This window comes from Chiloscyllium punctatum, chromosome 42 (genome assembly GCF_047496795.1).
Source record: "Chiloscyllium punctatum isolate Juve2018m chromosome 42, sChiPun1.3, whole genome shotgun sequence".
NCBI classification, from domain to species: Eukaryota; Metazoa; Chordata; class Chondrichthyes; order Orectolobiformes; family Hemiscylliidae; genus Chiloscyllium; species Chiloscyllium punctatum.
Window position 1 is genome coordinate 16,174,353 of NC_092780.1, and position 259,777 is coordinate 16,434,129.

A 259,777-nucleotide genomic window follows, 5' to 3' on the forward strand; every position below is an offset into this window, starting at 1 on the left:
CACATGCATGATCCTCTCCAAGCCAATCATTTATGCTTACTGGGAAATATATCCTGTTCCTTCAGTGTCATTGGCTCAAAATTCTGGAAATTCACCTCTAACTGCATTGTTGGTCTAACCTAGAACAAAAAGGCCTGCGGCAACTTAAGAAGGCAGCTCACCACCACCTTCTCAAGATTAGATTAGATTCCCTACAGGACAGAAACAGGCCCTTTGGCCCAATGAGTCCATACCAACCCTTCAAAGAGTAACCTACCCAGACCCATTCCTCATATTCACCCCTAACTATGGGCAATTTAGCATGGCCAATTCACCTAGCCTTCACATCTTTGGATTGTGGGAGGAAACCTGAGCACCCAGCAGAAACTCACACAGTCACAGGGAGAATGTGCAAACTCCACACAGACAGTCACCCAAGGCAGGAATTGAACCTGGATCCCTGGCGCTGGGTGGCAGCAGCGCTAACCCCTGTGCCACCATGCTGTCCCAAGAGCAGCTAGTGTTATGCAATGAATGCTGGCCAGCTTGCAATACCCACATCCCATGAATGAACAAAAAACATTTATTTTGTAGGGCATTTTCAATCCTGAGTGTACAAACATTGAATGTGATTGGCATAAATAATTACTCTTCTCTTTTTATAATTTAGATTTAACTGGTCATCACTCTGCACATGCAGAGCTGGCCTACATAATGAAGTTGTTGTGTTAAGTTTAACGTACAGTCAGAGTGAAACTACAGTTCCAATTACAACATGCCTAGTTTGCTTTTTCCATTGATTCATGCACAGTTTCAGATTCAAATTCCAGCCAGATCAAGAAGAGATATTAATATTTGGAAAACCCAAGTAATTTTTACAGGATTGACCCATGTTTGTTGAATTCCTTCAACTGGCTTTACGACCATTTAAGAAGAGTTTTTTAAGTGTGAACATTTTACTATTTAAATTGGATTTGATGCAGCAGTTCATATCTTTACTTTTAAACTGGTTACATTGCCTTTACATCCACTGATTATGAAATGACAATATAACCATACTAGGACAGGAGTCGTAAACAGCATCAACTGACCACAAGAGATTTAGACTGTTTACTGAGAAATGAAATACTGGACATTTTTAAAATGACATTAAATAATCCACAGTTATTAGGATAGGAGCTTGTAAGAACCATGGAAATGATTGTATTTAGTTAACTAGAACTGGAATTCAATTAAACTTTGCAATGGCTTTAACTTCTAAAGTTATTTAAAATGTTAATGGACATTATATAGCAATAATTTCTAAAACACAGTTTTACTTACAAACAAAAGTGATGCCATCTATTTAAGTTATACACTGCTAAATAATGGAGTACTTCATCATACTAAGTCTCTCCACAGCTTCAGAGTACAACTTTTGTCAAATATTTCTTGAGTCACTACGTTTGCTCACTGAAAATCTCTGCATTGTCAAGAGATCTAATGTATATCAAGCAGTTGGGTATACTTCAGAGCAATGTAAGGATATAAATTTTCCTTTACATTTCTTTATTACATCTACTGCTGTGCAGTAGCTCTAGGCTTACAGTAAATTACAGGAAGGATTATCCAGGGAATATCTATTATTAGGCTTCATTCCACAATTTGATGCTGTTTGATATCAAGATCAAGATTTGGGCAAGAGCACCTGGATTTCATTCATAATAAAACATTCTGAATGGACAAAATTTGGAAGGCTGAAGCTATAGCCATGCTATTATTTTTAGCTGAGATGATTCATTTCTACCAGAAGCAATTTTGAAAAGTCCAGTTTCTATTTACTTATCAAATCAGAATAAGCAATGGAGAAATGGGCAAAGTATTTTGGAGCCCCCGTAGGGATTCAATACCAGATGCAGTTTTGAAACTTCAGTTTTTAATTTACTTATTCAACTGGAATAAGCAAGGGGGGAGGGGCCTGAGAAACATGGCAGGGAGGACTACTTTATTAGATAGTATGTGAAATCTCAATTTCCTGAAGGTGTGTTGAGATGCAGAGATAAAGTTGTATTTGTATTGTTTCGAGCCTCTTGTGACCTTGGCAGGTTTATATTTGAACCATGAATACATATCAACATCAAACCTTGTGAAAAGTATCTCCTCCCTACAGGAAAAATGTCAGTGATGCACAGAAATCTCACCGTGCTCATTACAAGATGGCATATCTGAGTTGGCCTCGCGCAGTTGTATGTCAGGCCAGCAGTTTTCCTGGTCTAACTCCACAGTGCAAAGCAGGGGAGTAGGAGAATGGGCCGCTTGTATGGAGTCTCAGGACCAGTGGAAGTGAGTCAGTGGGGGGACAGGGAGAGGTAAGGAGTAGGACTGGGCTTGGAAGCGTAGAGAGCCAGGGGAACACAGAGGAGTGAAGTGGGAAGGACCCAGTAGTTTAGGTGTGGCGGTGGGAACAAACCAGGTAAAACAGTCACTCGGGGCACATGCAATTCTTGGCAGGCATGGAGAGATTTGAAATTGGCCCTGGAATCATCCTTTGCAGTTTAATTAGCAAAATGGACCCTGTTAATGACCCAAAGGTCCAAATACATCTTACATAGATTTGTCAGGAGTGTTCTCACAACAAATGTGGTCTACAAGATGAAGGTTATAGTCACATAGTCCTGATTTCCATTTGACAAAGCATGGAGACACAGGACCACGCTCAGACCTCAGTGAATATGTTCTAATGTAGGAACAAGCTGCTCACTCATTTTCAAACTCCCTATTTAAATAACAGCGGCACAGTGGCACAGTGGTTAGCACTGCTGGCTCACAGCACCAGAGACCTGGGTTCAACTCCCACCTCAGGCGACTCTCTGTGTGGAGTTTGCGCATTCTTTCCATGTCTGTGTGGGTTTCCTCTGGGTGCTCCGGTTTCCTCCCACAATCCAAAAATGTGCAGGTTAGGTAAATTGGCCATGCTAAATTGCCCGTAGTGTTAGGTGAAGGAATAAATGTAGGGGAATGGGTCTGGGTAGGTTGTGCTTCAGTGGGTCGGTGTGGACTTGTTGGGCTGAACGGCCTGTTTCCACATTGTAAGTAAACTAAAAAAAAATTGAGACACCTCAGTCCATCCAGTGTGTAAATTATTCAGCAAAGATTCATTGATGCAATGTTGGAATTTATTGATGTGTGCGCTGTGTTACTTGTGAAGTTTTGCTAGTCTTCCACTGTAATGCTGGCGAGAGCTTAGAGGTTTATGATGAAAATGGCCAAATCTGCCGTGGGAGCTCAAGAGCAGTATCTTTGTCTACTCACGTTTTTCAGTGTCTGGGAATTATCCAAACCTCAGCTAAAACATTTGTTGCCACACTTTAACAGCATGTTACAGATCTCAGGTATTTTCAAAGATGAATCTGTACATGTGTATTTATATACAAAATCTTGATGCATATTCATGTTATATAATTAACTTCAATTTGGAATAACATGTATGCTACCCAAACAGAAAATGAGCTTATACAGCAAGACCATTGGGTATATACTCAAAAAAGAAACAGTCTGCAAGACAGGAAGAAGGAATGGGGGAGTGGTACTAACTGAATTGCTCTTTCAAACATCTAGCACTGGTATGATGGGCCAAATGGTCTCCTTTCTATGCTGTAGAATGTGATGACAGGGAGTAGTTGAGGCACAAGGTCTAGAACACAATAAGCTTCAACCCTTATCCAAAATAATCTCATCTGTTGAGGTATGGTAGGTTGCCATAAGTGAAATCTGGTTAATGGGGCAAGATGAAAAAGAAAATTCTTTCGAGTATTGCTGAAAAAAAAAACAAATTTTGATGAAGATTTGATTTGTGCATATCAGGACAATTCACCAGAGTCCCAACATAAAGTTGAACAACATTTTTGTACTGTATGAGAAGAATATGTTGATTGGTTGGCAAATTGACTCTTTCTGCTAGAAGTATTGCCATAGAGAATGCAGCAGGTAGGTGTTGATTGACAGTTAACTGCCAAACTTTGTTATATTTAAACTGGTATATTGACTCTGATTAGTCAAGATACTGCCACAAGAAATTAACCAGTCAATGGTTATTGCCCATTTTGTTGAGTTGAAACAGGCATGGTGTGTGTACAATTTTTTTCTGTCTTCAAACAAAGGATGCAAAAAAGATTTACAAAGATATTACTGGAGGTTTTGAGTTATAAGGAGAGGCTGGATAGGCTGAGACTTTCCCCTGGAACGTAGGAGGCTGTCGGGTGACCCTATAGAGGTTTATAAAATCATGTGAGGCATAGATAAGGTAAAAAGCCAAGGTCTTTTCCCAGGGAAGGGGAGTCCACAGCTAGAGGGCATTGGTTTAAGGTGAGAAGAGAAAGATTTAAAAGAGACTTGAGGGGCATCCTTTACACACAGAGGATGATGAGCATCTGGATCAAACTGCCAGAGGAAGTGGTAGAGGCGAGTACAATTGCACCATTTAAAAGGCATATGGACAGGTGCATAGGGAAGGTAAACAGGGACATGGGCCAAATGATGGCTAACAGGAACAACATTTTTACTTTGTATGAGAAGAATATGTTGATTGGTTGGCAAATTGACTCTTTTTGCTAGAAGAGTTGCCATAGAGAATGCAGCAGATAGGTGCTGATCGACAGTTAACTGCCAAGGAAACCGGGTCAGCATGGATGAGTTGGGCTGAAAGGCCTGCTTCCATGCTGTATGACTCTAATACGCTAAGAAACTTTCAACAAGATGGTTTCTTTTTCTCCATTCCCAAAATAATAGAAATTGAAACTAATTTCCTGTTTCTGATGATAATTAAACTACCTCTGCTGAAACTGTGCATGGAGACACAGGACCACGCTCAGACCTCAGTGAATATGTTCTAATGTAGGAACAAGCTGCTCACTCATTTTCAAACTCCCTATTTAAATAACAGCCACTTGGGTAACATGTCAAAAGACGAATGCATCGCATAATTAAGAATCCCAGCAAGAAACTGAGAGTGCAATTCAGATCACAGTAAGAAAGATGCCAGAAATTAAGAAAAAACGTTATTCCCATTTGGATCTCTTAGTAATTGGATAGTCCTCTACTTTTAACGTAATTGTAGTCAGGGACACACTCTGCCTGGCTTTATCCAACACATAACTGCCAGTTTTCTTGCTGAAGACCGATTATATCAATAAGTATTTGGTACTATCCAAAATAAAAGCAAGCTATGGCTTAGAATGTGCGGCAGGATGATCTATGGCTTCCAAACTGAGTTGAAATTCAGAATTAAAGCATATTCCAGTCATTCAGATGTACATCTCAATTTCTTGGATTTTGTTTTCGAACCCTGCAAGCTCGGATTCTGTGCAAAAGCAGGAAATGATCCATGACCTTTTCAGGGCTTCTTAAAAATTCCAATCAAGGAGAATGGTATCAATACAGACCTACTCCTCCCTGCTAACAATGACTCAATCCATTGGTATCTACTGGAGAGCAACGTCTCTCTGAGCTCTGCTGTTAAGTAGCTACTGGGAAGCCCCATGCATGGTGGATTGTCATGCTCCCACATGACTTACACTTTTGGAAGATGCTGGCATGCAAGGAATTCAGAGGTCTGCCCAGGACAAAGAAAAATATGGAGGAAATGTTGCTGGGAGAGTGCAATGGCAACCCGCAAAGAACAACATTGGAGTAATATGTTGTGACAGATCTGTCCAACCATCTGTTAGTTGGTATACACTCCAATTAATCTCTCTAGGATCAAAAGTGCTGTGTTGCAAAGTGTATGAAGGTTTACCTCCCACCCTAGCATATTACATTAAATTGTATCAACCCTTATTAGGGGCTACAGAAATAATGTTGTGATGCTTATTTAATCATTCATGGGATGCGTGTGATGATGGCTAGATCATTAATTATTGCCGATCCTGTATTGTCCCTGAGCAGCAAGTGGTGAGCCAATTTTTTGAACCCTGTAAGTGCATCCATGGTGCTGCTAGGAAGTGAGTTCCAGGCCTGTGAGCCAGCAACAGAGAAGGCACAGCTAAGTAGCTCTAGGGCAAGATGGTGCATGGCTTGGAGAGCAATTGTCAATGGCAGCATTCTACACATCTGCTGCTCATGTCTTTCCATGCGGTAGAGGTCACGGGTTCCGAAAGTGCTGTCGAGGAGCCTTGGTGAATTGCTGCAGTGCATCTTGTAGATGATAAACATTGCTGCCATTGCACATCAGTGAGTCAATGTTTAGATGGTGGTTGGGGTGTTAATCAAGATATTGCAAGACTAACCATCCAGAGCCCAGGAATATTGATCCACAGACATCAGTTTGAATCTGACCATTGATGCCAAATTCAAATTTAATTTAATAAGTCAATCATGATTTTAAAGAATGCTAATATCTGTAATGGCAACCATGAAACTATCAGATTATTGTGAAAAAAAATCCCCTGATTCACTGATGCTTTTTCGGAAATCTGTAGTCTTTATCTCTTGTGACCATTTTGTGATTCCAGACTGTGTAGTTTTTTTTTACTGCTTAATGAAACAGGCTTACAATCCAATTGGTTGCATTCGAAAGGAAGCTCATTGCCATCTTAGGGATGGGCAATAAATATTGATCCCCTGTCAGTGACATCCACATCTAATGAACGTAAAAATAAAACTAATGATTGGAATGTTCTCCAGGATACTCCTAACTGGACATCATAACCTTGAAAATAGATTAGCAGAAGCTCTGTTTATGTGGTTCCTGTCCAGTTATGACTTGGAAGTGCTGGTGCTGGACTGGGGTAGACAAAGTTAAAAATCACACAACACTAGGTTATAGTCCAACAGCTGTATTTGTAAGCACTAGCTTTTGGAGTACTGTTCCTTCATCAGGTGGTGCTGAAGGAGTGGCGCTCTGAAAGCTAGTGCTTACAAATAAACCTGTTGGACTATAACCTGGTGTTTGTAAAAATCAGTGTTTGAAAGAGTGGCTGTAATTTTAAAAGCAAGAAATCCGATACCCAAGGTAGACATTGTAATCAACCGTTTGAACAAGCAGCAATGGAAAATCAGTTTGCAAATCATCTGGATCTGAGGGAGTGTACTGCTGCTGTTCTTTAACCCTGTCCAGTTAAGCAGTCATTTCCTTCGATCTTCCCCTGCAGTTATAGCTGCTGATGAGGAGAACCCCAAAAGAAATTCTCACTGTACACTTTGAAAAACACATGAAAAGACACATAGGGAAAGAAAGGCACAACTGTGCCAATCTTCTCGACTGCAAATCTTATGCTGAACTCTTAAAGGTGGAAGCTGGTAAGGAATCCCATTTTGAGACTTCAAGATTATTGATGATTGGAAGTATCATTACAGAAATGTGGTTCCACCATGTCACAGTAACCAGGAGTGATGAATAACAGGATCTATCAAAGGGACCTTTAGATAAATAAACTCTATACAGGCTGTGGTTAGCACAGGTTCACTATCCAGAAGAATCCATATTCACAGCTCAATCTAGAACCTTTTGCAGATTGAATGACTGGGAAGCTTAAATGAAAAATAGCATTAAGTCATCATGCCATAAAATGTTATTCTATAGAAATTCAAAGCAGGAAAGTTATAATGTTGCATCCAGAAGATGCTGTACAAATAAAAGAGGTAGTATTCAAAATCCTGAAATATATAAATAAGCGGTTAATCTGATAGCTTTTCATCGACTACTATCATAAAAACGTGCACCATAAATGATGGCCATTCTGCTTGTTGTAAAGACTGTGTCTATTTTTGTCATTTTAAAAACTGGTGACTTAAATGAGAAAGAACAGTTTGTAAAAATCAGTGTTTGAAAGAGTGGCTGTAATTTTAAAAGCAAGAAATCTGATACCCATGGTAGACATTGTAATCAACCATTTGAACAAGCAGCAATGGAAATTCAGTTTGCAAATAATCTGGATCTGAGGGAGTGTACTGCTGCTTTTCTTGTTGACAACAAGAGATTGATTGGTTCTCAGGAGACTGAGCAGCTTGGAGCTGGAAACAAATTACAAAGACCTGGGATGGGGGTGAGGGGGGGTGGATAGAGAGATGGAATGAAGTGTACTGATCTTCTTGCAGCCCAGAAGCTGCTTGTTCTCTACTTTCAAAAACTCAGTGTAAACATGAAGAAAACCAGTTACCTACCTTGTAGCAGTCGCTGTGAGCTGGGACTTTTGAATCAATAAATCAGAGACATTTTCGAAGTGACCCAGTCACTCTGTACTTCTTACAACCAGTGGAAGCACCCAGAGGAAGACAACAGAATACCAAGGGCCTGACCAACTGATGAAGGATCATTTCAACATCAGAACTGAGAAGTAAATGTCACTGAGCTGACTTTCCAGTTTTTCTTCCTTTGCCAATAATTTGCCAATAATTTGCCAATAAACAAAGAGAACTCTTTGTTCATGTGTGTGTGTGTGTGTGTAAGGGGGAGTTCATAGGGGAGTTGAGTTTTAGTTACTAATGTTATATGCTAATGATGCCTTTTTATCTGTTTACCTGTAGCTACAGCCTAATTATTTATAATAGAGAAAAATTCTTTGAACAAATACAGCATGCTACCTTACAGGAGTACAATGTTATCACACCGATGGAGGTATCTTTAATAGCATTTGTGCTTAGTCCCACGTCCCCATTTGCAACCTTGAAAGTCTCTCAATCCCAAGTGCCTGCCAAACTGTCCTTTAAAATTAATTACGGATGTAACTTCCACCACCTTTCAGTTTAAACAGCCCTGATCTTGACACAGAGTGAAAAAACAATCTGCTTGTTTATTCTCTGGATTGATTGCCAATGATTTTAAAGTCATGAATTCTGAGTTGTTGGTCCATAACAGTCCTTTCTTAAGCAAAAACCAGTTAAGAGATTGGAATAGTAAATTACATAAGATTCACAGCATACAAAATAAGAGCACTCAGCATAACCAGTCTTGTGTCCTCTCCCATCCTTTCAATCTAAATCTACCATCATGACTCCCATTCTCTTTTCCCCCATAGTTTAATCAACCTGTTTGAACATGCTGTGATATACCTCTGGGACAAGTGAGGCTTGAACATGGATCTTCTAGCTCAGAAATACATTCACTACTACTGCACCACAAAAACCCTCCCTTTTCCCTTGCATGCTTGTCTAGAATCCCCTTAGATGCTGATATACAATTCACTTCAACCAATGGGAGTGAGTTACACATTCTTGTCATGTTGGGCAAAGATGTTTATTCACTCAAAAATTCTAAAGATTTCTCACATGGCTGGCATTTTGTAACCTGTAATTTCTATTCCATTAGAGAAAAAAATCACTTTTAATCACAGCACAGTTGGCTGCATCAGTGAATGCATGGCAATCACTCATTTTCAACCAATTCCTTCTGTTCGCGCTGAATTGTGCCAAGTATTACACTCCATATAGCTGGAAGAACAGTTACTTTATTTATAATGCTTTATCTTTAATAGCAGCATAATGACATCACTGGAAAACTCAACAAAAAACTAAAATACTAAAATAAAATTCTTCTGCCCATCTTCTTTATACATGGGTGGTCAAATGCTACTGCTGTGTCAAGTCCAGAGGTATCTACCAGCATTGTAGTTCATTAGTTTTAACGGTCATGACTATTAACGTGACTGAAATGACTCCTGCTTAGGTGGTAAATGACTTTCATTCACTCCTGCTCAGCAGCTGAAGTAAACAGGCAAACAAGATTTCAGAAAGCATTTATGTCAAAATTCAGAATGAGAAACATAAATATTATTTTGCATGGCTTTATTACACAGATGCACATTACTGGGTGGGTGGAAATGAGATTCCTTATAACTGTCTAGTCACAATAACCGGAATTGAGACAGTGATTTGGATCTGACGAGTGCCTTTGAAGTGAAACTGAAATGGGAGCACAGTGACTGATTTACAGTGGAGGCACGCATTGTTCCTCTCCACTGAAATAATGATTGCTTTGCATTGCTGGTGATAAAAAAGGAGCTCGATTTCCAATCTCAGATTCAAACTGAGATAAACATTGGTGGGAATGTGGCACACATGGTTGACTTACAATAAAGCTTCCAGATCCATTTTGTTACATCGTTTGGGCTAGATTGTCACCCATCCCGAGTCAATAGCTGAAAACGTAACATGATAACATAAGATTTCTCAATCATACCTGCTTACTGAAATATACCTGGAAAGTATCCAGAATATAATGGGGCCTTTGACCTCCAGCAGACCTGCTGCTCCATCTGTCACTAAGTCTCCATCCAGAGACAGTACCCCGGCTTCCACGTAACAGTATTTCACTAAAATGCAACTATTCAACATTGACATTTATTGATGCTATGGACTTTTGTTTCCCCTTGGTTTCTATACAGAAAGAGCTAGCTTCCATTTAGCCAGTGTCCACAGTGGCACAATTAGGATTAAGAGCTCACTGCATGTGGAAGGAACTACAGGCTTATATTCAAGTCCTGCCATTATAACTACGCCGAGAGCAACTTGGGGAGTCACACATTGACTTGGGTGTGCTGTCATTGATACAACTAGGAGACTAGCACTGCTCTCAAGCACTGAGTCGTGGTGACTCCCAAAAGCAGTACCACTGCAGAGTACATGACCTTGTGTCAAGGATGAAATGTTATTAAGGCTACTGTCAAATCCAATACATGTCTAACAAAATCACCTGTCAGTGGCTGAGAGGACTCAAGCAAGAATGTGAACGTGAGAGTGTGTATTATTTACAATTTCCTATCATTTCCATGTCCGTTGGGGTCAGCAAGACCCATTGTCACTTGTATTTTCACTTTCAGGAATGCTCTCCAGAATCCCCTTTGTTCTGAACAGGTCTGGAGACATTGAGCCATTCTTACTGATGCCACAAGACTGTGCTGCATAGTGGATCTGTCTCAGGTTATCCAACGCCTCGTTTTTTGCATGCTTCAGGAGATCTGCTTGACCCTGAATTAGACAAAAACACATAGTGGTTACTCACACAAAGTACCAGCTCTGTTAATATCCCTCCCATTTGCCACAGCAGAGTCAATGCACAGTGTAACTAATACCCAGGACTAATCAAGCATTACTGAAACAGAAATTGTTGGAGAGACTCAGCAGGTCTTGAAGCATCTGTAGAGAGAGAAAAACAGAGTTAACTTTGAGTCAAATATGACTTCCTCAGAATTGAAAAAGTTCTGAAGAAGTCATATTGGTCTCGAAACATTTTATGTAGTATTTTATTTTTATTTTATTATTCAAATGGTAATGACCCGGAATGCACTGCTAGGTAGAAATTGAAATGAGAAATAATTTCAAAAGGAAATGGAATGGATGCTTGAAGGAAATACATTTTCAAGGACACAGTGATAGAGCAGGGAAATGAGAATAATCTGACTGCTCTAGAGAGCGCTGTCATGGAATAGATGAATGGCCCACTGCATCATAATGACTTTTTGCGTGGAATGCTCCCTCCCCATCACCCCTGGTTGGAAATGGTGAGAAGCAGGAATAATTGGCCACGGTCAAAAACTGACCTCCCCCTTGTCACCCCTGCAATTAAACACTGGGTGACAAGACCCATAGGCGATTACCTAGACTTGCCAGCAATCAAATGGTGTCAATTAAAGTTTTCAAATGGTCAATTAATGGCCACTTAAGGGCCTCTATTTGACACCACCCCAATTACCTGTCTCTCCAGTGGGCAAGATAGGTCATTAGTTTCTTGACTGGATAGCAAGAAAACTCATCTGCCTGTTGGTGGGCGGTCCTCCAATTGTCCCAATCTGGACGTGGTCAGAAACATGGATCATGGGTGAAGGGGTGGCTTGATGATAAGGAGAATAAACAGCTAGATTTGTTCTGTTCATTCCATGGGATATGGGTGTCGCTGGCCAGGCCAGCACTTATTCCCTAACTAGGAGATAAGAGGCAGCCATATTACTGCAGGTTTGGAGTCAAACATAGTTTACACCAGGTAAGAATGAGAGATTTCCTTCCATAACAGGAAAGAAAGTGATACAGATTGGTTTCTACAACAATAGTTATATGGCTACTATTAATGTAGCTAATACTAGCCACTACTGGACTAGCGTTTTACTCCAGATTTTCATCAGATTCAAATTTCATCAACTGCCAGAACATTAGCCTGAGGTTCTGGGTCACTAGTCAATAATGTTACCACGATGCCACCATCTATGATGTCTGTCTCTAAGACCACCATGCTATTTCATTGCTGCCAACTGACCTGTTCTTGTTGTATTTATTGCAGCACTGTATGTTTAATGACTTGGTTTTATTCTATATTGAAATTAATCTTCGTTTGCAATATTTTATCACCTGGCTCATCTTAAGCACTGAGGTTTCCTCTTGCTACTTTAAACAGGGAGTTAGAGCACAGGAAACAACCAAGGAACCATGCTTCCCACATCCTCCCTAATTTTAGTGTGCAGGCAGGAGGTCAGAATCAAAATATGTGTTTGCTTATGTGGTTGTGTGTGAGTGTTTGTGAGTATGTGTGTTTGTGTGAGTATTTGCATGTGTGTTTGTGTATGTGTGTTTGTGGTTGTGTCTGTGTGATTGTGTGTTTGCGTAAATGTTTGCGTGTGTGTGTGTGCACATGTCATCCTGGCGACAGGCCTCCTCTGTCCTCTCCAATGATGACCTTTAGTCCTTGAGTGTCACATTACCTCACTGATCTTGAATTTTACCTTGTCCTTGAAGCAGGAAGGAGTTCATTTTGTGACTATTTTTACACATGTCATCACATCCTCACTTCAAAGTTGCAAACTTACAATATATTTTCAGCACCTGACAACTATGGGAGGGTTAAGGCATTTACAGCAAGTTAGTAAATTTCAACCTTGATAGGACACTGCTCTCATGCAGTATGTACTGTAAGATCAGAGGTTTAATGTCACACATGCCCTTTGCATTAACCTGCTCGTCATCAATTTCCATAAAGGGAAAACAAAATTCAAGCTTGTTTGGTACTGAATGACATAGACGAGATATGTGGGGCACTTGACAGATTAAATTTGGAAAGGTTGGGGGTTGTGTGTGTGTTTGTGCATGTATGTCTGTGTGAGAGTTTGTGTATGTATGTTTGTGTGAGTGTTTGTGTGTATGTTTGTGTATGTATGTTTGCGTGAGTGTTTGTGTGTGTGTTTGTGTATGTATGTTTGTGTGAGTGTGCGTGTTTGTGTGTGTTTGCGTGTATGTTTGTGTGAGTGTTTGCGTGTATGTTTGTGTTTGTGTAAGTATGTATGTTTGTGTATGTATGTTTGTGTGAGTGTTTGTGTATGTATGTTTGTGTGTGTGTTTGTGTATGTTTGTGTGTTTGTGCATGTATGTTTGTGTGAGTGTTTGCATGTTTGTGTGTGTTTGCATGTATGTTTGTGTGAGTGTTTGCGTGTATGTTTGTGTATGTACGTTTGTGTGAGTGTTTGCGTGTTTGTTTGTGTTTGTGTATGTATGTATGTTTGTGTATGTATGTTTGTGTGAGTGTTTGCATGTATGTTTGTGTATGTACGTTTGTGTGAGTGTTTGCGTGTATGTTTGTGTTTGTGTATGTATGTATATTTGTGTATGTATGTTTGTGTGAGTGTTTGCGTGTTTGTTTGTGTCATGTGTCATCTTGGCGACAGGCCTCCTCCTTCCTGTCTAATGATGACCTTTAGTTCTTAAGTGTCACATTACCTCACTGATCTTGAATTTTACCTTGTCTACAACTCCTTGAGGGAGGGTCTAGGACCACAAGGCATAATCACAAAATAAGGAGCTGCCCTCTTAAGGAATTTTTTCTTTCAGATGGTAGTGAATTTGTGTGATTCTTTACTGCTGAAGGCTATAGAGGTTGGTTCATTAAGTATATTCAAGATTGAGACAGACAGCTTTTTAATCAGTATGGGAATCGAGGGTTATTGGGAATAGGCAGGGAAGTGGAGTCGAGAATGATCATGAGCTCACTGAATGGCAGAGTAGATTCTATCGCCATATGGCCTGCTTCTGCTCCTGCATCTTATGGTCCTAAGTGTTCCTGGAATTTGATGCCTAATCTTTATTAGCAATAGATCAAGTCAGGGCAGTAGTTAGAAGGGTTCCAGTTAGTTTCAATTACCATGAGCTACCGGACAGAAGGAATTCATCTTATGGTCCTGGACGTCACTACTTGTCTACTGACCCATGAAATTACCCACAATCGAATGCTCACCAGGTGAGGGTATGATCGTGCGTGGCTGTGATTGTCACTGTGGCAATAAAGCGTGCCGAAGTGATGAATGGGTTGTGGAGCGGTGGTCGGACCGTTCTGACCCACTGCACATTCTGCGAGAGCCTTCAACCTGCTATCAGCACACATGGAGCCACCATATTAATCATTGTCTTCAGCAAGGTAACACTGTAATCGCGCACACCACTGGGAAGCAAAGGACAGTGACCTCAGGCAGGACACAGCTGCACAACCAGAACTCCCTGGAAAGGATCTTACAAAGTAGTTTGAATTTCGCTGGATAATACCCAACTGTAACCCACAAAGATTATTCTTCTATTTGCATTCATTTATCAAGGTGACATGAACAGCTGGTCATACTTTTGTACTGTAATTTAAGCATTTCCAAAGAACATAGGAAACAGGAGCAGGGATAGGCCATTTAGCCCTCTGCTATCCAATGAGACCATGGCTGATCTTCTACTTCAATACTAGATATCCTCCTAGCCTTTTCATGTAAAAGCATAAAGAAATCTATTGATTTCTGTCTTGAACACATACAATGATTGAGCCTCCATACCTTTCTGTGGCTAAAAATGCCAAAGAATCACCACCTTCTTATTGATGATGTTCCTCTTCATCTCAGTCCTGAACAGCCTGCCCATTATTCTGACACTGTGTTCCCTGACTCTCAAAATCCCAGCCAAAGGAAACAACCTCCCCTGTCAAAGACTGCAAGAATGTTTTTCATTCCTGAGTGAGATCACCTCTCATTCTTCTAAACTTCAACGAATACAGCAAGAGTCTATTTAATCTTTCCTTGTGACAATCGCTCCACCTCAAAATTAGGTTGCTGAACTTTCAATTGTAATCCCTCTATATCTTTCTGTAGGCAAGGAGACAAACACTGCACACAATACCCTCGGTGTGGTTTCACTGAGGTGCTTTGTAATGGCAGTAAGGTACCTTTGCTCCAAGATTACAATCCTCTTGTAATAAAGGCAGGTTTCTTACCATTTTCACCACAGATTTACGAATCTCCACTAATGATCACAAAACCTCGCTATATCACAATACTATATCAATTAATTGTAACTCCACTAATCATCACAAAACCTAGCTATATCACAATACTATATCAATTAAATTGCATCTCTCATTTTCTCATTCGGTCCTCTTATAATCTGCCTCTGTAACACATTTGCCCTCGTCCCCTCACTGTCAATACCCAATAACCCGCCCATCTTCCGCAACTCCCCCAGCAGGTGGTGACTAAGAGAAAGAGAGGGAATGAGCAGGCAAATACAACTACAGTGCTGTGACACAATACCTATCTGCTCAATTTTCTTTAATCTATTCATGGGATGTGAGCACTGCTGGCTGGACCCCAGCATTCATGACCCATCCCTAATTACCCTTGAGAAGGGAGTAGACAGTTGCTTTCTTGAACCACTGCTGTCCATTTGGTGCAGGTAGACCCACGGTTCCATTAGGGAAGGAGTTCCAATGGGGCCATCACCAACCAGAGGTGGACTGAATCCACCCCAATTATGGGTTGCACAGTAATCATGTTAATGAACTATAATTGTAAATGGAGGAGTTATAGTGTCATGCATGCATACATGTATTAGTTGAGTTAGAAACTCAGGACTTGGTGGTCAGGGAAGATTAACTACCAATCTTTGGATCTTTCCAATTTGCCTTTAGAGGGCAGTATGATGGGGAGAGTCATCTGGACGGCCACACTTGATGTGGAATGGTGCCCCTCCAGCTACAGCCTCTGGCTTCAGGCTTGTGACCTGTTCCAGGAAGAATAAGCTACAGAAATAAAAATGTACTTTGTCTGCTTCTCGCATCTCTAAAGGCAGAAAGACAGCATGAATGAGTAGTCAAGGGACATCGTCTAATGATCCTGAGCAAAATAAAAAGAGTTCAAATCCCACCACGGCAGCTGGGGAATTTACTAACAGTTAATTAAATATGTTTGGGGAAAAAAAATCATAGAATCCCTACAGAATGGAAGTAGGATACTGAGTCCATGCCACCCCTCCAAACAGCATCCCACCCAGATCCATCCCCCTACCGTACCCCATGTATAGTCCCCCTAGTATGCACATCCCTGGACACTATGGGGCAACTTAGCATGGCCAATCCACCTAAACTACACATCTTTGGACTATGGGAGGAAACCAGAGCATCTGCAGTAAACTCACAAGACACGGGGAGAATATGCAAACTGCACATAGACAGACACTTGAGGCTGGAATCAAACCTGACTCCCTGGTGGTGTGAGGCAGCAGTGCTAACCATCTGATAGTGTTGACAAAGCGACCACAATGCTACCAGTTTGTTGCAAAAGCCCATCTGGTTCATTAACATACTTTAAAATCTGTTGTCTTGACCCAGTCCAAACCCTCAATTCCAACTGCCCTCTGAAAAAGTCCAGCCAGCTACCCAGCTCTACAGCAGTTCACCACCACACTCCCAAGGGCAATTAGGAATGAGATAGTTGTGGATAAAGAGTTTCAGCATAGAATAAACAAGCAATCGTCTGTGGGACAGCATTTATTTTGGGTGCTATTAACAAGAGGGTTGAAGGGAAAGCGATCCCCAGCAGGCAAACACACACTGGGAGCTGCACCTGCCCAGCAATCTCATTGACTCGCATTTTGTTCTGATCACTCTATCCTATTAAAATAGTTCCCTCTGTGGTAGTTTCTGGATTAGTGGTGCTGGAAGAGCACAGCAGTTCAGGCAGCATCCAAGTAGCTTCGAAATCGACGTTTCGGGCAAAAGCCCTTCATCAGGAATTAATGGAAAAGCAGAAGATTGGCAGCAGGAAATGACATACGTTTGAAGGGCTAGCGCAGTCACAATGGACAGAATGGCCACCTGCGCCATAATGATTCGGTGTTTCAGGAACTTAACCGCATTTTTCTTATTTGAGTGGATCTCAGAAAGTTGCCTCTCAATCCATATCCATGTGGCCACAAGATCTGATTGAGGGGAAATTGAAGGGCTTTTGCCCGAAACGTCGATTTCGAAGCTACTTGGATGCTGCCTGAACTGCTGTGCTCTTCCAGCACCACTAATCCAGAATCTGGTTTCCAGCATCTGCAGTCATTGTTTTTACCCTCTGTGGTAGTGTTAGCTCAGGGACTTTTGGAGGCAAACTGATCAAGTAGACAGGAGAGTTATGGTGTGTCATGCTTCAAAGTCACCACAGAGCGGCACCACACACAAAGTCTAAACATCCAAACCTGCACGCCCATCTTCCCTTTCAAAGTTCTCTGCATTTGGAAGTTTTAGAGTTCTGTCACAGCATATTCTTGCTTAGGGAAACACAGTAATAACTGAACCCCTGTTGTACAGTTAGAATGACACTGTTTCTTTTTGTAAAGGAAAACATTCCTCAGGCTTTTTTACTCAAGAGGAAAACTAAGGGCAGGGCTGAATACAGTCCACTATCCACAAAGATCCACATATGCGCACATTCATTCCATGATTTGCCTCAGTTAAACCCAAATTTCAGGAAAACTATGGAAGGTGGATGCTCTCCAGTACCTTGGGAACTGGAATGATGCAATCTGAAGGCTGTGTCATGAAGAAATCCCTAATTAACAGTAAATTCATAAAGCTGTTTGCCCCAGACATAAAATGCTATTGATTGCTTTAAATATCTATTAATCACCAATACTGTTGCCTACCATTTTAATATAAAGGTTTTTGAAAGCTGTAAGCAAACAGTCAACTCCCATCCCTCAGGGACATGCGCATGCTGTTAATTCAGCTCTGTTCTGGTGTGAAGCAAGTACTATTTCGCCACACATCCTTCCAAACTCACAGACAGTTCAGACAGCTCTCCAATTATTAAACATTGCCAACAATTTCCCCTCAATCAGATCTTGTGGCCACATGGATATGGATTGAGAGGCAACTTTCTGAGATCCACTCAAATAAGAAAAATGCGGTTAAGTTCCTGAAACACCGAATCATTATGGCGCAGGTGGCCATTCTGTCCATTGTGACTGCGCCAGCCCTTCAAACGTATGTCATTTCCTGCTGCCAATCTCCTGCTTTTCCATTAATATCTTTGCAAACTATTTCTATCCAAATAATCATCCAATATCCTCTTTAATGCCTCCATCGAGCCTGCCTCCTCCACATTTCCAGGCAGTATTCCTGATCCGAAATACTTGATGGTGTGAAAAAATTTTGTTTCTTGCAACCTATCACACCAGGGAGGGATCAGAGACAGGGAATTGGCTGGAATACCACCATGTGGTTTTCAACCACAAGCAGAGTCACTAAACTTGCCTAATGGAGTCCGGGGCCAAAATCTCCATTTGGTCCATGCCAATCCCATGTATAATTATTCTCTCAGCATTCACACTACCCTGTGCCAATGACCTAAGGCCAAGAAGTTAGGCTATGGCGTTTTTTAGGCCAGATATGGGGCTCTGTCTCAACAAAAGTCTGTTCAGAAAATCACAGGGTTGTTATATTTTCTATCAACAGATGGAAATAGAGATGCTGATTTGTCAGGATCAAATTTGTGTGGTGATGCAGTATATTGGAAAACCTACAGAGGAGTATCCTTGGAAAGACTAAGACAACTGGGGAAGTGTAATGAACCAGGAATTCTGAAACCTAAATGTGAAATGTTTTGGTCCTTCATATATCACAATTATGTGCTCTACTGCATTGTGTATACCTTCTAATGCAGTGATTCATTTTAGGCATTGGTCCTTAATTGATCAGCATTGCATAATTGCTGTCATGCATTTCAATGTTTTTCCAATTGTAAAAAGTGCCATAACATATTAAAAACATATGTTTTAGAAATCTTGTCAGCCTTTGCTGTCATGTTTTTGGACCATGATTTAAATCATCTGCCAATACTGGATGTTAAAACCCATGCTTTTAAAAGTGGAAAGAAATTTTGGCAGCTGCTCTGCCTTTTGACTTGTGCATTCTCTGCTTAGAAATGAAAATGAGATACCAGCTGATCTGTCAGTTTCAGGCATTACAGCTGGAACCTTTTGTTGTGATTGGTGTACCTGTTAAGAATGCTTGGCTGGATTTCAAAAGCTTATGACAAATCAATGATGAACAAATGATCTATTGATCCACAAATATTTGACAGATTTAACAGGTTGTAGTAACAGAGTATGCCTTTGATGTGATTATTGTTTGTTTACAAAGCAATAGGCATTTAACTGATGATGCTGAAAAATGTGTTGCTGGAAAAGCACAGCAGGTCAGGCAGCATCCAAGGAGCAGGAGAATTGACATTTTGGGCATAAGCCCTTCTTCTTTAAGTGATTATGATCTATTTACGTTGGAGTTGACACTTCTAACTAACTTGTCAGAAAATATATGTTTGAATTCAAGATTTATTTTCTTTTGCAATTATTTAAAATGACTCCCATTGCTACTGCAAGACTCCAAATGACTGGCTTTTATTGGTAGAGGAATTGAGTTCCGGAGTCCTGAGGTCATGTTGCAGTTGTATAAGACTCTGGTGCGGCCGCATCTGGAGTATTGTGTGCAGTTTTGGTCGCCATACTATCAGAAGGATGTGGAGGCACTGGAACGGGTGCAGAGGAGGTTTACCAGGATGTTGCCTGGTATGGTAGGAAGATCGTATGAGGAAAGGCTGAGGCACTTGGGGTTGTTTTCATTGGAGAAAAGAAGGTTTAGGGGTGACTTGATAGAGGTGTACAAGATGATAAGGGGTTTAGATAGGGTTGACCGTGAGAACCTTTTTCCACGTATGGAGTCAGCAATTACAAGGGGGCATAGCTTTAAATTAAGGGGTGGTAGGTATAGGACAGATGTTAGGGGAAGGTTCTTTACTCAGCGAGTCGTGAGTTCATGGAATGCCCTGCCAGTAGCAGTGGTGGACTCTCCCTCTTTATGGGCATTTAAGCAGGCATTGGATAGGCATATGGAGGATAGTGGGCTAGTGTAGGTTAGGTGGGCTTGGATCGGCGCAACATCGAGGGCCAAAGGGCCTGTACTGCACTGTATTCTTCTATGTTCTATGTTCTATGACTGCATATAGTTAACACAGTGTTAGTGATTATAAAGGATATATAGAATAGCATAGAAACCCCATTGATCATATGAGTGATTATTGAGAAGGTTAGAGGGACGTTGAGGGAGATGGAGGGCTGAGGTTTTCATGGCCTTTGAATGACCTGAGCTGCTAAGTTGCTGAACTGAGAGGAACTTCTAATCAGGTTAATTGAAAACCAACAACTCTCACCCTTTCCATAGCAGCCCTCAAAATACAGTGCAAACCCCAATCCCTGGATAAAAAGTCAAAAGTCTTAGGCAAAGTCATGGATGGGTGACGTGTGCACGACCAACGGTTGAGTTTTTCCCGAGCCCTAACTCCTGCCCTTCACTTCTTTTTCCCTTACCCTATGAGCAAGTGGAGATTACACTTCCTCTAATAAAGGCAGATCAGCAAAATAACCTTCAGTTTATTAAAAAGTGTTTCTAAATGAGGAAATGCTACAGGCGGGGTTTATATTTATTTTCCTGTGAGCCAGTACAGCTTTTCTGGTGAATACAGTGAGTTTGAGCTAAGAGCTGCTCGCCCACAGCTTGGATGGGCTCCTATTTCTGAGTTAGATTCCACAGTTAATTTTTCTCCAGCTTTGTGATAATCCGGAACCCCGTTCACAGAGATTCTCTGAAACGTGACACCTGAAGCACTCCGCTCACCCTCCCCAAGACTCATGTCCCTCAATCACAAACCCTCTGAGATGTTACATTGAGAACGATAAACAGGAACAGTTAGTTACACTTGTGAACTGATAGGTTGAGGTGCAGATATAAAGATAAAGCAAGATGCATATTTTGATACAAAAACTCTTACAGGGTAGATAGAGATATAGAGATAATAAGGTATAGATAAACAGAAGCCACAAACACTGCTGTTAAAGGATGCAATTAAGCAAATCACAAGTATATTATCCCCAAAGATAGAGAAAATAATCTCTTAATAAAAGAACTAATGTCAATACTTTTTGTAAAATGATCAACGATGTAAAATCTTTGCTCCATCTGCTTTAGGCTTGAGAAAGGGGAAGTAGGGAAGCATTTTCACTTTCCGACTTGAACAGTTCAGACACTGGTTGGTTTCTATAATGGGGTGTCAATTTGCCCTAGCAGATCATCACGCAGATGATGAAAAGGAAACTATACCTTGTGGTTTCAAAATTAGCTGCTGATACTGACTCTTTCTTTACAGCTTTTTTTTTGTAAATGAATCTAGTGAGAACCCATGGATTTGCCCATCCCTAGCTGCCTTAGAAAGGGGAGGGTGCACTCATTCTCACATTGGGCAGTGACATTGGGCAGCAAATTTACAAGATCTACCACAATCACTGAAACACCCTGGTAGTAGCATGCCATTAACTTAAGACTTAATCTCTCAAGATCAGCAGAAGTCCAAACGCTGCAGAAACTGGACACAGAAACAGAAAATGCTGGAAGAACTCAGCAGCTCAACTGGCATGTGTGGAGAGAATGGGACCAATTTATGTGTTGTGAGTGTATCTGCACCTGAAACATAAACTTTGGTCAGTTCCCACTACATTTTCTGATCAACCTCATATTTCCTGCATTCACTGCTTCTGTTTTCATTTCAGAGTTCATCAAATGACTGAAAGTCATAAACCAAAGAGGTCCTGTCTCAATGAGTTCATCAATTTCAAATGTGTCTTCAAAATAAACCCAAATTGAGTTATGCTTGCAAAAATTAGTTCCTCAGCATTCAATATCATTTAAGTAATTAGATGAAATCAATACTGGAATCAATCATACAACTAAAAGAATAATAATCGATTTGGTATTCGGGCCCTTTAATGTTGAAACTCTTTGATTAATTGTCTAGCTCTTCATATTATTCCTGTAGCACTCCAACTTATTCACTTTGTAAGCCACTGAAGGGAATCATTGTTTCAAAGGGGGAAAAAAAACTCTTGTAGCAAGTCCAAAGTCTTCACACATTTTCCGATTTGATCACATTCCAAAATCCTATCAATAGATTCTTATTCTCTACCATTAATAGCAATTCTATGAGACAAAAAGCCTCATTGTCTACAGCAAATGATCCATCCAGGTCTGTTTTAAACAGAGACTCTTATTGTCACAGAGACAAAGAAGACACCTCAAAGTTGTCATGCCCTTTGTAGAGAGACTGCGGGTAACCTCCGGCTGGTTGCTTGCTCTGTTATAACTGAGGTCATTCAATTTCATTGCAATAATTGGCTTTAAAGCAGGCAATGGGAATGCAAAATCACACAGGGATGGGACACAGTGGGTTAGCTGCAGGCCCTTCAAATCTTGAGCCTATGGTTCTAATGCAATCTAGATTGCTAGTCTAAATCCTTTCTTTTCTGATTGACACTGTGATCCTGTATGAAATAAATTCAAATGCTGGCAATCCAATAGAAAGTAGTGCAAGGCTGAAGTGCAAAACTGCTGAATCCTGTGAAGAAAGTGATAAAATGTAGCAGAGATGCAATCAGAGATCTTCTTAGGTGGAGACAAATTGGTGAGTACTTTGTCACACAGTCCACAGTCACTCATGACCTAGGATTGCCTGATATTGTGTCTAAATGTCAGAAGTGTTCTGCACCAACATTCCTCATCTCAGTAAGTACAAAATTGGCCACAAAACTACAAGTCTGGAACAGTCACTCCAATTTACTTGTTTTTTTTTACAAAAAACCATGTAAGTTATGAAGTTTGCATCAATCTCTGTAATGGTCAATGCTCTTAGTTATCTGTTGGTCGGTCATGAGTTTCCCCTCAGGGATTCCACTTTGGCAGAATTCTAATTACAAAGGAGCCTCTGCACAACACCCCCTGCCACCCACATAAACACACACACGTCCATTGTGTTAAAACAACCGTGGTTGAAAAGTTCAAGTGTTTAACTGAGTTGAATGTACTCTACTGTCTGGAACTCTTCATCATAAAGAAGCACAAGAAACTTTTTAAAAACTGTTAGACCATTCCGCCATTTTTGCGTGTGTCACTTCTTTGTGAAGACAATTAATGCATCACCCTCTGCTTGAAATATTTATCCAATTTTTTTCCCATAAGGGGTACAATAGTCTCCACTTCATCCACTGCCTGTGAAAAAATCATTTCACAATATTCTGTGACATCAGGGTGCCACCAGAAACAATTCTAGAACATCCATACAACTCAAAACACTCAGTTATTATTTGTTGCATGCAAATACAGAACTAAAGAAAAGGTTGATGGTGTATTGCTGAGCGGATCTGAGTACAAGGAGGTCAAACCCATGCCTTAAATACAAAGTCATGGGCATCCCACCTTAAAAGGATATAGCTTAGCTGGAGTACAGTGTACCAAAAAGGTGCCTGGACTTTAAGGATTAAATTACCAGGAGAGATAACATGGATTAGGATTATATTTTCTGGAATTTAGAAATTCTAAAGTGGTCATTTGATCTGATTTTCCATGATATTAAAGGGTCAGCAAAGATAGATTAACTATTTCTGCTAGTTAGGGATTCTAGGATTAGAGAACATAGTTTAAAAAAAAGTCAGAACCAGACCCTCCAGGAATGAAATTGACAATCTTTTCTTCATGCAAGTGTGCTGAGAGTTTGGTATTCTCATTCCACAAGTATACACTGATGTTATCTTCAAGTCTGTGATCAATAGGTTTGTGATATCCAGAATTATTAAGGGATACGAGGTCCATAGGGCCGGGAACAGAATGATGAGGGACTAAACTTCACTTGGACTTTTTCCTTCATCCTTAAAGTAAAGGAAGGGGCAGAGAATGACCCAGATAAAAGCAATGAAATTTGTTTGCTGAACTTTACAGTGCTGGAAAGGAGCTAGTGAATATTCCACTGAACCTTGTACTTCTGAAACTGACTGTGAGATGATTCAGATTACTGAAGCCTTATGTTTCTGTCATTCATTATGGTCCTATCACTGGAATTAAAGCTGATATTTTAAAAATAACTTTATTGACATCATAGAATTTAAACCTAACATTTCTGAATCTGAGTTCCTTCAAATTGCATACAACACAAAAACTGATTACTGTTCTATTGTAGAGTTTGCACAAAATACAAATTATTTTATTTGACTTGTTACTTCAGTCCCAATCTATCACAAATCAACAACATTTTAAAAATGCAGGTGGGATTAGTTTAGTTTGGGATTAGGGTTGGTATGGACTGGTTGGCCCTAAGTGTCTGTTTCTGTGCTGTATGACTCCATGACTCTATTAGTTAACACTTTATTTGATGAGGTTGTTGATCATGTCATTTGTATCTTACATTGACATGGTATTTTCAAGCACTAGTTCACATACTGTTGAAATACTTTAACTAAAACATTCAATGCAGTAAATATGTATAACCTATTCCATCTTATATTTTAAGAAAAGCAATTCAGTTAAAGCATTTTTGACAGAGTACATTGAGTTTATTGTTCACTGTACACTGAGTGCAAATCATAGGCAAATCAATGTGAGGATTCCTATGGATACAGGTTTCAACAGTGTTGCAGCACAGATCAATGAGTTAAAATACAACATGTTAAAAAAATCCTCTTGTTTTGAATGGTGAACAATCTTGTCTTTCCTTTGTAAAAACTGGTGACATAAAAGATGGCAAAAAGAAGTTCATCTCACCACATTATCTTATAAGGTGCTGTCTATTCAGCCAGCAAATTATGAACACATCTCCAACAATGTGGCTTTACACTAATGCCAGGACTTTTCCATAATCTTCAAATTGCATTGTATCTCTTTGCTGGGATGATTGTCCCTTCCTGATTGTAATCCTCATTGAGTGTGTACATTATTTCACACACAAAGCCACCACTAACAAATGTACATATTCAACACATTTGTATCAAAATCATATCAATGACACTTACTTGTATACAAGTGACGGCATGAAGCAGGAGGATTTAGACACAATGATAGCATCCCTACCCTGAGTCAGAAGTTCTACATTCAACTCACAATCCAGAGCTTGATGGCCCTGAAAGGTATGTTTGTAACATGGCCATACAGGGTGATCATCAACCTTACAAATCCCAACAAGCTTGTGGTGGACAATTAAAAGCGTCCTGATCATTCATGCTTGATGTGGGCTGATGTCCCTTAAGTTACAGCCTCTGACAGCAGGCTGGTGACCTGTTCTAGAAAAAAACAGATATGGAAACAGACCTAGACGCATGTTTGTCTGCCTATAGGCACAAAGAGACAGGATAAGGAGGGAATTTACTTAAGGGTTAATTTGAGCCCCTGTAAATACTGACTGATTAAAACCTGGCTAGATTTAGACGCTTATGCCAGCAATGTGTAATTTTGCAAATAAATCTACAAGTGGGTAGAGATGTTGTTCCATCCTGAAACAACTGGCTTTCTGGAGTATACTATTCCAATCCAGGAAATAACGCAAACCACACACAATGGCCGTTACTGCATAATCCATCCGAAGATTACGGGAGCTCTGCAACAGCCTAAATAATAGAAGGTACTTACTTTTAACACTGTGATATTCCAAGCAAAACTCTCAATTGCCTTTTGGAGTTTCCGTCCTTTCAGACCTTCTTTTGATCCAATTCCATGCAAATCTTCATGGAAATCCAGCCCTGTGCATTTGGATGAATAAAATTTAGTTATAAGATCGAGTTTTCATTTAAGCTAAGACATTGAACGCAAGAGTTTACTGAAGGAAGACCAGCTATTTTGAAGCCTTTCGTCTTGAACTCATCACAACATTTGCAAGAATACCAAAGTAAGGATGAAGAGCATTTTGGATCATATGAGAAACAAAAAGGAAAACAACGTTACTTCTCTGATATCACAATGTGCAAATGTCAAAAGATAAAATTGATCCATTACTCTCAGACTGCTGAGCCATGTTGGAATGCAAAAGTCGAGAGGTAATAGAAGCTCATCAAAGCAGCTCTTTCTGCCAGGTGACCTGAAAAAATGAGTGTGACAAACAATGACCAAAAAAAAACGTTTTCTTACTAACTTGCCCCTCCCAAATTCAGAACTATTGTAGCTTACTGTCCAACTCTAATTGTAGTTGAACTGGGTACTCTCTTGGTCTGCATGGACTCCAATGTGCTTTTACCCAATAAATAGCTGTTTGGTCCTTTCTTTAATGCACAGATCTGAAGCGTAAGGCAAAATGGCAGAACCAAAGACAGAGAAGAATTGGAGGAAACAGTGGAAGTGTTCCCATTCCAAGGCCTTAAAAGATACAAGAGTATGCAACAGATCATAAATTGCTGCCAAAGTGACATGAAGACTTATAGGGACTTGCTGTGGGCAAATCAACTGTTGTGTTTTCCTACATCACAATGTTCAATGGTGGAGCACTTTGGTGCATCCTTAAATCATGAACAATGCTGCATCAATCTTTCATTAAAATTTATGCACAAATAATACAACAACTTCACATGAAGGCAGGTGAGTCATTCAAACAGAAACATCAAAAATGGCTGTTTGAGTTGTGCTTTCCCACTGTTTGTGAAACCAACATGTTGCTGTTTGCCTCAGCAGTGAAATGCAGTTGCCGTACTTGCACAGCAGAATCAATCGAAACTCATTCTGCAAAAGTCAAGCCTTGTTCAATTCCACTCAAGTACTTTTAATTTTACAAAAAGATGTGATAAATGCCAACTTCAGGAAATGGTGCTGGCACAGAAAACTGACTATTGCAAGTGTGGAGTCCGTCAGTGTTTCATTGTAGTAGGTTGCAAATATGTCAATATAAAATGGTGCCTTTAAAATCTTTTCTGTATGTTTGCACTCTCCCACTGAATACATTGGTTTTTACACTCTCCACCTAATTTCACACTGGGTTTCTATCACACTCTGCCCTGCCTCTTGCATTGTTAATTTCACAATCATTCAATCTGACTGCTGAGAAGACGCATAGTTGCTTCTACGTCCACTCAACCCCTAGATGTCTGGCCTTTCTTGCCATGACATTATAACCGCACAGTTCCAAGCAATCTGCTACATGTAAGTTTATAAACTTGCGCATGAAATGTAAATTCTAACTGGTGGAAGGCACAGTATCCTGAATTATCTTCACCGTACTGAAAATAAAGTATCTGCTGTAAGACTATCTTTCAAGCACCTGTGTTTTGGACTGCAGTGAGTCAAGAAGGCAATTCACCACCATCTTCTCAAGGATAACTAGGGACAGGCAATCAATGCCCACACAAATGAGAAAAAAACAACACAACTCAAGCGTAGATTAATGAGTTGATATGAAACAACCCACAAATTACTACACATTTATTTCAAACTTAATTCCTTTGCTGAGGAAATTCTGTTTTCCATCTTCTTCAGTTTCTAAAATAGAACGGATTCTTCCCACTTTTTAAAGAACGCCTATTTGGAGGCTAAAGTGTAACAATAGTTTCTTGAAAGCATTTTACTGAAAAGTCGAGTTGGATGGATTATAAAAGAAACCAGGGAAAAGGCTTCAACCCTCACTCAAACCCATGAAAATAATTAACGTAACAGCACTCTCTGTGCTGCCTGCTACCATGAAATAAAGACTGTTCTATGTAAATAGAATTAAGGAAAATTCATCAAAAAAGGACAAGCATAGAAAATTAAAATGCGCCATTAATTATTGTAGAAATGTGTAAAGTCGGAGCAAGAGTAGGGGTATTTGACAGTTCCAGTATGCTCCACTGTTCAATATGATCATGGTTGATCCTTTATCTCAATGCCATATTCCTATTTTCACTCCATACTCCTTGATGCCTTTAATACCTAAAACTTTATCAATCACTTTCTTGAGTACACTCCATTTCCTGGTCTCTAAAGCCTTCTATGAGAGAGAATTCCACAGGTTGCCCACCCTTTGAGTGAGTAACATTTCCTCACCTCAGTCTGCCTGTATATTAAGGCTCTGATCCCTGATTTCAAACTCCCCAATATCCTGCTAGCAACTGGCAACCTTGTTAGAATTTTACTTGTTTCAATCAGATCCCCTCTCATTCTCCTAAACTTTAATGAATACAGAATCAATCTCTCGCTTTGTACAACATCTTCAGTATCTGCCTAGTGAACCTCACTTCACACCTTCTAAGATAAACGGACCTCCTATTAAGTAAGGAGACAACAACTGAAATATTCCAGGAGAAAGTGAGGACTGCAGATGCTGGAGATCAGAGCTGAAAATGTGTTGCTGGAAAAGCGCAGCAGGTCAGGCAGCATCCAAGGAACAGGAGAATCGATGTTTCGGACATAAGCCCTTCTTCAGGAATGAGGAAAGTGTGTCCAGCAGGCTAAGATAAAAGGTAGGGAGGAAGGACTTGGGGGATGGGCGTTGGAAATGTGATAGGTAGAAGGAGGTGGAAGGACCTCCTTCCACCGATCACATTTCCAATGCCCCTCCCCCAAGTCCCTCCTCCCTACCTTTTATCTTAGCCTGCTGGACACACTTTCCTCATTCCTGAAGAAGGGCTTATGCCCGAAACGTTGACTCTCCTGTTCCTTGGATGCTGCCTGACCTGCTGTGCTTTTCCAGCAACACATTTTCAGCTGTGAAATATTCCAGGTCCAATCTTACCATACCTTGTTTATGTGCAGTAAGGCGTTTCTATTTCTCAACTCAAATCCTGCGATCAAGGCCAATATTCCATTTGCCTTCCTAATCGCTTGTTGCACCTGCCTGTTTTTGTCGCATTGACTGGTGGATAAGATCACTCAGATCCCTTTGTACATCCGCATTTCCCAATGTATCACCATTTAAATAATATTCTGACTTTCTGTTTTTCACACTGAAGGGTATAACTTCACATTTATCGATACTGCATCGATCATGCCTTTGCCCACACACTCAAGTCATTTTGATCACCCCGAAGCCTCCTTGCATCCTGCTCACAACTCATCACCCTACCAAGTTTTGAGTCATCAGCAAACTTGGAAATATTGCATTTGATTCCCTTATCCAAGTTATTTATATTTATTGTGAAAAGCTGAGGCCCAAGCACTGGTCCCTAAGGTACACCACTAGTCACTGCCTGCCTCCCAGAAAATAAACATGTATTCCTACTGTCGACTTCCGCTCTGCCAACCAATTCTCAATCTATGCCAGCATATTATTACCTCCCAATCCTATGGGCTTTAATTTTACCCACTAGCCTCTTAGAATTTTATCAAAACCTATTTGAAATCTAAGTACACCATATCCACTGCTTCTTTCATATCTATTCTACCAGTTACATCCTTAAAAAGCTTTGATAGATTGGTTCAGCACGATTTTGTTTTCATGAACCCATGCTGACTTAGTCTAAACTCCTTATTGCTTTCCAAGTATTCTGTTACCATGACTTTTCACCATTGTTGAGGTTAGGTTAACAGGTATGGAATGTTCTATTTTACCTCTCCTTCCTTTTCTTACACATTGGGTTTTTTTGTCACCCTCCAATCTGTAGGAACTGTCCAGAATCTATAGAATTTTGGAAGATGGCTGCCTATACATCTAATATTTTTAAGACTACTTCCTTTAATACTATGGGATGCAGATTATCAGATCATAGGGAAATATCTGCCTTTAACCCCATAAACGAATACTGATTTCTTCAATTCTTCCCTCTCACTAAACCCATGGTTCCCTTAAATTTCTGGGAAAATGTCTTGTCTTCTTTTGTGAACCATTTTATGCATTCAATTGTTCTGCCTTTTTTTTTGTTCTTCAATGCAATTCCTGACTTTCTCCTTTTTCTGGGAGCTTGAGGCTTCACATTTGTCAATTTATTTTTAGTGCCAGAGGAGAAATACAGTAGTAAGGATCACTCAGTATACTTCAAGCCTGCAGTTCCTCTTCAAGTACATCTTGCATTTTATAACCGTTTTGTCAGTGCGAATGGTGATTAATAGTTCAAATACACGCTATCACAGTAATTTTTGTGCCAACTCTGTCAGCAAAGACTGCAAAACAAAAAGCCCATGGAGGAAAAGACTATCACTGACACAAACTTCTAGATTTCTCCATTTAACTGTAAGCTGCTGTTAGCTTTACCTAGTAATAATGGTAAGAATTGAGAGGCACATCATTGTTAACACAGTAAAATCTGATCATATTATATAGCAATACCATATAGTGGAGCAGCTGAAAGCGATTGAATGTACTGGATGATGGATTCAAGAGCTTTATTCAACCCAGGATTTACAGATTACCATGGATTTATCCATAAAACAGTGACATTTTATCTCCTTCAATAAATTGAGACTGTTCTCTGTAAGAAGTTAATATTATTTTCAACGAAGAGAAGAGATTTCTGTTCTGACTGCTTAGTCAAAGGATGGTTCTTCAACTTAATGTACAAAGTACAATATGACCTAAGATATCTGAATTAAATGATAATTACTCAGTAACCATGGTGTTCTGCTGCTGTGACTTACTGGCAAAATTTCCATTTAAAAAATCTTTATATTGATTGTGGAAAGAAAGCAAATCTAAAATAACCAAGAGTTTCAGGGAACAAAATATTCTGCTGGAGTAATTATTGTTTCTCAAAACAAAGGAATTTAATTCTCAAATATAGGAAAAATAAAGTGGAAATGGTGGTGTAGTGGCTTCGTTACTGGGATAATATTCCAGAGCCATAGCCTTATGGGGAAATTAGAATTCATTCATGGCAGATGGTAAAATTTGAATTCAATGAAAATCTATGAAAGCTAGTCTAATGATGATCATTGTCAATTGTTGTTAAAAGTCCACCTGATTCAATAATGTCCTTCAGCGAAGGAAATCTGTCTAGTCCAGCCCAAACGTGACTGTAAATGTCTTCCAAAATGGACAGAGAAACAATCAGTTAAAAGGTAAATAGGGATGGGACACAAAGATTGGTATTGCCAAGAATATTCCATACTCCGTACAAGATAAGAAAGACACATTTAAAAATCATTGTCTGTGGTGCTATTCGAGAAGTTCACCACTAATCTACAGAATTATAGAAGGTTTTCTGGGAGAATCTATTAATGGAAGAACAGGCATATATCCCAGTGAAGGGAAGATGACTTAGGATATGCCATTTGGAACATGGATCCCAAAGTTCTGGATGCACCAGGATTCCAGAAGGTCTCCTGAATCATGGTGGAATGATTGAATTGTTGGGTTTCTGACGCTATTGTGCATTTTCAGAAAGGACGAAGAATACATAATGATACAGCACAGGAATAAGCCCTTTCGCACTCTAAGCCAGCGCCGACACAGTTTGCCCTTCCATACTACCATGGTCTTCACTTATAGGATCCATATCTCTCTATCCCCTTCCTATTCAGATATTCATCCAGGTGCTTCTTGAATGTTGCTATTCTGTCTGCTTCTACTACCCCCTCTGGCAGCGCATTCCAGGCACTCACCACCCTCGTGTGAAGAGAGTGCTGTTTTACTTTGGTATCATTGGTAAGACCAACATGGAGTCAATCACTAACAACAATAATGCACTTATACAGAACTTTTCACAAAGGAAAGCATCCCAAGATGCTTCATAGGAACATAACTGAGTAAGATTTGATGCTGAGCGAAAGAAAAAGATAGTTGTACAGGTGACCTAAAGTTTGGTTGAAGAAGTTGGTTTTAAGAAATGGTGCAAAACTGGAGAGAGATTCCCATAGACTAAGGTTTAGTCAACTTAAGGCATTACCATCATCAGAGAGGTGAGGAAACACAAACAGTGGGCTGGTCCCTCCCCCTTAAACGAAAGGTCACAATCATACTATATAAACACGAGATAATCTGAACATTCCAGAATGATTGTTATGAAGTATAATATCATTTGTGACAATTTCATTTCATAATTTAAGTAGCCACACGGAAAAGTTCAAAGAAGCTCATCTGAATCCTGAGAATTAGATCAGAACAAATGTGTCAACAATTGTCTAATAATGATTTTGCTGCAAATTACAACATTATTCCATGAACTGGGTTGCACCAAACACACTGATGAGATTTGCTGCTAAGCTATAGGTCAGTGATTTTGAAAATGGTACAAGGCGTATAATGGCATTTAATTTCCTCGAATAATAGTTTCAGGCACATTGCTACTATGTATATGTTACAGATGACTGCCATATTGAAATAAAAACAAAAATGGTGGCAATACATAGTGAGTATATTAGGAGCTGACAAAAGTTGGATAACTAAAATATCACCCTCTCCATGCTTTCCTCAGATGCCATGACACCTACTTATTATTTCCAATATTTTCTGTTTTTAATTTCAGATTTTCAACATGAACAGATTGGACTATATTGGTCTGTTCAAAAGGCAATCTGAGAGTGTCAGAAAAGAGAACAAGGTAAGACTGTGACTACAATTGAAGTCTGTTGCTCTCTGCTTTATATAGAAGTCAGCTAAAGGATTGTGACAGGACATGACCTCTGTGAGGCAGCCCTCTGAATAGTACATTCTAATGAAACATGGTGGGGGTGCAGCGTGGGACATGGCCTCCATCGTGATCACAGCTGGTTCATTGATGCTTGTTGACAATTCAGAGAATTATGTCTCTCTTGCTGCAACAAGAAGTGCCGTCATTGGGCTCTTCCATGTTGCAGTGCTCATCCCCAACTGCACAATGTCGTCTGGCACCACAACAAGGGAACATCCTGTGTGGAAAGAATGAGTCCCAAGTCAACAGGATATGAACTCCAAGGCTGAAAGGAAATAGGCTCAAATTATGATTTCCATTATTAGCGATACCAAACTCCTCCCACTAATAAATCTGACCACAAACCAGAACCAGAGTGGAAAAATATCCAATTTGGAAAGAATTCCTGGAAAGACACTTATGGGAACTTTAGAGCTGAGAGATCATCTTCCCTGCTTGTAAAATGAGTGAATTGCAACAAAAACTTGCATTCATACAGTGCCTTTAATAGAGTTACACTACCCACAAGACTTCACAGGAGTGCTTTCCAGCATTATTCAACACCTAACTTTCACGTTTTGAACCATTCTATGAAAATAAAATCAAGTGGGCCAGTGGGTTACAGATGGTGACCTGGTTGTTCTTGAATCAGGGCTAAAGCACTGGTCAGATGAATATAAGGCTCCTTTCAATAAAGACATAGTTGAATCAGGAACAACAGCACAAATTGTTGGAAAAACTCAGCAGATCTGGCAGCATCTGTAGGGAGAAAGCAGAGTTAATGTTTCTGGTCCAGTGACCCTTCTTCAGAACAGGACTCAAAACATTAACTCTGCTTTTTCTCCACAGATGCTGCTGGATCTGCTGAGTCTTTTCCAGTAATTTCTGGTTTTGTCTGCAGTTCTTTGTTTTCTTCTGTCCAGCTGAATCAGAATTTGGACATAAATCTATTGTTGAATTCTGTTCAAATGGCCATTAACTTACTGCAGATACTTATGCAGCAAAAGCATTAAAGGAACAGAGGAGTCAAAAATTGTTTTAGAATAGCAAATGCAGGAATGGTGCAAAAACAGGTTTTCTTCAACTCGTTCCATCTTATTGTTCGAGACAGATTTTATCCTTAGAAGTCATACTGGTGAAACAATAGTATTCTTCTGAGACTAGACGTTATTACAATAATCAGACTTTGGCAGTCAGCTAACACTGCGCTGTTTTCAAAAAACTATGGTGTGGAAATACGATGTTGTTCTCTGTTTTAGTATGATTATTTCTTGTGTTGATGATTTGTTTGATGTGAAACTAGAAAAGAACTAATAATAGTCTCGTAAATCAATGCTATTTCCCTTGGACACAAGGATGCCAAATACTCAATGGATTTTGCTGTGAATTATATTGAAATCTTTTGAAGGAATGTGATGACCTCTGACACACACATCTCTGAAGAGTTCTCAACAATGAGCTATGAGAAAATAATGGTCTGCAATGGGGACATGGCTTCCAGTGGCTGGAGTAGGTGTTCTTGTGTTTACCAGCTAGGGAGTGATGATGTGTGCCATTCTGCAGCTTAAAATTGACTCTAATCCTTCCACAGTGCAATGCTCACCCTCAACATTACAATGTCCTCTGTCACCATAAGACTAGAGTGATGCCCATTATAACAGTCATGATTTGGAGATGCCGGTGTTGGACTGGGGTGTTCAAAGTAAAAAATCACACACCACCAGGTTATGGTCCAACAAGTTCAATTGGAAGCACACTAGCTTCAACCAACTGAAGGAGCGGCGCTCCGAAAGCTAGTGTGCTTCCAATTAAACCTGTTGGACTATAACCTGGTGGTGTGTGATTTTTAACATTATAAAAGTGACAGGGTCAAATTTCAAGAGCTGTCATTTGAATGAGGTGGTTCTACTGCAGATGGCATATCCCACCTACAGGGACAGCTTTAAGGAGAACTCCAGATGTGAGTGGCAATTCTGTTAGCCACATAAATAGTTACTGTGGGAAACAGAGGTGGCTCTGTTTGCTGCAAGCTAACAATACCGGATGTCATAGCTCAAACTAGAATTTTCTAATCAATCCTTTCAGCAATGCTATTACATACTTCTGGAGCAGGTGGGACTTGAAACTGGGCCTCTTGTTCTCTGAGATAAGGATACTACCATGGTGCCTCAAGTCAAAGTAGATTTGCAAATCACTGACATCTGTGAACTTCCCCCAATATTCACAATGCTTTGAAGATATAATGATGAAATGACCACACAACACTAACTGAGAGTTGGTAGTCCAGGAAACAAGCTGACTTTGAGGCTATAGTAATTGTTAATAAGAGTTTGGGTAATGACATCAGCACCTTTCAATATGAGAAATCCCTGACAAACATTGTCCTCAATGCTGACTGTCATGGCAAAGTGAAATGTGACAAGGGAAATGGATTAAAAATGAGATAGTCATTTGATATTTTACAGTGAAACCAAGACTGCATGCTGAAGCAAAGACATTCCAATACTGTTATGATTTTACTTGCTGCAGTTACACAGCAAATGATGTCACAATGACATAGAATATTCAGCAAAAAAAAAATTTGATCTAACCAGCCCATGACAGAGGTAATACCCCACTTAAGCCTCTGCCCATCTAACTTCCCTGTTGCAGGGTTATCTTAATTGCTGCCCCTTAAATGTATCTGTACAAATTGCCTTAATTTCTTGTGCTAGCAAATCCACGTTCTCACTAGCAAAGAAGCAACTTTTAAATTCCTGATTACATTTTATAGTATTGTGCCCTGATGACCTTTAAGTTTGCTGCTTGGCCTCTACTATTAAAGTTGAACACACTCTGTCCCTACTTCATAAAAAACCTATTAATATTTTAATGACTTTATCAGATCATGCCTTTACTTTTCTTTTCAAAAATAAACAAACTCAAATCATCTTTTATAATTGGCATAATCTCACATTTCTGGTGCTGTCCTTGTAAATTGTTTGTACTATCTCCACTGTCTCTCCATTCTTCTTATAACAATGACTCCCAGGAGTGTACATGGTATTCCAAGTGTGGTCCATCCAAGGTCTGATACAATTTTAGCATAATTTCATTATGTTTTAATTTCATCACCACAGAAATAAAGCCTTGTACTTGGCCCGCCTTTTTGTGGTCTTATTGGAGGGCAACTTTCATGGATCTGTGTACTGATCACAGATTCAAGCATCACAGATTGAGCAGCTCTGTTGACACAGTGAGTGGCATCACTGCCTTGAAGTCAGAAGCTGTGAATCCAAGTGTCACTCCAGGATTTGATAATATGGAAGTGCATTCATTCAAAATGGCCAAGCAGGTGGATTACCAACCTGCTAATCCTTCTAAAGCATGGGAGTGGCAGGTAGTGAGAGGTGCAGAGATTTCTGGTCAGCCATGTGATGGAAAGGAAGTTGGAGTTCCTGTCATTTCCAGACTGTACCATGCAGTAAAATTGCATGCTATCATAGAAACCTGGACATTCTGAAAGAACTGAGAGTCCCTTTGCTTCTCCACCTCAGATTTTTATTCTAAAAATATAAAGCCTCTTTAATGTTCTTACAGAAATACAATAGCCCCATTTTGGAATTACCAATTACATACCCATTCTACAAGTTCATTCATTCTTGCAATTTGTTACAATCCTACTCGGTGTTGACTCTCTGTCCCAATTTGGTGGCATCTGCAAATTTAGAAATTGCACTTTTGACTCCATGATCTAAAACTTTAATTAATCTAAACGATATGTTTCCTTGTGAATGATCATAGCACTGAAATTCAGAAAGCAATAAAACAATACTAATTTACAATAAAAGTGTAATTTTACTTTTGTGACAGCTGAACATTTTTGAATCGATTTGAACATTTCCACTTCTCAAGGTACTCTGTAAGTAGAGTTTGCCTTCCATTATCTCAGCCAACTGGTTTGAATTTTGGGAATAAGCTACTCAAATTTTAAATGAGAACCAATGGCACCTCACAAACATTCCAACAGGGGTCATTGAATCGTGATTGGTAACAGAAACCCAAACTAATTTATCTCTTTCCTTCAGTAGGGTCACCAAAGCCAATATTAACTTGCCCACCACAGACCTGTGTGAAATCTGTTAACTGCAAAGACCATGGATCCAATGTGGAACATTCCTGATCTCATGGCCCAGAGCCTCATTCCATTTACCTTAACCAGTGGGGAAAACCCTATACATAACTCTGTACTGTATTAATGTATTAATCTGAAATTCCAACTGCACTGAGGATTTATGTCTCACAACCTTGACTGAATGTGCATGAGGGGAAAGCATCTGAGTACTTTGGCCCAGGTTTACTATGAAAGAAATAGAACGATAAAGCATTATTTTACTGAGAAAAGGACATAGACAGGCTGGGTATTCAATCATAATCTATGTCAACATAACTTATCTCATAGTAATGCTGATTTCAATGGAATTCAGTACAAATATTGACTGTGCTTGTGTGTGCCCTACATTACCAAAACCACCGCACTTAAAAAGAACTTAAATTAGTTATGAGGCAAAATTGTGCTAAATTTAAATGTAAGTCGTATCTCAGGCTCACATTTAGTCTGAAGCAGACTGCAGTGTTCCAATGACAGTGAATGCAGGCTGGAGGAACAATATCTCATTTTCCACCGAGGGCTTTACAACCTCTGAGACCTAATATTGAGTTCAACATCTTCAGACCATGAACTCCGTCTTCCAAGGTTTTCAACACAGCTCCCTATATTTTGCTATTAACGCTGACCATTAACATCTCTTCTCTACAACCAGCATGACTCTCTTTGATGTGACATTGGTTATAGAGATGTACAGCATGGAAACAGACCCTATAAATCACTCCTCAGCCTTTGATACTCCAGGGAATACAGCCCCAGCCTGTTTAGCCTCTCCCTATAGCTTAAATCCTCCAACCCTGGTAACATCCTTGTAAATCTTTTCTGAACCCTTTCAAGTTTCACAACATCTTTCCGATAGGAAGGAGACCAGAATTGCATGCAATATTTCAACAATGGCCTAACCAATGTCCTGTACAGCTGCAACATGACCTCCCAACCCCTGTACACAATATTCTGACCAATAAAGGAAAACATACCAAATGCCTTCTTCACTATCCTATCTACCTGCGTCTCCACTTTCAAGGAGCTATGAACCTGCACTCCAAAGTCCCTTTGTTCAGCAACACTCCCTAGGACCTTACCATTAAGTGTGTAAGTCCTGCTAAGATTTGCTTTCCCAAAATGCAGCATCTCACATTTATCTGAATTAAACTCCATCTGCCACTTTTCAGCCCATTGGCCCATCTGGTCCAAATCCTGTTGTAATCTGAGGTAACCCTCTTCGCTGTCCACTATACCTCCAATTTTGGTGTCATCTGCAAACTTACTGACTGTAGCTCTTATGCTCGCATCCAAATCATTTAAATAAATGGCAAAAAGTAGAGGACCCAGCACCGATCCTTGTGGCACTCCACTGGTCACAGGCCTCCAGTCTGAAAAACAACCATCAGCGGTATGAGGTGGTAGGTGTAGGAATTCTTTGGTGGTGTTACGGATTATTTGGTCCAGTTTTGTGAGCATTGTCTGAGATGCTTCTGTTAGGATCAGGTGGAAATACAGTCTGGGGATGACATGTGCTTTTAGGATTTCCAGCCATTGTCGTGGTTGGAGTGGTGCTGCCTGTATTCCTTTAACCCAGGACTTAAGCCTCTCATCCACTCCCCTTCTGCCACACATGCCCACGAATTGACATGGACACCCAGGTACTTCTCTGTGTTGGCTGGGGGTATGTAGGCTATGGTTGCCCTAATTTCTCTGCACACCACCCCCCCTCCCCAATCTACTCAAACCCTCTGAACTGACTGCATTCCTTGCTCTCAAATCCAACCCTGACTTTGCAATTAAGCCTGCTGACAAAGGTGGTCCTGTTGTTGTCAGGTGCCCTGATGGGCCCCAGTAATGCCTATCTCTTTGTGGTACGTGGAAGACTCCTTGTTTCATTTCTACTCCAATCCCCACTCACAATACTTTCTCCAGTACATCGGTGCTGATTCCCTCTCTCGACCAGAATTGGAAATGTTTATTAATTTTGCCTCAAATTTCCACCCTGTTCTCACCTTCAACTGGTCCATCTCTGACTCCTCCCTTCCTTTCCTCAACATCTCTGTTCCTACGTCTGGCAGTATGCTGTCCCCCTTCCCCTCAATTCAAACCCACTGACTCCCACAGTTACCTTCACTATCTACCCTCACACCCTGCTTCCTATAAAGACCCTATTCCATTCTCCCTGTTCCTCTGCCTTCTGCACATCTGTACTGATGATGCCAACTTCAACAAGGGGGCCGCTGAAATGTGCACCTTCTTCCTTAACTGAGGATTCTCACTGCTATGGTGGCAGGACCTTCAGTCAGATCCAACTCAAATCCCATACTTCAATGAACAGACACACGCACAAGAATTCCTAGAAGCATGGCATTCCAACCGGAATGTTATCAACAAACACATTGACTTGGGGTTTAGAGCAGAGAGGTGCTGGAAAAGCACAGCAGGTCAGGCAGAATCTGAGGAGCAGGAAAATTGAAGTTTCGGGCAAAAGTCCTTCATCAGGAATGCTGCCTCGGATGCTGCCTGACCTGTTGTGTTTTTCCAGCACCACTCTGACCTAAACTCTGGTTTCCAGCATCTGCAGTCCTCACTTTTGCCACATTGACTTGGATCCCATTTGCCACCCACTGAGGAAAAGAACAGAAAATGACATCACCACCAGAAATGACACCACCACAGGAAATGATGTCACCAACCCGAGGGAACCTAAATACATAAATAAAAAGTGGGCCATACCACCAGTGCTTTATCCAGAGGCTCACTGATGATGTTACCTAGAACGATGACAAAACATCTGAAAATGAACCTTCCAGCTCAGCAAGCAAAGCTACTTCCATACTTTCAATCTTCACTCCCTCTCATCCCACCCACAACAGTGATAAGGTCCCCTTGGCCTCACTTACCACCCCATCATGTGCATCTACATCTAAAAGATCAGCTCCCATTTCCGTCAACTCCAGCAGGATGCCACCACCAGACGTATATTCCTCTCGTGTCAGCCTTCCGCAGGGATCATGCTCTCCAGAACACCATGGCCCACTCCTCCTCCCCTCCTCACATATCCACAGCACCCTCCCCTGCAACCACAGAGGGTGCAGCACCTGCCCATTCACTTCCTCCCTCCTGACTATACGAGGCCCCACACACACCTTCCGGGTGAAGCAGTGATTTACCTGCCCTTCACTCAATCTAGTCCACTGCGTTCACTGCTCATAATGTGGTTGCTTCTCCACCGGGGAGATGAAACACAGACTGCTCAACCACTTTGCATAACACAGTCTGCAAAAAATGACCTTGAACTACCAGTTGCCTGCCACTTCAATGCGCCACCTTGTTCCCTGGTCAGCATCTCTGTCTCAGGCTTGCTGCAGTGCTCCAGCGAAGTTCAGCACATGCTGGAAGAACAGCACTGCATATTCTACTTGGGAACTCTACAGCCTTCAGGACTCAATGTTGAGTTCAACAATATTAGGGCTTGTGCACCTTCTCCCATGTCCTTACCCCAACTCCCACACACCAGGCCTTGCCTTCATGTTGGCTGCTACCGCACACAACTCATTGTCAGCCATGAATGATTCTCATTAGCAGCTATTCATTCTCCCACACTGACCATTGTCCACTCCTTTGTCTGTCTGACTGTCTTTCTCTCTGCCTGTCTGGGCTCCATCTTCACCTATTGTTTACCCCTCCCCCCTCCCACCATGCCATCTTCAGCCTATCTATCAACCCTTTCCTAGCTAACATCAGTTCTGAAGAAGCATCACTGAACCCAAATCGTTAACTGTGCTTTCTGTCCACAGATGCTGCCAAACCCGCTGAGTTTTTCCAGCAATTTCTGCTTTATGTCCATTGACTTTTTGCACTGTGAGACTTTTGATCTCTAATCATCCACACCCACTAACGTTTCACAATCTTTCTTTTTGTTCAGTTTGCTTCTTCCTACCTTTGTCTGCAATATAAAACCTACCAAATTTCCACTCACTTCAGGTCTCACATCCAGTCACCTTGGACTTGAAACATTAAGTTTGTTTCCCGCTCTACAGATGCTACCAGGCTTACTGAGTTTCTCCAGCACATCTTGTTTTCATAATAAATGTAAGCTTTTTTTTTAGATTAGCATTGATTGCAGAAAAGGGACCATCCCATGATAAGTATTTTGCACATCTCTGATCTGCACAGGCATAGAAACAATAGGCAGGAACAGTCCCTTTGGCTTGATTCAATCAGATCGTGACTGGTCATCAATCTGAACACCACATTTCCCCATTTCTTTAATGTCTTTTGGGGCCTTGTTTGAAAGCTGAGTACAGTGAAGTTATATTTTCCAAATTTATTACCCTGCTGCTCTCAGAAGTTTTTTAGATGAGGCCAGTAATTCTGCCGGCCTGTCCATCTATCTCAGTAATGACTGACAATTCTATCACTTTCAGAAAGAACTCATTGAAGGTCATGCCATTAAACCCTGTCAATCTCAGTCGGCTTTTACTTTTGAAGAAGCTGTAAATGAGAAAATAAACTGTAACACGTTTTGCAGCCTTTCTGACAAGCAGCAATGGAAGGAAAGAAAGTAGACTGATTGTGATCTATTCAGCATAAATGGTGGATAACTCCATAAGATATACAGCATTAAACAGTTCTCCAGTTATTTCGCAATCAAACTAATTAATAAAATGGTTCTTCTGATGGGTTAGGGGGAAGTAACTGGACTGAATTTAAATAATGCCAAATTAACTTCTTAAGTAGGCATCGGGTGATGAGGCAAATCATTGCTCATTCGCTTCAGTTGTAGAGATGAGGAACAAGCCAGGAAAATTCCAATCTGGAAAAGAGATTGTTAAAAGAATGTCTTTATTGTTGATATTGAAACATTATTAATTTTGTTCTGGCATTGTCATAACAGGATGCTTAATGACAATGTTCTCAAATCAACAGGGATTCCCTTAATTTTACTGGAAAAGTGACTGGTGCCCAAATAGTAGGAAAACAGGGTGAGGCAATCATACAAAAAGTGAGATGGAGAAATGAAACAGAAATAAAGACTGCTAAGGGAGAGACAACAAAGAACAAAATAGATTGAGAGAGCCACAGATGTAGCCAAAGGGAAGTAGAAAAAGGAAGATACACATTGACAGAGCTCAGGTCTGGAATTTCACATAAAATGCTCCTCCTCTGTTGCTGTAACTAAACAGGGAGGATAAAGCTTTAAAGGTGCAGTGACAGTAGCTCCAAGGAAATCTCACTCTCTGTCTCTCACAAAGAACACACACACTACAGTATATTGCTAATAGTCTACAATAGACATTATGGAATAGACACATTCTCCTCCTGTGTAACACCAACTTAATCTCAAGTCCTCAGTTTTCAATGCATGGGCTTCAGTAGGAAGTAGACATTTGTAGAGTAACGTACCAGTCTGAGCAAAATATAAAGACTTAATATTCTTCACCTTGTTGAAGATGCTTTTAAGGATCCTGATTTCCTTATTCATGCATTTTTTTTACAAAAATAGGCTTCTTTTATCATCATCTTCTGCCCATGACCAATCTTTATGCTTCAGACAAACATTAAAAGTAATTATCTGGTTGTTATTACATAGCTTTCTGTGGGGGGTTGCTATGCTTAAGCTGGTTGTCATGTATCCTACAATTTAACAGTAATTGTACATCAATAAGTACTTCATCAGACGTAATGTGCTTTGGGATGCCTAGGCTTTAAACAAGGTGCTTTATAAATGTAAATCCTCCCTTCCTTCTTTCTAGAAAGTGTAACTTTGTCTTTGCTCCTAAACTTTTCCACCATCTCTTTCAGTCCTGGGCAGAATACAAGAAAAGATTTATCTGACCAGGAGTTCCTTTCTAGTCTGCTTATTCCATAATCAACTTCTCTTTAATGGCTCTTCCCTTGGAGGACAGATGTTCTGAAGTCTACACTGACTCCCTCCAAGCTCCTATTTTGCACGTGACATGCTTTTGTACTTCTCTATGCTCCAAATGCATTGAGATCAAAACCCATCATACAATCTCCTATTCAAAACAAATCTATTCTCAGCACTTCAACACTCCAAAACTCCACATACCTTGGTCCTTGTTGTAACTTCATTGGTTATTGTATATTTTATAAATGTCGCAGCAATACAGAGATGGCACTAATTTCTAAATGAGCTATGGGTTCATTACAGTGCTTCAAATATCTCTGTAATCCCAAAATACCTGCACTCATCTCCCAGCTCTAACCTCTTAGGGCAGCACAGTGGCTCAGTGGTTAGCACTGCTGCCTCACAGCACCAGCGATACAGGTTCGATTCCAGCCTCGGGCGACTGTCTGTGTGGAGTTATCACATTCTCCCCGTGTCTGCGTGGGTTTCCTCTGGGTGCTCCAGTTTCCTCCCACAGTCACAAAGATGTGCAGGCCAGGTGAATTGGCCATGCTAAATTACCCGTAGTGTTACGTGCATTAGTCAGAGGGAAATGGGTCTGGTTGGGTTACTCTTCGAAGGGTCGGTGTGGACTTGTTGGGCCGAAGGGCCTGTTTCCACACTGTAGGGAATCTAATCATCTTGCAATTCCTGAAGTATATGTTTGCTTTACCATGAGTCTATATCCAAGCTTAATCAATCAAGCACAGTGAGCAGAGATCAGTTATTAAACCCTCCTAATTAAACAGAGAGTCCTTTATTCCTTGGATAACCCACACGTTTTGCAAAGTGGAGATTATTGTCCTCCCATTTTGCTTCATCTTCGCATTTCACTCTTGGTACTATCCTGGACTATCAGCTGTTGCCCTTTGTCTCGCAAATGCAAAAATTATAGTAATTATTATTTAACACATTGCCCCAATAAACTCATCATACCAAGGCCCTTTCAGTAACTATGCAAGAGAAGCTGGAAAAATATGGTAAAAACAAAAATGAATGCCATAAGGAAACATCAGGATACAATCTGGCAGTGCAGCCACTAGGAAACAAGGTAATATGTCAAATCCTCACCACTCACATATCACCCAATATTAGATAAACAGCAACACACAGAGGTGGACCTTAATAATGGGTTCTTTCAGGTCTGATGAATTACAGATTCAGAATCCTACTGTATGATTTCTCAACTTATGAATTTGAGGGAGAGGGAGAAAAGCAGAATGAAGTTATCCTTAAAAGCTCTTTATGATTTAAGATCAATTTGAAACATAATTTTGTTATGAGTACACTTCAGGGAAAAAAGAAACTAAGAGCCAGACATTTGTTCAGTGTTCGGTGGAACTCAGCCAAGAAGATGAAGGTTTGAAGCATCTGAAATGGTGCAATACAGCTACAGTACCTTCGTTCATTAAAAATTAATATTTGGTTTCTAGATTGATGCAAGTGGCCTAGCTTAGTTGAATTGCATATTTATATACTGCATAATTTGTTCCGTTCTATTATATTTTCACTTGTTTTCTCTGCTTGGCTCCTAGTGACTGAAGTATTTTCTCAAAACCTTATTTTTCAGGCTTATCGGTGATTGCCAGCATGAAACAGGGACACAGAGTGTGTCTCAACCAACCAATGCTAAAGGTGCCCCTATTTTGTCCATCTCTAATTTGACTTGCAACCTTGTTTTCCAAAGCTAGCATTGCCAGATATGTATAGACTTATCCTTGTAGTAGACCTTTCTCTTTCTGCCCATATTGTACCTTTTCCTTTTACACATTTGCTGGATGAGCTTACTGGGGCATGATGCTAAATAAGGATCAAGAGCAGGAACCGTGTCCAATTCTCCTATATTGAGACAAGAGGTGACACTCCTAGTGCCAATGTGGCTCGCTCAGCACAATGCAGACATTGAAATTGGAAAATCAGAATTCAACTAACCTTCAAACGTCAGACCACAGTAAAAACCTCCAGCAATGTAGGAATCTCAGTGGTACAATGACATGTCAGCCTACATTATGTGTTCAAGCCCTGTAATGATAGTTGAACTCATGACATTCTGAATAGGCTAATTGCTACTAACTGAGTGAAGCTGACAGGAGGTTCAAAGTAAATGAGGAAATGCAGTGATTTTTTGAGTTGCTCATCTAAAGAGGGATTTCTGAAGTGCCCCTGGAAGTCACAGGAGCAATATAGTTATAGACCTTAGCAGTGTACAAGGGACAGTGATGCAGTGCTAATGTCACTGGACTAGTAATCCAAAACCACAGGTTAATGAGGACTTGGGTTCAAATCCCACCATGACAATTTGAACTTAGTAAAAATATGGAATTAAAAAAGGCCAGAAACATGTAACATTATGGATAGTTGTTAAAAACCATCTGGTTTGCCAAAACTCTCTAGTGAATGAAATCTGCCATCCTTACTTGGTTAGGGCTATGTGTGACTTCAAATCGATAACAATCTGACTGACTCTTAACTGCCTACTGGGCAATTAGAGATGGCCAATAAATCCTGGCTAAATCAGCCACACCCATTTATCATGAACAGATAATTTTTAAAAGCCCTCTTCTTTGACTATGAATGAGCTCAGCACTGGTTAGCTTATACAGTTCAATTCTATAGCTTCTCTCATTGTATACTGAAGCAGTTGTCCTATCACAAAGAATGAAAGAAGTCCCTTGGCTCCTTATGTAATTGAAAGAGCTATCCAGTCAGTCCCACTCCCAATCTTTCCCCAGAATTCTGCAAGTAGTTCCATGAGCAGCAATCAGTCATAAATCACAACTTTCTAACAATTGTTTGTGGGTAACTATTTGTTATTTCGTCACTGTGATTTCAATCTCGTCATGTAAATGTGGTATGTTCTGCTACACTGGGAGATAAGGCTACTATAGCAACTGGAAACAGCTCTTGGTTATCATTGAAACCTCCATTCTGCATTTTCCAAAAATTAGCCATCAATAGTATTTTAACAGATGAAGACAACCATTCACTATTTCTCTTCACATTTTAAAAAGAAGTGGCAGTGAACAGTTTTTCCAGTCGGTCAGCATTAGGTGGCTAATTGTATCCTGTATTCCCTCCCCTTCCCAAGTTCAACTCGTATACTGTACTAAGCAAGCCACATTGGCAGTAGGGGTGTCACGACAAGTAGACAACTGGACTAGGTCACGTCTCTTGATCATTAACCAACAACCTGGCAAGCTTGAGGTGACCACTGGGCTGAGTGAGATACTCTCTGTCTTCCAATTTTGTACTGGCAGTCACTGATATGACTGACATAAGAGATTTCAACAGTAGTCACTTGGAGCCAAAAACAGCAAACATAATAAAACTGAATAAATTATAAAACTGAATAAATTATATAGCTTATAAATATGCAATGCAACAAAGTGAGGCCATTTGCATCAATCTAGAGAATAAATATTAATGTTTAATGAACAACATACTGTGGATCTGCACTAGCATATCAAAGGCTCCAATTCTGAAATATTTTGGATCAGTTCCACTTGTCCAACCCTTAGTTTTAGTGTATGATGTAATAAATTGAGGCACAGCCTACCCTTTCAGTAGCATGGAAAATATTCCATGGTACTACTTGAAGGAGGACAGCAAGCTTGCTCTTCTGTATTGCCCAGCATTCCTTCCTCAACTAAAAACCACAAAATACAAATTATTTAGTTCGTCAATCACCTATTTATGGGGCTTTGCAATGCACATAGTAAATTAACTTTGTAAGTAATTTATAACTGTTGAAAATTAATTCGCTGGCTACGAACTCCTTTGGGGTATCATGAGGACATGGTGGGGTGCTTTGAGGACACAAGTTATTGCAACAGTAGTTTCAATACCAATGAAATAAAATTCAAAGTGTTCATTTGTTTTCAGAGTTGGACTGCATCAGAGCAGCTGTTATGTAAAGTTGGTGATGTGTGATGAAATGATGCCCATTACTTTACCTCTTACAAATCCAGTTTGAAGTGATATTATAAAGATGCTTTCTCTAGTGGCTGTAAAGGGCAAGAGTGTGCAGCAAATGTGATAAGACAGTGCAAAATTCTGTCACTGTTAGCTTGCCAATATTCACTGCCATGTAATATAAGCCAGTGATCACGCACCCTTGGAGCTGTGCTGGAGTTAATGACTGCAGGGGTGTTCAGATGAAATCTGAAATTGAATAAAGGAAAGTCTGTTCATTTGAGGTCAAAGTTACAACACCCATCTCACAGTCTCTTGGAGACATCCAGTACCCTTTGAATGTTTCATATACTACGATTGTTAAAAATCTCAAACAGATTTGCCATCGCTATGGTAACTAAGATTTTAACTCTCAGTTGAAAGTAATTTTTTTTGTTCAGGAAATTATTTTGTATCATGCATTGGTCTCCCTCCTCAGAATTACAATCAAAATTGACTCCATATCATTCCTTTCGGGTTTACTTCTGCCTTTGCAGAAAATTCAGTCCACGTACATTTACAAGATGATGATTAAGTGGTTCCAGGGAGCTCCCTAAGCAATAAAACTGCAGAGAAGTTCACTTGGCTGTTTGCCCACTCTTCCAGCTAGAGTTCATTGTTTGAAAATTAGCAACGTGAGTAGTTCGGTGTTGTAAGAATGCGTTCTACAGCCTTGTAGGATATTGGTCTTGAAACATGATAACCTACGTAATAGCTCTTTGATCACAGTCAAACTGTAAGATGGCAGATGACGAATTAAAGACAATAAAGTCAGCATAGGTAACATCTCCAAACAGCTGGAAGATGATGGAACTTACACCACAAACCCAACTGGGAAATATTTGACAAAGGGCCATTGTAATAAATGTTAGAACGCAGGTGTTGCAAGTAATGAGAAAGGCAAGTGTAAAATTGGCCTTAATTGCAAAGGGTAGTGGAAAATAAAAGAAGAGAATCATTCTCTGAGTGTATGGGGCATGGCTGAGACTGCATCTCAAGATGGTGCAGAGTATTAATTTCCTCACTTATATGAGATAAACTTGTGTGGGAAGCGGTATATAGAACTTTCACTCAGCTGATTCCAGGCAAAAAGGGGTTATCTTATTAGGAAGGGTTGAGCAGGTTCAGCTTGTAGTCATTGGCATTTAGAATAATTATTGAACATAGATGATTCAGAAGGGGCTTGCCAGCATAGATTTTAAGAGATTGTTTCTCCTTGTGTGGGACAGAGGCCTAGAGCTATGGGCTAGGTTTCAAAATAAGGGGTCTCAATTAGAGGTAGAGATAAAAAACGTTAATATAGCAATCCCTGCTCCCTAAGAGGGAAACAGAGGCTGGCTCTTCTTTCTGTTCAAGTTGTGTTAGACAGATTTTTGGTCTATAAGGGGGCAAGGGTTATGGAGCTCAGGAAGGAAAGTTGAGTTGAGATCATTGTCTTTTCAGCCATGACCTTACTAATTGGTAGAGAAGGCTTGAGGGGCCGAATGGCCTACCCAAATATATATTTTGTACATTCTTCTAGGAAACCACTAAGGTTGAAAAAAACAATGCAAAGGGAAGGAAAATCAGATGCAACACCTGGACATTAAAGTTGGGTTTCCAAACTCAATTTTGTAAGCAGAAAGGAAGATCAAGAACTGTTCTGAAGTCCTAGAAAAGAGTCAAAGCATGGCACCAAGCAATCAGTCTCAGCGATAAAGTGAAATGGAAAAGGAAGAACAAATACAATTGGGCTCAGGGAAGACAGTTTATTGATTCACCAATTAATTTGTATCAATTAAGTAAACAAAGATGAGCTAAAAACACACAAAAGGATGTGAGAGACTGTAAGTTACAACACTTCAATATATCATGTGATAAGCTTCTGTCTCTTGCCCTTTCCATGTTCTTGCACAGGATGTTGGTTCTAGAATTTATTGCCCATCTCTAACTACTGTCACGTTATTAGGACACCACCTTCTTGAACAACCATATGGTGCTGGTGGACCCATAGTGCTGCTGGAAGGGAAACTTGATAAAAGTACTCACATATGAAAACATTATTTAGTCTTGGTTAGGGGAGAGAGCAAGAAATATCGTGTAGGAGCACTGATTAGTCCAAAGGGAAAAGAAATTGAGTGGGGGACCATGTCAGCAATGGATGTAGTTCAACTTGATGTGACAGGAAGTATTGACATCAATAATATCCAAATGATGAGGACGTGTTAAATATAAAGTCTCCAACAACAAAGAGGCAGCACAGCGGCTCAGTGGTTAGCACTGGTGCCTCATAGTGCCAGAGACCTAGGTTCAATTTCAGCCTTGGGTGACTGTCTGTGTGGAGTTTGCACATTCTCCCTGTGTCTGCGTGGGTTTCCTCCAGGTGCTCCAGTTTCCTCCTACAGTCCAAAGACGTGCAGGTTAGGTGAATCGGCCATTTTAATTGTCCACAGTGTTCAGGGATGTGTAAGCTAGGTGCATTAGTCAGGGGAAATGTAGAGTACTATGGTAGAGGAATGGGTCTGGATGGGATACTTTGCGGAGGGTCGGTGTGGACTTGTTGGGCCACACTGTCGGGATTCTATTAATTATCTATGAAATGCTAAGCAAATAACTCTTATTTCCTGACACCCCATGACCTGCCTACCATCTACAAGGCACGGGTCGGGAGTATGATTGAATACTCCCCACTTGCCTGGATGGGTGCAGTTCCAACATCACTCAAGAAGCTTGACACTATCCAGGACAAAGCAGCCTGACTGACTGACACCACATCCACACCCTCCACCACTGACACTCAGCAGCAGCAGTGTGTACTATCTACAAGATGCACTGCAGAAATTCACTAAAGATCCTTAGACAACAGTTTCCAAACACATGGTCACTGCAATCTAGAAGGACAAGGGCAGCAGATCCATGCAAACACCACCCCCTGCAAGTTCCCTGCCAAGCCACTCACCATCCTGACTTGGAAATGTAATCATCAGTATTGCTGGGTCAAATCCTGGACTTCCCTCCCGAGTGGCTTTGTGGGCCTAACTACAGCACATGGACTTCAGCAGTTCAAGAAGGCAGCTCACCACCACATTCTCAAGGGCAACCCAGGGATGACCAATAAATGCTGGCCCAGCTGGTGATGCCCACATCCCAGAAGTGAATGAAAGAAAAATGAATTTCTATCTTTAATTTTGCATATATTCAAAATTAATATTATTTTCTCCAAATCAATGAGCCAACCGAAGCTAAATTCAGAGCCAGTGAGTAGAAAAAGAGACTGGAAGTCAATCCTGCTCAGATTTAGGAGAAAGGACTGCAGATGCTGGAGATCAGAGCTGAAAAATGTGTTGCTGGAAAAGTGCAGCAGGTCAGGCAGCATCCAAGGAACAGGAGAATCGACGTTTCGGGCATCAGCCCTTCTTCAGGAATCCTGAAGAAGTCCTGAAGAAGGGCTTATGCCTGAAACGTCGATTCTCCTTCTCCTTGGATGCTGCCTGACCTGCTGCACTTTTCCAGCAACACATTTTTCAGCCCTGCTCAGATTTAGCTTTACTCACAAAGGGAAATATGACAGGTGTATGGCTCCTAGCCATATAAAGCAAGTGTAGAGTCAAGAAGGCCAAGAACACATTGTTGCCAATATAAGTTCAAAAGGGAGAAGTTTATTGCAGTTATTCAGAAAGTCCGTTGCATCAAATGTCAATGAGCCAGCTGATTGGCTGCTGCAGGGCTTTCCACTGGAATTACCAAGTTGGATCAGGAAGTCCTCCCCTTCTAGAACATGTAGCCAGTCAGAGGCTGGCATCTCTAAAACCCGCCAGCACCACAGCAAAGGCTCCTAATGGGAAGCCAACAACCATTCACTCCACCCATTGCAGAGGCATCAGAGCCAAGAAAGGCAACTATTATTTGGGAAAGTTTTCTGGGTTTGGGGGTCTCAGGGACAGAAAAGCAGGTGGTATTGAAATTGAGGGCAGCGGTCAGCTCTCAGAGGTGAACCCCTGACATAGATCCAATCCCTGGTTCTTATCCAAATTAGTGCAGTCTGAGGAAACTTCACTCCATCCAAGTGAAAGCCTGCCCAGAATGAGTTATCCGTCTGGTAAGCCACGCTCTCATCCTGCAAGTATGAGAGTAATTGCAGCCCAGGTGGGATATGACCCTGAAGTAGTTGTTAATTGACCACCTAACCGGTGGCAGAGTGAGAAGATTGATTGTTTGCGTTCCTGTCCAGTATTTAATTTCTGAACTAGTGAGAAGGAGGCAAATAGCTCTCTGGTGTCAGTCCATCTGATTATCAACCCTCCCTGCCAACTCTCAGGAGGGTAAATCCACCCAAGTGTCTCCTTAGATATTTTCCAATCAACCTGATCAGGCATGTTCTAACACACGTCTGCAACAGGTGGGACTGGATTCTGGACCTCCTGGTCTAGGGATAGAGACACTATCACTGTGCCACAAGAACCGTAAGTGCCTCAAAGAACAATACAGAACAGAGAACACCCCTTGGCCCTCCAAGCCTGCACTGACACATTTTACCTTTCCATACTAAAACTGTCTTTCACTTAGAGGATCCATATTCCTCCAGTCCCTTCTTATTCATGTATCCATCCAGGTGTTCCTTGAATGCTGCTATTGTGTCTGCTTCCATCACCTCCTCTATAGTGCGTTCCAGGCACTCACCACCTTTTGTGTGGAAAACCTGCCTCGCACATCTCTTTTAAACTTCCTCTTTTGCACCTTCAATCTGTGTTTCCTAGGAATTGTCACCTCCACCCTGGGAAAAAGCCTCATAATTTCCACCCTATCCACGCCATTCTATTAGGTCGCCCGTCAACCTCCTGCATTCCCATGAAAACAAACCCAGTCTATCCAACCTTTCTTCATAGCTAAAATCCCCAATACCAGGCAACATCTTGGTAACCCTTTTCTGTACCCTTGCCAAAGCATTTGCATCTTGCTGTAGTGCAGGGACGAGGACTGTATGCAATATTCCACGTGTGGTCAAACTGAAGTTCTATAAAGCTGCAGCATAACTTGTCTATTCTTATACTCAACGCACTTCCAATGAAGGCAAGCATGTCAAAAGCCTCTTTTACTACCTTATCTACCTGTGCTGCCACCTTCAGTAATCTGTGGACTTGCACACCCAGATCCCTTTGCATATCAATACTCCTAAGGGTTCTGCCATTCACTGTGTAATTACCACCTGTACCTAGATATTGTCTAATCAACCTGCTCACAGATTCCATTCCACATTTCTGGAGCATTTGAAAATTCAAGGTAGGTCTTCCTGCTCAGAGAGAGAGACATTACTGCAGGAGCCTTTATAAGTGCTTAACCTTAATTTATGCAATTAACAGATACATCCACTCTGCATGAAACAGGTCAGCTACAGTTCCACAAGGGAAAACAACATTGCCTTGTTGGTTGGGACAGCAGGTTTAAAATGATAACAGGTGAAGTATTCTGCCAAATGAAAATGTAACTTCTAATTCCGTCAAAACAGGCAGGTTATTTTGTTGGGAAAACTGTTTGTTTGCCAAAGTAGGAAGTCTGTTCGGGTTTCATTTGTCTGCTTACTCCAGGAAAACTGGCTGTCGATCTGTGATGTTTCAGTCCCGGAAAAGACAATGTAACCTGTCATGTCAAAAGACAAAAGACTGAAAGAAAGACTGATGTAATTCTCACATACAAGCATTGTACTGTTTAATATCTCACCACTTAGCTTTGCTCCTGAGGATGATTTTAGTTGTAAATAAAGCCAGAACAGCAGTGTTACTGTGGCCTAAAGGTGTAATAACTTTTGGCATTCAGTAGGCAAGAGTGGCAGACATCCAAAATATTTTCTAGGGACCAACTTATTATGATTGAAGGTAATTTTGAAGTCTATGCTAACTCAAATACAGCAACGATAAAAGCTGCAGGTTTCCAGATCACAAGGCACTATATTTCTCTATTCCAATTATTTTCAGTTGGTACAAGGAACCACCTTCACTGTGAGAATGACACATAAAGGGCCAAAGTTTGAGATGTCGGCAGGGTTGGAACCAGTAGTGGTTAAAATTAAAAATCATGCATATGGGGATATCCTGGATCCCAATGCCTGTGAACACACTCCAATTTTCAAAAGGCGGGGGGAATAAATGAGAAATTTGTTTGCTTCCAGTTAACAGTTGATTAACCTCCATGATGAACTTTTTGACAAGCCAAGAAGTATTTATGCTACATTCAGCAAACTGAGACAGTCTGATAGGTATTAATGCATACTGTCTGGTTCACTCTGGGGGAGAAGTGAAACACAGCAGTAAAACTTGTGAATGACACGTACTAGTCCGACATGTATATCACAAAATGGATCACTATGACGAGTATAATTGGCTCCAATTAAGACTGATTACTGGTTTCTCCCTCGGGGAGATGAGGACGAATTTCTTCTCTCAGACAGCAATGAATCTACGGAATTCTTTACCTTATCCTTTATCTTTAAGTATATGCAAAGCTAAGGCGGGCAGATTTTTAATCTCAACTCAAATCAAGGGTCATAAGGAGAGGGGAACAAAGTGGAGTTGAGGATAATCAGATTAGCCACGGTCACACTGAACAGCAGAATGGACTTGATGGGTTGAATAGGCTAGTTTTGCTCCTATGTCTTATGGTTTTATATTTTCCACTGTCATTGTTTCCAATTGTGCAAGGACTGTGGGTATTATTTGACTCTCTAAGTTTATCCAGTGTGTATTAAGTGAATATTTTATTACAAGAAAAAGCAATAATTTACATCAGAAGCTTATCATTAGGACAAAGATCTTGATAAAATTTAAAATGTACTCATATCAAAATAAATCAAGAGGTATTTATGGTATTAATAAAGAATAAAGTCATATTGCATCTTTTGTCCCTGTGGTAGATATTATTAATATCCAGCCACATCAATTCTTGTGTTTCTGGCATAGACTTTAAATGTGTTAGCCTGACAATGATAATAATATTCTGATTGTTAGGTGATTATTGAGCTTAATTTGTAAATAACATGGAAAATTAATTTAGAAATATAATCTAGATTCATATATATTCTATACAGTACATAGATTAAGTTATAGCATTTAAACAGATGAAATGACTTAGATGAAGAGGCCCCAACATAAGATCAGTTTTACTCTTCCAAGAGATATGAGCATTAGTGGAAAGGCTTGTAACTGATGCCTATCCTTAATGCCCTTGAGAGGTTTGTGAGGGCAATTGAGGCAGTGTAGAGTTTACCAAGTTCTTGTGGGTCTTGAGTCACATGTACAATCACTGGCCAGAAAAGGAGAGCAGTTCTCTTTCCTTAGAGGACATTTATCAACCAGGTGGAGTTTTATAACAATTAATGATAGCTTCATAATCACCATTACAATCTCGATGTAACTTTCAAATCTTGATGTAATAACTGAACTTAAATTCCACCCCTTGGTCTTGAACCCATGTCCTCTAGTCAAGGGACATTATCACAATACTGTCATCTCCCAGTTGGACTGAATAGTCCATCTGTATGCTGTCAATTTGACATGATTCCATGGAACAAAGGCTGTTAAATTAGCATTACGAATCAGAGTGCTGATTTGTCAAAATATATTTCAGATATAAGTAAAAATTCAAAAGAAATTATTAATTTCAGTTATTTAGCAACATAATGTCTCATTCATTTGAATTATAATGACGGGAAATTCTATAAACCTCTTGATACATCTCTTAGATTTTCATTGCTCCCATAATCTGAAAGCTTTATGTTTGATAGAAGCAGATGTGTGGAGAAACTCCCTCATAGTAACATCATTAAATTCTGTTTCAGTGAGATCATGAATGCAGAATGCAATCATGACCGATTATTCCTAATTATGTCACTACAGAGGTATTTTCTATACAGATGGTTTAGTCCCGAACTGCTTCTAACCAATGTTTCAAATTTCAGAAAACAAACCACACCAATTACCTAATTGGTAGTAGCAACATTTTCATTTGTCCTTGAATCCAAACTAATATTCATCAATGCAAAGAATCCAAGCTATCTGACTCTGATCAGCATTAGTCAAAGGAACAAGTTTGTGCCTGATAAGAGTTCAGTCATGTGTGAATAAGCCAAACACACCAGGAATATAAGCCCAACCAGCCTTACTCATCCAAGAGGTGCAATGGACCATCAACATCAGCAAATTCAATCTGTAACCTTATGGACTGGCAGATCCCCCAATCCACCATTACTATCAAGCTGAGAGGTCAACACTAGTTTAATGAAGAGCATGCCAAGAGCAGCACTAAGAAATACCTAAAAAAAGTAACAATACCATCATCACGAGCAGAACAACAAATAATTACTACACGCCAAACAACATGTAATAGAGAGGACTAACCAATCCCACAGCCTACAGGTCTCCCATATCCAGTCATGAATGGTGGTGGATCAGGGAATAATTAACAGGAGGAAAACATGCACAAATCTCTATCTATTCTCAACTGTGGGGCATCCCAGCACATTACTATAAAAGACAAAGCTGAAAGATGTGCAACAACCTTCAGCCAGAAGTTCCAACTGGGTAATTAATCTTGGGCTCCTCCTGAAGTACCCAGCATCACAGATGCCAGTCCTTAACCAAATCCATTCACTCCATATCATATTAAGGAATGGCTGAAGGCACAGTAAACTGCAAAACCTATGAATACTTTCTGATAATAGTGCTAAAGGCTTGAGCTCCAGACTAGCTGCACCTCCAGCCCAACTGTTTGAATACAGTTATAACACAGACATCTACTCAACTTTGTGGAAAATTGCCAAGATGTGTCCTATACAAATCCAACCTGGTCAATTACTGCTCTACATGTCTGCTCTCCATCATCAACAAAGTGACACAAAAGGTTGTTGACAGTCCAATCAAGTGGCACTTGCTCAGCAATAACCTGCTCTCTGACACTCAGATTGGGTTCTACTTAGGGCCATTTGGCTTCTAACCTCATTGGTTACACTCATGAACAACAGAGTTGGATTCCAGAGGTGAGGTGAGAGTGACTGCCCTTGACATTGAGGCAATACTTCACTGACTGTGGCATCAAGGAGCCTCAGGAAAACTAGAGTCAGTGGAAATAAGGCGGAAATCTCTCTGCTGGTTGCAGTTATACTAAGCACAAGGGAAGGTGGTTGTGGTGGTTAGAGGACAGCTATCTTAGCTCCAGGGAGACATCTCTGCAGATGGCCCTGAGTGACTAAGGCCCAGCCATCTTCAGCTGCTTCATTAATAACCTTCCTTTCATTATAAGGTCAGAAATGGGATGTTAGCTGATAACTGCACAACATTCAACATCACTGACCACTCCTCAGATTATGAACAGCTTGCATCCATTTGCAGGAAAATCTAAATGATATTCAGCCTGAGCTTATAAATGGCAAGTAGCATTTGTGCCCGAAAATGTCAGGGAGAAATCATCTACAAAAAGAGAGAATTGTTCCTTGACATTCAATGGCATTGCTGAATTCCTCACTATCAAAATCCTGGGGATCACCATTGACCGAAAACTGAATTGGACCAGCCATATAAATGTTATGGTTACAGGAACGTCACTATTGTTGATATTTTGTTGTATCTACTACCTCTGAAAATATAGGATGTATAGTGAGGGCTGTTTGATCTAGTTCTCTGCTACTAATTCTCCTTTATCTATATCGTGGACAACTTTAATGGTAAAAGATAGATCACTGGTGAGTCTAAAAGAGGTGCTTAGCTAATAACATGGTTAATTGCATCTTAGCAATAAGGACACTATGCATTCCTAGTCAGGCATGATTACTAGCAGCTGTACAGAATACATCTGTTTCCTTACAAAGGCGAGTACAGAATGCCCAGTCTCCACCCAAAGACTGTGTGTGACATCATTGGTTGGAGTCAGTACAACTTAAATATTAACTCTTTCAGAACCATTACCTCAAAACAATTGGCACTTCATCCAACACCTTCAGTATTCACTATCTTCACCATTGGCAAACAGTGTTTACCATCTCCAAGAGGCAGGGCATAACTCACCAAGGTTCCTTTAACAGCATTTCCAACTCTTTGACCTCAACAATCTGGAAGGACAAGGACAGCAGATGCATAACAACACCACCAACTGCAAGTGGTGACTTGAACTAAGTAATTGTGTCCTATATCTTCACTGCTGTTAGATCGTAATCTTGGAATTCCCTTTCTAACAGCTCATCACCACCTTCTCTACGGCTTTTTGAGATGGGCAGGAAATGCTGGTCCAACCAGCAGCACCCACATTCAATGAATTAATTTTCTAAAAGGCCAGCCCTACAGTCATTTGAAGGACTGGGGTTACCGACACTTGAATAAACAAAAACCTCAAGACCTACCAAACACCACACACACACGCACGCGCACACATACACACATCCTCTACACAGACTTAAGTACGCACATGAATATATTAATGTATTTAACAGGTTGTAAGAGTACTGCTATCAGACTGAGAAGAGGCATCAGAAGAGGACAGAATGGGTTTGCGTTGATGTAAATTTTTTCTACCTCACCACCCAGTGTAACTGCCCAAAACCAATCTGAAATCTAGAACCAGGTCTCAATGTTATTATCTAATGGTCTGAAAGCTACTCATAGCATAGCTAAAGGAACATAATATAGAGGATCATGTGTCAATTCCAATGACTACACTCCCAACTCTACATTCTTTGACAAAGAAATCAAAGTTAAGCTTTTTGCTTAAAGAAATATCCAGGATAAAGATACACAGTAGCTTTATTGTTAACTTTCTCTCTTGATGTGCACCTTCTACCTCTTCCTCTCCTGAAGGTAAAATATATTCTAGCACCAGTGCAACTCTTAGGTACCCTGTTCATCTCTCATTCTTCTTCTTGTATGAGTGAATGTCAGAAGTCTACATTATCCATGGAAGACCATCACTGCCACCATCTGATAGCTCCCTCTACTGATGTTTGCACTGATACATTTGAAGTATGGCAGTTGAAGTAATAACACGGTTTGTTTTCCATAATTTTGTAACAGGAAATTTTGAACTAACTGTAATCTCACACATAACAGTTAGAGGATATGAAGTAGGGTTTTGCCAGTGTTTGTTGCCCAGAGTCACACTGTGCTGTTTATCTATTGAAACATTTCAATGAATGCAACTTTTAAAGCGATTTCCACCAAGTCAAATGTGTTTTTTTTGGATGAATTTCCAAACTGTTGATTCCCATGGATTCTTCACAAGCATGAAATAAAACAAAATTAGATAAAATTGTTAGTTCAACAGGAGACCACTTGGCTCAGTTATTTATAGTGCACAGAAGCTTCTCCTCTATATTCTTCATCTAACCGTCTTACCATGTCCTGCTATTCCTTTCTCATGTACTGATCTGGCTTTTCTTTAAACCCATCTCTGCTATATTTACCTCAACAATTCCCCGTGGTAGCACACCCTACATGCTAAAGAGATTTCTCGTAACTTCCCCACTTAATCTTATATTTGCGGTCTCTGTTTCTGGGCACTCTGACAAGGTACAGAAATGTATGGGATCCTGTCATGTGATAATGAATTTATTCCATCTTCAGCTGTTAGTCATTTTGAGGCTGTGTAGAACGAGGCCCTGTTTAAGTTTCAGTGCTTGGTTTCTCGCAAGTTCTCCAAAACTGTTTCTCATCCTAAGGCACTGCAGACAAACACTGTCCAAGTTGTCACAGGAAAACAGCTGGACCCCTGTAGTGTGGACCAAAGTCAGCCAGGTGGACCTCACAAAATATGAGTTCCCTGAATGGGGCTGTTAGCCTGGTCCATTCAGGGAGATCTGGCTGACAGATATAAACAGGAGTGGCACAAGTTCGGTTCACACTAGGAGCTAGCTCTGAGCCAGCTGGGTCAGTGTCATGTACAATACACGTGTAAATAAAGGGTGACTTGGTGAAGGGATACCGGCCTTCCTGGAATTATTTCAGCCCTTTGATGTCATTTTCAAACTGAAACATAACTGCAGGCCCAATTCAGCACTTGAGGAAACTTGGAAAGACTGTGGAGATTTGTGTTTTGTTTATATTCACATTAAAATAATGGCATCAATCCATCAGTACCCCACATAAAAATCAAGTACTGTGTTAGTTCATCCCATCAAAGGAGGGAATTGAGAAGTTACAAGAGACCTCGGTGACTATGATCAAATAGGTTTTGACAGCGCTCATTGTCTTTGTTTAACTTTACCCCGATACAAATCAACGCCTGAGGAGAAGTGTGAAAAAGAAAAATTGTGGGTTAAACTTCTATAAGAAATAAAGACATTAAATGGTTCCATATCTAATGTATATTTGTAGCTTTGAAGATTTGAATAAGATCACTGCATGCGGTGAAATATAACTTAATGAACTATAACTAAAAATTCATTAAAAGCTACATTGTTCCAACCCGTTGGGATTTAACATCTTTTTGTAATTGATTTTTTTGTTTTCAATGTATGAATATTAACAAAAATGTCTCTGGGAATCTGCCCAAAAGCAATTGCTGCAAATTGTGTGAAAGAGATGAGTAACTAAAAAGATAGGTTCTCTAATACCTGTCTATTGACAGTCTACAGCTGCTATTTGCACTTCCTCACACTGTAGTGATCAGTAAATCCTACAGTGCAGATTCTAATGATGTTCATTACATTGACTGTTTAAACAAAATGTGTTTCTTTCAATATCTAAAGAAAGGGGATGTTGATCATAACTCTATTCTGCTTCAATGTATCAAAAAGGAGCACACTACTGAAAGGTTCTCTGTAAATTCAGCAGCATAACCAATAATCAATCACAGATCTGAAGTTCCTTTTAAACAAGAGAGTTTTTAATAAATGGATTTCTTATTTTAAAAATAGCCTTTATCTGTGGCACTTGTAGTTGGGGATTCTCCAATTCAGCACCAACGTCCTTTTGAAATAGGCCAGCAGAATATTTTTAGGCACAAACTTAACCAGTTCAAATTCACAGTTGAGTGAGAGAAGCTTCACCAGCTGACAGGTGCTCATAGTTCAGCTCACCAGCACAATTAAATTACTCAAACTTCTTCTTCAGTTCTCTGGAGAAAAGCCAGCCAGACCCACAGCACCATAATTTCCATCAAATGTACTTTTCTTGATAATCAGGTCCTGGAGTGGGATTTGAATGTCAAGCTATCTGACCTAGAGGTACAGATGCTGTCTACTGCACCACAATACCTCCCACACAGTTACACAAACATCCAAATACCCAATTAGTTTTTAACATAACACAGAACATTACAGCACAGTACAGGCCCTTCGGCCCTCAATGTTCTGGTCAAACATACCATACAATAAATACAACAGAATTTCAATATGCTGGAAATCTGAAATTTAAAAAAACCAAAATACTGGAGAAACTCAGCAGATCTAGAAGCATGTTCAGAATTGGTTGGCTGACAGAAGGCAGTGAGTGGTTGTAGATGGAAAGTATTCTGCCTGGAGGTCAGTGTTGAGTGGGGTCCCGCAGGGCTCTGTTCTTGGGCCTCTGCTCTTTGCAGTTTTTATAAATGACTTGGATGAGGAGGTTGAGGGGTAGGTTAGTAAATTTGCAGATGACACAAAGGTTGGAGGTGCCAGTGATAGTATCAAGGACAATTGCAGGGTGCAGCGCGACATAGACAGGATGCAGAGCTGGGCTGAGAAATGGCAGATGGAGTTCAACCTGGATAAATGCAAAGTGATGCATTTTGGAAGGTCAAACCTGAATACTGAATATAGGATTAAAGACAGGATTCTTGGCAGTGTGGAAGAACAGAGGGATCTGGGTGTGCAAGAACATAGATCCCTCAAAGTTGCCACCCAAGTGGATAAGGTTGTTAAGAAGGCATATGGTGTTTTGGCTTTCATTAACAGGGGGATCGAGTTTAAGAGCCACGAGGTTTTGCTACAGCTCTACAAGTCCCTGGTGAGACCACACTTGGAATATTGTGTCCAGTTCTGGTCGCCCCCTACAATAGGAAAGATACAGACGCTTTGGAGACAGTGCAAAGAAGGTTTACCAGGATGCTGCCTGGATTGGAGGGCTTGCTTTATGAAGAAAGGTTGAATAAGCTCAGACTTTTCTCTCTGGAGAGAAGGAGGAAGAGAGGAGACCTGATCGATGTATACAAGATAATGAGAGGAATAGATAGAGTCAATAGCCAGAGACTTTTCCCCAGGGCAGGATTGACTGGTACGAGGGGTCATAGTTTTAAGATATTAGGAGAAAGGTATACAGGAGATGTCAGGGGTAGGTTCTTTACGCAGGGAGTTGTGAATGCATGGAATACATTGCCAGCGGTGGTGGCGGAAGCAGAATCATTGGGGACATTTAAGTGACTGCTGGACATGCACTTGGATAGCAGTGAATTGAGGGGTGCATAGGTTAAGTTATCATATTTTACATTAGGATTAAAACTCAGCAGAACATCGTGGGCCAAAGGGCCTGTACTGTACTGTAATGTTCTGTGTTGTGTTGAAAACTATCCGGGTATTTGGATGTTTGTGTAACTGTGTGGGAGGTATTGTGGTGTAGTAGGCAGCATCCGTACCTCTAGGTCAGATAGCTTGACATTCAAATCCCACTCCAGGACCTGATTATCAAGAAAAGTACATTTGATGGAGATTATGGTGCTATGGGTCTGGCTGGCTTTTCTCCAGAGAACTGAAGAAGAAGTTTGAGTAATTTAATTGTGCTGGTGAGCTGAACTATGAGTACCTGTTCTGTGCTGTACTTTTCTGTGTTCTATGTGTGGACAGAGAAGCAGAATGAACACTTGGTGTCTGGTACAGCTCTTCTTTAGATCCTGTGCAGAATAAGCTGCAAAGGAGAGTCATATTGGACTCAACATTTTAACTGCTTCTCTCTCCACAGATGCTGCCAGAACTGCTGAGTTTCTCCAGCACTTTTGTGTTTTTATATCTTCAAAGTTATGTTTCTTCTTCACACCATAATAGGCAAACCTTACAACCTATGATGCCATGTAACAGAAATACACATTAGTTCCCTACATATGCTCACTTTTGAACAGTGTCTCACTTCTATCACCAGCCCCTATCCTAAGGGCAAGGTTTTTCTGGTTGAGGAATAAGCACAAAACCACTCATTTTTAATTGCACATAAAACAGCTCACTCCAACATTCTCCTCATTAACTGAACACTCAGCATGTAGTGTGCGTGTGCAGTGAAGACGGGCACTTACCAGCCTTCTGAGCCTGTATAATCTTCACATAAACAGCATCAGCAGATTCAATCAGCATCTTGCTGGTCTGAATCATCTGGAAGACAGTAACAAAAGAAGTGAAAAAGAGCAGCCGTGATCACCTCACTAAGCTCCAGCCCTGCTTCGGGAGATTTTAAATTGTTTTATCTCTACAGGTCGAGCTAAAATCTCTGTGCCTCACTTATTGCCTAATCGACGTATTTGCATCTTGGTGTACATGGTAAACTGTGGGGGGTGGCATTCGTAACAACTGGTTCTGTCCTTATCCCATACTTCCAAAATAAATCACCACACAGCTAGCAGTAGTCACTGAACAGTCATTGGTGGTTATGTGGTCAGATTTCTTTCTGTCTTCCCTAATCCAGATGTGTTGGAGCTCATGTTGTGGATCCTGGCAGGACCTCATTTAAGAGCAGCTAATTCAGAAGAGGTTACAAGCTGACCAGGGAGTGAGGGGTGGGCAGGAAGGTGGCAGACTGGCTCTTCACTTTATCTTATATGTCATTACCTTCATATACCATCGGTAGGGTGGGGTTACATGGTTCAAGTATTAGCCATTAAAATTTGTAAAGCCAATGAGAAAAAAAACAGTTTTAAAAATTTCCTAAACTTTTTTTTATTCACTTGTAGGATGTGGGCATCACTGGCTGGTCAGCATTTATTCCCCATCCCTAATTTCCCTTATGAAGGTGGTGGTGAGCTGTCTTCTTGAACTGCTGCAGTCCACGAACTGCAGGTTGACCCACAATGCTCTTAGGGAGGGAAATCCAAGGTTTTGACCCAGCCACAGTGAAGGAACTTCGAAAGAACTTGAAATTGGATATTATCAACATCAGCAGGTCATCATCTGCTAGATAATTGTGTAAAATATTGATATTGCTAACTCCATACTAAGACCTAATTTTGAAAAGTCTTGACTGATTCTTTTGCATTAGGACTCATTATTGAAGCAGGCAAAGTGTATTGAAAATTTTGAAATCATAAATCGACTTAATGGTGTTAGATTTAACCTGCAGACTATTGGCAATTCCAAAGAATTGAAGCTCTTTATTTTTGCATTTTGGCTCACTCATTTAAATCGTGAAACATTGCTAAATGCTGTAATAGTGATGCAGAGATAATCTTAGCAATTTTCCTCCTGTATTAATGTAAGATTAATAAACACTAAATTCCTTTATAAATTATCATGGTGGCTTTTGCAATGAGATTCTGTGAAACATTTGTGGAGGCCACTAGCTTACAGGGTCAGTTGTATAAATGCAACAGGATTGTACCCATGATCTAAGGCAGGGCTTCCTAATGTGTGTGTGTTTGTGCATGTGCGCGTTTGTGTGGACCCAAAGTGAGGTTGCAAACTGAAATGTGGCAATTGCAAATAACGAGACAGTAGTGGCCACTATACAGCTCTGTTTCCCCCTCCCCCAACTCACTTAGGTCTTCTCCGTGATATCCCTTCTACTACACCTTCCCGAAAGTGCCCAAAGAAGTAGATAAGGTGGTAAAGAAGGTGTATGGCATGTTTGCCTTTATTGGTTGGAGCACTGAGTACAAGAGTCATGATGTCATGTTGTAGCTTTATAAGATGTTGGTTCGGCCACACTTAAGCGCATTGTATTCATTCTGGTTGCCACATTATAGGAAGTGTGTGGAGGCTTTGCAGAGAGTGCTGAAATGGTTTACCTGGATTTGAGGATATGAGCTATAAGGAGAGGCTAGAAAAACTAGCGTTGCTTTCTCTAGAGTGGTGGAGCTGAGGGGAGACTTGATACAATTATGAGATGCATAGATAGGATTACATTTTATTTTGCTCAAAAACTGCATGAATGCATATAAGATTCTGTAATTCCCTTTTTTAGAAACAGAATCAGTCTAAACATTAGGACACAGACAGCCTCACATAGGGCACCTCATACCTCCAACGCATTATCTGAGCTGACATGACACCTATTGTTAAGATTCACTTGAGAATATAACTTTTAAAAAAGGTTCTGAGATTTACATATGAAAGAACTGAAACCAACATGATTATTCTAAAAAATGAGAGACTTAACAAAGAATCCAGCTGTTTCTCAATATATAATTTCAGTTGCATCACATTGTAAATTTTTCCTATAAATTCTGTGGTTTACAATCTTATGCTCCACAACACCTGATGAAGGAGCAGCACTCTGAAAGTTAGTGCTTCCAAATAAACCTGTTAGACTATAACCTGGTGTTGTGTGATTTTTTTTAACTTTGTACATGCCAGTCCAACACCAGCACCTCCAAATCATAGGTAGGATTGACGGTCAAAATCTTTCTCCCAGAGTTGAAATGTCTAATATTCAGAGGCATGTGTTTAAGGTGCAGGGGGAAAGTTGAAAGGAGATGTGAGGGCATGTTTTTTTACACAGACAGTGGTAGGTGTCTGGAATGTGCTGCCAGGGATGGTGGTGGAGGCAGATATGATAGGGCTGTTTAAGGGACTGTTAGATAAGCACATAGCCAAGCAAGGGATGGAGGGATATGGACCAAGGGCAGATAGAAGGGATCACTTTAATTTGGAGTCGTGTTTAGCACAACATTAGCTAAACTGCCCATCCCTGTGCTGTACTGTTCCACATTCTATTTACACATTTTCACAGTTCTCACTGAGGGATCACAACAATTTTCAAGGCACAACCGTGGTCATAGAGGGAAGCCATTTGGGAAGCATTGTTTTAAAGTCTTAGCTATTCTGGTGCTGGAGATGACAAATAGCACTTGAGAGATCAATTGACAAAAAATATAATACAAATACTTCCATTGCATTTATTTTTAGAGAGACACATTACTAACACGAAATTCCTAACCCAATAACCATGGTTTTAATTTGTTCTGCTTTATAGGGAAGTGAATCCAAAGTTTTTTTAATCAAAATCTGCATATGATTAAACACAAGTTATAATTATCAAGCCCAGCTGGAGATTTTATGCTCCACCAGAAGTTCCAATATTTTACTAAAAATGTTATTAATTATGGTATTATACTCTACAGCACACACTGCAACAGTAGACAAACTGCTATGTAAACCAGCAAAAAACAATCTTACTTTATGCACCGTCTAGAAAAGCTGACAATTTAACATTAATCTTGAAAATAAGTATTAAAAATTTACAATCCATCATACATTAAAATTGAATATTCAAAGCATCTGTTAATCTGGAGGTTCCCTGATCAACACCAAATATAACCAGAATGTTCAAATGCACAGCAATTAGACTGTATGAGCTGAAAGAGTAAATTTGTGCTGTTGGATAAGGGTGCTACAGAGGTGTGCAACAGCAGCTCTGAATAGGTTGATTAGAAAATATCTATAAAGGTGTAAAGCCTTCTCAACCCAGTCTCATGCCTGAGGTGTGGTGACCCACTGATTAAACTCATCATCATTTGGTTTAGTCTAATGAGAGAGCAGCTTGATGGTCCTTTGCGACTATGGTCACTTCCACTTTAAGGATCTGAAGGGGTTAATCCTGAGGAGAGCATTCAGCACTTCCCAATATGATGAAGTTGCATGGATGCAGGCAGAGAACCAGCTTTGAAGCTCAAAGGATCTAGACCTAACACTAAAGTAGGCAAAAGTGAGGACTGCAGACGCTGGAAAGGTGATGCTGCCTGACCTGCTGTGCTTTTCCAGCACCATTCTGATCTTAACACCAAAGTCTCCATCATTGAAGTGAAAGACATTGTCTCACTAACAACGTAACTCGCACTCAGTTGCTATTACACAATGAATTATATTTTGTTTAAAGCAAGTCAGTTATAAGTGGACTTCGTCCAGTACACCAGATCAAGCAGATCCCTACCAGGAAAGAAGATGGTGGCAGCAAATCTATCTGATGGATCTAACATCACAATGATCTGTAGTGAGGATTCTGTCAATCAGAGTGCTGGCACATGGTTTCCATGGTCCCTGCACCTCAGAGACACTCACACAGGTGCGGCTTTAAGAGGCAATAGAACTGCACTGCGTATCCATGATCCCATACTTTAGAAACAACTTACTAGCTCTGACTTTGGCATCAAACAGTCTTAATATATTAGTGCAGCTTGCTGTTAGTTGATTGATATATAAATGTAGACCCATGGTTCAACCGAAAAATCAAAGTAAAATTACCACTTCATAAGCTTTACTAGAATGGCATTTGATTTTTCAGCTTTCAAATGCATTGAACAACATAAAGTTAACGTTTTGTGTGTTAGGCGCAAACTGAACTTATCACAGGAAATAAAGCCACTATTTGAAATCTGTGTGGCGTTTACTGACATGATAAGTTAATTATTGCCAATTAACTTCTTGACTTTTGAAAATGAACTGTTACAAATGTGGAATCTCAATCCATCAGGTTTTAGTTACTGAACATTTTTCAGATGCAACTCACTGATAAACAGGTTGAGTAGCAATCTGAAAGTCCTTCCAATGCCAGAAGCAGAGGGTCTTGGGTACAGTAATAGTGTCTCTACCTCAGGCCCAGAAGATCCAGGCTCAAATCCCATCTGCCACAAAGGTATTCATAAATGTCTGAACAGGTTAATTAACAATAACTACACCAGTGGCAGATGATCCCTGCTCAGCCATGTAATAAACAGAAAATTGAAACCTCTATCATCATTTACTCAAAGCTCCAGGGTACAAATTAAGCACAATGTAGAATTAGAATTCCTACAATGTGTAAACAGGCTTTACAAATCCATGTCGGCCCTCCAAAGAGTATCCCATCCAGACTTGTTCCTCTACATTTTCCCTGACTAATGCACCTAGCCTACACATCCCTGAATGCAATGGACAATTCACCTGACCTGCACATCTTTGGACTGTGGGAGGAAACCCACATAGACACAGGGAGAATGTGCAAACTCCATACAAACAGTCACCTGAGGCTGGAATCGAACCCAGGTCCCTGGCATTGCAAGGCGGCAGTGCTAACCAGTGAGCTACCATGTCACCCAACACAAATGTGAGGTTATCTACCTTGGTAGCAAAATAAAGGCCGATTATTATGTGAATGGCAAAAAATTAGGAAAGGAGAAGGTGCAGTGAGATCTTGGTGTCCTTGTACATTAGTCACTGAAAGAAAACATTGCAGGTGCACCAGGCAGTGAAAAAGACAAATAATATGTTGGCCTTCAAAGTGAGAGGCTTCAAGTGTGGGGGCAGGAATGACTTGCTACAATTGTACAGGGCTTTGGTGATACCACGCTTGGAGTATGGTATGTAGCTTGGATCTTCTTATCTCAGGAAGGTTGTTCTGGTGATGGAGAGAGTGCAATGAAGGCTTATCAAACCGATCCTTGGGATGACAGGACTGACATATGAAGAGAGACTGGATTTAGTTTAAAAGAATGTGGGTGATCTCATGGAAAATTCTAACAGAACTAGACAGGAAAAGTACAGGATGGACATTCTCGATGTTTGGGAAATCCAGAGACAGGGGTTGCAGTCTAAGGATATAGGGTCGGCCATTTAGGACTGAGATGAGCAGAAATGTCTTCATCCAGGGAGTGGTGAGCCTGTGGAATTCTTTGTCACAGAAAGCGGGTGAAGCCAAAAAAATGGAATGTTTTCAAGACCAAGTGAGATATAGTTCTTAAGTCTAAAGGGATCAAAGGGTATGAGGTGAAAGTGGAAACAGGGGACTGAGTTGGATGATCAGCCATATAGAATGGCGGAAGAGGCTCAAAGGGCCAAATGGCCTACACCAGCTACTATTCTACAACATGCATGTAACAGCACATGTTCCACATCAGCTCAGACTCTGAGGGGCCAGTTTGCTGGAAGGCTGATGTGGATCAGATTACCAGCTTGGTGGCCCTGACAACTATTCTGGAAAAGGTCAATTCAGAATGTGCCTCCTCGGTCTCTCCATGGCGATCACAGCATTGCCACAGTAATTCATACTTCACGTTCCTGCTACATAGAAGCAATGCCAAGAGCAATCTCAAAAGCAATTCAAGCAAATATACCTGTCAAATGCAAATTTAAATGGAGTTTATCTTGTCTATCACAGCACTGTATAAAACTGTTTTCAGACAAATTTGTAACACAGCGCACACCACTCCCAAAAAATAAATCACCAACACTGGCATACTTGAGTAAAATAAATCTTGTAATTAAAATTAATTAGTAACTATAAACAAGAAATTAGCATCGTTCATTAACAACCCATTCCTAATGGTCTGACAATTATATAAGTGTCATGAAGATGGCAAATGAATTTGCTGACTGCATTTAAAGCAATGTTTTAAGTTAGCTGAACAGATTGAATCAGAGTAACTATTACCATTAATAAGTCAGCTTCAATAAATCAAAATGATATACTTCTTTAAATGAAAGCCCATAAATTTTGCGAAAGTTCAGCAGATGCTGGAAACATGAAGTAAAATCGGAAAATGCAGGAAATACTCAGCAATTAGATTAGCATCTGTGAAGATTGGAAGGGAGTTGATAGTGTAATGGCCACTTTAATTTTCTTTTAGAACGTGGATTAGAAATGGTGAAAGACACTGCTTTAAACCAAGAGAATTGTACATGAAGGTATATGCAGTTTTAAAGACAGTTTACTGAAATACATACACAACCAAAACAGAAATTGCTGGAAAAGCTCAGCAGGTCTGGCAGCATCTGTGGAGAGAAATCAGAGTTGACGCTTCCGGTCCAGTGACCCTCCCTCAGAACTGTTTCTGCTTTTGTTACTGATTTACAGCGTCCACAGTTCTTCTGGTTTTTACTGGAATATGTTGTATGTTTTATCTGCAATGTCACCTTGTTGAAACAGTGAGAGAGCATTCCAGACAGAATGGCACCCCCGATGCAAGCTCAGGACAATTCTGCCCAAAGACAGCCTCTTGATTGGCTTTTCAATCAGGACCAGCTTCTGTGGGTTCAGGAGGAGCTCAACATAGTAACAACCACTTGATTGGTTCCTGTAGCCACAGTCATAGCATGGACAATACAGCAGAAACATCAGGAGACAGTGAGGACTGCAGACGCTGGAGTACCAGAGTTGAAAATTGTGGTGCTGGAAAAACACAGCAGGTCAGGCAGCATCCGAGGAGCAGGAGAATCGATGTCTCGGGCATAAGCCTGCTCCTCGGATGCTGCCTGGCTTGCTGTGTTTTTCCAGCACCACATTTTTCAGCAGCAGAAACATCAGGTCTGCAATGAGAAACCATACAACTCCCTCTTTACTTGTGTAAAGTTGAGTAAGGAAAATTCTAAGTAGCCTGCTACTTTGCTTCACCTTTCACTTCAAGATGTTCTCCCTTCAAGCCCCCCCCCCCCCCATCAAAAGGAAAACAGAGAAAATGGCCGTCAGAGCCGCTGAAAGCGTGAATCCTCAACTAATGAAAGAAATGCTATATCCACAACCTCACATCACGAGCAAATAACTGGAAGGTCATACAGTCATAGAGACGTACAGCATGGAAACAGACCCTTCGGTCCAACCCATCCATGCCGAGCAGATATCCCAACCCAATTTAATCCCACCTGCCAGCACCCAGCCCATATCCCTCCAAACCCTTCCTATTCATATAACCATCCAAATGCTTCTTAAATGTTGCAATTGTACCAGCCTCCACCACTTCTTCTGCAGCTCATTCCATACATGTACCACCTTCTGCGTGAAAACGTTGCCCCTTAGGTCTCTTTTATATCTTTCTCCTCTCACCCTACATCTATGCACTCTAGTTCTGGACTCCAACACTCCAGGGAAAAGTTTTGTCTATTTATCCTATCCATGCCCCTCATAATTTTGTAAACCTCTATAATGTCACCCCTCAGCATCCGACGCTCCAGGGAATACAGCCCCAGCCTCTTCAGCCTCTCCCTACAGCTCAAATCCTCCAACCCTGGCGACATCTTTGTAAATCTTTTCTGAACCTTTCAAGTTTCACAACATCTTTCCGATAGGAAGGAGACTAGAATTGCACGCAATATTCCGACAGTGGCCTAACCAATGTCCTGTACAGCTGCAACATGACCTCCCAACTCCTGTACTCAATACTCTAACCGATAAAGAAAAGCATACCAAATGTCTTCTTCACTAGCCTATCTACCTGCGACTCCACTTTCAAGGAGCTACGAACCTGCACTCAAAGGTCTCTTTGTTCAGCAACACTCTCTAGGACCTTACCATTAAGTATATAAGTCCTGCTAAGATTTGCTTTCCCAAAATGCAGCACAGGAAGGTGTCAAAAGAAAGTGAGAAGAAGATAACTAACCGAGGTCTGTGATCCAGACTTGTGCCAGAACTGTCCTTCTTTTCTTCCCCACCTACAAAATCAATATCTTGCCTCTTTGTGTGTCTTTCTGTATGTACATGGGAATTTCACGAGGAGTAAAGCTTAAGTTACATTGTCATAGATTAGCAATTCAACTTGTCGGATTTTTATGATGTGGAGGTACTCCTTTTTCAGGTAGCTAGCTACCAAAAGCTTGTACTTCCAAATAAATCTGTTGGACTATAACCTGGTGTTGTGTGATTTTTAACTTTGTCTAATTTTTGTCATTGGTTGAAAAGAGATTGATGCCAATAAATAGTTATTTTCTTGTTAATGGATAAAGGACTGGTATACATATTTTTTAAAACTGAATTAGACAGTTAGCAGAATTAGGCAATTTGATGCTTTAATCAAATTTTACATTTGTGAGCAGCGACGACAGGAGACTTAATTGAAGGAAACACATGTGAGTGGTGTTAAACGGTGTCCTGTGGAAAACCAAAGGAAATTTGCAGCCACAAACTCTCTCTCTCTCACTGTTCCTTGAGGCATTTTGTGACTAGAATGGGAAGTGCTGTTTCTCCTGGCACTCAGGCTGTGAATGTAGAGATGGAACGGATTCTGAAATCTACATGTTACCATCCATTCAGTGGCCAAGTGTAACCCTGTACTAATGGTTCAGCAAGCATGAAAACCATGACAATACCTGCTGACACTCACGTGTGTAGGCTTCCAGCCATCTCCTCAGAAGCTCAGGTATATGGCAGAAGACAGCTATGGGCTGGTTGTTCTTGCTACATCACAAGACGTGGAGCTTCAAGTACTTCTCAGGGTCAAGTGCACAGACGCAAGAGCCAGTTCAGCTCCTAAAGGCTTGTGGAGGAACACAACCTACTGTGCAAGGACTGAGGACACATCACATAAACTTGGTTTGTATTCCTTGAGTTTAACAGATTAAAAGATGATCTGATCAAAGTTTTTGAGACAGTGATAGGATTTCATAGGACAGATATAAGAAAACCAATTTCTCCAACGTGGAAATCCAGGCATAACCTTAGGATTAGAGAGAGGCCCTTAGCAACAAAATCAGGAAGCACCTTTCCTCCCACCGAGAGTAATGAAAACCTGGAGGTTGCTCCCTCATAAACATGTGAATACTGTTGTAGCCAGTTCTTCAGCAATAACACATTGAACATACAGGGATTCAGGGTCAAGTGTCTGCACTGCAAATAAACAAGCATCAAAAAGAAGCCAAGTTTCATATCCCATGGACTAATGTAATCTTTATTTGAACTTTTAAACTTTATAATTTATAAAATAAAGAGAAGCTGGAGATGAAATGTTCAAACAGACACGGACACATTGAAGTGATTTCATTAATACATCAATGAAAACACAGATGATGCAATGAGACCACACAATGGTATTTGTTTGTCCAGATTTATGTGATGATCTTGACCATCAAACTCCTGTGGTCAAGCTGTGATCAGTATTTAAAACTGATGGATGTGACTCTCTTACCCCTGTGTCTGGCACCCATATGAAGTGGAAACCGATACCAAAACTACCACCGAAAGTAAAGCTTATTCACCGATCTAATGATGTGAAGAAACTCAGAATATTCCCCATCAAAACACTTTTCTACATTAATGATATACTCACAAAAGCAGAAAGCAGGACTGAAACAAGATGCTGGATTCGTGGTGCTGGAAGAGCACAGCAGTTCAGGCAGCATCCGAGGAGCAGTAAATCGACGTTTCGGGCAAAAGCCCTTCATCAGGAATACAGGCAGAGAGCCTGAAGGGTGGAGAGATAAGTGAGAGGGGTTTGGGGGGGGGGGGGGGGTGGAGAAAGTAGCATAGAGTACAATAGGTGAGTGGGAGAATGGATGAAGGTGAGCTTCAGGGCAGAGGAAATGACCTGGGAGTTGCAGTGGGAGAGGGACTCCCTGAGATTCTTGTAGAGAGAGGAGGAAAACAAGATGCTACAATCAAAAAAGGCAGAAGGGTGTTGCATTGATCATTGTCATGGGGGGATTTCATTATACTGTAAGAAACGTGTTTAAAGATAACGGAGCTGTTTGCAAGGATAACTACGGGCAGGGTTGATGGGAACACAGCTCCCCGTGTGAACTGTGCTGTTTCATTGCACAGCTCCCAGAAAGGGAGCTTTCAGGACTGCGAGATGACATAATAATATTCGATCTCTAGTATTATTCTCCGTACATTCAGTTGGTCGTCAAACTGATAGTCAGTCAACTATGTACATAATGTCACAGTGATCTAAGTATACAACACATAGTTTAAGTGAGGTTGAGATCTCAAATTAATGCACATAGTTGTTAATAAACTTTTAAATATCTGATTCAACATTAACATGACTCTATGCATATGTTCTGTGAGATAACATATAGAAAACTACAAACCACATCAATCATTAGGATGAATTCTGTTCAATATTGAGGACAGTAAAAGGGAACTGAGTTTGCAGATGTTGATTGAAATTGTATATTCTTTATTACCATTCAAAGAATATTGCATTCTACTGAGTTCTGAGGCTTAGCTGTTGCTCCCCACCCAATGGGTTTTTGTCTGACGCTGGAGGTGATGCATGAGAGGGAGGTGCACCTTCAGCTACCTCTGTGGGCACTATAGGAAGGATGTAATTGCCCTGGAGGGAGTGCAGAGGAGATTCACCAGGATGTTGCCTGGGTCGGAGCACATCAGCCATGAGAAAAGGCTGATTGGCTCGAGTTCTTTCCAGCAGGGAAGGCAGGGAGGTCTTTAAAGTTATGATGCAAGGACAGAATGGACAGGAAGCAACTGTTTCCCTTAGATGAAGAGTCAAGAACAAAGGAGCATAGTTTTAAGTTGCAAGACAGGATGCTTAAAGGGGATTTAAGGAAATTTCTTCTCATCCAGAGGGTGGTGCGAATCTGGAGTGCACTGCCTGGGAGGGCAGTAGTGGTGGGAGACCTCACAACCTTTAAAAAGTACTTGAAATAGCAGAACATTCAAGGCTACAGGCCGAGTGGGGGACTAGTGTAAATAAATCAGCAAAGTTTCATTGGACTGCAAGGCATCTTCTGTGTGGTAAGACTCTGACTAAGATTTTATAAGTGGTGCAGCAATGTTGTAGGTCTGCTAGCTTTTGAACCAAAGTGCCCTCAATACATTTTCTTCCTTCTCTCCTGCCCACTACATCTCAGTGTATTCCATGGCTCTGTGGCTGGAGTGGAGGAAGCCTGCATGGCAGTGTAGGCCTTTGGCCCTGAAAGTTTGGTCAGGAAACACTGGGCTGTCTGTGTCAGGCTGGGCCAGTCATACCCAGTATCTTCTTGCAAGAGGCAATGAGCCCTTGGCCAAAACATCCAAGGGTCAGTTGGGGGCAGGCAGGGTGGAGGTGGAGCGCCTGGCTACTTCTGCAGAATCCTGAGAGGAGACTTCTGAGAGGTCAGTGTTTGGAGCTTGCTCCAGCTGGTACCTCCCTGTTCCCTTGTGAGGAAGGAGCATTTGGTGCTCACCAGGCTGCCCGTCCCTCTGTTGCCAATCTTTAGTCCTCAGGAGCAATGGCTGGGTTGATGGAGTGCAGGTATGTTTGCCTCTCCAGCAGTGCCAGAGGGCACTGTACCTGGCTATCCATAGCAGACATTAACCTGTGCATAGAGACAGCCTGACAATTACCTGATTCGCTGCACTGCTGAAATTTCAGAGCAATGAGGGTCATTGTGGCCAAATCAGCTGTCTGATGCTACTGTTCCTCCCCTGTGCACGTGGACAATGTCCTTGTTTGCAAGGAACCACAGAGTTCTGTCCTGTCTGAGGCTGAGCAGCTTTTATGTTGACAATGGACTACAAGCATTACACATGCATTTAGCTGTGGCTATACATTAGACTGAATCTTATGTATTTATGGCTAACTTTGAGTTGAGCTGAGTTTTTTGGAGAAGGATTCTCACCACGAGGCCCAGAGTTCTTGTTGTACATGACCAAATATGCCTCATTCACTGAAATAGCCGTCCATGATTCACTTCTTTGTTACTATGTGTCTTCTTTGTTACTATGTGTCTGAGATCTTCTAACAGTGTAAATAGTTAACAGTGCTGATAAAGTTCAATACATCTGTCTCAAAAAGAACGCTGTGGTATACATTACATTGTCTAACCCACAGACAATATCATTCAGACAGTGTTGCTCCACAAGAGAAACTATATGAATTAATGCTGCCAATTAGGTAATATTACCAAGATATTGATATGCCAGACTGGGAGAAGGAAATGCAGACGTGTGGAATATCCGCAAATAATTTGCAAAACTTGTCTATTTAATTGACTTAGATCTATCCAGCTGCATACGTCACAGACCCTCTCAGGAGTTGCATCCTTAACAAACTAAATATACCAAGCATATAAATGGCAGCCAATTGCTTATGTTATGAAGAGGATGAAAATAACTTGGAGGAAGTGATTCATGGCAGGTCATATTAGATGTGACCTCAAGACGTCAACTGTAGATCTAGCAGTTCTTTTGGTTTCAGGCCAGAATTCAACTCTATCTGTAGCTGAAAACTGCAAATACCAAAATTCTCCAGACCATCTGAGCATGTCTCTTTCACAAATGCCCTCTTGCTCCTAAGTCCCTTTGCATCCTTCATCTCAATTTTCTTCCTTCTGATAAAAGTAATAGTGCATATAGTGGGATTGATCTCAATTCCAATAGCTCTCTAATACCTCATCCTACACTGCACACTTCATATGAGAAACCAGACAGTGAGATGTTGGTAAAACACACAGGACAAGGTGGAAAGCTATCTTTAGATACTGCCTGAAAGGGACAATTTTAACTTATTTCACCAGCCAGGAACCTGATGGAATTAGATGCAATGCTATTTTTATATCCTGCCTGATTTAACTCTCTAGTAATGTAAGAATAATTGGCAGAGTATGAAATGAGTATTGCCACTCTGCAAAGGTTTCCCTGAGTATCAATAGGCTATGGCATGGTACGTAAAGGAAGACCGACTCTTTGGCTCATGTTTTTGAAGAGTTTGGATCTTTTGTAATGTTATTACCTCTTTAATATTTACTGCTCACTGCAGACAAACATTGGCAAATTCAAAAAATGCTGTCCTCTGAGACATGTGTAAAGATTTTCGACACAGGGACCAGGTTTATTTTCTGGGATGCGTTCATATGCAAAATTTGCAAATGACTTAGAAGAGGGCAATTTGAGTGATATTTCTGGGATCGCCTTCCATGATACACTTCTTTGTTGCTATTTTCACGTTGTACCTATTTTCACCCTCTTTACAATATGTGCATACATCTTCCAGTCAGACGTTCAGTCTATTTACATTGCCTTTTATGAAGAATGACAACTCCATGGAAGGACTGTGATAGCAAACAACTCCCCTGGTCAGCTATGCCAATTATTTCCACGTGTTGGTCCCTTTGGCTTCCAGTTGCCTTGCATATATCATTCTAACTGACTATCACATCTCTCGTTCCACATGCCCCAAACAAAGTTCTATATGTGGGCACTGACTGAATATCCTCTGTAAATCCATGCAAATTATTCTAATGTTGAGTTCTCACCCAGCACTTACGCTACCTTTCCAAATAATTCTAATAATTGAACAAGACATGGCCTAAGTTAAATCTATGTTGGTATTATGTCTTTTACCCCTATAGCTCTTTAGAAGAGCATTGTTAGCACAACACTCTGGAGCTTTCTTGTCATTACAAATGTTGTTTACAGGGGAACCTCGATTATCCGAACGAGTTGGGTGGGCACTACTTCGTTCGGATAATCGATTATTCAGTTAATTGATTAAATGCCTTTCCTCTGGGGCACGGAGTTTTAAAGTCTGCTACCTGTTCAGGAGACCGCAGCAGCACAAAGCCCGCGAGACTCCCCCCCCCAACACTGCCTCCCAAACCCCGTCCAATGCCAGTACCTGCCCCCAGCACAAAGCGTGCGAGACCCCGCCCCAACACCGCCCACAGCCCCCATCCAACACCGTTCCCCGCCCGCCTCTCAAAACCCGTCCAACATCGCCCCCCCCACCCCAGCACAAAGTGCGTGAGACCCTGCCCCCAACACCGCCCACTGCCCCCATCCAACACGGTCCCCGCTCACCTCTCAACCCCGTCCAACACCGCCTCCCCCCCCCACACAAAGTGCATGAGCCTTCAACCCCGCCCCCACAACCTAGCATAAAGTCACAGTTCTGCAAGTGTTAATGATGGAAGCTGCATTAAGCTCCACCCATTCTGAAAATCTCACAAGAACATGGGTACAGAAAGGCAGACCAGCTTAGGATCTTGTAGAGTGAAGACCTCTACCTAAGATTTCATCATAGTCTTAGTAGCAATATCTATCTTATTAATGTAATGTGTATCTACTTGCTGTAATGCAATACAATACTTAAAACAGGAGCCTCTTCTCATTGCAACTCGCTAGTAGCCTTCTTCTCCAACTCTACTCCAAGGAGTAGAGATAGCTCCTGTAAACTATCCTAACCACAAGGTGGTAGGAGTTGGCATTATAAAACATACAAGAAACCTTGTGAAAGCTTTGCTTTTTCTGGTTGAAAACCTGACAGGTTCATAAGCAGAAGAGAATACCTGCCAATCCAGTCCTGCCAAATGCTTGGGAACCATAACTTTCTGACAGAATAGATGTGGGGGGTGTTATGCATAAAGATGCTAGACTGATTGTTAGTTACTATCCACAGTTTTAGGAGAGAAGTCAGATTTTAATCACTTGTTTATCACTGTATTTCTTTTTTAAAAAAAATTCATTCAACTGTGATTTTTTTCCAAAGACACCAAAGAGATGAAACCACAATAAAGAATGTCAAAATATTGTTCAGTGATTAAGGAACACAGTGAAAAGCACAAGAGTGAACAGAACGCCTGAAAGAATGGGTAAGCATGCATGATTTAACTAACATGTCACATAAACACTTTGACAGCCACAATTTTTGATAAAAATAGAAAGTGCTTCAATCAGCTATAACTACAACAGAGACAAATACCTTCATACCAGGCTGACTGTGAAGTGGCTGCTTTGAAAGTTCTAGCATTATATGCAGCAGCTTTGGAACAGGTCCAGTGTGGAACCAGTAACTGTATAGAGTGGTCCAGTATAAGAACACTAACTGCAGTGTGGTCCAGTGTGAGACCAGTAACTGTACAGTGTGGCCCAGTGTGAGCTCTGTAACTGTACACAGTGATCCTGTGTGAGACCAGTAATTGTACAGAGTGGTCCAGTGTCAGTCCTGTAACTGTACAGTGTGGCCCAGTAACTGCACTGTGGTCCAGTGTGAGCCCAGTAACTGCAGTGTGGTCCAGTGTGAGACCAGCAACTGTACAGAATGGTCCAGTGTGAGACCAGCAACTGTACAGAATGGTCCAGTGTGAGCCCAGTAACTGCACAGAGTGGTCCAGTGTCAGTCCTGTAACTGTACAGTGTGGTCCAGTGTGAGACCAGTAACTGCAGTGTGCTCCAGTGTGAGACCAGCAACTGTACAGAGTGGTCCAGTGTGAGCCCAGTAACTGCACAGAGTGGTCCAGTGTGAGCCCAGTAACTGCACAGAATGGTCCAGTGTGAGACCAGTAACTGTACAGAATCGTTTAGTGTGAGCCCAGTAACTGCACAGTGTGATCCAATGTGAGTCCTGTAACTGTACACCGAGGTCCAGTGTGAGACCAATAACTGTACAGAGTAGTCCAGGGGGAGGCCAGTAATTGTACAGAGTAGTCCAGTGTGAGCCCTGTGTGACTTCCAGCTCAGTAACTGTCTCCTTGACTTGTCCGGACTTGTCCGACCTGCCTATCTTCTTTTCCACCTATCCACTCCACCCTCTCCTCCTTGACCTATCACCTTCATCTCCTCCCCCACTCACCCATTGTACTCTATGCTACTCTCTCCCCACCCCCACCCTCCTCTAGCTTATCTCTCCATGCTTCAGGCTCACTGCCTTTATTCCTGATGAAGGGCTTTTGCCCGAAATGTCGATTTCGCTGCTCGTTGGATGCTGCCTGAACTGCTGTGCTCTTCCAGCACCACTAATTCGGTATTTGGTTTTCAGCATCTGCAGTCATTGTTTTTACCTTACAGTATAGAGTGGTCTAGGGTGAGATCAACTGTACAGAGTGGACCAGTGAAAGACCAGTAACTGTACAGTGTGGCCTAGTGTGAGCCCTGTCACTGCACAGAATGGTCCATGGCCAACCTCTCTCTTACTAATTGGTGGAGTACCAATTACATTCTTTTATTGAAGAAATGCACCAGGAAACCAAATGCCATTTACATCTGAATAAAGCATAGTTCCACATGCCACTGCAACTCTCACATTGACCACGCTGTCAGTTGCATCCATTACACACCACTTTAACCACTATCTGCGTCACCTTCTCTCTCTTGTATCTTGCAACCCCAACAAGTCCATCACCTCCCAAATGAAACAGCTTTGCCTTCAGAAGCCAATTCTTTGTCCTCTGAGAATGAGGGTACTGACATCTCAGAGCAGACATCAGCAGGACTGCCTCCTGCACGCTCCTCCAGCTTGGATACACCCCGGTGTAAACATTAGGCTTACAAAGTGGTGGGCCACAACCTCACTGCAACAGCTCCACACCTGACTGAGCAAGCACTCCACCAACCACTTAGTTTCAGAGAGCTGCCAGAGACCAGGCTCTCACCGCTCAGCCCTAGGCAGGAGAGGACCCTGTGATGTTGGCAATCAGGGGCTTCCTCCATTCTGCTAGAGGAGTCCACACTGCTGCACATCACTGCCACAGCCATTGATCTCCTTGGACGGTTGGAGAAGCTAGTGAGCTATTCCTCGCAAGGAGACAAGGCAGAGTCAGGAGAGACCCAGTCAGAGAGAAGCCACACCCAAGCCCCTCAAAACCTCCATCGATGACAGTCCAGAGGTGGCCAAACCCTCGATCTCCATCCGGCCCACCCTCAACACACCCCCACCCCCGACACCTCCCCCCCCCCCCCCCCCCCGCCCCAACCCTCATACCCCGACCCTTGGAAGTTGTGGCCAAGAAGGGTCCACTTGCATCCTGCAAGATAACCTTCGGCAGGTCTGGCCCATCTAGACTAGCGTCCTCACCCGGAGTCAGCCAGCTAAACCGCCAGGAGCAACAGGCACCAAAGCTAACCCTAGACTCCCACACCAGCTGTGGGACCAGGGGGTACACCAATGCATAGTGGGAGGGACAGGAGAAGGAAACATACTGAGGGCACGTTGATGGCATGGATGACAATGCACTGTACATTATTTGGCATTTTTTCATGTGCTTTGATTTTTTTTATTCATTCATGGGATGAGGTAGTCATTAGCTGGGCCACCATTTATTAACTGGGTACTTAGGGCTGGGCAAGAGTCAACCACATCATTGTGGGTGTGGAGTCAAATATAGGCCAGGCCAGGTAAAGATGGCAGATTTTGCCCTAAAGGGCATTAGTGAACCAGATGACTCTTTCCAATAATCAGCAATGGCCCCACGAACATCACTGGACTCTTAATTACAGATTCTTACTGAATTTAAATTCTACCATATGCCATAGCAGGATTTGTTTATTTGTCTCTCCGTGTAGTTCCAAATGTAATTGTTCCAGCATGAGGCATCATTTCAGGGCCTGACAGGATGGACTATGGATCAATGCCTGTGGTGAGAGCGTGTTGCAGCATCTTTGAGCAATTGGATCAAGGCATATACAGGGCAATGGGCCCTGCCCTTTGGACCTTGTCCCATAACATTGTTGTTCTGTTCCTTCCTCTGTCTCCAAAAGTGAACGAGTTTGTCAGTGATGTCCGGGGCAGGGAAATGGACAGCAAACACACAGCCAAATGCATTGGGATGGCCCGGGATTATGGACACTGTAGGTCTATGTTCTGTACAGTGCATGGGTCTGTGTAATGTTTATTCCCTTTAAAAGCCTTAACAGTGATGGGTTCTGCAGTCCATCCGTCACAAATGGAGGCACATTACCCACCCACTCAGACTGTGGTTTCAGCCATTTTCTTCTCCATGGGCATTTCTGATCTCCAGCACAATGGAAGGCAACAGTGAATTTTCCTTGGCCAATAGCTCACAACCAAGGCCTTCACTTGTCAACGAACCCCAAGATATCGAAATCCCCTTCCTGGTAGCCCTTGCTACAGCTACTCACCTCCTCAGGACCCCATACAATCCATCAAAATGTGCCTGGACCCCCTCAAGCCTTTATTGTTATGAGGGGACCATGCCAAGTGTAGTCATACACTGAATCATCCCCTTGAAGCCAGGGTGCTTCTGAGTGTGGATGAACCCTCTCCAGAATAGCCCCTTTCTAATCCATGTTGTATCTGATCCTCCGTGTGCTGAGACTGTTGACCTCCTTTACAGTTATCATCCATCCTTACCACCAGCCTGTAGCCCCAGTCTCAAGGCACGGACTCTCTGACCGAGATTACCCTCCTGGGCACCTGACTTTGGCAAATTCCTTGGACTGGTAAAAGAAGCTACTCTTGAGTTGGTGTGTCAGCACCCCTGACTGATGGGTGCCTCTATAGACTTCGCTGAGGTCTACTCCCTGAGTTTCTGGGAAGTGACTCAGTGCAAGGTATGCTGCCTGGTTCTTTACTATATCCACTTGCAGATTCTTTGAGTCACCTTCGCCACTTGCTTTCCCTCCTATTTTTGCACTATCCGCTTGCTTGATAGCACTTTCATCATCCAAGTCATTCATACATTTTGTAAACTAATTGTGACCCCAGCACTGAGCTGTGCAACACGCCAATAATTACAGTTTGCCATCCTGAAAATGTCTCCTTTATCTGAACTTTCTCACTTCCTAAACATCAAATGCTTCATTAACAGAAATAGACTGTCATTAAAGACCTTCGAAGTAAAATAAATCGATATGGTGAAGGGCTATTAATGTTGCTCATCAATATTTTACACAAGGACACTTTAAGTTTTTCTTAAATCCAAACTTGTACTTTATTTAGAAAGAAATGCAATTTCCTTTTCCGATTTGGCGAAGTTGTCATGCATTCTAACTTTAGTGTTTACTTTGGTACATGAAGTTAATTTGCATGGTGATTATACACATTGCATGCCTAAGGATCAAGTCAACATCTTTGGTCATAGCCACAGGGAGTTATTTGGCCCAAGGAGAACAGAAAGAGTCCTCCCGACATTTAAAAGTGGACATATGAGGTTGGCTTCTTTGTTGTATTCTTCTGCATCAACCTTCTGCTGAGCCTTAACTAACTTCCTGGAACACCCCAGGAGGCCAAAACAACAGAGGAACAATTAGAAATGTTGAGGTCTCTTTGCATTTCCTTTTAATTAAAGCAGCATGTTGCCTCTGAAAAGGAACAGGAGTAGGAAATGTACAGTCCTTCCCCTAACAGAGCACCAGTGAATCTGTTGATTAAATACTTAATGCAAGTCAAGATAAGTCAAAGTCTATGAATAGTTTTATATTCTACGTAAAATATAAATCTATCCATATTGTTCGCTTCTTGTCCATCTTTTGGTGCAGTTACTAGTGCTTGTATCATATTGAACATAAAACCAAATGAATCTTCCTCAGTAAGGGAACTTTTAAATGCCATTTGTTGTCTAATAAAGTGCCACTCCCTAATGCTGAAACCCAAGTTCATTTTAATCACTGCTAAAAAAACAAAGCTGAGTCTTTCCACCCAAGAAATCAGCTGTCTGCTGTTCTGAAGAGGTGTCTGTGCACCAATCACTATATTTTTCTGTCATTTCCCACGGCACTCTCATTCTGTGTAGAGAACCCCAGAGATTGATCTGGGGCTGACCTCACTAGTCATTCTGGCTTTTTATGTAACCTTAAATACCTATTAGTTATATCTTCAAACATGAAAATAAATTATGATGTCTTGGCAAGTACCAGTTAGTGAATCAACTTCAAAAATGGCCAAATAGTTTATTTATTTTAATATGAAATGCACCCAGAGTCCAACTTATCCTAGAGCTTTAGGATCATAATTTCTGCTTTCTATTTTAATGCTGACCAGTATAAGAGTAGTCAGTAGCAAAAGCAGAAATTGCTGGAGAAACTCAGCAGGTCTGGCAGCATCTGTAGATGCTGTCCACAGTTCTTTCTTTAATAAGACTAGTCAGTGCTAGGGAATACAAGAGGTTTCAATTTCATCTTTTATATACAGTGCAAACTCAAATCAGGTTTAGGTTAGTAAAATACAAGGTATAGTTCCTCTTACTTAGCCTCAACAATGAGTGAAATTTAATATGCAAATAGGGATTTTAGAATTAGTCAAAATCTCAGCCAATGTGACTTCAGAACTAAGTCCCACAATACCTGTGTGAATATTTTTGTTTCCCTGAACAACTTGCTAATTCTGTGCCAGTGTATGCATACGCTTATGGAACTGTGTGCTTTAGAAACTGGACGAACGTCACTCAAACTCATTGCAGGTTCAGGCAAAACTGAATGAATGGACTCACTGTATCGTAGGCTGCCAGAACCTTCCTGAGGAGATCTGGAACTGGACCCTGTGCCTCCATGGAAGGATACTGTTCACTGAGGTTCAGTGTCACCAGCACTGTGTTGTCACTGTTCAGTAACCATGACGACAACGTCAGAATGCATTGCTTCATATTCGCGGCGGGGGTCAGGCCACACAACTCTTTAAATGAGACCATGGCATTCTGCGTAAAATATAAATCCATCCATGAAATGTGGTGCAGCAGCAGATTCGTGCATTTTGAACGTTTACAACAAGATTGCTTGCATTATTCAATCCAGAATCTTTATAATACATTAATAATATAAAACTGCATTATGGAAGCTCAAAAAACTCATTTTGAAAATGGCATGAAATCTGATTCCGGAGTAAATCCCAACCAATAGCCAAAGACTAATTCTTCAGCAAATTCCACTTGCGTATCAAATGCAAAGCTTTTAACTTACATCAGTTGACATTATTATTCTGACACCCATTTTCGATGCAGAGAAATGGTACAAGGTTGAAGGTGAAAGATTGGAGGTTTTGACAAATGATAATACTGTGACTACTGATCACATCTTGTCTTCCATCAAACACTAAAGGGGATGGGTGAGATTATTCAATAGAAATCTTTCATTCTTTCATCTGATTTTATTTCTGCTCAAGATCAAGAAGCCGAGAAACAGAAATCTGGCAATTTCACATTACTGAAAGGATTAGCCTTCTGATGTTCCCTGAAGGAACTACACTTCACCTCCTTCCTACATCATGCAAAAACTCACCAGGTTTCACATCTGTCCTCAGTTCCACCTCATCAATAACTCTCTCAAATATCTTCAGTTTGTCAGAGCATTGTCTAACGTCAATTTCCTCCAACTAACTATTGAGAGGCATGAAGTCATTAATTCCTGCTAAAGGCTGAGGTTTCGTGTGAGTTAGAATTTGTGCAATTAGCTTTGGTCCCTGCCTCAAGCTCCATTCCCTAATCACCAACTCCACTGCTCTCTCTAACAACTGCCGAAGACTGAACTCGACTATTTGTAATGAGACCAAAAAAATACTGGCGATAACAGTGGGTCAGGCAGCATCCATGTAGAGAAAGCAAGCTAATGTTTCAAGTCCAGATTACTCTTCATCAGGGCTGATGTGAAGCGAGGAGGGGGCTGCATTTATACAATGGCACCTCCAAACTTCACACTGGCTCTGATAAAAAGTCATTTGGACTTGAAATGTCCACACTTGCTCTCTCTCCGTGTATGCTGCCTGACCCACTGCAGCAGTTTTTAATTTTCATTACAGATTCCAGCATCTGCAGCAATTTGCTCCTAGACTATTTGCAATCTCGATGCCACATTGGACCCTAAGATAAGCTTCTGATTGCACCAAAAAGATTCCTTATTGCAATGCTTTAAATGCATTAGCCTCCTGGTAACTGCTTCAAAGAATCAAATCACATTTCTCAAATCCAACCTTCTTGTAACAAATCAATCCTGACTATTCCTGATCAATCTGTGCCTCTCCAAGTATAGATATATTATGTCCCTTAGAATTCTTTCCACTAACTTTGCCACCACTGAGATTAGACTAACTGGCCTGTTACTGCCTGGTCTATCCCTTTTGTTAAATAATGGGACAATATCAGCAGTGCTCCAGTTCTCTGGTATGTGTCCAGACAGTAACTACAAATTACTGCCAAAGCCCCTGATATCTCCTTTTTTGCCTCCCTCAACCATCTGGGATACATCTCATCAAGCTGGTGGGCTTATCCACTATGAAGACTGATAAACCTGCTAATATCAGCTCTCTCTCCATGTTCATTTGTTTTAATATTTCACAGTCTTTCAATCTGATGTCTATACTTGTATCATCCTTTTCCACCGTGCAGACTGACATAAGGTATTCATTGAGGACGATGCCTGTGACTTCCAGATCCATACACATCTGGTTTCTAATGGGCCCTATTCTTTCCGTAGTCATTTTCTTGCTCAGCATCCATTTTTTCAAAAACGCTTTGGGGATTTCTGTTTCCAGGGGGGTTTGCCAGGGATCACTGCTATTTGTTGCATATATGAGTAACTTGGACTTACATGGATGGGTATGATATATTGACAATGCTCTCTCATCCACTCTCAATAAAGTCAAGGATGTCAATTTGCTTTGAAATGAATCACGAAACGCGTCGTAGAGCTCAGGGGTTCAAATAAATGATAACAGTAAGATTGTTACTCAGAAATTCTTCATAAAATTAACAGTTAATGGATAGGACAGATAATCAGAAAAAGCAGTAGATATGAAATGTTTGGAATCATTTAGAGTCATAGAGATGGCTCGGAAACAGATCTTTCGGTCCAACTTGTCCATGCTGACCAGATATCCTAAATCAATCTAGTCCCATTTTTCAGCACTTGTCCCAAATCCCTCTATGCCTTTCTTATTCATATACCCATCCAAATGCCTTGTAAATGTTGTAATTTGAGAATCAATTAAATGCTGCACTAGAGAGTATCAGTAGTTTTGAGGATGGAAGAACTAAAATGGACTGAATGACCTACCTTACTAAGAATTGTGGTGAGAGGAAGGGTGAAGAAGGAAATAGGAGAGCAGATAATAGGCAAAACTGGTGGCACAACAATATAGCATAAACAGTACCTGTACATTTTCTCGTAAATCCGTTGCTTCACGTAAAGGTTGGGTGGCTGCCCTAAACACTTCATCTATAGCTTTGATCCCTATAGTTCTGGTTGATGTATACTCTCTAGCCTTTTTCCCTTTGCGAACTGAAAGCCCCCTTTTCTGAGACTTGCCGCCACCCCGGCGATTGGTGATGGCCACATGTATGAATAATGTGCTATGTGGCAGAAATTCTCCCGTCAAAGACTGAAGGGGCACGTGCCTGTACCCTGCCTGCAGGCATTCAAAGGGAATAGTGTACTGTGCAATGAACTCATCTCCGATGTAGTCATCATCTAAAACTACAAAACGTAACAACGCAAGCTCAGGCAAATTAATTTGAAACTCAAAGCTTTCATCAAAGATGGGGTTGTCCTCATTTTGAGTCACCGTCTTAGTCCTTTGTTCTGCACAGTCAGCTGGTATGCCATGTATCTCCACATAGACATACGGTTCCACAACATCACCCTTGGCTGCGGAACCTTTGGGTTTCGGCAGATTTTGGCCGCTAATGATTTTAATGTGGAGCAGCTGGGCTGAAACACCAGGCAATGAGTCCTTTGTGTTAGCACTGAAGTACGACACCTCTTCCCTCATGATAGCAGGTCGGAGAACATACCCACAGTTTCCGTTCTGTCGAAACCAGCCGATATTGAGATCCATCATGAGTCCTGGAGTCTGATAGTTCATGGCCACTATTTGGCAACCACATTTCCAGAAGTCCTGAGGGTTCATATTACTGGCATCGATCCTCATGGGGCTTGGGTACACCCTGGATAGAAACTTCTTATTATAAATTACGAAGTCCTCTGGATACTCATTGGCAAATCTGTTTGCCACCACCTCATTAAATGAGCAGATTTCCCAATACTTCTGCTTCCTTTTGGAAGCTTCAAAGTCCTTAAACTGCACCGATTTGCAGAAGCTCACCAGATCTGAGAGCTCTTTCGAAAGCCTCAGCTTTTTCTCAGTAACTGTGCTCAAGTGTTCCGCCTCGTCTTCGCCCATCCTCTGACACATTTCAATTCCTTCATCTTCGTCGCTAACATCACCCTCAGAGTCATAACAATTCCCAGGTAACTTTTTACCTTTGAGGAGAATCTTCCCTTTGAGTTGCTCTGGTGACGGGAGATAGTTGTCCTTTGGATCAGGAAGATCTGTGTGCAGTCTATCTCCTAGAATCTTCTTTAGATGCTGAGCCATCACTTTCTGCTGCTGAACTGAACAATGGGTGATCAAGCAGAGAATTAGCAGATGTTCAGACGCCACAAAAGCGTACTTGTTGATCACATCAAGAACGTTCCGAAAGGCTATCTGTGTTGTCATCAGATGGCCAGCATAAATGGAAGGCTCGTTGTCGGGACCATCCCAAACCACCAACTCAATGCTACGGCAACCCATCTTCAGAGCTCGGATATAGCCATTAATATCTGAAGAACCCCAGAAATGGTCCTCCAGGAGACATGCATTATGAGATGCATTAATGTAGTAATGGGACAGAGGCTGAGTCATATCCTGGCACACATTTTCATGTTGTAGGTCAAAAAGATGACACTCCTGTGATAAGAGGTAATTGGTGAAGCCATCTATGGAGAGGAACCCCTTTTCCTGGCCTTCCTGCGATGGTTCATACTTGCGAATGATTTCCAAACACGTATCTTCCGTGACACCCTCCATTCCCTGCTCTGCATCCAGGAATAGCATCAGGTCCTTCGAGTCAAGGTATTCTTTATTGCTGGAAAACTGTACGAGCAGAAAAAATATTTCTGGACGTGTGCAGAGCTCACAGTAAGCCTCAGTGAAAACCTCCAACGTGACGTCCGTCCCCATTTTGTCCTTTGCTTTCTGTAATTCTTTAATTTTGAGTTCCGCTTTTGTGGTCTTCATTCCTGGGCTCAGTCCCTTGATTAGCTGGATGGCGATAGCTAGTGGGATGTGGCCCAGTTTCTCTACATCTGCAGCCTGAAAAACAGTCTCCAGCCATAAAGACCGTAAACTGTTTCGGTCTGACTCGATCGCTTGAAGTGTATCTTTCCCGTATGAAACTAAGTACCTCAACCCCATAACCCAAGTGCTCACAATATCAGCAGAACCAGCCACCAAGTCCAACGATTCATAATTTTCCCCATATATTATTGAAAAAGCACATTCATCTGAAAATTGTTCTGAGATCCCATTACTACGAAGCACTGGGGTCTTCTTCCCCAGTCTCACTTCTTTGATGGATTTTATTTCAATTTTCGCCTTTTCAGAGTCCTTTTTGGATGGCTCCCATCTCAGGGATCTCATGTCAGAATCCAGGATGAAGTAACGGTTGTACACTCTGGAGTTGGAGCGAACCTTTTTCATCTCGCAGCCCTCCAGCATGAAGGAAATGCAGGCTGCAGTGCTGTTGATTTTCCGATCGTTAGGCATGCTGCTGAACGAGACTGTTTTCTTCCTGTCCCTCCTCTGTCGGGTCCCATCCTAAAAAAAAATCCAAGAGAAACAAATTGGTTCGAGTAAAACACATTGGCTTATAGCAACCCTATTAAGAGGTCAGTAAGAACGTAGAAACATAGGAACAGAAGTATGTCGTTCAATCCATTGAACCTGCCCCACCATCATATCTGATTATCCCCTCAATGCCACTTTCCTGCACTTTCTGCATCCATCAATTAGTCCCCCAAAGCCCTATCAATTCACGCCCGGAACCTGCTCAATGATTGAGCTTCCTGAATAGAGAATTCCAAAGATTCGCTGCCCTCTGTTTGAGAAAAATTCTCTTCATCTGAGACTTACATGGCCCACCCCTTATCCTGAGCTTAGGCCCCCTGGTTCAAGAAAGTCAGCAGCCAGGCAAAACATCCTCTCTATATCCATCCTGTCACACCCTGTCAAAGCTGTAAATGTTTCAATGAGAACACCTCTCAGTCTGTGGAACTCCAGAGAACACAGGTATTCTTTCTATATTTCTCCTCTTACAACAGTCCTGACATCCCAGTGATTAATCTGGTAAATGTCCGTTTCACTGCGTCTAATGGTAAGTATATCCCTCCTTAGATAAGGACACCAAAACGGTACATGACAGTTTGGAATAGATTTCACCAAGGCTGCAGTAGGACAGTTTTGCTTCTGTGCTCAAATCCCTTTGGAATAAATGCCAACATGCTGTTTGTCTTCCTAATTGCTTGCTGTATCTGCAAGTTAGCTTTTTGGGACTATTGGACAAGGGCACTCAAATCCCTTTGGACACTTGCACTTCTCAGTCTCGCACCATTTAAGAAATATTCTGCCTTTCTACTTTTATCCTGCCTCCTTTTCTAATGAAGTGAATCACTTCTCAATTACTTACATTGTATTCCATTTACATCACATATTCAAATGATTTCAAAAGTAAGTTAACATCTACTTCTTTTCACCATCACCACTGAATTCCCCCCACCTCTCCCTCCCTCTTGCAGACAATACCTGAAGGGGCAGATGCCATTTTATACTGTTGATAGATGCAAAGATATATTTTGCCACTGTAATAATGTCTTTGACAGGCTCATTCTGAAAAGTAATGACTATTCAGCTCCCTTTCTTTAGAACACTATTTGTCATCAACCTGACATTCATATTTAACCCAAAGCAGGTTTCCTGCTGAAAACTGAATGCAATTTGCAATAATTATTGTGTAAAAAAAACAGTTTCTAATATGTGTCAGTGAAGCCCTAGTGTGGTCTGCCTAATCCATTACTTATTTAAGCGGCATCTGCAAAATTGCATGTGGGGCAGTTGGCCAGAAAAACATAAACTCTTGGCTTTCTGTGAAATGCCCTGACCTTAGACAGAATTTGCAATTTTCAAGACATAGTGCAAGATCCCAATCACTTAATGCTCTTAAAATGGCTTTCAAAAGAACACAAGAACAGGCCTTCTCACAATGTCACTTGGGAAAGAAGAGGATAAGGAGAAACTTGGATTGTATCCTGCTCTACGTCCATGAAAATATCTTCACAGAACATTTTCACCCAAATTAATCCTTCTGCAGATCTCCGACTAGTTGTGTGAGCTAATAGTTTCAGTTACTCACTGAGCTGATGATAAAAGATAAGGTTTTGCAAAATACGAATACCTCTTGATCTAGTTTACAGCAGTTCACAGGAATGAACAAGCAGTCTGTTGATAAACTCTTCACTATCGGTGATAAGATGAGCTAAAATTGGAAAGTGGCGTCAACTGTACTGCAACAATAATTTGATAGCACAAAACCCAAAGTGATCAAAGGTCACGGGGAGAAAGTGGGAGAATGGGGTTGAGAAACTTATCAGCCATGACTGAATGGCGGAGAGGACTTGATGGGCCGAATGGCCTAATTTCTGCTCCAATGTCTTGTGGTTTAAAACCTGAAAAGAGAGATGCGTGGTCAAAGCTTTCAGCTTGTAGTCCAGATTTATCAGTCAGGCTTCCAATGTGGATCTTACACGTTTGCTAGAAACTACAAATATTCACGCACAGGGACCTGACCCCTTACAGAAAAATGAAGATCTCCAGGCATTGTGCCCTTTTTTTGAATAAAACAAAAAACATTGGTGGTGGCATTAGTTCCTGGTGCATTGTTTATGGCAACACCTCGACTAGCATCATCCCACAAACCAGAGAGAAAATGAGGACTGCAGATGCTGGAGAGTCAGAGTCGAAAAGTGTGGCTGGATGAAGGGCTTCTGCGTGAAACATCAACTCTCCTGCTCCTCGGATGTTGCCTGACTTGCTGTGCTTTTCCAGCACGCACTTTTCGACTCATCCCACTAACCAATCAGCTCCCAATTCTCATGGAGTACAAATTGTTGTTCCCTTTAAAAGGGAACAGTCTTGCACCTGTCCTGATGAAGGCAAGATTAAAAGTTTCAGTAATGTGTGTTTTCTTTGAAACTGTAATAATTTATTAGTAATTTTAATGTTGCTTCTTCAGGCCCTCTAATATTATAACAGCTGTAACAATTCTGTAGGAATTTCTTACCTACAAACATGCAACTTAATATTAGGAAATATTTGCATTTACAGAGAAAGAACAAATATTTTTAGCACCTTTCACAATATGAAATGACCAAGATTCAAGATCAGTGAAATCTTTGATGTGATATAAAGAAATGCAACAAGCAATTTATACAAACAAAAGCAGCCAGCTAATTGGTTTCATCCTGGCTACTTAGCATGGCGAATGAGCACCTCCAAGTAGCTGATGACAGGTTCAGATTGTTAAGCAAAGTAACAGCTGACAGGGAGAAATGTTTCTCACTTTCAATTGCTTGGTTGATAATAACGGTTGATTATGCAACTATAGATCTGAGACTTCTGTTATTTATTGTGAACCAAATGGCAGCAGTGGACATGACACCACCTACTGGCCTTTTAAAATACTGAATCCCAGCATGATCACTGAGGGTGGACAGCCACTGTCATCCACACATCAAAGTGTCAAACATCGAAAATAGGAGCAGGAGTGGGCCATTCAGCCCATTGAACCTGCTCCACCATTCAGTTTGATTATGGCTGATCGTTCAACTCAACAGCCTGTTCTCCCTTCTGTGACTCCTCCCCCACCCACTCACAACATATCCTTTGATCTCGTTAGCCCCAAATGTTATGTCCATCTTCTTCTTGAAATCACACATTCCTTAGACCTTGACTGCTTCCTGTGGTAGTGAGTTCCACATGCTCACCACTCTCTGGGTGAAGAAATTTCTCCTCATCTCAGTCCTAAATGGTTTAGCTCATGTCCTTAGACTGTGACCCAGGTTCTGGAGTCGCTGCCGTCAGGAACATCCTTCCTGCATCTATCCTGTCTACTCCTGTTAGAATTTTATAGACTTCTATGAGATCATCCTTTTTCTTCTGAATTCCAGCAAAGAAGATCCGAACCAACTATCTCTCCCCCTACATCAGTCCCTCTATCCTAAGAATCCATGTGGTAAATCTTCACAGCACTCCGTCTGAAGAACATCCTTTCTCAGATAAGGAGAACTAAACTGCATAGAATATTCCATGTGTGGTCTCACCAACGCCCTGTGTAATTGCAAAAAGGCATCCCTACTCCTGGACTTGAATCCTGGTTAGGTAGGAAAAAGAATGCAAATCAATAATTCACAAAGTGCTGCAGGGAATAATGTAAGTTAATTTAGTTGTGTAAAGATGAATATATCAATAGATAGTATTGAATTTTTTATCACTCTCTGATAAGAGGCCAGCTGTGATTTCTCAATTAAAAACTCACCCACGTGCCCAATGTCTCAACAGTCAATGCCAATCCTAGTTCACAATTATAGACAGATTTACTCAAACTGATGCCAGATGTTTTCCTGTGGACCTGCTGTATTTGACAACAAAACACTGCTCAACTTGAGATGACTTCCTGGTTAACGATTACAAAAAATTTGAAGTGCTCTGTTGATCCCCCACAGGAATTCAGTTTGTCTGCAGGAGGAATCAATGAGAACTTTAGTTTCTTTGGAACTGAAAGGGCAGTTCACTCAAAAGATACTGGTATTAGATTTATTTTTAGAAGCAACATTTCTTGACTGGAAGACCCATTTTAACATGACCAAAAATCACCCACTTCACATTCGCAGGTAACAAAGTAACAAGGCTGCAGAAGTTGACATAGCTAAAATCTACAGCTCAAAGTGGTTAGCCAATGGCACCAAACAGGTGTTAACTTTATCGTAATTACAGTGTAATGGAGGTGAATTGTACAGAACTGCCAGTTTATCAATGTAGCACAATCGAGAGATCAAGAATTGTGTTAATTATTCCATCAAATTAGTCACCTCACGACACTCAGTGGGAAATCATTAAAAATATTTGACTTGTTCCACTTTGCTGAAGGCAGAAGCAGGAAAATTCACAGCTTTGCCCAACATATTTGACTTACGGGAGAAAGTGTGGACCGCAGATGCTGGAGAGTCTAAAAGTGTGGCGCTGGAAAAGTACAGGAGGTCAGGTAGCATCCTCAGATGTGCTTTTCCAATGCCACGTTTGATTTATAGCAAAGTTGTGTCCACCAACAAGAAGCTATGGAAGTGATTGTTGGGCCGTTGTTGAGATATTTGCATCATTGGCAGCCACAAGTGAGGTGCTGGCAGACTAAGGTTCACTAATGTGGTGCGATTATTCAAGAAAGGTGGTAAGGAAAAGCCAAGAAACGATACAGCTTTACATTACTGGCAGGCATTCTGAGGGACAGGATTTACATGGATTTGGAAAGACATGGAATAGTGAATGCGGCTTTGTGCATGGAAAAACATGTCTCGCTTACTTTATAGAGTTTTTTGAAGAAATGTTAAAGAAGATTGATGAAGGCAGAGCAGTACATGTTGTCTACACAGACTTTGAAGCGTTTGACAAGGTTCTGCATGGTAGACTGGTTAGTAAGGTTAGATCATATGGGATCCAGGGAGAGCTAGCCAATTCGATTCAAAATTAGCTTGAAGATAGGAGACAGAGGGTGAAGGTGGAGGGTTGCCTTTCAGACTTGAGGCCCATGACAAGTGGTGTGCCACCAGGATTGATGCTGGGTGCACTACTTTTTTGTCATTTATATAAATGGTTTGGATATGAATATAGGAGGTATGGTTTGCAAGTTTGAAGGTGATACCAAAATTGGACGTGTAGTGGCCAGCAGAGAATGTTATCTTAGAGGACAACGGGATCTTGATCAAATGGGCCAATGGGCTGAGGAGTGACGGATGGAATTTATTGTAAATAAATGTGAGATGTTGCATTTTGGTAAGGGAAACCATGGCAGGACGTATACAGTTAATGGTAGTGGCCTGGGAAGTGTTGCCAAACAGAGACACAGGGATGCATGTGCACAGTTCCTTGGAAATGGAGTTGCAATTAGACAGGGTGGTGAAGAAGGCATTTGGGATGCTTGTCTTTGTTGGTCAGGACATTAAGTATAGGACTTGGGATGTCAGGTTGTAGCTGTACAGGACATTGGTAAGGCCACTTTTAGATTACAGTGTACAATTTCGGTCACCCTACTACAGGAAGGATGTTGTTAAACATGAAAGGGTGTAAAAAAAGTTTTACAAGGATGTTGCTAAGACTGGAGGGTTTGAGCAACAGGATGAGGCTTAACAGGCTGGGGCTTTTTCCTCTGGAGGGCTGGAGGCTGAAGAGCGACTTTATAGAGGTTTACAAAATGGTAAGTGACATGGATAGGGTGATAGCCAAGGTCTTTGTCACTCGATGGAGAAGTCCAAGACTCGAGGGCACAGATTTAAGGTGAGAGGGAAGATTTAAATGGGACCTGAGGGTTAACTTCGTCACGCAGAGGGTAGTGTGTGTATGGAACGAGCTGCCAAGGGAAGTGGTGGAGGTTGGTACAATTAACACATTTAAAAAGCACCTGGATGGGTATCTGAATAGGAAGGGATTAGAGGAAAATATTGGCCAACTGTTGACAAATGGAACTCGATCAGATTAGGATGTCTGGTTAACATGGGTCTGTTTTCGTGCTGTATGCCTCTATGATAAAACCATATTTTCTATGAACAAATGTGCAACCTTATTTATAAAGTTATCTTCTTTCAGGATTTGCAATTATCCATTTAGTAGTGGAGACACAATAGACAACAGGTGCAGGAATAGGCCGTTCGGCCCTTCAAGCCAGCACCGCCATTCATTATGATCATGGCTGATTATCCACAATCAGTATCCTGTTCCTGCTTTATCCTATAACCCTTGATCCCACTATCTCTAAGAGATCTATCCATCTCTTTCTTGAAAGTATCCAGAGACTTGGCCTCCACTGCCTTCTGGGGCAGAGCATTCCATATGTCTACCACTCTCTGGGTGAAGAAGTTCTCAACTCTGTTCTTAATGGCCTATCCCTTATTTTTAAACTTTGCCCTCTGGTTCTGGACTCACCCATCAGTGGAAACATGCTTCCTGCCTCCACAGTGTCCAATCCATTAATAATTTATATGTCTCAAGCGCATCCCCTCTCATCCTTCTAAACTCAAGTGTATACAAACCCAGTCGCTCCAATCTTTCAACATATGATAGTTCCACCATTCCTGGAATTGACCTCGTGAACCTATGCTGCACTCCCTCAATAGCCAGAATGTCCTTCGTCAAATTTGGAGACCAAACCTGTACACATTACTCCAAGTGTGGTCTCACCAGGGCCTTGTACAGCTGCAGAAGGACCTCTTTGCTCCTATACTCAATTTCTCTTGTTATGAAGGCCAGCATGCCATTAGCTTTCTTCACTACCTGCTGTGTAGATCACATCTTTGGATAGATGCTAAAACAGAAATGCATGGTGCCATGTAGTAGTTCATTTTAATCCAGGTTAAAATTACTACACACTGTATTCGATACAAGAAATTCACAATACTGAAACCATACCTAATTTACTTCCCAATTTAAAAATAATTAAAGTTTTCTGGCATCTTGAACCACTTACTGCACATTCATGGCTCTGAGCCCAAGGAAAACCACTTCACTGGCATAAAATGGAAATATTGTTGATCTAAATCAGCTAAATGCCTGAAGTCTACCACTCAGACATATCCCTCAACTGCCGTGAAATATTTTAATAGATTGGAACTCCACACAGCCAACTGTTGCGGAGCAATAAGCAGTGCAGGAAGTAGGATAGTGAACTACAGAGTCAAGACAATAGAATACAAATCATGTTTAAACTGATGAGCTCCTGTCAAGTTCCGGTCACCAATGCGCAATGGCGATATATAGTCACTGAAGGCAGTTCACAAAAGAGCCCCAAGTGAGAGGACAATGAAGTTATTTCAACCAACTGAATAAATATATCCTTTTACATCTTAAAAAGAGGAGACAGAGCAGTAAGGTTATACAGATTACAGAATCAGGGTAAAAGAGGAGGAGGAAGCAATAGATTAATTCAGAGGTGAAATTTGAACATCTGTAAAAATTAGTAAAGATCAAATTTGGGAGTTATGCAAGAAAGGTAGCTTCCCTTCAAACAAAGAGTGATCAACACATTGCACTAGCTTTGCATGATTTTGCATGTTTTTCAACCTCATTTGTCTCCTCAGTTAGTGAAAAACATCTTAAAGCACTTGACAAAAAAAAGCAACAGAGTTCTCCCAAAGAACTGGGCAATATTTACCCCTTAATCAACACAACAAAAGCAGATTATCTCATCACTTCTTTGCGGGACCTTGCTGTGTGCAAATTGGTTGTTGTGCATTCTTTTATACAGCAGCAATGCCCTGACTGCAAAAGGCGCTATATGAATGCAAGATTTTTCTTTCTATTCCACTTCAAGAAGCATATTCCCAGTAAATTACCCAAGCCGAATGATGGTGATGTCAAAACAAATGACGCTGTGGCACAATTTTGTGAGTGAGAGGTATGAAAGGCAACATTCCCATCAGTGATAAGCTGGGAGTCTAGGAAGATCTTAAGGATATGTGCAACCATTTAATATTTCTTGCACAATATACACTTTAGTGAACCACAGCTGTTTTGACCTCCCTATTGTAAAAACATGTGCAAAACGCATTAGAACTTGCAGAACACATTAAAAGTCTTCCTTTCTGATTTGTTTGAAGGATATGAGCATCGCTGAATGGCCAGCATTTATTGCCTATACCGAATTGTCATGAGAAGGTGATTGTGAGCTGCCTTCTTGAACCATTGCAGTCCACCTGCTGTGGGTTGGCCCACAATTCCATTAGGGATAGAATTCCAGGATTTTGACCCAGTGACAGGAAAGGAACAGAGATATATTTCCAAGTCCAGATGGTGAGTGACTTGGAGGGGAACTTGCAGGTGCTGGTGTTCTCATGTATCTGTTGTCCTGTCGTTCCAAATGGAAGTGGTCACGGGTTTGAAAGGTCCTGCCTGAGGATATTTGGTAAATTTCAGCAGTGTATCTTGGAGATGGTACACACTGCTGCTACTGAGCATCAGTGGTGGACCGAGTGAATGGTTGTGGATATGTTGCGGCACGGTGGCAGAGTGGTTGGGCGGCACGGTGGCACAGTGGTTAGCAGTGCTGCCTCACAGCACCAGAGACCTGGGTTCAATTCCTGCCTCAGGCAACTGTCTGTGTGGAGTTTGCACATTCTCCCTGTATCTGCGTGGGTTTCCTCCAGGTGCTCCGGTTTCCTCCCACAGTCCAAAAAAGTGCAGGTTAGGTCAATTCGCCATGGTAAATTGCCCATAGTGTTAGGTGAAGGGGTAAATGTAGGGGAATGGGTCTGGGTGGGTTGCTCTTCAGAGGGTCGGTGTGGACTTGTTGGGCTGAAGGGCTTGTTTCCACACTGTAAGTAATCTAATTCAGTGAGCTGGTTTATCCCGAATGGTATCAAGCTTTTTAGTATTGTTGAAGCTGCACTAATCCAGGCAAGTGGGAATGATACTACCACACTTCTGGTTTGAGCCTTGTAGGTCTTGGGGAGTCAAGAGGTGAGTTACTTGCCACAGTATTCCTAGCCTCTGACCTGCTCTTCTACCCACTGTTTGTGTGGTGAGTCCAGTTTCTAATCAATGGTAACCCCCAGGATGTGGACAGTTTGGAATCTAATGATGGTAACACCACTGATTGTCAAGGGGCAATGGTTAGATTGACTCTTATTGGTAATGGTCATAGTCTTAAAATCATGTTAACCATGTTTGACAGGAGAAACCCCACTAATACTAAAAAGCCAAAACTAATATCGAGTCTCGGTATAGGAGGCTTCACGTATGCCAGAATTAGTTTTGCTAACTCTCAGGTTCTTTATTATCAAAGTAGAGGTCAGAAGCTGCATTTTCAAAGTGGGACATTTTATAATAGGAGCCCTCCTTAGCTCAGTACTGCTCCCCTATTTATACAAAACCTCATGCTGCCTACATGTGAAGGTAATTTTTGAACATTGATTGAAATGTTTTCGAGCCATATCTGGTACTTCTATTGGCCAAGTGGGTGTTCCCTGATGTGCGCTGAATCTTGGAAAAGAGAATATGGCGCATTTTGGTTGGCAATTGAATTATGTTTGGCACAATCGAACTTCCTGCCTCAAGGGGACTGAGGGAAGAGGAAAGGAATTGCATTTGGCTGAAAGAAGCAACAAAGCAAACTTGTCAACAGTCAAAGGAAATGTGCCTTTTTAAACTCATTTCAAATTTGCCACCTTCCTTCCCAACAATCATCTAATCATTTGGTGATTGTTGGCCAGAGATATGAAGGGTAAGAGAGGTAGGCAGCTAGAGCAGGAGTCTTTTGTGGATATCCCATTTCAAATAGGTATGCTGTTTTGGAAAATGTAGGGGGTGATGGATTCTCAGGGGAACGTAGCACAAACAGCCAAGTTTCTGGTATTGAGACTGGCTCTAATGCAACGAGGGGAATGTCGGCTTCCAAGAGATCAATTGTGTTCGGGGATTCTGTAGTCAGAGGTACAGACAGACATTTCTGTAGCCAGCAGAGAAAAAGCAGAATGGTGTGTTGTTTCCCTGGTGCCACGATCAAGGATGTCTCAGAGAGGGTGCAGAATGTTCTTACGGGGGAGAGGGGCCAGCAGGAGGTCATTGTTCACATTGGAACCAACGACATTGGAAGGGAAAATGTTGAGACTCTGAAGGGAGATTACAGAGAGTTCAGTAGAAATTTAAAAAGGAGGTCCTCAAGGGTAGTAATATCTGGATTACTCCCAGTGCTACGAGCTAGTGAGGGCAGGAATAGGAGGATAGAGCAGATGAATGCATGGCTGAGGAGCTGGTGTATGGGAGAAGGATTCACATTTTTGGATCATTGGAATCTCTTTTGGGGTAGAAATGACCTGTACAAGAAGGACGGATTGCACCTAAATTGGAAGGGGACTAATATAGTGGCAGGGAAATTTGCTAGAACTGCTAAAGGGAGGATTTAAATTAGTAAGGTGGGGGGGGGGACACCCAGGGAGATAGTGAGGAAAGAGATCGATCTGAGACGGGTACAGCAGAGAACAGAAGTGAGTCAAACAGTCAGGGCAGGCAGGGACAAGTTAGACCATTTAGGACTGAGATGAGGAGAAACTTCTTCACCCAGAGAGTGGTGGCTGTGTGGAATGCTCTGCCCCAGAGGGCAGTGGAGGCCCAGTCTCTGGATTCATTTAAGAAAGAGTTGGATAGAGCTCTCAAGGATAGTGGAATCAAGGGTTAAGGAGATAACCCAGGAACAGGATACTGGTTAAGGATGATCAGCCATGATCATAATGAATGGTGGTGCAGGCTCGAAGAGCAGAATGGCCTACTCCTGCACCTATTGTCTGTGGTCTATAATAAAGTAAACTGCATTTATTTCAATGCAAGGGGCCTAACAGGGAAGGCAGATGAACCTAGGGCATGGTTAGGAACATGGGACTGGGATATCATAGCAATAACGGAAACATGGCCCAGGGATGGGCAGGACTGGCAGCTGAATGTTCCAGGATACAGATGCTACAGGAAGGATAGAAAAGGAGGCAAAAGAGGAGGGAGTGGCATTTTTGATAATGGATAGCATTACAGCTGTGCTAAGGGAGGATTCCCAGAAATACATTCAGGGAAGTTATTTGGGTGGAACTGAGAAATAAGAAAGGGACGATCACCTTATTGGGATTGTATTATAGACCCCCCAATAGTCAGAGGGAAATTGAGAAACAAACTTGTAAGGAGATATCAGCTATCTGTAAGAATAATAGGGTAGTTATGGTCAGGGATTTTAACTTTCCAAACATCAATTGGGACTGCCATAGTGTTAAAGTTTAGATGGAGAGGAATTTCTTAAGTGTGTACAAGACAATTTTCTGATTCAGTATGTGGATGTGCCTACTAGAGAAGGTGCAAAACTTGACCTACTCTTGGGAAGTAAGGCAGGGCAGGTGACTGGGGAGCACTTTGGGGCCAGCGACCATAATTCTATTCGTTTTAAAATAACGATGGAAAAGGATAGACCAGATCTAAAAGTTGAAGTTCTAAATTAGAGAAAGGCCAATTTTGATGGTATTAGACAAGAACTTTCAAAAGCTGATTGGAGGCAGATGTTCGCAGGTAAAGGGACGGCTGGAAAATGGGAAGCCTTCAGAAATGAGATAACAAGAATCCAGAGAAAGTATGTCCCTGTCAGGGTGAAAGGGAAGGTTGATAGGTATAGGGAATACTGGATAACTAAAGAAATTGAGGGTTTGGTTAAGAAAAAGAAGGAAGCATATGTCAGGTAGAGACAGGATAGATCGAGTGAATCCTTAGAAGATTATAAAGAAGGTAGGAGTATACTTAAGAGGGAAATCAGGAGGGCAAAACGGGGACATGAGATAGCTTGAACAAATAGAATTAAGGAGAATCCAAAGGGTTTTTACAAATATATTAAGGACAAAAGGGTAACTAGGGAGAGAATAAGGCCCCTTTGTGTGGAGCCACAGAAAATGGGGGAGATATTAAATGAATATTTTGCATCAGTATTTACTGTGGAAAAGGATATGGAAGATATAGGCTGTAGGGAAATAGATAGTGACATCTTGCAAAATGTCCAGATTACAGAGGAGGAAGTGCTGGATGTCTTGAAATGGTTAAAGATGGATAAATCCCCAGGACCTGATCAGGTGTACCCGAAAACTCTGTGGGAAGCTAGAGAAGTGATTGCTGGGCCTCTTGCTGAGATATTTGTCTCATCGATAGTCACAGGTGAGGTGCCGGAAGATTAGAGGTTGGCAAACGTGGTGCCAAAGACAAGCCAGGGAACTATAGACCGGTGAGCCTGACCTCGGTGGTGGGCAAGTTGTTGGAGGGAATCCTGAGGGACGGGATGTACATATATTTGGAAAGGCAAAGACTGATTCGGGATAGTCAACATGGCTTTGTGAGTGGGAAATCATGTCTCACAAACTTGATTGAGTTTTTTGAAGAAGTAACAAAGAAGATTGATGAGGGCAGAGCAGTAGATGTGATCTAAATGGGAGATTAATTAGCAAGGTTAGATCTCATGGAATAAAGGGAGAACTAGCCATTTGGATACAGAATTGGCTCAAAGGTAGAAAACAAAGGGTGGTGGTGGTGGGAGGGTTGTTTTTCAGACTGGGGGCCTGTGCCCAGTGGAGTGCCACAAGGATCGGTGCTGGGCCTTCTACTTTTTGTCATTTACATAAATGATTTGGATGCGAGCATAAGAGGTACAGTTAGTAAGTTTGCAGATGACACCAAAATTGGAGGTGTAGTGGACAGCGAAGAGGGTTACCTCAGATTACAACAAGATCTGGACCAGATGGGCCAATGGGCTGAAAAGTGGCGGATGGAGTTTAATTCAGATAAATGCGAGATGCTGCATTTTGGGAAATCAAATCTTAGCAGGACTTATACACTTAATGGTAATGTCCTCGGGAGTATTGCTGAACAAAGAGACCTTAGAGTGCAGGTTCATAGCTCCTTGAAAGTGGAGTTGCAGGTAGATAGGATAGTGAAGAAGGCGTTTGGTATGCTTTCCTTTATTGGTCAGAGTATTGAGTACAGGAGTTGGGAGGTCATGTTGCGGCTGTACAGGACATTGGTTAGGCCACTGTTGGAATATTGCATGCAATTCTGGTCTCCTTCCTATTGGAAAGATGTTGTGAAACTTGAAAGGGTTCAGAAAAAATTTACAAGGATGTTGCCAGGGTTGAAGGATCTGAGCTACATGGAGAGGCTGAACAGGCTGGGGCTGTTTTCCCTGGAGCGTCGGAGGCTGAGGGGTGACCTTAAAGGTTTATAAAATTATGAGGGGCATGGATAGGATAAATAGACAAAGTCTTTTCCCTGGGATCAGGGATTCCAGAACTAGAGGGCATAGGTTTAGGGTGAGAGGGGAAAGATATAAACAAGACCTAAGGGGCAACTTTTTCACACAGAGGGTGGTACATGTATGGAATGAGCTGCCAGAGGATGTGGTGGAGGATGGTACAATTGCAACATTTAAGAGGCATTTGGATGGGTATATGAATAGGAAGGGTTTGGAGGGATATGGGTCGGGTGCTGGCAGGTGGGACTAGATTGGGTTGGGATATCTGGTCGGCATGGATGGGTTGGACCGAAGGTTCTGTTTCCATGCTGTACATCTCTACGACTCTATATGCTGGTCTTTAAGATGCAATTCAGCCCCACCTCTAAGCTCATGTTGCAGCCATGGTCTTATTAAATGGTAGAACAAGCTTGAAGGGCCAAACGTGGAGAGTATGGTGCTGAAAAAGCACAGCAGGTGAGGCAGCATCCAAGGAGCAGGAAAATCGATGTTTCAGGCAAAAGCCCTTCATCAGGAAACTGATGAAGAGCTTTTGCCCGAAACGTCGATTTCCCTGCTCCTCAGATGCTGCCTGACCTGCTGTGTTATTCCAGCACCCCACTCTTGACTCTAATCTCCAGCATCTGCAGTCCTCACTTTCATCTTGAAGGATCAAATGGCCTGATCCTGCTCCTAACTTATATACTCGGGCCAACATAAGCTGACTCAAGGAGAATTCCAGCAGTTAGCATTCACTGCACTTCATTTGCTATGATGCCCACACAAACAATGGCATATGCCCAAAAAAGCAGGCTAATTTTCAATTGGACAAGAATTCCGGACAACAGAGAAGGAAACCTGGCTACCCAAAATTATACCTCGACAACATTGCCAGAACCTTGAATGTGCAGCATGATGCAAACATTTGTGCAGCACTCAGCTGTCCTCGCCATTCATTTCCCTTCATCATTCCAAACATGTCGCAACACATAAACATGTCCTTTCTCTCTGCCTATGCCCTTATGACTTTTACATTTAAAAGCAACAAGGAACAGGTGCTCTCCTGCAACAGATGAATAAATAGCACAGGATCACACAATATCAGGAAATACAAGACAAACCAAAACAATCCTCCAGAAATGTACCGCTGGAATGGAAAGTACACAAAAGTTGCTTGCAACCATTCAGAGTGCACAGAGCAGCTGCAACCACTTGAGCGAAAATAATCTCTTTACTTGGGCTAACGCAGTCAGTGTCTCATTCTAAAGATGTGTTTGGGAAGATGGGGGAACCTGAGTCTGCTTCCTCCTTCACAGGGAAAAGCAGCAAAGGACAAAGGGGGCAAAGATCCAGTTCTTTCTTGTGACTACAACAACTGGTACAGGAATGGAGATTGGCAAGTTGATCATCTGATAGCCTGGACTGCACAGAAATACTAAAGGAAATGGAGAAATGTCCATGAAAGTCCATTCTATCTGGGACCGCCTGCAGAGACAGTAGAACATAAATCCTGGGTGTATGCAAAACAGACTGTCACTGCCATATTGCTGAGAGATGGTACAACCAGGTCCAAAGATTACTACCATTCAAAATCGAACTTCAATTATTTCAAAATTTTCCTTAAAAACAAGCATCTATTCCTTTTCTGGGGTCTATGCAAATTCCTTGATTATAGTTTCGCTACATACAGGAATTTCTGGGAGCAGGTCCTGCCACCATTTTGAGACTTTCAGGTCCTCAGGGTTATTCAATGGCCTGTATTTCTTTAAAATTAAATAAAATAGAATGGTTCGTGTGGAACCAGGAACATTCCGCCAACTTCCTAGCAGCTCTATCAATCTCCACCTTCTCCTACTGCTCTTCCTACTCTAGAAACTAACTTTTGCATCTTCATCTTCTCATCATCTAGTAATAAGTATGATATAACAACTATCACTGAAACATGGTTAGCATTTGAGTACATAAGGTATGTGACAGTTTGGAGGGGCTGGAGAAAAGGAGTTGGGGTAACTCTGTCGATGAAGGATGAACAGTGGTGGGAAATGGTCTGGTTTGGAGATGAAAATGTAGAACCAGTTTGGGTAAACAGCTGAAAGAGCAAAGAGAAGAGGTCAGATGGGTCTGGGGGACTGGCCAGATTGACCAAGCAGTAGCGATCAAATAATTCTGAAACATGTGAGATAATGTAGCAAGTGCAGAGACCTTGATGTGCATGTTCGTAAATCATTGAAGGCAACAGGACAGGTAGATAAGGTGGTTAATAATGTTTCTGGGATAACACAATAATCATGGGAGATTTTAATTTTAATTTGAATACATGAAACAAATTGGTAAAGGTAGCCCAAAGTGTGTTTGAGACAGCTTCTTAAACAGAACATTTTGAAACCAACCACAGGACAGACTATTTTAGACCTCGTAATGTGCAATCAGACAAGATTACATAATGGTCTCATAAGCAAGGATCCTCCTCATAACATGATAAATTCACATAACTCACTCTGAAGGTCAAAGCTATGAGCCAGAAACCAGACTCGGAAATTGAATTAAAGTAATTACATGGGGATGAAGACAGCATTGGTAAAGTGGACTGAGGTATCGACTAAAAGGTAAGACAGTGATAATGTATTCATGCATTCCATTGAGAAAGAAAGATTGCATGAGAAGGATGCACCCCTAATGATGAACTAAATATGTTACAGACAGTATCAAATTGAAAGAAAGATCATAAAAAGATTAGTAGGCAGGCCAGAAGTTTCAGAAAATTTTGGAACCCAGATAAAGATAATTCTTTTAAAAAAGAGAGAAATTGGAATATCAGTGAAAACTAGCAAGAAATACAAAAACAGTGTAAGCTTCTACAATAATGTGAAAAGGAAAGGAGTAAGAAAGAAAGAAATAACAGGAAATAAAGAAATTAACCAAACACGTGTATTTGTCTTCATAGTAGAAATAGTGAACTACTGAGGAATCTCCTATTCCCCATCACTGGGAGATTAGATTAGATTCCCTAAAGTATGGAAACAGGCCCTTTGGTCCAACAAGTCCACACCGACCCTCCGAAGAGTAACCCACTCAGACCCATTCCCCTACCCTACATTCACTCCAAACTAACACTCCTAACACCATGGGCAATTTAGCATGGCCAATTCACCTAACCTGCACATCTTTGGACTGTGGGAGGAAACCGGAGCACCCAGAGGAAACCCATGCAGACACGGGGAGAATGTACAAACTCCACACAGATAGTCGCCCAAAGTGAGATTTGCACCTGAGTCCCTGGCGCTGTGAGGCAACAGTGCTAACCACTGAGCCACCATGGAGGTTCATTAGACAGATCTTATTAGATACCTCCTCCCAGACAGTGAAGAAATCCAGTGTGAACTAGGGACATTATTTTCACGGTTTGATAACTCCAAGTGAACAGCCTGGAACCACACTAACTACTCTTCATGGCCTTCATCAATCTGACAAAGGTTTTTGACCCAGGGTTGATCGGGAATGGAGGACAGTGTAAAGGGTGGCTGTCAAGAGAAGTTCATCAACATCTTCCATCTGCTCCATGGCAGGATATCAATGATGGTTCTCACTGACAGAAATATGACAGAAAGCTTCAAAGCAAGCCTGGAATCAAACAGGGATGTATCATCACTCCCAACGTTGTCTCCATCTTCATCACCATCACCTTTCACCTTGTCAAGAACAAGCTTCCCCATGGTGAGGATATTATCAACAGGAATGGACAGAAACCTTCTAACCTCAACTGGCTAAAATCCACAAAGGAAACAAAACTGACTTCGCTCATACTATGTCAGTGTGCAGATGACAAAGTCATCTCCATTCTTTTCAGTAGAGAATCTTCAAGTCTCACAGCAGCAAACTGAAGATTTGGTCTCAACTTCAAGCTCAAAGAGATTCAGGTCCTTTACCAACCTGCTCTCCCTCATTAAGATAATGGAGAAGTCCTCCCAAATGTGGAAAATTTCCATTACCTGAGGAGCCACCTCTCACCTAAGTCTGACATCGATGTGGAGGTCCAACACTAACTCCAATCTGTCAGCACTACCTGCATATGCCTTTGGAGGAGTGTCTTCAATGGCTGTGACATCTATACTGATACTAATGTATAAGTGTCATGTATTTGTGTATCAGGCATTCATCCTTCCAACTCTTCTATTTGGTTGAGAAACATGGACTACACATAGGTACCACCTCAAGGTCATGTTGAAGTACCATCAATGCTGTTTGAAACGGAGCAATTCTCCACAGCTGGGAGGACAGGCATCATAATGTCAGCATCCTTGGAGTAGCCAATAGCACCAGCATCAAGGCCATGATCATCCAAATCCAACTCTTCTGGGCCAACCACATGCTGTTCCAATTGACAAAGCAAATCTTTCTCACCCAGCTCAAGCAAGGCACTGAAGCAAAAAGAGGTAAAAGGAAGCTGTTTATAGACTCCCTGAAAGCTTCTCTCTATAAATGCAACATCAATGTCCACACCTGGGAAAGCTCAAAAGAAGCCAACTTAGTTTCTGAACTGTCTGGAGGAACACAACTCTTCGAAAACACATGTCGACAACAGAAAGTGCGGAAAATGAGCCTGAGAAAGGAATGCCAGCAATCCCGAGTCCATGGATCAATTCCACTCCCAAAAACATCTATCAAGTGCTTCAGCTCTCAGACCCACAGAACCCATGACCAGCAACATGGTATTTCCAGGATGGACAATCACACTCTTTGGCGAGAGATCGATCGCCAACAACGATGGCACATTAGAAGACACAAAAACCATCCCAAAAAATTGTTGAAAATTAAGACCCAAAAGAAAAGGAGGAACTTAAAAAATGATGATTGCTAGAGAAAACTAAAGGAGCTAAAGGCTGACAAATTCCCTGGAGCTGACTGCCAATATCCTCAGGGCTTAAAAGAAGTGGATGCAGAGGTCACAAACATATTGGGAATTCCCATTTTAACTGCATCCTTGTCAAACTGGACTGAATCCTCTTCTGAGCTTCTCACTTCAGAAAAATGCCCTCAGATGTTTTACAGAGTTAAATATGCCTCAACCATGCACGTGCATGTATGAGATTTAATGAGCAAGCACTGCAAAACTTCATGTTGCTTCATCCAAACCACAGAATGAAGAGTGAATCTCGAGGTGAAACCACTGCATGGCTTCCTGTCTTATGCCTCGTGCTTCCATTTCATCACAGAACTTGACAGTACTGAAGGAGGCTATTCAACTCAATGTGTTTGTACTGGCTCCAAAGCCCTCTAAATTCATCACTTTCAGTTTTCATTTGAAACCTCCAATGGAACCCACCTCCAACACTCTCCCAAATCCTAACAACTCACTGAGCAAAGATGTTTCTCCTTATCTCATGCCTAGCTCTCTTGCTAACAATCTTGAAATTGTGATCCCTAGTTACTGACATACCAACTGGTAGAAACAAAATATCCTTCTCTATCCTGTCAAATTGTTCATAATTTTGAACACCTCAATAATGTCACCTCTTAATCTTCTCTGCTTGGGTGAAGTGATGGAAATGTTTACTCCATCGAGAAAATAGAAGTAAAATTCTGACATGTTGACCCACCCCCACCCACTCCCTCCTCCTCTTCCTCAGTAACCTTGGTTTACACTGAACAAGTTGCTATGATTCTGCTGTAGTTTCACAAGAAATGCAAAAACACAATGCAAGTATAAACTGAGCATGAAGAACAGTTTTGTAGGCAATCCGTGAGACCCTGACATCTGAAAAGGGAAGTCTTCTGTTTTCTCCCCTTGTGCTGAATAAATGTATTCATGCTTCTCTAATTTATGCCTTGGAGTTAATTTTCTGAGTAAGGACTCTCTCATTGTACTTGATTAAACTATTCTGCTGAGGACAATTGAATTACTGTGAGCTACTCACAGGGATCTTGGTCTTTGTGAGACTGCAACAGAAGAGAGCAATGAGATAACTCTGGAAACAGGCTGCTTATTCTCGCTGGGAAAAACCGGTACTATTAGCACATGGCTTAGATGCATATACAAACCAAAAACTCTCTTATCTTTGGCCTTGCCTGACATTAACCAGTGATGCACTTGTCTCCTATTGCTCCTTCTATTTAGAAAAAAAAACTGGCTTGAGACAGGATTAGAAGTGCCAAGAACTCAGAAAAAAAACAAAAAAAAAACACTGCAGATGTTGGAGATCACAATTATAAACAGAAAATATAAGAAACTTAGTTCTTGTGAAAGCTCATCAATCTGTAATAGCCATCGCTGTTTCTCTCTCGATAAATGTTGCCTGATGTGTTTGGTCTCTCTTGCTTTTAGGCAGCTCAGTTGAGTCACACTAAATCACGAATGACACACTGGGCCTTTGAAGAGCCAGATTTTAAAATCTAGTTTACAAGGCTATGTATTAGAAGTCCATACGGTAGGCTAATACTTGTACTTCACTTGCTGGAAGGTTTCTATTTGCATAGCTAAAATCGCAGAAAAAACAACACTGAGTGGAGGGTTTGAAAGACGATTGTACCTTTGGAAAAATAACAGCAATCACTTTAATTCTCAAATAAATCAACACATTTAAGAATGTTGTGGCTTTTCACACTTAGTATTTTAAAAATTGCAGGAATGGATAAACAAAAAGAAAAACATGGAGTTAAGGTCAATGGTACTTTCAAGAAAACGTGAGAATTATTCCTGCTGGGTATTTAATAGGCTATGTTCAACTGAGGTGTTCAAAAGGAAAATTGGTTAATTACATAAATGCAAGCAAGATTCAAGGTTATGGGGAACAGGCAGGGGAATGGCATTAAGTCATAATGGTGAAAGTGAGGACTGCAGATGCTGCAAATTAGAATTGAGAGTGTGGTACTGGAAAAGCACAGCAGGTCAGGCAGCATCCGAGGGGCAGGAGAATCGACGATTCGGGCAAAAATCCGAAATGTTTATTCCATCGAGAAAATAGAAGCAAACATCTGTCATGTTGACCCACCCCCACTGCCTCAGTAACACCGATTTGCACTGGACAAGTTGCTATGATTCTGCTGTAAGATTCACAAGAAATGCAAAAACATAATGCAAGTATAAACAGGGCATGAAGAACAGTTTTGTCGGCAATCCGTGAGACCTTGGCATCTGAAAAGGAAAGTCTTCTGTTTTCTCCATTGTGTGCTGATGAAGAGCTTTTGCCCAAAACTTTGATTCTCCTGCTCCTCGGATGCTGCCTGACCTGCTATGCTTTTCCAGCACCACACTCTCGATTAAGTCATAATGCTCATTCAAAGATCCAGTGCGGACATGATGAGCCAGGAATAGCGATTCAGAAATGAGTCCTATAATCGTGGAAAGGTTGCACTCAGGGTCTTATTGAAACATAACATTCTGAGGGTGCTTGACAAGGTGGATACCAAGAGGGTGGAGGAATATAGAGTGGTCACAGCTCAAAGATAAGGGATCTCCCAATTAAATTGAGAGGAGGAGAAATATTATCTCCCTACAAGTCTGTCGAATCTCCTTTGATCGACAGCAGTAGAGGCTGAGTTATCAAATATATTCAAGGCTGAGTTAAGCAAATATGAAACGTGAAATGCCTTTGTTCAGTAGTAATATGAATTTGGATGATGGTGTGGGGTGTTGGGGATGAGAAAATGGTATTTCTATGAGGAATGCAGCACACTCCACAGAATGAAGGGTGCATCCGCACGGCACTTCAGTGTTCCACATGCACTTTATGTTTAACTTTGCATAACCCTCTCTTTATTATGTCATGCTTTGAGTTGACGTGCTTTGTCGTGAATTTCTCTTGATTCCCGAGAGTACATTTTGATTAGTTTTGAATCTTGGTCAATTGAATTCTAGTTTCAAATCCAAAGCTTTTGATGGAGATTCCTCATTCCAAAGCACAGTTAGTTAGGCCCTGCTAAAATCTGATTTTAAGATGACACTACCCCTTTAGGAAAGAAAATGAATTAGCTTAATTTGTTCGAGCATAAGAATTATGAGTAGAAGTGGATTATTTAACCCTCAAGCTTGCTCTGTCATTCAATAAAATTATGCCTGCTCTAATTATGGCCTTAATGCCACTTTCTTACTTTTCCAATATAACCTTTTATTCCTTTGTTAATCAAAAAATTGTTTAATTCCACCTCGAATGTTTACACCAGGAAGAGTTGATAGGGTGTAATATCCTATGGATACGGACTAGACAAAATATGCTGAAGACAGTCACAACACTGTATAACAGGTCAAAGACACATACTTGGAACTTTGCATTGGGCAAGTGACCATGGAACTGACCATCCAGGGATCATAGCAATTACCAAGGACAGCTGGATCAGTATTTTTTTAAAATGAATAGAGCTACACAAGATTATTTCTCTGGCTCCATAAACCTCCATGTTCTAACAGTGTGACATGCAAAAATAGCTCTGCTTGCTGCTTCAGTTTATCGTAGAAGGAAAAATCATAAGTAATGATGTAAGTCAACAACATTAGAATGAACTGGGACAGATATAATGGAACAGACAGCCCCCAAAGGAAAGAACACCCAGCAGTGATTGACAATAGTTCAGTTGTATTGTGTAGTGAAGTTACAAGTAGAATGGAAGCTCAACTTTAATGCTTTTCTGGTTGATGTGGAGTTCTGTTAATAGGGAATGAAAGGGGAAACACCGCATCTCAGTGGTGCTAAATCACCGACTAACCAGGCAGGTCTGTTTGCTTACAGTGACTGGATTTCTCATTGCCTTGCACTGAAATGCTCACATAAAAAACAAGCTGCCCCACGGCCATTGGAAGAGAAAACCTAGACTAGCACTGCCATTATTCAACATTATACAACTTAATCCAGATCAGGCTGATTCTGCCGTATACGGCTAATCCCAATCAGTCACCATTAACAGTGTTAACTTCTCTGATAAGGATTTAGGACGTTAAATATTACCTTTATCAGCCAGTATCAATTTCAATAAGATAATTATCACAATTTAAAAAATCACTCTTGAATCACGTCATCCTTGGTTTGCCACAGAATTACACTGAAAACAACTGTTGGGTGAGTGCACGTTTGGACTCCAAAAGCACTGGCTTCATTGCAGTTTGCCATATCAATATTTTTTAAAGCCAGGTGAATCTTTCAAGCCAATTAATCCTTTGTGTTGATTGCTATGACCTGACAAACATTGCCACTCAGATTCTACCCCAGAACACAGATACAGGCAGGTAGTTATACGTTTAGCATTCAGGATTAATTTGTTTTGGAACGGTCAAGATAGCAGCCACCAATAACAGAAAGGACATGAGGTTCTTGGATTAGGTTAGATTCCCTACAATGTGGAAACAGGCCCTTAGGCCCAACCAGTCCACACCAACCATCTGAAGAGTAACCCACCCAGACCCATTTCCCTCTGACTAAGGCACCTAACACTATGGGCAATTTAGCATGGCCAATTCATCTGACCTGCACATCTTTGGATTGTGTGAGGAAACCGGAGCACCCGGAGGAAACCCACTCAGACACAGGGAGAATGTGCAATTCCACACAGACAGCCACCCGAGGCTGGAATCAAACCTGGGGGCCTGGTGCTGTGAGGCAGCAGTGCTAACTACTGAGACACCGTGCCACCCTGCTGCTCAATTTTGGGAAGCTGATTTGGTGAAATGTAGCAAAATGGGAGGTGGCTGGCGTAGAGAATCAGCAGCAGGTTTGAGCTACATTAATGCAGGATTCAGCTCACTGGCTGTTCTCAGGGGGACACACCGAGACCAAACATCAACTGTTGCTGAAGGACCAACCATCAGGTGAAAGACGCTCTTTGGTCTGCCTTAACCATGTTGGTCCTCCAGTGTGAAGTACCGACTGCTGCAGACTGGCACATTCCAAGGACCAGCCCTTCAGGCGTAGGGCATGTGTCAGTAGGGCTCAAGAGCAAAATGTCACAGTCTAACAGCTTCCTGCTACGGTACACTGTGGGGCTAGAACATGTGCAAAACCTTTCTGGCTGTGAGCACCACAGAATGATTAATATAAAACAAGCATTGTGAACATAACCTCTAAATACAAGTTAATGAGGAAACTTAGGGAGTGCTAGGTACTGTACATTGAACTATATCACACCTTATGTAATGTCAAATTTGATCTTCATGGTTTGATTTGTTACTGTTAAATGTATAGAGGCACAGAGGAGCGGCATGGTGGATCAGTGGTTAGCACTGCTGCCTCACAGTGCCAGGGACCCGGGATGATTCCAACCTTGGGTGACTGTCTGTGTGTAGTTTGCACGTGCTCCCTGTGTCTGCCTGGGTTTCCTCCAGGTGCTCCGGTTTCCTCCCACAATCCAAAGATGTGCAGGTTCGGTGAATTGGCCACACTAAATTGCCTGTAGTATTTAGGTTTCAGTGTGGACTTGTTGGGCCGAAGGGTCTGTTTCTACACTGTAGGGATTCTAGGATAAACAATGAAAAGTGTTGTCTTACAAGCTTTACAGGTAGATCATACTATACAAGTCCATCAGGGTAACAGAACAGAGTGCAGGATACAATGTTGAATGTGCAGAGAGACATTAACATTTAAAAGGTCCATTCAAACAGTGGGGAAAAGCTGTTCTTGAATCTGTCTGTAATTAAACTTTTATACCTTCTGTCTGACAGGAGAGGGTGGAAGAGAATATAACCAGGGTGAGTGAAGTCTTTGATTATGATGATTATTATTTGATTATTATGTAATGTAATTCTATAAGTTTTATGAATAAAGCCTTTTTCATGAATATTAACATCAACATAGATTGGGTGAGTCAAATGGCCTGTAGTTTAAGTTTTTGATCTTATCAACACAGCTCAATGTTTGCTGCTACTGCGTATCACTTGTCAAGGACACATGATAATAATAATGAAATGAAAACTTTAAATCAGCTTTAATGCTTGTTCTGAAAGAACCTAATAGGAATCGATGCTATTAGTATTTAAAATAGATCAAGACAGGTTACTTGGTTTTATCCCTCATAACCCGGCCATATTAAAACAGAGTATTGGTGCAATGTAATTATACAAATGTACTGACATATGTTAAAACATGTTTATGATTATTTGAAAATAGTTGTTTTGGCTGACGGACATTTTTAGTATACAGCTTTGGTATATCCATCTTTGGGTATAAACAGCACCAACCCCATCATAAAGCTTCGAAACACAGGACTCTGTTCCATGGACCATTCCCAGGGATTCACAGCAAGACAACCAACAACTGCTACTAGAGAACTATCTATAGGATGAAAGACTCGCTTTTATCTGCCTGAAACCTGTTGAACTTCCAGCACAAACAGCTGTCTATGGCCAACTGCTGTAAACTGGCACATTCCGAGATCCGAGATGATGAGTTATGGGAATATTTCCATTACTCTTTGTGACACCCTTACACTCTCTACCTCTACAAAGCCTGCAGGTGAGATCAATGGGTTCTATTGTCAGACTGCCCTCTCTACTTCAGTTGAATATTTATTAATACAGTGACTAAACAATCCCCCAATACAGAAGGAAAGTTTTGTACTGGGACCAGAATATCCTTAGAGCAGGAGTCAAGTAGGTCACTGGACTCAAACCATTAATCGTTTCTCTCTGCACAAATGCTGTCAGATCTACTGAGATTCCCCATTACTTTCTGGTTTTGTTTCAGATCTCCAGCATCCACAGTCCTTTGTTTTGTTGTAGAAAAACTGCTCGAGAGACAAAAATAGAAATTTCTGGAAAAGGTCAACACACCTAGCAGCATCTGTGGAGAAAAATCAGTGTTAATGTTTCGGCTTCAGGTGATGGCCTTCCTTAGAACAGAACTGCTTCAGAAAGGGCCTGTGAAACATGATGGCATTCCCAAACGTGAAAACATCAGTCGTTCTCTCAAACAAAAGCAAAATATGGTGGATGCAGGAAGGCTGAAATTCTAACAAAAATTGCTGAAGAAACTTAACAGGCATTTATCAGCATCTGTTGAGACAGAGAGAGAGATGTGATCTTTCAAGTCCAGTAAGACTCTTCTATAAGGTTGGTGTGAACTCGATGGGCCGAATAGCCTGCTTCCACACTGTCGGGATTCTCTAACACCAGTTACGTGTTTGTATAAAGTATTGTTTCCGTACTTTTCTGGTCTGGATGCTGCTTTGAATCCAATTAGTATTCTATTTCAGTGGCGAGGTCTCTCTCAGTACTTTGAGTGTGAGTCATGTTTTAGACCTAATAACCTTAGGCATTGACTAGAGTTGGTTATTCTAAAAATAATATAAGAGAAAGGAACTGGGTGTTCTAATTCCCAGGCTGCATTTTTATTAGTGCTAACAGAAGAAGCTGCCTAATTTTTATTTTTCATTCACCCCCCATGGTGGAAATGACCTCACAATGATGAAACCATGCTGGCCGTGCAACGATCCTCATTTGCTGGAGCAAGCGGGACTGGTTCCTTTCTCGTGGAGCACAACATGTGAACTTTGTTGAAATTCAGGAAGTGAGTCCTGTTCCCACGGAGCTACTGTCAGAACTGATCATTGCATACATAATTGGCTCTTTATTCCAAGCACCAAATGGTGAAAGGCTGCGATGTGACTCTGCCCTAATTATTTTGTCTGCAGCTTAGGAAATAGTCACTGCTTATTTCATTCTATAAAACAAAGCTCTAAACGTGTGGGAAGCTTTCTGCAGCTTTCGCACGTATCTGAAGCTTGCTCCTTTCTAACAAAGACCTAAGGCTAGGGGCAAAGCAATATTCATTGAAAGTTTTAACAGAGCTCCCTCAGGCTCAGTTGTTTAAAGCAGAGAGCAGCTGAATAATTCAGATAAGGAAAGCCCTGGTTCCATCCACAGTGAGTGCAGTTAGCTGATCCCAGCCAGATGTGTGTCAGAGGATTCACAACTGACCTCAATGCCCTGGGATACAGGAAACACAAATAATGCAGATGAAACTGCCATCCTTATCGTCTCTGCCTGGAAAGCTGATGCGCGCAGCCACTGGGCAAAGACAATGGCCTCGGATAGCCAACTAGCACACTAATGCTCACTGATAAATCTTCACGATGAACAGATGTTGTATGGGTATTGCATGGGTTTGCTAGCTCACTGTGCTGTAGGAGCTGCTGTTCATGATAAAGAGGATGGTAGCAGCAACCTTCAATCATAGAGTCATAGAGATGTATGGCACGGAAACAGACCTTCGGTCCAACTCATCTATGCCAACCAGATGTCCTAAATTAATCCAGTCCTATTTGCCAGCATTTGCCCCATATTCCTCTAAACCCTTCCTATTCATATATCCATACAGATACTTTTAAAATTCTGTAATTGTACCAACCTCCACTACTTCCTCTGGCAGCTCATTTCCATACATGCACCACCCTCTGCGTGAAAGAGTTGCCCCTGAGGTCCCTTTTATATCTTTTCCCTCTCACCCTAAACCTATGCCCTCCAGTTCTAGAATCCCCCAACCTGGCGAAAAGATCTTGTTTATTCAGCCTATCCATGCCCCTCATGATTTTATAAACCTCTATAAGGTCACCCCTCAGCTCCAGGGAAAACAACCCCAGCCTCTTCAACCACTCCCTATTGCTCAAATCCTCCAACCCTTTTCACAACATCCTTCCAATAGGAGGGAGACCTGACCCTTTAGAGTAATCAAGAAGTAGTTTATGCACATTAGCAACTATTTTCAGTTCACATTGATTGGGGGTGGGGGTTGGGTGGGGGAGAGGAGGATCAGTTAGTTCGGTTGGCTGGATGGCTGGTTTGTAATGTGAAGTGATGCATGGATTCAATTCTCACACCACCTGAAGTTATCATGAAGGAATCTCAAATCAATCTCCCCCTCGCCTGAGGGTGGTGACCCCCAGGTTAAAAGACCACCAGTGTCTACTGCTGATGACAGAACAGCCCTGTGATTCAGCAGGACTACAGTGAATTTATTTTTACATTGACAAAATACTGAACAAATCAAAACATTTAGGTCTTCCCCATAGTCTCTGTAACAACATCCATTGTACCAGCATACCCCATTGAGCAGTGCAGACTTGGTTTGGCTGCCCAAGCAACAGTGTTTCATATCTATACTGCAGAAGTCACCAAGGCTGCTCTGAAATCTACTATGTCTACCACCTAGAAAGACTCATGCAGCAGGTACATGGGAGCACCAACGCCTTCACATCCCCATCCATACCACCCTAACGTGTACAGATATTCCTGTTTCTTCATCATTGCTGAACCAAACTCCTGGCCCTTTGTGTCTATTGGAGATCCCCTTCATCACATGAACTCCTGTGGCTCCAGAAGGCGATAGCTCACCAACATCTTTGCATTGAATCTAAAGATGGGAAATAAGTGTTGACCTTGCAGTAACACCCATATCCTGAGAATGAATCTGCAATACATTTCACACATAAATGAAATATTCTATTTGTATCCAATTATTGTATGGAGTAAGCCAGCAATCTTTGACTGGTAACATTTATGGAACAGACAGTCCGAAGAGTTTTTGAGTGGCAACATTAAATTCCGCCCAGCAGCACAAGTGGAGCTACTGCAAGGCTTTCTTTAGATCACTCGGGACAGGTCAGGGGTCACTGAAGTGGAGCTTTAAGAACACAGATATTTGGAGAAGGAGATAAAGTTACACTCCATGTCAGGAATGCTGTAATTAGCTATTGTGTTGGCAATGTAAAGTCTGTGCACAGGACTTACTGTGCAGTGAGGAACAGATACATACCTATGTCTTAATGAGGAGCAGGAATAAGCTATTAAGCTCCAAAAGCCTGCTCCGCCATTCAATAAGATCATTGCTGATCTCATTGAACCTTCCATCCAGATTCCTGCCTAACCTTTCACCTCTTCCCACTCCTCCCTTACTTAACAAGAGTCTGTCTACCTTCGACTGTACACCTGTACTCTGCTTCCACCACCTTTTCAGTAAGGGAGTTCCAAATACACATGAACCTCTGAGAGAGAAAAATTCAAATATCTCTATCTTAAATCTGATACCAGTACATTCTCCGCAAGAGGAGCTATCTTCTCCACAACTACCCTGTGAAAGCCCTGCAGGATCGTAAATGATTCAAATAATCACCTTTGATTACTGCAGTTGGCTCTGTGCTGCTCATACTCAGGAGAAAGTCACTGGGTCAATCCTGTTAGGGACTCAGTAAGAAGCCAGTATGGCCATTAATACCTCAAAACATTCAGACAGGATGGAGGTTGAAAAGCTCTCAGCAAAATTACAGCGTAGGAAAACCCCATGGGGCAGGACTGGCTTGGTGAAGTTAGCTGTCAGCAAAGAGCCAGAGGCATACTTGCAAATGAGTGCGAGACAGTTTTCCTAGTCCAGGGGAACATGGAATCAGGAAAAGAGAGTGAGCGACCAGAATGGTAGCAGTCATTGAGAAAATCCATGACATAGATGCTGTAGAGAGAAAGTCTCTAGGCCTGACTGGGAAAAATGAAAAATTGTAATTGTGTGACGTTAATGTGATTTTATGATGCCCTGTGGCACTAGTGGGTCAAGACAGATATCACAGGTTTCTCAGCAAATTTTCCTGCAAGAAAATTTGCTGAGAAGTCTGTGAATCTGACTTGATCAAGTTTGCTATCTGATTCAAACTGTGGGATGCTAGATCAGTGTCTATTCCCCATGTTTGGCGTATTGATTCCTGATATATAAGTTGTACATATACTGTAGGTTATCTAACTGTTGTAACGTTGCAACACTGTGGCTGTATTCTCTTCATAAGTCCCGCGAATCTCACACTTTAACAGAATAGTTACTGGTTCCTAGCTAGATTGTAGTTTGGTAATCTGATCTCATATTGATAAACACAAAAGTGAACCCTTGAAAATAAAGCCATTCATATTATGTAGATTAAAATTTCGAAAAGAAGATCCCAGAGACAGCAGAATAATGGTTTGTTGTAATAAGAGAAATAATAATTTAAAATGACTCTGGCTCTCGGTGACACTATGATTCTAAGTTACATAAAGGGGATTAATGTCAATTGGTGTTTGTTGATTGGTATAGACATGGTGGGTTGAGAAGTCTGTTTCTATATTGTATGACTATGACTTCATAATGATAATTTGTTGCTATAGATCATCGAGGGATAAATGTTGGCTATGAATCAGGAGAACTTCATTTTCCTCCAAATAGCACCACAGGATCCTTAACATCCACATAAACATGAAGGTGGAAGTCTTAGCTTCTCCGTTGATCACAAAGATGGCAACTTCCACAACATAGCAAGCCTTCAGCACTGTTCCAGTTTCAATCCTGGATTGTATGCTCACTTCCTGGAGTGGAATCTGGCCATTCAATATTCTGACCTTTTGACAGTGCTATCAACCTGTCTCAAGTATTACAATTGAAAAGTGATTTCCTGAACAAAGGCTGTCCCATTAGTTTTATTATTAAATCGAGACCGGAATGTGGAATTTCATTTATGTGGCAAGATGAGAGAAGCTGTGCTTGATACTCTTGGAACAGAGAAAGTTAACAGCAGAACTAATTGAGTTTCGATAGAGCAGACGGTGAAAATCTATCTCAATTGGCAAGCAGCTTAGTTAATCAGCGGACACAGATTTACTAGAATTGGCAAATAAAATCCGTGGGATAGGGCAGTGATAAGCAGAATGTTTTAACGCAGTGAGTTGTTCTGACCTGCAATGCACTTCCCAGAAGGTAGTGGAAGTACATTCGATCTCGACATTAAGAAAAGGGGATTTAATTTAGACTTGAAGAGTTGACAATTACATGACCATGGGGAAAGAGCAGAGGTTTAGTATATCTTTCAAAGAGACGTATTAGGCGGACTATGCTCTTTCTGTGCTATACATTGTAAGTCGTAGGACTTACAGACAAACTCTGGTTGCACAGCAGTATCAGTTACCCTATGTAATGATACCCAAGAGGTCCAATTAAGTCAGATGATGCAACGTACACTTCAATATGGCACCATTGTTCATTATAAGTGGCTAGAGTTACGTAAATTAGGGGCACGAGAGTTAGCTTGAGGTTTAAGGCGTTACAAAGATCAAAGGTGGTAAGTATGAGTAAATATGGGCGAGTGCATTAATTGCAGTCAGGGCTGGTGAACAGAAGCAACAAGTCTTTGAGAACCCATCTTTTCTAAAAAAAAGCAAACACTCAATGATTACTGCAGTCCAAGCAAATACTCATTCCCTGCAAAAATCACTCCACTGTAAGATTAATAGATCTTCTAAACATTTGCCCAATCAAAACTTTGAAAGCTTCAGCGTTTCTGCCCATGATGGTTGAGGACCCGTGACATGCAAGCACTCCCCACCCCGTGGATCCACAACGTGGTTATTTTTATGACATTAATGATCAGTACAGAATGTGCTACAGAGACAGATAAGAGACAACCAAGTAAAGATCACAATAATTAAATGGGGGGAAAAATATGAGTCACTTGTGCAAGGCAGTGGCTATACCACTGAGCTTGGTTCCTCATTAAAAAGCTTTTTCTGAGTGTTCAGGAAGGGAATGTAATGCACAGTCAGTCCTGGCTGATTCGATTAGATCTTTAAACCCACCAAGGGACCAGTTATCATCATCTCATGACATGTAGCACACTAGTGGGTGCAAAAGTGACAAAGATCAGAATGTAGTGGGGAAGAGTCTGTGGAATAATTTTATTTTACAACCTGATATAGTGAAATAAACATTCCCATTAATGGCTATCAAGGTCTCCTAAGCATTATAAACATGTCAAAGAGTCATAAAAGCTGTTCATACATTTACCAACTGTCCACAGAGACCCTCACATTTTACTACCCACTGCTGTATTGTAGAACATAAATCTTTAGTTAATGAAAAACACAGGTTCATCACTTCATTTAAATCCTATCATGGACTCCTAAGCACTTAAAGTTATGATGAGATCATTGTATTCTTTTCATTACTCGTTCTGAAATGTTCCTAGTTTTCACCAATCCCCAAGGATACTTTTCAGAATAAATGTCATCTGAACAGTAAAATATCAGAAAACACATGTTAGTAGTAACTGTAAATTCTGGACAATGTGGTGCAATAGGGTCTTGGGACACAATATGTGCTCAAGAATATTACAGTGAAGTTACTTGGCAATGGCTTCCGCACCAGCAGACCAGATTCCTGTTTTCTCCCAGGATGAAAGTTCTCAGAAGAAGCCATTCACTGCTCAAACACCACACCCTGCCCAGGCCAAGCGAACCTCAAATGGGGAACCCCAGGGCCGTTAATGGATACCCCCTCAGAAGTGATCACATGACTTAGTCCCAGGTTGCTAGCTTACCCTTTTAGTTGGGGAAATGCTGAGATATCTTGTGGAGAATAACATTCTTTGTAGCTCTACCTTCATTCAGTGATAAATATTGCTCAATAATGAATTCATCCCAGATTAAGCACAACTATGAACCTTTTTTGTCGATTCCAAAATGTCCCCAGATAACCCAAGCTGTTGTACATTTTTACCCCTTCAATGTCAGATAATATAAAGCCACAAAAGAACACTTGGCAATCTATTCAGAACTAAACCTTAGAATCAAAATAATAAAGGGATTCAAAAATACAAAGAACTGTGGATGCTGGAAATCAGATACAAAAACAGAAATCGCTGGAAAAACTCTGCAAGTCTGGCAGAATCTGTGGAGAGAAATGATTCAGATCCAGTGACCCTTCTTCTAACCCTCTTTGTTGTTAACTGTTCGCTGTGGTATCATTTTAATCAAAGGATGGCCATTGGCTTGAAGGCCAAATAAAGGACTCAGCATTCCCCTCTTTAAATCAGTGTTATGCTTATTCAACTAAATCTGTTAATGTCAGGTTATGGAGGTGTTAATGGATTGCAATTGTTTTTACTGTGCAGGCTTTTTCTTGCTGGCACCCACTGTCACCTCTCCCACTCTGGTAGTACTCAAATGCTCTAAGTTGTGACATTAATAAGCCCCAATAAAGATGTTTCAGGACTCCTCCCTTTTATAGCTCAGACAAGAATTAATAGCCAATTGACTATTATCCATCACAACAGCACCAAAACAAAGAGACTGTCCCAGGCAGAGAGTTGGAGAAAAGTGAACAGTGGGGTGAAGTAAATGTCTTATTTGAAAAAATGTATCATTACATCACTGGTCAAATAGTCTGTTTTAGAAATGTTGATTGAGGGATAAATACTGGCCAGCAGACCACAAATCTATCCCCTGTTACTCTTTGAAGTAGAGCTATGAAATCTTTTATACCCACCTAAGACAGCAGATGGATCCTTGATGTAATGGTTCATCTGAAAGACAGAACTTCCAGCAGTGCAGCACTCCCTCAGTACTGCATTGGAGGGTCAGCCTTGACTTCTTTTGTGCTGCAGTCCTGCTGGAGTGGGACTTGAACATGAAAATTCTGAATCAGAGCCACTGCTGATGTTTTTACCTGTGTGATTCCTGTTAAGTGATTACTTTTACTGAGGTTGTTCAGATTTGACCAGGATTATAGGCCATGATAAGCACTCATTAAAATAGTGTCTCACATACCTGTTATTCGTATGTTCTATCAAATTATAACAAGTTAAAAACAGATCGACTGAACTTAGCTGCGAAGAAATGGCATTGCTTTAATTAGCAAGACTGACATCAGAACTGTTAACATTCTGTTACCACCATCAACAGTCACAGAATGAGAAGTTATGTAAACAAACACTTCTATTTAACCAGTTTCAAGCAGAGTTGTTCAGCCATTGTTGTTACATTCAATCTGTATAGACTGCAGTTTCAGAACCATCTCCACCTGTACAAAGTCCACACACTGGTCGAGCTAAACAACTTAACGTCTAAAATAATTTAATCTCTTTCTTAAAACAAAGCCTACTTGTTCATTGCACAAACAAGTTATATGACAATCAATGTATGACACCGGGATATCAAGCTGTATGGTGCATGGTGGATTCATGAGACACAAGTTCCCTTTCATTGCATCATCACACGCATACAATTTCAGCCATGATCCACTAAACTGGAAGTTAACTGCTCCTCTTAGACAAATTTAGAGAAAAAGAACACAAAATCAGGGAGTGCACTGTACCAGACTGCTCAGTGTACTTCCAAAAAGCCAGTTTCAAGTTGGGGTTAGAACAGGGAGTAAGGTGTGCGCTCATGGGTCAATGTTACCTGGGTACTGACTTGGGATGACGATAGGGATGAAGTACGTTGTACACCAAATACAAAAGTTCTCCTGTGAGTAATCACTTAACAGTGTGTAGTGCACTGGTATTTCATTTGTGTTGACTGTCATTAAATATCACTTTGTTTCTCCTGACACTGCAAAGTGGCTGCAGTGTTATCACTTCAGTCTAGTATCTGGTAGCTTAAGCAAGAGGCCATTCATTTTTTTTTTGAAAAAGGTCAGCTGGTTCAGGTAATTTGTGTCACATGCATGGTAGGTTGGACTTGAACCCAAGCCTTTGTGACCTGTGATAGGGACAGCACCACTGCACCACAAGAGCATTCCAAGGGACCATCATTTGTATGTGAACCTCAACAGTGAGTGCTGACAAGGTCATTAAATGTGAGCGTGTCACAATGAGGCTCAACCCTCTCTCACTCCAAAAGATATCGGATTATTAATTTGAAGGAATAATGTGCAAGATAAGCATTTTAAGCATAAGCATTTTAAGAGCTGGTGATGCCCAGATGGGCTGAATGGCCTCCTTCTCTACTGTAACAATTCTGATGACTCTGTGACATTATACATAAGTATGTTTCAGTAGAATAGAGATGTGATTTTATCGCCCAGACCTTCCAGCCCTTGGATGCTGAGACTCATTACATCTCCCTGACTTTGGTCCGTAAATTAATCAGTACTCAGAAAAAAAACCTGGGAACTTCCTGGCCATGTCGGACTCAATAGCATACTACATGGGCATTTAAGTGGGGTGTGGGATTAAACGATGAAGTTCAAAATCCAATACTAATAATGTGGGATTAAAACTCAGAATCTTGCAATTAAAAGGCATAAGAGTTACTAACTGAGCCATAGCTGACACTAGCTGACATGGTGCCATTGAGATAACCTAAGTGGTGTAGACAGACTTTGCATCAAGCGCTCTGGCCAGAACTCAGAAATTCTGACAAGAGCAATGGCAAAATACCAGGGCGGCTGGAAATCAGAAAGAAAACAGGAGATGCTAGAAAAATTCAGCAGCCCTGGCAGCACCTAAAGAGACTGGAAGACAAAGTTATAGAGAATGATCATTCATCAGAACTTAGTGAATTTTGCTCTCCACATCTGCTGAGTGTTTCCAGCATTTTCTGTTTTTATATGAGAAAGAATAAAAAGTAATCGACAGGGGGGAAAAAAAACATCATCTCACTGCAGGGTTCCAATCTTCTTTGAAGGAAACTCTTCAACTCCCAACACTAACTTGTTTCCTTTTTTTTTCAGCCGTTTGGGTTTTTTTTTACTTTACTGAAGGGAGCTGTTATCTCCTTTCAAAGACATTACGAGGAGCCTCTTCAGCGTCAGAATGGCTGAACACTGAAATCTCAGACTCGCACATTTCAAATGCTTTCCCTTCCATTAGAATTTAACCATTAGCACTGGGAAAACGTTCCTCTGTTCCATCCCTGGAATAATTCCCACAGGCACTCTGAACAATCATGTTTTAATTAGCAGCCACGGGCCCTATCAGCCAGATGGCAAGCAACAGTGGCAGCAACCTTTCCCAGCCGGCTTTCAGTAAGTGGCTAACATTCAAGTTGAAACTGTATGAACTGAATGATAAAAATATTAGCAGTGCTCCAAACCGAATAGGGATCGGAATGTTATGCAGTAAGTATACTTTGTTTGAACAGTAGGCGTTTCTGTCATTGTTGAGAATGCAGATCAAATATGAAATGTTAGTGCCTCTGTCAAAGGGCTGATTATGGTGCTTGAAGTCTCAAGAGCAGTTAGCATCAAAACGAGCTGAGTGACATGTTTATTAATAGCCAATCATAGACTGAGTGTTCAGAGCTGTTGTACAAAAATGCCACTGCACAATTAGATTTTCTCCAAAAATGTTAGATCGTTAGATAGTTCAGTGTCCCAGAAAAGCAGGAAGGCTTCTTTGCTAATACTTGATAAATCACATCTATGGACTGGTCTTAGTCACACATCTAGAGTCACAGAGTATGGAAACAGACCCTTTGGTCCAACTCATTGACCAGACATCCCGATCTGACCTAGTCCTATTCCCATCGTGGTTACAAAAAAGGACAATCAATATTCAAATTCCTTTATCTGATTGTCATACCTGTACCTTTAATGGACAGAAAATGGTGCTAAAAATGACAAATTCTGATTTAAAAATGGCTGCTATGATTACCTGACCAGGCTCAGCAAGCTTCTGAAACCATCAGTAAATGAGGATATTTCTTTGCTGAGAACCACATTGCTATAAAAGGACACTGAAACCCAGATCTGTCTCCTGGTTGGTTCACATCTTTCTGGAAGATACACATTTTGAGATGAAAGGTTGCCTGTGGAGTGTCAGCTTGAAAACAAAGTCAATGCGCAGACACGGGAACAGAAAATGGAGTTCGAGCAGCAGCTGCTTTTGAGCAGAAGTACAAAGACAAGGAAAACTGGACTTTTAACTAAGAATTGTCGCAGACTCACTCCCTCTGCCTGCTGTCTGTTTCATCAAACATCAGTACTCGGGAAAAAACACAAGCTTAAAACATCTATTCACTGAGAACACATGGATATCTGCAAACTTCATCACTGCTGAAGAAACAAGTCAGCAGTTATATAATCAGGTTCAGAACATTTCCACAACTCAAGGATTCTGAGAACTTTAAACTGTAATTGCCTTTACCTTCCTGTCTGCTGAGATACATTCCTTAACATTTAATCCCTTACCATCACTGAATCTCCCACTAACAGCATCCTGGGGCTACCATTGACCAGAAATTGAACTAGACCAGCCGTGCAAATACTGGACTACAAGAGCAGGTCAGAGGCTGGGAATCCTGCAGTGAGTAACTCACTTTCTGACTCCCCAAAGCCTTTCTGCTATCTATAAGGCAAAAGTCAGGAGTGTGATGGAATACTCCGCACTTCCCTGGATGATTGAAGCTCCAACAACACTCAAGAAACTTGACATCTGGAATAAAGCAGCTCACTTGATTGGTATCACATCTACAAATATTCACTCTCTCTAACACCAGTGCTCAGTATGACAAGGGCAGAAGACACATGGGAATACCACCATCAGCAAATTCCCCTCCAAGCCACTCAACATCCTGGAACTCACTTCCTAATGGTATTGTGGGTCTAACTTCACCAAATGGAGTGCAGTGGTTCAGGAAGGCAGCTCACCACCACCTTCTCAAGGGCAATTAGGGATGAGAACTAAATGCTGGCCTAATCAACAACGGCCCCATCTCCTGAAGGAGTATAAAAATACCTCCCCTATCATGCTTATTGCCTGTGTTTGAATGGATGTTCAATGTCACATTGTTATTATTTCTTTTAAGGTCGTGGATAATAACAGTTCTGTCTGCTACTCAGTGAACCCTTGCAATTTCACTCTTTTTTCAGCTTGCTTTTAATTGAAGTGTGCCATAAAGGAAATATTTTGTGACCAAATGAAAGTGTGTTAGAGAGAAGTCAATGTCCCCTCCTGACCAGGTTACGATTTGGAGATGCTGGTGTTGGACTGGGGTGTACAAAGTTAAATTGAATCAAATTGAATTGAAAAATCACACAACACCAGGTTATAGTCCAACGGGTTTATTTGGAAGCACTAGCTTTCTAAACGCTGTCCACAACCGCCTACCTGATGAAGGAGCAGGACTCCGAAAGCTAGTGCTTCCAAATAAACCTGTTGGACTGTAACCTGGTGTTGTGTGATTTTTAACCCTGACCAGGTTGCAACAGTAAAGTACAGGACTACCTTACAATAGATACAGGCCATCTCTAGTTTGCATCTTTTTAATCAAAGTGTTTCATTACAGAAATAATTTCAAATGCTTGCATTTTGAGTATCACAAGAATAGGGCGGCACAGTGGCACAGTGGTTAGCACTGCTGCCTCACAGTGCCAGTGACCCGGGTTCAATTCCCGCCTTAGGCAACTGTCTGTTGGAGTTTGCACATTCTCCCCCGTGTCTGCATGGGTTTCCTCTGGGTGCTCCAGTTTCCTCCCACAGCACCAAAAATGTGCAGGTTAGGTGAATTGGCCATGCTAAATTGCCCTTGGCATTAGGTGTAGGGAAATGGGTTTGGGTGGGTTGCGCTTCAGCGGGTCGGTGTGGATTTGTTGGGCCGAAGGGCCTGTTTCCACACTGTAAGTAATCTAATCTAATCTAAAAAAAACTAAACATGCTCAAAAATTTACAGCCAGAAACAAGGGTAGCTTCCAAAGGAAAGATCACTATACTAAATTGCCCCACTTGTGGATATAGCACCACATTGTCAGAGGGGGTTAAACTCTGGAGTATGATAATAACAGAACAAATGGCAATATCTACACACTTGTATTCATATTAAAATCAGTGAACTGAAAAAAAATCACACAAAAGAAAGCAAAACATCTGCTAAACTTGCCCTGTTGTCCAAACACTTTGAGATTGTTTGTCCTCCTCCCAGATAGAGTGTTGATATGTGGCAGCTGCTGAGCCCAGTGAATCAGATAAAAAAAGTACAGACTTTGTTTGAAAGCCAACAACTGCATACTTGAGCAAGGCATTCAACAATACTGAGGGGGAGTTTTTACAACTTCAAAACTCTTTCAAGGCCATCTAACATTTTAACTCATTGAACAAGCATTCAAATGTTTAGAATAATTGACTCCAGTATTCATTGTAAACATTGTTTTAATGAAAATTGCCTTGGGCAAAATATTGCAACGTTACACAGACTGTGGATATCAGTGACGTGTTTTAGTCCAACAGGTTTATTTGGAAGCACTAGCTTTCGGAGCAATGCTCCTTCATCAGGTGGTTGGCTGAACCACCTGATGAAGGAGTAGCACTCCGAAAGCTAGTGCTTCCAAATAAACAAACCTTTTGGCCTATAACCTGATGTTGTGTGATTTTTAACTTTGTATACCCCAGTCCAACACCGGCATCTCCAAATAATGGCATGTTTGTTTGCCACTTTGCGCAGTAAGATCAATTAGATTCAATTTCCACCTTCTATATTTTCCTAGGCTTCATTTCCAATCCGAGGATATCGTTGAGTTACATAATAGAGAGTCAAAATTTGGGCATTCTTGATAGCCATGAACTGAAGGACTGGAGCTGCCAACCCTCCATTGGTTCGGAGTTTCCAGACATGAATCTCCATGAGTCCACAAGCACCACTTAGAAGAATCAATAAAAAGTTTTTTTTTTCATTTTCTTATATACATCTCCTTAGTGGATGTAAAAACACAAGGAATTTTAGAAAGGTTTGTCTGACAACTATCATTCAATATGTTTGAAGAATTTTCACACTGCAATTGGTGTGAGAAATAGTGAGCCATGATGCTGGACATTTTAGGAAACTTGTAGCAGCACCACAGGGGCAAGACATTCAAGAAAACAAGAGAGATGGTAACACAGTAGTTACGTGACTGGGCTAGTAACCCAGAGGCGTGGACTATTGTTCCAGAGACATGGAGCCAGATTGTCACCTTTGAGCAGGAATTAGAATGAGAGAGAATTTCCTGACAACACAATCTAGCCTCCTGTCCTGGAACCTCCACCATGATAGGGTTTTGGGAACAAACCAGAAAAGGGTCTGTTCCTGGAACAAATGCCAAGGCAGCTTGGTTAAAAAGCTTGCTTCTGTTCAGTTCTTGAAATAAGTGTAAGGTCTTGGCCTTCATCCACCTCCTACCACTGCACTTTCCTTCTCACATTCTGCTCCTCTCACACTCTCATATCCCACCAACTCACTCACCTAGAATCCACTATCAAAAAACTCTCAAGTCCTATAATAACATTAGAAAGTAATTGAGAAGCTAATACATCTGTCAAGATAAATAAGTGTTTATTTTACCAGCTCATAAATCTGTCAAAATTATATCTGCAATCCCTTTGACATGTGTATCCCCTGCTGAGCAGAGTCCATTAGTGGGATGTGAAGTTGCCCAAGCATTCTGAATGGGATCTAATTGAACAGCTACATAAACAAGCTCTGCTAAGCTGAATCCATCAAAGTCTTCGAAAACAGCCAAATGTTCAGCTATCTGTCAAATATTTGATAAAGCCAAACAGATGGCTGAAGTAAATTTCTTCACAAGAAAATCCAACATCTGGGAGCATTTTGTATCATCATCTCTGGATTTCACTGTTGTACAAGATAGAATAGTACTTTATCCAGTGGAGAATGTACTCTAATTAATCTGAAGACATTGCCACTCTCACAGTGCTTTCTTTAAATTTAACCAAATCAACCTGTTCTGAGATGTGACTACACACTCTAGATCAGGTGGGACTTGAACCAGGGCCACCCAGTCTAGGGGTAGGGACTCTACCTCTGCACCACATTCCATTGCCAGCTTGTCGGATATCAGAAGTGACAATTTGGCAAGACATTATATAGTTTCACATTGCTTTTCAAAAAGAGACCTAGCATCATTTACAGTATTGAAAACAATTGTAGCCTATGATGTGGCATTTTATTATAACGTGTGAAGTTAGCAACATCTTCTAAAAAAGAACAACAAAGAACACTGAAAATTACAGCACAGGAACAGGCCCTTCGGCCCTCCAAGCCTGCACTGATCCAGTTTCTCTATCTAAATCAGTTGCCTATTTTCTAAGGATCTGTATCCCTTTGCTCTCTGTCAATTCATGAACCTGTCTAGATTCATCTTAAATGACACCGTGCTCGCCTCTACCACCTCCACTGGCAACCCATTTCAGGCACCCACCATCCTCTGTGTGAAGAACTTTCCACACATATCTCCTTTAAACTTTTCTCTTCTCACTTTGAACTCTTGACCCTAGTAATTGAGTCCCCCACTCTGGGGAAAAAGCTTCTTTTTACCCACCCTATCTATACCTCTCATAATTTTGTAGACCTCAATCAGGTCCTCCCCAACCTCCATTTTTTGAATAAAAATAAGCCTCATCTGCTGAACCTCTCTTTATAGCAAGAGGCCTCCATACCAGGCAATGTCCTGGTGAACCTCCTCTGCACCCTCTCCAAAGCATCCACACCCTTTTGGTAATGTGGCAACCAGAACTGTATGCAATATTCCAAATGTGGCTGAACCAAAGTCCTTTACAACTGCAACATGACCTGCCAACTCATGTACTCAGTACCCCATCCGATGAAAGAAAGCATGCTGTATGCCTTCTTGACCACTCTATTGATTTGCATTGCCACCCTCAGGGTACAATGGACCTGAACACCCAGATCTCTCTGTACATCAATTTTCCCCAGAGCTTTTCCATGTATCGTATAGTTCACTCTTGAATTGGGTCTTCAAAAATGCATTACTTTGCAGTTGCCCGGATTGATCCCATCTACCATTTCTCCGCCCATCTGTCTAACCTAACTATATTCTGCTGCATTCTCTGATAGTCCCCTTCACGATCTGCTACTCCACCAATCTTAGTGTTATTTGCAAACTTGGTAATCAGCTAACATTTCACTGGGTTCTGATAGTAGCAAAGAAGAGTAATGCTATTTGAAAATTTGACTTTGTTTCTTTCATTGCAGATATTGCTAAACCTGCTGATTTCAAGCACTTTCTATTTCCATTTAGCACAAGTTTGCTTTCTCTTTCAGCAGTCTGCCCTTGTTTATAGTCACTGTACACCCTACTGTATACTGACTATTCATCATCATTTCATAGCTGTTCAATCATTCCTTGAGAACACCCTCATGCAAACAGCTTAAGGTCAGGTCAACTGTCAACAAAACAGACTTCAGAGTACATCAGTGTCAGAATGGCAGGATGGTGAGGCTAGGTCAAGTGTCAGGGGAGTCAGTGTGCAAAAAGTGAGGACTGCAGATGCTGGAGATCATAGTCAAAGAAAAGGGTGCTGGAAAAGCACAGCCGGTCAGGCAGCATCCGAGGAGCAGGAAAGTCAGAGGAGAACTTCAAGGTGGGTATCCTTGAAAGAGGCTGCGCAGTAAGGATATAATTAACTAGGGGAAAGTGAGGACTCTCCTGTTCCTTATTGCTGCCTGAGCGGTTGTGCTTTTCCAGCACCACACGTTTTGACAGGGGAGTCAGTGTTTCAAGGGAAAATTCTGAGGGTCAAGCAGAGCTGGGGTTGATCAGAGAGACTTGGGATGTGAAAGGGAGTCAGAAGGTCAGGTGAGGTAAGTCAGACTCAGAGATTTCAGTGAGCTGAGAAAGGGTGGGGGAGGCGATAAATTGTACAGGTATCCCCCACTTTTTGAACGTTCGCTTTACGCAATTTTGCTTTTACGAAAGAATTACATCAGTACCTGTTTTCATGAATCTAAAGAGGATTTTAGCTTTTGCGAAAAACACTGCTACCTTTTCCTATATAAATCATACACCTTCGCTTTATGCAATTTCTGGCTTATGAAAGGTTTCTTGGGAACACTCTACTTTCGAATAGCAGGGGCTGTTGAATCAGATTTTAATTAGCAGCAATCTGTGAAAGCAAACTCAACACTTAGTTTCCCCAGGAGTAAGTGAGGACTGCAGATGCTGGAGATCAGAGCTGAAAATGTGTTGCTGGAAAAGTTTCCCCACAATACCACAGGGCTACCTGTATAACTGGTGAGGAATTAGATGTGGTTTTAGTCTGTTGAATAGTTCTGAGCAACTACACAATAAAGCAAAGCTGACATCCTAACTCGTAACTTGGAGTCAAGAGTTAGTTGCACAGGCCCCGAGGAGATAGGGAATGGCTTCTTGGAAGTTTGGAGTCAGTGCATTGGAAACTCCAAGGGGGCCCCAACATGTATTTTTGGGAGTGCAACCGATCTCCAACTCTCAAGACCTGGTTCAACAAGTCAAAACAACCAGCTGTGCTGGGCCTGCAGACATCCACGTAATCCCCTCGGACTCACATGACTTAATGGATATTTTGTAGGAAAGATTAATCAATCAAACTAACCCCGAGAAAATCCCAATTGATAAAACACTGCTCTCGCAGTACTAATATTTTCCGAGGCTTACCACTCAGATGATGATAGACTGTTTTGGTCTCCTGAGCACACCCTCTGACTGACTAATAACATTCGTCACCTCAGCACCACTATTCCCATCTATGCACCTCAATGGAAGAACAATAAGCTATAATGAGGGCCCAGCTCATTACCATCAATACATCAGATGCCAGGTTATTGTGTTTCCACGCAGACAATAACCTAAAGTCACAGCAACCTGCAGAGTGCCTCCTACACGGGTTACAGCAAAAAGTGAACTCCCATTTCCATCAACGGCAAACACTTCACAGACCTTTTTATTTATTTAAAGTCTCAATAGCTATTGCACAGGTAAGTTTTTTTTCTCACGTTCATGAATGTTTACTGATTCACTGTCATCAGAAATATGACATAGAACTTAGAACTCTTCAGCATGCAATGTTATGCTAAATTAAACATTTCTGCTTATTCATATGCTAATCTAAAAGCCCCCTAAACACCCCTATCATATCTACCTCCACCACTACCCCTTGCAGCACATTCCAGACACCTAGAACTCTGTGTAAAGAACTTGCCCCTCACAACTCCTTTGAACTTTCCCTCTCTTACCTTAAATGTATGCAAAATATTAGGTTTCCAAGAGAAATTCCACATTGTGAATGTTAGCAATGTTTAAGAGGCATTTAAACAGACATTTGAACAGGCAGGAAATAGAAGGATATGGGCCATGTGCAGGTAGACGGGATTAGTTTAGATTGGCATCATGGAGGACACAATCATGGTGGGCTGAAGGGCCTGTTCCTGCACTGTACTGTTATATGTTTAAAGATGCTGTGCTTTGAGAGGCATGTGGCACAGCTGAATACTTCAGAGTGAACTGTATGTGCACCTTAATATTCCACATCAAATGTTTTTCTCTTTAGCTGCTCATTAAAAATAATAAAATTATTTCTTAATATGTTGTTGACACATTCTTTTCAAAACTCCCCCCCCCATCCTTCCTTTCATACAGTTGCCTCCAAGGCCTAACATTCCCTCCCTAAACCTCTCCACCTCCTCTTTTGAGACATTCCTCAAAGTCCATCTCCTTGATCAAAATTTTGGCTATCCTTCCCATAATCTCAAAATTGACTCCCATAGGTTTTACCTGGTCGCACTACTGAGAGTACCAAAGGGGGATTTCACTGTTAAAGATGAATTATAAATACAAGTTAATGTTGTGTACAATCCTAGCAATTTTTTTACAACCCAAGAAGTCATCATGTGTTATGTCTTCAGTGAGGATACAGTATGTTTTTAAAAGACATATTCATTATACCATCACTGTCACACAGCATGTGACCAGAAGGTATCAAGGTCTCAGACTTCATCTGAACTGAGGCCACTTGAAGCTTGACATGCTGGTGGGAGCAGGATACTGTTTGGAACCAAATAGCATCATAATAGCTGAGATGCCACGATGCCTGTGACTGTAATGTGTGTACATATCAGGAGCTGTAATAAATATCTGCTGCATCTTTCAATACCATACTATGCAAACTTGGTCTCTTTTATAAACACTAGGAGAGAGCGAGGACTGCAGATGCTGGAGACCAGAGTCGACGAGTGTGGTGCTGGAAAAGCACAGTCGGTCAGGCAGCATTCGCAGAGCAGGACAGTCAACTCTCTTGCTCCTCGGATGCTGCTTGACTGGATGTGCTTTTCCAGCACCACGCTCTTCGACTCTTTTATAAATATGCCCCACTATCACCATGACCACTGCCTCAGTGTTGGCTTGGTCTTTAACAGAGTATTTATATCTGATACAGCAAAACTTATGTTAGCTCCAGCAACCCAAGAACTAGATGTGATCATGTGATATGTATGACACGATCAGTAATCGTGTTTCTGCCATTTGTCCAAAAGAGCAATCAATTTAGTCACACTCTTTGCCCCTCCCCACCTCCCAATCCCCAGAGATGAGGAGAATTTGTTTTCATCTCAGAGAGTTATATGACTGGAACTTTCTATCTCAGAAAGCAGTCGAGGAAGGTCATTTTTAAGGCAAAGTTAGATAAATCCTTGTTAGGCAAGGACAGGAAAGGTAGGTGGGAATGTGGAATATGAAACACAAATAAACCAACCACAATCCTAAAGAATGGCAAAGCTGGTTCAAGGGAGCAAGTGGTCTACATCTGCTCTTGTTTTCTCTTCAGAGGTTCATTTATCTCTTTACAAGAATGTTATGGATCCTGTTTCCACTGATGTTGCCAACAGAATTATCTAAATCCTTCACCTTCTCTGCAAAGAAAATCTCTTTATTCTTTTGCTGTTTAAAGAAAACTCGGGCTTCTTGTTACTGAAGCACTGGTGTGAAGAAACTCTAGGTTAGTCCTTCATTTCATCCCTGACGTGGTCACAACTTTGTACAGTATCATACCTACACCAGATCCTGTTAATGCCAAATGGCCACTCACCAACATTATCAAAGTCTTTCAGGTAGTAAGCAGCCGAGGGTATTTTCCCCTCCTTAGCTGAGTACAAGATCTGAATGCAGGGCACACTAGTCAACATCTGAGCCTGTGAATATACAGGAAACCAGCACTGTTTTAACTGGCACCTTGTGAACTGGCACCCTCGATAAACTGGCAAAAGTGATATATCTGAAATACTGGAAATTTACTATATTGTCACGGTCTCCACAATGTCCGAGTAGTCAGTTAAGGGTGTGACTGAGAAGACTTTCTGCCAATATGCTTTATGTATGACAAATTTGCATTATCGTTAAAGTGATTTTTTCTGTAAATAAAGTATAACAGTGATGTGTATACCTTCTGTGTCATGTTTCTATTACTTACTGTGTGTTTTTACACTGATTATGGGAACCTCTTGATCAAATGGAATATTGGATCAACTGCCATATTCCTGGTCCCAATAGGTGCTGGTTAATAAAACATTTGTCGTATTAATATTAAATAAGGCAGTGTCTTTACAGAGGTGATCATTGGGAAATCTTGTGTTTGTTCATCAATAACGGTTCTAAGTTCCAATGAATGTCTCAAAAATCTAACTCCACTGTCCACCTCTTTCTCAGCCCACAGCGTTGTTCCATTCTGATTTTAACTCCCACCCTGTGATAAGAAAAATACAATTAAAACAATCAGTAATACTTGGAAATGAACGTACTGGTCCTCATTTTAAAATGATATATTAGTCAGACCAGAATGTGTCAGCCATAAATTTTGCTGTTTTTCCTTCTGGAATGGGCAGAGGTACATTTGGATATCAAAAAGCCCAGCCTCCCACAAGACAACATCTAAGAGATTTACTTGCCAGACCTCATCTGCCTAGGCCCTGTCAGTATCAAACTGAAACCTCCAAAGTTTGTGGCTGACTTCTAACGCCACGTGCAGTGCAGCAAGTCATTACATTTTACAAGAATATGATCCAGCATCATCTCAGGGTGACAAAGACGGCAATCAGTGCACCCTTGCAGTATTGCCCAATTGTTGAGATACATTTGTCTTTCAAAAAAATAAATCACGAATTCCCAAATATTTTTAATAGCAACAGCTAGGTTTATAATGTATATTATCATTGTAGAGTCATAAAGTCATAGAGATGTACAGCATGGAAATGGGTCCAACTCGTCCATGCTGACCAGATATCCTACATTAATCCAGTCCCATTTGCCAGCATTTGACCCATATCCCTCTAAACCCTTCTTATTCATGTACCCAACCAGATGCCTTTTAAACGTTGTAAAATTGTACCAGCCTCCACCACTTCCTTATAATTTGGAATTCAAGTCTTAAGGCTCTTGTGGCATAGTGTTGTGTCCCTAAATCTAAGCCACAAGATTCAGGTTCAGATCCCACCTTCTCCAGAGCTGTGGAACATAATCTCTGAATAGTTTCATAAGAGAATATCTACACAACATTGTGTATCAAACAATGTCTCAGGTCTGACTTGAAATATTTTTTGAAAAGTCTTCAGAGTTTACACAGATGAAGAGAAATCTGCAAGTAAGGATTTCAGAATAATGAGCCACAATCTATAAATAGACAAACTATTTGAATTGCCCAGTAAATGCCAAAAAAAGAATATGTTTTAATGACTGCAGTAGTGCCAGTCTTCCAAAGAATTACATATGTATGTGTTGTGGTTTGCTCAATTGTTGAATTGAGCAATGACAACATCTCAGTCCACAGCCTCCAACAGTGACTGGTCACCTCACTAAAAGCTCAACTTAACTAAGTTTCAGTTCACTGGCGCAATATTCCAGACTAAAGTCCAATGGTTTTATGGTCCAATTTAAAGGCTCCCACTCATATATATAAAAAAAAGCATTCCAGGTTTGAACCTTGAATCCTTATCCAGTGTCAGTTGAGCCAGATGACGTTTTCCTCAATGTCAACAAAATCATAGAACCCCTACAGTATGGAAAGAGGCCATTCAGCCCATTGAGATTGCCTATACCTTCAAAGAGCATTCCACTCAAACCCAGACCCCCCTACCCAATATTTCCCATGGCTAACCTACCTAGCCTACACATCATGAGGTAATACGAACAATTTAGCATGGCCAATCCACCTAACCTGCACATCTTCGGACAATGGTAGGAAACTAGAGCACCCAGTGGAAACCCACACAGACACAAGGAGGTCATACAAACATCACATGGACAGTCACCCAAGGCTGGAATCAAACTCAGGTACCTGGTGCTCTGAGGCAGCAGTGCTGGCCACCATGCCACCCCTGATAGTGGAGGAACACTGAGGAACTAAGATTCTGAGCTCTGATGGTATTTACTGATGCTTGCTGGGAAAGTGTATCTTCTGTGGATGTGAGAACCCAAGAAGGCGCAGCTTTAATTAATCAGGTTATTAAAAAGCTGGAGCTAACACAGGCCAAGTGAGCACACATCAAGTAAATCTTTTGAAGCACACACAGGTTTAAGTTACTATAGAGGCTAAATAAAATGAAAAAGGTGAAAGTGGATTTTTTTTAAGAAAACTTCCATTGATTACTGACAAAACCTTCCTTTTCCATTCAACTCTGAACAAGGGATTATTTTACCTCAATATCCTACTGGAGGATATTTACACTGGCTCATTTCTCACGCTAATGGACATTTTTCACACAGAAGCCTAGTTAATCAATGTTAGTGAGTTATTCTATTGTGGAATTAGGTTGCTAACCCTGTTTAGTCATCTTTGTGAGCTTTAATTTTGTGACTACCTGCCCCAAATCCTGCCTCACGCAAAATGTCCATCCTCACAGCAGAACACAGCAGATTCTTCATTACCCTAGTAAGGTGCCCCTTAGGTCACTTTTAAATCTTGTTTACAGTGTGAAGTAACTGAAATTATACATTGAAAAAAACCTGGATTGTTTGTTAAGTCTCTCTTAACAAGTCTCTCTGTAAACTTTTGCTATAAATGCTGTGTTTTACCATCTTACTCTCCACAACCACCTGATGAAGGAGCAGTGCTCTGAAAGCTAGTGCTTCCAAATAAACCTGGTAAAAACAATGACTGCAGATGCTGGTACCAGATTCTGGATTAGTGGTGCTGGAAGAGCACAGCAGTTCAGGCAGCATCCTCGGCCATACCGTAGGCTATGTATAGGCTAGGCTAGCTCCTGGGATGCTGCCTGAACTGCTGTGCTCTTCCAGCACCACTAATCCAGAATTCCAAATAAACCTGTTGGACTATAACCTGGTGTTGTGTGATTTTTTAACTTTGTACATGACTTTATAAACCTTTACCAGGTCACCCCTCAGCCTCTGACACCCAGCCTATTCAGCCTTTCCCTATACTTCAAATCATCCAGTCCTAGCAACATCAACCTCGGCAGTATCTGGAAATCCTGCCTCATGTTCAGTGTTAAGGGAATGAAAAATTCCAGTTTTAAAAAGCATTAGTGCCAGAAATCTACTTAGAAGTGCCCTTGCGTGAAAATGAGATGTTCCTTGAAAAAGACTTTTGAAAATTCTGAGGGATTCTCAACTTTAGAGATCACTCCCTTTGACTGATTTTATGTTGCTTTATGTTAGTGAAGACAAGAGGAGAAAGCAACCGGGCTTGGATCATGGGGGTGAGATTCCGATGGAACTTCCTGAGTTAACTGAATGCCATTGCCTTGATACTTTCCTCAGACTGTAAACATCCCATGTAGGCTATAAATGTGGTTTTTCTCTTGCTGAACGGCACAGCTCACATCCTGAATGCAGAGGAAATCTGCAGGCATGAAGTTGAGACTACAGTAATTAACCAATTGTGAAGGTATGGTGCTGTCATTAACATCTGCTCCTCTCCCTTCCTTCCACACCCCTCTGTCATAAACAATTAATGGAATTTTTTTTTTGTGCCCAATGAATTACTTCGCAGTAAGTCCTGAGCCTTTTACTGACTACCTAGAAATGACTGCCAATGATCCCACAAGCAGATGAGGCAAGGTAATACAGCTCCTTTCTTTCTAACACCATCTTGGTCAGTTGAAACAAACATTTCTGGTTTCCTTTTAGCACGCAGCTATCACATTTCACTTAAAACTCAGTGCTCGTTAGAATTTAAAAAACAATTACAAGATGATCTTATTATCCGCTAACCTCAGGGAAAAATATTATATGACTTTAAAGACACACACACACACAATAATTTTTAAGAAAAGGTCAATGTCTTGAAAAGAATAAAGGGTAGGCAGTTTCAAAGTCCTTACAATATTAAGCTTTTTAACCGAAGACCACAGTTTTTTTAATTGTCAACTGGCATCCTTAGCAGTGAAGTGTGTAGATATATTTAAGTTCTCAGTGAATGCTGTTTCCCCAATTTGCTTTTTCACTAAGCACTGTTTTCAAATGATGAGGAGGAAATAATGAGACAGAGAAAGATAGATCCTTGGCATAGCTGCTATTGTTCAGTGTCTATCACTCCTCCTCTCTCCCATTCTACCAAGGAGCTGTTTGAAGTATAGCACTGTATACAGACAGTCCCTCAGTTGTGAATGGGTTCCGTTCCTGAGTATGTTCACAAGCCAACCTGTGTACAAGTTCAAAAACAATACAGGACATTGTAAAGCAGCTAATCATGTGCAGGGTCAAATATATTTAAAATTACAGCCCTTGTAAGTACAAGCATTTTTTAAGACAGGCATTCTTAAATTGGGGACCCCCTTCATGTGTATTCCTGAGACTGGCTTCATTGACTTTCCAAGCTGACTAATTATAGGCAAGCTTTTCATATCCAATTTGTGAAATTATTAAACAAGTGTGAATTAAAACAGGAGACGTGAATTTCTTGAAATGGATTCAGTTCTTTGGTTTTGATGTCTTTAGATAAAATGGTAATTTCAGTACAGAAGTTTTCATTTATTCCACATGGTTCTCCTCAACTTGACTAAATCTGTGATCAGATGATCGCAGCAGCCATTTTAGGTCAGTATTTGTCATTTTTTTCATCTACAAAAGGTCTCTTGTATAACAAGAGATGATGAAAATTAAAATATTATAACCTATATTGGCCATTAGTAATGTCAATGGCCAAATGCATTCATGAGAGATATCAATCACCTATATAAATAGCAACCCGATCTTTTTGATGCGACTTTAAAAATAACAGTCCCATGGTATGATTTCAAAGAACAGCAAGGCAGTTACCCTGGTACCCTGACCAATGTTATTCCTTAACAAACAGATCTCATTATCCCACTGCTGTTTTGATGATCTTTTTGTACTCAATATGCATGGTACATTTCTCATATTACAATGCTGATTATATGTCAATTGGACATCATTGGTTGTAGAGTGCTTTGAAGCATACTAAAATCATGGAAGGTATTCTTGTTCTTTCTCCAACTTAGACATGTTAAATGGGTTAGTTCATTAGGCTGAAATAGTATATTTTACAAGCTGGGTGAACAGAGAAAATAAATACAGCTTAAATAAGGTTTTAAATGGAACAAACACTCCTATATATATGGCTGAGTAGATAGGACAATAAAAATAAGGCATGGAGACTGTGTTGTTTCTAAAGAAATATGAAAACACAGGATACAAATGGAATAGGCAATGATGAATTTGTTTTGAATGGATTAGTTGGACTGCACCTGAGCTACATGGCTGTCAGTGAGGCAGGCTGGCAACTGTATCAACAGAAACAGGAGGTACAGATGATCAGGCATCCGTTTTGGCAGATGGCTCCATTATGAATGCTTGGCTGAGTTCCAGGAATGACTATAGACAGCTCAGTAGGGATTCATTCACAATGTTTTAATGGGGACTGCTAGCTTTGTTTAATTGGCAGCTTTATTACATTGTAATAACTTGTTCATTCTTCGGAGAGCTTTTGCCACACCAGCATATTTATTTCCACAAGACAAACAGTTGTGAAACAGATTAAAGATTTCTTCAATGGGACTTTCACTGCCTGAGTTTGATGAGATGGTAAGCAGAACAATGTTTATCAAAAGGTCTGTGAAATGTCCGATTTTCCTTTCAGTTCCTTACTCCAGTTTAGTATCTCCCCATCTCCCCATGGTTCATGATTACTCAAAGGATCTTCACAACAACGTCTGCTTCAAAAACTGGCCGCAATTCAATAAAATTTGCAGAAATGAATGCCCATTTCTGCAAAGGAGCTTCCATTGGTGTGAGTGCTGCATGTGGACTTGCTGTTCACACCATTAAGACATTACAGCTAAACTTGCTGGAAACAAGTTGGGGATAGGTATCACCAAATTAGATCCTGCCCACTAATCCTAAAACCTTTCCTCTGTGCTCGATCATGGACAGGGGCACGAAAATCTTGCTCCATTGCTCATGCAAACTAAAATATCAGAAGAGTTCTTTAAACAAGTGGGTGGTTGCTATAATGGAATCATTGATGGCTCTGATTAGGATTGCCCTGAGTAACTGCAATCATTTTCCACTGTTAGGCTAAATACATTAACATTTTACAACAATCGATTCTGGTGGTGTCAATAATTTGCATTTAATCACAAATGGATGCAGCTGAGCATAAACTGTAGGCACAAGGTTAAAGGAAGCCTTTTAAAATTAGGTAACCATTTTAGTTTCAGGCAAACAACTTTATTTTACTGTCTGTGGATTCACTGGAACCTCAAAGTGAGAGTCAACAGTTGTACAGCTCCAAAGGATTCCTTTCTTAATCCTGTGACTCAGAGATGCTGGCAGAAGAGTTGATTGCCACAGGGTGCCTGCCTTCTGCTCATGCATTAGGGCTTAACCCATCAACTCAATTCCTGAGCAGATTGCTTTGCATCTCAGCTGCCATGTCGAATGTCTCACCATACTGCACATCCTTCTCTCACAATCCCAGCGGTGTGCTTAGAAACTAAGGATCTCTTTTTATTGAAAGCTTCTTCTGCCAATAGCATCCTAATGTAACTTTTGAGACAACTTCCTTATGTTAACACTGCCCTGCGTAAATGCCACTGTATTCTGATCAGAGTTATGAGTTTCCCTCTCATAATTTCTAGCTTTTCTGTGAAGATTGGAAAAAAAAATTGAGAATTCATAAGGAATGATGAAGGGCAATTTGACAAACTAAGGGCAAAGTTTCACATTTCTCTATAACTCACAAAGAAGCTCTTTTGCAACCAGCTGAGCATAAGCTGCAGGCACAAGGTGTGAATAACAGGACAATCGCTTAAGTGAAGATAAAGTTAAACACAACACCAGGTTATAGACCAAGAGGTTTATTTGGAAGCACGAGCTTTTGGAGCGCCGCTCCTTCATCAGCTGGTTGTGAAGGTTAAGATCATACTCACAGAATTTATAGCCAAAGGAGTCCAGTGTCATGGAGATGTGATACAGTAAACATACTTCAATTAAAACTTTCATCTTTTATAATGGGATAGGCTGATTTCTGTTCTCTGATATGTAAATCTCAGGACTTCTTTTAAATTACATTCTCAAGGCAGTTCAGCTTTTTAAACAATAGGTGTGAAGTCTGTCTGTGTCCCAACGGCTATGTCAGACTGACAAACACTCTGTATAGGTTTACAGAGTTTTACATAGATGAATGCAGCAAAATAAAATGTAATTCTGCAAAAACAAATTCATCCTATAAGCTTATATGTGTGCGCCCGTAAGGGTGATGTGTGTGTATGTGAGTGCACGTGATAGTGTGTGTGTGTGTGTGTGGATGTGAGTGCATGTGATAGTGTGTGTGTATATATGTGTGTGTGTGTATGGATGTGAGCGCATGTGATAGTGTGTGTATATGTGTGTGTGTGTGGATGTGAATGCACGTGATAGTGTGTGTGTATATATGTGTGTGTGTGTGTGTGTGGATGTGAGTACACATGATAGTGTGTGTGTATATGTGTGTGTGTGTGTGTGTGGGAATATGAGTGCACGTAATAGTGTGTGTATATATGTGTGTGTTTGTGGATGTGAGTGCACATGATAGTGTGTGTGTATACGTGTGTGTGTGGGGATGTGAGTGCATGTGATAGTGTGTGTGTATATGTGTGTATGTGTGTGTGTGTGTGTGTGGGGATGTGAGTGCACGTGATAGTGTGTGTGTATGTGTGTGTGGGGATGTGAGTGCACGTGATAGTGTGTGTGTATATGTGTGTGTGTGTATGTGGATGTGAGTGCACGTGATAGTGTGTGTGTATATGTGTGTGTGGGGGGATGTGAGTGCACGTGATAGTGTGTGTGTATATGTGTGTGTGTGTGGGGATGTGAGTGCACGTGATAGTGTGTGTGCATATGTGTGTGTGTGTGTGGGGATGTGAGTGCACGTGATAGTGTGTGTGCATATGTGTGTGGGGATGTGAGTGCACATGATAGTGTGTGTGTATATGTGTGTGTGTGGGGATGTGAGTGCACGTGATAGTGTGTGTGTATATGTGTGTGTGTGGGGATGTGAGTGCACGTGATAGTGTGTGTGTATATATGTGTGTGTGTAAGCTTGGTTAAGTGTGTGTGTGAGTGTGATGTTTATGTGTGAGAGGGTGTGTGTGTCAGTGTGAGTGTGTGGGGGGTCTATGTGTGCAAATGAGAGAAAGCTTGTGTATGAGGTAGGGCCTGCGTGGGTGTGTGAGTATGTAGGTGTGTCTGTAGTGTGTGTGTGTGTGTGTGTGTGTGTGTGTGTTTCATGCAATGGAGTCACCTATAGTGGGACACGAACAGAAATCAACATATCCTATTATAAAAGATGAAAGTTTTAATCTAAGATTGTTTACGGTGTCACACCTCCATGACACGAGACTCCTTTTGCTACAAATTCTGTGAGCATGATCTTAAGCTCCACAACCACCTGATGAAGGAGTGGCACTCTGAAAGCTAGTCCTTCCAAATAAATCTGTTCATATATAGGGAAGGGCTTTTGCCCGAAACGTCGATTTTGGTGCTCCTCGGATGCTGCCTGAACTGCTGTGCTCTTCCAGCACCACTAATCCAAAATCTGCTCATATATAGCCTGGTGTTGTGTGATTTTTAACTTTGTACACCCCAGTCCAACACCAGCCCCTCCAAGTGAAGATAAAAAACACTTGCAATTCCATAATCTGTTTCACAACCACAGGATGATCCAAAGCACCTTGGTACAATGATGAATGTGGGAGGACATACCAGGAGCAGCACCAGGTGTACATAAAAATGAATTGTTAACCTGCAACATAGGACAATCTGCAAATGAAATTATTAAAACAGTGTGGAATGCATAAGGTGCATCAATCCCACAGCCAATAGACAACAGTCCTGCACATCCAGTCATGAATGCTGGGGAACAATTAAACAACTAACAGGAGGAGGAGACGGCTCCAAAAATATCTTCATCCATCCTCAACAATGTGGGAGCCCAGTATATCAGTGCAAACAAAAGGCTGAAGCATTTGCATCTTCAGGCAAAAGTGCTTATGCACAATCCATCTGGGTCCCCTCCTGAGGTCCTTGGCACCACAAATGCCAGTTTTCAAGTGACAGCAAGAAACAAATGAAGATGCTGCATACTGAAATGGTTCTCAGCCCTGACAACATTCTGATTATCATACTGAAAGCTTGTGGTGCAGAACCGGACATGCCTCTGGACAATCTTTTCCAGTGCAATTACAATAGTGGCATCTTTTTGTTATAGAGTCATAGAGGTGTACAGCATGGAAACAGACCCTTCGGTCCAACTCGTCTATTCTGACCAGATATCCCAACTCAATCTAGCTCCACTTGCCAACACCCGGCCCATATCCCTCGAAACCCTTCCTATTCATGTACCCATCCAGATGCCTCTTAAATGTTGCAAATGTACCAGCTTGCACCACTTCCTCTGGCAGCTCATTCCACACACGTATCACCCTCTGCGTGAAAACATTGCCCCTTAGATCTCTTTTATACCTTTCTCCTTGCACCCTAAACCTATGCCCTCTAGTTCTGGACTCCCTGACCCCAGGGAAAAGACCTTGGCTATTTATCCTATCCATGCCCCTCATGATTTTATAAACCTTATAGGGTCACCTCTCAGCCTCTGAAGGTCCAGTGAAAACAGCCCCAGCCAGTTCAACCTCTCCCAATTCAATCCTCCAACCCTGGCAACATCTTTGTAAATCTTTTCTGAACCCTTTCAAGTTTCACAATACCTTTCCGATAGGAAGAAGATCAGAACTGTATGCAATATGCCAAAAGTGGCCTAACCAATGTCCTGTACAGCCGCAACATGACCTCCCAACTCCTGTACTCAATATTCTGACCAATAAAGGAAAGCATACCAAACGCCTTCTTCACTATCCTATCTACCTGCGACTCCACTTTCAAGGAGCTATGAATCTGCACTCCAAGGTCTCTTTCTTCAGCAACACTCCCTAGGACCTTACCATGAAGTGTATAAGTCTAGCAAAGGTCTGCTTTCTCAAAATGCAGCATCTCACATTTATCTAAATTAAACTCCATCTGTCACTTCTTAGCCCATTGGCCCATCTGATTAAGATCTCGTTACACTCTGAGATAATCTTCTTGTCTGTCCACTACACCTCCAATTTTGGTGTAATCTGCAAACTTACTAACTATACCTCTTAAGCTCACATCCAAATCATTTATATTAATAATGAAAAGTAAAGGACCCAGCACCGAGCCTTGTGGCATTCCACTGGTCACTGGCCTCCAGTCTGAAAAACAACCCTCCACCACCACTCTCTATCTTCTACCTTTGAGCCAGTTCTGTATCCAAATGGCTAGTTCTCCCTGTATTCCATGAGATCTAACCTTGCTAACCAGTCTCCCATGGGGGACCTTGTCAAATGCCTTATTGAAGTCCACATAGATTATGTCTACACTCTGCTCTCATCAATCCTCTTTGTTACTGTCAATGAGGAATATTTCCCAGATCTCTCCTATCCACAATAAGGATAAATCCAATCCAGACAATCAATAGCCAAACACCCAATCACAGTCCAGTAATGGAAGATGCCATCAACAGTGTTATCAAGCAGTTCATGTTGAGCTATATCCTGTTCATTGATGCTCAGTTTGGGTTTCACCGGAACCATTCAGCTCGTGACACCTTGGCCAAGATTAAACAAGGATTCCAGAAGTCGGGTGAGAAAAGCGCTTGACGCCAAGGCCCCTTTTGACCATGTATGGCAACAAGACGCTCTCGCAAAACTATAGTCAAAGAATCATAGAGTCACAAAGATGTACAGCACAGTCCCATCCAGACATCCCAATCTGACCTAGTCCCATTTGCCAGCACTTGGCCCATATCCCTCTAAACCCTTCCTACTCATATACCCATTAAGGTGTCTTTAAATGTTATAGTTGTACCAGTTTCCACTACTTCCCCTGGCGGCTTGTTCCACACATGCACCACCTACTGTATGAAAGAGTTGCCCCTTAGGTTCCTTTTAAATCTTCCCCCTCTCACCTTAAACCTATGCCCTCTTGTTTTGAACTCCTCCACCCTGGCGAAAAGTGCTTGTCTATTTATCCTATCCATGCCCCTCATGATTTTATAAACCTCTCTTAAGGTCACCCCTCAGCATCCGACGGCAATAGCAAAACTCTGTTGGTTGAAGTCATATCTAACACAAAGGCAGGTGGTTGTAGTTGCTGAAGGTCAGTTATCTCAGACGAAAGGCATCTCTGCAAGAATTGGTCAGGATAGTGTTCCAGGCCCCAACATCTTCAATTCTTCATCACTGACCTTTTGTTCATCATAAGGTCAGAAGTGGGGATCTTTCCTGATGACTGTGCAATGTCAGCACTATATGCCACTCTTCAGCTTCTAAAGCAGCCCATGTATAGATGCAGCAAGACTTGAGCAACAACCAGGCTTGAAGTGATAACTAGAAAGTATTATTTGTGCTACATGAGTGCCAGCAATTACCATCTCCATCAAGGAAAAAGCTAACCATCTCCCCTTCATATTCAATGGCATTTACCATTGATGAAACTCCTGTTAACACTGATCAGAAACTGAACTGGACTAGCCATATAAATGCAGTGGCTACAAGAGCAAGCCACAGGCTAGGAATCTGTAGCAAGTAACTCACTTTCTGGATCCCCACAGCCTGGACATCTACTAGGCACAAGTCAGACATTTAATGAAAAACTGAGAGAAAGTAAGGACTGCAGATGCTGGAGATCAGAGTCAAGAGTGTGGTGCTAGAAAAGCACAGCAGGTCAGGCAGAATCTGAGGAGGAGAATCGATGTTTCAGGCAAAAGTCCTTCATCAGAATTCCAGATAATCCGTTTCAAGTGATATTGGTTGAAGGAATTAATAATGATTGATATTCATCAGTAAGATAATCACAGGTCCATCATGGTAGATAACTTCAATATTATATCCACACCACACATATAATAATATTAAATTATTATATAACAAAAAACATTTATTCAGAAGGGGAGATTTCTGATTCACTAACCTCCTGAACAATAAGGAAAGCGGTCTGTGCAAAGTCTGAAAGTATTGTGTGTCCAGATTCTTAAAAGATATTAGCCAAGTTCTACATGAAAGGCTTTTATAGAATCAAAAAGAAACAGTACAATGGGAAGTAATTCTGTCCATTGTGTCTCTACCACATTTTTGACAAAGTTACTCAGTTAGTTCAATTTAGCTACACACTCATAATCCGATACATGTCTTCCCTTCAGGTATTAACCATTCCCTTGTGGAAGTTATTATTGAATCTGTTTCAATGCATTCAGACCACAATACACTGTCTGTAAATAACCTGCCACTGAATATAGCTTCTCTTTATATACACTATCAAAACCCTTCACAATTTTCACATCCTTATTCATGATTTCGAATTCTCTCTTAATCTTGCAGGTTCAAGAAGAAAAATCAACTTTCTTCAGGCTCAACACATCTGAAATCCCTCATTGTATCATTCCACTAAATGTCTTCTGAATCCTCTCTAAGACCTTGACATTGATTTAAAATGTTGGATTAGTGGTGCTGGAAGAGCACAGCAGTTCAGGCAGCATCCAACGAGCAACGAAATCGACGTTTCGGGCAAAAGCCCTTCATCAGGATTCCTGATGAAGGGCTTTTGCCCGAAACGTCGATTTCGTTGCTCGTTGGATGCTGCCTGAACTGCTGTGCTCTTCCAGCACCACTAATCTAGTATTTGGTTTTCAGCATCTGCAGTCATTGTTTTTACCTTATTGACTTAAAATGTGTCAACTTGAACAGAACACTCCAGTTCAGGCCTCCCATGATTTATAAAATACTGGATATACTCAAAGCTATGAAGATTCAGGGCAATCCCTGCAAGTAAATATGAAGAGTAGAACACAACAAGGTCTTATTAAAAGAGTCATTTTGGGAGGAGGATGGAAATACTAATTGGGGCACCTTATAGGTCTAATGTTGGGAATGAAGTTACTTCCAGATTACTTTAATGGCCTGGATTATCGACAAGAGACACAAAGTGAGCATGTTTGCTTATGAATGGCAAAGTGGAATTAGAAAAGGTTGCTCAGGGTTAGAAAAAATATGCTGAAAAATGGGTTGTGGGATCCAATGCAAACAATTGTGAAGAACCCCCTCCCACCCTCAAAATCTCATTCATTTCAACACCTTCTAAAGAAAATTTCACTTTTTAAAAAAACTGCAAGATGATTTAATCCAGAAACATCTCCAGCCAAGAAAGTCAGTAGATACCACTATGAAATACTGAGAATTTTTTTAAAAAACCAAAAGAACTGCGGATGTTGGAAATCAGAAACAAAAATTAAAATTTCTGGAGAAAGTTAGGTCTAGCAGCATCTGTGGAGAGTAAGCAGTTAACGTTTCGGGTCCAGGGATCCTTTTTCAGAACAAGAGTTTGAGAGTTCTGAGAATTTCAACTGGGGATCTGTTAAAGTAGGTTTCAGATCAGGACTTGCATATCCATTTTTTTCCTTATTAATATTTTCTGTACCTAGGACATGCCTTTGATAATTTATTTCGGGTTCATGGGTGATGTGCAAGGTTTTGAGCAGATCTTCGGTAAGTACCATTGTCCTGTAGTGAGACTATGTCCCCATATCAATATTCCTATTACGCAAAGCTTGTATTTTATAGCTACATTTCCCACACTGTACAATCAAAAGGAACAGAACTGTGATTGGAACATAGAATAGTGGACTCTTGTTTCCTTGTAATAGGCTGTACTAATCTGCTTCCTTTCTTGCCTAATGTCCCAAAATTTCTCTTATGTGGTTTGGTTTCAAATTTTATTGAATAGTTCTTGACCATCACTCCAGTTACAGTCACTCAGTATGCATTTACTTACCTTTCAGTCTCTGGACTTGTGTTTCTTAAGTGTTTAATGACCACAGTCCAATTAAATACTTGAGAATTTCCACTTGCCTCCCTCATCCACAAAATCATGGCTCATTAAAACAGTTTTAGATTAGATTAGATTAGATTACTTACAGTGTGGAAACCACAAACCTTTTGACAATGATAAATCACTTAAGCGCACACATCTGTTTCAGAGTCTCAGCACCCCACCTTAACACTGAAGTTCCATTAACTTCTGCTGTACAGATTTAAATCCTTGGCAGAATTAACAAAGTAATAAGTAACTTAATGAAAAAAAAATTGAATTAGTGAGTCCCACAGCACAATTCATAGTGACTCTCACCTTCCCTGAAGAAAATAGAACTACACTAATTGAGTTTAGCACTCACTATGATGCAGTTTACACAAATGCAGTTTGTTTCCCAATTATTATTCCAGGCACTTGGCAATTAACTGGGCAAAATACTACAACAGCATCTATGGGCTGCCACTGCGCTGAAGAGCATCTCTTCAACTTACTTAAAGCCTTTCTCTGGCCTTTGCAAATTTCTTTTTCCCACCCCATACACAATTTCCATTTGTGGATGAACAGGTAGCTGACCTGAACCCCAGAGAAAAGTGCACGGTGGAGCATGCACCTAGGTTGTTTAGCTTCATAGTCTTCATCTCTCCCTCTAGGGAAGCTACTTGTTTCCATTTGCCACCTCCTGTTGGCAGTTCCCTGTGGGAATCTATAAGCTTGAAAACAAGTTGTGCTAATCAACAGTGTAGGAAACTGGTCCAGCAATGCACTGTAACATGGAACTGCCCTCGGCATCTCGGTACACTCTTGTTACATTTGTCACCAGCCTGTGATATCTTCCTTGGGTCGTATGATGCCTTGTCCCCTTTGACCCCACTAAAGATTGAACTAACTCACTGAGAGAGTCTGTAAATCTGTTGGTATAACCCTAGCTCATTAACTTCATATGTATTACTTTCCGTGCTACATTTATGATTCTATTATAAAGCAGGTTTTGGATGCAGAGACAAATTTACAAGGAGAAATTAGTGTAAGAGATTAGATCCTCACCCACACATATAATCATTTAAAAACATTTGAAGTGTAGACAGGATCCGTCCAAGTATTTGTGGACCTTGCCAGTCTTTCACCCATCCCTATTTGTAATCCCTTAGCGCTACATGAGACAACACAATGGTGCTGTCATTCCTCATGCCATACCAATGTCTTTCTTAATAGATACCATCATTTTTTAATTACTGCATTCGATTTGAGCTCATTCTGAAAGTTGCTGCAGTCTGAAAGGCTAAATGTAAAGGAATTAGCTACAGCCTCTCCCACTTTTAGTCCCTAATTCAATTTGGAATAATTGATTGGCAAACTGAATAGCAAAAGGAACTCCAAATAAATGCAGAATATCCACAAGTTATAGAAGCATTGGAGCAGACAGAAGTGCAAGAATACTGGCATCATATATATTAATATTAATGAGGTATTAAATTTACACAAATGCTTTAATAAAGATTAGCATTTTTTTCTACGGAAAATGGAAATCTTTTAATCAACTGCATTTTGCACCTGAACTACAGAACAATTGATTTAAATGAAAATTTCTATTAACATATCTTAACAGCACTGTAATTCACTGTCATGCACCCAATCCACTCCCCCACACACATACACACACACACGCACACACGACTGACTGGTGGATTTATTCATATCATGAACTCCTATGGTCCATATGAAAGCATTTCTTCTGGCAGGTATAGGCCTGGGAATACCAGTGCTGTCGACTTCTCTACATTGGCACTTCATGAGTAATGACTAAAAGTATACTGCATTGTGCCTTCAGAATGGAAGGAAAGAAACCGGGGCATTTATTTTCCTCCCATTTCTTCCACTGTTTCACTAAACAGCCCAATGAAGAATTGGTGCTATTCATCCACTGAGGGAATCCAAATGGCCATCTTCATTAGCCAATTATAAGAATTCAAATTATGCTATAGCAGTTCATTAGAAACAAACCACAACTCTAGATCAAACATTGGTTCCAATTCTAATTTATCTGGATGTGTAAGATTTGTAAATATTTAATAAATATTTTGCTTGCTGCACAATCTTCATATATTTTTCTGATATTTCAAGTATGGTACAATGATATGGCTCACAAAAATTTGAACTACTTTCTAAACATTAAACTATATTCAGGGTTAACTATAGACACCATCCCTAGAATTTTTAAGTTTTCTTCCTAGTGGGTTTATATAGTTGCCATTAGCTACTTGACTTATTCCCCACTTGCCTGATGAGTGCAGCTCATCAAGAAAAAATAGCTGCTTGACTAGCACCACATCTGTAAACATTCATTCCCTCTATTACTGATGCTTACTGATGCTAAGATACATTGCCAGAGGTGTATCAACTCTCACAGGTAGTTCTTCATGAGCAAACACTCACTCCAACTCCTCCCAATAAACATATCCAAGAAGGGGCCATGACAGATGTTTTAGACAATGGGTCCAATTCCAGAAAGCATAGTGCATTGATCTGTTGCCTCTCCTATTCTTTGTCACTCTCACCTTCCTGGGCCCAAAATTTACCCGATCCAGTCCATCCTACCATGTGATTACCAATTTCACTTCCCATTGCTTTTTGTGCCTTATGGTGTAGGACTGGCACATGGTTCCTTTATTGAGATTAATCTGCTGCAAAGATATCAGATGCTAAAGTCCCGCATAACTTTGCAAGGTTCAGTACCTAAAATACTCTGCAGCTTCCTGTTGTTAATATTTTAAATCAATCAAAAGAGCTAGTCCTGACATCTTAACAAGTGGCAGCCAGAACATAGCAAAAGGAAACAAGTTATGGTTTCATCAATAATAAAGCAGCAATTTTTACACAAATCACTATCCTGGCTTTGGCAAAAAAGCATCATGGCTGATGGGTCAGCAGCCCCCATAAAGCACTCATATAGATGAGGTACACAATTAAAAATCTGAAAAGCTTCAAGAAATATGATCAGCAGCATATTCTGGTTCCACAATTACTAAAACCAATACAAATACTACTATCTAAACAGTGACTTAGTGTTCCAGTATAAAGTCTGAAGAAGGGCTTATGCCCGAAACATCGATTCTCCTGTTCCTTGGATGCTGCCTGACCTGCTGCGCTTTTCCAGCAACACATTTTTAAGCTCTGATCCCCAGCATCTGCAGTCCTCACTTTCTCCCAGTATAAAGTCATCTGTCATTCTTGGTTATGGGCAAACCTGGAATTCTCTTTCCAAACAGACAGTGGATAATTCAGGACTGCAATTATATGGTAATTTTATATTTGATAGGGTTATCAAGGGATGTAGTGGGTAAAAGGGCCAAAGTACTGAATGAAATGTAGAGTAAGGCAAGGTGTTGGTCAGTGCAGTGAGTGTAGGAGTTGGGAGGTCATGCTACGACTGTACAGGACATTGATTAGGCTATTTTTTGGAATACTGTGTTCAATTCTGGTCTCCCTGCTGTAGGCAAGTTGAAAGGGTTCAGAAAAAAGTTACAAGGATGTTGCCAGGCTTGGAGGTTTTGAGCTATCGCAAGAGACTGAATAGGTTTGGGCTATTTTCCCTGGAGAGTCGGAGGCTGAGGGGTGACCATATAAAGGGTAATAAAATCATGAACAACAGGGATAGGGTGAATAGTCAAGGTCTTTTCCTCAGGTTAGGGGAGTCCAAACTTCGACGGCATAGGTTTGAGGTGAGAGGGGAAAGATTTATAAAGGACCTAAGAGGCAAGTTTTACACACAGAAGGTGCTGTGTGTATGGAATGAACTGCCAGAGTAAGTAGTGGAGGCTGGCACAATTACAACATTTAAAAGACATCTGAATGAAAATAGGAAATATTTAGAGGGATATGGGCCAAATGCTGGCAAGTGGGACTAGATTAATTTCGGATATCTGGTCAGCATGCATGAGTTTGACTGAAGAGTCTGTTTCTGTGTTGTAAATCTCTACGGCTCATCGTTATGTACATCTGAATGACTTACTCCTACGACACCATTGATGTGAAAATCCTCAAAGCATTAACTGAGGCAGATAGAATCACTGAGTGGCTTCATGCAAATCGCATATACTGTGAAGATAACTTTGCAAAACGAGAAATGGGAGCCATTGCACTCGGTATTGCATTGCTTCTTGGTTTCCGCCTCCTCACACTGGTAAACTCTTAGTCCCTGCTCAGGTGCCAAGGAGAAATCTACCCAGACCATCCCATTCCTCACCTGTGCTACAAAAGCTAAAATATGATGGATGATAAGAAAACTCATGGGGAATTCTGTTCAGCAATGAAATAGATATGGACAGAATGAAACAAGGATGCAGGCAGATCAATGAACGAAACATCTACAAACGTAAAGAGTAAGAATAAAAAATACAAATTATTTGCATTGAAAGGTAAGTAGGAATTAAGAAAATTCTGATACTTTAAGTTGGAAAAAAACTCTATTTACCCTGAATGAAACACATTCAAATTACAAAGGTTTAGAATTTCAAACAATGTATCATGAAGAACTTCAAAGCAGTATTATTTGGATAGACATTCTCCAAAACATATCTTAATCCCAAAGATAAGATTCACATGAAGGTCAATTGTCTGTTTCCATTAACTGTGAAGAAAAAAAATGTTTCAGAAAAAAAAACTGTTCAGACGAAATACCACCAACAATCACAAAGTGGTTTAGAAATTTACTTCAGTCCAGTCTGTGAGATGGACAAGGCAGTCATTAAACATGTACAATTTGATACTAGTGCAGCAAGAATTGATTATCCATCAGGGTACTTTGAAACAATTAAAGAAATGGCATAAATTATTGCTACCAAGGCCAGGATAAAAATAATGGATGGGTGGAAACAAGCTACAAGTCCATAACCAAGTCGGATGATATTAAAAGCAACAAAAGTTAAGCTCATCCAATTTATCGGTATCATTTGAATCCAGACATATATTGGGAGGAGGAGGAAGAAAATAGAGCATTTGGGGGTTGGAAGAAACATCTCAGGTTGAATTTCTTGGCCATTTTATTCTAGGTTATTTCATTACAGGGAAATACATTTTTTAATTCAATCGTAGGACATAGGCATTTTGGCAAGGCTTATCTCGAATTGCCCTTTTGAGAAGGTGGGTGATGAGCCACTTTCATGAACCACTGTTGCTCATGGGATGTAGGCAGATGCAGTAAAAGCGGAACAGTATAGGGAAATTATGTGATTTGGAATACAACTCAGAGGTAATGGTGTTCTCATGTGCCATGTCATTCTTGGCGCTTGAGGTCATACGCTTCAGGGGAACATTTGTAAGCATCTTATATGTTGAAAGAAAGCATTGACAGATGGTGGGGAACTTTTGGTATTGCACAGGATGTGATGTCACTGGCAAGGCCGTCATTTATTACGTATCCCTAAGTCCCTTTGAACCATGTGGCTTGCACTGCCATTTCAGAGGGCAGTTAAGATCAACCGCATTGTTCTGAGTCTGCAGCCTAGGACCAGGCAAGATTACAGGTTTCTGTCCCTAAAAGGTATGAGTGAAACAGTGGGCTTTACAATAGTCAATGATAGATGTTGTGCTCACCACTTAAGCCGTGATATTCCATCTAATTATTTCCATATTAATTAAATTCCAATAGCTGCCATGAAGAGGTTGGAACCCAGGATCCAGAGAATTAGCCTAGGCCTCTGGATTACTAGTCCAATGGCATTACCGCTAAGCCATCGTCTCCACAATGGACCAATGTCCTCTCTCTGTGTTGTAAGGTTCAATGAAATGTCTCAAAATTATTACTTTTCAAAGCAAAATTACTGCTTTACCTGGAAATATGACAGCCATTTCGCAACAGTAATTTCCCAGAGAGAAAATGAATGGAATCATATTTTTAAAAGTAATTTTGCCTGAAGAAGCCAGACCAAGCAGAAAATAGTTTTCTGTGTTTTGACCAGCAACATTCAAATTGTCATTTCTGCAGTAACAAACTCAACAAGCAAAGAAGCTTTACATCGTATTAGATAGGCAATGTCTCCAAATGATACTGCACTTCCTCAGTACTGTATAATGTAGTGATTGTAACAAGGTCATCCAGGTGGACCTCACAGAATATGAGTTCCCTGATTGGGGCTGTCAATCTGGTCCAATCAGAGAGCCCTGACAGATAAGAACAGGAGTGCCTGACATCCTGTTCACTCTGAGAGCTGGCTTTGAGGAAGTGGATCAGTGTCAAGGGCTCTCAATGTGTAAATAAAAGGTGACTTGGTGATGGAATATGGGCCTCTGTGGAGTTACTTCACATAAATCTGTTGACTTACCATTGAAAATGGTGTGTGAGCCTCCAATCTTTTGACTCGAAAGCGAGATTTCAATTGAACCATGATGACACAGATAAATTTTGAAAGAAGAAATTTATCTTGAAGAGAGATTCTAAGAGTAGGATTTGGATAGAGTGAGTTCAATCAGTATTTTTATTCTGATGCTTAAACCCACATCTAAAAAATAATGATTTCATATTTTATGAGAAAATGACATTGCTTACCTGGGAGGCTGATGAAGTGAAACAAATGGAAATGGAGAAGAAATAGGTAGCATTGAGAGAGACTGCATTCAGATGATCAGTGTTACAACATGAGGTTAAAAGATTATTCTGGATTAGGATTGTATCTTTTGTTTAATGTAATTAAAATTGGAAATTGGTTAGATGAAAAAGTCATGTGACTATGCTGGACCGCCTGAAAGTAAGCTTGGTTTAATTATGAGCTATCTGTGGAAGACCTAGATTGTTTTATCAAGAGGGATGTATTTGGTATTTATGCTTTGGGAAAATTACAGCAGCTTCTAATGAGTAGACCAGTCACCCCAGTGCCAGAACATTGTTAGGTATCACTTGCTATATAGTGATGCTTTAAATTAACCATTTACTTCTGTATAAAAAGGATTTGCAATCAAAGGAAAATAATTAATAAGGCCGTTTGAATTTGCAAGAGCTAATACATTTCCTGTTGCCAAATGGAAAAGGGTAGAGGAAGTCATTTTGAGATCAGCTTACAGGCTTTACTTTAAAAGCGGACAGAATAACAGCAGTCACAGTTTTGACTTGAGTGCTCAGCAGGCAGTTGTCGTAGAAACAGCAAAGAAGCAGTCAAACCTGCACCATATGCAGTAAAAGCTGACTCTATTGTCCACCATGCAGAGCGAGGGGGAGCTCACACCGAAAGTGAAGGCCCCATTTGTGAGAAGTTAAAAGAGGCTGGAAGATTTGCCCAGCTTGGAACAAAGGAAGAAATCTATAGGGTACCCTCAGTGAGAGATAATTTTGGGATTAGATGTTACCTGGCTGTAAAAGTAAAAAAGGAAGCAACTCACTGGAGGTTGGAGTTGTTGTAAAGTCAGTTCTGTTATAACATGTGAGTTCTAGTCTCATGCAATCCCATATTATAAGAAAATTGCATAATAGCCGTACCATTTAAACTAATGGGGCCGGAATCATGTTATAACCAATACACGCTTTTAAACTTCACACTTTAAAAACAGTGTCCCCAATTCGGCAAGCATGTTATAGTGAATTAATGTTAACAATATGTGCATTATAGCAGAACGACCTGTATAAGGCAATCAGTACCTGAAAGGATTACTTGACATGACAAGAGAAGTTTCCCCCATCAGGAGAGAAAGAAACCAGTCTTGTAAGTTTTCTAAGTAATTGTACTGAGAACTAAGAGCTATGCAGATGAACAGTGATGTAAATTTATTCTTAAATCTCGCCTTATGTCTCATCAGATTATATCATGTATCTCAGACGCACTGTATTCGGTGTTTAGCGATTAAGCACTTGTTAGAAACCTGTCTGTTTATCAAACTAATTCTGTTGAAGATTGTGTGTAGGCATCTTTCCTCATTTAGTATTAATAAGTTAAACTAATACCAATGAATAGGGTAAATAGATGAGGTATTTTCCCTGTGGAGGGGGAGTCCAGATCTAGAGGGTATAAGTTTAGGGTGAGGGAAAAGAATTAAAAGACATCTAAGGGACAACATTTTCACGCAGAGGGTGGTGCATGTATGGAATGAGCTGGTCGAAGCTGGTACAATTACAACATTTAAGAGGCATCTGGATGGGTACATGAATAGGAAGGGTTTAGAGGGATATGGGCCAAATGCTGGCATATAGGACTAGATTAGGTTGGGATATCTGATCGGCACAGATGAGTTGGACCGTGCTGTACCTCTCTATGACTCTATGATTCTATGACTCAATAAAGAGGATTGGTGGCAGTGAATATACCCAAGCCATCTCAGGTGGTTTCAATGGAAAAGACTGAAACATATATAGTAGTAACCATGAACTGTTCACTACGTGAATTATAATTCCACAGCGAGTTTCATTTGTGATAAGAACAAGAAACTGTGTATTTTGATAGTTGTTTACAAAAGAAAATAATGCTTTGGTATTGGTTTTGTTCGTCATTTGATACAATAAATGTCCTGGATTGAGATTGATGCTTCATTCTTTCAGCTAATAACATTTCTTTTTAGAAATGCAATCTCCATGTTATCGGTCTCCACAGAGATTGTAACATCAATATCAGCCACACTTGAGGAATGGAGTCAGAAAATAGCATTCTCTTTGTTGCAATGGTTGTAAGCAGCCAAGACTGTGTGAGAGTGCCAGAAAACAACTGTGGCAAAAATGTCAGAATGTGACTGCAGAAAGGGGACCAATAGCAACTGTGTTGGGAGCACAAAACCCAATCATTGATAAGTGGCACATCATGAATGGAGTAAACCCATTGCCCAAGTCACTGGGAGCTGTTATGCCTTAGGGGTTTAAAAAATGAATTGACATTTCCAATACTAGTTGGACAATTTTATAGTTACTGTAAAATAGGTTTAGCAAAGTATTTAAGCTTTTATAGATTTATGTCAATAATCCGTACTTTCACCTATGTACGGGTGGCTGACTGAGCAAACAGCACAGAGCCAGAAATGGATTTTCACATCTTTTCATTGCTATCATTGATCTTTTCTTCCATCCTCTGTACATGTTTTATTGGTAGATGGACGAGGATGACTGATTCTTAATTTCAATCCTGCTGAGTAGATGTTCCCTGCCCAATTTGTCACTGTTTTCTGCATCAGTACACTGTCCCACCAGATATTTTGCACTTTCAAATGTGACATTCTAGGATTTGATAAGAGTGTGCTGGTGATAAACAGATAGACCACTGTTTTACAAGCCTATTTGGTGTTTGGTATTGTGGCTGTTAAATCATAGGTTGTGTAAGGAGCTGAGGGTTAACAATCAGCAAACAATATTCCTTTTGTTAATATATTTCGGTTATCAGCAGTTTATACTAATATATGCAGAAATTTGCATGGATACTAATCACAAACGGACTTCACAACTATCCAATTCAAGAGTAGCTCAGTAGCTCCAATAGTTGACATAAATCCAAATAAATACATGTCAAAACCAGAACTCTGTTCCATCTTCTGCCACTCTAAACCTTCACCTGTTCACTAATCATACAGAAACCAATCCTTTTCAAAATATAGTAATGGGTGAGCCAGTATATTGCATTATTTGACTGAACATGAGCAACACCAGTAAGCCCTCACATTCTGCTTTGCTCAGTTTCAGTAATCTTTGAACACTGTGTACATTTATACATTTATACTGTTTTGTGGTACCCATATAGATGTCCTGAAGGGTCACTAGACTTGAAAATTAACTCTATTTTCTTCTCTGCCAAACCTGCTGAGTTCCTCCATCACTTTTTGATTTTATTTCAGATTTCCAGGTTCTGCAGTACTTTATTCTACTGTATATTTGATGTCCTGAAACCCAACAGCAGAATTTTACCCTCTCTGTTTTTGCATCCTCCTCTCGATCAATGGGGAGTGCACACTTCTAATGAGGATCTTTCCCTCACCATCATATTTATTGCTATCTCTGCTTATACTCCATAACAAAGTATGCATCCTCTTTCCCCTCAATACCATTCAAAATGGATTGTGGTCTTTGTCTCTTCACCACTCACCAATTCCACCTGCGTGTCCTGAAATTTCCTGTTTGTCTACACATTCAGTCATGGGGAAAGTGAGGACTGCAGATGCTGAAGATCAGAATCGAGAGTGTGGTGCTGGAAAAGCACAGCAGGTCAGGCAGCATCCGAGGTGCAGGAGAATCGACATTTCAGGCATAAGCCCTTCAACCTTACCTGCTGTGCTTTTCCAGCATCACACTCTCAACTCTGCACATTCAGCCATGCATGATATGAGTGCAAGACAAATACACGGCTGAAAGGCCACTAAGTTCAAGTGCGAGTAAAACATGTGTAAACTCCACAATGTTTTACATTGCCCTTAATCCCTCTACTAAATTCATCTCCCTCTGTGATAACTGTCCCATTCCCCTCACCACCCCCAAGTTTGTTTTAAGAAGATTTTGTGTAGGGTTCCAGCAATTACTCAACGCCACGCTTCAGGTTATGACCAGATTTTCAGGCATAATATTTTTTCTGGTTTTTAATGTTTTAAAATATAATCCCCACTAAAACATGCTCTGTATTTTCTGTGACTTTTAAAGCAATCTCATAGCATTTAATGACACATGAAAAATTAAAATGCTTTCCCAACTGCAACCTAATGTGCATGAATGATGGTCAAATTAGTTGAGCTTTAATTTTCATACTTAAAGAGGAATCTCTGCTGTCGGCTTAACATTACTTTTCAGCCTGATTTTTAAAAATACCTTTTAGGGGTTATAGCTGCAAGTCCTGCATTTGTTGTCCATTCAGTGAACATCTTACTGTAGATCTAGAAGCCCTTGCAGACCAGAACAGGTAAGAATGGTAATTTATTTCCCTAAAGTAAAATAGTGAACCAGATGGATCTTAACAACAAATGATGAAATTTTTGGCCACCTATTATTATTATAGAATTATAAACTGAATTCACAATCTGTCAATTACTCATAGTGAGATTTGAACCCAAGCCGCACGTCATTAGTGCAAGCATCTGGATTACCAATTCAGTGCATTACCACTGCATCAAACTCCACCACCCTAGATTATTTTATGTTTGGGCATAATAGCATTAGCAGGACATTTGAGGGTAACTTGCCAATGGCAGAATGGGAGAATGTGACAACTGCAGATGCTGGAGATCAGAGTCGAGAGTGTGGTACTGGAACACACACACTAAACAACCCCACCACCCTGTAGCTGAACACTTTTACTCCCCCACCCACTTGGCCAAGGACATGCAAGTCCTGGGCCTCCTCCACTGCCAAATCCTAATCACCCGACGCCTGGAGGAAGAATGCCTTGGGCCCCTCCAACCACACAGGATCAATGTAGATCACATCTACTACTCTGCCCTCATCAATCTTCTTTGCTACTTCTTCAAAAAACTCAATCAAGTTTGTGAGACATGATTTCCCACACACAAAGCCATATTGACTATCCCGAATCAGTCCTTGCCTTTCCAAATACATGTACATCCTGTCCCTCAGGATTCCCTCCAACAACTCCGAGGTCAGGCTCACCAGTCTATAGTTCCCTGGCTTGTCTTTATCGCCCTTCTTAAAAATAACTCATGTGCTGGATTCCCCTGATATCCCAGCCCAGCTGCTTAGACAGACCCAGTACCAGAGTCTGAACGGAGTCACATGGAATTAAAATCTTCCCTCTCATTCTGAGTATTGTTAATTCTGATTTCTGACATCCATTCTAACAGCTCATCTCTGACATCAATGCTATTTAATGCTTCATTAATGCACAACATTAGAAACGGATTAACAGAAGAACCTGTTCACAGAATAGTGGCTGTTTAACAGAAGGATTTCGGATTAGTGGTGCTGGAAGAGCACAGCAGTTCAGGCAGCATCCAAGGAGCAGCAAAATTGACGTTTCAGGCAAAAGCCCTTCATCAGGAATAAATGCAGAGAGCCTGAAGTGTGGAGAGATAAGCTAGAGGAGGGTGGGGGTGGGGAGAAAGTAGCATAGAGTAAAGTAGCATAGACCACAGAAGAATTTGTGGAGACCAAGGGAGTCCCTCGTTCATGCACCTTAGAGCATCTCAATCTCTGGTGTAATAAACATCAACCATCAAGTACAAAATTAGTGCAGGATGTGCTGGTACAGGAGATGCATCCAAACACAAAACATGACCATTTGATGCTACTTTGGAATCAATATAGATCAGATTAGATCAGAGTGATGTTTGGCAGCATTGCAGAGGGTTCTAAATACGTTGTGAAAGCTTCCTTTAGCAGGCAACAATAGATCTTGAATTAGGAACTCAAATTTGAGAATCAGCCAATTCATTTGCAGTCCATATCAGGAAATTTGAAGCTTTTGAAACTTCAAAAACAAAAACAATCAGTGTGAGAAAGAAGGACAGCATCTTCCACCCACTGGACAACACCTACAGATCCTGTTAAAGCTCAATCAATTTAGAGTTACTTTGACATGCTGTGTACATCGGAGCAAGCTGGGCTGGTTTAATCTTTTAACCAACAGGTTGAAGACTTGGGAAAGTATAACCACTGTAAAAGACCAATACAGAATCAAATCAAAGATGAAATGCAGCAATCAAGACGGTCTGAATTGAACAATCTGGGTGGAAAGCCAACACTGATTGATCAGGATTTAACCATTACAGTTTTGACTGTCTCAGCAACATGATTATCCAACACTTAACAGAGACAAGCTTAACCATTCAATTAATTCTCCATTGCAGCACCGCTTGCTGGTGGAGAATGCCAATAGCCAGAAACCTGCTCTACTTTGTACAGTTAGACCTGTTTAAACTTGAATGGAAAGCTGTTTGTGTAGGTTTGCTCACTGAGCTGGAAGGTTCCTTTTCAGATATTTTGTCACCTTCCTAGGTCACATCATCAGTGAGCCTCCGGATGAAGTACTGGTGGCATGGCCCGCTTTCTATTTTTGTTTAGGTTCCTTAGGTTGGTGATGATATCATTTCCTGTGGTGATGCCATTTCCTGTTCTCTTTCTCAGGGGGTGGTAAATGGGATCCAAGTCAATGTGTTTGTTGACAGAGTTCCAGTTGGAATGCCATGCTTCTAGGAATTCTCATGTGTGTCTCTGTTTGGCATGTCCTAGGATGGATGTGTTGTCCCAGTCGAAGTGGTCGCTGTTTGTGTCAATTGCACTACTTGAAGGTACTTTGTTGCTTGAAAATGTGGGAACTTCACTGGGTGTGCCACTTCATAAAGCTGGCTTGCTCTCTTGGCAGCTGGATGTGCAGTGTTGATGCATTTACCCAGCACTGCTTCTGACAATTACACCATTCTGATTTTCAGATGGTGCAGTGGACATGTTTATTGAGCAAGGAAGGGATAGCAAAATGGCAGATGGGCTCCCATGCCAGTTAGTCAACAGATACGGAGAGAGGTGGCAAAGGAAATCAGCAGCAGCAGCTTCACTCCCAGGACCTGGCTTTGCTGCCTAGATTGTTAAAGTCTTTATATTTCCTTTGCTCTGTAAGCAACCCTTTTGGCCAGCAATACTAATCCTTCTCTCCCCTGCTGTATAAGACTCTCTTTCAATCACAACAGGGCACTTTCTATATCACCTTCTGCTCACACTTGCTAATGCCCTCAAAATTGGCACAAACAACTTTCTGTTTCTTTTTTGTTTTGGATTCATTCCCGTGTTTCTCTCATGGCCTTTAATATTTCACACTGTGGCCACTTTATTTTACGCAACAGTTTCCGCTTCTTGTACAGATGGCTAATCCCTTTCAGGGTGCAATAGGTTGCCTTTGCACATTCTCACAACCATTTCACAGGCCACACATTAACCACTCTTGATCTTTGTGCAACTCCAGCTTGCACAGCACAGAACACAGTCAGAAAGAACTGAGGGAGGTGCAGCCAAACTCTCACACATTACCTGGTAGAGACTCTGCCATTGCAGAGAAAACTTTCACAGGATGAAGCAAACCATAACAGTCTGACATATTCTCTCCAAACTGGACTGGAGAAAGTTCTCAAGCCAAGTCAGTGCGCCGGGGTTCTACTCGAAGACTATGATGGTCTGCTGTGTGGAGACTCGAGTTAGTTCACAGTCCTGATTGTAATGCAGGAGAAGTTGTGAGCCGAATGTGTAGGGGAAAGCCCTGGTCTCCAAGTACCCGCACTGCCCTGCACATTCACATTGGTAGAAAGTGAGGCTCACAGATGCTGGAGATCAGAGTCAAAAGGTGTGGCACTGGAAAAGCACAGCAGGTCAGCCAGCATCCAAGGAGCAGGAGACTCGATAGTTTGAGTATAAGCTCTTCACCTTGATGAAGAGCTTATGCTCAAAGCGTCAACTCTCCTGCTCCTCGGATGCTGCATGACCGGCTGTGCTTTTCCAGCACCACACTGTTTGACCCAGGTTCACATTGGTGCAATGCGAATGTCACCATGACCCCAAAGTGAACCCACTCATCTCACCCCATCCCCGACTGTCATTACAAAGAATGGGTGTGGTCAAATTTGAGAACATGGGGTAGCATGGTGGCTCAGTGGTTAGCACTGCTGCCTCACAGCGCCAGGGACCCAGGTTCGATTCCTGCCTCGTGCGGCTGTCTGTGTGGAGTTTGCACATTCTCCCCGTGTCTGCGTGGATTTTCTCCGGGTGCTCCGGTTTCCTCCCACAGTCCAAAGATGTGGTGAATTGGCCATGCTACACTGCCCATAGTGTTAGGTGTATTCGTCAGAAGGAAATGGGTCTGGATGGGGTACTCTTCCGACGGTCAGTGTGGACTTGTTGGGCTGAAGGACCTGTTTCCACACTGTAGGGAATCTAACCAAATCACTTGAGATGACATAAGATGAAAGTAGGAACATATTCAGAGCAACATGGTGGTTAGAAATGCACGCTATAAAATGCATGCGTGCGTTGCCAGGATTTCCTTGTCCACCCTGTGGAAAGAATTCATTGTCCACTGATTGATGGTTACATGGAATGTGGCCTCCAATGACTATAGTCCATGAAAGATACAAGTGTCTCAGAATTTTCAATCACTAATTTGCATCTCACTTGGAATATGTATTGGGTTAATTTATCATTGTGAGAGCAAAGGTGCCTGTGCAGCTACAGGGTACCTGTAAAGCCATGTTGGACAATATACAGGGACAATATACAATATTTCCCTCCCCACCCCTTTCCGCCTTCCGCAAAGACCAGTCCCTCCGTGACTACCTGGTCAGGTCCACGCCCCCCTAAAACCCACCCTCCCATCCTGGCACCTTCCCCTGCCACCGCAGGAACTGTAAAACCTGCACCCACACCTCCTCCCTCACCTCTATCCAAGGCCCTAAAGGAGCCTTCCACATCCATCAAGGTTTTACCTGCACATCCACTAATATCATTTATTGTATCCGTTACTCCTGATGCGGTCTCCTCTACATTGGGGAGACTGGATGTCTCCTAGTAGAGCGCTTTAGGGAACATCTCCGGGACACCCGCACCAATCAACCACACCGCCCCGTGGCCCAACATTTCAACTCCCCCTCCCACTCTGCCGAGGACATGGAGGTCCTAGGCCTCCTTCACCGCCGCTCCCTCACCACCAGACGCCTGGAGGAAGAACGCCTCATCTTCCGCCCCTTGGAACACTTCAACCCCAGGGCATCCATGTGGACTTCAACAGTTTCCTCATTTCCCCTTCCCCCACCTCACCCTAGTTCCAAACTTCCAGCTCAGCACTGTCCCCATGACTTGTCCGGACTTGTCCTACCTGCCTATCTCCTTTTCCACCTATCCACTCCACCCTCTCCTCCCTGACCTATCACCTTCATCCCCTCCCCCACTCACCTATTGTACTCCATGCTACTTTCTCCCCACCCCCACCCTCCTCTAGCTTATCTCTCCACGCTTCAGGGTCTCTGCCTTTATTCCTGATGAAGGGCTTTGCCCGAAACGTCGATTTTGCTGCTCCTTGGATGCTACCTGAACTGCTGTGCTCTTCCCGCACCACTAATCCACAATATACAGGGAGTCTAGTGATGTCATTTGGAAATGTAATTTTTGTTTTCTGGGCTAAGGAGGAAAAACAAAAAAGAGTAAACGATCCATAAAGCCACTTCACAGAATGAGAAATAAACAATGGTGGGATGGAAGGTATAAAAAGACAAATAAGCAGGCCATTTTAAACGGACTTCAGGAAGTTGCAACATGTGCAGCAGCTGGGATGAGTTACCGAATTGTTCATGTTTGTGCAACACTTCTAAGGAGCTCGGAGTTTTAAATATATTATCGGTGTGTTTTTTCAAATAAAACCTCCATTATTTTCTTTTGTTGCTGCTGCATTTTTGTTTAACAGCTACTTTGTTTTTGTAATGTGGTTTTGACATATCATTTTGTTTTGAGTGATGTGGTCTTCACTAGAGCTTAATCTGCAGAGTCAATAACAGAAATGTCAACTGTAGGTTGCACACCTCTTGAGTCAGAAAGTTGTGGGTTAACAATCCCATACCAGGGTTCCAGTGTAGTTGTTGTTGCACTTCAGTTAAGGTGTTAAACTGAGGCTGCTTCTGCTGTGGAACCACTGTATCTCAAACAGCAGCAGGAGGGTCAACCACAGCGTCCCAGCCAGCTTCAATCAATCAACATCAGGTAAACAGATGATCTAGTTATCCTTTGTTAGAACTTGCTGCATGTAAAATGGCTCCTGTTTCCTGCATTACAATAGTGACTACACTTCCAAAGTGGTTGCAAGATGCTGTGAGGCTCCTGAGCTCATGAAAGTCACAAGGTTAATCCAATTGTTTCTTTTCACACCCATTTGACACTCCCATTAAAGCTGTCAGAGCATAATAGGCATCAGCATCCAGGCAAAATCTACCCTGCCCTATCTGCTGGATGGTGTTATCATTGACAGCTATTCACTGCAGGAATTAAGATTGTAAATGGGCATTCTTGTCAGATTAGAAGATAAACTATATTGATCAAAATTAGAAAAAGAGAATTATCTTTCACATCCTGAAAAGTTTCTCACTAACCTCTCAATGTAAAAAAAACGTTCCTGTATGAATTATAGTGATCTCCTGGCCTGATTTCCCAAGGTGTTTTCTTTCCCCCACTTTGGCTGAGTGTAATAGCTTGCTCAGACCAGACTGAAGATGTATAGACAGAAAGCAGACAGCGCTGGATCAGTGCAAACAACGTGGACATGTATTACTGCAATATTACTTTCCTTTCTCACAAGTGTGATCGGCAGGCATCCAAATAACCAGCAAAATTCTGATACCGACAAATTCGATATCTTGGGATTTCCTGTGCCCTACGTTTTATAACATGTTTACTTCAAGACTGCTTCGAGGTGCTGGGTTTTAAAAGAATTCTCCAGACACTGACATCATGATGTTATATGGCTTGACCCATTTAACGTGCAATTTACTCAGTTGATAGAGGTCACTGGAGGGGAGAATACCATACAAAATGTCAGCACCTTGGCTACATCTAACAAGCAACTTGGAACATAGCGCACAGAAAATACAAGGGATGAAGAAAGACAAATGAATGTATATCTCCTTTTAGAATTATATGGCAATTGAATATCCCACCATATTAAATAACTGTATCTCTTTCTAATTGTACATCCTGTGTCTGTGCAGTACCAGCTGAACACTCCACTGTTGCCCAATTCGGTTAGTATATGCTTATAATTCTCTCAGTAACTTGTGGCGCAGCAATTTATCCTGTAAACTAATTAATCAGGCAAGAGTCTATAAACAGTTTGGGGTTTGCTTTATTGTCCAATAAAACAATATTAACTGTCAGTAGATTCAATGCACAGGAAATAATAAAGGACAAATGAACACATAGTTTCTAGGATGAACTATCAAAGGGCACAGGTTAAGTTTTTTAAATCTATGCCACCTCCATTAAATGTGAAACATATATTGGGAGTAAAACATTCACAAACAGATTAAATGAGCAAGTCAGCATGAAAATAAAGCTTCAACTTCTGTGATCAAAAGAAGCCAGATTTCTCACAGCCTGGGGTAACGATTGTTATGGTAGTATTTCAAAAAATTAAAACAGAAAGATTGCAAAAATGTTGAATTATGTGAACATAGAGTGGTTTTTCATCCCAAGTGCAAATCAAATTGAGATTTTTAAAAGGACACAATGAGGTAAACACAGAGAAATGACAGGGAAAGATAGAAAAAGGGAGCATCTTTTTTAATATGAGAGCTGGACCATTCTGCAGTGGCATCAATAAGGCAATTTTCCCACAAAGGTTAATGGAAAGCTGGATGTCTCAGCTCAGCAACACTGCACAGGCTGCGTCAACTGAAACTTCCCGGCTGAGAGCAGTACATTTCTGTTAAACAAATGTGTAAAGGGTTGGAGTAAAGGGTTGAGGTATCACAGCCACGATCTAATTGAATAGCAAAGTAAGTTGGAAGAAGTAAAAGGCCCCCTTCCGTTCTTTATTTTACTAAGATGTATTTAAATATTTAAGTAAACTTACATTGGAGGTGGTACAGCCTTAGCTCATTTATTTGGTTCTTGGGATGAGAAGGTTATCTGACAATGAGAAGCTGAGTAAATTGTCCACATATTCTCTGAAGTTGAGAAGAATGGGAGGTAATTTCATTGAAACATTCAAGAATCTGAAAGGGCTTGATAGGGTCGACACTTCAACATTGCTTCTGCCAGTTAGGGCAGCACGTGCACAGCAGAGTCTCAGAATAAGTGACTCATCACTTAGGGCAGAGATAAGGATAAATTTCTTCACAGAAAAGATGGCGAATCTTAGGAATTCTCTACCCAGAATATTGTGGACATTGATCATTGAATATATTTAAGGCTGGGCTAGACAGATTTTTGGTCTCTTATAGAAACAAGGGGAATGGGGAACAGGCAGAAAGGTGGAATTGATGTGCAAGATTAGCTATAATTGTTTCAAATAGCAGAGCAGGATCGATGAATCAGATGGTCCATTCCTTCTTTTTGCTATATTCTTCCTGTGAGCAGTGGAGTGCCGCAAGGATTGGTGCTGGGTCCACTACTTTTAATCATTTATATAAATGATTTGGATGTGAACATAGGAGGTATAGTTTGTAAGTTTGCAGATGACACTAAAATTGGAGGTGTAGTCAACAGTGAAGAAGATTACCTCAGAGTAAAACAGGATCTTGATTGGATTGGCCGATGGACTGAGGAGTTGCAGATGGAGTTTAATTTAGATAAATACGAGGTACTGCATTTTGAAAAAGCAAATCAAGCAGTGCTTATACACTTAATGGTAAGGTCCTAGGGAGTGTTGCTGAACAAAGAGACCTTGGAGTGCAGGTTTATGGTACCTTGAAAGTACAGTCGCAGGTAGATAGGATAGTGAAGGAAGCATTTGGTATGCTTTCCTTTATTCATCAGACCAATGAGTATAGATGTTGAGAGGTCATATTGTGGCTTTATAGGACATTGGTTAAGCCACTTTTGGAATATTGCATGCAATTCTGGTCTCCTTCCTTTTGGAAGGATGTTATGAAACTTGAAAGCGTTCAGAAAAGATGTCCAAGGATGTTGCCAGGGTTAGAGTTTTTCAGCTATAGGGAGAGGCTGAATAGGTTGGGGCTGTTTTCCCTGGAGCGTCAGAGACTAAGGGTGACTTTATAGAGGTTTATAAAATCATGAGGAGTTTTTCTCTGGGGTGGGGGAGTCTAGAACAAGACGGCATAGGAGTAGTGTGCGAGGGGAAAGATATAAAAGGGCCCTAAGGGGCAACTTTTTCACGCAGAGGGTCACGCGTGTATGGAATGAGCCGCTAGAGGAAGTGGTGGAGGCTGATACATTTCAGCATTTAAAAGGCATCTGGATGGGTCTATGAAAGAAAAGGTTTAGAGGGATATGGGCCAAGTGCTGGCAAATGGGACTAGATTAGTTTGGGCTATCTGGTCGGCATGGACAGTTGGACCGAAGGGTCTGTTTCCGTGCTGTACATCTCTATGACTTATACAATTGGATAAAAACAAATGAGATCCTAATATCTTGTAAACTACTTTGACAGAGGAGTCCTGTAGCAGTGCAACCTAATTAGTTATAGAAGTGATCAATCTGGTCAGGAATTGAAATGCTTACACATGAATTCTGCAACATGGCCAAGTCATCGACTTCAAAAAAAATAATCAGGCTGATGTGTGGTTTGCTTTCCTCTGGGTAAAGCACTCTTTAACACTGTGTGCTAATTTAGTGAATTCAGCAACACTTTCGTGAAAAATAGATTCATAACTGTCAATACTAACATGGGCTACAATCAGGAATTGCTGGAGAAACTCAGCAGGTCTGGCAGAAATAAGAGTTAATGTTTTAAATCCGAAGACTTCGCCTCAGAACTAGTCAACATGGACTGATTGTTCTGTGGGACAACTGTAATTTTTGCACACAATAATGTTCACAAAAGGAAATTTACAGGAATACATTAATCTATAAACTTGCAGCACGACGTAACTCCTATGGACGAATTAACCGATCAAATGTCATGATTTAGACTTTGATCTGGTTATACACTGCCATTCCACAATAACTCAAATATCACTTCAGTTGCTAGAGACCAAGAATTACCAAATTGGAAACTATGAGTAAACACTAGAAGATAGATCCTTGCCAGCAGAAAGATTTGTTCCAGTCGGAGTACAGAGGGGAGTGTCCTTATGGCTCTGCTTCAGTAAATAGGAGTGAAAGTGGGATTCTTCTTCATATGTTATAACTTTCCTCTGAGGAAGATACCTCCCAAGTAGATGAATTGTTTAAGCCAGCCTCATGGAAAGAGCCCATTTGCTCCTCTTTTGTAACTTTGTCGATATTACTATCGAACTTCCAAAGAGATCACAAGTGCCAAAATATAAGCAATATTTTTCACAGCTTGGAGGAAGAGCACTATGTTAATACATTATATTAATGCTACTCCTTGGTTGATTATTTCCGCCACCTCCAAAAAGACCCCACCACCAGGATATATTTCCCTCCCCACCCGTTTCCGCCTTCCGCAAAGACCATTCCCTCCGTGACTACCTGGTCAGGTCCACGCCCGCCTACAACCCACCCTCCCATCCTGGCACCTTCCCCTGCCACCACAGGAACTGCAAAGCCTGCACCCACACCTCCTCCCTCACCTCCATCCAAGACCCTAAAGGAGCCTTCCACATCCATCAAAGTTTTACCTGCACACCCACTAATATCATTTATTGCATCTGTTGCTCCCGATGCGGTCTCCTCTACATTAGGGAGACTGGACGCCTCCTAGCAGAGCGCTTTAGGGAACATCTCCGGGACAACCGCACCAATCAACCACATCGCCCCGTGGCCCAACATTTCAACTCCCCCTCCCACTCTGCCGAGGACATGGAGGTCCTGGGCCTCCTTCACCGCCGCTCCCTCACCACCAGACGCCTAGAGGAAGAATGCCTCATCTTCTGCCTCAGAACACTTCAACCCCAGGGCATCAATGTGGACTTCAACAGTTTCCTCATTTCCCCTTCCTCCACCTCACCCTAGTTCCAAACTTCCCAGCTCAGCACTGTCCCCATGACTTGTCCTACCTGCCTATCTTCTTTTCCACCTATCCACTCCACCCTCTCCTCCCTGACCTATCACCTTCATCCCCTCCCCCACTCACCCATTGTACTCTATGCTACTCTCTCCCCACCCCCACCCTCCTCTAGCTTATCTCTCCGCACTTCAGGCTCTCTGCCTTTATTCCTGATGAAGGGCTTTTGCCCGAAACGTCGATTTTGCTGCTCATCGGATGCTGCCTGAACTGCTGTGCTCTTCCAGCACCACTAATCCAAAACCTAATAACACTGTCAGGGGCATTGTGACCAGTTGATATTCCCTATGCAAATTAGTCAATCAGCTAGCCAACTCCACCTTCATGAATAAACTGTGATAGAAATGAATCTGTTGCTAACAGAGAATCTCGAGTCGTAATGAGCTGCCTCCGTGAATTGCTGCAGTCGATGTGGTGTAGATACACAGTCAATGTTGTTAGATTCCAGGAATTTGACTCAGTGATTGTGAAGGAACAGAACTATAGTTCCAAGTCACGATGGTCTGCAACTGAGAGGGGGACTTGGGTAATGGTGTTTCCTTGTACCTGCTGTCCTTGCCTTTTCCTAAAGTAGAGGTCATGCATTTGGAAGGAGCTGTCTGAGAAGCCTTGGTGAGTTGTTATAATGCATTTTGGAAATGTTACACACTGCTGTCACCATGCATAAGTGGTGAAGGATATAGCTGTTGAAGGTATTAGATGTGGTGTCAATCTAGCAGACTCTTTCTCCTGGACGGTGTCGAGCTTTGTTAGTGTTGTCGGACTCATCTAAACAAGTGAGGAGTATTCCATCACACTCTGACTTGTGCCTTGTAGATGGTGGACAGGCTTTGAGAAATCAAGTTCTGGATTAGTGGTGATGGAAGAGCACAGCAGTTCAGGTAGCATCCAACGAGCAGCGAAATCGACGTTTCCGGCAAAAGCCCTTCATCAGGAATAAGGGCTCTTGCCCGAAACGTCGATTTCGCTGCTCGTTGGATGCTGCCTGAACTGCTGTGCTCTTCCAGCACCACTAATCCAGAATTTGGTTTCCAGCATCTGCAGTTATTGTTTTTACCTTTGAGAAATCAAGTCGTGAGTTGCTGCAAAATTCCCAGCCTCTGGCCCACTGATGCAGCCTTAATATTTACAAAGCTTGCACAGTTCAGTTTCTGGTCATTAGCAACCCTGAGGATGTTAATAGTTGGTGATTCAGTGATGGTGAAACCATTGAATGTCAACGGGCAATAGTTCCAGTACAACTTTTAAAATAACAAGCGATAAGGGCGATGTGCTGGAGGCGCAAAGCAAAACACAGGGCAAATCTACGATCCAGTTCTATAGATTTATAATGTAGTGCATCTATTTTAATTCTCTGCACTTGAGTTTAAATGATGTGCACATTAATAACAATCTGTATTGTAAACACACCATGGCTTTGCAAGCAAGATTGGTCCCCAGTCATTCTGCTACAATAAAGCTGTGGTCTTCTAAAGACTAGTCTTATTATTATTAAGGAAACACAGGGACAAGGTCAGAGGTTAATTTCTATTTTCCAAAATAAATTGCATTCATAAAAGTTTCTGAAGGTACATTATATAACAATCAAATTTAATTACATAAAATGCAATACAAACCAAATTCTTTCAGTGCTCTAAGAGATGTGTAATTAAGGGTCATATTTACATACACATACACTTGTCATGACAAAACATTTTTGAAGCATGCAGCCTAGCTCTTCAGTATGCCAAGGCAGGAAGCCTCAAATAATTACCTCCTAACCAACTATTCATCAGGAATTGCTTAACTCCACAGGTTAGTTTATTTAAGATAGAAAAACACACACTAAAGTTTGACACAGACATGACAACAAACTGTGTGCAGTTTGCCGATACACATGCCAGACTAACTGTTCAGGCAGAGAAGCAACATTGTATACACAGAAAACATGGCATCGTTAAAGGTGACCTTTATTAAAGGCAAGACAACAGCCGCCGTCTGTCAAGATATATTGTGATACTTATTTAAAAGTTCCGATGATTAGGCTGTGACATCTGCTTATGGAATCACCTGACAAGATCCAAATCGAAGCTCAATTATTTCGTAGAGAATTGTGCTGAGGTAAATCATCATAATTTTAGTCAGAATTCAGAATGAAAAGGTCTGACTTCCACATTTTCAAGTATGATTTCCAAAATTACATTTAAGACACAGGATGGGAAGGTACTGAGGTAATAACTAATGTTCTGATGAATGTTTCTCCTTGGATCCCAAACAACGACAGGTTCTTTTGAAAATCCAAACTGAAAGAAATTTGCATGTCACCACCCAGATGCAAGAAAGTTACTTCCAATAAGTTTAGAACTAAATGTGTCAGTGAAATGTGCATTGCACAATCACTTGGATTATTAGTGGTAAATTCCCAGTAGTTCTCATCACAGAAAGTTAAGACAAGAGAATCATTGGATTCAATAGAACAATATTTTACTGTACAAAGCATCTTTTTCTGCAGAGCCCTATGAAGTCACAAGGTCTAATTGTTAGGCAGAGAACTCAGGCAGGGCAAGTTCATACAGTGGTCAATTAAATTGAATAAATTCATGCAAATGTTAAGATAGAGGCTGCCAACATTCTGGCTTTGTTATTTTGCCTCCTCAAAGTTTCCTGGGTTTGTTAGTTGTTTAAAAGAGACAGTCTTGCTAACATGTAACTCAAGATATGACATACTATGATAAGTTTATAAATAAGCAAAAGTCTTATGAAATGAGAAAACATAATTACTCCGAGAAAGAAACCCAACCTGGTACACATGATGAAGAAATGTAAACCTTCTTATTCTGTCTAAACTGGCATTAGATTTTTGGCACAACTGGTGGTTTGTGCAACCATTATCCTCCTCTGGAAGCCAAAATGGCTGTCACAAACATTTTCTATTCAGTGTTAAAGGAATATTGCAGTACACTCATTCTCTCCCACTCACACCTTCCACTTCCTTACAAATCCACCATTCAACAAACATGACTTAAATTTCCTCAGTCTTAAATTTTCCCTGATTGGTCCCAGAAGTATCATCATTGTCAGCAATCACTTACAAATGATCAAATTGCGCTTTCCTAATCTCATTGTGGGCATCATGGACCACAACGCAACAATCTGTGTTGGTCAGATGTTGATATATTTTTTAAAAAGGCAATAGATTGGACAAGAATAATGACTGATGAAGTCAAATGAGCTGTGCGCATTCGGGAAACCAAGCCAAGGAGTGAATATTAGATTAGATTAGATTAGATCACTTACAGTGTGGAAACAGGCCCTTTGGCCCAACAAGTCCGCACCGCCCTGCTGAAGCGCAACCCACCCATACATTTACCCCTTACCTAACACTACGGGCAATTTAGCATGGCCAATTCACCTGACCTGCACATCTTTGGACTGTGGGAGGAAACCGGAGCACCCGGAGGAAACCCACGCAGACACGGGGAGAACGAGCAAACTCCACACAGTTAGTCGCGGTCATTGCTCACTTGACAAACCTCTCAAAAGAAACATAATTACTGCAGGGCCTAATAAATAAGCAGGTTGCCCAAGTGAAACATCTTCAGGTAACTAAATAGGCTCCGAAATCTCAATGTCATTTTCTCAATGATTTCCCATTCACTCTAACATTAACAGGGCACCATCAATACTTGACATAATTAGCAAATTAAATGTCAGAATTTGATGGAGGAGGTAATTTGCCTTTAGTCAGCAAGTGAAAATGGGAGAGGCAGATTCAAACCTGTCAAAATACGCACAGATTTGCTACAAAAGTTAGCCATCAGATTTGGTTTTAAAAAAAAGACTCTTAAAACTGGAAATTTGAGATAAATGTTGAGAAAACACTGGAAATCCAACTGAATCTCAAAGAACATATTTGGTAAGGTAAATGTTGACAAAACACTGGAAATCTATCAGAATCTCAAAGAACATGTTTCAAATGTGACCCACCAACAGAAGGATTAACCACAGAACACTTTCTTTATGTTTTTATGCATATGTTTTAGCACAAAAGCTGACATTCATCCCTTTCCTTCTTGTACATATTTTTGTATCACAAACTCATTGATCAAACTGGCTAACCATGCATTACACCCTCAGCCCATCGCCTGAAATGCTCACCAATGAAAGGGCAATAAATGCCAGTATATTTCACTAAAGGACCCTTAACAGGCACAACCTGGGTTTGCAATGCTGGCATTGGTCAAAGGTTCAGTGGTGTGTTTTTAGGGTGTCTCAAAATTGTGTTCTATTGATATACCAGTGAAACACAAATCTCAGAGAGCTTTTATATTGCTGTTGGATAGAGATTTCCACTTCATACAGATACATGTCGTGTGTCATATGGATTCATAGAGTTGTAGAGATGTATAGCACAGAAACAGATCCTTTGGTCCAACTCGTCCATGCCGACCAGATATCCTAACCTAATCTAGTCCCATTTACCAGCACTTGGCCCATATCCCTCTGAACCCTTCCTTTTCATATACCCATCCAATGCCTTTTAAGAGTTGTAACAGTACCAGCCTCCACCACTTCCTTTGGCAGCTCATTCCATACATGCATCACCCTCTGTGTGAAAAGGTTGCCCCTGAGTTCGCTTTTATATCTTTTCCCTTCTCACCCTAAACCTATGTCCTCTAGTTCTGGGCTCCCCCAACCCAGGGAGAAGACCATCTTTGTTAGAATTAAAGGGACTCTGCAATTCTTTTCTGGACGAGTTAGCCTGTACAAACACAAACAGAAAATGTGCAAGCATCCACAAAATGGACAGGTCAAGTAGCAACTGTGAAAAGAATTGGTATTTCAAGTTAATGAGATATCACCAGGCTAAGAAAAGCCATAGTAACCGCCCAGGCTTTAAAAGACAAGACAATGGGTTGAGAGGGATGGGATAGGGTGGGGTCAGGGGTGTAACGACACTTGGGCCGGGGTGGGGTTGAAACCAGAAGGAATGTGACAAGGCAGAAGGATGGAGAGATTAAAGGATAAAAGGGTTGGTGCAGTAAGGGAGCAGAAGGTGGCAATGAGGTGAATGAAGAAACAAAAACATGCATCTGAGTGTGTAAGTGACCACAGCTGTGTGGAGTTTGCACATTCTCCCCATGTCTGCATAGGTTTCCTCCAGGTGCTCCAATTTTCTCCCACAATCCAAAGATGTGCAGGCCAGGTGAATTAGTCATGCTAAATTGCCTGCAGTGTCAGGTGCATTAGTCCAAGGTAAATATAGGGTAGAGGAATGAGCCTGGGTGGGTTACTCTTCAGAGGGTTGGTGTGGACTTGGTGGGCCAAAGGGCCTGTTTTCATTCTGTAGGTAATCTAATCAGCAGAATGACTAACATCTGATGTGGGGGATGAAAGAGGAAGAATGGGAACTGTTGTTCAGTTTTGGCCTCCTTATCTGCGGAAAGAAGTCCTGACTCATCAGAGGGTGCAATGAAAGTCTACCAACTTGGTTCCTGAGATGGCAAGACTGATGTACAAAGAGACACTGGATCGGTTAGCATTATATTCACATTAGATTAGAAAAACAAAGGGGGAGGGAGACCTATAATGTCCTAATACCACATTCCAGAAACACAGGTCACAGTCTAAGGATATTGGGTAGGCCATTTAGATCGAGATGAGGAGAAATTTCTTTACCCAGAGAATGGAATTATTTACGGTAGAAAGCAGTTGACACCAAAACATTGCATGTTTTCAAGAAGGAAGTCCTTAGGGCTAAACGGATCAAAGAGTATGGGGAAAAAGCAGGAACAAGCTATTAGAAATAGAATTAGAATTAGAATTCGAATCCCTACAGTGTGGAAACAGGCCCTTTGGCCCAACAAGTCCACACCGACCCTCTGAAGAGTAACTCACTCAGACCCATTCCTCCTGACTAATGATTAGGAATTGTGGAACACAATGTTGAATCCAGAAGTTTGTAAATAATAAATCAGATTGAGAGCCTCAGAGGTAAAACTTCAGCTCAGCATAGCCCAAAATGGGTGACAGCAGCATTTCAGCACATGATGACAGACAGTGGAAGGATTGCAGCAAAGAACTAAAATGGTATGTAACCAAAGATGACAGATTGAACAAAGAAGTGGAGAGTGAACAAGTGGGGGTGAATCCTCTCATATAGTTTCTCTCCTTGCAGTTCTTGCCTGATCAGATGAGCACTTCCAGCATTTTTTGACTTACATTTCAGATCTCCAGCATCTGCAGTATTTTGCCTTTGTACTTCTTTGCTTTCATATCAGTTGCAGTCATAGTAATAGAAATTGGCACTGACTGAACCTTTAGAATTTTTATTTCGTGATATAAAGGAACTGATGCAATCTGTGTAAATGCAAATTATATTGTAGATCATGTCTGTAAATCATGTTTGTAGATCATATGCTCCATTGATCTTTTTTGAATATGGCTGTCTCTGAGAACGTGTAAGCTGGTAGCTTACTTGGAATGTGTATGACTTTAAAAATCATAGCACTATCAGCCACATTGTGCCAGCTGTGTCTCTTGTCCCCGAGTTCAAGTCCCTTTCCATGCACTTGTGAATGATTGTTTGCTCATTCACTCAAATGTGCTCTGGCCAATGGCAGGAGTTTGGCTCATTATCTGCTGATGCCTCACCTTGAGGTAGTTTTGTCAGTCCCAGTTTGCCATCACCATCCACTTCTGGGGCAGCAATCGGAGACAGGTCTCAAGTCTACCTCAGCTGGAACAGGAAGGGACCCTGCATTCTTAGTGCTATTCTGAACCCTGACAGGCTAGACATATGAGAGAGTGCTGTATTATCAGAGTTGCTGGTCTTTGAAATACATTTTAAAGACAAATGACCCAAGAGCTCACTCAGATGGGTATAAAAAGATGCCAATACATTATTTCAGAGGGTAGAGGTCTTCCCTCTCCCCTGACTAATGGGTATCCCCCAACCAATGTAGCAAAACAGGTGATCAGGTACTCATGTTTGTGTGAGATTGCTATGTGAAACTTCATAGTCTGCTTCCTAAGTTAAAACAGTACAATTCACAAGGACCCACTGATTGCAAAGCTCTTTGAATGTCCTGAAGTGCATATAAAAAGGCAAGATTTTTGTTGTAAGCTTTTAGATTATATTGGTAATAAGCGCATTGATTTGGGTAACAACTGGTGATTTTCCAGGCATATAAAAACTGAAGGGTTTTAACTCAAATTACCCCAAGTCACATGCTGAACAGAAACTCTTCCACATTGGAAGAGAGAGAGGAAGGGATTTCTGCAAGAGGCCAAGATAGTGTATGGTGTTTTTTAACATTAAGAACCTTTTAATTTTATTTAATCTACAGTCGGTTCTGCTATAACACTCTCCATTCTCATTCTCATGCAATCCCGTGTTATAAGAAAATCGTGTAGTAGCATCATCATTAAAAGTAATTGGTTGAAATCGTGTTATAACCAGTACACGCCTCAAAACTTCATGCTTTAGAAACCATGTCCACAATTTGTCAATCGCGTTGTTCGCGTTAATGAATGCACATTATAGCAGAGTGACCTATATTTTCTAATCAACCTGTTCATTGATGTTATCAGACACCTTTGGAACAGGTGGGCCTTGAATCAGAGCCATGCTGTCTCAAAGGTAGGGACACTACCACTGCACCACAACAGCACTCCTTCCTGTACAGTTTTATTCTTACACTGTTGATGTGATTAAGCGAGATTCAGTCACAGGGTTGCCTTTGTTAGTAACGGCTGAGTGTCTGCAAAATAGATCTTAATAGAGTGCGAGGCTCATCAATAGAAATGAGCTTAAGGGATAAAAGTAAACCACCTGTTTGATCAGATATTAAAGAACAAAATTAAACTGCTCAGAACACTGTGCTCCAAGAGAGAAATCAATGATACATCAATAGACTGGATCACTCAATCCCATATCTATATTTGCTGTATAATCAAATATACAGCAGCTACTATTAAATAACAACTGAACAATTGTTCTGACAGCAAAATTAGAAAAGCTCATCACTAGAAAAGCTCATGGTTTCTCATCATTTAAAAAGCCAAATGGATTCATCCAGCTACTTGGTTGGAAAAGATAGAGACAGACATTAGGTTTGGAGAAGCCCAGCTCATTGTAATTTCCTTCATCAGTTTGTTTCAAAAACTCTATCCCCTGACCATTACTTTCTGTTTCTCTCCTCTTGCATCAGATTCATCCACTTGCAGCTCTTTGTGCACCTGCACCTCTTCAGCACAAATCCATAATGAGCATCAGCAGGGGAGGGCTGTACAGTGCAGGGATATGGAGATTGCTGGAAGATTCTTCAGTTGCTTCTTACTATTTGTTTCCCCGCCTTCACATCATCTTACCTTTTTGTTTATTTGTACAAGAATTCAAGTGCATTGGGTTGCAAACTGGGAAACATTTGTAATGAACTGATGATCTTTCCCTGGCCTACATCTCTGTCCCGGGTTTGCTGGAGAAGCTCAGCGTAAGCTGGAAGAACACCTCACCTTTTGCTTGGGGACCACGCAACCTTCAGGACTCCACATCGAGTTCAATGGTTTTACAGCCTGAGAACCTTCCCCCATGTCCTTACCCCAACCCCAAAACACCAGGCCTTGTCATCACATGGGCTGCTACCACAAACAACTCATCACCGGTTACTAATCAGCAGCTACTGATTCTTGCAGGCTGACCTCTCTCCGTCCAACTGTTTTACTCTCTGCCTTGGCTCCATTTCCGCCTATTGTTTACTCTCTCCCCAATCCCCCTCCCCATCCTCAGAATATATACCAACCTTTTCCAAGCTATGATCAGTTCTGAAGCAGGGTCACTGGACCCAAATATTAACTCTGTTTTCTCTCCACAAATGCTGCCAGACCTGCTGAGTTTTTCCAACATTGTCTGGTTATGATCCTGATTTCCAGCACCTGTAGTCCTTTGGTTTTCTTATTTAATCTTTGCACAAGCACAGGATTTGAGGCCTTTATGCCTACAGTATAATTTTAATGTGAATGTGCAAATAAGGGAACTTACATCACGGGGGGTGGGGAGGGTGGGTGGGAAGAGAGAAAGAGGCTTTTATTTGTCATTTCTACCATATACAACCGATACAGCAAAAACAAGACAGCGTTCCTTCAGGACTGAGGGTGCTGCATGGACAGCGCAAACTACACAATCTTACACAGCATAAAGTGCATAAGAAGCGCAAAACATGCAAGTTACAGTAGAATAGAAGAATGATAAATAATAGACATTTTTCTAGCCCCAATTCAAAGTCGTGCAAAGAATTTCAGATGGGAAAGAGTTCAATCATACAGTGTTAAGAAACTGTCGCACAGGCTGGCTGTGAGGGACTGAAAGCTCCGGAGAGAGAAGAGTTTGAGTGAGGGGTGGGTGGGGTCTTCTACAATGCTCTTAGTTTTCCGGATGCAGCGTGTGGTGTAATTGTCTGTAACAGAGGGAAGAGAGACCCCAGTGATCTCCTCAGCTGTCCTCACTATCCGTTGTAGAGTCTTATGATCTGAGACAGTGCAATTCCCGAACCAGGCAGTGACGCAGCTGTTCAGGGTACTCTCAATGAACCCTCTGTAGAATGTGGTGAGGATGGGGAGTGGGAGGTGGGCTTTCCTCAGACTGTGCAGAAAGCTGCTGGGCTTTCTTGGCTATGGAGCTGGTGTTGAGGGTCCAGGTGAGATTCTCCGCGAAGTGTACACCAAGAAATTTGGTGCTCTTCACGATCTCCATGGGGGAGCCATTGATGTCCAGTGGAGAGATGTTGCTCTGTGCCCTCCTGAAGTTAACAACCATCTCTTTTGACTTGTCCACTTTCAGAGACAGAGTGTTGGCTCTGCACCAGTCTGTTGGGCACCGCACCTCCTCTCTGCATGCTGACTCATCATTCGTGCTGATGAGGCCCACTACAGTCGTATCATCAGCAAACTTGATGAGGTGTTTTGACCTGTGCATTACTGCGCAGTCGTGTGTCAGCAGGGTGAATCATTGGGAGATGATGTAAGAGCAGGTGACCACAAGGAGGTGGTTCCCTCCAGTAGCCTAACAGTAGAGGTGAATATAAAGGTAAGGTCTCATGAATATGTACATGCAGCTCTGATGTAAACTGTGATATGACTGGGACTTCAGCAGTAACATAATAGTGTACTGCTGGAATATTACAACTTGTACAGTTTAGTACATGCTGCTCTGCAGCCTTATCGTCCTCCACACAAATTTGTTAATAAATAATGTTAGAGGAACCTAGAATGCTGACCTGAGCATGAATAAAGAACTCAAACTGTGTAATGTTAGTCTTCACACATTTTAAATCAAAAGCAAAGTTTGATCCTACATTGCAATACTGCTGCAACATTTGCTAACCTGTCTCCCAGACCCAAGTGCTTGTGTCTTTTTGTGGCTCAACACATTTTAAATTGTATACAAGTTTCCAGGAGTGGTCCTATTTTATTTTGAGGGACATGGACGCACAAGCTCAGCTGAGGTGAGGATGCTCCAACAGCACACAGCATCTCCAACTTGGAGAAAAAACCAGTGGCTGCATACACAGTCAGCAGGCACTGACAAACAGGATGGACAAAGTAGATGTGGGGAGGATGCCTCCTCATTGAGGGGAGGGGGGGTCAATTTAGAATGAGAGGTCATTGTTCTGTTATTGGGTAGCAGATTTAAAACAGAGATGGGAAATTATTTCTCTCAAAGGTGGAATTCTGTGGAATTCACGATCCCCCAAGTGCGTTGGATGCTGGAACATTGAGCGAGTTTAAGAATGAGACACATTTTTAGTTCATAATGGGTTGAAGGGTTATGGAGTATGGGCAGGAAAGTGGAGTTGAGGTGGAGGTGAGATCAGCCGTGATCGAGTTAAATGGTGGAGCAGACTCCAGTGGCTGAATTGCCTACTCCTGCTCCTAGTTTCTATGTGGCTGATATTCGACAAATGAATGAGAATCAAGGCATGAGGGCATGGCACATCCCAGGATATTGGCCAAGTGCTGGCAAATGAGTCTATATTAGTTTAGGGTATCAGATCGGCATGAACGAGTTGGACCGAGGGATCTGTTTCCATGTTGTACATCTCTGTAACTCTATGTTGCCAGTCCTCTCTTCGTCCTGTAATCTCTGCTGTCTGTTTTAAGCGGTTCTGCCAGAAGTGAGTGTACAATTTGCCCTCTAACAGCGTTGGGAGTTGCTGAGCATGGCAACACTGCAGGCCTCATGTGCTCCCAAAGGGATTGTGAAAACCTGCCCTCAATAGCTGGAGACTGTTGGACCATCTCAATTGTGAGAGGCTGGCTGAGTTTTGACCGAAGCTAAAGAATCCCTTTCATCTATATTTAATCCTGAAGCCATTCAGGATCCTATTTCACACTAAAAATCTCATGTTGCACCCCTATTGAATGATCAAACAAAAGCAACATGAAACAGGCAGTCAGTAAACCAGGTGGGCATGTCCACAGCTCTGCTTGGCTATTGGCTATTCCACCTGAGTCACGTGGATGATTCTTATGTAAATGCTTCTAATCCACTTGCTATCAGTGCAGCGCAGTGCCTGAAAGGAAAGCTTTATGTTGCCCAGTTGTTTTGTGCGGTGAATCAGTACATTGGCCCCACTCAGTGATCAAACTAACCACTTCTGTCTGTTGCTATGGAGGTCACTATTTGACAACCAGAAGACTCATTTTGTTAACACGTACTCGAGCCCCATACACAATGCGGCTGCTTTACATCAGTACAATTCAATTGCGTCGCCCTACTGATGCCCCAGTATTTTCCTTACACGCATGGTATCGCACTGACGTGAGACTTGTAGTGAGGCACAGCTGATCAACATGCAAATGAATTTGTAAAAGGAGTCATGTAACATATTTTACTGAAGCTACCATTTTGCCCAATATTCAGAAAGGCAATGGCTATGTGGCTAGCACTTTAATACGTGCGTTGTGATCAATTGTCTCCAACCTACTATATTTAGAAAGGGCTCCTGTGGCACTGTGGTAGTGTCCCTACCTCTGAGCTAAGAGATCCAAGTCCAGGTCCCCACCTGCCCCAGAGGTCTGTAATAACAAATTGGTTACAAAATACTTTTAGAAAATCAGACCTCCCCTTCTCCAAACAGGTCACATGTGCATAAAATCATGATGGGTTGAGAGATGCAATTTGTTGCATTTCTTTACAAGTTAAAATGTAAATAGCAGCATCTACATTTTAATATTTAAAAAACCAGTGAGGAGGATAAGGCTTTCCTGCCATTCACCTGCACTCTGAAACTCACTGACTGGCCTCAATTCCATTCAAGAAACTGTGCTGAGTGGCTTTCCTGTTACTGGCCTGAAAGCTGCAGTTTTCACCAATTCTAAAAAAAGACCAGGTGAGAGCTGGAGGAAGACTTGATAGTGGCAGCAGTTTGAACAGTTTCATTTGAAATGCAGCTTGCTGTTCTGTGATTCAACAAAATAACATCAATCTAACTGATTGAGCATGTGGCAGGATGCTTTGCTACTAATTGCAAAAGGAAAGCATGGCCTTCGATGTATCAATGCCGAACTCTTTGTGGCACACTTCCATTACCAGATCATTCACAGGTTTCTGGTAGACAGTGTCAGGGATAGGGATAAGTGTAAAGTGAACATCTCATGAAATGTTCCCATGGATCATTCTGGAGTTTGTGAGCTTTACATTGAATACATGATGGAATGGGTTCAAGTCCAGGTCCAACTGGAAAGAGCTCAATTGGATTTCTCTTAATTCCCCCCTTTCTATCTAAACTGGACAACCAATGTCCTGTCCTTTGATCTTTTCATTCACTGCTTGGTCACAGCAAGTTCTCATATTTATTAGTATCTCACCGAAATTCTCTGGCATGATTTGGGTAGTTTCACTTCTACTTCTTCCAGGTATTAGTCTACCCAATGATTGATACCCAATGGAAAAGGAACATCCATACTATGTCTTAGGCAGGATCTAGATAAATGGAATAGGTTTATTTCATATTTAATACATCTGACATACAATAACTGTCTTAAATAATTGCTTGTAATTGAAAACTTAAACAATGCAAAGAGCAGACTAGAAGTTGAAACGTTGTCTTGTGTTCATCAGAGCTAGGACGCAAGAACTTGAGAAAACGTGACACTATTTTATACTGCATGAGAAGAGGGTACTGACTGGATGAGCCATCATTGATCTGGAGGGGCAGTAAGAGTAGTTATCTGTCAATCTTCCCATCCCAGATAGGTAGATTGTGATTGGCAGGATGTCGCCATGGGGATGAAGCAGCTGTCTCTATAACCTGCTATTTTCTTTAAAAAAGTGCGACGTTTGTACAAATTGTATAAATGTTTATATAAACCAGTGTCCTGAATCTTCCAGTACTTAGCTTCTAGTATATACAAATGCATCGCACAGTAGGCCTGGCTGATGATTTGGGTTTCCAGTGTAACTCTTAGCACAGTCTGGATTATTTAATAAATTATTTCTAATAGTAGAATCACATCTAATGGTCTTCGGCTCAACTTCAGAAGTGAAAGTTACGACAGTCCCATGGACTGCTCTCTCTCGTTAGAGAAAGACACATGTCTGGTGGTCAACTTTTACCCACCAGCCATCACACCTCCAGTGAGGGTGAGAAGGAGGTTCATTATTGCAATACAGGAATTGAACCCATGCTTTTGATGTTACGCTGCAGCACAAACTAGCTGTTCAGCCTACTGAGCTAAACAGTCCCCTGTCAAAGAGCAAGTGCACATTACTGCTCCAGCAACATTCTGGTCACAGACAAATGACCAGACAGCTAATCACAGGAACAGTCCTTTATATTCTGATGGACAGAGCTCATCTTGTGATGTCCTACCTCTTTTACACAACAATATCAGGGTTTCACATCCCCCAGTGCTCTTATTCACTCTAATCCCTCCTCTCTTGGAGCTGGTGTGTATCAGAGTGGGGATTAGAGTGGTGCTGGAAAAGCACAGCAGTTCAGACAGCATCCAATGAGCAGGAAAATCGACGTTTCAGGCAAAAGCCCTTCATCAGGAAAGTTCAGCATCATCATTCTCAGATCAACAGCACGAGATTTGAGGGTGAGAGCCTGCTTCATGATTAAGAATATATTTTAGACGGACTGTGCAGTCTCGAAGAAATGCTGCATTATTGCAGGTTCTGCCTTTTGATAGGACCATTAACCTGAGGCCTCAACTTGCTATTCAGACGCATACAAAAGATCCCAATACTCATTTCTTTATGAAGATCAGTGTGGTCCTAAGGTCACTCAACCATTGCAATGAAACATTATCTACTTAGATATCACTTTTTTAAAAAATGGGACGTTGCCAACTTGGAGTTAATAAAAAGGGGGTGATGGCACTTCAGAGGCTGAAAAACACTGAGATATTCTGCTGATGCAACAGATGCTATATAAATACAAGCTTTTCTATGGGGTCCTACTTTTCCATTAATCAGTTTTCAGGTCATTAACTCTCTTTGTACAGACAATTTGTTACTCCTCCTTCCACTTTTCATTACTCTATTAGAGAGCTTGTTCACTTACCATATAATCATTCGGCACAGAAACAGACCCTTCGATCCAATCAATCTATGCCCAAAGTAATCGTTCAATGTTCAGTTCTAACAAAGGGTGATGGCTGTAACATTAAATTTTCTGATGCCCCCTGACACGCTGCATATTTCCAGTAATATTTGTTTCATCCTAACTCTGTGTGGAGTGTTTGTTTACTGACTGTGTACAGTACGCAGAAAGCAAGCACACAGGCAGCTGGTGATCAGGAAGGCTAATGGAATGTTGGCCCTTATTTCAGGGGGGTTGGAGTGTAAGAGTAGGGAAGTCTGACTGTACAAGGTGATGGTGAGACACATTTGGAGTACTGAGAACAGGTTTGGTCCCCTTATTCAAGGTAAGATCTTATTTCATTGCAAGCAGATCAGAGAAGGTTCACAAAGATGATTATGTCTTGTAGGGATTAAGAGCAAAGGTGAAACAGATTGGGACTTTAGAAGAATGAGCAGTGATCCCATTGAAAGATCTGGATTCTTAAGTGGCTTGATAGGGTAGATGCTGAGAGGATAGTTCCCTCATGGGAGAGTTTCAGACCAGAGGGCAAAGTCTGGAAATAAAGGAACACCGATTAAGACTGAGGTAAGGAGGAATTTCCTCTGAGGTTGAGTGTCTTTGGAACTCCCTGCCACAGAGAGTTGTAGGAGCACGGTCTTTGTGTATATTTAAGGCCAAAATGATAGATTAGTAATCAGTAGATGATAAAGGATTAAAGAGAAAATGGAATGAGCTGTCAGAGGAAGTGGTGGAGGCTGGTACAATTACAACATTTAAAGACATCTATTCCTATTTCTTATGGAATATAGTCACGACATGCAGGGTTGGGACTTCCAGCAGTTTGAGCCTAATTCAAAGTAAGGCCTAGTTCACAAGCATCTGTAATTTATCAAACGTCTGGAGGTCTCAACTCAAAAAAAAGTGTGGGTTAGAATGACCTCACTTCTGCCTCAAATCAGCCACTCACTACATTCACATTCTGTCAACATTTGAAAAAAAAACATCCTTTTTTCTGCAAGTTCGATTGAGGTACAGATATTGGCCAGGACACCATGGAGAACCCATCTGCTCTTCTTCAGATTGGAACCATGGGATCTTCTACTTCCACCTGAGCAGGCAGGTGGGACCTCAGTGACATTCTCATCTGAAAGGTGGCACCACCGACTGGAGTGACAGCCTCGAAAGACTTGCAAGTGCTTAGAACCTGGCTTGAACCCAGGACCTTCTGATTCAGAGATGAATGTGTAACGAACTGAGCCTCAGCTGACAGTAGTGTACAACAGAGTTTTTGAACTAGAAATGAATATGTATGGTTGGAGGCAGTGTGTCCCAAAATTGAAGTTAAGGCACGCTCTTTGTCACTGAAAGTGCCAGTACGATGTTCCTGCCCGGATTTGAACAGTGCAACTACCTGAGATGGTGCCTCTGTGTATAGAAAGTGGAGGATTAAAGTGGGTCTTCCTTGAGAATAACCACAGCTTTTTCTTTAATTGAGCTTTATGATCACAAAAAGCTCAACACACATGACGCGAGACAGTAATTTCAAATGCATCACTTAGCAACAGTATGTAAATAAAGTACTTCACTCTGGCATTTGCATGATATTGTCATTATGAACGTCTTTGATAATCTGAATTCTAGGGGAAGGTAAAAATAGAAACAAAAAAACTTATATTGTTATCATGCTTTTCAGGACCACTGGCCAATTTACAGTCCTTTATAGTCAATGAAGCATACTTTCTGTTGTGAAAATATGGCATCCAATTTACACACAGCAACTCCCACAAACAGCAACATGATAATAACCAGGTCATCCGATTTGTAATGTGAATTGTGATATAAGTAATTATCACGGCACCAGGGATAAGCTCCTTGCTTTTCTTCAAAATAATGCTATTCATCTTTTATATCCACCTGAGACTGCCGTAATAAAGTAGATCCAAGTAGGGTTATAAAGGAGATCCATGCTCTTGTGAATGAACAGCAACACATTTTATAGAATACAACTACTTTCAGAAGATAAGAATACGTTTGCATCACATTTGACAAATTTGTTAAGAATCCGTTTAGCCTTCATTGCTCAGACCACTGAGTACAGGAGTTGAAACGTCATGTTGAAGTTGTACAGAATATTGGTGAGGCCATTTCTAGAGTGCTGTGTCAAGTTCTGGTCACTCTGTTATAGGAAGGATATTATTCAGCTGAAGAGGGCTCAGATGAGATTTACCAGGATGTTGTCGTGAATGGAGGATTTAAGTTATAAGGAGAGGCTTGATAGACTGGGACTTATCTTACTGGAGTGAAGGAAGCTGAGAAGTGACCTGACAGTGGTTTATAAAATCATGAGGGGTATAATAAGGTGAAAGGCAGGTATCTTTTCCCTAGGGTGGGGGAATTTCAAGACTGGGGAGACATATTTTTAAGGTGAGAGGAGAAAGATTTTAAAAAATACATGGGGAAATTTAGTTACACAGGGAGTGGTTCACGTGAAGAATGAACTTCCAGAGGAAGTGGTGAATGTCGGTCCACTTATAATGTTGAAAAGACATTTGGATAGGTACATGAATAAGAAAGGTTTGGAGGGATATGGGCCAGCAGCAGGCAGTTGGGGCTGGTTTAGTTTGGAATTATATTCGGCATGGGCTAGTTGGATCGAATGATTTGTTCCTGTGCAATGTGACTGTGTGTACATGATATCATTACTGCAACATTGCATGTGATCTGATGGCATAAAGATCTCATATGCCATCTTAACTCAGATTGAAGTGTGAAACTCTACTGGAAGCACACTCCTCCTTTGTAAATTATTAGCTTAATATTGACCCTGACACTGATGTGCCTGAAGAATGTAATTTTTGTACATTGTAACAAATATCTTTTGGGTTCTTCAATACAACGATAACCTGTAATCTAAGAAACTCGGTGTAGGTAGAACTGGATATAAGTAGATATAACTATTTAACTAGATATAGTGGACAAGCTAGGACATTTTTCTTGAGAGCTTAGAAGACTGAGGGGGGAACCTTATAAAGGTGTATAAGATCATGAGAGTCATGGATAGGGTGAATGCACTCAGTCTTTTTCCAGGATTGGGGAATTGAGAACTAGAGGGCATCAGTTTAAGGTTAGAGGGGAAAGAATAAAAAGGAACCTGAGGGGTAACTTATTTACATGGAGGGTGGCAAGCATATGAAATGAGCTGCCAGCAGAAGTGGTTGATGCGGGTACATTAACAACATTTAAAAGGCATTTGAACAAATTCATGAATAAGAAAGGATTAGAAGGGTATGGGCCAAGTGCAGGGAAATGGGGTTAGTGTGGACAGACATTTTGGTCGGCATGGACCAGTTTGGGCCAAAAGGCTGGAGAACTCTATGACTCTACAAGCTTTGCTACATCAGATTGGACACCCTGTTGAAAACAAACTTGCACCACTAAACTCTGCCCTAACGTTTATGTAGCTCAGTGTCAAATTTTGTTTAATACTGTGCCTGTGAAGCAGGATGTTTAATTACATTTAATTACGCAAGTAAAAGTTGTTGTTGTACAGGAAATCTTTGTACCCCCACTGACAGCAAACACATTTACTGCCCCCCTCCATAAAACTTGTTTGATTTGCTCACAATCCCATCCACTACTGGACTGTATTCATCAGGATCAATCCAAACACCATGTTGGCAATGCAGCATATGTGAACTAACTACGCAGTGTTTCGGGTGAAGAGTACCAGAGACATCAAAAACAAGACCTATTCCTTCAAATCTCTTATTAGCAATTTCACTGTAAGAGGTATATTAGAACACCAACATCTGCACATTCCCCTTCAGAGTCCTAACCCATTCTGAGTTGGAACTACGGTACACCACTTTTCATTGGATCAAAATTCTACAATTCTTTTCCATAAAGCCTGGCTGCTGAACAGTCTGGTTGCTGTATGTGGAACATACAGGCTGCAGCACTTCAAGGTGGCAGCCCCTCATCAACCTCTTGTTCTCAATTAGAAATGAGCAACAAAAGCATTCCCGAATAAAAGAAGCTTAACCATGCTTCTGGGTACACACAGGGAACATACCATTGCTGAAACCTCACCAGGAAACAGATTGTGAAAGGAGGTTTAGAAATGTTAGGAAGCTGTGTTGTAAAATATCATCAGTATTACTGATTTCAGATAATTTATTTCCTTGCATTTAATTGCCCACAGCCACTGCTGTGAATTCTAACTCTGGTCGAAGTATTTCAGGTCAAGAGATGGAGTAATCACAGGCACCATCTTCCAGAGTTTCACCATCTTCACTTTGCACACTTTGAGGTACTGGTTTTAAAGAGGGAGAAATTGCCTGATCCTTTTGACTTTCCCTTTTTATATCACCATATTGGCAGGGTGAGTTTCCAAACTAACATATGAAATGTTGTTACATTGGTGTGCTGAGGAGTTACTGAGGAGTCACATGTAGGCCAGACCTGTGATTATGAAGGATGGTAGTTAATCATGGTCATTTTCCCACAATATCATTATTTAGTTTATTAGACATCAGCGAATGAGATGGGGTTTTCCCTTGACATTTGACTCATGATTATCATTAGGTTCTTAATTCAGGATTTTTTTTAATCATGGCAGGATTCGGACCCAGGTCCCCAGAATATTATCTAGGTGGTTAACAGTCCAGTGACAATACCACCGAGATTGTCACCTCCATATATGGGATCGCTTTACATATGGCCTCTGTCTTTCACTGAAACATCCTCAAGTAAGCCAATGCTAAAATGACTTTGTGATTATGAATCCATTCCAAAAGGCATCAAGTAATCTTACATTAGCAGATAAATGAGAATTTCTCCAATTTTAATTGACGAAATTAATTAATAAATATTTATATGACATTGGCCTACACATACTTTTTGCAAATGACAGACTGATTGGAATGGGTGGGGGAGGGGGGGGGGGCGTGGGGTGGGTAGGACATAAGGTTCAAGCATGTTTTGCCAAGGAGTTGACCATGATGACAACCTTTTAACCCCAGCTCCCTGCCCTATCTTCAAATCCCTTACCTTCCAAGTCAGTACTGTCTTTTAAATATTTCAATTGATTATGCATCTAAATCATCTGGCACATTAGTGTACTGTACCATGCCTGGGACCTCCCTCTTGCCTTTGTTTCATTTCTTTCATTGATTTGTGCTGAAATCCTCCTGACATCCCTTTTACATTATTTAGTTTGATTTATTATTGAGTGGGAAAATTCCCTCTGGCCTTGTGCTGTTGCACTGCCAAACTGTCAGTGGAAACCCCAGTTTAGAAAAATGTCTGTTTTTTATAAGACTGCCTTTCGCAACTGCCTGTTGTAATGTCAGAAAAGTAGCAGCCAAAATATTCACGGAAAGGTCTTCCAAGACGATAATGATAAGATCACTTTTTTTTTTCAAAAGTGACATTGATAAGGGATAAACATTGGTTGGGAGCGATGTCGGAGATTGGTCCTACCTTAGAGAAATGTGAGGCCCTCTCATTAAAATATGCAAAGTTTTCAACAAGGCTTGACAGAGTGGTTACAGTGCAGGCTTTTACCCTGTCTAGGGGTACAGAACCAGATACAGAGTTGCAGGACATAGGATACGCCACTTTGAACTGAGATGAGGAGGGATTTCTTCACTGGGTAGTGAATTTTTAAAATGCTCTGTCTCAGAGGGCTGTGAAAGCTCAGTCACTGGGTACACTTAAGACTGAAGTCAACAGATATTGAGATAATGATATCAAGGGATATAGAGATAATGTGGAAAAATGGCCACGATTAACCATTATCACTCTGACTTGAGTTGTCAAATGACCTACTCCTGTGTTCCCATGCGGGAAAACTTCCCTATGTGAAAATAATCAGGGATCATTTAAACTTACAATATAGAGGGCTTATAAAGACTCAATTTAGTACCTCAACCTAATAAGACAGCACCTTCATGAATGCAGCATTCCCTCAGTATTATAATGAAAAGTCTGCATTGATGGGGTGTTCAAATTATGGCTGGCGCATAGCACTCAGGTTTTTGGCCAAGTTATGTAATATAGCAGAAGAGCCATAATTTTGAAGATTGCATCCTCGTTTTGAAACTCAGTTGTAGTCCATAACCTTCCCATCCCTATCATTGAAACCTCCTCCTGTCCTTGGAAGCTATCCGGCCTCTCAAGCATCTCCGATATGAATTGATCCACTCTTAGTGATCAGGCTTTCAGTTGCTAGGCCCAAGCCTCTGAAATTTACTGCCTCAACCTTTCCACCCTCTACCTTGGCCTCCTGCCCTCAGGATGCTCTCGAATGCTGCATCGTTGACTTGATCTTTTGTTCTTCTGTCCTCAATTCTCATTGGATGACCTAGGATCCAGTTCTCTTTGGCAAACACTTCTCTGAAACATGATGGGTGATTTTACCATTTTAAAGCTGCAATATAAATGCAGGTTGTTTTGTCATGGCTGTTCCAAAGCCCTCATGAAATGTGTGTGATTATCCCGAGGTGGGACCGACAGGCGGAGCCAGAGGCAGGGAGAGACACAGAGAGAGAGAGAGAGAGAGAGTCAGTCAGTTCCTTTAATAATTGTGCATTTGAGTTGAAAATATCAGTTCCTTTAATAATTGTGCATTGAGTTGAAAATAAAAACACTGGAGCAAGAAAACATACTCGGTCCTTTTTTAAACCAATACCAGGAATTTACTTTAATCCTCACTTTTGCAGATTTGAGTCATCAAAACTCACAGGAGGTTTGCTCATCTCTTTGACTGTAATTCAGAGTGGCCAGGCTGCTTGGTTACGTGTCTGAATAGTCACATTTACAGATAGAAATGCTTGTAGAATATAAAGGATCCCTCCAAAGGCTCCTGTGGTGTAGTGGTAGTGTCTTTACCTTGGGACCAGGAGGCCTGAGTTCAAGTCTCACCTGCTCTGAAAACAAACGACAGCATCTCTGAACAGATTGGTTAGGAAATGTCCATAAAAGGTTACCTCAGAAGGAATGCAAGTACTTAAGCATTTTGCTTTAATGTACTCAAAAATGTTGAGAGCACCATATTCCTACAAAAACAGTTCAGTTGCCATACCTTTGCATCAGACAGAACATAGAACTTCAGCACAGTACAGGCCCTTCGACCCACAATGTTTTGGTGAGCATTTATCTTCATCTAAGATCAACATAACCCACACACCCCTCAATTTACTGCCGTCCATGTGCCTGTCCAGCAGTTGCTTAAGTGTCCCTAATGTCTTTGATTCTACTACCACTGCTGGCAGTGCATTCCACGTACCCACCACTCTCTGCGTAAAGAACCTACCTCTGACATCTCCCCTATACCTTCCTACACTCATCTTAAAATTATGACCCCTTGTGACAGTCATTTATGCCCTGTCTCTGGTTATCTACACTATCTATGACTCTCATTACCTTGTACACCTCTATTAAATCACCTCTTTTCCTTCTTTTCTCTAGTGTGAAAAGCCCGAACTCACTCAACCTCTCTTCAAAAGACAAGCGCTCCAATCCAGGCAGCATCCTGGTAAATCTCCTGTGCAACCTCTCTAAATGTTCCGATACGGAGGCGACCAGAACTAGACACAATATTGCAAGTGTGGTCTAACCAGGGTTTTTCAAAGCTACAGCAAAACCTCACGGCTCTTCAACACAATTCTCCTGTTAATGAAAGCCAAAACACCATATACCTTTTTGACAACCCTATCAACTTGGGTGGCAACTTTGGGGGATGTATGTACATGGACCCCAAGGTCCCGCTGTTCCCCACGCTGCCAAGAATCCTGTCTGTAACTCTGTATTCAGCATTCAAATTCAACCTTCCAAAATGAAACATTGTAGCTTAAAATATGGAATTTTTAATTTAAATACATATTGAGATACAAATTCCTCCATTACTTTCCCAGTATACATTAATTTTCCCTCTCCTGGGCATAGGTGTAGCTGTGAAAGAAGGGCAGGCATTTGAGAATGAAGACCCCACCAATATAGATGTATTATGATAGCCAAGAAAAATAGCCACAGTGCTGCCATTCCAACAACATAGCTGATTTATTGGAATGTAGCCTGTGATTTTATCAGCAGTGGAGTTCAGTTACTTTGGAGTGTTCTGCACCTATTTAAATGAGCAAAAAAGCAATTTGCAATGCTGAGAAGATTGTTTGATTGCTTGTAAACTTGATTTAAAACTCAAAAGCAGTTTAATTGGAACATTACAGAACAGGTCAGTCAAAACTGACTCAAAACAGCCTTTCCACTGCATCACTAGACGTACTAAGTGTTCAGAGATGACACATTTTAGGAGTACCTCCCACAATCTAATCAACCACCAGAAGCATGTTCCACTGAACACCTGGGCACCTCCGTGAAGCTGGTTGAGAGAGGCAATGGCAGAAGCTCATCACAGATTGTAACGTGCACAGAGGACATAAACCAAATGAAACCAACGCTAATCTGTATTCACACGTATGCGAGGGAAATATCCTCGCTTTCTCACTGCAGCCAATTTGAGAAGGATCCAGTTTACATGCTCTGCTGTTCCCTCACATCCAACCCCAACAAATCACAGAACCACAACCTGGGGGACAAAGTTTAAGTCAACAGTGCAAGTATGCAAACAGCCAGGAGGATACCAGAAGAATTGACTCTCAGAAACAATGTTCCCAGAGCTGCTCAACATTAACAAAATCAACTGAAAGGAAGGGCAGCAAACACTTTTTAATACATAGATTTGTGGAAATATGCATCAGACAGTTGACCCATTGCATTACACTCCAATTCTATTATAAATGAATTATGAAATGTAGAAACTGCTCAACTTATAAAATGTTGCCAGAACATTGTAGCTGAGAAAACTAATATGTAAAGCAACACATTAAAAAACTGAAGTGTTGGGCAATTTTGTCCACAATTTATGTGAAGTGTCCAGTCATGGAAGTGGATTACGTTCAACAGCTTCATATCAATGAGGGAAATTTTTATACATAATGAAATGAAACATATAAAGTAAAAAATCTAGCAAAATACTCCGAGATCTATGAACCCAGAACATATTGTCTCAGTCACATACTGGTTCTACGGTATCAACATGTACTTCTGTAGCAACTATCACCAATTTTAAAAATGTCTAATGGACTGATTAGATAGCAAAAGACTTTCAGAAATTTGCAAGGGTTTTAGTGTAAAGTGTTTCTCTTCTGTCCCTTTCCCTGTCCAGAACCATAAAATCCCTCCAGTGTGGAAACAGGCCATTTGGCCCAACAACTCCACACCAACCCTCCATAGAGTAACTCACCCTGACCCATTCCCTACCCTAACAGTCTACATTTGCCCATAACTAATGCACTTAACCTACACATCCCTGAACACCGTGGCCAATTCACCTAAACTGCACATCTTTGGATTGTGGGAGGAAACCCACACAGGCACAGGGAGAATGTGCAAACTGCACAGAGTCGCTTGAGGCTGGAATTGAACCTGGGTCCTTGGTGCTGAGGCAGAAGTGCTAACCACTGAGCCACCGTGCCACCCAACTTCCATTTTTTTAAAGGAAAGTAACCCTTAATCAATTAAACAAAACACCCATTCACCTACTTAAATTACTGAGGGGGAGAACAAGGGTGTAATGCACTCCAGCTTCTATGGTGCCCATCTCTCTCTCATAGCTTTGAATAAGACCATAAGACCATAAGACATAGGAGTGGAAGTAAGGCCATTCGGCCCATCGAGTCCACTCCGCCATTCAATCATGGCTGATGCGCATTTCAGCTCCACTTGCCAGCGTTCTCCCCGTAGCCCTTAATTCCTCTAGACAACAAGAACCTATCAATCTCGGCCTTGAAGACATTTAGCGTCCCGGCTTCCACTGCACTCCGTGGCAATGAATTCCACAGGCCCACCACTCTCTGGCTGAAGAAATGTCTCCGCATTTCCGTTCTGAAATGACCCCCTCTAATTCTAAGGCTGTGTCCACGGGTCCTAGTCTCCTCGCCTAACAGAAACAATTTTCTAGCATCCACCTTTTCAAAGCCATGTATTATTTTGTACGTCTCTATTAGATCTCCCCTTAATCTTCTAAACTCCAACGAATACAATCCCATGTTGGTGGACATGGTGAGGACCCTCTCCTGGGCATAGGTGTAGCTGCAGAAGAAGGGCAGGCATTTGGGACTGAAGAACCTTGCCACGTCCCATTGCTTGGACCTTCTGATGGCTACTTTAGACTGACCCGGGAGCATTCTAACCTGCCAGCCCACACCTCCCAAAGGTCAGGAAGATGGGGCTGAAGTGCAACCAAAAAGGACAATAACAGGTTTTGTTTTAAATAGACAAAACAGGGGTTGTAACTTCCAATAATCAATGAACTTCATAGCATCACAGAATAAATAGTTGGGCAAGGCATTAGTGAACCACCTTAATCTTCTATTGTACAGCATCAGTCAATTATGTTGTGTGGTTTTAAAACAATTATGGATGGGAATTCAAGTAACAATACTCTAAAGCATACACATGCCCACATGGATCAGCTGGGAGCGTTTGCCTGCAACTTCAAAACTAAAGTACACTACATTGCTAGAAGGGAGTACAATGGTTCAAGATTAACACCACCTCTTATCTAAAATGTATACACGGATATATACAGCGAAGTTGGGAAATTTATTTACTTGATAATCTCACTAACATTTGGATAACTAGGCTGCACCCACCCCTGTAACACAATATTGAGCCCCTCAGCAGTAACTGCAGGAGAGAAACACAATCTACTGGTTAGAGGAACAGTGATATGTAAAGAATAGAGATGCCAGCAGTAAGAGGACTGCTATTGTCAGGGACTAGGCTGAAACGGGGAGGGGTGGTGTCTGTCTTTTAAAACCAGAAAATACTGTGGATGCTGTAAATCAGGAACAAAAACAGAAGTTGCTGGAAAAGCTCAGAAGGTCTGGCAGAATCTGCGAAGAGAAATCACAGTTAACTTTTCAGGTCTGGTGACCTTCCTCAGAAATGGGATCTGTCTTTTGCTGGGTCATGTCCAGGTGACGAGGAGGAGTCTGCAGGGGCCCTGGGAAGAGAAAGACAGAGGTTGCATGGCGCATGGGGACAAACATGTCGACAAAAAGGAGCTTCAGCTAATTGAGAGCCAGAAAATTATGAAATCAGCAAGGTAATTATTTATTTGCAAATGAATGTGAAATCTACAGCTTAAGGCTGAAAATGTTCAAGAAGTACTATATGGGGAAAACAATGGATGATATTTAAAGAATATTGAGACAACTATGTGGTAAAAATAGTAAATGCCTGGTTAAAAGCTTCCAGGTTTTAGATATGCAATGGAAATGATTTAGCAGTGATCTTGCCAATCTGTGGAAAGTGAGTTCAGTGTGATGGTTTCTGTTTGCAAAGATCTGTGATCAGTTATTTTGAAATAAACCTTTTGTTGTTTACTCATCACAATTGTCTTTGTTAAGTATTGTGACATCTAGGAAACTAATGCTTTTTCCATGTGCTGTGGCTTAAATGATTATTGAGGATATTGCTGAATTCTTCTAATTCTGCTTCTGTGCAAGTCCACATACTACTACCTTTAACACCTGTACTGTAACTGCATCGCATAATAAACAAGTGGGAATAAATAATATCCACCCCTCAAAAAAAACAATATTTTATGCCCTGTTTCCAACATGTGCATTATTTTGCTCTCCTGGTATTTGTTCCATGATGTAGTTATTTTCAATGTAGAAATCTTTATCACTCAGTTGCAAAATATGTTTTTCTGTTATAAAAGCATAATTTTGTGAACGGGAAAAGGAAATGCAGGTGAATGATTTCGTGAATGATTTATTAGACGGTCTTTTGCCATTTTTAAACTTGGAATTAAAACCTTAGGTCATGTTGCAACAATATGATATATTACTGTTTAATTTATTCTCACTTGTAGACAGGATTATTATTTGCACTGCTCATTGTGAGGTTCAAGTCTCTAGGCATGCAGCAAATTTCAAGAGAGCGTAGCTTGCTGCATGATATAAATGACCAAGGTCATGGTTGTAAGTTGTATAATACAGAAACCTGAGCTCTGACAGACTTTTATAAATAGAACAAAACACAAAATGTTTGGTTAAACTTTTATAATACAATTTAACTCCACCGTACTCTGGTTCTCAAATCTGGACACCTGGAAGGGGTGACAGGGGGGATTAAATGGGTGAGTGGGAGGGGTAGTAGAGGCCTAGAACCAGGATGTCCAGAAAGATATATAACGGACAGGCCAAACCCATCAAAACATGTCAAGGAGATAGCCCAAACCCTAACTTTTTCTTATTTTAAAAGCAAGTGTGAGGCATTGGGTTCTGGATGTAATTCAATCAGTCAGACTATCAGGCTTGAAGTAAAAACTTACTTTATTTATTCACTATAATTAAAATGCAAACAAAATAAAAAGAAAAGAATTGTAACTCTATCAAAATACTTAACAGAATCATAAACTATTCATTAACTGTTCCAAGATACCAACATCCTATAAACCCACTCTTGGCAAAGGCAAATTCAGTAAAACAGGTTGTCTCACATGCAAATCTAGCAGATGGAGAAGAACCCAAGCTTTTAGCTGGAGCAAAGAGAGTGAGAGATGTAACAGTTTTCAACCCCAACAGCTACTGAATGCTAAACTAAAGTCCTGGTTCTGTGGGAACTTGACCCCACCCATTCAGACTGCTTCTATTGTTCCAACCTCTTAAAAAAAAGAAGCTGTCATTTTTTTGGCTTGAATAAGACCGCTCCTCATCTCTGTCTCAACTTCTCTTCATAAAAAAACAAGACAAAATACACCTCTTAAAAGTGATAGCATCGTCACAATAATTTCTCTCCCTGCAGCATGTAGTAATGTAGTTAAACATATCAACCTCTTACAGTGCAGTACAGGCACCCAATGCCAAACAGAACCATGAATAAAGAATCCTCTAGAAGCTTGGAACCAGCACAAGGAATCAAACAGCACAAAACAACTTAGAGTCATAGAGATGTACAGTACAGAAACAGTCCCTTCGGTCTAAACTGTCCATGCAGACCAGATATCCTAACCTAATGTAGTCCCATTTGCCAGCACCCGACCCACATCTCTCCAAATCCTTCCTATTCACACACCCATCTAGATGCCTTTTAAATATTACAATTGTACCAGCCTCCACTGTTTCCTCTGGCAGCTCATTCCATACACGCACTACCCTCTGCATGAAAAAGTTCCCCTTTAGGTCTCTTTTATATCTATCCCCTCCCATCCTAAACGTACGCCCTCTAGTTCTGGACTCCCACCCCAGGGAAAAGACTCATGATTTTATAAACCTCTATGAGGTTGCCCCTCAGCCTCCGACGCTCCAGGGAAAACAGGGAAAACCCTATTCAGCCACTCCCTGTAGCTCAAATCCTCCAAACCTGGCAACATCCTGTAAGTCTTTTCTGAACCCTTTCAAGTTTCACAACATCCTTCCAACAGGAAGGAGACCGGAATTGCACGCAATATTCCAAACACTCCTTCCCAACATTTCTCTACAGCCCTGCAATCTTGAACACAGAGGATTGCTCACCATAGGAGTAAAGTTTATCATAGATCCCTACAGTAATACACATAATTTTGTTTTACTCAAAATATTGTTCATAAACTTTGTGAAAACAACCATTTCAACTACTGCACAAGAATTATCATTTAGACATTATACCAATTCAGATCCCATTCTCACAATGCCAGCTATGACCAACACATTTATGTTTAATATTTGCTGCAATTAAAACAGTTTGATGAGATTGGTTTACTCTTTTTATTTCATGAATTGTTGAGTTAAACAGTACACACTGTTAATCCATGATTTTTCATGGTTAAGTGATGATACTTGCAATTGGATAAACTTCAGGAGAGAGAAAATGCTGCTGGACTGATTGGGAGACTCTTAAAACTTCACTTTCCACTGTGTTATGGATGTGCCTTAGCTTCACATTGCTAGACTGAAGTCAACACCACACTGGGGGTTATCCACCACATTTTTACATTGTTGTTGAAACTGCCTTCATCAAAGTGATGTGTGTAGAATGACAGCTGTACAAGTAAACGTGCTGAGTAAAAATCATCCCATTACAGGTTTCAGACAGTAAACCACGCAAACCTCAGTCATATGGTCTGTCATCATTCGACCCACTGTGCACAATTACTTTTCTTCGAAATACACCTAGTCACCCACTATTCTCTGAAACTGATGATTCACTGAAATATCTAAACGTTCGCAAATTGTGCATAGGCATCTTCTCCTTCCTTTTGAGCAAAAATGCAGCATCTGTAGTTTGTAATATAGACAAATCAGCATTGCAATACTTTGCTGGCCAAGACTTTAAATAATATAAAATATCTGGCACATTTTGTTTTAAGATAGATTCCTTATTCTAAAGCAGTTACAAGACCAATTCTTATCCATGTACTTCTTCCCAGGCACATGATGACTGCACCAAACTAATAAGACTATAACACATAGATTTCTAAACCATAATCATCAGGGCTCACAAAAGAATGTATTGATGTCTGCAGTTCTATTAGAATGCTAACCAATACCACATAATAATGCAATGTCTAGTCTGAATCATATATTTTCCAGCAACGTTTAGCTCAGTGCTGGTGACTTAACTATCTTGATATCACCACAGTCACACTTCTTTTATGCTATAATTACTACGTAGCATTATCCGAAAAAAGTACAGATGCATGGAGGAGGATGTGATGTTGGGGTGTTTCTGTGCACAAACAAAAATAAAAAACTTAAAAGGGCAAATTTCTAAAGGACAGCTAAACCAGATTTTTGTTTAGCACTTCTGTTTTGTCTGGGTCAAAATGTGAACAAAATAAAAGGATACAAATTTCAGGATGCCTAATTGCTGCATGAAGTACAGTCTGAAAGACTAGGATCAACCACATTGTTGTAGCAGACTGGTATTAAGACGCACAGCACCTTCTGAAATGAAGCACATCTGCCTGCACATCCTGTCAACCTCTGAACCTCAGCCAGTTCCTGTCAAGTGTATAATTACCACAGCACTGCATAACCATGAGGGATCAAGCCAGGCTTCCGGATCTAGCAGCAAAAAAAAAGCCTCAATTGTCTTATCTTTATGGTGAAAGCTGGTTGCCACTCTTTGCCCAAGACTAAGCTCACAGCCAAGAACTCCAGTAGAATGGAGATCACCTTAAACCTCCATTTTGCAATTGCTTTCCGTGAAATTGAAACATTTTCAGTTTGGAGGATAATTCCAATTCTGTTGCCTCGCACTGTAGGATCGTGAGATACACATTGCGATTAACTTACTTGTTAACAGATACTAGAGCATTATACCTTTTCTCCTACAAAGCCAGAGACTACTGGAATAGCTCAGCAGGTCTGACAGCATCTGTGAAGAGAAATCAGAGTTAATATTTCAGGTCTGATGATCCTTCCTCAGAACCCTTTCTCCTGTCCAATTACCTCCTGCCTTACTTCCACGAATGTATTCTCATTGACAGATTGCTGTAAAAAGCAGCCAAGTTTGGGGTGATGTTACACACACTGACAATGTCACAGGATTAGGTGTCCAAAGACCCAGGCCAATGTTTCAGAGTCATGGTAGAATTTAAATTCAATTCATAAAATCTTGAATCGCTAAATAGTCTCAGTAATGGTGATTGAGAGACAACCATCAATTGTTGTAAAAACCCTTCTGGTTCACTAACATCTTTTAAGTAAGGAAATCTGCCACCCATCGCTAGTTTGGCTTAAATATGATTCCAGACCCACACAAATGTGATTGACTCTTAACAACCCCTTAGAAGTAGACCAGCAGCCGCTCAGTCCAAAGGATGATTAAGGGTAAGTAACAAATAAGGGTCTTGCCAGTGATGCTCACATCTCATGAAAGGATAAATGAATCAAGAACTTTGCATTGTGCAGATGGTAGCAGAAACAATTTGATCATGTGGAAGTGGGAGGGGGAAAGGGGGGTGGGAGGAGCCACAGACAATCACGATCTGTCACCAGTCAGTATTGGTTCATGTACAGTTTCCAGTGCAAGTCACTGAGCTATTATTAACAGTACTGTTCTAGATGCTTCACTGTCTTCTAACACAAGTCTGGGATGTAGACTGCACCATTACTTTTAGCAATGTCAGGAAGTAACAAGGAACTTCTATTCCTATCAGGCACAAAAAAGATATTACAATTGCAGGGCGTGGAATCAAGAATCCAAATATATTTTAGCCCTCAAAAAATTATTTTTATTCAACACGATGAAACGTTTCCGCACATTTAGTGTCCAACTGTTTTCATTAAGGAAAAACACAATACTTAGGGGAGGTGCAGCATTACCAATCTCTAGTATTTTGTTCCTTCAAATGAAGTTAATGAAGTTGTACAATACTTCCACTTCAACTGTGTCATAATTGGCAGAAGAGTTTGGACATATAAGGTCAGTGAGAACAAAGATTTTAGCGTAGTAGTAATGTTAATGGACTAAATCCAGAAGCCTGGACAAATGTTCCAGAGACCAGAATTCAAATCCCATCTCACAGCTAGGGAATTTCAATTATGCTCAATGCATTCTATGCTCACTTTGAACAGAAGGTCAGTGAAACAGTGTCAAATGTCCAAGCAGTTCTGGATGCACCATATCCTGGTCAATGCCGCATACATTAGATCGGCCTTCTTGAGAGTGAACCCATAAAAAGCTACTGGGCCAGATGGAGTCCCAAGCTGTGCATGGACCAGCTGACGGGAGTATTCGCCGACACCTTGAACCTTTCCTTACTACAATCTGAAGTTCTCATCTTCTTCAAGAAGACCACCATCATCCCTGTGCCAAAAAAAGATCATGCAGCATGCCTCAATGGCTATCACCCAGTGACTCTGACCCCCATGATTATGAAGTACTTCAAGATGTTAGTCATGGCTCACATCAATTCCAGCTTCCCACATTGCCTTAATCCTTTACAATTCGCCTACAGGCGCAACAGGTCCATCACAGACACCATCTCCCTGACCCGACACTCTAGACAAATGCTTTCTATGCTACAATAATAAAAATTGTTAAGAGTCCTTCTGGACATGTTGAATTTCCTCAAATCTTAGCAGGACTTTCACACTTAATGGTAATGTCTGAGGGAGTGTTGCGCAACATAAAGACCTTGGAGTGCAAGTTCATAGCTCCTTGAAATTAGAGTCGCAGGTAGATAGGATAGTGAAGAAGGCGTTTGGTATGCTTTCCTTTATTGATCAGAGTACTGAGTACAGAAGCTGGGAGATCATATTGCGGCTGTACAGGACATTGGTTAGGCCACTGTTGGAATATTGCATGCAATTCTAGTCTCCTTCCTATGGGAAAGATGTTGTGAAACTTGAAAGGGTTCAGAAAAGATTTACAAGGATGTTGCCAGGGTTGGAGGATTTGAGCTATAGGAGATGTTGAATAGGCTAGGACTGTTTTCCCTGGAGCGTTGGAGGCTGAGGGATGACCTTATAGAGGTTTATAAAATCATGAGGGGCATGGAAACGATAAACAGACAAAGTCTCTTTCCTGGGGTGGGTGAGTCCAGAACTACAGGACATAGGTTTAGGGTGGGAGGAGAAATATATAAAAGAGACCTAAGGGGCAACTTTTTCACACAGAGGGTGGTACATGTAAGGAATGAGCTGCCAGAGGAAATGGTGGAGGCTGGTACAATTGTAAACTTTAAAAGGCATTTGGATGGGTATATGAAAAGGAAGGGTTTGGAGGGATATGGGCCGGGTGCTGGCAGGTGGGACTAGATTGGCTGGGGATACCTGGTCTGCATGGATAAGTTGAACTGAAGAGTCTGTTCCTTGCTGTACATCTTTTTGACTCTATGTTGTTATGGTTTCTTGACCACCGTGTTGATGTGGCTGTACAAGAACAGATTGTTGTTGGTCATCATTCCCAGGAATTTGACACTCTCAACCATCTCCACCTTAGCACTACTGATGCAGACAAGGGCATGCCCTCCACTCTGCTTCCTGAAGTCTATGATGTAAAATTTCATGGGATTTATCAATTTTCAGGCACTTTAATTTCTCCAATACAAACTTCTTACTGATGCTAATTTTCTTCAACTTCTTATTCTCCCTAGCCACTTGGAATTGTAGTTCTGAGAGATTTCTTGTATCTTCCCTCGTGAAAACAGACACAAAGTAATCATTTAGCTTCTCTACTAGTTCTCAATTTACCATTACATTCCCCATGAATTCAAAAAGATGGCTCATCACCACTTTCTCAAGGGCAATTAGAGATGGGCAATAAATGATGGCCTTGTCAGCTTTGTATAAAGATCGGAAAGGGTTAAAATCCAAGTATGTAATTTGTACCATCCACTATACTATCATACGGAGTTGGTGAGGAGTCTGTAATTAAGATAGAAGCAGCAGCACTCTTGTAAACTATACCTAGTACTTTAATGTAATAATTATGTCCTATTTAACATTAAATCCCTTTGAGATTGTAGTGTTGGACACAAGGCACTAGCAGCCCTGACCATTTAACAAACACAATTCCAGCAGCATTACAAATTAACAAATAAAACTGAACAAACCTCTCCACTCTGAATTCTGAAGGGTGATGGCGAATACTCTTGCCAACTTTTACAAGTGCACCATCGAGAGCATTCTGTTTGGATGTTTCACTGCCTGGTAAGGCAACTATAACATTCAAGATTGGAGACGGTTACAGAGAGTGGTGAACCCGGCCCAGACAATCACAAAGGCCAACCTTCCATCTATAGAATCCATCTACCAGGCCCGCTGTCAAGGAAAGGCCGCCAGCATTCTCAAAGATCCATCCCACCGTGGCAATGTTTTTCTAAAACCACTACCTTCGGGGAGAAGGTACAGAAGCCTGAACACACCCACCAGCCGGTTTCGAAACAGTTTCTACCCTACTCTTGTTAGAATACTGAATGGACTCTCAAACATTCACCTGTACCTGTGTTTTTGTTTTTGCCGCTGTTTACCTATTATTTACTTATCTATGCTACTTAACTCTGTGATCTGCCTGTATTACTCGCTAGACAAAGGTTTTCACTGTGCCTTAGTACACGTGACAATAAATTCAATTCAATCCAATTCCTATTGCTAAATCGATCAATCACACTCCATTTTACCCACACCTGTGACTAACATGTCACAATATTGTACTTGTATAATCTAACGACGTGGATAACAAAGGGATCATATTCTTTCGGGAAGGAAATACACAATTGACATCCAGGCCAATGTGTTGGGATTTTGTTACACCCATTGTGAAACCGGATTGAATTCCCACATGCAGCAGTTTCCAGTCCTGAAAATAGCACTGTTAGCTTTATAGCTGTTGCAGTGAAACAGAAAGTGCTGAATATCCAAGATGTCATAAAAACAGATTGAATGTAAGTTTTGAGTTGCTTGCATCATTAATGCTAACTTCCATTTCCTAGTCTAAAATAAATTTAGATCTAAAATAAAGAGGAAGACCAGTTATTTATAAAGTAGACAAAAACTACCTAAAAGCTAGACATACACTCTTCAATCAATCAATCACATTTAAAAATAACAGACCCAGCCTGCCCTCTTACGAGATAATCCAATCAAAATCAACTCGCTTCTCATCGACCAAAAAATGTGTGGTGGCCCTAAAGTTGTACATTGATGAGCCTTAGCAGAGTATCACTTTACACATTGTATGGTGCATGGCTCCTGTTGTTACTTAAAAAAGACAACCACTTACTCTCAACAGCATCATAAATGATCTAATGGTGTTCCTCAAATAACTAACTGTAATATGGAAAATTTCAAGATAGTTTGACACGAGCAAACAAATATATTTTTACATCTGCAAAATTATTTGAAAGAAATTGTAAGCTAGTCAATGTTTAATGTTACTTATTTGGAACACAATAACTTATAAGCATTTTCTGCATAATTCCCTCTATAATAATTAAACTTTGGTTCACCTCAATTTGAGTGTACTCACGGTAATTGACTGTGTCTGAATGAGACTGCCTAGTTTAAACAGAATTTGCAGATAAGGCATAATGTTCACAAGGAACAACACTCTGATTATTGGAAAAGAGAATGACATACAACCTAATCTGACCAACAGTTTTGAAGACTCACTAAAAAGATTGTATATAATTATAAAAGAAAGGAAAACAAACAATTCCAATGCCTTGTCCATTTATAGCACTCATTAGTACTACAATAAGGTCCACATAAATTCTCAGAAAAGGTAATCCCACCAGTTGTAGACTCATGGTTCAGCATTGTAATGGATGAAAATGGAAGAAAAAGTCTTTATGATATCAAAGTCGAACCATGAAACTGTTAAATTAATTAAATCAAACAAGGAAACATTTGGCTCCATAGATGAGAAACGTCAGTTATGACAATAGATCAGAGAAGGTGGGTCTGTTTCCCTTGGAGTGGAGAAGGCTAGTGGGAAACAGAAGTTCAAAACCTTGAGGTGTCTGGACGGAGCAGATAGGAAGAAACTGTTCCCACTTGGAGAAGAATTGAAAGTGTGCTCTCGAGTTCTTAAAGTGTTTTGCAAAAGAAAACTTTCCCACACAGGAAGTGGTTCACATTTGGATTGCACTGGAAGTCTGGTAGAGGCAGATTCAACTGAGGCATTCAATAGCGACTTAGATGATTATTTAAACAACACGCAGTGTTACAGAGAAAAGGCAAGCATTTTTGCTCCCACTCAGAGAAACATTGCGAGATCAAAGGGCTGAAAGGTCTCCTTCTGCACCATAATGAATCAGAGAAGCAACAAGTCAGGCAGCAACTGTCAAGGGCGAAACTGTTGACATTTCTGGTTGATGAGCTTTCATCAGAACTGAATACTGAAAACAGAACTTATTCAGCTACTTGCCATTTACACTTTCTGTAGTCTCTGCATTTCTTTTCTGTCCTGTTACTCGTTATTTTTGCCTTGCACCTTCATCTCTTTTGCCCTTGAGTCTCTATTGTTTTCCCTCCTATCACTGGCCTGCTCATTTGTTCTAGTCATTTTTCTTGCCTCTGAACTTGGATAAAACCTACAACATCTCGGAGGTTTTCCCAGTTCTGATGACAGGTCACTGACCTGAAATATTAACTGTTTCCCGCTGCTGGCTGAGTTAAGTATTTGCAAAATGCTGATTTTTTTTTTATTTTAGATATTCAGTATCTACAGCACTTTTTCTTTGTTTAAAAGTAAATCACTGGTTACTTATGCAAAGCAGCTTTTCTTTTCAAATTTTGGCCTGAAAATGGGATATACAAAACCATCTGAAATACTGCTAGAAAGAAGGTAAGGATTCAACCACTGAACCTCTATCTCGTGTTGGTGTTCACCATGAATAATTTCCATTCCCTCTAGAAACAGAATTAAATATCACAACATATCCAGCTGTAATCACTGACCAACAACATTGGGTTTCAGACCAATTTACATGGCCTTCCTTTAATGTAAGGCCCTTTTGGTGCTACTCATTGTTATTCCATTGAATAATCTTCCCTCCACATCAGTTTCCATGGTAATGTGTCTTATTTCTTAATTTGCATTTGGTTTTACAAACATAAATCAATTTAGAGGTAAGTATTTCCCATTAGTAAGTCATCACTGTTGTACAATGAATAATCCACCGTTGCATCTTTCGAAAATAAAAACTGAAAGATACTTTGTGCTAATATTGTTGACCTAAACATCTTGGTGGCGGAACAATTTTCAACATTTTTGCCTCCAGAGGTGAAATCTGAGTTTTAATCTAGTTTAGACTGACACTGGTGAGGATTTTACTCAGGTCGCATATCCTTAAATAGAGAGTGAGCTTGGAACAATACAAATCACTTGTAGATCTGAGCAGAAGCTTACTTCCCTCATTCCTAGTAATTGTGACACCCTTCAACTACTTTATTGATTCTATTCTTGTCACTGTTTGTTTACCTTCTCTCATTACTCGCAAACTCTAAGTATCCCGTCCCACCTACTCTGTTTCCCTTTGTGCATTTACTGTTAAAAGAACAACGCATTGCACAATAAATCATATTAACAACTAATTGCTATCACAACAATAACTCCTACTTGAACTGATTACTTCCCAGGATCTCTCAGTTTTGACAATGAGAAGAAAAGCAGAGAAAATTGAAAATACAAGAGTACGTTTGTCAGGAAACCTTTTGCCTTCTGTAAAAGATACATTCAATATGCAGAGCCTTCCTTACCTCCAAGGAATGGACGTGGAAAACAAAGTTGCAAGCTGTAATAATAACAGAATGAGATTCAAACTGTATAATGTACACGCATTTTTGAAATTAAGAGTTTAGAGGTCATGTTGAGGCTGGACAGGTCATTGGTTAGGCCATTTTTGGAATATCCTGGTCTCCTTCCTATCAGAAGAATGTTGTGAAACTTGAAAGGGTTCAGAAAAGATTTACAAGGATGTTGCCAGGACTGGAGAATTTAAGCTATAGGGAGAGACTAAATAGGCTGGGGCAGTTTTCCCTGAAGCGTTGGTGGCTGAGGGATGACCTTAAATCATGAGGGCAATGGATAGGATAAATAGGCAAGGTCTTTTCCCTGGGGTAGGAGAGTCCAGAACTAGAGGGCATAGGTTTAGGGTGAGAGAGAAAAGATATAAAAGAGACCTAAGGGGCGACTTTTTTATGCAGAGGGTGGTATGTGAACAGAATGAGCTGCCAGAGGAAGTGGTGGAGCTAATACAATTGCAACATTTAACAGGCATTTGGATGGGTATATGAATAGGAAGGGTTTGGAGGGATATGGGCCAGGTGCTGGCAGATGGGACTAAATCAGATTTGGATACCTGGTCGGCATGGATGAGTTGGACCAAAGGGTCTGTTTCCGTGCTGTACATCTCTCTGACTCTATGACCATGGTTTGAGTTCCACCATGGCCGATGGTGAATTGAATTCAATTAAGACATTTGGAAATTAAGAGTCTAACTATGACCATGAAGCTATTGGTGCTTGTTGGGAAAAAGCCATCTGGTTCATTAATGTCCTTTAAGGAAGAAACTGCCATCCTTAGCTGGTTTTGCCGACATGTGACTCCAGACCCACAAACAATGTGGTTGACTCTTAACTGCTCTCTGGGCAATTAGGGATAGGCAATGCATATTACCCTAGCTGGTGACATCCTCATCCCACAAATGAATTTTAACACAAAGCATTTTGCCTGTGCAGGGTGAAGCCATTTTGTTCTGGTAATACCACGATGGATTTGCCACAAAGTACATCAGAAGAAGAGCCATAATACTCAGGCAATCTAATAATCGAACAATTCTGTTCTCAATTTTAAAGAATCAGAAAGGAAGCAAAACAAAATAATTTTCATTTCTTTTCCAAATCTTTGTTGAAAAATGAGAAATGAAAGCAATTCACACCCAAACTCATGAATTTCTTTAGCACAGTTTAATAGTTCAATTTCATTTCCATAATTTCTATTGCAGATCAGTCTCCTAACATTAAACAAGTGAGCTATAGTCAAACAGGGTTAAGACTAAATATTGTACAAAACACAGTATAATGGTTTAGTTTCTAGAGGCTAAATCAATTCCCTAAATTGGCTAATGTAGGTTCTCATGTAAACTGACTGGATGTCTGAGTCAGGAGAAGTGTTACTCCATTTAAAATTATTTTATCACAATTATTGGTGAGCTCAGCCTCTGCATTGTTAGAACAGTTACACATGATAAAGTCTAGGTTAACTGTTGAAATTCAGCATTCCATTAAGAAAGTTCTGGGAAGGCGACACATCAGCTTGATGGTAAAGACATTGAATGCCAAGAGATGATGATCAGATTCTCTCTTGCTAGAAATTCTCACTGACTGGCATTTATATTGCACAAATGTTACTTGTCACTTCTCAGTGCCAGTGGTTGGGGTCTTGCTACATAGTGAAATGGACTGCTTCAGTAACTGGGGAATGGTAAGTGAGACTGAACATTAGAAAATCATTAGTGAAAATTCCCATTTCTGATTATAATGCTGGCCAAGTCATTGATGAAGCAGTGAAGATGGTTGGACTGAGAATGCTTCCCTCCTGCAGTGACGCCCTACAACAGAAATGATCAACCTCAAAGCCACAACCACATTCCTATGTGCCAAGTATGGCAGAGTTTTCCCGATGATGTCCAATTTTGCTCGGGGTTCTTGACACCACTCTGTTTAAATGCTGCCTTACTGCCAAGGCAGTCACTTCTACCTCACATCTGGAATTGATGTCAGCTTAAAGGAAGACTGGAATAAGGTCAGGAGCTGAGTAAGCCTGGTGGAACACACCATCAATAGGAAGATTATTGCTGAGATAGCATTCTTAGTGCCCCCTTTACTAGTGATCAATAGTAGACTGTCAGAGTGGTAATTCATTGGCTTGGATAAGTCCTGCATTTGTGTGGACAGGAATACCACACTGTTGTGTAGACATGAGTTGTATGAACTGGAACAGCTTGACTAAGGTTGAGGCTAGTTCTGGAGTACAAGTCTTCACTGCTATTGCCTTTAGCAAAGGAAATCACAGAAGATTAACATCTGTAATACTGGGGAAGAAGCTGGGATGGATCATCCATTCAACACTTCTGGTCTTTAAGGCAGTCAAATAATTAGTAATAAAACTAGCCTGTACATAATATTGCTGTGCTTGTTGTTGCTGAGATTTCCCCAGTGCCTCTATATATAATTCCGAGGCACTGAAATGTGAACCTTTGCCCAGGATGTAAATTTTATAGTGTTGGTGCTTTCCACTGATTCTATCACACCCACGTTTACAAAATAGACTGATAATGGTTAAACAGGAAGAGGCAGAAAGGAATAGATATTAGAATACATGCAATGAAGCTAGACAGATAACATTAATAAAATAATAAAAGCAAGTCCAAAAGTAATTACAGCTGTGCAATCTCACTCAGGGTTTCAGGTGACCTCAATCTTCAAAATTAAAGCTTTAGGCATTTATTAACGTCATCTGCTATCCAAGATAAGAATCACAAGTCTTAAAACTATCAGTTTTTCTTGTAATAAAGTGTATATAGCATTCATGGGTTGTTCCATTCCACTTTGAGCATTATCTTGCTCTCAGCAGTGTCACTATTTACCTCAATTGCTCCATACAACAACTGTAAAAAATATTCAGGTTTAGGTTTGATTCTCAACACTATCCCATTAGGTTGTTAATTATTTTCTGCTGACTGGTTAGAATTAGGATTAGAATTAGAATCCCTACAGTGTGGAAACAGGCCCTTCGGCCCAACAAGTCCACACTGACCCTCCGAAGAATAACCCAACCAGATCCATTCCCCTGACTAATGCACCTAACCTACACGTCCCCGAACACAACAGGCAATTTAGCATGGCCAGTTCACCTAAGCCGTATATCTTTGGACTATGGGAGGTAACCGGAAAACTCAGAGGAAACCCACACAAACACAGGGAGAATGTGCAAACCCCACGCTGACAATCGCCCGAGGCTAGAATCGAACCCAGGTCCCTGGTGCTGTGAGGCAGCAGTGCTAACCATTGAGCCACCGTTCTTCGCCCTTTTGATAAAATTGATATACAAAATAATATTTTTTAAAAAGAAACAAATAGGAAGCTTGCAAAACGAATCAGAACCATGAGGTTAGTTTTTTTTTGAAAAGTCAGCATTCACCAGGTATTTGTTTAAAAGCAAATGGCACTTTATAATATTGAGAGAACATAAACTGAGGCATTACTCTGACCCAAGAGTACGGGCATGGTGGCAGTGGGCGGCATGGTGAGTGGTTAGCACTGCTGCCTCACAGCGCCAGAGACACGGGTTCAATTCCCACCTCAGGCGACTGACTGTGTGGAGTTTGCACATTCTCCCCGTGTCTGCGTGGGTTTCCTCCGGGTGCTCCGGTTTCCTCCCACAGTCCAAAGATGTGCAGGTTAGGTGATGTGGCCATGCTAAATTGCCTTTAGTGTTAGGTGTAGGGGAATGGGTCTGGGTGGGTTGAGCTTCGGCAGGTCGGTGTGGACATGTTGGGCCGAAGGACCTGTTTTCACACTGTAACTAATCTAAAAAAAAGAGGAGTGTGCTTTCAATTACTGAAAGTAATCCAACTAATCAAAAGCAAAGTAATGCAGATGCTGGAGATCTGAAATAAAACAAAAATCTACTTTCGAACTTGCTTTTATTGTGTTATTTGTTAGGTTCATTGCATACATTCCAATATCTAATCCTTTCTCCCTCATCCTGTTTACCAGTCTCTTTTGTAAAAGAAACTCAACAGTTCTAGCAGCACTTATAGAGATAGAAACAGAGTTAACATTTTAAGTCCAATATGACACTTCTTCAGAACTGAATGGCAATCCTGCTGACATTTTAAAGGAAAGTCTTGTTCCTACCACATGAATGTGCAAACTTAATGTCCCTTTTTTTTGCTCGTAGTGAGGCAATGGCAACACTATATTCTTTTCAAACTTACCACCAATTCTCTGATTAGGTACTCTTGCTGCTACTTTCAAGTGGATTTTCATTCAGATGGTCAGTGGTCTGTCCCAAAATGTGCAAATCTGACATATTTCAGAGCCTTGACTCCATTTTGGTTACATGAAACTGTGTGGCAACCCTCCAGTCTGCTGAAACCAGTGCTAGTCATAAAATGGATAGAAAGTGTGCCCCTTGGATAGGCTTAACCCAAACCCTGACCCCCGAACCCTAACCCTCATCGTGAGGTGGCCTGGAAAGGTTGGCCATTCTTGACAAGTTTAATCCACTTAGTGCCCTTCTCATTCAATCAAGGACCTGCAAAGGTGGCATTACAAAACAAAACCACAACCATCCTCCTCTTAAAATAATCCAAATGGTTTTATATTGAGCACAGCCTTTAGAAAGAAGCTGCACTTCAAACAACGTAAATCATATTTTTAAAATAAATGCTTTTCCAGGAGATTTGAACTAAAAACAGGAAAGGCTGAAAACCCTTAGCTTGTCAGTTAGCGATTGTGGGGATAGTGGACAGATTAAGGTTTTAGATTCCACTTTTCATCAATACTGTGCAGAAGGATTGTACTTCAAACAATGATTTCTGTTTAATGCAAGTATTGACTGATTTACAGAGTTTTTCTCGAATTTTCTGCTTTTTAAAATCTTCTTATTTAGCAAAACACCCGTGTTGAGGTCAGAATTGACGAGTCAATCCTTAATCCAGACTTGCTAAATCTAAACCCCAAATCTGGGTTAATGCATTACACCATGATTAAAATCTGAGCCACAACTGGCCTAAACCAACAGCGGATTTCAACAACAGAAGTTACTCTTCAATTTATATCAGGAAAATAAATGAAAATACTCAGATAGCTCAATGATTACAAGTGCTCTAATGGGGTTTTTGACTACATTGGAAACCTCTTGTTCTATTAAGATGTGTACAGTGCATGTGGATGTGTAGCGTGCATGGGTATAACATGCAGGAATTGACAGACAGTAAACCACAAACATCCTATCAGAAATTCTGCAATAATTTTAATGGAGAAAATCATGATCACTTAGTAACCTGTTAAAATAATCTTATGAAAAACAAGTTCTACAGACCTGAGTATCCTGTTCTGAGTGTCTTTGATGAGTTGCAGACTATCTATATCATAAAGATTTGCTCATTACATGATTCCTCCAAACTTTCTTCCTGTAAGATTTTCCCGTGGAATTTTGATGGTAACAGCCATGTTGCTGTAAAATTAGCATATCCCCTCACCCGCAATGAGCAAAGCCAGGGGAGATCAGTTAGTCAGTACAAAATTCTACCACAATATTCATGAATTGGCCCTGTGGAGCTGAAGAGTACACAAGGAGGGACTAATGTGGCAAATGGCCAACTAAAATAGGCATGAGACGGGTCAGCCCACCCTCTGCATTAACACAAGGCAAGAGGCAAAAGGTGGGGGTGAGTAAATGATTTCAATTTTTCTAAACGATTTTACTCAAAATCTTTTAAGCATGATCAGTACATTTTAGGAAAACACAAGTCACTCCCATTCCTGACATGGAGCAGCGCAGTCTGAGGCTCACAGACAGCACTATGTTTACAGTGTGCTTTGGCAACTAACATTTCGCAATGTACTGGAGTTCTTTGAGCAGTTAATTTAGACGCAGGCTTTCAGCTCACTTATAGTTCTCATCTGTTTGCACAATTTCTCTCTTTCATCCTCATGTTGTGTACAAAACCCTCATTCCAAGGGTCTGTTCTTGAAATGATGCCCAATAGGATTGGCAACTGTTCGATTCATTTGGACTTTTAAAATAAGCTTCGTATTCAATACTCCCGCTGTAGAGATCCAGTACAAGATTATACTATAGAGTACTCGACCCACTACTTACTTTGTTGAGGGAAATCCTTTTACCTGAGTACATCTTAGATGAACTCAATTTACTTCCATTAACATGTCATTCAATATAACTGCCTTTATATGGTTTTATTATTTATGAAACATAGTATTGTGGTAGAATTTCAAATGCAAGTAGTTTTGCTTAAGAATAGAACTCAACCTTTCTTTTCGGAAAGAAGCCAGGCTCAAATACAGCTTTATGACATAGAATTACTTTTGCAGATAAATGACTTTGTCTCAGTCTGATTACCGATTTCATTCCTGTCCACATATTACCCACGCACTATAGTGGCTGTGTGACAACCTGGAAATTTAAAGCTGATTAATGACTGACACCCAATAAGATGTTATGAATCACTGTCACATCAATTTTACTTCACATACACCATTATGTACAAATAATTGGAGGAGTTCACATAGTCACAGAAATTTACAGCATGGAAACAGACCCTTCAGACAAACTCATCTATGCTAACCAGACATTCTAAATTAATCTAGTCCCATTTGCCAGTATTTGGCCCATATCCCTCCAAACTGTTCCTATTCATATACCCATCCAGATGTTTTTTTTTAAATGTTGTAATTGTACTTGCCTCCACCACTTTCTCTGGGAGTTCATCCCTTACCTATACTATCCTCTGCAGGAAAATCTTGCTGCTTAGGTCCCTTTTCAATCTTTCCCCTCTCACCTTAAACCTATGACCTCTCGTTCTGGACTCCACTGCCCCGGGGAAAAGACCTTGCCTCTTCACTCTATCTTTGCCTCCCATGATTTTATAAACTTCTTTAATGTCACTCCTCAGCCTCCGATGCTCCAGAGAAAATAACCCCAGCCTATTTAGCCTATCCCTCTCACTCAAACCCTCCAACCCTAGCAACAAGAGGGGACATTGTTAAAAAAGTTGAAATTTTTCACATTTTTGTCAATTCTCTCGTTTTCTTTCTTTTCTCCTAAAGGCAATGGAACCTTATTTACATTTATAGAAGGCGAGCACATATTGCCTATCTCTTATTGTTATTAAGATGGTAGTGGTTGACTTGCTTCTTGTTGTACTTTCAAGGATTTCTTGCCCAAGTCAGCCAATTGACCATTCTTAGCAGGCTTTTTGAGCATGAAGGGCATTGCTATTCAATTCAATTCAGACTTGACCCAACATCTCTCCAAAGATACTTTCAAGCAATGGTTACAGGATAGAATACAGACCCTGTTTGACTCACTCAGTAGCCCTTCAGGAGTAGCAAGCTCCCTACTGCCTATCCAGTGAGGCCCATCAGACACACGAGATCAGGAGCCTGTAGGATTTTAAATAGCTTATTGGTCTATCCTTCCAAGTTGGCTGGTTAATCATCAGCAGTCCCCTTCAGCAATACACACTTGCCCAGCTCGAATATCAAATTACACAGTGTGTCATAGAGGATTGGCCAGGTTCCAGTCTTTCATTGTCAAGCATAACACTTCAGTAATTTATTTTAAATGAGATGTAAAGTAATAACTCGAGTGAAACAGAACAATAAGGAGACTGAGTGAACAGAAGACAAAAAAGCACATTTTCCTTTTAGAAAGATTGATCACAGAGGGGGAAAATTACATTTGTTCCAAAATAACATCAGTCTGTCAATTTTTCTCTAAATTTATTTTTGAATTCGATAACACAGGATGATTATGCAATGGTATGTTGCCATTATTATAATGTGGCTATATCTTTGCCATTATAGCTTTTATGTATGTAGAAGACATTTCATGATTCAAAACGTTAAACACACACACTTGCATTTCCACCATCACTTCCCATCAAAACTTCAACATCCACACTTATATCGGAAATATCCTATGTAAACCTGTCACACTTTTCCAGTAGTGAACATACTGTAGCACTAAAATTGAAGGGTTTAATTTAAAATTTAAAATCAAAGCACAAATGGGCATTTGAAATGAAAATTTTAAAAAGACAGCTTGTGTGTCTTTATTTTAAATTATGACTGAACGCTGTGATCAAATCATCTTCACCCAAGATTACATTTGATCTTGACATTTTGGGTGAAATTCAATGCCAACCCACCCATTCCCCTCTCCATTCCCTAGCAGCTGGTTAAGGAGACAAGGGAGCATTAAATTGGGTAACAGGAGTCGGGTAGGGAATCCATGCCTTCTTGCTTGCACCCGATTAAGTCCGAGGTGGCAAGGTTTATGGACAGCCTAACCTGCTGGATGCCAATTGAGGCCCTTAAGAGGGCAATCCCATATTCAACTAGAGACAGGTCAGGGAAAGTGAAACTCTGGCAGCTTGTCCAATAACTCTTGGCTTCTGCTGGGGGCACTACCAGCTTCAAGTGGCATGACAGGAAATGGAAGCCATCTAGCCTCTGATGGGCTGGAGATTCTTTGGAGTTAGGTGCCTGATAGGTATGTAATTCTGTCAGACCTACCTGTATACTAAACAGGATATCTGTGGGATTTCCAGATTCCCCACCACTAACATTAAATTCTACTCTCTGCAGTCTGGTCATAGGAGATCAGCTAGTTACAGGAAATGACATACATTCCTTTGTGGAGAGAGCTCTTCCTCTTTCATCTGCTCCGGATTCCAGTAGCAACATGTCTTATGTTTACAACTTTGTACGAATTCCAAGTACATTACCTGTTCAAAAAGCCCGATGATCAGAAGATCAGAACAACCGAAGAGTTCATTCAACTCCTCAAGCTTGCTCAACTATTTAAGAAGATTTTGGCTGTGATTGTGGTGTTATAAATAAATAAATGCATCAAGATTATGGTTTTAAAATCAGTTATCTACCAGCCCGGTTAACCCTTGACTCCCTTGTAGATCAAAACTAACTCGTCAGCTTTCTCTGGAACAGAATTCCAAAGGTTAATGAACCTCAAAGAAGAAAATATAGATGCTCTTCTTAAAAAGAAATAATACCGCTAACTGCAGATTCCCCCATGAAGTGAAAATTCCCCTCAGCTCTACCCATCTACCCACTTCAACAATCCACCTCTGGGCAAACCTACAACAGGAGATCATAGTCTTAGGCTAATGGGTGGAATATTTAAAACAGAAATGAGGAGTAATTACTTCTCTGGATGCCAGGACTGAATACATTTAAAGAAGAGATAGGTAAATCTTTAATTAATAGTGGGTTAAAGGGTCACAAGGAGGGGATAGGGAGGTGGACTTGAGGCCAAGATGAGATCAACCAGAATTGTATTAAATGGTGGAGAGGGCTCAAGGGGCTGAAATGCCTATTGCAGCTCCTGCTTTTTAATATTCTTATGTTACGATCACCTCTCATTCTTCAAACTGCTATGTGTATAGGTCCATCCTGCTTACCTTTTCCTCATAAGACAACTTCTTCAACCCAGAAATCAGTCAAGTACATCTTCACTGAATTATTTCAAATGCAAATACATTAAGTGCTGAAGCCAAAGCCATAAACAGTGCTCACCAAAGCCCAAAGTTATAACAAAAATTCCCTACTTCTATAATCCACCCCATTATACTAAAAGCCTCAATGGTTAACACTGCTGCCTCACCACACCAGGGACCCAGGTTCAATTCCACCTTCAGGCAACTGTCTGTGTGGAGTTTGCACATTCTGTGTCTGTGTGGTTTTCCTCTGGGCGCTCCAGTTTTCTCCCACAATCCACAGATGTGCAAGTTAGGTGGATTAGCCATGGGAAATGCAGGGATAGGTTTAGGTGGGTGGGATGCTCTTTGGATGGTTGGTGTGGACTCGATAAGCCGAATGGCCTTCTTCCACACTGTAGGGGATTCTACGAAACATGGAACTGTGAGATTTATCATTGTACCCAGACTGATATCATGGTCATTTAGAGCAGTTCACTTCTAACTCATGCCAGCCTTTGTTATTCATGGTCAGGATATGTACAAGACAGTCTTAGCTTAATACTGTTGGGTGCGCAACTACAATTATGTGAAAGTGATCTCAAGGTACTAAAATAACCTTTCACTTCGGATCGCATCACAAACTACAAAAGTAAAGCTTGTGTTTCGAAAATCAATTTATTTTGGCTGACATTAAGTGTCAAATGAATGTGCGATGTCCTGAATGTTTGTTGCGATGAGATAAGGAAGATTCATGACCGTACATTCTTTGCATTTATAACTATAAAGCGTTGAGACTTTGTTTCTTCGTATCTAATATGTCTGATGAAACATACTTAAAAGAAATAAATTGAAATGTATTGTTAACTGAAGCAGTTAAATACTAACATTTCTGTATTCGTGAGATTATCACAACTGTCCAAAAGGAGAAGTCTGAACCTGCAGAGTAATGACCATGCTGACCAAGCCAGGTCTCAGTTGCACATACCAATGCTTAATAAGAATGTTGCTTTTCTGTTTCTTTAGCTGAAGTTACTCAATCACTCATTTCATAGTTCAATACATGAAGTAATCTATAGCAATGTATCTGATGGAGAACACACGATATTTAACCTTAATATTATTGATGAAAGAATGGAATCACTGAGCGAAACAATCCAGTTCAAGGATGTGCAATGAAGGATTTTTGAATTGTTCTGTGTCTTGCTCTTCCACATTGCACCAATAAAAATTGTTTTCTGAACATTTTCCCCAACCTATTAGGTTAGACTCCCTACAGTGTGGAAACAGGCCCTTTGGCCCAACCAGTCCACACCGACCCTCCAAAGAGTAACCCACCCAGACTCATTTCCCCTCTGACTAATGCACCTAACACTATGGACAATTTAGCATAGCCAATTTACCTGGCCTGCACACCTTTGGACTGTGGGAGGAAACCGGAGCACCCGCATGCAGACATGGAGAGAATAGCAAACTCCACACAGACAGTCGCCTGAGGCTGGAATCGAACCTGGGGCCCTGGTGCTGTGAGGCAGCAGTGCTGACCACTGAGCCACCATGCTACCCCATAGAGAAGAAATATCCCACATAAATAAAAGCAAAATACTGCAGGCACTGGAAACCTGAAACAAAGACAGTAACTGCTGGAGAATCTCAGCCGATCTAGCAGAATGAACATTTCTAGTCAAGTATGGCTCTTCTTCAGTTCTCTCCACAGTAGCTGCCAGACATAGTGAATAATCTCAGCACTTTGTGATTTTATACAAGCCTTTAGCATATTTCTCAGACCATTCTCAAAATGAATAATATGAATTTCAATAACAGCTGCTTTGGATATAAAAGGACATACAAGCTGCCAAAATATTCATAGAGGATCCTCCCAACTCATTGCAATAGAATGTGCTCCTTCACAAAATGCTCTGGGCTTTTGGAAAGTATGTTAAGTTCACTTTAGTACGTAACTCTTCACACCATTGGATAAAAGGGATTGGTCTTGTTACATTCAGGCACCAGCAGTCACATGTCTTTCTAATTTACGCTATTATATACCTGTTTAACAAAGAGTCTAGTTGTATGAACAGTATTCATTTTCCCTTTACCCTTAACCATATCAGTAACAGACATACGTTATAAATGCAGGGAAATAGCTAACAAGGCAATGCACTTGCTTGGATTCTGTTGGTAAACTTGAACCCAATATGGGAGTCCAGAGTGACCTTGATTTGGGTTAAAGTTCAACAGCTGATAAATAAATCTTTACTAACACTTTATACATTTATAACACAGTCATGCTCCTTAATGTCACTTTACTGGTAATCCAATGGCTCATTCTGGTGACACTGGATCACATCCCACCATAGCAGATGGTGACAGCTGAATTCAATAAAAATCCAGAACAGATAGTCTAATGGGACGTGCAATCATTGTCAATAACACTAAAATCTATTTGGCACTCTCATGTCCTTGAGAGAAGGAAATCTGCTGTCCTACGTGTGAATCCATACCCACTGCAATGCAGTTGCTACTTAATGCCCTCTGAAATGGCCTAGAACATCACTAAATTCAGGTGCAGCTAGGGACGGGCAACAATTGTAGACTGTATCAATGCCCCACAGCCCACATAAGATCTTTTTTAAAAGTGCATTTAGGAGAAATCTGGATATCTTAAAATCAATTACTACCAATTTTCAGTGACTAACCTTCACCTTAAAATTGGAGGAGCATAAACATACTCCTCTCTCACTAAACACACTGCTCCAGTTCTTACTTGGACCATTGTGTTGTCGCAAAGTCTGATCCCCCAAACCACATGAAGAACTGAAGCAAAAGCAGCAGTGGGTGAGAACAACGTTTTTTGCTGGGTAAGGATCTAACATAAGGAAAGGCATTGTCATCCATTCCTGGTCAATGCATTGAAGCAAAAGTGCTCTGTTCTTCATAGCACAGAAAGCACAACTAAACAAATGGAGACAGGTGCCCAACTAAACTCAAGATGAAGCCCGAGAAGGCATGACTAGCTTAGATAAGGAGTACCCAAGCCACACCATGAGTTATTGAGCAGAGGCTGATGGCTACCATCAGAGACAGATTAAAGTAGGGCTCAATTCTAGGCTGTAGACCTGGTAGTAACTGGACCATAATTTATAGGCTAGTGCCAGAAGTGGTCAGTCTCGTCATTCATTTATTATTCAAACAGTGAAATACATTGCACACAAACATGACAGAAGTATCTTAAACCTGATATATCCTACTTCAAATTCAAGGAGAAAGTGAGGACTGCAGATACTGGAGATCAGACTCGAGAGTGTGGTGCTGGAAAAGCACAGCTTTCAGGCAGCAACCGAGGAGCAGGAGAATCGATGTTTTGGGCATAAGCCCTTCATCTGGAATCAGGCTTGTGGGTCGGGGTGAAGAGATAAATGGGAGGGGGGTGAGGTTGTGGGGAGGTAGCTGGGAAAGCAATAGGTGGATGAAGGTGAGGGAGAAGGTGATAGGTCAGAGGGGGCAGTGATGGCGGTGTCCAGAGGGCAGTGTCGAGTTGGAGGCTTGGGACTGGAATAATGTGGGGGAAGGGGAAATGAGCAGCTGTTGAAATCCACATTTATCCCATGTGGTTGCAGGGTCCCAAGGCAGAATATGAGGCGTTCCTCCTCCAGGCGTCGGGTGGTAACTGTTTGGTGGTGGAGGAGGCCCAGGGCCTACATGTCCTTGACGGAGTGGGAGGAGGAGTTAAAGTGTTCAAATTCAAGCCTTGTTTGCTCACTATCCCAGATTTATGTCAACTCCTTCACCTTTCGCATTTGTAATTTGGAACAAAGAGCCATTTTAAAGTGGTCAGAAATCTGGCTTGCCACACAATTACATTCATGATCAATCTCATTCTCTGGTCTTATTCCCAGGTTTCTCCCAGGAAGAACACAATTGCAGACAGCAATTCCAGACTTCTTACAAGCACTAGAAATGGGTCATTTCCAGAAGATTGGGAGTGCATCCTGAAATTCCTTCTCTCTCTCTCTCATATAAATAGAGAATAATGTAGGGAAAGCTAACAACAAGAAAATGTTTCTGTACAATGTTAAGCACTGACGTTGCATCACTGAGTGATGATAATGAGATAAATCTGTACTTGACTGAATTTCTGATTTCAGCTGCTCTGTTCTGGGAAGATGCAGACCAGAGGGAGAGGGAGGGGACAGAAATATCTGAAGAATGGGCTCTCTATTTAGTCATTTTTGCCTGTATGCTGGCAGACAACGAGCAGTAGTCTGCACAGGAACAGTCAATTGAAACACTCTCATAAGTAGTAATGTATCTGATGTTCTTTTTGGGATTGACCCAGCTCAGCGCCTGATGCCCTTTACCTCAGGCAAAACAGATTTTTAACCAATTGACTGCCATTCTTTGTTGAATTTGCAAAGACAAAGATAAAAACGTTGGCATAAATCTGGGACAGTAGTAATGCGAGACATACAAGTAAGGAGAATGGGCATTAAAACAATGCTCCATGATCCATGGTCAGCATTAGCTCATCAGTAGTTGGATCTGGGTTGCACTCCAGTGCAGCACTGATGATATGTCCTTCAAATAGATCTTACATCCTCTACTTATTCCACTACTTCAGGCCTGTCTGAAAGTTCTAGCTACATGCATTTAAGGAAGCTCTTCCCAGACCTGGACAACATGCCTCCCTCAACTGACATCACCAAAAGTAAATTAACTACCCATTGACAATACTGCTTCTGTGGAATCTTCCTGTTCACGACAGGCCTGTCCAAAAATAATCACTGAAATTTGAAGTAATTCACTGTGTTGTGAAGGACTGCAAGATGTTTCTTTGCAGGAGAGTTGTGTCTTCCTTAAAAACACAAATACAGGCATTCTCTTTAAAAGCACGAGTCACAAGTATTCCAAGTACTGAATGTATTCTAATTGATTATCAGCACAAGCAAAGTGGCCACTCACTCCAGCCATGTCTGAGCATTAAGGAAGCTATTTTGTAAAAGTTCTATAGCCATTGTATTCACAGTTATACTTCTCCCATTCACATCTTCTCTGAGAAAGTTCTTATTTCTCCACAGAAAGCAGTTAATACTTGGAACTTATGTATAAGCCATGTTATGAGTCCAATTTTGGAAATTAATAGGTGTTCTCTAGTAAATATATTCCTTTGACAGTTAAAATGGAATTCTCATCTACAGAAGTTTCTGTTTTTTTTCAAACAAAACTTGTGGTGACCAACGTGCTTTGGGGAAGGGGGAATTTTCTTTATTTTGCTGTGACACCCATTTAACAGCAAATTCTTAATGTTTGTTGCATGTGGAATTTAGTTAGTTTGTGAAAATAAAAGTTTCAAACAGTAAAATTGCTTTCAATGGTTTGCTTTCAGTCGGCAAATGGGATTCCATTCTATTAAAAGTTGTCAGTCTCTCACAGGGATCTGTATAGAATTACAAGCTGCCCGAAACTTTTCTGAATCAAAACCTCCCAAGAAGTCAAACCAGGACATCCAAATAGTAACAGTCACATGATATACCACTTTTGGAAAAGTGAGATTCATAAAGAGATACATCACGGTTACTCTACAAGAAAAGTCCCCTACAAATGTCATCATGTAGATACTGAAACTGTTGGAAATGCCCAACAACTTGAACAGCTGCTGGCACAGAGATGGGTGAATGTTTCAGTTGCACTTCTGCTGAGAAACACACCCAAATTAATCTGCCTTTCTTGTGCAAATGGCATCTGACTTATGTGTTCCCAGCACTTTTTCAATTTCATTTTACCAGTTTCATCACAATAAGTTGTTTGCCCTTGTGCTAACTGAAAAGCTGCCATGATTACATTTCTCTATTTGGTGTGTTGTCCAATAGAAACATCAAATAATATAACCTGTTAGGTCAAGTGGACGTTTCTCTGATAAGACTTTTAACTAACAAAACACCACACGTTTAAAAAAAAAATCAAATGTTTGCTTGCATTCTGCATTGTACAGACTGCAAAATATTGGAACTACACAGAGCAGCTGGGAATGAACAGGGACTTCAGAGCCTGATCAGCAAAGTATTTAATTTTAAGATTTATAAACCTTCGAATCTCAATGCATTTTTTTGCAAATTCTTTAATAGTGAGTCGGGCAAGTTGTTTTATGTTTTACTAAGTTCTGTCTCTTCATTAAATTTTGAATATAAAAGATAGGTATTATTGTCATAGAGCAGTGGTTTTGAGCAGTAAGATTGTGTTAATGCTGAGTTTTTGAGAAAGGGTATTGTGACTGTTTTTTGCAAATATTCTGGGTCTGTAGATTGTTTAAGGTGCAGAGATGGCTTCTAGTAGAGTGACGTGCACTTCCTGATATAGGAGATTAGGGAAAATATCAATGTCCCTGGAAATTATGTCTGCAGGAAGTGTGTTTGGATGCAAATCCTTTCCGAACACATGGATCGGTTAGAGTGGCACTCATTGGCAATGAAAAATTTACAGAGACTGGCAGCAAATTAAATAGTCATGGCAGAGAACAAGATAAGGCCAATAAATTAAACTTCATTTATTTCAATGCAAGCGGTCTGACAGGTAAGGCAGACAAACTCACAGCATGGTTGGGAACACAGGGCTGGGATAACATAGCTATTACAGATACCTCGCTCATGGAGGGGAGGACTGGCAGATTAACGTAGCGCACTAGACATGCTATAGGAAGGATAGAAAGGGGCAAGAGAGGAGAGGGAGTGGTGTTTTTCGTTAAGATTAACATTACAGATATGCTGAGGGAGGATATACCTGTGAGAAGATCCAGTGAAGTTATATGGGTGGAACTGAGAAATAAAGGGATGATCGGCTTATTGGGATAGTATTAAAGGCTTCCCAATAGTCAGCGGGAAATTGAGAAGCAGGTATCTGTAAGAATAATAGGATGTAATGGTAGGGGATCTCAACTTTCTAAACTTAGACTGGACTGTCATAGTTTTAAAGGCTTGGATGGAGAGGAACTTGTTAATCTGTACAAGAAAATTTTCTTATTCAGTATGTGGATGTACCCACTAGAGGAGCAAAACTTGACCTTCTGTTGTGAAATAAAACTAGGCAAATGACTGAGGTGTCAGTGGGGGAGCACATTTGGGCCAGTGATCATAATTCCATTAGTTTTAAAATAATTCCGGGAAAGAATAGACCTGATCTAAAAGTTCTAAATTGGAGTAAGGCCAATTTTGACAGTATTAGGCAAGAACTTTCAAAAGTTAATTGGGAGGGATTATTTGCAGGTAAAGGGACAACGGGTGGAAAATGGGAGGCCTTTAAAAATGATATAATGGGAGTTCAGAGGCAGAATGTTCCAGTTAGTGTGAAGGGCAAGGCTGGTAAGTGTAGGGAATACTGGATGACCAGAAGAATTGAGGCTCCGGTCAAGAAAAAGGAGGCATAAGTCAAGTATAGACAGTTGGGATCAAGTGAATCTCTAGAGGACTATAACGAAAGTAGGAGTATACTTCAGAGGGAAATCAGGAGGGCAAAAAGTGTAAATAAGATGTCTTTGTCAAATAGGGTTAAGGAGACCCCAAAGAGATTCTACAAATACAAAATAAAAGAGTAACTAGGGAGAGAATAGGGCCCCTTAAAGATCAATGAGGCCATCTATGTGTGGAACTACAGAAGATGATGAGATACTAAACAAGTACTTTGTGTGATATTTGTTCTGGAGAAGGATATGGAATCTCGGGAACTTGGGGAAATAAATAGCACATCTTGAAAAATGCCCACATTACAGAAAAGGAGGTGCTGGATGTCTCAAAACGCACAAAGGTGAATAAATTCTCAGGACCTGATCAAGTGTTTCTCAGAACTTTACGGGCAACTAAGGAAGACATTGCTGGGCCCCTTGCTAAGATAGGCGCAGCAGGTCAGGCAGCATCCAAGGAGCAGGAGAATTGACGTTTCGGGCATGAGCCCTTCTTCAGGAATTTAGATTTTCAGCTCTGATCTCCAGCATCTGCAGTCCTCACTTTTTCCCTTGCTAAGATATAACTGTCACTGATTACCACAGGTGAGGTGCAGGAAGACTGGAGGTTAGCTAATGCGGTGCCATTATTTTAAAAAAATGGGGTAGGGACCAGTGAGGCTGACATCAGTGGTGGGTAAGTTGTTGGAGGGAATTTTGAGGGACAGATTTTACATACACTTGGAAAGGCAATGACTGATTAGGGAGAGTCAAAATGGCTTTGTGTGTCAGAAATCATGTCTCTAAGTTGATTGAGTTTTTTGGAGGAGTGACAAAGAAGATTGATGAAGGCAGAACAGTAGATGTTGTCTGTATGAACTTCAGCAAGATATTCGACAAGGTTTCACATGGTAACTGGTTAGCAAGGTTAGATCACATGAAATCAAGGGGGAGCCAGCCAGCTGGATACGAAATTGGCTTGAAGGTGAGAAACAAAGGATGGTAGTAGAGAGTAGCTCTTTGGACTGGAGGCCTGTGGCCAATGGTGTGCTGCAAGGATCAGATTTGGATCTGAATATAGGAGGCATGGATAGTAAGTTTGCAGATGACACTAAAATTGCTGGTGTAGTGGAAAGTGAAGAAGGTTATCTCAGAGTACAACGTGACCTTGATTAGATGGGCCAATGGGCTGAGGACTAGCAGATGGAGGACAATTTAGATAAACGTGAGGGATTGCATTTTGATAAGGCAAATCAGAGCAGGATTATAGAGTTAATGGTAGGATCCTAGGAAGTATCACTGAACAAAGGTATCTCGAAATACAAGTGCATACTTCCATGAAAGTCAAACTGATGGATGGTGAAAAAAGAGTTTGGCACGCTTGCCTTTATTGGTCAGTTCATTGAGTCTTGAAGTTGGGAAACCATGTTATGGCTTTCCAAGATATTGGTTAGACCACTTTTAGAAAGCTGCATTCAAGTTTGGTCTCCCTACTATAGGAAAGGTGTTGTGAAACATGAAAGAGTTCAGAAAAAAATATACATAGATGTTGCCAGGGTTGGAGGGTTTGAGCTATAGGGAGAGGTTGAATAGGCTGGGGCTTGCTTCCCTGCAGTGGAGGAGGACGGGGGTGATCTTATACAGGTTTATAAAATCATGACGGGCATGGATAAAGTGAATAGCTAAGGTCTTTTTTCCTGGGGCAATGGTGTCCAAAACTAGAGGGAATAGGTTTAAGGTGAGAGGGGAAAGAATTCAAAGGGACTTAAGGGGCAATTTTTCATGCAGAGGGTGATGGAGGCTAGTACTTTTACAACATTTAAAAGGCATCTGGATATGTATATGAATAGGAAGAGTTTAGAGGGATATGGGCCAAGTGTTCGCAAATGGAACTACATCGGTTTAGGATATCTGATCGGCATGAACAAAGGGTCTGTTTCCATGTTGTATAACTATGACTATGACTAATTACTAAGCACTATAGAAAACGGCTCAGTGTACAAGTAAAAATGAAGTCTATGCTCAAGGTTAGAGGTAATGCAGAAGTGGTACATACATATTTCAATCAGATCGGCTGTAATTAATTGCTTCCGGTCACTTACTATAACTAACAGCATATGCTAGTTTAACTGCTTAAAATACCTATACTGGCATAATATGCTGATGTCAATTGCTTTGCAAAGATTCTCACCACCCCATGAGAAAAAAATGCATAAGAATTTTAAGTAATGGCCATCTCATCGCCATAGAGCATGAAAGATGAATGGAGGAAGACAAGGCTGTGATTACAGAGCAGAGAAAAAAACTGACCACATCAGAGAACATATCTTCATATCCTAAGATATGGAGTCTGGGAATTCCCTACAATTCACACAAATTTAAGACTCAGTTGCAAAAGAAATGCTTGCCATTTATGACATGGTTAAATCCTTCGAATGGTTTTCTCAAACGTAGTGAGATTGGAGAAACACAGTGCATTTGAATTCAGAATCCAAAACTCACATTCCAGCTCGTCACCCTGCTGATTGAACTTGGCAATGCAGAAGATATGTCTAATGGAGCAAGTTAGTCTGCTGATAATGATGTGACAATTTGTACTAAATGATTACAGTGTGAAAAGGCTCTTATCAAAGGGCTCGACCTACATTATTGGAAGAGCAGAGTGAGAGGAAGGGATGAATCCTGCAGTAAGTTTTTCTTTGACAGGCAGTCACATACTTTGGCATAACTTGCAAATTCATACCACCCCTCAGGCAGACAAAATATCATACAGCGTCACAGAGCCATAGACATGTACATGTACATGTACATGTTTAACTTGTTTATGTTGGCCAGAGATCCTAAATTAATTTAGTCCTACCTGCCTGCCCATATCCCTCTAAACCCTTCCTATTCACATACCCATCCAGATGCCTTTTAAATGTTGCAACTGTACCAGCCTCCACCACTTCCTCTGGCAGCTCATTCCACACACGTGGCACCCTCTGCATATAAAGGTTGTCCTTTAGGTCCCTTTTATATCTTTCCTCTCTCACCTTAAACTTATGCCCTCTAGTTTTGGACCACCAACTCAGGGAAAACATCTTGTCCAGTAACCCTATCCATGCCCCTCATGATCTTATAAACTTCTTGAAGGTCACCACTCAGCTTCCAACACTCCAGGGAAAACAGCCCCAGCCTATTTAGACTCTCTATAAATCAAAACCTCCAACCCTGACAACATCCCTGTAAAATCCTTTCAAGTTTCACAACACCCTGCCTGGATCAGGGGGGCCAGAACTGAACGCAGTATTCAATGTCCTGTACAGCCACAATGTGACCTCCCAACTGGAACATTCAACGCATTGACCAATAATGGCACTGACCAATACCTTGGCCCTTTGTGTTTGGTCCCAGCGTTGGGGATTTACCTTTCAACTGAAACACATGTTTAATCAATTCACGGTTAGCACTCAGGAAACAACACTTGGATGAAAGATACAGTCAGGGCAATGTATTTCCATGCAACGCGAAGAACTGTTCACCATTTCAGAATAAAGAGCGTTAGGAGAGATGGTTTTAAACCCCTTAGATTCCCAGTCAGGCCAATGAGTCCCTGTCACCAGCACCAATTTCGATCCAATTGCTACTAATAGGATCATCTTTGAGTGACACTATTTTTTTTCTCTCTCTCTTTAGTTCAAATGAGTTGCTCTCGAGAATAAACTGATGCTCGTTCAACATACATGTCACACAGCAAAATAACGGCACTCCCTACGGGAGCGCACAACTGACAGGGATAAACAAGCTCCCTGCACTCTTGAAGCCATCATTGTAGTTGATGGGATGTTCAAATCTGCTCATCGCTCGCTGTAAGACAACACTTTCAAGGACGGTGTTACTGGGTGTCGCCCCAACCTACACACTTTGCGTGGAATAAACAGATTCCCCCTCGTCCCCGTATTCTGGGAGGATACAAATACACCTCTCCATTCACGTAGCACACCCACCCAGGGTTTATTTGGATAGCATTACTTGCAAAAAAATAAACAATCGTCTTCGGGGGAGGTGTAAATATTTGTGAACACCGAGGAAGTAATTGTGGAGTCATAACAGCAGCCGCTGAGGTGATGCAAAGTCAGTGAATGTGGGTTGGAATTGGATTTCCCTTACCTTGATCAGACTGCTCCGGGGAGTTGCTAACTGCTTCGCCTCCGCAGTTCCACGGCTGCCGGCCGCTGCCTCGGACCCCGGACCTTCCCCGTTCCCATTCGAGACGCGCTGCGTTCCTTGGGGGTGTCCAGACGAGTTGGGCAGGGGAAGCTGCGGAGCGGGCAGCCCGACTTCAGCACCGTCTCCCTGTCCATCCGCCATCATCGGAGAAGCATTCCCCCCGTGTCCTCCTCCTTCCCACCCTCCCGCTGCTCTAGCGCGGCCAGAGACAGAGCACGCACAGCACACACACACACACACTCCCCAAGCCCGGCGCCACTCACTCAGACCCTGAGCTAAACACCGGCTCCTGCAAACAGCCCAGACCAGTGCAATTACTTCCTGTCAAATTAACGGATATAATCCGTCACCACACCAGCCTTGGTTGTGTGTTACTTCCTCGTTTCCAACACGTGTTGTGTTGCAAAGAACGCCTCTCTCCCAGATCACCTCCTGACATGAAGCAACGGGATTTGTTTATATATCTTCACACACCCCCACCTCACGGTTTGGGAACTCAAGTTCCGTCTCGCAACTATAACATTCCTCCAAAGACTCCTGGAAAAGTAGCATTTTGTGCCTCGCGCATATTCCTTGTAGCATCACATTAAAATGTATAATTTTGCAATGGGTCTTCACGTTGGAGAGGGACAAAATTAGATTCTGACCATGGTTTGCAGTAAGAGACTCCTGTCAACACCAGGGACGGTGACAGCTGTGTCTATTTTTGGTCCGTTTTGTATTTTTTTTTGTTAAATAGGAAGTCAGTGCCGTTTCTGGACAAGTTGGATGAATTCTTCACCCATTACTACCGTGCAGCCCCCCGCAAAAGTCCCAGCGCTCAGTGATGTGCAGAAACAGGAATACATTGTGTCCCCTTCCACCCGAGAATACGTTTCAGAATTGGCTTCGGGTTTTCAGTCCAATTCGAAACCATTTTCAAACGAGCATTTGCGAAGCAAAACTGACAGGCGTGTGTGTGTCATAAAATGATGCTGCGTCAAAATCCTTTTAAACTCTTCGCAAGTTCATTGCGCAGTTTCAAATCAAAACTGCGTTACTTCGCGTTAGCAACTGAAGTCCACTTTTAATGGGAACCGATTAAGATGCAGCAGCTTCTTTTCAATGAACTCTGTCGCTATTTGACAAGCGCTGGGTGTGCCTTACAGAGGGAGCGGGGTCGCAACCTTTTATAAAGGGAACCAGATAAAACGCAGCATACCAGATACCACATCCAAAACTGGAGTTCTGGTGATGGTCCATTGCATATTCAAAGGAAATACTCCTGCAACAGTCGTAACATCTGCGGAAAATGTATTTGGAATGGCATTTAATGTCTCCTACTGCTACCCATAATGTGTTACTATCAGAGACTATCATAAGCATTCATGCAATTCTTATGAATCTAAGTTGTAACGTGATAATGATTGGTATTGACGAAGAAGTACAGTTCTTCATGTGATCTTTGACATCCACCAGAGCAGGCCAGTGGGAATGGTCTCATCTGAGAGATGGTATCTTCAACAATGCAACACACCCTCAGTTATACATTGGAGAGTTAGCCCTGAGCTTTGTACTGAAGCCCTGGAGTGGGACTTGAGTTCAGAACCTTGTGAATTAAAGGTCAGTTGAACCATGGTTAAGACAGTATAGAAATTTGTAAATAGCTCACCCCATAAGTGGCACCCTCACTCGCGTCTACCACTTCCCAAACTCAAACCAATCTGATGTCTCTAAGTATTTACTAAATCAACCAGTTTGGAATTCAACCATCCAAACTATAATCCACACACCTGCCTGTGTTTCGGCTTAAAAACAAAAGATTCACATTCTCTAACATTGAGAAGTGCTTTGTCAATCGAGGAGGACTCTCTCAGACCGCTTAACCTCTTTGTTTATGTCAGTGTTCCCTAAACGTTTTGACAATGCCAACGGAAAAGGCACACATGAACAGCTGGAGAATGTGTAAAATGTAGAGCGGTAACCAAAAGACCCCCAGCCCAAACTCCTAATGCAGATGCTGCTTGGCTTGCTGAGTGTCTCCAGCATTTTCCACTTACATGCAAGAAAATTGCCTGCCAATTTCCCATTCCACAGTTGGACTAAGTGCCCAGATCTCTCTCTAGTCACTCCTAAAATGGAGAAATTGGCCACATCCTGGTGCATCCTCTAACAAGTAGGCTTTCCTGTCTATAAACCCAAGATGGCAGCTGAATGAAACTGCAAAAGGTCCTTTGTGAAAGACTCTGGGCAACACCAGAATTCCTTTCCTCAATTTCTCCCCCTATAATCTCACTCAGAGAAGTAAAGCATTGATGCAACAAACATCAAATCATCATGCTGGGAAACAAAATGATCAGGTGGGGCATCTTCAACAATATTTTATTTTGCAGATAACCATAATGCACCTGGCCTGGGAAGTGCCTGAATCTGAGAATGGGTAAAAAAAGAATTGAGTGTTCCATTATTGATTTCAACATTTTCAACCTAGGGCACAACTATTCAGACCATACAAGTGACATATTCAAAAACAATGTACGTCCCTCTTATCAAGTTACAATATGGATATATCAATACAAGTATTAATGAATAGTTATACTTCACAAATTTATTAATTGCTAAATGCTCCATGCAATATGGTAACAATTACACGCACAGGAAGGTCCCAGGTTTATAGTGAACTGTGAAATGTTAACAAGAATACTATTTTTGGCCTCAATTCCCCAAGGCTATGGAGCATGTAGAAACTTTCGATCTCTGCATTATGACCTTTTGCTGAAAACATGTGGATGTGATTATGGGTTGAGAACAAGATCAAGCCCAATTGTGATATCCTCTATATGATGCTAGCCATTTGGCTGAGGTACTATGGAGTAGCTGGCACTGAAAGAAACAAAAGACCATAGCACCTGTCACATTAAGAAGAGAAATGGGGAATTCTGCAGGAGGGAGAAATTCATCTCTAATGAAGACTGATTTAATTCACATTAGGTGTCACTCACTGAGGGGTTTTCTGCTTACCAAATGCAACATCTCATTGGAGCATTGAAAAAAATATAGTGGTTGCGTGATACTTTGTCACTTTATATCCCAGACTTTGCGTATGTCCATTTTGTACTTTATTCCACATTAACTGAGTCCAATAAAAGAGCACTTAGAGCATTTCTGATAAGTGATAGGCAAAGAGTAGCAATTTTCAGTGTCCTCTATATATAAACAATAATGACTTCTCTCCACACATTTGACAGAAACCTAAATACTCAAGTTTTCATTATAATCAAAGTCAAAAATAAACCTTAATTCACTGACCCTTTGCAAGGGATTAATTCTACTGTATTTTCAGACCCTTATGTTGATAATGTTGAGCCATCTTTTTCTATTCAAATTAGCTCTCAAGATTCATTTTCAACTGAACGCTAGTCATAGAGTCATAGAGATATACAGCATGGAAACAGACCTTTCGGTTCGACTCATCCATGCTGACCAGATATCCTAAATTAATAATTATACCAAACTCCTGAAATAGCCACATTGATTGGCCCTCCTGCATTGAAGAGAAGTGCCATGGGAGAAAAAAGGGAGGTCATACAATACATCAGTTCAATCATTCAAGGCACTGCTAGTGATTGCTATCTGAAGACTGGATAATGTTAAGTAAATTACTCTGCTTCTCGTAAAGTTACTATGTTATTATGCCACAATATTAGAGCAGAAATTTGTTCCCCCATGGCTCTCCAGTCATTGTCACTCGCTGAATCCATATTTGTGCTATAACAGTGTTAGTGAAACCTTTAAGGCTCTTGTGGTGTAGTGATAACATGGATGCCTCTAGGCCAGAAGGCTCAGGTTCAAGTTCCACCTGTTCCAGAGCAGAGTCATAACATCTCTGAACAGATTGAATAAACATATTTGTTGGTGATACCTAATAAGGGTCTTGTGGCACAGTTCCTACCTCAGAACTAGAAGGCTTAGGTTTAAGTCACTCCTGCTCTAGAAGCATGTCATAGCATTTCTGAATAACAAACATGTGAATGACACCTAAGGGCACTTGTAGCACAGTAGTAATGTCCCTAGTGTCTCTGGACCAGGAGGCCTGGATTCAAGTCCCAATTGTGCCAGAAATGTATCACATATTTGAACAGCTTTATAAGTGACACTTTGAGGAGGCTCTGGTAGCACAGTGGTAGTGTCCCTGTCTTTGAGCCAGAGGCCTGGGTTCAAGTCACACCTGTTCCAGAGGTATGTCATAATATCCCTAAACAGGTTGATTAGGAAAATACTGGGTAATGACACCTTTAAACTTGTCAACACTGGAAGAGTTTTTCCACTTACAATGCACACAACTCCTGCCCTGCAAGATATTTCTGGAACTTTGAAAGAATCATCTAAAGAATTAAATGAATGCACTGAACCAGAAAGTTGCTCCTATTCTTGGAATAATCTAAACAGTAGTAAGCTGGCTCCTTTTCTGATGCTGTCACAGTCCTCATAGATTTCACAGTCACTGTAATCAGTAGTCTGTGAGTCACAAACACCTAACTCTGATCCAGCAGCAACCCGTAGAAGAAAATCAGTCCCCTAGTGGATAATTAAATCATGTCTCAGCTCCTTGAAATGTATAGTGTTTCTAAGCCATTAAATAAAAGGTAAATTATACGACAATGTATCCTGGATTCCATGAGTCTCATTTCAGAATTAACTGGCCTTCAATGCAAATCCTTTTGAAAGATAAATTGTATTGTAATCCATCTGTTAGTCACATATATTTTATATCCTTATGACTGGAAATCAGTTAAACTTGCATATGATTGCTAGTAAAAAGCCAGTGGATGATCAACTCAGAGGAGTTCTTACCCTGTGTACTTGGAAAGATACACCATTTGCCATCTAAATGCTTCATTATTCGTGTTTCTTTTCACGTGTCTGCATTTTTTGAAAATCTACACATTATTAATCTACACATGGTTAATTAATATATGATGAAATATGCTGTATATTAAGGCAGTCTGATAAGTGATTCCTGTCTTGAGTGCCAATGCACTTTGGTGGTGAATAATTACAAGCAGTGTAAGGAATATTTCAGCTGGGGAAAATCTATTATTTAACAAGATCATTATTGATCTGTGATCCCTCCTTCCAACTCTTCTTACCTTTGGTAACAAAAATCTAGCAATCTCAGATTTTAAATTAACAATTGAGTTAGCATCAGTGACCACTTACCAAAGAAAGTTCCAAATATTTACTATTCTTTGCATTTAAAGTTGTTACTTAAATTTCAATTCTGAAAGGTCAGGTTCTGATTTTCACACGACGACCCCTAGAACTGGTCTCTCCAATTAGTTGAAATAGTTCCCATGCATTTATTGTGTATTCCACCTGAATATCTTGAAAACCTAATGCCTGACCTTGGATGAGAGGTTCTGGGGAATAGATAGGGAAAGTGCTAATGGAAGACAGACAGGGGAGAGAAGACTCAGAAGTGCAGTCTTAATTAAAACAGCTTTGAGCAGCCTTTGAGTGAAAAAGAGAGTCAGAGACTGATGGATTTTACTGGGTGAGGGAACATACCTTTGCCATGCCCGGTCCAACCCCCCCGTCCCACCAGGTCGAAGCGAAACGCTCAGAGACACAATATAGTTTTACCTCCTTCATCTTTATTCCGGGTCCTGGAGGGAGCAAGAACAATTGCCCATGTCCACAGGGACATGAGTTCTCAGTCTTCTCTGGAGCAGCAGTTTCTGAATGAATTATATAGTCATTTTACAGGGAGGACCATCCAGATAAGGCCACATACGTATTAATTGGGTGACCATTACAATCACCAAGTATCAATAGTAAAAGATTAAGTCATCTGCTGTTACACAATGGATAACTGGCTTCACATAATGAATACTTTTCACCTTGTTAACTAATGTTACATACTGAATGCTACCGCATCTTGTTAAATGGCTCTACATAGTGAATGCTTTTCCACCTTGTTAACCCACTACCCTTGCCTATAGCACCCCATTGTTAACTGTAAGGTCCTATCTGATCTGAGTCATGCTCAGCTGGATCTCTTGTTTCACAAAACTCAGAACTTAACTCTTTCCCTACGTGCTTATACCCTGTACACATTCTCACCTTGAATAAATAGGATCCTGTGTCAACCACAAAGCAACTCTATACATTTTTGGTGTAAGTTATAATTGCATAAATTTCCATATTGTTTTATCTCAACTTGTTTTCCTATCAAAGTAAAACTCACTAACACAAAACGTACATCTTGCAGAGACCCAACCATGGATTCATAGATTTTCCCTATATTAGAGAGATAATTCAAACTTGCTGCATTAAAAACAATTGATTTGTGCTTTTGTAATTAGGATTTACATTTTTAGTGTCATATTTATTTCAATATTCTCCCTCTTCATTTTTTCTGACAAATCCTTTGGCTGTGAAAGATTAGCAGATGCAACAACTGTTTGAAAGTCAATGGGTACCAGCTGACTGCCCGTATCTCTTCCCTAATAGGCTTTCTTCATATGAAGTTTGACAGTGAGTGTTAATAGACTATGCAATTCACAGAAGGTATTTGAAACCAATTCTATCAGAATACATGAACCTTTAGACAGGAATCACTGGGCATTAATCAAGAGATGAAACCATGACTGATCTTCCATTCCATTGCTCGCAGGTTTTCAGGCCAATTCTGCTGTATTCCGCATCTGTTACTTTGACTCAACATTGTCCAGTGAGCTTTCTATCGATCACAGTTCATTATCGCACCAAGCAGCGGCTAACCCACTGAGCTGTCAAGAAAAAGCAATTACACTAAAGTAAAGAGTAGAGAATGCTTCCAGGTTTATGAAGAAACAACATAAACACAAAGTTGTTCTCCTCATTTCAGCAGTCAGCTTTCAAATTAATCTGATATTGGTCACCTCAACAATACTCTTGCTGCTAGTAATTGTTATTTCCATCATAGATATCCACAGAACACCAAGATCAGGCTGAAACAAGCAGCCTTCTTATGGGAATTGCTTTAGTGAAGCAAAATCAAAACTGAAATTAAAAACAGTAAAATTGCTGTGGAGGCCAACATCAGAAAAGTTTTGCATTTATATAGCACCTTAGGACATGCCACATCACATTGCAGTCAGTGAAGTACTTCTGAAGCACAGGCACTGTTGCAAGATGAGAACTGTAACACTGTACACAAAACAATCTCCCACACCATAATATGATAAAGATGTCTGCATGATGTGTGTGAAATAAATATTGGCCAGGACTCTTCCACTCTTCTTTGAAATAGTGGGTTTTACAACCAGCTGAAACTGAAAATGGGGCCGTGATTTAATATTTCATCTAAAAGACAGTATTTCAGACTGAGGAACGCATTGGAGAATAGCATTGATTTATGTGCTTAAGTCTTTGGAGTGCAGGGTGAACTCACCACCTTGTTGAGTCAAAGGCAAGAGTGGTACCAACTAAGCCATGATTGATTCTAATGTGAGTTACTCTTTCCCATTTAATGTTGCTGATATTTTGTCCTTTGAGCTATTGCAAGTGAGACAGAAATGATATAGTGCCCTCTGCAGGGCACCTAAGACATGAGTGAACAGGAGAAGGGACTGTGTAAGTATAAAAACATTGAAACTAGGGGCAGGAATTGGCCATTCTACACTTTGAGTCTGCTCCACTATTCAATATGACCATTGCCAGTCCTCAAACGTAATGCCATTTTCCCACATATTATGTGTAACTCCATCCCAGTTAAATTGAAGGATTCTGAAATAATTAGCACAAACACTGACAAGTCAGTGAAATTTAGTGGTGAATTTAATACAAAATTAATTGTCAAGAAACCAAGTAAAGAATGTGAAGTGAAGATTGGATTAACAGTGAGCACAAAAAAAGCATCAGAAAAGATTTTTAAAAAATGAAGTAGAGATGCCACTCTTGTGATTGTGAGGTTTAGTAGCAGAAATGTTGACTGGCACGAAGGATCATTTATCAGGATACATAGAGTTGAAGTGACTTGACAACTTGTTCTGGTAGCTCTAGTTTGGATCTACTGTGCACGGACAAGAACATCATATCACAAAATTAATTTGAATAGGAAACCAGATGGTAAGACGCCATTGTCACAATTAACAAAATATGATGCTGAACAGCAACCTTCCGATTTCTGGGTTATTTAAATGGCAGGTTTTGGGACAGCAACCACTTTACTTCCTTTTCTAAATATTTTTGCCATATGTCTTCCAAAATAGTAAGGCTGTTTATTGGGAAAACTATTGGTGGGGTTGGGGTTGGAGCATCACTGAGCATGCATTTGAAAGAGCTGGGGTCGAGTCATTAAGCTGCGGTGATTGTGGGATCAGATCATGTCAATCCATAGTCTTTCATGTGACCATGTTCAGAAACCCACAACTAAAAAGCTTGCCACACTTTGAAGATGTAACTGATGGCATGTTCACTCACATTTGCAGATCATCACTGCTTGCCAATTTTTTTATAACTTAGTCAACCTCAGTACAACGCACAAACTAGACAAATGACAAGCTTTTCAGTTGTTGACATATATAGACAATTAATACACAGCAAACGAAAAATAAAAAACAGTACTTAAGAAATGACAAGAAGAATATGATGACTGAGTTGTTTCATGATTATTTGTAATGAGTCGCTTGATTCAGTTAAGTTAGAAGGAAGTTGCTCATTTTAAAAGTTGTTTTTAGAAGTTTACATCTGGTGATTACAGAAATCTATATATAGTTCAGATAAATTTTGTTTCTTCAAAGCGCATTGCATCCAGCCATTTAGGTGATTGTAGTTTAGTAATTGCACAAACATCATGAGTCTTTCTGTAGTCTTGTCAATTATAGAGTTGATGGATTCTGTTGTATAATTGGAGTTCTTTTTAAGACTGATTGCTTTATGAGGGGACATTGGTAGAATTTGGTTTGACAATTTCATCTCTTCAAGTAATTTCTAATCAGTTTCACTCCAGCATTGCTGAACTGCTGAGCAGATACACATTACTGCTTTTTTTGCCATTCACAGTTAGATCTTCAATGAGGAAAATCCAATTGACAGGATACTATATTGATGTAATTACAGGATGTAGCAATCAGCCTGGATGGAGATGTCACTCTACATGATGGGCAGGTTGCTGATTCATCTTGTTCAGTCAACTGTGTAGGTGATGGAGGAAGGAATCTCAGTTTTGAATTCACCCAGCAATTTCTAACATTCCATAAAATATCCAAAAACATTGCATCAGAACTGCGGCTGGAATCATGGAATTTTGCATCACTAAAGGAGGCCATTTGGTCCTTGATGCTTGTTGAAGGATTAAAAGTAACACGCAACCCTAAGAACTCAACATGCCCATTCTCAGCTGCCAGTTATATTACAGTATGACCATGTTAAATTTATATGAAGAGGGCGGTACAGTGGTTCAGTGGTTAGCACTGCTGCCTCACAGTGCCAGGGAACCGGGTTCAATTCCCGCCTCAGGCTACTGTGTGTGGAGTCTTCACCTTCTCCCCATGTCTGCGTGGGTTTCCTCCGGGTGCTCCAGTTTCCTCTCACAGTCCAAAGATGTGCAGGTTAGGTGAATTGGCCATGCTAAATTGCCTGTAGTGTTAGGTGTAGGGGAATGGGTCTGGGTGGGTTGCTCGTCGGAAGGTCGGTGTGGACATGTTGGGCCGATGGGCCTGTTTCCACACTGTAGAGAATCTAATCTAAAAGAAAAATGCTTTGAAATAACACGCAAATCCAAATGTATTAAAATAGATCCCACATATTTTATTTGAACAGACCCAGAGAATGGTTACAGCACAAAAAGAGACCATTCAGTACATCATCGTAATTTTGACTCCCTGTAAGAAGAAATTTGATTGTCCCCACTCTCTCTCCACTTTCTAGCTTTTAAAAAATAACTCTTGAGGTGATTATCTATTATATTATTATCATTTTGAAAACTGAAACTGAACCTGCCTCTCCCATGTTCTCAAGCAGCATGCTGCAGATTCAAACTATACTTTAGGACTATTTCAACATTTATTTAGATCCAACTTACTGGAATGTTACATGCTGTAAATAATACCTGAAGCTGCAAATTAGCTTTTGTTTTGTTACAATCTACTTTTGTTTCCTTTTGGTCATTTTACCTGAAATTTAAATAAATTCAATTTTCCCTCACACTTGTATTTCTGATGACTGGAAAATACTAGGTGCCATCTGAATTGAATTAAGTAGTTCCAGTTCTCCATCTACACCATCAATAGTGCTCTGAAATACCACAGGTTCCATCCAGTATTGCCCAGAAAGGTTTGCTTCAATAAAGTACAGATCAGAACGAAGGGATCAACCTCATGTTGCAGCGGTCGTTAGATCCTAGACTTCATCATTGTGGACAAGAACATGATTGACATTTTTTTAAAAACCTAATGGAAGGAGGAAACAAACTCATTAGTCTGTGGGTCTGAAAGGGTTATATTGAGGAGTGCCATTAGCGCATCCAGTATGATGATGCCATCCAGATGTATGGGCAGGACAACTTTGAATCTCAAAGCAGTGAGATCTAACATCCAATTGTCCTCAAAATTTCTCTAATAATGTTAATTGCATCAATGCAACTAGTTGCTGACATGCTATAAACCAAATATTGTTGACCATAACAGACTTTTCTAGTCAGAACAGGAAGTGGTTTTCCTCCAGCACGCTAGACCAAGCAGATCCTGCAGTTTCAAAGATCCAAGAGAATGGTGGCAGCATGTTTCAGACTAAGCAGCTTAGTGAGCTGGTCCTGCCCATAGAACTGCACTGATTCAGTAATGATGGGTAAGCTGGTGACTCTCAGCTTCCTACCACAAAGCTGTGTCCTCACATGTTGGTGCAAAGCTGAGGTCAGGCATTCTGCCAACAGTAAACCAGATTCAGTCATATCCCCCTTGATCAGATTAATTTCCAAAGCCTGATGTTGATGCCAGTTCCATCTTGTCAGTCAGAAGACAGTGTGGCCTGCTCCCAATGCACAATCTGCCACTGGACAATAGGGATCAGTTCTCATTTTTCGCAAACCTCCTCTCAAAAAGAGCAGACATCAATGATGAAATTCAACATCTCTTTCAGTGTGCCAGCATTGGCTGTAGAAGGAACAGAGTATTCAATGACAAAATCCTCAAACCACCACACTTCTGGATCCAGGACATTTGTATTACCAATCCTTCTGTTAACACTGGAAGCATGTACAGCAGACACCTCAAACTCCTCAGAAATATGACCAGCGAGGCCGTCACAAAATTACGCAAATCCACTAGCAGGATAGGCATCCAGTATTCCATGGCCTCTCTCAGGTCAGCATCCTGGGCATCAAGTTGAGAGTGTGTTGCTGGAAAAGCACAGCAGGTCATGCAGCATCCAAGGAGCAGGAAAATTGATGTTTTGGGCATCGAGGCATGAGCTACACTCACTCAGATTGGATGGGCCACATCAGATGGTGACACAAAAAACTCCCAAAATAAGCTTCGTCATGGCAAGTGGTTAACTAGAAGTGCAGATGTATGTCCTCAAAAACTCTATGAGAAATAGAATATCCCCACTGACTTGTGGGAAGCTCTAGCCCAAACCAACTTAAACTGGAGAAGAAACAAGAGGTGCCGACCATTTTGTCCATCCCCAGAAGAAGGCCTGGTGCAAACACAGGAAGGAGCATCCGAAAACCTGAAAAATCTGAAAAGTCCCACTCTCAACAAACACTACCTGTCCCACCCTGAGCAGAGTGTGCAACTCCACCATTGGACTGTCTAGTTACAACAATCCTGAGGGACAATATAAAGAAAATGGGGCTCCAGAAAGAACAAAACAAAGCAAAAGGAATTAGGTCAATGCAGTGAATGGAAGTAATAAATCTTCAAAATGAAAATGAACTAACCTCAGCTTTGCACCCAAGTGTTAGTACACAGTTTTGTGGTGGGATGGTGAGAGATTGTGGATGGAGGTTTGCTTGCTGAGCTGAAAGGTTCATTTCCAGACATTTCATTACTTAACTAGGTAACATCTTCAGTGGACCTCATACAAAGCAATGCTGAAAATTCCTGCTTTCCTTTCTATTTATATGTTTGGGTTTCTTTGAGTTGGTGATGTCATTTCCCATGGTGATATTATTTCCTGTGGTGAAGTCACTTCCTGTTCCTTTTTTCAGGGGGTGGTAGATGGGGTCTAACTCGATGTGTTTGTTGATAGAGTTCCAGTTGGAATGCCATGCTTCTAGGAATTCTTGTGCATGTCTTTGTTTGGCTTGTCCTAGGATGAATGTATTGTCCCAGTCAAAGTGCTGACCTTCCTCATCCGTATGTGAGGATACTAGTGAGAGAGGGTCATGTCTTTTTGTGGCTGGTTGGTGTTCATGTACCTGGTGGCTAGTTTTTTGTTTGTTCGTTCAATGTAGTGTTTGTAACAGTCCTTGCATGGTATTTTGTAAATGACGTTAGTTTTGCTCATTGTCTGTAGAGGTGAGAGATTCCAATACATCTATCATTACTGCATTAACAGTTCTATGGGCTGAAGACAATGCAATGGTTTACAATAGTCTTTTCCATGAAATTATCACAGTGAGCAAAGTGGCCTTTTTCAGGACATACGGTGGTATTTGATCCCCTCCCCCGAGGCAAATTTAATCAGTTAATCAGGCAGGGTGGCTCCCCCCCCACCGAGACAGATTTGGTGGTAGAGAGGGGGCAGCTAATCAGGCAGCAGGGTGATGATGGTTGGGAACCTCCTACCTTACTGCCTCTGCCTGGTTTAATCACATGGTGGGAGCCTTGTGAATTGCCTTTGTACCCCTTTTGTCGCAGGATTCACCCAGAGGCAAGAGTGTGACTTATCACATGGGAAGCCTGTGAAAATGGGCCCTGTTGGAGTTTCTGGCAGGTTTCTTTACAGGGATTGGGAGCACCTTCCATTCAATGACACTCAGTCAAGGAGCCGGATGTTAGGTAGGGGGTTTCTGGCACGAGCTACCATCCTTACTATTCAGCCCTCTCCCACAGCCATCACTCGCCTGTGACCTGGTTCTCTTGCTGAGCCTGGGCTCTGATCCTGTGATTACCTACAGCAGTCGAGAGTGCGGTGCTGGAAAAGCACAGCAGGTCAGGCAGCATCCAAGGAGCAGGAGAATCAACGTTTCGGGCATAAGTCCTTCATCGGGAATAGCATCCATTGCTCTTGTTGCCAAGTAAGAACAGTTGCTTGCTCTCATTGGCTGACAGCTCCAAGGAGACAACTAGGGGATGGGATTTACATGCTGGGGTTTCTAATCTCAGTAAAACGTGATCCTTTCTGAAAGGAGGCAATGGATGGGAGGAGGTGGTCAAGACCCCTGTTACCTGCATTAAATACTACCCACATACTGACTGACATGCTAGACATATACTTGATGTTATTTTACCTGTAACACACTACAGTATACAATATAATTATAGCACAGTGACCCTTCAAACAATGCCTTTTTCCTTAAAATATTGTGTTTCATGTAGCAATACCACTTAGGAACCTCATTCCCATGTTCTTACTCATGTTTACTTCGATTTAACGAGAGAGAAACAAGAGGTAAGTCACTGAAAAATTAGCAGTTGATGGGTGGACATGCCCTTAGCTGTAATCTCATACTTTAATATTGAGCCTTTCTACTAAAAGGTACAATTAATATTTAATTGTTCTGCCCGCAAGTAATGTTCCTAAGATGTTAAATGAAGCTGGAAGCTTAAAAGTTAATTAGTTGTTTTAATTTTCAAAAAATTGAACCACTTTATAAATTTCCAAAATCTGATCCACAGTAATATTCAGTGAGCGTTAAACACTGAGACAGTGGGGGGTGTCACCAACCGCAGTTTGCTAGATTTTTTTTTGTTATAATTATATCTACATGATTCAGGAGGGAGGTAGTTTGGCATAGTTTACATGCATGGGTTAGCCTGAAGGCATGAGGCCTACTTTCCATAATTAATTCTCAATTTCATGTTGATTAAAGTTTTTAAAAAAGCAAAGGAAGCCACTGTGTTGACAATCTTAACGAAAAAAAGACAATCTGGTAGGTTTTGGACTGTGCACTGATACCGTCTGTTAAACTTAAGAATTGAATTAGGAGGAATGTCAGCTGCAAGAAATATATGTAATGGATTCAATCTCCGTCATTGACATAATTCGTCATTATTTATAGTGAATAATTAAAGTGTTTCAGCATGTGATGTGTCAAGTGTTATTTTTTGGAAGTTTTTTGTCTCAAGTTAAATTTTCCAGCAACAGGTTTTTGTGAATTTAAAAATAAAGATTATTGATTGCCGCACACTTGCCAGAGGTGAAATACATCTCTCACATATTATCATACAAACATAAAAAAATAGGAGCAGGAGTGGGCCAGTCAGCCCTTTGAGCTGCTCCACCAATCAATATGATCGTAGATGATTATCCAACTCAGTCCCCTTTTCCTGCTTTCTCCCCATACCTTTTGACCTCTTCAGCCCTCAGAACTGTATCTAACTTCTTCTTGAAAACATTCAATCTTCTGATCTCAGCCACTTTCTGTAGCAGAGAATTCCACAGGCTTACCACTCTCTGGGTGATGAAAACTCCTCATCTCAGTTCTATATGGCCTACTCCATATCCTTCGACTGTGACCCCTGGTTCTGGACTCCCCAGTCATTGGGAATATCCTTTCTATATTTACCTTCCCCAGTCCTTTCAGAATTTTATAGGATTCTAAGAGGTCCTCCCTACATTAGCACAGCTGTTGACGGCTACCACAGTGTTGTGGGGTGGCATGGTGGCTCAGTGGGTAGCACTGCTGCCTCACAGTGCCAGGGACCCCGGTTCAATTCCAGCTTTGGGTCTGTGTGGAGTTTGCACATATTCCCTGTGTCCGTGCGGGTTTCCATTGGTTTCCTCCCATAATTCAAAGATGTGCAGATTAGGTGAATTGGCTATGTTAAATTGCCCATACTGTTCAATGATATAAAGGTTAGGTGCATGAGTTAGGAGTAAATGCAGAGTAATAGGGTAAGGGTCTAGGTGGGTTACTGTTTGGAGGGTCAGTGTGCATTTGTTGGGCTGAATGGACTCTTTCCATACTATAGAGATTCTATGACTGTATGATGCATTATTCTAACTGAACATAGTCCTAACCTATCAAAGGTCCTTTCATAATTTATTTCTGCCATCTAAGGAATTAGGCTAGCAAATCTTGGTTGCTCTTTCTTCCCTAGTCAGAACATCCTTCCTCAGCTAAGGAGACAAAAGCTGCACACAGGTGTGGTCTCACCAAGGCTTTGTACAATTGCAGCAAAGTATACTCAAATCCTCTCACTATGAAGGCTAATGTATCATTTGCCTTCTTTATTGCATGCTGCAACCATGTGTACTCACTTCAATTGGCTTCCAAGGATACCAAGATACTCCGTTTCTCAATGTACTACCATTGCTTCTTGTTCTTGCTACTAAAGTAGATAACCTCACATTTATGTATGTTATAAAATGCCTGCAATATATTTGCCCACTCACTCAACAATCACTTCACAACTCTTCTGCAATCCCTTCACAGCTCACCCTCCCACCCACCTCTCTGTTGTCTGAAAACCTATTACTCATACAGATCTAGAAAAACATTATTACAATGTAGGATTACTTCAGTCCTTTTCATATCAGACCTATAGTTTCCTGGATTACTTGATACTGTAGTTCGCATGGAGGCCTTAGAAAGCAGAGGATTCTTGCTGCTCTTAGGTTTTTTTACAATTGATCATGTGGTCTGCTCTCAGATGAATCTGTTGTTGGACCAGTTCAGGGTAGGGTGAAGGGGAAAGAGAAAGAATCCTTCACCCAGATTCAAGGAAAAGTTATTTTGCCCTGACTGCATAGTTGTCATGAAACAGATTTGATGCCATTCCAGATGATAACTCTCATCATGTTTCTGATCTAGAACAGCTTTAATTGTTACTTTGGAAAAGCAGAGAACAAACTGGCTGCATTTTGCATGTGGCCTGTTGCACGTCTAAACTCCTTTTCCAAATAACTTGTGTTAGGCCAGTGAACATTTTGTGTTGTACCTTTGCACACTTTGAAAGTGTAAGACAGGCAAAATCTTTGTATTAGTCTTAAGTAGTCATCACAATACAATGACATTTTGATTAAATCTATTTCATTTTAATCTAGTATTCATTGAGGTTCAATGTCTATTGTCCATGGTCAAGTAGAAAACAAAGTTAATTGGTATATCATGATTCTATGATTGACAATACATCCTTAATAAAGGGATATATGAATTCCACAAATGGTTGTTATGGGTTTTTTTTGTCAATGACGTATTTACTCAAATTTCAGGACCATCTACAGCTGGACTTACCAAAGTTACATGAAATCTTGTCAGATATCTTAAAGGCTTTTTGTTTCGATTTTTAAAAATTATTATTTGTCATGCCTGTGCTGGGAAGCAAAACATAGGAAATAAAAGAAAGGATAGGACATTTGTTCCACATTCACCTTGATCAAGGCTGATCTTCCATCTCAATGCGATGTTCCCATATTATCCTCATATTGCTCAGGTTGAAATCTCAGTCCTTTTCATACTGAGCTAGACAGCTTTCTCTGCAAAATGTAACAAAGCTCATTGTCTTAAGTGGTGAATATTCAATGCTGCTCAGCAATAGGGGAGTGGACTTTGCGAGGTTTTCAATTGGTCACACAGAACAGTTCACAGGTCACTGAATAGGAATTCAAAGGACGCAGACAGATACCCAAGGTCAGGAAGGATGTGAAAGAGACAGAGACAATGCTCCCTGTTAGGAGTGCAGCTTCTTAGCTGATCTGCAATGGAGGCAAATGAATTACATGAGTTCAGTTTAATTGGAGTTTCGAGAGAGGAGAATGTGAGGACTGCAAATGCTGGAGATCAGAGTCGAAAAAGTGTGGCGCTGGAAAAGCGCAGCAGGTCAGGCTGTGATGTTTTGAGAAGTACTACAGCAATGCGCAGCTGGGAGTCAGGAAAGTCCGAGAAGAAACAGAAGTAAGCTACATGCAGAAATAAGCTGCACTGCTGAAAGACAACTGAACCATGCTGTCGTCAGGGATCCAGTGAGAAGTCAAGAGGAAGTTGGGTATCGTTGTCCTGTTAGAACTCAGGCCAATTGCGAGGAGTTGTGTAGACAGCTGGTGTTGCAGTGAGGACTGAGAAAATATCCTGGAAGTTGCACTAGCTTGTAAGAAGCCAGGTGCCAGTAATCAGTCGCACTAGCTGAGAGTTCAGAGTGAAGACTCATGGGCTGTGTCAGTTTGATGCATCTAAGCAAGAGAACTCGGGGAAAAGCACAAGGAAACTTTTAGCTCAGTTAATCTAACTGTTGGCGAGAAACTGAAGATGCGCCTGTGAATAATAGGAGTGCAGATTTCAGAGTCCAGTGGAGTGTGGACCCAGGACCAAGGGTGATCAACTAAAACAAGAGCAATCATTGAGCCAGTCCATTGCAGAAAGGTTCTTAAGGTGACATTCAAGTTTGTCAAAGTGAAAAATTTATAATCCTTTGAATAAAATTTGATAACCCACCGTGTCATTAACAGCTGGTGGGAATTAAAATAGAACAAGGAACTGTACAGAACAGAAATGGGTCCTTTGGTCCACTATGTTGTCCCAAAGATGATGCCAAATTAAACTAATCTGTTCTGCTTGGCCTTGGTCTATACCCTCCATTCCTTGCTTAATTACTGTGAAATCTGTGGGATCTGCCTTGATCACTTGCTGTGCACAGCACAGTGTTTGATAACGGTATATTGCTTATGTTTACCACATGTTATCTCTGGTTTTGTAATCATTCCTGCTCTAACATTAAGTAGTAAAGTTTATTGCTGTTTGTTCAAAACTGTGGAATCCTGTGGCTTTTCATAAATTCCCTGGTTATCACCTATTGTCTGCCTTAAAAATAGAGACTTCTAGCCCCTAAATGGACTGCAACTTTGGTGATATCTCCTGGGATCATAACAAAGTTGGAATCCTGGTTTGTAATTATAGCACTTTTGATATCTTTAGTTTCTGGAATTATCAATTTCTGTGTCAAATATACTCAATGAGCGAGTCTCCAAATCAAGTCTGGGGTTGAATTAAAAAAATTAAATTGTTGCTTGAATGGATGGTTGAATCAGAAACTCTTGTAGCATTTAAGCAGTGTTTAGATATTCACTTGCATTGTCATAACCTCCAGGATGAAGGGCTGAGAGCTGGAAAATAGGATAAGTGTATTCACATTAATATTAACAGATTAATAAATAATACAGTAATAATTATGTATTAATAATATAATGTTAATAATTAATAATATTAATGTATTAGTGTAGTCAGATCCTTATTGGTTGGTACACAGTCAGACATCCGCTGCCCAAAAGGAGTCTATAAAAATTCTAAAGATTCCACACAGTCTGAGTAAAGAAATTCCTCTCATAGAATCCCTACAGTGCGGAAAGAGGCCATTTGGTCCATTGAGTCTGCACTGACCCTCTGAAGAGCATCTTAGCCAATCCCGGTAACTCCATATTTACCATGATAATCCACCTAATGTGCACATTCCTGGGCACTATAGGACAATTAGCATGGCCAATCCACCTAACCTGCACATCTTTGGACTGTGGGAGAAAGTGGAGCACCCGGAAGAAACCCACGTGGACACAAGAATGTGTAAACACCACACAGACAGTCACCCAAGGCTGGAATTGAACCTAGATGCCTGGCGCTGTGAGGCAGTAATGCTAACCACTGAACCACCATGCTGCCCCAACATCTATCATCCCTGTCCTGTTTGACCTACTTCATATTCTGAGGCTGTATTCTTGACTCTAATCCATCCAGGGGAAACATACTTAACATATCTACCCTGTTGAGTCCTGTAAGAAGTTTGAATGCCATGATGTCTCAGTATTGTAGAAAGCTATTGGGACTGACACAGTGTTCACTAAACACTCAAGACCAAAAAAAAACTGGATTGTGTTTTGGTGGGATTTTTTCCATTCTTCAGATTGAACAGTGATGCATCAATATTAGGATTCAGTGTTATCCCATTTTAAAAAGTATTCCATGCTGTTGTTCCGGTTGGGGATTGGTGTTGCAAAATATTGTGGCACTGATTTGTTTCGAATTTCTGACAACAGTTGAGTTGTTAAACAGATCGAGTATTTAATGACTTTTAGCAGGAACAACAACGCTCATACAGCTTGGTATCAGAGCCAACCTTGAATTAGGTGAACCAAGGTCACTACAGTTGTCTTAAAGACCTTACATAGATCCCAATTAGTTAGAAATTAGGTTTGGAATTGGTTTGGCAGAAAAGTAGTTGGAATAAAATATTTATTCTCTGGGCACTTAAAATATGCATTCAACTACCGTAAACATCTATTTGAGAATTGTTTCTTTTCCTTTTATTCTTTCATGAGGTATGAGAGTCATTGGAACAGCTAACATTTGTTCTCCTTCCCTAACAGTTTTTGAACAGAATGGTTTCCTGGGCCATATCAGAGGGCAGTTAATCGTGAACCACATTGCTACCAGTCTGGAGTCAGATATAGGTCAGACCAGGTTGTTGTATGTATATACTCTATTCAAGAGTGTTAACCTTTAAGGATGTCAGGTGTTGTATATATACAGTTTTGGAATTCTGCCTGGCAGCTTATTTGACATGGGTTTGGAAGCTGCAGAAAGAAATCAGTTGGTTCGCTGCAAAGTCAGAAATCAAGTTAAGTTACAGGTAAAACACAAGGCCAATGGCCTTAATCATGCTACAATGTATGTGACAACTTTCAACATCTTTGTTTGGTTCAGTGTTGGATAATGTTGAAAATGGAGCCAGGTGGTAACTGATCAAATCCCTTTCGAGGGGCCAATTCAACCCACTTTAGAAAGACAAGTATATAGTGTGTACATCAGGTTTATACAAATAAGGAAAGGTCAAGGGCACATTGCCAAGATGTCCATTAAATTCAATGTCAAATTTGGGACACAGTAGGTCTCCTAACAGAATTTAAAATTATTAGATAGCATTCAGAGCTGTGGATTCCTGATTCAGGTGTGTCCAATGCAGTAAGGCAAGCCATTAAGATTTGCTTAACAATTGGAAGTGAAGGTCTATGCAAATTTAACACACCAGGATTAATAGCCCAAATTTAAGACACATTAAAAGACCAATTTAGAACAGACTCAACTTTAGTATTCATCATCTGCAATTGACAGCATCTAGAGAGAAGCGACAGAATCCTTAGATCACTAGTTAGCCAATGCAGAGAAATAGCCTCAGCGATTTTTAGGTGTGCAGCTCGCGAACAGAATTATTGCTTTGTGATCACATTCAACTTCATGAAATTTTTTCAGAATGATTTGCTAATAAAACCTCAGTAATACCTACAGCATTGAAGAAGTTACTAAAGGATATACAAAGTTATGACAAAGGCTGACAAAGCTCACGGGTATTAATGATTGAAGATTGATACAATCATGAGAACATCCAAACATAGCAAGAAATGTAGAATGTGCGGCTTTCTACATACACCAAGGAAAAGGCCAGCTTTTGATCAATTTTGCATGTGGCAGGTAAAGCCATTGATGAAGGCAGTGCACTACAGCAAAGGCTAATACAGCTACAAAAAACTGTGCACTGACCCAAACAGAGCACACATGTGGAATACCCTCACAATGCAATAGAGATCATTTAGAATTCCACTAGAGGTGTGTACATGAAGTGTTTAACAAACCAGAATCTGTTAATGTGTGTGACAAGACAGGGGGATGAGTATATGTTTCACATTGTCAATCTCATGCAAATCTTCAATGTCATCACACTGTCTGAAGTGATTACGAAAACCCAAATTAGCTTTCCTCAAGTGAGAGACTTTTCGCTTTTGGCTAAGGTTGATACAAGTGCAAGTGCTTATATACTAACTCTGTAAATTCAGAAAAACGTGCCCACAGATATGAAAAGCTACAACTAAATCTACAAATGTAAAACTTTGAGCATTTAACAGTTTACTAATCCTGCGTGTAAGATCTGTGGAGCTGAGGCACAAGTACAATCAATTAGTCTGGGCATTACAGGTGTTCTACATTGCTGTGACTTTACATTGGTCACATTCATATGGGATGAGACATCAGAGACATGATGCAGACTGCAGCAGATTACTTGAGAAACATTTCAGAACAGAAAGTGCAAGAAGATTAGAACCTATCAATTTTATTTGACTCAATCAAATCAAATCTCAGCTCTCTGCTTTCAAGATAAAGAAATGTAAGTTGAAGAGGAAAAGGCTGAGTAAGTAGCTCCGATCAATCCAAATTTGAGACAACATCTCTGAGATGAAGAAATCTGTACAGGATACCACAGCTCAACTCAAAAATATGAATAAACAGCTGAAAGAAAAAAAGAAACAGGATCAACTCAAAGCTCTTTATCATCAACCAATGAAAAGATTGTTAGTTTACAAGAAAATTTGGAGCAACTCATATACAGAACAATTTCAGCTCAGCAGAAGCAGACACAGAACCATCCTTTTGAACTCAAATCCTTTTGAACCATCCTTTTGAACTGGGTGGCACGACGGCACAGTGGTTAGCACTGCTGCCTCACAGAGCCTGAAACCTGGGTTCAATTCCCGCCTCAGGCAACTGTCAGTGTGGAGTTTGCACATTCTCCCTGTGTCTGCGTGGGTTTCCTCTGGGTGCTCTGATTTCCTCCCACAGTCCAAAAATGTGCAGGTTAGGTGAATTAGCCATGCTAAATTGCCTGTAGTATTAGGTGTAGGGGAATGGGTCTGGGTGGGTTGCTCTTCAGAGGGTTGGTGTGGACTTGTTGGGCTGAAGGGCCTGTTTCTACACTGTAATTAATCTAATAATAAAAAAACAATGTTGAAGATAATGAGGGACATACTAAAACAGACAGAGATGTACAGCACACACTAAATGGAGCTGCTATTTTTTTTAATGAGACAATCCTCACAGAAATGAATGATTCCACCATGATGTTCTGGTGAAAGAACTCTGGATGGACAGACTGAAAACCAAACAACCACTGAAGCAGCTACTGCAAGGGGTCCAGACTTCAAAGGAAAGAAGAAAGCATAGTTGAAGAGGTTGTTAGAGTAGGCTAGGAAGGTGAAAAATATACTGGACCAGCAGAAGGAAACAACTTTGATAAAATTGGAAATATCAAGGATGTAAAACCAGAAGTTTCCAAATGAACTGCATGCTCTTAAGAAACAAAGAAATAACAGTGAAGAAGATTTAAACCAGTCAAAACTGAGGAACAAGATCAGTAGCTAATCTGATGCAAAACTGACTGCAGCACATCGGAATAAGTAAATACTGAGACAGCAAATACAGTCCATGAAAAAAACTCTTGAAACTATACTGGAAGATCATATCACTGATGATTGTGGAAATCAACAGAATCTCCAGACAAAGTCATGATCACAAGATCTGGATTTATCATAATTGACCTAGCTTATAAAGACTCGTAGGTAGTTGTTATTGTAAATAGTCAACCATTAGTTTGAAAAGGAGATGGATGCTGTATGTCTAACCTGTGTTTATTAAGATCACTGTTAATGATACCACATCCTGTGTGTATACAATGTTGAGACTCAGCATGGATTTTCAAGTGGCACACAGAGATACCAGTTGGGTTGCTGTAATATCTGCTTTACAATTTATAGCATATTTTCTGGTTTTATATAAACCAGCCCACAGTGTTAATCAACCGCAGTGATGTAAAGACAGCAGATTTCCTTCTCTAAGGGCATTAGTGAACTAGATGGATCTTTTATGACAATTGATGATCGTTTTCTGGTCACCATCACTGCGATTGCCTTTTAATTCCAAATCTGTGTAAATTGAATACAAATTTCAATGACTATCGTGTCACCAGATCATGAGTCTATACCTCTGGATTATTGGTCTAGTGACATTATCACAACATAACCATCACCACCAAATTTTGATTTTTCCTTGGGCTATAACAGTCTTAAAATAGAACTGTAGACTTCCAATGATTTTCCAGCTCTATGGGCCCCAGTGCTTTATAACTGAAATATCTATTCCTTTCAGTTAGCAAGCCCTTTTAAAAGTCTAATGTAATGTACAGAGGATACTGATTTTGGACTGAGCCATCTGTTATGCATTCTCTTTACAAATGTTATAGAAAATTAGGCTGACAATTCTCAAAGTGAGTCATTTTTAGAGGATGGGCAAACAAAAATACTTAATAAAAATAACCTGAACCAATGCAATCTCTAATGGAATCCTTCCTGTCTGTGCTCCCTGACAATAAACTGAGCCAATTGATAGGGGGTTTAATTTTTAATAACCGATGGTTAGTGAGTCAATAATTTCAAATTTACGGGAAAAAAAGGCCTGAACTGTCCCTGTCCATCACCACCTTCCTCTGCCTGGCTGAGCTTATCCTCACTTTGAACAACTTCTCCGTCAATTCCTCTCACTTTCTTCAGATCAAAGTTGTGATCATGAATACCCATGGAACCCAATTATGCCTTAAGTCTCTTTGTGGAGTAAGTGGAGGTCTCATTGTTCTGGCCCCTACCCACAACTCTTTCTCCGTTATATCGATGAAATCATTGGTGCTGCTTCCCTCTCTTGTCTGGAATTAGAAAACTTTATCAATTTCGCTTTCAATATCAACCCCACTCACCCTCATCAGGTCTATCTCTGACTCCTCTCACCCCTTCCTTGACATCTCTGTTTCTATATCTGGGAACAGCCTGTCCATCAACATTCACCAGAGACCCCCTGACTCCCACAGTTATCTTGACTATGTATTCTCACACCCAGCTTCCCAAAAACACTCTATTCCATTCTCCCAGTTCCTCTATCTCCATTGCATCTGTTTTGATTATATCAGCTTCAACAAAGGGAGATCTCCATTGTTCCTTTCTGTAGTAAAGTGGTTATCATGTTCGCCTAACAAGCAAAAGGTCTCCAGTTCGAAACTGGGCAGAAAAAGCCTTGTTCCTGTCGGGAGACTTTGGGACGGTACGGTGGCTCAGTGGTTAGCACTGCTGCCTCACAGTGCCAGGGACCTGGGTTCGATTCCAGCCTCAGGCAACTGGCTATGTTGAGTTTGCACATTCTCCCCGTACCCAGGGGATTTCCTCTGGGTGCTCTGGTTTCCTCCAAAGATGTACAAGTTAGATGAGTTGGCCAAGCAATAGGGTCCCTCTTGTTTGCACCCACCATCCTTCCAGCATCAACATCCAGAGGATCATTAGTCACCATTTTCATCACCTCAAGACATATATTCCCCTTTCCCTCCCTTGTTAACCTTCTGCAAGGACCATTGCCTCTGGGACACTCTGGTTCACTCCTCCTTCTCTCCAACAGCCCCATGGCACCATCCCTTGCAACCACAGAAACAGCTGCCCATTTACTTCCTCCCTGCTCAATATCCAAGAGCCCGAACACACCTTTCAGGTCTAGCAGTGCTTTGCCTGCACTTCTCACAATCTAGTCTAGTGCATTCCCTACTCGCAATGTGGTCTCCTTTACACTGGAGAAATGAAGCATAGACTGGGTGACTGCTTCACAGAACACCTACATTCTGTCTGCAAAAATGACCCTGAGCTTCCAGTTGCCTGCCACTTTAACAGACCACTCTGTTCCCTGGTCAACATCACTGTCTCAGGGTTGCTGCAGTGCTCCAGCGAAGCTCAGCGCAAACTGGAAGTACAGCCCACATTTTCCACTTGGGAACCCTGCAGCCCTCCAGACTCAATATCGAGTTCAACAATTTTAGTGCTTGATGCACCTTCCCAGAATGTCCTTACCTCAATCCACACACATCAAGCCTAGTCATGACATGGTCTACTATTATATGCAGGAAGAAAATGAGGACTGGCAGATGCTGGAGATCAGAGTCGAAAAGTGTGGCGCTGGAAAAGCACAGCCGGTCAGTCAGCATCCGAGTCAACATTTTGGAATTTCTGATGAAGAGCTTATATTCAAAACATTGACTCTCCTGCTCCTCGGATGCTGCCTGACTGGTTGTGCTTTCCAAGTGCCGTACTTTTTGATTCTGCTATTACACACAACCCGTAGTCAGCCACTGATAGTTCCCATTAGTAACTATTCATTCTTTGTGCTGATTGTTATCCACTCCTTTGTCCAACTTGTCTTCTTTTCTCTCTTTAGGCTCTATCTCCAGTTATTTACTTCAGGCACTCCAACTCTTCCCCCCCCCCCCTCCCCTCACATCATCTGCATAAAAAACAACATTTTCCTAACTACCATCAATTCTGAGGGAGGATCTCTGGACCTGAAGTGTGAACTCTGATTTCTCTCCACAGATGCTGCCAGACCTGCTGAGCTTTATCAGCAATTTCTGTTTTTTAATTTCCATTTTACTGTTCAGGCCATTGCTCAGTCTTATACAGGTAGCAATGACTTTTGATTTTATAGCACAACCTTTCATGTTCAAATGTGTTTTATAATTTCTTTGTCGTATGACACAATTTCAATGCATTACTGCACCAATAAATTCAATGATTTCCCAAATCTCAGTCTCCAGCAGAGCTGAATCATTCAAAAGGCAAATATAATCACAGTGCAGATTTCTTGTTTACTTTTATATGGAGACCCATTTTCACTTACTGCTGTGCTTGTAACAAATGTCATAAGGATTATTTTAAATCCTGGTGCCCTGTTCCAACTGATGTAAGAATAAATTCTTCTGGGGAATAGCAATATCTTACATAAGCCCCACTGGAACTCCAGTATTGTGGTATATAAAACACACCTTAACTCAAGCCAAACATCTGGGGTTCAATTTTATACAAAGTAGGAGCTGAGAAATCAACAAGATCTGACACAATGCTGATTTCATGTCCCATCAATCTTTACCCATTGACTTCAATGGAAAATAAGTCAAACGACATGTGAAACTAACACAGCACTTGACCAAATCAGTTTCCCCCACTTGTTGGGTATAAAAAAATCAACATTGCTCCTGGGTTTTCCCACCTGCAAGTCAGTTAAAACTGCCTTCTCAATCTGTGCTTCTAACCGGAGATTTTCTCAGTATATGGTTTCCTTTTCATTGGTGTACGTCTATTTAGTTATATAAAATAGTCAATAAAAATTGATTTTGTTTGGACTGAAGTTGGCCAACTCTTAAGAGCTCAAATGAAATTGCATGCTGACACAGAGCAAAGGTTTCAGTTCTGGTAGAGTAGAATTTTCATTGATACTCCCAGTCAGAAACAGCTACCCTGCACCTAATGAATTGGTACATGCAACTGGGTCAGGTATTACCATCTGGTGAATGGAAAGATGGAGCAGTTTGTAATCCTGGAAAGACATGCAAGCACGACAGGGAATGGAAAATGATATAAAAATCTTATTCAAGAATAAAAGCCTCTCTGCTCAGAGCTAATTTTGGGTGAGGGAGAAAAATGGGAGGATTGCATGAAAAAAACAAGCAGCTGAGAATTAGTAGAAAAAGTGCAAACTGCATGTAATGTTAATTAGGCCAAAAACTATCCCTTTTAGTGTACCAGCTTAATTATGTCAAAACCAAAGCTTCCTCGCTTGAAAATCACTCGACTGGTTTTCAGAGGTTGTTGTCCTTGTGGTCTCCTTATGCGACCTTTGAGCAAATTGCCTGCTGTGTTTTCGATGTCAATGGTTCCAGACTGAGGTCTGCAGGGCACTGGGGCCCCATACAGGTTTTCCAGTACATTGGAAGTACAAATAGCAGCTATCAGACATAAGGCAGTGTGGGCTAGGAATGCAAAAAGAGAGACAACATTATGAAAAGCAGGCAGACCTACCTCAATGATACCTATGCTTAAGCATCTTCTGTTAAAAGGTGTTATTAGAACACACTTTACCTCCAATGCTTCCATATTATAAATAGTATTTAGTATTAAATACAGCTGTACAGGTGATAACTAATCCATTGGAAAAGGGACCTTCAATAAACATGTAGAAGAATCAATCTCCTTATTACTGCAAGAGACTGCACTGCAGAAGTACTTAATTGGCTATAAAGTTTTGGGAGAAAGTGAGGACTGCAGACAGTGGAGATCAGGGTCAAGAGTGTGGTGCTAGAAAAGCATAGCAGGTCAGGCAGTATACGAGGAGCAGGAGAATCGACGTTTCAGGCTTAAGCCCTTTATCAGAAATGAGGCTTGAGTGCCAGAGGGAGCTGAGAGATAAATGGGAGGGATGTGGGGCTGGGGGGAAGGTAGCTGGGGATGTGATGGGTAGATGGAGGTGGAGGAAAAAGTGATAGGTTGGAGAGGATGGTGGAGTGAATAGGTGGGAAGGAAGATGGACAGGTCAACAGGGCAGTGCCGACTTGGAGGCTTGGGACTGGGATAAGGTGGGTGGAGGGGAAATGAGGAAACTGGTGAAATCCACATTGATCCCATGTGGTTGCAGGGTCCCAAGGCTGATTATGAGGCGTACTTCCTCCAGGTGTCGGGTGGTTACGGTTTGGTGATGGTGGAAGACCAGGACCTGCATGTCCTTGGTGGAGTGGAAGAGGGAGTTAAAGTGTTCAACTATGGGGCGGTGGGGTTGGTTGGTGTGGGTGTCCCAGAGATGTTCTCTGACACGATCCACAAGTTGGTATCCTGTCTCCTCAATGTAGAGGAGACCAGGTCGGGTGCACAGACAGAGTAGATGACATGGGTGGAGGTACAGGTAAGTTTCTGATGGCTATGGAAGGATCCTTTGGGATCTTGGACAGACATGGTGGGGGGAGGTGGGAGCACAGGTTTTACATTTCTTGTGGTGGCAGGGGAAGGTGCCGGAGTGGGGTGTGGACTGGTGGGGGGGAAACATGGATCTGACAAGAGGGAATAGTCTGTCTGAAACACAGACAGAGCTAGGGAGGGAAATATACCCCTTGTGGTGGGGTCGGTTTGTAGGTGATGAAGGTGGCGGAGGTTGATGTGATGTATCCAGAGATTGGTGGGGTGGAAGGTGAGGACCAGGGGTTCTGTCCTTGTTGCAATTGGATGGGGTTCAAGGACAAAGATGCGGGAAGTGGAGGAGATACATTAGAGGGCATTGTCAACCATGTGGGAGGAGAAATTTGGAAGATGTTGAGGTCCTATATAATGCAATAAAAATGCACATTGGTTTCTTCTGGCTGTCCCCTGCTACATGCATTTATATTCTTCCTCTCTTGCTGACAGTTACTGGCCAGAGGCAGCTTTATTGAATGGGATTGGATCTATCCCAGATTAGTGAGGGAAGTGAGAGAGGAAATAGCCTGGGCCTTAACAGATATCTTTGCAGCATCCTTGAACACAAGTGAGGTCCCAGAGGACTGGAGAATTGCTACTCTTGTCTCCTTACTTAAGAAGAACAGCAGGGATAATCTAGGTAATTATAGACCCGTGAACCTGGAGTCAGTGGTAGGGAAGCTGCTGGAGAAGATACTGAGAGATAGGATCTATTCCCATGTGGAAGAAAATGGGCTTATCAGTGATAGGCAACATGATTTTGCACAGGGAAGGGTAGGTCTTACCAACTTAATAGAATTATTTGAAGAAGTGACAAAGTTGATTGATGAGGGAAGGCTGCAGATGTCATATACATGGACTTCAGTAAGGTATTTGATAAAGTTCCCCATGGTAGGCTGATGGAGAAAGTGAAGTTATATGAGGTCTATGGTGTACTAGCTAGATGGATGGAGAACTGACTGGGCAACAGGAGATAGAGAGTAGTAGTGGAAGGGAGTTTCTCAAAATGGAGATCTATGACCAGTGATGTTCCATAGGGGTTCGTGCTGGGACCAATGTTGTTTGTGATATACATAAATGAGCTGGAGGAAGGTATAGGTGGTCTGATTCGCAAGTTACAGAAGACACTAAGATTGATGGAGTAGCAGAGAGTGAAGGGGACTGTCAGAATGCAGCAGAATATAGATAGATTGGAGAGTTGGGTGGAGAAATGGCAGATGGAGTTCAGTCTGGGCAATTGCGAGGTAATGCATTTTGGAAGACCCAATTCAAGAGCAAACTATATGGTAAATGGAAAAGCCCTGGGGAAAATTGATCTACAGAGAGAGCTGGATGTTCAGATCCATTGTACCCTGAAGGTGGCAACACAGGTTGATAGAGTGGTCAAGAAGGCATAAGACATGCTTTCCTTCATCGAATGGGGTATTGAGTACATGTATTGGCAGGTCATATTACAGTTGTATAAGACTTTGGTTCAGCCATATTTGGAATACTGCGTACAGTTCTGGCTGCCTCATTACGAAAAGGATGTGGATGCTTTGAAGAGGGTGCAAAGGAGATTCACCAGGACGTTGCCTGGTGTGGAGGGCACTAGCTATAAGAAGAGGTTGAGTCGATTAGGATTATTTTCATTAGAACTTTCGGAGGTTTGGTGGGACCTGATTGAGGTCTACAAAATCATGAGAGGTATAGACAGGGTGGATAGCAAGAAGCTTTTTCCCAGAGTCGGGGACTCAATTACCAGGGGTCATGAGTTCAAAGTGAGAGGGGAGAAGTTTCAAGGATATATGCATGGAAAGTTCTTGATGCAGAGGGCAGTGGGTGCCTGGAGCTTGTTGCCAGTGGAGGTGATAGAGGCGGGCACAATAGCGTCAGTTAAGGTGTTTCTAGACAGATATATGAATGGGCAGGGAGCAAAGGGATACAGATCTTTAGGAAATAGGCGACAGGTTTAGATAGAGGATCTGGATTGGCGCAGGCTTGGAGGGCCAAACGGCTGACCTCACACACCGATTGATGTTAATGGAGAGTCATGGTAGTAATTTTGTACAGTATTGTCACGCTCATTAAGATGAGCTAATTTTTATCATTGCACTTTATTTTAAGACATCACAGCAAGGATAGGAGACTAGCCGTTTGCATAATTAGTTAACAATTCACATCTCTCAAACAAAACTGAAATTTGCTTTGCTTTTTGCTCTTGAGTTTGACAATTATTCCAAATATTCATGAAAAAGAAAAGCCTCTGCCATTGCTAGAGTAAGGAACTTTGGGCAGTTTACTGATATAATTATGACCAGCAGCAAGAACAACATTTTTCCTTTGGCTGCAGTTTTATATGCAAATTATAATTCCTTCAATTGTGTTAGTGTTGTCCATCGCACTCCAAGTAAAATAAATTAGACTGTGGTTACAGTAGTTGGTCTGTAATGGAGCAAAACAAAAAGACTGGCTTCTGACTTTATTTCATTTTAAGTTCAATTCCCATCTGTTTTAGGTTCTCTTGTTGGCTTCTTGGCTTTTGTCAATTCTGTTCAATGACCAGTTATAGAATCCTGAAAGGAGACAACTGTAAGATACAACTAATTTTCCCTTTGATTTATGATCATTGTTCCTGTTCAACCCATCCCCTCAACAATTTTGTCATCATTTGCAACTTGGAATCTGGGAAGTGTTAAAACATTAACCAGACAGACAAGGAAGTCATCAATTTCTCAGTTTAAATGGATGTACATGTACGGAATGAACTGCCAGAGGATGTGGTGGAGGCTGGTACAATTGCAACAGTTAAAAGGCGGGTATATGAATAGGAAGGGTTTAGAAGGATATGGGCCAAGTGCTGGAAGGTGGGACTAGATTGGGTTAGGATATCTGGTCGGCGTGGATGAGTTGGACTGAAGGGTCTGTTTCCGTGCTGTACATCTCTATGACTCTATAATAGAATGTTTCAATGAAGCAGTTTTAATGTGCAGGCAATCTCAAAATTACAAGTTCAATGTTGCAAAATTCAACATGGATTCATGTAGTTGAGTATTTCAGTTTGCATTTCAGAGCAATGGAGTGACTTCCTTCAAACAACTGTTTCTGCATATCTACAGCATTCCTTTTTTCATTTATGTATGCTTGGAAATTTAAGCTCAAAGGCTTAATATGTCAGAGTTGGCGCATGGAATATTTTCCCATTTCCATTGGCAGAACCAAGCACCACAAATGGGGAGTAAGGCTCTCTCTGTCATTCTTCAGCCCTGCAACGGTTTCACTAAATGATGAAAGGTGGATCCCAAAGGACTAGTGTGATTCTTCTCACCTCACACACTGATTGATGTTAATGGAGTCATGGTAGTAATTTGCACAGTATTGTCACGCTCAGTAAAACTAGCTAATTTTTATCATTGTGCTTTTTTAAAGACATCACAGCAAGGACAGGAGAATTGCAGTTTGCATAATTAGTTAAGAAGACACACCTCTCAAATAAAACTGAAATTTACTGCAGGACATAAATAGATACTCTCATTTCTTGAGAATTTGTTTCATCTTGTAGAGGCACCTTGTAGATATGTAAATAAGCAGGGAAAAGAAGAATACAGACTGCATAGAGTTAAAAGGTTTCTATTTAGATAAGCATCATGTGTTGGTGCAGTCTTGGTGGGCCGGACGACCTATGTACTGTTCTTTGTTCTAAAATCAAAATGAAGTAAATCATGCTAATTGTCTTGAGATGGTTCGACTTTGAGATGTTACTTTCAAAAGAGCGAATGGATTTCATCCTGAAGTTATGAGAAGGTTTCAATTCAAAAACAAAGACATAAGTTGGCATCTTGTCCATAGCAGGGTCTCCTCCAACTCAGCTTCTTCTGAACTGGTCTCTCTCCAACTGAACCAGATAGATGAAGCATCTCTCCAAGCCAGTGACTGTTCAAGACAACTGCCGCAGGGATCTCCAGGACAGCATGCAGTTGTCACTAGTCACTTTAATTACTGGAAGCCTTGTTTAAAGAGAAATCTCCAAAGTCCAAAGTGACTTCTTCCAATGAGCTATTTTAAAGGAATAACTCCAGATATTTCAAAAAAAGATTTGAAGTAATTCAGGTTTTCACAATCCATCAAAGCTTAGATCCACAAAGCAATGTTAAGTGTAAAATGGTTTCCTGGCAGTTTTAAAAAACTAAATTCATTTCCTAAAGGGAAAAGTACCCGACAGCAAAAGCAAGAGCAGGATAGCTAATAAGGCAAGTATTACATCAAAGAAGGAGGCTTATAAACTTTCCAAATATTGTGCAAACCTGAAGATTAGAAATATCAGGAATTCAGTAGAGAACCAAGAAATTGAGAAAGATGGAGAAAGGAGAATATGAATATAAAATAGAAAGAAAACATAAAAATCTTTCAGTATGTAAAAAGAGAAAGATGAATAAAGGCAAACATGGATTCATTCCAGGCAGTACAAGAGATTTTACAAAAGGAAATAGAGTCAGACAACACAGAAACAGACCCTTCGGTTCAACCAGTCCATGCTGATCACGTTCCCAAACTAAACTAGTCCCACCTGCCCATATGCCCCCAAGCCTTTCCTATTCATGTAACCATCCAAATGTCTTTTAAGCATTGTGCCCACACCCACCACTTCCTTAGGAAAATCACTCCACATGTGAACCACCCTCTATGTAAACAATTTGCCTCTTGTATCTTTTTTAAATCTCTCCCCTCTCAACTTAAAAACGTGCCCCCTAGTCTTGAAATTCCCCATCCTATGGAAAAGACACCTATAATTTACCCTATCTATACCCCTCATGACTTTATAAACTTCTGTAAGGTCACCTCTCAAATTCCTATGCTCCAATGAAAAAAGTCCCAACACTGTATGTTTGCCTTCACAGACGAAGACAGAAGTTTCCTGGAAATAGTCAGGATTCAGGGGTCCAGTGAGAGTATGGAACTGAAAGAAATCAGTCATGCTGAAGCGGTTGTAGTGGAGAAATTAATAGCAGTAAAAAGTTGGCAAATTCCCAGGAGCCGATGACTTTAACCTTAGAGCAATATTCTCCAAATTCTTTGAGCACAGATCACTTTTCGAATTTAAGTGCAACCCAGGATATACCCTGAAGAAAATAGAGGAAAAGCAATGTATCCTTAATGCTGTACAAATCTAAAACCAAGGATGTGTAATTATTAATTTGTTCTCTAATCATCAAGTTTCAATGTGATTAGATAATGCGATTGCACATTATCTGCAGGTGCCTTGAAGGCTGGGTTGGAGTTTGAGGCTGCTGGTAATTTATAGTCCATCAAAAGTGGATGTGACACTTGGTCTTGATTGTCGTCCTTTGGGAGAATGCTGTCTTACAGCGGCATATGGAATCAAAGTCAGTCTTCACTTTAAAAGCTCAGGATGATAAGACCGGGAACTTTTATCTGTTTATGAATCCCCAAAAATTGCTGCCTCTTGGTCTGAGATTCAGCTCACTATTATTATGCATAATTATTATCTTCATATCAACTCTGTAAATCAAACACCTGAATGAATTTGATACTCAACCCACCAATGTCTAATTGAAAAAATGGATTTTTAATAATTTGTTCCATCACATCTAATTCCTGAAATTACCTGTTGAATTCTTCTAACTTCCTCAGGTGTGCATAGAAGCTTTCTG

The 259,777-nt window shown here is 41.1% G+C and overlaps 1 protein-coding gene across 1 annotated transcript; it reads right to left on the reverse strand.

Annotated features, from left to right (window-relative positions):
* Window positions 1-9,381: 9,381 nt before the first annotated feature.
* On the reverse strand, window positions 9,382-227,389 carry LOC140465764 (inactive phospholipase C-like protein 2). The gene is made up of 6 exons (XM_072561496.1): window positions 226,314-227,389; window positions 85,227-87,713; window positions 82,576-82,779; window positions 61,812-61,887; window positions 25,727-25,836; window positions 9,382-10,920 (listed from the first exon to the last, which is right to left on the reverse strand). Exons 1-6 carry the CDS (start codon window positions 226,515-226,517, stop codon window positions 10,735-10,737), a joined length of 3,267 nt encoding a protein of 1,088 aa, XP_072417597.1. The 5' UTR covers window positions 226,518-227,389; the 3' UTR covers window positions 9,382-10,734.
* Between the last annotated feature and the right edge of the window lie 32,388 nt (window positions 227,390-259,777).

Excerpts from the sequence above, each read along its gene's own strand:
- LOC140465764 (XM_072561496.1), bottom strand. The coding sequence starts at position 226,517 with ATGATGGCGGATGGACAGGGAGACGGTGCTGAAGTCGGGCTGCCCGCT. Across the intron at positions 61,888-82,575 it reads TTCTGGCAGCCTACGATACA|ATGATTCAGACCAGCAAGAT; the intron begins GTGAGTCCATTC and ends ACTGTCTTCCAG. Across the intron at positions 25,837-61,811 it reads TATACAGGCTCAGAAGGCTG|GGCTGGATTTCCATGAAGAT; the intron begins GTAAGTGCCCGT and ends CCAAATGCACAG.